Genomic DNA, 288358 nt, shown 5'->3' on the forward strand with positions numbered 1-288358 from the left:
CATGAGGAGGCAGGGGACAGTTCCCCAATATATGGGAGAGTTAGCTTTAGACATTCCCTTCCTTATCTCCTTAAAAATAGAGCTCTCTTTCATACCCATGCATGTACATGCCTGCATACCACCTCTGATGGCTCAGCCGAAAATCAATCCTCTAAACAAAAATGAGAGTTCAAACCCACCAAATAGATTCTCTGAGCTCCCATCCCTGCTCTCCTTCATCTCTCTGAGAAAAAGGCATGAAGTGCCTCATTTCAGGCCTTTCTCTGCCCTGCATCCCCAAAACTCAGCACCCCTCCTACCCTCCATCCATCCAAGAGCGTCAGGAACCGCTGGGCACCGACTGCTGCCCATCACGCTCCAGCAAAGGAGCCAGCCCGGCTGTGGTTCCCCCTCCCGTCACTCACCCCTGCAGAGAGGGAAGAGCTCAGCTTTGGAGTCCACCAGGAAAAGTTTCCCTCCGCTGTTAGTGACTCCTGAAAAGCCTTATTACCCCCTGATAACCGGGTGGGACTGACAATAGGTAATAATCGACAAGCCATTTAGGCAAAGAAAGCGCTCCTGAGAGTGTCATTATTAATTCTGGGAATATAATTTAATGTGGTACCGAGAAATCTCACTGATTCCGGCTCTGAATGCAAGAGAGGCAGTTCAAAGCACACTGTGTACGTGTGTATTCACGCATACAGGTGCGGGCGCGCATGTGCCTTCCCTCTCCCGATGCCTATCAGCCAGGGGAAAGGAGGTGAGCTAGTCTGTACTGCTCCAGTTTGACTGGGCACGTCTGCAGCCACAATCACATCTGATCCCTTGCCTTGCCCTGCCAGACGCCAGCGCTGATCAGCACACGGCAGTGGCAGCTCCCCTTTCCCCCTGCTGCAGCCAGCTCCTGCCACCAGAACACAAACACCGCTTTGCCCAGGCATCTCAAAACTCAGCACCTTCTCGTTGAGTCTGAGGAAATAGCTACATTTCTTGCAAGTATTTGAAAAACAGAGACGGTCTTTTTAGAAAGGTCTGGAGTCCTTTGGAATGGCACCCCTCACCTCCCTGGGTTAATCTGCTCCAAAAATCCCACCTGTCTACAATTTTACGAGCTCCAGTCCTTTCAAAAGGTGGTCCCTTCTAGTCCAGCTTGGACTCAGGGGTGAGATGCAGGAAGACAAGGATGGGGAGCACTCCCTGGCTCCTGCTCCAGCACAGCCCCTGGTGCTGGCACATGAGGACGGCAGGAGGAACACAGCTTGTCCCTGAGAAGGGAGGGAAGGCTTCTCTTTAACACTCCAGCCAAGTCCTGTTTCGATGATGCAACTGGGTTTGAGCAGGCAGGGGAGTGACTAGGATGGTCTCGACACGCAAGGTCTTCTACAGAGTGCAATTAGGAGCTGCTGTGATTTCCTCATCAACTTTGGTAACGGCTCGCGTGACAGGGGAAAAAAAAGGTAACGCTGGAAGCCTTTATTCTTTTAGTGAGATTTTATTCCGCCAACAAACAATACACACCTGAAAGTATGATCTCAGAGATCACAAACCTGGGGCGAAAGCCAGCTGAGTTCACAGGCAAGGCTTGGCAGTGGGGTTAGACACCATGTGCTGGCCCATCAACCTCTCTGCGGTGAGCTCCAAAGCAGCCTGTGTCCTGGTCACACGCGCTGGACACTGGGAAAAAGCCAAATACCAACACACAGCAGGGAAAAAAAATAAAAAAATCCCTGGGCTGCCCGTGTGGCTTGTGGCACGCAGAGCAGGCGTCTGTGGCACCTCGGGTTCAGCAGCCAGCAAGGCCCGCCGGAGAGGTGGTGCTGGGGTGCCTGGCTCCTGTTCGCTCTGCTGTGCGGAGAATTGATGCTTTAGGGGCACATCCTGCCCCGAGGAACTGGTTAATCCTGCTCACTTGAGGGATGAATGCAGCCAGTGACTCGATTGCATTTACAGTGTTAAGCCGGTGATTGAATCCAATTAGTGACTGTCGGATGCTTGTGGGGTCCTGCGTGCGGAGAAATGGATCCACCCCGAGACCAGGAGAGCGCTTACGGGGCTCGCAAAACAGAATCTCTGCTGAAGAACGACCGGGCATTGTTGCACCCCACAGCCACCTGGCAATGGGCTGGAGCTGGGAGAAAATGGATTTCACAGCTTGTGATTAACCCCAAAATGTGCCAAGGAGGGCCTCTGAGCAGCAAAATCATTCACTTCCTTTTGGGGACAAATGGTAAGGCTATGGGAAAAGCCCCATAGTCCCAGGCAATTTCCCCTCACTCCCAAAAGCCCAGCAGCATGTACAACCTCATAGCCTGGTTGCACCAACACCTCCATGACAGGAGCCACAGTTCCACCCCCTGCTGCCTGGGACCATCCCAGCATCTCCCACCACTTGTGCCGTTCATGACAAGCAGCTGGTGGTAGAAGAGACACTGGCATTAAATGCACCAAAGCTGTCCAGAGAGCTGCTTCCACCAACAAGGGGCACGAGGGGGAGATTGCAACTCCCGTTTCCCCCGTCAGCTCTGATGTTCATCTTCATCAGATGCTGATGTGTTCATCAGGCTTCTCCTCCCTTCCCTCTGGAGAGCCCACCTCCCACCACGCGTTGGACTCCTGCTAAACAGGACCTCCTTCCAAGCAGCAGTCGGTGTCCAATGTGGGCCAAGTGGCCTGAAGTCACCTTGTCTCGTCAGATCTATTCCTCTCTCGTGGGAACACAACCCACTGGGCCACATCATTTGGATGCCTGCGACTCATCGGGTCTGTCGCTTGGTGATTTACAATAGAGATCTGAGTAATTGAGAATTAAAGGCAAATTTCTGTGTCAAAGCCGCTATGAAGACATCGCTGTAGCCTTTTAAAACCATCTTACCTCAATAAATCCACAAAGAAGCATTTCCTCCCTCCAGGACAGAGATCCACCCTTTCACTCCCATATTCGGTTGAATTCAAAGTGCCCAGACCTCCTTCTGCAGAGCCTTATTAACCCCTTTACCCCAAAATTAAGAAGGGTATCCTACTTCTTCTCAGACATACCAAAAAAATGGGAAAGCATCGTGGGTCAGATAAATAACTGCCCGATCTGTCCAGCTTTGCAGTTAATTTGGTGGCTCTGTGTCCTTGTTCTTGTTGTGCTCACTTTCCATGAACAGGAAACAAAAATGTTCATGGAAAATGGATTTCAAACGCATGTGCGTAAGTGTTCCTGGAAATCTAATTTTACATTTTCAGTAAAAGCATCTGCTACCATACAAGAGTTGAGAGGAAAAAACAGTAGGACACTTAGCTGACCACTGCACAACTACCACCACTCAGTCCAAAGAACAGAAAGCGTGAATATATCCCAGCAAATGTAAGAGTGATATTGTTAAGCAAGCAGGACAAAGCAGCTAAAATCAAATTATTTCCTACTTTCTCTCCCCCTTTTTTTTTTTTATGTGGCGTGAACAGAGGGGTTTAAAGCTCAATTTTTACAAGACGTTGTTTGCAGGAGGAGATCTGCTTGGAAATCCAGCAGGTGGCTGGGGATAATGGGTGTGAGAGGCCCTAAATACCTAAATTGAGCGTGTAGACAAGCTCGCCAAATGATAATGATGTTACTTTACTAGGAAATGGGAAAGAAATGATCAGCAAGGATAGGCAAAGAAGCACTTAGCTAGAATTTCTGAAATCCCTTCCAGTTCTTGACTAAGATATTTTTGTTGTCACAGAATAAACCAAGGACTGGTAAAAAAAAAACAAAACAAGTTGCCCAGGGCAGCGGAAAGGGACGTAACACAGAGGAGAACTAAAAAAGCACCCCAGCATGATACAGGAAAAGCTCTGTCAAAAATAATGAATCTAAATTCACTGCCTTAGTGGCTGAAGAAACAAAGGATGAGATTGTCTGGCTCTGGAGGTCAGAACCTTAATATGCTGTTAATAAGGTTTATATCATAAAGCAGCGTCGCTGCATTAGCTTTGATTTAGCAACGCCAGTTTACATCAGCTGAGGAAGCGATCCATAAATTCAACTCTGCGTTTCTGTAAATACCGTGGAGGGAAAAAGGCTTGGCCATCTCTGGAGGACAGAACGAGGGCGCTCCCCGGGGCCCACCCTGCTGTCACTGCTTTGTCACCTGCCTGTGAGGTGCGAAAGGGACAGCATGTGGTCTGCCTGGCTCTGCCGCTGGCTACGCAGACCCATCCGTCCACACGTGGTAGTTCTGCTCGATTTCATGCCCCGCATGTGGCTGCCTGCACATGGAATGAGCCTCGGAAACTCCAAAACTCAAGGGTCAGTAGAAGAGATTTGAGGCTAAAACAATAAAAGCAATATTATCAGATTGCTGGGATCAGACGGTTTCACTCAAGAGCTCTGAGGGAACTCAGACTTGAAACTGCTGACCTATTCAAGTACAATACCACAGCAGCTGTTGAAATGGCGAGGCACCACAGGAATGGAAGGTGGCAAATGTTACATTCATTTTTAAAAAGGGCTTTTAGAGGCCATCCAGAGACCTGTGAGCTGGAAAGCTGGGCAAAGCAGAATTGACAGAAAGTGTAACGAAGAGCAGAATAGCTAGGTGTGATAGCTATGTGATAGAACGGGAAAGAGCAAAGTTTGGAGAGTGAGAACTCAGGCATCAGAAATCCACTCATGTCAAGACGTGAGGAACTCGACATACTTGTAAAAGATTCAACTGCAACCAAGTGGAGGGTGATTTCAGAAAACTGAATGACACGTGGATGAAACAACATATGAAACTCTCCAGCAGCGAATACAAAGGAAGAAGCATGAAGAACACCAATCCTAACCCTACAGAGAACATCAGGGGCTCTAAATTAATATTAGTCAGGAAGGAAGCCTCAGAGTCACCAAATTTGCTGAAAACCCCAGCTCACTGCTCAACGGTTGCCAACAAGGCAAAAAGAGCTTTAGGAATGACTACAGAATGAAGACAGAATGAAAGAGTGACCACTTCTAGGGTACTCCTGCCTCAAACACAGGGTGCAGCTCCGTGTACACCGAGGAGGATGTAGAAGAATCAGTGAAGGTACAGAAGAGATGGCATGGAAACGTGCAATGGTTTCGATAAGCGGGCAGGCTAGCTACAGTAGCGTTCTTCCGCTCGGTCACCTCAAAAGAGAAGGGATGTGAGAGAGATCCCAACAACTCATCAGCAGCGCGGAGGTGTGAAGAGGAAAGCGTTACTCGTCATGTCTGCTATCAGCAGAGAGCAGCAGCACAGCCCATGCTGCTGGCCTGTGGGCTAATAGAAAGAAAAGGAAGTATTCCTTTCACACGATGCAAAAATTGAATTACAGCACTCATTGCCATAGGATGCCGTGAAGGCCAGAATTATAAAAGAATTCCAAAAGGGGTTAGCCAAATTCTTGGAGGCTTGACCCATCTGCAGCTGTTAAACACAATGACCCAGATGCCAGTCAAAAATTCCCTTAACCGCAGTCTGCTCTCTACTGAGCTGGTAGCACCACAGCGTGATTGTGCTGTGCTTGCCCTATACCCTTTCCCTAAGAGTCTGCCTCTGAAATGAGCTTCCCAATTAGCTGGACCTCTAGTCTGAGCCACTGTCACTGCATAAGACATTACATATGATACAAGATGTATATTAAGAAATAGAAATTTATTGCAGGTGATGGTGAAGTTTGTTCACCTCACATGAATGTATTGCCTTTGGCAGGCACTAGTGCCTTGGGAGAAAGGCATTTCTGTCCTAAAAATCTATCCGTCATGCCCCTGGCAGTCTGTACGAAAGACCAGCTCTTTCCTGATCTCCCGCAGATGCTTCACTAAATCCATAAACCGTGACAGTGGATTACCTTTATCATTGATTTAACTGTCACCACTAAAAGTAGTTAGCCGTCATGAAACAAGCCAGCAACCGTATTCGAAGGAATGTCCTCCCGAGGCACATATTTCCTTTTATTAGTTCTTAAATTAATTCTCCTTCATTGCATGAAGCATGCCTTATTCTCACTTTGCAGGATGAGTAAAACGGAAGCACTGATCACTTTCCATCTCAGGCACCATCGTTTTGTACGCTCAACTGCTCTCCCTTCTGCCGCCCCTCCTTTCCATCTGACACGGGCCGAGATTACACGAGGATGCCTTTCACCACGAGGCAGTCCTTTCCTCATCGAGGTGTGACTGCTGCTCTGGAGACAGCGAAGGAGAAGGTCAGGAGGAGAGGGAGAGGTGAGAATCCCTCGCTACCACAGCTGGACCACGCTGGCACCAGTGTGCTCGGCTTGGTGTCTGCGCTGGGCTTGCTCCATGCAAAAACAGCCTGTGTTTTTCATCGCTACCAGTCTAGTATCTCCTGCCAGCTCTAAGCATTTCCTTTTTTTTAAAAAAAAAAAACCAAAACAACCGAGGTTTGATCATTCACTTTTGGGGCTATGCTAAAATCACCAGCATCTGTTCCATCTGAAAGGGGGGGAAAAAACACCAACCCCAGCCTGGAAAAGAAAGGAAAAGGAACTAGGTACCAAGTTGGAATGTGAGAAACGAAGCCAAGAAAAACAGCATCTCGAGAGATATTAAAGGCAAAAACAAATGTGGTAAACAGGAGCAGAGACAGATTTCAGAGGAAAGGCAGGAAGACAGTGACTAAAGCACCAAGAGTGAAACGGTGTACGCATGGAAACTGAGTCCAGAGTCCCAGGGTTTCTTTGTTCCTGTTTTTCCTACCATTTCAGAGAGATCATGATGCTGTCAAGATCCTTCTATACCCAAGGGTCAGTGATGTCAATGAAAGTTGGTGGAGCTGCACTGATTTATAGCCATTAAGAAGCAACTTTCTGAGATTTCCCAGAATTACTGGGGTTTAAAATAATGCCCTGAGAACCCAGTTGAAAACAGCAGTTGGGATTATTCTTAAACCAGGTCATACTAAAAGCTAGATTAAAAATAATTAAGAATACCTCCATTATTTTTCAATAGCTGCAACTGTTAAAACCTAACTTTGGACGGTCACATAGAAAACACAACCCTAGAAAAGCACATGCATGACACTTTTCTACCAGTTTGAGAGTCATGGCAAACGCATACAGAGCTCTACAAATTCCAGCCCAGCAAACAACTCCTTCAGAAAGCAAAAGAAGTAAATATTATCTCTGTTGCCCCCAAGCTTTTGTTCAGCTTTTTGGATTTACCTTCCTACCGCTCTCCCCTTCCTTCCAAATGTGATAGGTGGATTTGAAAGTAAAAACTTCAGAATGAGGATTAAAATTTTTTTTAAAAAATAACACCATTGTTCGTTGAGAAGAAAAAATCTTTTTTTTTTTTTCTTTGCTGAGTGTTTGCCAGGTTAAACTAGAGGTTGTGAATATGGAGGGTCCCTTTGCAGGTGAAACCCCTCCTCACCCTCATTCTACCTGCACGTGCGGAGTACAAAGCCTTCTATCGCCCGCGCCCTGTGCACCCGCTGCGCAGACGGCAGCCCAGCGCTGCCCACATCTCTCAAAGGTGCAAAGGAAACACAGAGCGCGTGAAGACAAACCAGGGATGAGACCAAGGATCTGTCTCCACAGCCTAAGCAGCACGGTCCAGGCCAGTCCCTCCTTCTCCCCCACCTGCAGCCAGGGCAGCGCCTGGTGGCAGCAGGAACCTCAGATTGTTTAAAGCTGGCCGAGGCATCTCCACAGTGTGGGGCAGCCAGCGCCATACACACGTTCCCAGGCCAACAAAGCCTGTACCTTTCCAGTAGTTCTTTAATTCTCAAATTATATTTTAAAGGAGAAAAGCCAGCACCCCTAGAATCTCTCTCTCCCTCCCTCTCTCCCCCTTTGCTCATTTTCCGTCACTGCCTTAATCTGGCCGGGGCCTCTCTCGACTCAAGGTGACACGGATGGAGTGCTCATCTGGTAACGACTAAACCACGCTTGACCATTTTCACTCCGTAGACCTCTCTTCCTGTCAGATTTTATAACCTGATTACTACAGACTTGGGTTAGATTCAGACAGATTGCCTACCAGCGAAAGGCTCAATATCCCATTATCAGATTTGTGAGCTCGCCATTCCTCTTCATTTAGTATTTAATAGAAAGTGTCAGTAATGTCCTACGGACTCAGGCTTTAAAAATGAGTCTTAACTATGCAAGTCATATGTATATACCAGGAGAAAATACTCCACAGAGTCAGCTGCAGGACAACAATTTTAAAACGTTTTTTATTTAAATATTAAATAAAACACATCGACTAATCATTTTGGTGTACACCTCTCATTTTAACATAAGAAATAAAATGATTGTTCAGTCATGATAAAAAATAAACTATACATCTCAATTAAACCAATCACATAGTGTCTTTAAATACCCTATTGCATTGCAGTCTGCAGAACAGCACTGTCAAGATATCTACAAAAAAACCCAAACTTTTAAAATGACCTCTTTCTGCTCCAGCAATAATTCCAAAGAGGTTCTACAGCAATTGGAAAAGAAAAAAAAAATACTATGAAAGTAAAGTGCTTGTCATTGCTCAGGACAGGAAACAAAAGAATCTGTGGCCTTTTGATCCATGGCATTAAACAAAACAAACATTGAAGAGGAAATTCTGCGTTTTAAGTATGTGTGCTACCCCTTACAAAACTGAAGGCAGAGTTGCTGCTTTGTGATGAGCTGGCTTCTTCTTGCCCTCCTCTCCAGCCATGTCCACGCAATCTGGTTTTTTTGGGTTAGGTTGGGTTTTTTTGGTTTTTTTTGGTTTTTGTTTTTTTTTGAAACCACTAAAAATGAGCATGAGACTTTGGTGTTTTCTCTGCTGCAAGGCACCGCTCATTAACAGAAATGCAACTCAAGCAATTTTCTCTCACTTTGAAGCTTCCGGACCACGTAGCAGCAGCAGCAAGCTGGAGGTGCACCAACAGAGACACACAGATAAACACACAGATAAAAGGTCGTTTATGGAGAGCCACAGACAGAGCCACATGACATCTTCAACCCTTCCTACTCCCACCAATTAACCTGGTCGATCTTTGGCTTTTTTCTTGAAAGAAAAAAAAATCCAAAACAAAAAAACAACAAAAAAACCCCCCAAACAAACAAAAAATCAGGTATCCATATTATTTGCAAATGTGTAATACTGCAGGTTGCATGAAGCCAAGGTTAACTTGAAGGCACCCTGTGTCACACTAGGGAGATGGGTCCTTTAAGCATTTAGACAGAATGCAGCTATTTTCTGACATTCCGGTGACAGCTTCCAGCCAAGCTGGCTCACTGTTTGCTCACCTGCTTCCAAAGCTTGCCCGCCCTACCCAACTCACTTCTGTAGGAGCACAGTCTGCTCTCCCCTTTACACCCAAGCATAACTTCTGTTGATACCAACAGAAGGCACGCTCTATCTTGGAAGGGGAGCGGGGTTTATACCAGAAACACCATATAAGCATATTACAAAATATAAAAAATAACTAGTGTTATATAGCTTTCTGCTTCCTATTTATATACATATACAGCATTAAAAACCATAGGAAAAAAAACACCTATCTAATCCAAAACCTCATTTTGCTAATATGCCAAAAACAAATCAACCAAAAACAAACACACAAAGATTGTGCTGTTTTACTCACTTTTAATACAGTTTTGTTCAGAAATAGCTGTACTCCGTTAGAGTAGAATTCTGTTCTAGCCTATTCCTTTTGTCTTTGTCAGTATATAATTATAACCTCAATATTGCACGTTTCCCCAAGAGTCAGTTCTGTTTGGACCCTGATAATGAAATGCATAAAAACAATTAGCAGCGGAAATAACAATGTGCAGCACTAAGAAATACCCCTCAGGCAATTTTGTAGGCAACCTCCAGGAGGGCTTTTTAAAAAAGAAAACCCTTCCCATCACCCCACCGGTACTAATGCTTCCCTCCTCAGTGCCTCTGCAAGAATATGAAAAAACTTAGCGTTTATAAAAAGATTCTGACAAAATATATGCATGTGTGCAGTATGTGTATGTATATACACACACACCAGCCCCAAACAAACATCCCTGCAAGAGACCAGACATTATGCAATTTGGATCCTGATATCAAGGGATACATTTTCAATAGATTACTTGCTTCTGTACTAATTAGAGGGGCTTTTTAAGCTTCACCAGCTGATGTATCAAGCATGAAGTTCACAGTTTTCATTTAAAGTATATGTAATCTGGGAGGTCTGGAATGGGGATTTTGGTTCCTTTAAATAAAATGAGTGTTAACAAGAGGAAAAAAAAAACCCAAAAAACAACAAATGGCAATGCTTCCATTTTTGTCTTCTATGAATGCGTAATGCTGCATGCCACTGGTTTTCTGTTTATTTTCTTTAAAAGAGGTAATCATCTTCACAAACCCATAAATGAATATTGTGAAAAAGGGAGGCTCTGGTCCCTTCTTTGCAAAGCCTTTCCCTGCTGTGTCACCATTACTGACAGCTGCTAATCTTGCATAACAGCAGAGCTGTATTGGTCTGACTTGAGTACAGTACCGAAGAGTTCTTCCCCAACCACATCCCTCCCTGTCCCCACAAACGCCCCACCCATCTTCCCCATCATTATTTTTCCTTTAAAAAATTCAGTTTCTATTCATATTTGTTCAGTGCAAGAATAGTAGAAGCAAAAAGACATACATATTGCTTGTTTCAGTTCTATAAAGTTGCTAGCTTTCTGAGCCAGACAGCCTCTTCACATACTTCAAAATTTATTGCTTCTGAGAGTCACTCGTCCACATGACACCAGCCAGCCATGAACCCACACCCACCATGGAACAGTGGTGAAAGTTCTTCGCAACAAGAGCGGCATGAGCTGTAGCAGCTGGGGCTCTCACTTGACCAGGACAAACTTCCCTAGCTGGTTGGAAGTCAGGTCCTCCATCTCACAATCCCCGTGCTGCAGAGTGACAGCGTCATAGCTTGGAGACTGCACAGAGAAACTCTGTTGCTGAGAGAAGGCAGTGCCAACTGGAGAAATGTTGCTGCTGATGTACAGGTGCGTGTCTAAAAGGTGAGCTGCTGAGGACACTGGCGACACGCTGACACCAAAGAAATGAGGTTGGAGCAGTTGGCTGTTGCCAGCTAAGGCCAGCTCAAATGAGTTCTCTCTTTGTAGCTCTGACAACAGAAGACAGTTGGATGCTTTGCAGGTACCTACGCTATCAGAGGAGGGGACGCCATTTGTTCCAGATGTCTGAGAACTCTGTAGACAAGCTGTCTGGAGTAGCTGGTGATGCTGGAACTGGAGCATTCTGAACAAAATCCAAGGGTGAAAGAGGTTAATTTGCACTGCTGGGATAATTTAATGTTTTTCTTCTTCCTTTCTTGCCCCTAACCCTGACCATAACTTTCCCCTTTGTTTCCTTCCCTCTATCAAACCTCTCCTTACCCAGCCAGAACAATTACAGCAAGCTGACCATGCTAGGTCAACGTGTTTTCATTTGGCTTTTCCTCGTGTTGGAGAGGGCAACTATCACCAGAAAGTTATCTAGTCACCATTTGCCTGCTAATAATAGATGTTCTAGAGACAACGTGTGCAGATAAACTGGAAATTCAATTTTCCATCTTGCTTCTATGGGAATGAAGAGGTGCCACCACACATGACATTTGAGGCCACTGGAACTGTGCCTCCTTTGTGGGCTGTAACTTTTCCAAATTACAAGGTCTCACTTCCTTGCCATGGGAAAATTACAGGAGGAGGCAGAGGAGGAAAGAAGTCATTCCCAAAACTAACAAAGAAAAACACAGCTTGCAATAGGGAGAAGTAATGTTTTCCCCCACAGTACCAAACTGCTTCTCAATTCAGCAACCTCCAAATATTTGGATGTCGAGATTTTTAAGTGGAACTGCACGTCCTGTGTTACGTATGCCAGTGCAGGAAGCCACAAAGGAAGCCAAGCAGTTTATCTGCTGCCACACAGCAAAGATGGAGGATAGGAATCCACAGTGACCAAACTCCTCAACCTCTTTTGCTGTGTTTACTCCTCCTCGCTTGCCCCTAACCAAAGTAAACCCAATGAAAACAGCAAAACTCCTCCTGGCCAGCTTCTCACCTCTGCTGCTGTAGCACCTCCTCCAGGAGGCTTCTTCCCTCTCTGCTGCTCCCACTGCTGCTGTACATGCAGGTGTTCGGCTGCGTGTGTTGGAAAGGACTCATGGCACTCCTTGCTGCCCGAGATGAGGAGGACTGACACACCTGCCGAGCAAAGCCTTTGATTTTATTCAAGCCGAGAAACCCCTTGGCTCGAGCGTTCTTCCGCAGCTGCTGCCTAAAAGCCTTCAAGCCTGTGAGACATGAGGAAAAGAAATGCACTTTAATCCTCCTCAGCATTTGCTTAGGAGCCTTCTTTACAGATCAGCCTTTCTGGGAAGCTGCCTTCATTTGTGTGAGAACTGTGCTAGAAGAGACCATGACTCTTCAGTTCACGTTCACCCCTCTGCCTGATGGTTAGAGCAAAATTTATGTAACGGAACAGGGTTTGGGACAGCTGCACCCTTCTGCAGGTGGACACACGCACAGCAAAGGAGAAACCTGGTAGAAATCATGATGCTGTGCACTCCATATTTTAGGAGGAAGGCGGAGCCTGCCATCCCACTCACGGCAGCAGAAATATCTTCACAGGCATGCTGAATCAGTATCTGAGAACCTCTCATCTAGGTATCTTCCTCAGGGCACCCAACTCTCCCTCAGGGACCATGAATACAAGAGGCAGAATAACCAGGTGGCTAGCCTCAGTGTAACACGGGAAAGACCGTATCCCTGCATGCTACCCTTTTCTAGTGGCAGTTGGAAGGGTGCAATCCCCCAGCAATAAAGCAAGGAAAAGACCACATTACCTTGAGTTAATGAGGTATCAGATGCTCGCCTTCCTTCTTGGAAGCTGACAGGCAGGAGAGAAGCACCTCCCATGCAGCCCTGGGCTTGTAACACCGGAGCGTCAGACTGGGAAGCTAGGAAGGCTGACGTCATCCTAGCTGTGGCTGGGCTCCCCGTCATTACTTGACCTGCCAAACAGCTGCTCAGGGCCACTGAGCTGTCATTTGAAGATGAAGTAAGGCAGCTGTCTGAACTAGTTCCCTCCGTGGGGCTTGCAGAAGAGGAAATGACTATACCTACGGAGGGGAAGGAAGGAGAGAAAGAACATTCCCAAGATGAGTACAGGAAGGAATAAACATAATATCAGAGCCTTCTGCCCACCTACACTGGCACTAATAGCCACCTGTGAGCTGGAGAGGTGTCCAGCAAGTTGTGCTGTCGCAGGGCTTGACTCCAGGAAGGGGTCATCAACAAATAACCTAAGTTTGGGCTCCTGTCGAGCAAGCAGGGCTCTGCCAGCAACTCCATCACCACCAGGCTATGCTGGATCAGGCCTACAGCGTTTCTTTAGCACAACAGCTACGATATGGGATTATTGTCTTGTGAACAGTTTTGCTTGTTTAAGTTCATGGGGTCTGGATGCGTACCAAATACAGTCAGTATTGATGACCTTTTTTTTAAATTCAGGCACCCCCACCTCTCCCAGTACAACAGCAGAAGCAAGTAGAGAAGGGTTATGTCCTACTTGTGAGAATGCTCCCCTCTAAAGTGATCTAGATGAAGTACAACAGGGCAGTCTCTTCCTTAAGGGCCATGCTTATTTATGGGAAGACAGAACTGTGGAGGGCAGAGTACTGACCTCTTTTCTGGGCCTTCCTACCCCAGTCAAGGTAAAATCAGCACATACTCCTGAGGCATTTGTCTGCTATGGCACCACTGCTATGGTTTCCTCTAACTACGGACACCCTTCATCTCTCTCACGCTTACTTACATGGAGGGGCATGCTGATAGAAATGCGTGGTCACTTCAGCCAGTGTGTGCCTCCTGCTGGTGTTGCTAGGGATGCGGATAGGGTGGTCATATGCCTTAATTTCATCTTCCAGCTCTTTTTCTTGCCTTACTTCTTCACTAATGGTGGTCTCCAACAGGCTGTTGGGGGAGATGGAGCGGTTCCGGAAGAGCCCGTTGAAGTTGGGATCCACAGGAAAGAACACAGGCTGCAAAACATGCCAGATCACAGACTGAAGGGTGTCTACCTTATTTCTACACTCCTTTTAATACTCTTCACAGCCCTGTGGCATGTCTTCAGTAGGTGTACTGTTTAGAAAGGCTACTATGACACCATGCCCAAATACCAAACAAAAGACTGGAAGGAGTCACAACTCCTGTTGTTTTGGATTGGCAAAACAATGAGGGGGAAAAAAAAATAAATAAAAGTAACACACAGTTTAGCTGATAATACCAACCTGTAATGGACTGTTCACTTCGCAGTCCATTTCTGCCTGCAAGGATGGCTGAATCAGGCTCTGAGGTTGCTGGTAAAGCAGAGATGATCGCAGTGTTTCACTAGTGAGACTGTCCTGAGGCATCTGGAGAGAGAGAGCGATGCACAGAAGCCATCACATACACTGCAGTTCCACGTGACTTTTCAGATACTGGATACTCAAGAAATTTCAGAGCCACCTTCCATGCAAGCTTTCTCCACGTACTTTCTATGAAAATTAATGAAGTTACACAACAAGATGCCAGCACAAACACAAAACCCCTTCTCCTAAGTTAGGAAATTTAACTGGAAATACAATTTGAAAAGACACCCAGAGCACACTTTAAAGGGGCTGGGGGTGAGGAAAAGAAAAAAACTGTCAGAAAAACATACAAACTGACTCATGGAGTACCTGTGAGGATCCTATGGGGTATGTAACAAAGAAGTGTAACCAACCAATGCCTAAGAGGGCAAATTTCCATGCAAAGCCTCATCTTCTGGCTCATTATTGACCTGCACTAGAGGCAGACTATTCTTTGGACTGTGACCCACAGTCACTTCTTAGGAAACAGGCTATTAGTATTCCATCAGCCTCCTGCTGAAGAACAGTAGGCTATGTTCTATCAGAGGGCACCAATATCAGAATTGGTTTTCCGAAGCCTGAGAGTTACTACCTTGTATTTTCCTATAGAAAGTGGCAGAAAAAAAGAGAGCTAACTGACACAGCTTCCCAGTAAGTAATGCCTTTCCTTACCTCAGTATTGCTGATCTCGGAGCTCCTTGGCCTTTGCTGACGACCAGTTGCTGGACGACTTGATAGCTGGCTGCTTCGATACTCCTTGAGGCGCTCCAAGAGCAGGTAATAAATTGCAGCAAAATGGTTGTAGCTGCTGTTTTGCAGAGACTAGAAGACATTGAAAGGACCCTTAAGTTACAGGTAGCTCAGGATATAAGCAGCCAATGCTCATCACTAAGGCCTCATAATGGCATACTCAACAAATAAATAGAAATCCAGAAAGGCAATGAAGATTTTACTACGCTGTGACAATGGATCAAGGTTAGTCACTGAGTGACATATATATGACTGCACTACTGGCATTCTGGTAGTCGCTGAAGATATATCTAAGGGTAAGCACTTCTCACCTCAACAGTTCTCTGCCTGTCGATGCCAAGTGTTTGCATGATGCCAAGAACCTGCTCATTGTAGTCACCCAGGTTGGAGTTGTAGTTTTGCATGGAGAAGGACAAAGACTGCTGCTGTTGAAGAGATGGGTCAGCTTGCATCCACTTGTGCTGCTTTATTTGGGAAATGGTTATTCGCTTGGTTGGGTCCACAACCAACATCCGTCGGATTAGTGTTTCACAGTCTAGATGACAAAGACAAAAACTCATGAGCAAGGGGTAAAAATAACAGCCCAGCCCCAGGTCACTGCTAAGAAACCTTCCCAGCAACAGCGTATGTCTATGAAAACAGGAATTAAAGGTTTCTGAGGAGCTGATGCCTGATCTGACTACCAGATATTCAAAACAGCACAAGAAATGCCCACACACATTTCACAAAAGCAACACGTCACTACAGGAAATGAAGCTGCACTGAATACCGTGGCCTTGCACCTTGTAGGAGAGCTAGTTTTGAGCGGATGCAGGTTTAGTGATGTTACATCCATTTAAAATAGGTCAGAATTTAGTACAGAACTCCATCGCATACAACTTCCTGGTCCATATATACTACTTATTTGTTTATAACTAGGGAATCAAAGCTGTTCATGGCTATAACTGATAAAGGTCAGACTTTAAAAGATACTCTTCACTTGTTTTCGAATCCAAATCAGAGAGAGGTGATAATACTCTTCAGTTCCTTTTTCTTGCCAGACTGCTGGAGTGCTCAAGAAACAGTGCTAAGCCCCGCTATTTCTGCTCTCCTTGACAGCATAGCCACACTGAAATATACTCCTTCTGCAGTTAAAATATCTTAGAACTACACCCATCTCAGCATTGCAGGCTAGTCTCATTAAACTCCTGTTTTCTCTCTTTTGAGTGATTATTTCTCCAGCTAGGGTGTCAAGTATTTTGTAATCCATAGAGATACTCTAAGAAATCAAACAACAGCCTTTTAGACACACCATAAAGCAGATCCCAGAAAAGAAAACGTGTGCAACCAGCCCCTCAACTATAAGCGCAGCCCTACAGAAATTACTGGATGCAAGACACAGCGATTGCCAGCTGCAAAACCAGTCCCATCCATCATTGCCCCAAGATGGAACAGGACAGCTATTTTTTTTTATTTTTAGCCCCTTTTCTAACATTAAGGAACTGAAAAAAAGCACCTTCAGACATGAAGTAAGGGATGCGGAACCGCCCCTCCAGCACTCTTTGCCTCAGAGTTGGTAAATTGGGTCCATCGAAAGGCAGAGAACCACAGACAAGGACATACAGCACCACCCCAAGGCTCTGTCAATAGAAAACAGCAGAAGCAATGATTTTGAAAGCCCACAGCCCCTCACAAAGTGTGAAATGCGATTTCTAAGGAATATCAAGCTCACCCATATATCAAGGTGAGGTCCTTCATATTCTTTGCCTTCAAAAACTTCTGGAGCTGCATAGGGTGGGCTTCCACACCAAGTGGAAAGGGGCTCTCCTGACTTGTAGAAGTTTCCAAAGCCAAAGTCTGAAATGAATGTAAAAGTCTGGAGTAAGACATCACTCAACCACATACTAATACTCCAGAAGTAGCAGAAAATGGAGAGAAGGGAGCAGATGTATTGTTTTGTTCTCTGCCTATTCATTTAAGCTAATCTCTTTTGTCCAGAGGATACATTCAGTAAAACATCACTAATTTTTGTTTTATTTTCAGTTACCATAAATAAGTTTATAGGATCATCCTAGGGAGATTGAATTTGTGAATTTGTGTACACGCCTAATGTTGTTTGTAGAGTAGCCACGTATTTCTTATTACCTGCTAATTTGATATTCATGTTAGCATCTAGCAGAAGGTTCTCTGTTTTGAGATCCCTGTGCACTATGTGGTGGCTGTGACAATATTCCACTGCTGAAAGAATCTGCCAGAACTTCTTCCGTGCTTCGCTTTCAGTTAAGTGCCCATTGGAGGTCAGATGATCTGCAAGACAAAATAGGAGGCACAGGATTTAAAAACACCTGGAGGAAATTTTTCATAATCCCACAGGTGCTGCACTTGCTGTTTGACAGATGACAATGCCAACCCTGGATTTTTAATCAGAATATATATTACTCAGGAATGACAACAATAAAGCCACGGTTTCAAAATCTAAAGAACTGTTAGCTCCAGCAGTGAGGACTTACCAAACATTTCTCCATTCTTTGCGAACTCAGTAACAATGTAAAGCATATCCTTTGTCTCCATAACCTGTGAAGACACAAGAGGACGTGCTTAAAAAAAATGCAGAACTCGGTAGTTTCATTCATTTTTCTAAGGGAGTTCTCAAACGTATCAGTTCAATTATTTATTTGTCGCAGCAGCTGGCAGTAGAGGCATTTAATTTTGCACCACGGCGTTCTTTCCAAGCAAACTGGTAATGAAAAAGATAACAAATCAATGCTTATGTGCCTACAATATACAATGGCTTCCCATGCCATTGTTCTTCTCATCATTACCATGCCACCTAATCTCCATAAGATAACCGATGATCATTTCAATAATTTCATAAACTTCCCTGAATTCATTTTTTGTTAAAATACGCATATATAGCTTTACAATTTATCTGATATATTCTGAACTTGCAAAGACACTTAAGTTTATATAAAGTTTTTGTTTCAAGGCTAGCAGGTATTTAGATCAGGAGAGACAGTCGCAACTTGCACAAATCAAGAAGTAGTATCAAATACCCCACTCCCATTTGGTGTTGGCTGGGGACACAGTAAGCCTCCCATTCAAGTGACAATAGGTTGCTGTTTGTGTAGCGGCAGTGCTTGATGCACATCAACAACTGTCAATACATCGCCCAGTGCTCACCTATCAATCTAGTATCAACTTCCTTTGATACCTGTTAATTTATTTCTCTTTGGAGGAAAACCAAAAACAAACCTCAAAAACAAACAATGAATGAGAAATGCTGAGCATTTCCAAATTCATCTTCAGTTACTGTGGCACATCTTTCAAAGGCTGCATTTCAGATTTTAAAATATAACATTTCTCTGGAATTGGACTCTCAAGGAGCAGGTATTTTGTTTTGGAAGCCGAAGGCTCACAACAGGTTAACAATCAAAAAAGCGTCAATATTACTTCAAAGGCTGTAATTTCCAGGCTCCTAACCTGTAACCTTTTTGGAAGACTCTTGTCCTCCCTTCACTACAAGTACACACAGACATGAAATGAAAATAAACAGACATGGAGCAAAGGAAAAGAGGTTCCCAGCTTAAAAAACTGAAGGAAAGTGTTCTGGGAAAGTTGCCAGCTGGATGAAATTAAGACGCGGTGCTGAAACTAAAACAATGATGAAATAATACAAGAACACACACCCTACGTTGGTATGTCATCTAATTCCATCCCTGCTTCTCAGTCTCCACCAAACAGGTAAAGCATCAGTTACAACAACAAAGAAAAGAAAACTTCACTGAAAAGAAATTATGGTCCACTACCAACGTCATTTGCTCCATCAAGTGAAGTGGTTCAACTAGATGGAATTTAACCTGCTTTTCTAAAAGCTTCGAAATAGTATTTTCACCCGCATCATTCCACTGAAATGAAATCAACCGAACTGTTAGAATGTTTCTGTATATCCTACACTGCCCTATGGGCAACAATGACGTCAGATGTTAACACAGAATAATTTTTGTTATGATGGTTAATACTATAAATATCAAGCACTTCATGTGTGTCAAGGTCTTTAAAAATAATGCCTTGCCTAAGCACCTGCCTTACTGGCTCTTCAGCCTTACATATTAATTAAAACTTTTTTTTTTCTTTTTCAAGCTAACAAACCCAACGGTAAGATTACAGCTGATAATAGTGTTTACTACTACACATGGACTTTCAGACCTGCTAATTCATCCATCTATTCCTCTCTCTCCCCTGCCCTTCTACGCAGGTCTAGACAGACTGGGATACCTCATCTTCTTCTTAAATCCACATGGCATTATTTAAGATGATTAAGAGGAACTTACACCAAATCCTAATTAGATTGAATATTTAGAATTTGTTAAGCGGTCTTTGTTCACTAGACAGATGTGATCCTGTTTTCTGCACAACACATTAATTTGTTCTTACTGTTAAAAATACCCAGTGCAGAAACTGAACAAATGTAAATCAAAAGTCACATTGTGAAACTCTGCAAGCGGAAAGATATTTAAAGTTCACTTTCAAAACTACACAAACTGGAACAGAATAACCAAACAAGTAATTTTTGACATATTCTAAGGTACCAACATTTACTGGCTTTTTATTTTCTGCTTAGTTCGGAATTCTAATTCTTAGATTTTCTATTTTGATTGATTTGGTTTAATTGTTCTTGATTTTAAATCTTATGGCACTTATGGCAAACTCAACTTTTGCGCTTTCTTCTCTGCTATCCTACATGAGTTCAAGTCTTCCTCTTATCAAAAGCATGTAAGAAGTTCTAGTCCTCTGAAGTGGAAAAGCAGAGGAGTTAGGAAAGACAAGTTAATCATAGAAGTTCAGATAATCAGTTCCTCAATCTGAAACAAACTTCAGCTTGGTTTCAATTGTAAATTTTACATCGCGTTTTGTCAAAAAGCTGTCTAACATACCAGAATCTTGTTCAAAGAATGATGAATGACTTTTAAAAAAAAACAGTTTAAGTGTTTTTTCAAAAAGTATTTCAATACGCATTCTGTCTGCAAATATTTGATTTTAAATCATGTGCAAGAGAAGAGCACAAGCATATCTCATCTGCGTGCTGCACTTCAAAGCTGACTTCTTACCTGATATAGCTTGATAATGTGGGGATGATTCAAAAGCTTCATTATTTGAACTTCTCTATAAATCTTCTCCAGATTGCTCGGGTCTAACCTTGTTTTGTCTATTATTTTTATTGCAACCTGCAGATTTAACAAATAATAAAACAAAACAACCCCAGGTATTACAAAACAGGTACTCTTACTGTTAAGATCGCTTAAGAAAAAAAAAAAGACACAAAAGACACACACGCCCTGACACACACACAAACTCACAAAATCCCAGTAAAGTAGCTTTTAAAGTATGGACTCAACAAAGCTGATTCTGTTTTTCTCAACTGCAGAGAATTTACAACACAGAGCATTTTCATTTTTCTTTTCTACGTCAAAGGATTACACATAAGGTAGTGAACAGAACTGTAGAAATTAGCACTGGACGGGATTCGGTAAATCTTTTAATCCATCCCATGCCAGTGAAAAACAGATTCCTCTAACAGACTATTTTCTACTGTGGTGACTGATATGATTTTGACGTGCACTAGAAATATAAATATGGTTGCATGCCCATTAATAAGTTATTTCTGCAAATAGCACTGCAAGTTCTTTGTTCTTGAAGCGTACACATTGAATGAAAAAATTAAGCCTATCTAAAGTCTTCAAAAGGTCTTTAATTTGCTGGGCTCTTTAGCAAACTGAGACGGAGTAATTCAACGAAGCTAGCACAGCACACAGAAATGTTATTTTTTTATATCTTCTCATTCGTTTTTAATTTTACATAGACTCTGTTGAACACACCGGGAAAACGTGAAGCTCCTACGAACGGCCACCTCAACTACTGGTGTAGGCTCACCACAGCTCACCACTAAGCCCGGCTGCACTTCGCAAAGCTCGCTGCCCTTCTCCTCATCTCCAGCACCAGTTCGTTTCACCACGCTGGCAGCGGCAGCCCACCGGCTGCCGGCCCGGCAAGTAACGGCGCTCTTCACCCCCCGTCCCCCTCGGTACCCACCTGCGTTTTGGTCACTCTGTGCCTGGCCAGTTTGACCACCGCGAAGTTGCCTTTTCCCAGCGTCCTCTCGATGTCGTAGAAGCCGACTCGCAGAGGCCGCTGCTGGGCTTGTCCGGCAGCGGGCACGGCGGTGTACTCTGACATGATCACCATGATTTAGGCGGGCGGCGGGCAGCGCACCCCGCGCCTAGGAGGGGAGCATCCGCGCTGCCCCGGGGAGGCGGGCGCTGGCACCTGCACGGAGAGGGCACAGCACACCCCCGTCAGCCCCGCCCGCCGACGGGACCCCTCCGCTCACACATACACCTCGGCGGAGCGGCGGGGCTCTCCTCCGGCCCCACAGCGGAGCCGCGGCCGCCCCGGCCCCGCTCAACCCCTCGGCCGCTCGCCGCCACCGCTCCCCCCACCGCGCGCGCCCCACAACCGCCGCGGGGCGGCCGTTGCCCGACCACCGAAGCGGCCGTTGAACCGCCGTACCTGGCGGGCGGGCGCTCTCCGCGGCTGCTGGCGCCGGGCTCCGCCGCCGCCGCCGCCGCGGAGGGGTGTGTGCGCGCGAGGGTGTGCGTGAGTGCGTGTGTGTGTGTGTGTGTGCCTGTACGCGCGCGCCCGCGCGCGTGTGTATGTGTGTGCGTGCGCCGGGGGGCAGGCGGGAGCACGCGGGATGTCCCGGCCCCCCCCTGCCCCCCGCTCCGCGCACACCCCGCCCTCCCGCCCGCCTCTTCTTCCCCCCGCCCACCGCCGAAAGCCGAGACGGGCCCATTGACGTCACTTTGACGCCAGAGAGACGCGCGCCCAGGCGCGAGGCTGAAGGGGAGCGAGACACCGGGCCGTTGCCAAGGAACGGGCGGCGCTGACGCGCGCGCTGATGGAGCCGTCGCCCGGGCGACGGAGGGGCGGTGACGTCAGGGCAGAGGGAGGGAGGGGGCAGCTGGGTCTCCTGCCCCCTCGCCCGCCTGATGGCGGGGGGAGGCTTTCCGGTGTCACGTGACGCGCCCCTTCTCCCGGCGGGATCGCCCCCTGCCGGCGCGCCCGGCGCCCGCCTCAACGGCTGGCGCGCGGGGCGCCGGCAGCCGTTAACCGCCTCGCGGCCGGGCAGCGCCCGGGTCTTCCGTCAGCGCCCGAAGCCGCCGGCAGCAAGGCGCTCGCCGCGGGTAGGGTTTGCCCGCCGCCGCCGTACCCTTTGCCCGGGGCTCGGCGGAGACGCGGCCGCCGCGCTAACCCTGCATGAGGGTGGGCGTCGCCGCCCCGGCCGGCCCCGGTGAGCTCGCGGCCCTGCCGGCTGGGGTGCCAGGCCCCTTCCTAGCTACCGAGACAGTCCCCGCCCTGTGCCGGAGCCCACCGGGGTGTGGGGCCACCGACAGGGACTGTCCCGCTGGCAGCAGGGAAAGTGTGGCTTGCAGCCCTGCGGGGGACGTTTTTTCCTAGTCCCAAAGCACAAGGAGGACTGTGGCCGCCCACCTTTTGCACCAATGCCCGCGGCGGGATACTGACCCGCCTTTCCCCGCGCAGTGCCGGCCCCTTTACCGTTGTTTCCAGGGCACGATAGAGGGGAGCTGCCGAGGCGTTGCTGCCGACCATCCCCTTCTGGCATCCAGGACCAGGGCCAAGCCGGCCTGGGGACAGCAACCCTCTGGGTCCACCAGCTGGGCACAGGCAGGAAGGGAAGTAATAATAAAGGGCCCATATATGTTTATATAAATGCAATCCTGTAATACTTTAGCAACTTACATATTTTGAATACACCTGTGATGCTATTATCTCTGGTCAGTCTGGAAGTGAGGCTTGAGAAGGGCAGGGTAACTTGCAAAGTTGATGGAGGCTTTTTGCACACTGAGGCCGAAGAAGGCTGTTTGGGATTGCATCTCCCAAGTGCCCAAGAGGTTCTTCTCAAGGTCAGATGTGAAGTGGCAGGTGCATTGGGTTTGAACACGTAGGTCTTCAGCCTTCACACAGCAACTGACTAAAATGTTTGTACATTTGGTCTCAAATTCCAGTTTATCCTCAAAAATAAGTCTTGGGTAATGCCTGCCACACCTGTTCAACTTTTATCTTCTCTGTTCAAGTCATCCGAGGCTTTTTTCAGACGCTTAATACTCCAGTCAGTGGTTGGGCTCCTGATTGGAAGACTGTCCATCTTAGTCTGAACCCCTAGCCTGACCATCACAGCCAATGGCACACTGGGCAGTGAGCCTCCTCTTCCACCCAGAGGCACCATGCAAATAGGATTTGCCAGGCTGCTTGAAATGAGGCAATGCCGTGAGTGGAGGAGGTATATATAGCTCTGCTTCGTGATGAAGATTTCAAAGCAATCAGTACAATTGTTTTCACCTGTGCTTGGTGGCCACCTTACAGTCCGTGAATGACTTTTGAAGGGCTCAAGAGGGACTCGCTATGGGAGGAAAGCAAGCTTTTTGTTAGTTTTTGTAAGTTTTCTCCAAAGATGGCATGAGAAAAATGTGGTGCTCTGTATAAATCAAATTACATGATATATGAGCTGTGTCTCGTCAGCACACTTGAGAGAGATCCATCGGGACATTCTAGTGAAGCAAGCAGGACTGCCTCTACTTCTCTTATCTAATCAACTATATTGCTTGTGTTACCCACTGGAATGTGGGTGCTAGCCCTTTGGGAGGCCAGTTACGCTGCAGGCTCTTTCTCTTAGAAACACGGAGAAATTACACCTGAAATTGAACCCCCAAACTTTGTTTATCTTGACCATTGCACAGAACTCCTGCTGTCCCTGTGCTTATTTACTGCGAGCAGGTAGGCAGGCTGGCAGTCTGCAGAGCTTGAATGGCACTGGGAGAGGGCAGCGGCTTGCAGAGCTGGTGGCCAGGAGCCGAAGGACAGGAGCAGCTTACATGGAGGCAGCGGTGTCATCCAGGTCATGGGACTGCTACGCCATTTGCTGCAAGGGCGGGTAATAGCATGCAGCCAGCCTGGGCTATTGTAACATTCAATTAGTGCTTACACAGTGCCTTGAATAACTCACATGAAAAGCTGACTTATTATTGTTATTATTAAGCTAACAGTATATTCTCTGTGGAGCTCATGAAGAGGAGGTGACGCACAAACAGCACATACAGTAGCAACTGCATGTGAACACTGCCCCAGGAGTTATAAAGAAAAAAATTACCTTAATAATGGTTCCTCTGCTGTGGTGGGGTTTTCCTCCCTTTAATTATAGTTGCTGTTTTCATTTGCAATTGATTAAGTGTTTTAGGATGGCAAACAGAACTGGTCTTTGTAGAAAGAGCGCTCAAGACAGCCAGCCCCAGCTAGAAGCATAACATTTTTACTTCTTTTAAAGGACTCAGAATTTCTTTTGTCACAAATGGGAAGAAGAGGACTGGATTTGGTGCTCTCCCTAACATATCACAGTTTTTCCATCCTAAGGAGAGGTGGACACCTGTGTCATGGGACTGCCTGGAGAGTATAAGACCACACCAGAGGGCTACACTGAGGAGAATCCACCATCCTGATTTTAATTACTTGCATTAGATGGAAGAGGCAAGAAGAACTGGCAAGTGTTGCTACCTGTGGAAGGTACTTACACAGACCTGCAATCCCTGGCCCAGAGGGTGGGGTACATATAGCTTCTGCAGTAGAGGAGGGAGCATTTTTAAGAGTCATAAATCATACTATTGTATGATTTATTGAGAGTTAAATTAAAGACCTCCTGCATCTATTACTTTCAGCAACTTTTTGGTATTTCTCTTCCATTTTCAGACATATGGGTCACAACAGTTTCCAGCAGTGCTGTAGCCATTGCACAATTTTGGTAGTGTCATAATTACATCATTTTTCTACCACTTTCAGTATGAATTGATCCTGCATTACCAATGTCTTACACAATCACGTTTTATCATAATAGAGGTGCTTCTGTTGGGAAGGTTGATGCTTTTGCAATTTCTGCTTTAACACTTTTGCTGCCCTCTGGTGTTTTGGATATCCTGAATGAGGAATCATCTCGGAGAAATATCCATGGTCAGGAGAGGTATAATTATGGAGCCAGCTTGTACATAACGAGGGTACAAAAAGTGAGGAAAGTGGAGAGGGACTTTCCAAAGCATATCCATGAGGATGTTCCTTTGATTTCTCAAGGAAGGGGTAGAAACTGGGAGGACACAACTGCTAAGTTTTTCCATTGCAGCAGTCCTGTGCTCCCTCCCTGAGGGTGGCATGGTCTGCAGATGGGAATACGCATGAAGACTGCTGCCTTCCAGAACTTGTCTTGCAGATATTTCCAGCAATTCAATCTTTAGTCATTTCACTCAGCATTTTCTATCAGTTTCAAAACAAACTAACAACAATAGCAACTTTCTTCACTTGGCAAAAAGGAAACAAAACTGAGAAACGGAAGCATTCCTTTCTACCCATTTCACCCTCCACAGCTGAAGTCAGCCTGGTTTGCTATGGTAGCTTTGCTGGGGAACTACTTGCAATATAGCTGTAGTTTCTTTTTCTTTTTGTCCTAGAAAGCACTGGTGTGATTACTTTGAAAAACAGATTTTTGGGGCTATTTTCAGCATCCCATCATTTACACAATTCAAGTGAGTAAAACTTTGCTGAAGTCAATAGTGTTGTTCCTGGTCACAGCGAGTCGGACCCTGGCCTAGAAAAAAGTAAAATTGAAGGTGTCATATTCTAAAAAGTATAGTGACTTTTTAAGTAAAGAAGATGAGATAATCAACTACAATACTTGTAGGCTTATTTTAAAGACAAAAGCATTATCTTGAAAAAAATGGTGCATGACTATTTCTAATATGACTTCAAAGTTTCTTTGAATTTGAACAAATCCAGGCTGCCACTGCAATTTTGGCATAAATACTTTAAAGCTAGCATATCCTTACTGAGGCACCACAATGGTATCCAGAAATATACTTCAGACCACTGGAATGTCTTTGGTCATAATATTGCATCAGAGTTACATAATTATGATCACAACAATGATCTTTTGTCGTTAATGTTTATGGCATTTCATAATTAATGAGGCAATGACATTTCACTGACATAATACATTGAGCTTGTCTTGCAGAATAAAGGTACATACAGCTTCTCTTCAGCATTCATCCTTATCTAGATCTATAAAATAGCTTTTTAAAGGGTCACCACCAGGTATCTTAGGGTTCTTTACTTTCCTAAATATAATGTGCTACCAAATCTACTGTTAATACCAAGGCTCTGACTGTTTTTGTTTGTATTAAGGGAAGTACACAGAACAAACAAGGTGGTCTATGCCCTTGAGAGCGTCTTTCTTTTATTGTAATCGTTTCCCTTCCGTGTTTGTCACTGTAATAGTGCTCCACTGTGCTGGGGCATGCGAACCTGAGTGACAACTGGCAACAAACATACGAAAAGGTTATGTAAAAAGAGAAGTGGGCCAGGTTATTTCCATTGCCCAGGATAAATAAAATGCAGAAGCTAAACAACCAACGTTGAATAATGGCTTTTGAATTAGGGTTTTTTTCAATTGTTTAAGCTTAATGACCAAAGGTGGTGATAGTAATAAAAGCGAATACGCGCCTGTAATCCAACCATGCTGATTTAAATTTAGCTGAAAATAATTTTATAATATGTGGGCTGATTTTCAGAGAGAGTCAGCACCCACAGTTTCTGCTGATTTTAATGGAAATGCTCATCTCTTAAAACATTCATCTGCGAGGTATCCTACAAGGTAAAGCACATGTTTTACCAAAGGCTTTGACTAAAGAGGACTCCGAGAGCCTCTGGGGCTGAGTACATCTATGTTAAGCTACTGTTACTGTTAGCATCAAGGTTAGCCAGGTAGGCACCTTCCCGGGGCAGAACCACATGGAATTCAGATGCCTACAGACCAATACTTGGAAATGCCACTTTCCCACCAAGGCTCTATGATCTTCATAGACAAAATGGACAACAGATAAGGAAAAGATGTGATTTCCCCCACTTACTATACCTACTTTACTACTGGGAGGGCAAAAAGACCCCACAAGATGAAGTGTCTTGCCCATGCTGGTGATGTGGCAAGTCTGTGGCAGAGCTGTGAAATACATTTCTGTGTCCTGAGCCCAGGAAAAGCGCTTTAACTGTGAGGCCATCCTTCACACTGCAATTAAGTGATTAATGTTACTCTCACAGCTGGTATAAATAAAGCTATGCACATACTGGGTTTAGTACAGTTTATACAATAGGCAGTTCTTTTATGTGATTTTTCACATCAGACTGGACTTTCTGTAAGATTAATGCTTGTCATTTAATGTTAGCCCCCACTTCCAGGTGGAGTGTGGACAGAGAGGTGGGTCAAACAGTCAGCTAGCTTTCTGGTACTCCCAAGGCTTTGCGACTCTGACACCAGTTTCTGTTGAGAGTGTGTATTACTTCCCACCGCTCCCTCAAACATCCTAGTAGCTCATGTGTTGTCTTGTTGTTTGGGTTTTTTTTAGGCCGCACCTGACAGGGGAGTTTAGCAGTTTAAGATCAGTCAGAAGCTGACAACTCCAGAGCAAAAAGTAAGTGGTAAGCAGACTTCAGATATGAGAGCAGAGGTGAGAGGAAGACATGTCCACGATCCGTTTGACAGGGGGCTTCGTTCCTGTGAAATTATCCCCCCTTCTCTGGCCCAGCATCCTCCCTGCTCACTGCTGTAGGCAAACAGCTGTAATTTGAAGCTATCGGTCCTCCCAGGGCCCCAGACAGAGCTGGAAGCTGGGGAGGCAAAGGGTCTGAAACTGAAGAGGCTATGGACAGGGTGAAATGAAAACAACAAGCAGCAGGCAGCAGCAGGGAAGTAGTGCTGGAAACCCTTTGCAATGGTGAGGGAGGGAAACCCTCTGACACTGCTGCAGGAAGGCTGGTTGTCTGAAAAAGCCGTGCTGGGGCAGGGATGAGCTGCAGAGGCTGCCCTGCATGGGTCCCGAGCTGTCATACAGAAGTCAGGATGCTTGCTTCCCCTGTCATCCATGTCCAGTGACTTCACAGTCCCAGGACGCCACCAGCTCACACCAGGGCTGTCAGTGGGAGCTCCATATTTGAGCTTTGAATAAGAGCCAAAACTCTTGAGGCCAAACTGTCTTGTGCCTCTTTTCCCTTGCCTTGCCCAGGGTCTTTTCTCTTTGGGATTCCTACAGATAGGTGAGGGCAATTCTGCTAGCCCGATGGAAGTGATGGGAAAACAGCCCCCACTCAACAAGTCTGGGAACCCTCCCGTGGGCAGGCCAACAGACTGAAGGCTGTTGCTCTTGGCTTTACGGCTGCTGGGGTAGCCATGAGGTGTTCCCACTGGGGCAAAACCTGCCAGTTATTCTCCAGCCAGTGCAGATGCCCTCACCGGGGACTGGATGTCTGCCCCTGTGCTGGGCCAGAGGGACAATCTCTGAGGGCAGGAAGGTAATTCAGCGTCGTTCCTTTTGGCCTGACCTTCACCAGCGTCCTATTTCTTTTTACAGGAGTGCCATAGGATGCAGAGGTGCCCCGGCCGGTGCAGCTGTGGGCGACGTGGACGCATGCCCAAGAGGAAGTAGCCTGAGACAATGGAATTCATGCACGCGTATGTACTTTGTTGATTGCTGTGCTGGAAACAGTGACCCAAATGTGGCAGTTTTGATGTCCCCTCGCTCCAGCCCCTGCTCTCCTCCCCTCACTTCTGAGTGATTCATGCAGAAAGCTACACATCCTTCCCAAGGGACAAAATGAATAAGGGCTCCCCCCTCACCTTTCCTCTATATTAATGCATTAGTGACTGAGATCCACCGTGCTCTCGCTGCAGTTTCAGCTGGAAAGGCTATTGCTTTCCTGGTGTCCCAAGTAATTGCTTTATCTGCTTGTGCCTGCCTGTACCTCTCCCAGGCAAGGGGGCATGCACTGGCTCCTTTGAAGAGGGTATTAACAGCATTTGTCTACTGCATACTGGAAAATCAGGAGCTTCTCCCCTCCCCCTTCTCCACTTTGCTTGCTCTGAAAGAAAACAGAAACAAAATAAAAGTCGCATTTGCAGCACAGTGCCAGTGGTACAGTTATTCCATGGGGAAAACCTGATATATCCACCTATTGTCTGAGCCACTACTAAGAGACCTTAGTGAATGAGCAAGTTACGAAAACAGGTATCCTTCCTTAGAGATTAATGTGATATTTGTGTCTGATATTTCCTGCCATACAGCACAGATTGTTTGTGCCGATGGACAAGTGAGAAATATGGCTTTCCAGAGCAGGGAAGGACCGTTGCAACACACCTTTATCGTCCTCCTCTGGAACAGCATATTAAATTCGTTTTCCATCCATCCCTCTAAATACATTTCCTATAATTGCTACTATGTCAGATGCACTGTAATCCGTCCCTCCTACGTCAGCTGCATTGTTGTAACCCCCCCTCCGATGTCAGGAAAACTGTAATCCTCCTCTTACGTTACATAGGAGCTGCATCTCTGACATTTTCAATTGCATTCACCCAAAGTCAGACAGAGCAGGGACAGAGAACAAAACACCAATTTCCAGACCATGAATGTAATGAGTTCTCTGGCGTTCTGAATGTGCATGTGGGTGTTTGAAAGTACGGTCAAACACATTTTACACACTTGGGAGCTGGCTTTCTCCAGTCACAGACCAGACACAGATTACTGTTGGTGCTGAACATGAGAAGCTCAGCAGAATTTTTGCATGGCATTGAATCCTGCATCATACATTCTTACATACTAGTTCTGCACGTAGGCTGCAATGAAGGGGAAGACAATAAATAACATTTCAGAGAACAAAGGGTTAGCAAAAGTCTTGCTTTGTAAGCCCCAACTGATGAAATGACTCCAGTGAAGGAGAGGGGGAGGTGGGTTGGCTTGCAGTTTGTGAGTGGGACACCAAGACAATCTATTTTCAAATCTGTATGCGCATGTTACGCTTCAGTCCCGGGGCTGAGCAAGAGCCTATGAACAATAACACGCACAAGGCAAATTTCTTACGTGCAATTCTTGGCATAAGCCAACCCTGAGTTTCCAGGGAAGCAGAGTACAGGGCATATGGCATCTAAATATATGCAATCATGGATGACAAGAAACATGGAAGAACTTTTTGGATGGAGTTGTTTGTTAACATCCTGAAAATATCTTTCACAAGACAGATACTGACAAGACAACTCAAAACCAGATGGTTCTCCAGTGATTGTTTCAAAAGAGCTTTCAATTTGGGGTGGAGTAAGCAGTTTGTGCTACTGGAGAAGATTGATTTTGACTCCTCAAATAGGAAACCAGGTGTTCATACTTCAACTAGAACTACTCCTCTTGTTACACAGCTGATATAACCAGAGAGCACACAGCTTTGTCCTTGTATTCATCAGGACGTGTTATCTTCAGAAAGCCTTCATGTTGCGTGTTCCAGATCAGTTTTTGGGTTGGCTCAAACTGTTTCCGTTCTTTCGATAGCCATCACTTCTCAGAATATCAGTGACAGAGTTTTTATTTCCCTGCTCAATTTATGCTTTGCTGTTTGGCAGATGGCTCTCCAGTCTTGTAGTACATACCAGGAAAAAACCCTTACAGTTAGATCCACAACTACTAATCTTGGTGGTTAAGACAGACTGGTGTCTTGGTTTAAAGAGATGCTTTTTTAGAAGGTATTATGATTATGTGAGTATAGCAAGATTACAGTCTATAGGTATTTATTTTAAAGAATAACACTGCTAGATGCAAAAAACATAGAGGGTCAGATTAGAAAGAGACCTAGTTATGCAGCAATTCTCACCACAAGCAAGGGTGAGAAAGTCAGGAACTGAACTCATCTGAAACTTCGGGTCGCCTAGATGCCTGCACAGGAGCTGAGCTCCGTGACATGGATTCTTCCAGTCAGTGTGATCCTACTTTGGTAAGTCACTCACGTCAGCAGGGCTTTTTGAGCTGGAAGCCTCTAAATTCTGTCGTTCATAATGGAAGGAGGAAGAGCGTGAAGAAGGAGAAAAAAATGGGTATTGATTTTCACTGGGTTCCAGTGCAAAACCCCTTCTGGCAGGTCTGTGTGTGGACATCTGTGTGCACTACCTGTGCAGATGGGACATCCCATCAGGGGTAACGATCTGGGATTGAGAAAACTGGTGGTAATAGAGTATATAGTCTGGAAGGCCCCCAGAGGCATCTTCTTCCTTCACTGTGCATCAATAAAAGCCAAACCTTTCCATAGACTCATGCGTTAATGAAAATAAGAGATACTAGATAAGAAGGTCACTATATTTTTGTGTTCATCCCATTGACAGGATGAAATTATTCTGGTGGCTTGTAATACCAAATGCAGTCTAACCTGGGATTCGAGGCTTTAACCTACTAGCGATATTGGTAAATATTTTCCTCAGTCAAAAAGTAAGTTTCTCACCTTTGAAATCAGAGTGATATGCCATAAAGGGATATGTGCCTTCTCTGTTAGTGCTAGAAGGTACTTCTCCTGATGGTTCTGGGGAAGTGGAATAAGCTGCCTTACAGAACACACATTGAAACAGATAGATAAACACAAGCTTGCAGTGTAGCATGGACAAAGTACTGGACGGAGCAACACTCGTCACCACAAGTAGGATGGGGCTGTGGTAAGAACATCTATTACTGCATCTTCACAAGACAGAAAGGTATTATGGAGGAGCCTACAGAAGGCTCCTCTGTTTTCAGAATCTTATTTTTGCTGTTTTTCATAAACAGGAGGCTTGTTAAATAACACACAGCAGCCACATGAGCGTTTAGAGAGAATGTACTCATGCAACAACCTTTATGAAAAGGAAATATTAGTTTGGGAATCGGGGATTAGAAAAAAATGCCAAGACCAAACCCACAGAATGAGCAATGAGTATTAAAGGCATGAACGGCAGTACAGTTCACTGAGCGATCCAATGCTGGTCACTGAAGCCATTCACCGAGGAATTTCCAGTGATAACGAACTCCCAAGACTCTGTGTCCAGCTTCATAAACAGATAGAAAGACAATTTCTCTTGAACACATTGTTAATGGCAAACTGTTTACCCAGCATCAGAAGAAAGCAGAGTGCAGATATGTGGCTCATGACCCCTTAAGAGCCTGGGACTTGGGGTCTCTGACTGATCACTACATTTTGAGGAAAACCTAGAATGCCTGAAGGTGAATTGAAGGAGGTTATTACTGAAGCCTGGATGTTGGAAACGTAGTGATAGGAAACAACAACACTGGACTGGCGCTGCAGACTGGGGGCTGTCACAGGCTCCTGAGCAGAAAGAAACCTGCAAAAATTTGCCGCCTGTCATCAGAGAGATGGCTAGTAAGGAGAAGTGCTATTTGCAGTGATGAAGGAGCACCTTGTCCTGACAAATGAGTCAAGGATCCACAAGAACTCAGACTTCTTGAGTAGGACAGGCTACTCCAGCTGGAAGCACCACCCTGAATCACCAGCAGCTCTCCTTAACCAGGGCTTTGGTCTCAAGCCTACCGTGTGTGAATAATGTGTGCGTGCAGGCACACACCTGCATCTGGAGGAGGAATCCCCTCTAAATCATCTTGCTGCTGAACATGGAGGCAACATGCCTACCCCTAGCAGACTGCTGCAGCCTGGCACGGAGGGTGAACCACAAAGGAGACAGGTGCAGGCGCCCCGTCTATGGAGGATTTCCACATTTTGACAGTTCATATTTCCATTTGGAATGAACACTCAGAGGATATGTCCTTGCCAACTGTGCCGGCATATCATTATGTCCTGACACAGAGGGACCAGTCTGCACTGCCCTGGCAAATGTCACTGGAAAGGACAGAGGAACTTTGCAGAAATATCACTCACGTAGGCTGCTGGCATTTACACTCTCATCAGTGAATCGTTTTACATAAAAGCCATTATTGGACACAGTAAAAACAAAGCAAGTCAAAACCCAGTCATCCTAATAAACATAAGGCAAAAAAGGCTGGGTCCCAGCCTGGAGTAATGGCAGCAACTTTTTGTCACTGGAATAGCATGAGAAAGCCGGAGACTCATGTTGGATACGGAGCGAGGAATATGCTGGAACAGGGAGCAGTGGAGCCCTCCTGGGGAGGGAGGATGCAGCCAGCCTGTGCCCCACTCCCGAAGCTGTGGGTACCAGCCATCACCCTACCAGGTTGGAAAGACCAAGGAGGGACAGGAGCAGGCACACAAGGATGCTTTGCTGCTCTGCTTCCTGAGCACTGGTCTACCCCCCTCCAGCATCTGGATTAGCCGGCCCTGATTGCAGCCCATCTGGCAGCAGCTCCTGGTGCTTGGCATGCTAGGGGTTAGTTATATTCCGCTGGCCTGTATCTCTCCCAGCCTGTCCTCGTTACCTGTCCGGGTAGGAAATTACACATATGCATCGCCCCTATCCCACAGGCGATGGGGAACCAAATATTCCCCAGAGTCAGGATCATCCCAGGCCTCTCTGGCAGCCACAGCTTTAGAGCAAATGCAGTGAGATCCTCCCTGTATTTCTGTAACCTGCAGTCCCTGAGAAAGACGGGAGATCCTATGATTGTTTTTCGGAGAGGTTCCTTTGTTCTTGACCTAGCTGGGAGCTGAGCTGTCAGGAGAGCAAGGAGATCAAGCACTCACGCAAGCAGGGAAGAGCAAGCCATCTCTACCGGGATGTCTTGTTTGGATAGGACCTTCACAGCTATAACTGGGCCACTGGCCATGAGCTTTGCTGTAAACACTGCACCGATGCAGTACTAACATAACGGGTGCTGCCCCTGATCAACTCCTGCATGTGTCCCACCAGTGCTGGGCCACTGCTGGCAGTGCGGCTCAAGGCATCTTTGCCTTAGTGAGAGGACATTTCCCCTTACTTCTAGTTTGCTCCAACAGTGCATTCCTACCCACAACATGGATGCTTTCTTGGGATGGCAGGATCCCCAAAAAAGGAAGAAAGAAGGGTAAAAAAAGCTTTAAAAGAAAAAAAATCGTCAGTGACCCCTGCTGGACACAGACACAGGTATTCCTCTTGGGCTTCCTGCTCACTCAAGTGCCAGTGGTACATGGGGCTGGTGGAAGCCCTTGGAGGGGAATAGCAATAGTTAAACTAGAATGAAAAAAAAAAGTGGAAGAGAGCAAAAATTGCAACATTTCCCTCTCTTTCTGTGTATGTTTCAGCGTGGTATGGAAGCTCGCATTTTTCCCTCCTCCTCAATTGCAAATTGTTCCTTGTTACAAGCTTTTCCCCTTAATTGCCTTTCTCTTTCTGCCTTCGTTTCCCCACCTGTAAAGCACATAATGCATCTGCCCGTCCTGGCAGGAGCAGCGTGTCTGTATGGCACAGGGAGAATTGCGGAGACGTGTAAAGCACCACCGTGCACTGTTGGCAGAGCCCCTTGTTGGGGAGGTGAGCAGAAAGACTCTGCGGCTGCTCAGGTTTGCTCCGCACAGCAGTCCTGCAGGCACACGACAACAAAATTGCCTTTTGCCAAATGCCAGCAATACCTTTTGCCATGTTCAGCCCAACAGCAGGGACCCGCTCCAGAGGAGCCCTTTGCTGGCAGCCTTGACCCTTCCCTTGCTGCCTGTGGTCTCTGCTGTCTCCATTTAACTCCTGGCAAGGCCAAGCACAGGAAGCTTTATATACCTTGCCAGCTCCTTCTCCCAGGAAAAGGCTGCTCCCTTGCCCTCCACTGTTGGATCTCTTGACAGTGGAATTCTTTGCGTAGGCATTAAGGGAGCACGCCCGAGCCAGGAGGGACCCCATGTTCTCCTTCCTGCCTTTTAAAGCTGGCTCTGGATGTCCAGGCAGGAACAAGCCAGGCTGGCTGTGCATCCCATCCTCCATCCTTCTTGGCCCTGAGGGCAGTCTGAGGGGAAGGGTTGCTCTTAGAGTTCCCAAATGGCTCAGCTTCGTCTCCCAGTGGCTGCCTGGCTGATGCGGTTGGTTATCCTTGAAAGCCCTCGCAGCTGTTGAGTCTCTCAGTTGCTCTGGAGCCAGGATAACTGGTGTGCTTCAGGTCCAACATAGTTTAAGACAACTGCATCCTGTCCACCTAAAAGTCACCCCGCAGGCTCTCGCAGGCGGCCCCCGCAGCTGGTTGGTGTTTATGTGCGCTGTTTAACAGCTGTATTTCGGAAAGGGAGAAGGGACTCCTGTAATGTGTACAGTTGTCTCAACCGCCTTGGAAAGAAACAGCATGCTGTTTGTCCTGGTTTGACTGAAAATGCCCTCAGCCAGTGCTAACTGTGCCAAAACCATAATTACCTCATCTTCCTTGTTCTTCTGGGATAACTCAGAGCTGTTTTTTTATAGGCGATAATAGCAGTGTTCTTTTTTCCCTAACAAGCTTGTGTGAGCTGCTTATGACGTCTCCATTTCTTGAACCCATAAGTGCCAGCAAAAGAAATCCCCTACCTGCTCCGTAATTGCATGCTAACTGTCGGGGAGAGAGGCAGTATATTCTGCCTGCTTTGAGACCAATGGGTTTTTGGCTACAGCATCACCTGGTGTTCAGAGGTATTGGAAGGAGGTGCACACCGCCACCAGAAAACAGATTGTGGTGGTGCAGTCTTCGGTTTCCAAAGCTTCAGTGCCTTTCTGCGTAAGCAACCCCACGCAGTCAGTAGATCAGTGCATCTTCATTATTCACCCTGCGAAAAATACGAAGCGTCTGCAAAATTTGGCCAAGTGCGTACAAAGGATTTGGACAAGTTCCGGTAGTGCTCTGGGTACCCCCACAGAGTGGATGTGTTGAGTCTGGCAGGGTTGACTGCCCACCCACTAGGTTAGATTTTCTGCTCAGTGACCAGCATTAAGTTTTGACTTTAATTAATCTATGCACAAGAGAAAAACACAAATGAAAGCCTTTGCATCATAGGCGCTTTTTTTCTCTCTAACCACTGTGATCCAGCATTCACCTTCCTCCTATCCCAGCTTCTGGGGAAAGAACCTTTATATCAAACAGCCAGGTCAGCACAAAGATATGTTTGCCAGGTCAGTAAACATCAGTGACATATGAAGCTGCAAAGAGGCTGAACTTCTGTTTTCACAACAAAAGTGTTTCAACAAATGCAGGTAAAGGTAAGTATGACCCTTCTGCTCCTACCATCACCCCCAACATCAAAGGCCCTACCAACTCAAGAGACTGACACAGACGTCTGAGGGTAGGAATGTCCTTTTTGCCTCTATGCCATGAAGGAGTAAGTCATGAAGGAGACTGATTCATGAAGAAGACTTCCCCGACGCACAGGCTTTGCAGAAGAAACAAGCCCCTCAGTCCCAGCTTGTGTGGAGGGGCCCAATGCAGTAAATGAGCCACAAATAGTCACTTACAGGCAGCTTGCATTAGTAAGTGAAAAAGGGACCTGCTTGTCCACGCTGCTTAACTGTAGCTCATTCTGTGGGTCTGTTTTGGACTGCTCCAGTTAGCTCTCTCCAGTACAGGTCTGCTTGGAAGGGGCCTAATCCTGTGCAGTGGAAAAGTAAGTGAGCAAGTGCTGCACAGGGTCAGTCTCTGGCTTTTCTTTGGACTAGCAGGATGTCAGTGCCACAGGGGCTTAGGTGCTTTCACCAGCTGAAATCGGTGAGCAGCTACCCAGTTTTCAGGATCTGGTCCCTAGGATCTGATGCCCAGCCCAGAAAGCATGCACACCAATTCATTGGGTCCAGGACAAACAATGCTGACTTACCCACCCTGCACACGAGGTATTTTTAATGTCTACATTGTGTTGAACAGTGAAAAAGAATGCTTCCCTAATAATTGCTCTCAGGAAGAAGTAACATTATAGTCAAGGCGTCCTGCAGAAACACCATGAGTCAGAGGAGATGTAATTCCAAGACAATCTTGCTGTTAGCCGGGGTCCAAGATACAAAGATTTTGCACAGCTCTGAGCAAACAGATCCCAGTAGAACTGTAATTTTGAGTCCATCATCCTTTATTTTCCCTTTTTTCTACAAAGATGTGCTTGCTCTGAACCCCAGGCCAGGCTTATTGCATTGCCTGCATTTGCAGGGGTAGAAGTACCCTTTGGAAACGTGGCTTGCATCATTAGTCACAGACTTTGATCCTTCTGCTCCCATTTTCTCTGTGGCAAGAGCCCAGTCTCTTTCTTTCTGACACCACTCTGCAGGGCTCAGTCCTTTCACCCCTGCACTGTACAGCACTGCAATGTTTTCAATAGCTCCTCAGGAATCCAGTGACCCGGCTGCAGATGGAAATGCCCAAAATATTCCAGTATGTACATGTTAATAACATCCAAACACTGTTGAGCAATAAAATGCAGCAGGGCTAGTTCAATACTCCTGGAGGACTGCAGAGCCCTATCTGGGGGGTAGGACCGTGAAAAGCCCAGCTCTCAATGCCGTGCAAGCTTCGCTAATGGCTTGGACATGTCAGACAGATGGGCTGGGCACCAAGCCTCACGTGTTTAATCTGTCTCTCGGATCAGAAACTTCCTGTGCCAGGGGTTGTGTCTCCTAGGGAATGAGTTAAGCACGCCGTTGGCTATCTGTAAATACAACATTAACAGCTGTCATTTTCAGTGGCCAAAACTTCAAAAGCACAAGCCAAGGAATTGGGGTTCTGTGGGCATTAGGGGGGTGGGTCATGGTGGAGATGCATAGGGACAGGATGAGAGGCAACAGAAATGGGTTGCAAGAGGGAAAGTCTGACTAGGTACTTGAAAAATTTCTTTCCCTGTGAGGGTGGTCAGGCACTGGACCAGGCTGACCAGAGATGCTGCTTAATTTGCAGCCTTGGAGATACTCAGAGCTCAGCTGGATGAGTCCCTGAGTCGCTTTATCTGTGTTGGCCATGGTTCCAGCCCCTGCTGGAACCAGATGTCATCTGAGGTCCTGCCTGACCTGCACAAGTCAGTGGTTTTATGATGCAGTGGCCAGTGCTGGCCGAGTCACAATGATTCAAGAAGGCACCCGGAGGATGGACACTGAGCTAAATTCTCCTAACTGTTAAATGAGAAGATGCAAAAATCCTCTTGCTCACCTCAGGGGCTGTGGGGAGCTACTCAGCATCAGGGACCCACGAGATTATATCTGCTATTGCTTGTCTCTAAACTACAACTTTATTAAGGCAGGATTTCTCTTCTGTCTGATGGTTTATTCACAAGAAACATGGTTTCAATCAGCCGTGGAGCGTGCAGTTCCTGTTCAGCAGCTGACATTTCAGGAGAGATCAGAAAGCCATTGGGACCCAGAAGCAACATTTTGTGGTCAGGGCATGGAGCTGAGCTGTGGGAAACCCGTCTGCCTCTTTCAGACCAAGTGGTGGAAGCGGGATGTCCCATCACACAAGGAAGTCTCTTAACTCCCAGGTCACCTTCTCTTTGGCTCCTGGCTATTTAAAGAGCCTGTGGAAAGTGGAACAGCTCCAGCAGGAGGGACTGAGAGCAGCCCACCCCCAGAGAGCGCAGAGACGCGGTCAGGACGCTGCGGAGGAGGCTGGAGACATGCGTTTCCCTCGAGGGGTGAAGCAGTTGGCTCTGCGTCGCCCGCATCCTGTGTGAGAGCCCTCAGCCTGGGGACACGGAGGCTCCGGCACCCCTACACGTCCTGCACCGTGTCCTGCCACTTCTGCAAGGAGCAGCCGCAGCAGGAGGGGAATGGGAGTTGGGGGATGTTTGCTGAGGATCAGACAAGGGTCTCCATTCCATGCAAAACTAACTAACTGCTCTATTTTGCTGCCAGAAGGGCAAACCAAATGGTCCCCCCATCAGGAAGGGAGCGGAGGCGCGGCGATGCCTGACACACCTTAGCCAGAGAGCAAACAAGAGAGAGGGAGGTGAGCGGGATTTATGACTGTGACCCTTGAAGCTTTCAGCACGTCTTACTCTAACACAGGGTAGTTTTCTTTGAATGAATTGCAGCACCATAACAACCTCCTGCACGCAGTAACGGAGGGCGGTGTGGGGTGTGCCTGTGCGCTTCAAAGTAAAAATCAAGCATTAAACTGGTGAGAATTATTTTTTAAAAAAAAAGGTGTAGAAGAAAAATTATAATATGAGAACTGAGCACAAGCATTTTCACAGAAACCGTCTGCTCTTTCCCTTTGGGTCAGTGTATTTGCCCAGCACATAAACAACATTGCTCACACAACTCAGAAGGAAATCTGACTGGCAGGGCAGGCTGCCTGGGTGGGGAGATATTTTTGTCCTAAGGCCCAAAAGAGGAACAAACAATACTGAGCAGAGCATAGGTGAAACACAAGGGGAAGGAAGGCAGCTGTGGGGCAGCGTGGGGAAGATGGGCACATTGCTTGGTGGATGAAAACAAGACCCTCACGGTCAGAGGGAGCAGCCTGGAGAGATGGGAAGTGGGAGGCGGGAATGGGAGCCAGCGATGGGAACAGTGGATGAAAAGACGAGCCCATGGTGCTCCCACAGGAAGGGGAAGAGTAGGAGGAAAGTTGAGCTGAGTTGTGGGCAGAGGCTGCTCAGCGTAGAGTTTTAAATGTCAGGATGAAGAGCTTGACCAAACGTGGCAGTGAAGGGAGTGGGATGGCCGTGGAGGGAAGGGGCAGCCCTGCAGGTAGGGAGGGCGCTAGCACCGCTGGCTGCAGGGGGACCTGCTGTGCCCAGCACAGAAAAGAGGAGAGGAGAGGCATCAGTGCAGGGCTCCTAGGGCGGTGGGAGATGTCCTGACATCCCTGAGAGGCGCTGGGCACTGTGGCAGCAGGAAAAAATGGCCCTTTCAGGGACCTCCACAGTAAACAGGAAAGAGGAGATAAAGCTGTAGCCAGAGAGGCCTCTTGGTTTCAAGCGAGATTTCCTCCATCATGGAAAGACCAAAGCATGCTTGGAGCTAAACGGCTAGGCCTGAGGGAAACGCAGCCTATGGATGGAGGAGAGAGCCCTGCTGGCCCCTTGCAGGCAGACGAGGACCAGGGAGCACCACGGTAGAGCAATGTGGAGGAGTGTGGGTGCAGCTCCCCTCCCTAATGACAACTTCACCCCATCGGTTGTGTTAGCACCTTTTCCATGCTCAGGTCCTACTGCCACAAGCCTCCCTGATCTCACCCCCACCGGGAGGAGGACCCCCCTCAGCATTTTGAGGTCAGCTTCACACATCCCAGCCACCAGAGGAGAAGGTTTCCCTGTGATGGGCTCCTCCGGTGAGCTACCACCCAGTTACAGTGGCTCGGCCTTGCAAGAGGACAGTGGCTGCTAGCAATGCCACTTACACCTTGGCCTGTTGTCCTCGGCATGCTCAACCCTTGTCCCATCCCATCCTGTCCCACTTCATCCTCAGGATAGGAGCAGCCGCCGTGGGAGGAGCTGGCTGTACTGAAGCAGCAGCAATGCGAAGGAGATGCAGGAAAACACAAACTGAAGGCCCCTTCATGAAAGTGTCAACAGATGGGGGTGCAAATGCCCAGTCCCAGCAAGCACATCTCCGTTTGGGGCACATCTCTGACCCTGTCTCCTAGTGCCTCTCTGTACGGAGCTAGGTGAGGTGCGGTAAATGGTGCTACATGACCCAGGGAAGCCACACATTAATGGTTTTGAGGAAGAACTATCACACATGGGCTTTCTTTGAGCTCTCATCCAGATTTGTTCTCTGACACTGGCAGCAATGACTGCTGTCATCGTGTCTGTTCTTGGCAGCACTGGCAGGGGAGATGGGGCTGCGGGTGCCTTCCTTACTCCGCCATGTAACCTGACCTGGTGAGGGTAGGAGAAGTCCTCCCGCAGCCCTGTCTGCCATACTGCTCTCACCCCCGCTGTCGGCAAGCAGTGATAAGGGAGGGGAAGTGATGGTTTTCCAGCGCAGATTATTTTCCTAAGGATTCCTATGCCTTGTGAGTCACTGGAGGTTTTTCCGCTGACTGCAAGGAATGAATTCCTAGCACTGAGATATTAAAAAAATGCGTGCAGTGGTCAGGAATGCTGCTTTATCAGCTTTTAGGACACTGTTTGTTATAAGACAACTTTGATTGGAATGGAGATACAGCTAATTACAATTTAAAGGCCACATCTTCAAGTGAAACACATGGGCACATCTTTCTCTTTCCAAAAGATCTGTACTACTCCAAACCAAAGTGCTAATCTGGTATCTGTTTAGCCCACTGTGGGCTTAATTAAATCCTTTTGCCCATGAGAAGCATTTAAAATTTGGGCTTCAGTGCTACATGACCGTGAGCCCACCATGAGCTTCTGTACAGAGAGGCGCGATTTCATAGTACAGAGTGCATTCCTCCCACCTTCCCCAGATGTCAGCAGTCAAGCACTTCCATCCCACACTGTCGGAATAGCAGGTCAAAATATTCTCAAACAAGTAGACACCAAGTAAAAGCAAAGTTCAGGGTTTTTAAAAACCAGCAGTCTGCGTGCAGCTGAAGAAATTCTCTGGGTGGTTACTGCATAACTTTAAAATAGCCAGTCTGGGGGAAAGGGCTGCATTTACCTACAGATATCTATTTTCCTGCAAAGAGAGTGCTTTTTCTGGGCTTTCTTGGAAAGAGCCCTCCAGATGGGATCATCCCAACCATCACATGGGAAGGATTTTCAAACTACACTAATGTGCTGCGAGATGGAGGCTCTAAGTGCTGGTTTAGACCTTCTGGAGAAGGTCAAGACTCTGTTTAACTTCCATTAATGTCACTGCAGTCACTTTTGATAGTACTGAATAGCAAAGGAAAAAAGAGAAAGATAAAAACAATCTTAAAAGCTTTTCAAAAATACCACATTCCCAAAGAAAGCAGCATTTGCTTTAAAGCGTTTTTAAAGGGAAAGAAAGCGTGAAAGAACAAATGTTTCTTCACCGATTCCCAAATTATGGTCTGGGCACGGGGACGACTGAGATGTTATTCAGTACTCTCTGGACACTGAGACCAACTGAGAGTTGCCCTTAGCACTGCTGATGTGGCCAAAAGAGATGGTCAGATACCAGTGGGGAGCGTGGGGCGGGAAATGTCCCCTGGTCCCCCTGCACTTCTGGAGCAGCACAGAGTAAAGCAGGATGAAAGTCAGGCTCTGTATTGCATAGCAAAGCAAAGGGATGGAGAGAAAGGCCGTAAGAAATGGTTCCTGGTGAAGAAGGAAAAGAAGCAGCGGTCGCAAGCTCAGAGACACCACAAGTGCTTTCTGCAATGCATAAATGTCACACTGCATTTAAAATACTTGATCAGCCTTCCTCAGCCAGCTCGGCTCTAGCGATAAATGCACTGTACTACTTTTTAATATGTTTCCCTCAAAAGATCATCTAGCAACAAGCACTGTGTTCAAAAAAGCTCTGCAGTTGCAGTTCGAGATTTATTTTAACTTTTCAGAAAAACAAAACCTCAGAATCAAAACAAAAAGAGTCAGAAGAGACTGTGGGAAATTTTTTCCTAGATAAATGTGAAGTTAGATTGTTTTGCTTTTTCCACCCTGGCAGGGCTGTCGGGATGCCACTCGGAGAGGACGGAGGATGTGTGGTCTAATGATTAACAAGGCCAGAGGGGTCTGAGTCCAGACATTGAAAACGTACAGAAGCACCTCAGGCCAATCGCCTAATTGCCTGTGACTTATTCCCATTTATCTGAGGGGCAGTCGCTCAGTCCCTGGAATGCGGTGAGCGTTTCATCAATCAGGGCTGAATTGCTGCTTTGAAATCCTGGTTTCTGAAACACGCAGGGTAATTGCAGAAAGTCCTTTATTCTTCCCATCAGCAGGGACCACGCCACTCGCACATATGGAGCAGACCCTTCCCAAGCCTGGCTGGTCCCCCTGCCCATCTAACTGACCTGCTAATGTGATGGTTCACGGCTAGAAGAGATGGCTGCGCTGCCCATGACTAGCTGGAGCTTTCTCTGAACCCCACCAGACAGAGCTGTGAGAGGGGGAGCGCAGGCAAGCTCAGGACAGGCAACCAGAGGACTATGGCAGTCGTTGCACTGATGAGAGAGGACAGACAGTTTGCAACCCCAGCCCCGAGGGGGGGCACTGAAAGGAAGCGGGGGGCATGGCTGTGTTCCTGGGAGGAGAGAAGGGACTTGCCTTTGGGGATGGAGATGATGGAGATGGAGATGGAGATGGAGATGGAGACGGAGGTGGAGGTGGAGGTGGAGGTGGAGGTGGAGGTGGAGGTGGAGCGGGCTGCAGTGACTACCTGGAAAAGTCAGTGTCCTTTAATGGAAGCCCCCCTGTGCCCTGCAGACGGATACAGCCGAAACATTGAGCTGGACAGTGAGCTGGAGGCAGCAGCGAGCTCTGTGCTGCCCCATGCCCCTGGCAGCACCCATCCCCTCAGCTCCCCGGCAGGGAAGCAGGACCAGCCGCAGGGACCCTGGCTGCCACCCCAGGCCACAGAGGGGTGAGCCCGTGTCCCCACGCAGCGCCCGTGACGGGAGACAGTGCAGCCAGCACGCAGTCGCAGGGCGGGAACGGGGTCGTCCACCAGCTGCATGGAAGGAAGCCAAGTGAAATTTTTTTAGGCGTCTCAGACGAGAAGAAGGTTAACTATTATTACTAGATAAGGCATTTTGCATCTAATTAGGATATTTTAAAATGCCCCATTCCCAAACAAGCGTTTCTGAGAAGCCTGAGCAAAAACAAAGTGTCAGAAACCCATTGGTTCGAGCTCCTCCTGCCTCTGTTTTGACCCCCTCGGCCTCGCTTCCCCCTTTGCCTTCTTTCAAGGAAGAAAGAAAAAATGTTGAAATTGGAAGGCTGCCAGCGGGACTGAAATTTCATTTTCCAGCAGCCTCGGCAGCCACACCAAACCCTGCGGGGCCCTAGTGCTGGGTGAGGCTGTGACCCACTGGGACGGTCCTGCGGTACCACAGGCCTGGTGGCTGCAGCCACCATCAGGCTCTGCTGGGGACCCAGGGGCTCCTGGAGGTGGCACCAAGTGCGGTGGCATTTCTACCCGCCCACAAATTGGTGGGAGTCGTGGGGACTGGGAGCGCTATGGGGGGCACCCTCTTCTTCCTCTGGGGCCTTCAAGGGTGTTAGAAGTGAGTCAATGGCTATGGCTCCAGAGGGGCTCGATCCTTTTTCCCTGCTAGCTTTGTGCCACTTGCTGTTGAAATCAATGTCCTTGGCTATGGCTTCCCTTCTTCTGTGGGACTCTTGCCCACCTTCAAAGCTAGCACCCAAGTGCCCGATCTGACCAGGGCAGCCTCATTTTGGAACGTGCCCAAGGAGGACAAACCCTCTATCTACCACAAAATGTCCTACATCACATTTCGCAATGGTCCACCGTGTCCAGATGAGATGGCCAGGTTCACAGCCCACACTGGTGACTCAGCGCCTTGCTGCAAAATCACCGAGGCCAAAGTGCTTGCTGTGTTCTGCATTGAAGTGAGGAGCTGAACTTGTGATGGAGGTCTCCAGACCTGAGAGTGTCCACGCTTCACCGTGTACAGCCAGGGTTGGTGTAAATCAGCCTTTCCCAGGAAGCTGTTGTGCCTCCCGAGAGCAGGAATCAAGCTTCACTCCTTGCAGGTGAGGCGAGGCGATGTGGGAGAGCTCTGGCGAAGTGAACTCCCTGCCGCTGCCAGCAGTTTTATGGCAGTGACAACTCTTAGGCTGTCAGGCAGCGCCGAAACCGTGTGTGTCTTTGAGACACCATGACTGCCAGGGCCACCTTCTCCACCTTTGCTGGACAAGACGCACCAACGCAATGACTTCCCATATCGCAGCGCTGTCTTCCTGCCAATCCTCACTCCTGCTGACGTCTGGCGAAAGGCTTGTCAGATAACCTCAGGGGTCAGCCTACGGCCAGGGGAGGAAACACTGACAGGGCCAGCGCCCGGTCGCTCCGTCACCGCAGCCCTCGAGTGCGGGAGTGGGGAGAAGCCGGTTGAGAAATATGAGGTCTCATGGAGAACTGCAATGGCTCCCCGGGGAGCACGCAGCAGGGAAATGCCATCGATTCACGTTTCCTAATGAATGGCATTGCCACACGACTGAAAAAAGGAGAAGTGGAACAGCGTAGAGGCTGTCTGATTAACTTCTCTTCATCTCTCCTCTTTCCCCACTCTCGTGAGCTCGTCCCAGGTCCTGTCTGTTGGGATTCATTTATTTCTCCCTCTTACCAGCCTGCGGCTGACACTGTTTCTCACGGTAGAAGAGGTACATTTTAAGATGCCATTTACTCCCTGATAGCTTTAGCAATGATTCCCCAAGGTACAGAGGAACTTTCTCCGGTAACACCCTTTTTTCCAGCATCCGAGCCAGCACCCTTTCACAGCCACGATGAGCGCCAGGACCCATCAGAGGGCATCCCCCTGCTGTGGCCGTTTTCTGCCATTCCTTCTCCCTCCGCAGACGTGTGCCACACCAGAGCCCAGCAGCCAGGCCTGGGGGTGTCCGGGTGGATGGCTGCGCTGCGCTACCCTGGGGAGAGGCACAGCTCCTACGTGAGGGTGGAGGTGGCTGGATTGCCTGGAAAACAGCTGGGAGGTTGAACTTCTTCAAAAGGCTGACTTCTGAGAGCTCCAGGCTGGCTCCAGCCATCCACAGCCTCTTGGGCAACCCCCACATGCTCCAAAGCGTCTCCAATGCTGTCTGTCAAGGGGGGTGATGCAGCCCAGGCATATTTAACATGATCCAGTGAGCAAATGGGGAAAAGTAGTTCAGTGACAGACAGCAGTTATTACTATGAGTACCTGCTAAAATGTCCCCAGTGTGACTGCAGTTCTTCGTTTCTCAATCCCTTCCCTCTCTTGCAGCTCTGTGACACCCCAACTTTTCCATTTCCTCCTGAAGGGACACTGGCTGCCTCAGTTGAGAGAGGATTTGGGGGATTCCTCTTCTGGAAGAATCCTGTCACTTTTAGGGACATACCACAAGCACAAACAAATACACGCCATGAGTATGTATGTAAGATAGTCCTGCATGCAGCTACCCTTTTCTGTCAGCTTTAAGCTCGCTTCTCCCACAGAGTGCCTCCTCCTGCAGCTTGCTCCACATCTTTTATCCCAGCTCACTGTCTCCATGGGGCTTCCTTCACCCCTCTCAGGCTCAACTCACCCCTCTCAGGCTCAAATGTGTAGGACTCCCCCCCCATATCTCCTGTCCCCACCATGGTCTGCACAGGCCACCATGTACAGCATTCCACAGCCAGCTGCCTTGCTCATGGGCTCTGAGATGTTCAGCAGGCTCCAGTGAGACCGAACTGAAATGCCTTTAAAAGCCTTTAAGGGGTATCACTCTACAGCCTGCAGCAGAAACACAGTCTGTGGGGCTAAGGAGCCCAAGTCCTGACTCGTCATCCCGCCGTGCAGGTAGCAGACAACGGAAAGTTGAAAAAGTGGTTATGAAAAGCCCCCTCACAAACCTCAAGGCAGTGAACTATGTTGTTTTCCATTGGGAAAGGTGCTGCCAGCACGCTAGCCAGAGGAGACCTTTACCACCCACAGTAGAAAGCGTGGCTTCCACCCTATGCTAGGGGCATCCTCTCCCAACCGGTGCCAAAAGTCATGTCCTGTCCCCTCGGATAAGCTGCCTGGGACGGGCCGAGCTCTGCTGTGATCCCACCAGGAGATACTGCAGGGAGGAGCTCGCCGCCCTCACTGGGAAGAGGCCGTGTTCCCACAGTGCCCAAGTCAGCACTATAAAGCCGCTCCTCAGGGAAGATTAATAATTTAGGAACAAACTTAAGCCTCTATTGTGTTCTGAGGAGGCTGTCGTATTTACTTATCACGACAATGTCTGAGCCCCTTCCGGTAATGCACTCGGCTATCTGATGAATGTTTGGCATGTTTGTCCTCTTGTCCTCTCCCCAAAAAGAGAAGCACCAGCCTGTCCGATTGCTTGGACTGTGGGAGGCACTCGCTCAAGGGCTGGACACCATTTATCAGATAACAAGATAGTCCTATTATAGGCATTCAGTGTAGGGTCTAACAACCCAAGGCAGTCATGGAAAAGGACCACTTGTGGTCCACTGAAGGTTAGAAACCCTTGAAGAAGTGCTGTCAATTGGTTTGGTAGCTCTCCCTGCAATCTAGGGTATTTGTTGAACCCACGTAGACCACTGGGACAGATTTAGGCTCTTTAGTTTTCCTCAGTGATTCCTGGAACTGTTCTGGGAAAGCTTTTCCTGGACAAGCCTGTGTGCCAGCACCCCTGTCCCAGAGTACACATGTGACTCAGTTCATCCATTTTGGCCGAGGTACCCAGGAGTAGATACTGTGCTTTAAATTCACAGCTGTCACTGATACCAGATAGATTTTCTGTGCGGACAGGCTCCTGTAAAAACCAAGAGCATCCTGGAAATGTTCATGGTCATCTTGTGTTGCAGGTAAAGGGGTAATTAGATGCACCATAACTCAGGAGCAAGACCCAAGCTACGAACATAGGTACAGAGAGAAGTTAGAGTGAGATGTGCTTCATCTCCTTCCTCCTCCTGATGCTTACCTTCCTGTTAGCTAAACCAAGGGGCTGCAACTCCTATGGAAAGCGCTTAATGAGAAAGGAAAGAGTGATTGAAATCTGACTTAATCTGCATTCAGCATATTTCATGAAAGCAGCACATTCTCCCTTCTGAGAAGCCTTGAAATGGGATGACCCGAAGCCGGCTGGTTTACAGGAAGACTCAGCACCCAGCACGGTCTCTCCGTTAGCTGGATGGAGGGAACAGCTTAGTCACCATTAGGGGAACCATTCACAGAGAGCTGAAACCTTCACCTCCTGTTGCAACAGAGGAGTTGTTGTTTTTCTCTTGCCCACCACTTATGTCACCACTTGTGCGTGGCAGACAACTCTCCCCCACTTCCCAGCAAGCTTTCCGTGTCACTGAGTCACACCATTGATGTCCCTACGGGGAGGTGCCCAAAAATTAATATCTCACAGGGAACATTGCAAATACCTTGGCTGAACAGCTGCTGCGGCGCAAGGGAGTACATATTCATGGGGGATGAAATTTGGGTAACACTGCAGTCTCTTACTGAAACTGCAGCTCTTTGTAAGAAGGAACAAGGGTCCTCCAGGGGCTTGACTCAGTGGCCATGAGGTAAATGCCTTTCATCAGAGGCCAGCCAAAAAGTTCCCCAAGATCAAAGGAGACTCATCCTGATCCCAGTGGGTTTTTTACTCAGGGGTTAAGGGTCTGGGGTTAGGTTTGCAGAGGGATTAAGATGTTACTTTTGTTCATGAGCTAAGGGTGGGTCCGTCCTGTCAAAGTCTTCCTGGCAGCAGCGCCCTTGTATCCAAGGGTTTGAGAATTCAGACCTCTGAGTAAAGGGATTTAAAACCCACATTTCCCATCCCATGTGCCACTGCATAGCACGCCAGGGTCGGAAGAGATGATCTCATTCCCTCCTGCTGAAGCTGTTCCGCTTGACATAGATAAATTAAGTATTGATGCAAGTATTGATTACTGTTGTGCTACGTATTGGAAAACTTACCCTCATCCTTTAGTGGACGTTTTTCTATCTCTCTATAATTAGATGCTCAGGCAGATACTCTTCCCCCCTGAGGAGGCGAGGCTGGATTGTCACAGTGTCCTATAGGTCAAGACTAGGGTTGGTGGGCAAGGCGGGAGGAGAAGGCACCATTGCCTTGGTAAGCAGAGGGAGAGCACTGCCCAGGACAAGCAGTGGCTGGCAGCAAGAGCAGTGCCACCAGCAGAGCCTATACCTGAGACTGCAGAGGACTTTATACCCCAGCTTAACCAAGCAGGTCTGTCATGTAGATGTGTCCTGCATTAATCACACCCTCTACCTGCGCACAGACACCTTTTGGAAACACCTTCATGCTTCATTTTGGAAGCCCTTCATGTGCAGGATGTCAAAGTAGAGTCAAAAGAGTCCTACAAATACTAAAGCCCTGAAAGCAGAGCAGGGCAAAACAGTTCCTCCCACTATGCAGTTTGGTCTATGTCCTTTTCAGATTTTGCTTTGATTCACGAGGTTAAAACAGGTCTTACAGCACAGAGACATTTTCAGTAGAAACTGAGTAGTTTCAGTTAAAGCGATATACAAATACAACCGTTTCACATCTATGAGGCAAAACTGAAAGGAAGTGTATTTTCGGTCAAAACAGCTGATGGATCTTTTGATCAGCAAAAGGTTTTTCCAACGAGACTAAAATTAAGTTACACCTACATCGGAGGTGAATCTGCCTGGACCACCCCCAAAGCGTAGCCGCGATCTGCCCTGCGGTTCTGACCTGCTGTCATGGATAATTTCTGGGCCCTCTGAGATGTCATGGGGCTGCGTGCCAACGCCGTTCACTGACATAGGGTGCATTCACTTCAGAAGTAGGAAGTAAACAATAGGTCAGATAAGAACTATCACATGTTATTCGCAAACAGTGAAAACAAAACTTAAATAGGCCAGTTTTTTGTAACATCATGTAAGCTAAAGCTCTGCTGTCTGTCAATAAAGGCATCCTTGAGTATTTACTGGCACTGAGGGAGACAGCCAAAACGTTTTGCAGTTTATCATCCTCTCTGTAGGGTGAATATTTGCACACGGTGGAGCTTTTTGCTTTTCTTTTTTTTTTTTCTTTATTTTTGTCTTTCCCGAAATCAACTGAGAAATGCATGATTTCTCCGTGAAAACATCACCAGTTTCTGCAGTTTTGCCAGAATCAATAGATTCCGGCAATGCCTTTGATGTGGAGATGTGTTGGTGAAGCAAACTCGCCGCAGTCTGTTTTTAATGCTTTCAGCGTGTATGCTCTCATTGGAGAAAAGTGGAGAGAGGGAGATGAAACGAAAACACAGAACGCATTTTACATGACACCTTATCCCACCCAGAAGCAAAGAAGCACTTAAATCTCACAGTTCCTCTCTGAATGGTGCTTCTGTCAACAGTTTAAAGCAACATTGCCTAAAGCAGCATTTATCTTCGGGGCTATCTATCAGATTCCTTTCTAAGTTTGTTACGTGCGTGTTCCTCGCTGTTTACGCCCTACATGGTTAAAGGGAATCTTTGTTGTTTCTCCACAGGTTACAGCAAGGTCAGGACTGAGCACTGTACATCCTTTCGCTTCCTAAATATCGGACACTTAATCCCAAAGGCTCTGTCACGGAGGTGGAAATGCACCTACAAGGATACCTTCTCTCCACTCTGCCCAAAAGGTTGCCTCTGCACGCAAAACCCGGCAGCTGCATGGGAAGCCTTCTCTGGAAGCCTGCCCTGAGGTCTGCAGCGTAAGGATGAGTTTATGTAGGATTTCAGGCAGTTTCTTCCTGCTTTAGGTTTACGTTTAAAGCTTGGCGAGACGGGATTTATCCTTGCGTTGACCTATCCCAGGGACTTTTGAGACAGGCAAAGCAAATCAGACCCTGGAGTGACCTGGGTGGTGGTCCCAGCTCTGGCCAGGGGCTGCACAAGGTGTCCCTGTCAACTCACAGCCCAGCTCCGGTTCCCCAAGGTGTCTCTTTTGCTGGACATTTTAAGAACAACCACACAGTACTTACACACAATTAATCTGCAGCCCATTAAAACTGGAAGGCAAATCTCCGCTGCCTTTGGCTTATCAGTGGAGGATAAGCATTGGCTTACCTAAGATGGCGGAAGGAGGTGTTATGATTTAGGCATTCAATAGTTTCTTCGCTCTGGCCTGTCAGACAAAAATTAGGTCCTTGGTAAACAACATCAACCATTTCTAGTGTATTACAGGTGTTTGCGTGCCAAGGAGGCTACGCCTCCCTTCCCTCCACTGCCCCCAGGAGGAAGGTCCGAGTGCTATGTGGTGTCACAGCAGTAGCAGTAAGGTGTCTTAGGAGACAAGTCCCTGTCTGCTGTTGCTGTTTGAGAGGGACAGGCTTAGTAAGCAAAGCCCTAGCCAGCCTGGGAAAGCACTTGGCAAAGATGGAGCAAGCCTGCCCTTTACGCCAGCACATACAGAGATGTCCTCTGCCACTGACAGGCAGAAAACCAAAGAACTGAGCAGGACAAGTGGTAGCTCCCTTCTTTAATGCCCTGATGGGAATTACTCACACAGAGAAAAACCATTTGATGTCGAACACCACCCCAAGCCTCTTAACCATGACACAAATGCACGGAGAACCCCTTCTGCAAGGATACCTCTGCACGTGCCCCACTCACCATTCAAAAGCTCAGGCTACAATGAATTGTCAGGATGGGGAAACTGAGTCTAGATTTTGGGACAAAAGTTACACTTATGATCCTCCAGTTGAGGAGACAGAGGAATAACAAGTGTCGACAAAAGATCTGAAGAAACAAATTAAGAGGGAACACCATGCATGGTCGAAAGCCTGTGTGTTCCTCAGCTCTCAGAGCTTCTTCACCTCCTTGAGGGAGTGCAAGAACTTGATTGATTCCTTCGACTGCAGAAGAGGCGGCGATGGGGGATCACTCTTAGTACCCTGGCTCCAATCGGTGGGCAGTCGTGGTTTGCGTCTCATGAATTTCAGTAGGAGTCTGACAGAAACAGAAGGCTCCTTTGCTGTTTATGGCCCATGAACAGCTGTTTGAGGGGAGAAACATCTCTGCAGTGGATGAGTCTGCCGTAAAAGTCATGCCAGATTTTTGGGAATTTCTGGCGGTTGAATCCCTTCTATACCACAGCTGTCCAAGCAAGGCTGAGTACAAACACACACCCCTCTATCTCCGACAGATGCCTGTAAATCTGATAGAGAAGGGAAAATTAACATCAGGCTAACTTAATTAACTTTAATGAAGTTACTTTTTCTGATTTACACCTGTGCACCTAGGAGACGAATCAAGACGTGTACACTGAATCTCTTTTACCACGTCATGGTTTTGTAACTCTAGAGAAGATTAATGAATACACACTAAACCAGGGACAAATGTCTGTGAAGAACTTCATGGATAAATGGTTAAATTCTGGGCTGTTTTGTAGTGGTGTAAGTCAAGAGAGACAGCATTACCATTGGCAGCACCTCTCCAGCGGAGATCTACTGGTCTGACACACGTTTCATACTCACACCAAGGTAAGCAGGAGCAAAAAATGGCCAGCACCACTGACCAAGCAGCGAATGAGCTTGGACATCGCTGCTCCGTACCCACTCGCGGAGGATAACAATTCCAGCAATTCCATTTATTCACTCCTGTGCAGTAGGCTCCAAAATCTTGTAAGAGCTGGTGAAATCTGGCAATGGGCAGTTAAGAGGCACCAACAAAATGGGGCGACTTCTGTTTTGCATTTAACAATTAGGAGAACTATTAATCCACACATGTCGTGGGGAGGAACAGCAGCCTTTCTCCTACATGAACAGTCTCACAGGGTTTTTCTCAGCCCTTTAAAATGTGTATATGCATGCTGATGTGCCTATGTGGGTGTGTAATCGTGCCTCCGTGCAGAGTGGGACACACAGTGAGACACGTCTTCGTTGAAGACAGGGTCACTTACGAAGGGGTTGGGTTTTTTTTTTAATCTTTCCCTGACCGCAGCAAACATTTAAGGGCTGTGAGAACTTCCTTTGCTACTTGTGTGCCTGGTGAGGACACGCTTCTGAAATAACAACAGCAAGGGAGAATTGCCCCCGCGCTCCTTCCTCCTGCCCCGCCGGGGCAGCCTCTGCTGTGGCACTTCTTGGTAACTGGCTTTTTGGCTACTTCATCCCCCAGGAAAGCCTAGCCAGCGTTTTACTGCAAAGCCCTGCCTGTGCCTGTGGGTGCACAGAGGACTTCTTTCTGATGGGAACTCGGAGTAAGATGGGTGCAAAAGCTGCATAGCCACGTGCTCAGGGCTCGTAGGAAGGAGAGGGATGGGAATCAATAAACAGAACGGGAGGATGAATGCACATGTCCACGCTCCCTGGAAATCCCCAGGCTGCCAGTACAGCCTGCCTAAGGAAGAGTTAAAAGCAGAGCTCTGGAAAGTTTGGCCAGATGACTTCCTGATGGAGTTTATACAAGTATAGTGTGCGCAAGGACGTATGTGCCTACGTGCCACTTCTCCCGAAGCAGCCTGAGCTGAGCAGAGGGAGGAGAAAAAAGAATAAAAACATCACAGATGGGTCCAGGCTGAAAACAGGCATCTGATGAATGTGCAGGGTCATCACACCCCTCTCGTTACAAACCCGCCAGACAAATCTGTGTGATGCCTCCTCTGCTATGTAGCCCTGTTGCCGCACAGCAAGAGCACAAAAGGCAGAGGTGGGGGAGAGGCAGGGCAGGGGAGAGGCAGAAGAGGACATTTGCAGGAGGAATTTGCAGTATCCCAAACCAGCTGCCAGTCGTTCAGCTCTCAGTACATCACCAGCAGCCAGGGAGGTAATGCAGTCATCTGCAGTCACTGGGATGCCAGGGTGATGCAGGGGTGATGCAGAGGTGATGTCAGTGTGATGTCGGAGGTTCCAGGGCGGTACCAGGGTGATGTCAGGGTGATGCCTGTAGGTGCAGCCAGGAGATGTGATGTAAGTACATACACACAGGTTAGTGTCCTAAGACCTAGCCTGGATAAAAGTATCAGTGAAACACCAATGCAAGGTTGTTAGCATGGATTGTACAAACTTGTGCAGGACATTGGCACTCAAACTGTCCCCTCTTCGCTGCTAGCTGTGCGTGTGCTCTGTAGATGGCAAACCCTCGATTTCCTTAATAGACTAATACGCATGTCCTACTGCAGAGCTGTGATAGCCAGAGCTGCTAACCATGAGAGAAATGGTCTTGCATAAGCACAGGAACTCTGTTCTCACTACCCTGATTGCTTCGAGGGAAGAATTTGCAGGGATGAATAAGGATGGTATTGGTCTTCTTGTAGCTACCCTGCACCCCCTTCAGCCTGGGCTGTACCCAGTACTCTCTGTAGCAGCTAGAATTAGCTATTGTGGCCAAGTGGACATTAGTTTGTGCAGTGATTTACAACAGACTTATCTCCTGGCTCCTTACTCCAACTTTGGTTTAAACTTAACACTTCAATATTGCAGCTATATGCTAAGACATCTCAGCACATATATGAATAGGGGAGCACAGAGCTGGCACGGGACCAAGGCAACGCTTGAGATTATCAGCCTTAACTGCTTTGAGACTGTGAGCCTTTACTGCCATGTGCTGAGAAGGAGCCCTCGCTGGCCTCCCGGAAGAGAGGAGTGGGGGCAAGGGCTTAGGGACAAACCGAGGACCGTGTCCAGTGGCCCCTGACTGATAGACTGGCCTGCTCTAGGCAGGTCAGTAAGAAGGCAAACTCCATATTACTCACATTTAGCAGTAGATCAACCTTACTCTTAATTACGTCATTTCTCTAGAGCGCATTTGCCGCCGCCTCCTCCTTCAGAGCCGGGTAAGAGGGCACCGTCTATGAAAGGATTAAGCATCAGTCCCTTTAGGGATGCTTAGTCAGTGAACCCGTGCTTCTCATTACATACTTGCAACCTGCTGTCATTTGATAATCTTGTGGAAGGGTTTACAAGTTTGTGCTGTCTCAGAAATTTCTGCTTGTTCATTGCAGCTGTACTCAGAGGGGATGCTCTGTGCACAATAAGTCTCTCAGTGAGACCATGGCTAATTGCATCAGGAGGTCAAAAGGAAGATCTCCTAAAGCGCCACCGTTGCAAAACCTGGCCGCCCGCATTCCCAGAGTCAAGCCAGGTTGCTTACAGATCCACCATTAGTGCCAATAACTAAAAAGCTGCAGATAGAATTTACACAATGTGAAGCAAAAAAAAAACCAAAAACAAACCACCACAATTCTTTTCCTGATAGTTGTGCTGACTTTGGAAAGTAAGACACGTAAATAGTAGAAATTGGTCATCTAATTAAAATGAGCATTTTATGAATTGATTTCTTTTAGATCAGAATGCTAACACTGCTTCCTATTATTTGACTGCCTGGTTTCCAAAAGTCATGTTATTTTGTTCAGCTGGCCCCTACCCCATTTTTTTGTATTGAGCTCACAAACTTATCTTTGACTGGAGCAATTTCAAATCCTAAATTCTGGTGCGCAATCCTCTGGAAGGCAGTTTTGAATTTTGACTTATTCGGTCCCTTTTCTAGATACTCCCATTTTTACATTTCTGTCAAAGACCTCTGTCATTTCCATCTTGTTTCTCTAATGCCCAAAGCAAAAGAAGCCTCTTGTATTACAGTCCGAAGTGCAGATAGGGGAATTATGCAGTGCAGGTAGGGAAGATATGTTACATTTTGCACCGGTAGCAAGACATCTGCTGAAGATGAGAAGCCAGGGAGTTGATTGTTGCAGCAGCAGATTTAGAGCTGATTTTCCACCTCTTTGCATTTCACCCTCTCTACAGACTAGCATAGACTCGAGCCAGGATGGTTAGGATTAGGATGAAATGAGACAGTGGAAAAGAAGTGATTTCATCTTAACGCAGGCATTTCACGCTGGGTTGTCTCCCGCTTGAGCTGATGTGTTAAAGCACAGAGCTGTTTACCTGTGTGGGGTAAACTTAATTTCCACTGGGTACACAGCCTGCATTGCGCCGTAACCAGAAGTGTCCCTGCTCCTGGATCTCTGCCTGAAGCACAGTCGGAGAGCACAGAGCGTGGTTCAGATTCCCTACCTGAACGACAGACGTCTAATGCCAACCACTACAGTGGTTTCCCTGTTTGGGTGGGAAGGACGGGCAGCATCAAACAATGGGCGGATTCATACCAGATTTACTCCGAAACCAAAGAATCAAATCCATCTTTCCTGAGAAACAAGCTCTCTTTTCAAAAAGAAGAGTAATTTAAGGTCAAGTACTTTCATCCCAAGCAACATAAAATGAAGAATAGCAAAATTTGGTTGGCATCCTGTGTGGTTTACCAGCAGTCCCTCAGTTCGGGGGGAGGAATGCAACGTCCCCGCCTGCACAATGCAAAGGCCAGCAAGCCCTGTCGCAACACCACGTGGCAGCAGAATGACATCAGGTCACATTACATGGGAGCATGCCACGCAGAACAGGTCATACCCTGGGCTCTAACCCAGCCTGCCCCACTTGGAAAGTGGGTTTTTGTACCCGACACTGGCTGACCTGTTCTGGAAAAGGCCTGCTCAGCCTCAGCTTCCCGCAGGGCTGCGGACAGATGTCACCCGAGCCCCTGACAGCAGCTGATCCCTGGCAGAGGAGCTCTGAGCAGGTGGTAGGAAAAACTAAGGGAGTGGAAAGGGAGGGCTTGTTTCTTAGAAAGAGAAGAGGAACTGGTCACTCTGGGTCTGGCCAGCTGGTACAGGGTGTTTCACAAACACTGGACCTACATGAACTGAAGTGGTGCCGAGAGCTGCCCAGAAATGAGCTCGACCCTCTTAGGACAGCCGCAGCTGACAGCCTCCCTTGGAAGTCAACTTCTCCCTCACTTTCTTTCTTTTGGGATATTTCCTGAGCCACTGCAAGCTAAACGTAGACCCACAGGCGCTGGCAGATACCAGCAATGTCTGGAAATGCCCCCATGAACATAATGTGTCCTCCCCACCTGATACAAATTGCCATGTGTCACCATGTTATAAAGCAGCGAGCTATGCCCTTGCAGGCACCAGTTCTCCGTGAGATGGCTCCGTGCCCCTCGCCCATCTGTTAAGCCCTTTGCAGCAGCAGGTTTCTGCCCAGCCCCATGAACCCCTGGGGAATGGTGGGCAATGTGGTCCCCAAAGCACGGCTGCAGGGCACAGGCCAGCACTGCTGACCCAGAATGGTCTCGCACAGCCTTGAAGTGAAAACCAACCTTCTCCGGCAGGAAGTGTGCTTGATTTTGCACGAGATATCCAGGCACCCTCCGGCACATGTGGCAGCGACTGCCGCTGGGAGCTGAGCCAGTGTCCCCTGCTGATGCCACACTGTGCCTTGCCCTCCCACCCACCCGCTCATTGGGTGCCTCTGCCCTGCCTAATTTGTTAGTTTTGTACCACCAGAGTTTTACTAAGGGATTCCATCCAAGCCAGGCTCTGGCTTACCCCCATCTATTAAAATGCCTACCAGTTTGTATGCTTGTAGACCCGATGGTTTTGCCGCTGCAGCAGGCTGGAAAGGGAAGCACATCCTAAATTCCCCTACTTTTTGGGTCATAACAGGGCTCATGTAGCTAGCAAAGAGGTCTGGTACACCCAAGGAGTGATGTGGTTCAGCGCTCAAGCTGTAACACTCGAAGCCTGGCTTTGGGGCAGGTAAAGGAAATGTAGCCACTAAACCACTCGCTCTCCCCATCTTTAAAATGCCCCGTAGCTTGCTTCCCCGCACAAGGTGCAACACAGTCACTTGCATCTGTTAGTCAGTGAGACAGAGAGGGAAGGCACTTGAGCTTCTCACAAGGGCACGTTTCTCACCCATTTGGCACCCGTGCAAAGGGTGATGCCCTGGCAGAGTGCCAGGCTCAGTGACCAAGCCATCAAGGGGACACACTGTCAGGTCCTGGCACCCTAAAATGACATATCAGCTATATATGGGCCACGCAATCTACCTTCTGCTTTCACACACAAGCACCTTCCACATCCCCTTTCATCCTTCCTCATGCAACTGCTGTACAGAATAGCACCTGCACCCCAGCGTCCCAAATACATCTGCCTTCCCCATACTGGACATTTAGGTTTAGGCTGATTGAGCTGGCCTGCAGATAAAGTCCTGGCTCTAGTGAAGTCAATGGCAGTATTACCACGGGGGGTGGTTCAGCCTGGAGAAGAGAAGGCTCCAGGGAGACCTTATAGCGGCCTCCCAGTACCTGAAGGGGGCCTACAGGAGAGATGGGGAGGGGCTGTTTGCAAGGGCATGTAGCGAGAGGATGAGGGGTGATGGTTTAAAACTAGAGCAGGGTAGGTTTAGATTGGACATTAGGATGAAATTCTTTACAATGAGGGTGGTGAGACACTGGAACAGGTTGCCCAGCGAGGTGGTGGAGGCCCCATCCCTGGAGATGTTCAAGGCCAGGCTTGATGAGGCTCTGAGCAACCTCATCTAGTTGAAGATGTCCCTGCTTACTGCAGGGGGGTTGGACTAGATGACCTTTAAACATCCCTTCCAACCCAACACATTCTATGATTCTATGACTCTGTGATTACCTTCGGTTTCAGTGAGGAATTAATTTTGCCCTATATGGAGATGACTTGCTGTTTGGCAGTGACCCTGCAGGACATCAGTCAGAGTCCACATCCGTTCTTGTCCCCATCCGGCTCTGACAAGCAACTTTTCATGCCTCAGTTTCCCACTCTGTATCTAAAAGGAAGCCCAAGTTGAAAATGCACCTTCCCTTTCCTTATGAAGTTCTTTGATACAGAGATCTAAAATACAACATAAAAGGTAACGTTGACCTTCACTTTCCTTTACTGTGTCCAGACCTATTTAGTGCCTATTTATGGCAATCTGGTCATTAGCACTATAAGAACAAATTCAGCACAAAGAAAGCTTTAAACCACTGAAGTGGGGTGTGCCGGGCTGTCAGAACTGCTATTGTACAATACTTTCCTCCTTGTCCTATCAAAAGACAAAAGCTACATTTGATGATTGAAGACACAGGAACCAGAATAGCAACAGGAGCTCCTCCTGCAAAAAAGGAATTCCGTATTTCCTAAACCCCACATTTCTCCTTTCCTTCAGGCTGCTTGGTCCCCTTGGACCTCTCCACAAGGGGATCAGAGGAGGACTCTTCCCCCGGCTTACAGTTCAACTCTTGCAGCCCCTCAAGTCAGTCCTGGGCTAAGCTATTCCAGCAGTGTCAGACGAGCTTGTCATGTGTACATTTTTTTGTCGCTCTGTTTTCAGATAAACAACAGAGCAGGCAGCTGATGTGTGATGCGGACAGTCTGTGTCAGGCAGGGAGCTGCTGCCACATGCTGGCATCCTCTCATGTACAAGTGAAAAGGTTTTTCTTTCTGCATTTCTTCCCATGGAAGGTTTTGAGGGTGCAAGCACATTGACAGGAGGTGATGCACCTCCTGCTGAGCCTGGAGGAATTTTTCATTTATGGTTTCAGGTTCCCTCATAGCTCTTTTAGCACCCACAGGCCTTACAATTGCACATTGCCTTTTATTTTCTCTCTGTCCCTCTTCCTGGAGCAGGGCTTCTCAGTTTTAGATCTAGAGCCAGGGGAAGACCAGATGCCTTTGCGACACCAAAACTCAAAGACAATGAGAATACCTGAGTCAACCAGATCTTTCATGACACTCCCTCTGAACTAAAATCAGGCTGGAAGGGGATATTCATGTTCAGATGTGAACAACGGTGAGATTGTCTCAGAGAGAATAGAACACGAAGGATCCTATTGTGAAAACGTCATGTCCTGGTGGGTTTAAAGAAAACAACTGTGATAGCAGCTTGATATCCCTTGAAAACACATGCACGGGTACTCACTATATATATATATATTGTCGCTACATCATTTCTTGTCTTTCATTCAATTCCATTTCAAAATGCCCATCTGGCCTACATTGCCAGCAACGTAGCAAACTAACTCCAGTCTTGATCAGTCATAGGGACGTACCCACAACTCTGCGTAAACGGCGCTGTGGCAGACATGGGTTAAGTAATATTTTCCAGATTGGATATGATGGAAATGAAAATCCATACCATCCTCAAAGAGGCACTAGGTTGGGCGAGTGGATGCAGCAAGGAGGGAAATACAAAAATGCAAAATAAGACTGGAACTTACAGAACGAGCACTTTACTTCAGGCATCAGAGCCTGTGGATGCTTGGAGGATGCTGGCTGAACAGACCTCTTCTGGCACCCACTGTTCCTGGGAGAAGAGACTTAGAGATATTTAGCGGTGTCCTGGTTTGAGGTAAAACAGAACCAATTTTCTGTTCAGTAATTTTACTCTTCAGTTAAGCTTCTTCTAACTAACTGAACTCTCTGAAATTAATGGCTTACTTTTCAGACAGTGTCGGCTTCTAGAAGAGGTAAGGTCTGATGTTTTTAATTAATACCAAGGGATGGTATGCAGCGAGGCTCCTGCATATACTTATTGCTGTAACACCCAAGGTCACCTAACTTTATTATATGCCCCATTGGAGGGTCAGAAGTGGAAAAGCGCAGAGGGGTCGCACCTGTGGGGAGGAGCGGACAGGAAAGGTGACCCACAACTGACCCACGGGGTATTCCATCCCATCTGCACCGTGCTCAGTATAAAAGCTGAGGGATCCAAGGGATCAGCCTCTTTTCTTCAATGGCCGGCATCTGAGGAGAACTCTGTCTGTTCATCTGCCTTTGATCCTGATCCGTGCATTCCTGAATCCAGTTCCTGAATCCAGTTCCCATTCATTGCTGAGTCCATTCTGGAATTTTCCCAGTGCCTGCTGGTGATGTGATTGTCATCCTGGGAGCTCAATATTGGTTTTGTATATATTGTATGTATTTCATTATTTTCTTTTTTGATACTATTGCCTTTTCTTTTTATTGTTTTATTGTTAATATTTCATTAAAGTAGTTTAGTTTCTTTTAAACTCATAAGGCTTTTTCTCTCTCATCCTTCTCTCCCTGAAGGGAGAGGTTGGGGAGAGCATCTGTTGTTCATTTCAGTGGCCAGTCCAGCCCAAACCATAACATATGGTTAACACAAATAAACTGTAAGGAGGGGATTCATTCCTCCCAGAAAGTGCTCCACAAAACAACTGGGGAACACCATTCTGCCCAGGAGGTGAAACTACACTGTGGATCATGTAAACGCAAGGAGTACTCATCCTGAGAAAGTCCTGTTTGTTTGTTGACCGTCGGTTTAGCTGGAGATTAAAGCTTAATTAATGTAGTCCAGTTATGCTTTCTAGGTTAAATTCTCAACACACAGATAAAGATTATTACAGAAAGTCACAGGCTTACTCCAGCAGAAGTCAAGGGAAGAGAGAGCATTTTAACTAACTCAAAGAGGCCTTTTTGCAAAACAAACCTTATTAGCGAGTTGTTATCTGGTCCATGCTCATAGCCTCCTTTGCTTGACAGACCAAGAGTATCACCCTGGGAAAAGCCCCAGAAACAATCTGTCAAGCATGTCCTTTTATGACCCCAAATATCTATTTTCTACATTCATTTTCAAATATTCTGCAACGTGTTGGATTTGGCCTTTTATCATTGGGAAAATATAAATTCGTTTCCATGTATGTTCACAGAATCACAGTGACTTTGCAAATGTCTTATCATAAACCTTCAGGGTCACGGTGACCTATAAGCAGGTATTAACAGCAGCCTCGTTCACTAAAATCTTACCAAAACCTCGCTAGCTTCCAAGTGGATTCTGACCAAACAAATTAACACATCGTGAGCGCTTCTTGTCTTCCACCCAATTTACAAACACAATGCCGTTTTCTGGATCAAAGCAGATGATTCCTCTTATGCTGATCAACCGAGTTCCCAATGAACCCAGAGCCCAATTCTTTCCAAAGCCTTTTTAGCAGCCAAATTCTTGCCTGGTTATACCACTACAGCCGCCCAAAACTTTTGTATGGTCAAGTGGCAGCCAAACGGAGAAGGAATGGGCTGAAACCAGAATGGTGACCAAGGGAGGAAATCATACTAAGCAGTAGGGATGACTGCCTTGAGCTCCCCAAAACACTTCTGGAAATAGGACTAAATAACAGAAAAGTACCTTTAAGTTTGAAATACCCCAAGATTATGAAGCAAAGTAGGCAACACGAGGGAGAGGAAGGGAGCTAGGCATAACCAAAGGCAGAAGCAGCTTGTTGGCCCTTCCCCAGAGAAGGCAAAGCTTTCAACCCAGGGCTGAGGATAGCGAGGGAAAATGCATCAGGAAGAAGGTGAGCAAAAGGAGAGGCTGGGGTCAGCTGACGCACAGGGCCCAGAGCTACGGCCACAACATCAGTGGGAGCAAGGCTAAAATGACATTAAATCTGCAGAAGCATCGCCAAAATACCATCCCCCTGGCTGAAACACCGTGAGTCCAAGGGTCAGCTACAAGCCAGCTACTGCAACCGAGTCAGGCAGTTCCCAGGGGGCACATGTTCGGCACATCCAGGAGACCTAACGTTGGCTATGCCTCCTGTTATCGCACCCAGCACTATGTCAAACCGTCCAGTGGGTCTGCAGCACCTTTCAGTGGGACAAGAGGGTCACTGGAAGAGCATGGCTCATGGGTGTGAGCCAGGGGGCATGAGTTAGTACCTGGTGAACTACCCCTGCTCTAACTCTGCTGCATTTGTATCTGAGAAGCCAAGCGCATCCCTCCCAGCACAGGGAGGACATGTCTCCCAAGGAGAAGGAGCAGATGAGAAGAGGAAAGTATTTGAAGTGGCCCAATGACCTAAGGTGGTTGTCTGTGCTGTCTGTGGAGCGGCCAAGGGAGCAGAAAGGGCAAATGGGAAGAAATAATGATTAGTTAAAACGTTTGCATTACATGTGGAAGAGAAGAAAACGGAAAGGGGGATAAATTATAACGTGCTAGTATTGCAGATAGTAATTTCCATTTCTCCCACATAAGATGTATACCTTTCTGCCCCTTTTCCTGTGGAAAAAAACCTGCTCTCTCCAATCCCCCTCCACCCCCCGACATTAATAACTTTTGAACTTGTTGGCCAATTTTTATTAAATTTACTGAGACGCAATGATATATCAAAGATGAGTTTAGTCCCATAAGAGTTGCCCTGGCCAGGCAGAGAAAAGAATTTATCCTGTTTGGCCTTGAGAGACCAGTGTAAACTCACTGTTTACCAAGCAACAGAGAATCCATGTGTGCACGTGGCCCTGCAGGGGTGCGGAATAAAGAGGCAGAGAGGTGTCCGAACACCAGGAACAGCTCTGGCCAAGCTCGTATGGTCTTAGACATTGAGGCCAACCGAGGACTGGACACATGGTCTTGTTGGTAATGTGTCTGGGAGATATGCTACTTGCAGTGGCCCAAAACAAGCTCTCCTTTTGCTTGCATGTGCATCACAGCTTTCAAATGGTGCCCTCAGGTAGGGTTGGTGCTCATGCTAAGGTTGGGGGAGCACTGCCCTAACCCCTAACCACCCACCGGCAGGCACCTGCTTGCCCTTTCTACCCAGGGGCAGAGCCCTTTCCTGCCTCTGAAGCACAAGCATGAAACTCCCACCTACAGGCGAGTGGGAGGCCATTCGACACAGATGCCCTCCTCCTGATTTTTGGTGGAATACAGGTAGGCAGTGCTAAAAATCAACCTGCATAAACCACCAGAATAGGAACGGAAAGCGTAACAGAATGATCATATGCCTGGTAGCAGGCCAAATGCTGACAGTGAAGAAGCTTATACAGGCTTGTTAACCTACTAAAATAGCATAACTCTTTCCCCACCAGCACATTCATATATTACTTCTGCCATAACAGGTCAGTAAAGATTTATTTATCAGGTCTGCAGCACAAAGGGGAGGAAATGCTAGCTGGAGCTGCTGGGAGACTGGAGAAAAATGGGGTAAACAGCAGCAAACTGTGGTGCTGGTGGTGAGTGTAAGTGCTTCGGTGCTTTTCGTCTTGCTGAAACCTCTGACGGTGGCTATAAATCTTTTGCTGCCACTTGCAGTGGGTATTTACTAATTACAGCATCAGCACGTCTTGTACCCATCCATGGGTCCTCGGGATAGCCTAGCAAAGGAGCAGAAATAGTTTTGCAAAGAATGCAGGTTCAAGGAATGAATGTCTCAGCACTGGTTTCTCCACTGCTCTGGCAGCAGCCCTGGGAAACTAAGGATCACAATACAGAGAACAAGGATGTTAATTCTGCCTAAATAACAGACTGCGTTTCCTCTACCCGGCTGTTCTGGGGAGCTAATTACACAGATTCCCAAATCAAAGAAATATAAAACAGTCTGCAAATGATTGCAATGTTGATGTGTTGGCAGTCCAAACCATGACATATGGTCCTTCAGTATGCCATCCCAGAGAACAGGCTCACGAGCAACGCTCGTTACGCAAAATAATGTTGTAAATAACAGAAAGAGGCTGATTTTAGAAATGTACTTGAGGTGGCCTCCCCGCTTAGCCCCATAAGAAGACAGTGTTTCAGAGCGCTGCTGCCAGCCTGGTGATAGGTTCCCAACCGTACCTCCCGTGAGGGGGAAGGAAGGTGAATCATATCCAGACAGGATCCCTGCTCAGTCAATACCCACACAAAAACTTTGCTGAAACAGTGCTAAGGTTGCAAAGACTTCAGCACCAAAGCTCACTGACACCGCGCGCATGTGTGTGTGCCACCAGCCCTGTTTCAGGAGTGCCCTACGATGGTGTGCCAGCCGTCACACTGCTCATCAGTGGGATTTGGACCTCAAAGTTCACCACCTGGACCCTTGGGATGGACTTCATGGAGTAAGGGATGCCTGCATGGACCATCTGTAGGCCAGGAGGGGAGAGGGGTGAGACACGAGCACCCCAAGGGCTTTCCCACACTTTCAACCACAGCAGCAGCATGGAGTTTCAGCGATCTGCGGTCCAACTGAGGAGGTGAGCTTCGCTCCTGGTGGCACTGGGCTTGGGTCATTCCCCCAAAGTGAGACCATTCCTCTCTCCTCCTCCTTCACGCTGACCTTGCCCAAGATCTTCTTCTTTCTCCACCCTGGCAGCACCCCACTTCATACCTTTGCAGCCTGACCCACTGCCACCACCCCACCTCAGCCCTTGGTCAGCCCCCAGTTTGTCCTTTATCCTCCATGGGCACCCTGGCCTCGAGCAGAAACCCTCAGGACCAGAGCAGCGCTCCTCCCTGGCAAGCACAGAAGTGAATTTCCCTGTGCAAAGGTTAAGGACAGAGCTGATTTATTTTCTCCCTACCCTTGGGGCTACAAAGTTCAGCTGCTCAGCAGCACAGAGCAGCATCGCCACATTGAGCAGCTCGATCATCGAGCATTGAGATCAAGATTTTGTCCCAGAAGACAGGTAACCTGGGCTCCCCTGTCCGCAGCCTCAGCCCACCCTCCTCCTGCCCCACCAGCGCTGCAGGGGGGTAGGGAAAAGGCAAGGGGGAGTGTGACCCATCGCACCGCTCCTCCCTTAAGGCCATCGTTTTGCTGCTTGTAGCCCTGGGCAACGGATTATTTTTATGTGCCCGACACCTGCTCTGGACACAAGTCATTTGCTGTGGAGTTTATTATTCCAGGGAAGGCTAAAGTGGCACAGTGCCGTTGCACTCGTCTGCCTCACTGCACACAGAAATCCCAAACTTGGGTATGCTGAGGGCCCCGAGATTGACCTTCCTCTCAGCCTGCCTGCGTTTGGCCTCCAAACGGGCAAATATAACTCTAGCAACGGCATAGAGGAAAGCTCGGAGAGGCCATAGGAGCCTTGTGCCTCTTGGGAAGCAGGCAGCAGATAAACAGGATTAGGGAATTTTGCATAGCTGAACCTGCCAATTTCTGCAAAAAGGAAATGTAGGCAGTGCCTTCAGCCCTGATTCAGAGGAGAAGCCTTTGAAATGCCTGCCAGGCGAAACGTGGTAAAACTGCTTTTCCTCCGTGACAGGCTGCAGTGCAGGGAACAGCCCTCCTCTGTGGAGCCCACCCTGCGCCAGGCGCAGTTGGTGGTGCGTAGCCGGAGGGTGAGAGCCCTGGGAGCCAGGCAAAGGAGGACCGATCCTGCGTCACCGGCTCCAGCCACTGCCGGGATTCAAACAGGGAAGGTCAGCTGCAAGATGTTCTGCTACGCACCAAACCGAAAAATTTCACTGAGGATTGGTCTCCCAGGAAAAACCTTGATTTTTTTCCACCTCTTTTGTTGTTGTTGCTGTTGAAAAGAGCAGACCCGAAAACTAAAATACTTGAAATGGGGTAGGAAGGGGTTGGATGCGGGGTTTTCTTTGGAGAAAGTGTTTGGATTTTTCAGGTGAAAATGGTTAGCTTTCAGTTTTCCATCATGAAGGCAGCTATTCCATGGGGAAATACTGGTGTGCGTCTGCTAGCTCTGACGCCTTGTCTCACAGCAGCAGGCGTATTCTGCAGTGGTTAGAGCTTCGCCCTGTGGGAACGTGATATTAGAGGGACCACCCTAACATCGCACGTCTCTGCCCTCGGGAGTCTTGCATGCCTGTAATTTGCCTCTGCTCTGGGACAAGGGGAGCCACCAGCGTCTCTTCCCAAAAGCAGAGCCCCCGGCATACTCTCCCCACTCCCGGTCATGGCACCAGAGGACGAACGCTGATTTTCAAGTGAGCTCTCTATGAGGAAGCACACAGAGAAGCCTGGGGGGGCTCTGCTCATTAAACCCGAGGGGAGCACACTGGGAAAAAGGGCAGGAGCACTGTAAAAATAAGTTGCTGCTGTGTAATCAGCTCTGTGGTGGTCCAGCCCAGCTTGTATGGGGTCACTGGATTGCCACGTCGGAAATACTTGGCATCAACACTTTCTGCCCCTCAGGCTTGGCTGGGGATAGTGCCTTGAAAGCACAGAGCCAGGTCTGAGCAATTTAGTGGAGCTGGGGAGAGGGAGAAGATCCTTCTGTGATTCTGTGAAAATCAGAGCAGAAACCACCGCAGCCTAAATGTTCCTCCATGGCAGACCCATAGGGGTGCTCTGACAAGGACCCCCACTGATATGACTGTAGCATCCAGCATTCTGGATGGAGAACAAGCAATTCTTCCCACTGCTCTTCTGCAGAGGCAAAAATCTTCAGCGAAGAGCTGGGGTAGGCACGTGGGGATGGAAACTGGCACGAAACGATGGAGCTGGCCTGGAGCATGGCAAAGCCCAGTGCAGGGTTTTTGATCTCCTGAGTTCCTGGGGTGCTCATGCAGGATTTGGTGGAGTCTCTACAAGTGAGGGGAGCGGGGCAGCCCTCGGGCAGCTGCCAGTGATGGAGCGTGAGCCTGGTGTTCCCCAGCAGGGAGCTGCTCCCCGGTCGGAGCAGCTGGTCCCATCTTTGCAAGAAGGCTGAGTCTGCAGGCCCTGCACCTTCAGGGGCAAATCACCCCCCAATACACGTAAACTCAAAATAAAGCTGCACTCCTGGAGTATTTAATTCTAACTAAGTCCAGATCAATTGAAGAAAACTCTAAGCGTTTAGTTCATATATATTTTTAAATTTTTTATTTGCAGGTAGTAATTTAGAAAAGCTTTTTTTCAAGGTTGGTCTGGACAGCCTTTTGTTAAAACTTACTTTTCCCCTGCGCAAGTTGCACCAATCACTGGCGAGTTATATGGGCAAAGAATTAAGTGAGGAATCATATCTGGTTTCCCTGCATCTGATCTGAATTTTCTCTCTTTTGCATTGTATGATATTCTCTCCCTCAGGGTACTCTTGTCCTTGGAAGAGATTTTAGTGTTGCTCTTAAATCCTGTTTGGATGGACTTCCAGCAAGCCTCAGACAGCTGAAAGCTTGGTTGCACAACATGCAAGATAGATAGGACCATTCGGTACGTGGCACATGGAGCAGGCATGGGGAGAAGCTGCTTCTTCAGACAAGGTCGCACGTGTGGTGCGCAGGTTTCCAAAGCCGTCCGCCCCTTCCCTTCTCTCCTGGGCCTGGGAGGCTGCAGGTAACCTGCTTTGTTGGTCCACTCCACAGAGCCCCATGTCCACATTGCCCACCTTCATGGCCCAGCCACCTCAGCGTGTTCAGATGGGCCCTGTTGGCTCTCAAGAGCCAGCAAGCAAAATGACAAATCAGCAGAGGTTGGCAGCACCCAGAGCCAATGCCCAGGGCTGGGGGGAGGAAGATGGAAGACCTGGGGGGGAGGAAGGGATGGTGGCCCCGACAATGCAGTTTGATGACATGCCTATGGAGATCCTGGAAGGAGCCGAGCTCACTAGGAGGCCAAGGAATGACCATGCTGCTCAGCAAGCTGAGGTGTGCTGTGCTGTCCCGAGCACTGATGTAGTTGGATGCTAAATGTTCATAAACATTGGACCTGAAGCTTTACCCACAATCAAGTCCTGAGAAGAAACTCAACTCCCTCTCCGAGTCTTTATCTCTCGAGTAGAATGGATAGCAACTTACATCTATGCAGAGATTGCCTAGGACATTAGAAACAGGCAAGAGAAGCTGTAAGTAAAGAAAAATTGTCAAAGAAAAGTTAAAAAAATATAAAATATCTCCCTGCAGTCCAAAGTAATAACTCAGCTGCTATAAAAGGTGAAATTAAACAGGTCAATCCATAGAGCTGTGCCATTTTATGCCAGATATAGGAGCTAGCTTCCCATCTGCTAGGCTACTTCATCATTTGCTTTTCCGAGAATCCATCTCTCCGCTAGTAATGATATCAAATAAATCTCCACTAAAATGTAAAAATGTTTATGATTATACTTACTGACCCATACCTTCATTAAATGAGGACAATAGGATGATGCCCTGATATTTGCTAATGGGTTACTCCCATCTAACCTTTTCTTGTTCATCCAGATCATCTGTTTTCATTTCATCATACAATAGCTGCCAATAAAATTAAGTCAATTAAATTAAAGGTCTATTATGTTCTTTGAAATCAGGCTGGGACCTTTTTTGTTTCCTCAGTCAATGCTCTGAGAAGATTTTTGATAGGGCAGCTGGGAAATCTGGAGCAGATTCTCATCTGCTGTAAATTGGTTTAGCTTTTCTGAAATCAATAGAGTGGCATCAGCTTACCCCAGTTGAGGGCCTGAACCCTGATGTATATGAACAAGCCTCAAGCCCGTCTTTGCCCCAAAATTTAGATCTGGAATTACTCCCTCACGCGATCTCAAAGACCTTCTCTACTTATCGAAGTGTTAACCATTACCTATAACATAAATTCTGTAGTTAGGCATAGCATTAGCAGCCAGGTATACGGTGCAGTTACAGCATGATCTCTTCCCTATGGAAATAACCCTATTCCAGTATAAAAATGACCTTTTAGATTTAACTTTAAATGTGAACTATTCCCAAGAGGCATAAGTGAAATCAATAAAAGACTCAAATGTCACATAGTAGTGTCTGCATGAAGCTGCCTGCTTTGCTTTTCTGATATAAATCATTTTACTGCATTTTTTTCCCAGTGTAGACAAGACCTTGATATCTCATTCAGTGAATATTTAAATAAAAAGGCAAACAGAGGAGGAATGTTCTACATCCTAACAAAATCCTAAGCTCTAGCCTTGGAATGCCATTCAAGTGTCTTAAGAACTAGTAGTGGATATTACAACTATAGATGGTCTTAATTTGCGGACAACCCATTCACTTTACAACATCTTTGAGAGTGACTTCTCACTTCTGGGCCAGGCTTCCAGTAAATTGCTGCTTCTTAGAAAACGCCATTTTGCTATTTGAACCTTAGTGAAAAGGCTAAGGCTAATAAGGCAGGGTGCCCATAGTTTATTCCCCTGCCTCACTGTGGGACAAATGCCTTGTGAGGAGCTGAACATCTCCCCCCGCAACCAGGGTATGTAAGCGAGAGGAGCTCCACCACTTCGACTAACCCTGGTGTGACTCCCAGCTGGTGTCGTCCCCAGTTCTGCCTCATCTTCTGTTCACCCACAGTGTCTCTGGCATGTCTGATAAAAACACGATGGGGAACGGCCTCTCATGTGGTGGGGCAGCACGGATGCCTCCAGTCAGTCAGCGGGAGATGCCAGGTTGCAGCCAGGGACTCCGTCCCATCCAAGGGACCGCCCTGGGGCAAGAAGTCTCATAAGAGACATACAAATTGGCTTGTACCTCCTAAGCAGTTGCAACTGGTAGGTAAGCCATTAGTGGCACTGGGGACATGCCTTGGCAAGGTTTGAGGGCTGCAGTATGAGGCTGGGTTCCCAGCTACCACGAAACCTTGGACTGCAGCCTCCAGCAGTAGGACATGTGGCCTGCCTGGTAGAAACCCTGCACTGTGGCAATCACAGCAGGGTGCAGGGATGGGGGACCTCCTTCTCCAGGCACAGATGAGTGGCAATCGCTTGTGCAAAAGGCCACGTGGCGGCACATGGTCAGGGGAGAGAGGAGAAGCTGCCAGAGCAGCTGGGGACTACCTCGAGAAGGCTTCCTGAAAGGTGTTGGGCTGCAGTCCCATAGATTCCTGGTGGAGTGAGGGACACCACCTGGGACCGGCCAAGTGGTTTCCTTCAGTCTCATCTCATAAGGTGGGGATGAGATCTGCCTTTCCACAGCCCCAAACGTCAGACCTTGGGAAGACAAAAGATTTCATATCTGTCTTAGAGGCCCAAGATATTCCGATTAACCCTTTTGATGGCATAGAGAAGTGAGTTTGCTCACATCACTCCAGGATACATTTTCTTTTTTGTGTTTTAGTGTCTTCCCCCCAATAATAAAGAAGGACTACAGATCTTCTCTGTAAAATTCTTACAGGGCTAGTGAAAAATTCACAAATAAACCTAACCAAGACACATCATCTAGCTCAAGTCACAGTCTTGGGTGCTTTTTTCAACTTAAAGTGGTGAACCTCCCTTAATACACTGAATGCTCTCTCAGAAGTTATCTGTAAACCCTTAGCTCATCATATCAGTACTGCTATTAAATTTGAGTCTCCAGCCCCCTGTTAGCAATCATCCTGAAGAGCTGGCGCACAAGTGGAAAGTGTTTTAACCGTGTTCCTGCAGACTTGATGGCAAAGTTAGCGCAATCCCCATCAAGCCTAGACAAACTCTGCTATGAAAGGAAGGCAAATAAAGACCTGGAAGAGCTCCTTCATAGGGACTGAGAGGAGAGAAAACGTTTACCCGAAAACCTTAAAGCAAACTTGAGAATTAACACTGAACAGCTTTGTGTGTATTTCCAAGTGAGAGACTTTGTAAGAAAATGAATACACGAGATAACGGTCACACTGTCAAAAGGCAAGGCAAAAATGTCCCTTGCATAGTGTTGCAAGGGGGATAGGATAAGAGTTCAGGGTCAGACCTTCCTCTGTCCTAATTTCTTCTCTGCCACTGAGCAGACGGACTGGAGATGTCCCAAAGTTTCTTGCCATCGCTGTCCCTACTCAGAATAGAGACTGCTAAGCATAGAAAGCTTAACACTCTCTTTCCTCAAAGGATCTTGTCATTCATTTATGCGTTTCCAACTCCAAATAGTCTCTGAAATTCTGCAAACAAGACTTGGTTGCTCATTGCCCGTTAATGACCCTAGTGTGCGCAGTTTCATCAGCTCTGTGTAGAGCTAATTTCTGCTGAACAATCACAGCTAAGCTGCTGGAAACCCACATGTCATCAATTTCAAGAACCGTAAAGGTGAGCTTCCTTCCAGGAGATCCACACCCCTCCTGTAATTGTCAAATTAATGGAGTTACGTTGGGGTAAAAGCAATGTAAATGAAGAGAACACTTGCTTGGCAATTTATGTGCTGTATCAGGAAAACGTTATCGCTTCTGACATATCAGGCGGATTCTCTGTTCCCTGACACCTTTGTAACACAACAGTGATTTTGATGAAATCCTTAGGTAATGGTTACACCAGGAGAGTTACACCACTGAAAAACCCTACAGCATTTTCCACCTGCGGTGCACGTTAAATGATGACTTCCATGAGGTTATCCCTGTGCAGAAGTGAAGCTGTAGAGCTCAGAGGCCTGCATTTTTGTCAAGGCAATGCTTAGCTTTACAGTTACTTCCAGTCACACACACAGAAACAGCATCTTGAGGTGCTGTTTTACTACATTACAGCTTACAAAGCAAACAGTGACAGTCACAATGGTGCCACAGGTAACCACTGCTCCTCATCATGTAAAAACTGGGAGCAACAGCCAGGAGAGCTTGGTGTCGGTGAGACAGAAAGGGAAGGGGATGCTTATACCTGATGTGCTCACGGAAGGAATGGGGTTTGACCAACAGAAGCAGCAGCAGAACAGCTTCTCCATCTCCAGATATGCATCATGTCTACAGTTCACTGATTCACTCACAATGGTGGGTTTTAATAGTAGAAGAATAAAAGTACAAACTTGCTGAACAAGATAATCTGAGTTTGTATATAGCAACCTTAGCAATCCAGCTACCTTTTCCTTAAAGAAAAATCTTTCTTTAGATCTTCAGATCAAGGCCTTTAGATCAAGGTGCCCCAATGAGAGGTAGTGCTCCCTTTCACCAAAACTGAAGTGTTGCTGCGATAAGGATTAGCCTGGGGGCCGGTGGAAGAAAGTGCTCCATGCTCAGGGTAGGCCAGGGTGGCGTGCTCCATCACAGGGCTGCCCGAAGGGTTTGCAAACAAGGGACGTCTGTACTGCTAAGTCACACATGTGGAGAGAGCCTCTGCTGCAAGCAATGGCCAGATGGCAGAACCATACAAGAAAAGCAGTGTCCCATGTGCCTCTCATACAGGATGTGGGATTTGACAGTATAATATAGGAAATCTGTGCTGGAAGGGGTGGCTGAGAGGCTTAGCCCCGACTGATGGGTGAGGGGTGTCCATTGCTAAAATCGGCAGAGCTCTGCGGTTCCTGTGCAGGACGGGGCATGCAGCAGCTGCTCCACGTGTACACCCTGGGGGTCCCGTCCTCCACCCGGGCAGCACCTGGCGCCTGCTGAGGAAAGATGCTGCTGGGTATCCCTGACCTCTCCACTGGGCTGTCTTCAGGCCAGAGCTGCCAAGGAGATCAGATGCCTATTTTAAGTGGTCTGCCTTGGCTGGTCTTCTGCCCTGGCTGTTGAGGAGCAGTCTGGGCCCTGCTGAATGTGTCTGTGGGCACCTCCACGTGGGGAAGGGAGCACTCGCCCTGAAGGCTTTCCCCCGCAAGAGTGGAAAACCACCAGAAGCTCTCGCCAGGAAAGTGAATTGTTGTAAGAGAAAAGAACGATGAGATAATGCATGGATGGGGGTGGGCGGCAGTGAGAGAGAAGAGCAGTCATTTGATAGTCCAATTTATTGAGCAGGGCTTATTTACAACAGTATCCACAGTGCAGTGATGGAGCTGCGGCTTTCATGGGGGTGACGTGTCTGACTACAGGGGCTGTACATCTAACAGCCAGGGGGTTCCTGTGTCACAGGTCCTGGCTTTCCTTTCCTGACAGGTAGACTGGACACCCGGAGTGCTTTTTTTCCCCCCTTCCTCTTGTTTGCTAATAGGAAGAGGAATTCCACTGCATTAATCTGGGAGCAAAAGCCGAGAGAACAAAAAGCAAATATTGCAAGACTTAAAAAATCACAACAGCTGTCAGCACTGCATAGATTCGTCTGTACGTTACTTGTTCTAAAATAATTGGGAGAGCCTTAACCAGCCCACTGGCAGAGACAGGGACACACGGTGTCTTGTAAAACTCAGAGCAGAGAACAAAGTGAAAAGGTAGCACAGCCCAACTCCCCGTAGACACAGAATTGCAGCGTGAGAGTCCTGCAGGTCTTCTCTCTCTCTGTGAACGCCCTTGTTCCCTGCTGCATTCCCGAATCCCTGCAGATTTCAGCACAAACAGGTACTCCTTGAGCCTTTTACCAAACTGCAGGGGAAACAAAGTCCTTATGACAAGAGCATGAATTAAGAAAAAGGGCTTATTAACTCCAGGCAGTCGCCAAGTCAGTGTGTCTAGACTGCATCCAGTAAACGCTCCCTGTGCCACGTGGGCAGACCACTTTTGATTCCCACTGCCTCTGGCATTTCAGTGGCAAGCAGCATTTTGCAGCTAAACTTGTTCTTAGTTCACTCACAGTTGTCTGCGGTTCTCTTGGGACTTGTTTGATATAACATGATCTTCTCAATGTCACCACAGTAAGGACCTGTGAGCCACATCCTGTGTTCCTCATGCATTTGATACTTTCAGGGCTAAGAAATATCCACGCTAAGGCTAACGTCTCAAAAAAAAAGTTAAAATGCCTTTCAGAAAAATATCATGGTTGGAGGCTTCAAGTCTTCTCTCAGGTCTGGGGCTCCAAAACCAGTTCCCCGTATGGAGTCATGGTTTAAAGGAGAGCAACAGTTTGCATTTGGTTTCTAGACAGCCGTTTATTAAAAATGCCAAGACAAGCAACTTTTCCAAGGAAACACATTAGCCCCATTTCTGCCTGCTGATGGACAGCTGTCTTAACCAGCCACCGATCAGACCTTTCTCCATGGAAGCACACCAAGCCTAACATCCTGCGGCATCTAGGTCTCCCCTCTTTCACTCCAGTTTGGGTTGGGAAGCATTGAAAGGGGCTTGACTGATATAAAACTGTAGGAAACAGGATATTCTTAGATACAATGGTTATGGTAATATGGTACCTTTGCAGGACAGAAATAAGACAACTTCTTTTGACAAGAACCAGCAGCAAGAGAACCATTGACACTGGTTAAACCAGCCGTGGCGGAGCGAGAGCCATCTGACGAAAATTAGTAAATACACTACAACAACCAAGAGAATCCCAACAATGTCATGGGTAAAGAGAACAGGTTTTTCTCTGTAGAAACACACACGCATATCTATATATACACATGCACACATGCAAGTATATATATTCAGGTAGAAGCATTATTCAGAGGTCTAATTTTAAGCTGACGATGCCCAGTAGTGCAAGGCATAGCCAGCGACTTGGAAGCACTTGGAAGCGTTTCCTTTCGTGGGCATAGAGCTGCTCAATTGCATTGTAGAGGCAGCAATGGCTCTCTCTTAGGGAGACCGTGCTGCACAGCCCCAGCAGGCAGGCTGGTGCCTCCGCTTCCCCACGTGCCTTTCATTGCAGTTGAGAGCTAGGCTGCAAGTAGGATTTGCTGCCTTATCACCTCCTCCTGCCCCTTTCACCAGAGTTTACATCAGCCTGAATCTGGCCTGGCTCATTTAAACAAAGCCATCAAAGCAAATGTCACTGTGTTTTCCTAAGCGCAAATGGATTTAGAGAGCCTAGCGTAGCAAATGGCAATGTAAAACTCGCTTGCTTTACAAGTGCAATCTTGCTGATGTAAACCGAAAGACGTATGCCAAGGGAAAGTTTAATAGTCACCTGGAAAAAACATTGAGTTACATCTATTTTCTAACGGCATATTGTGTATGTAACAAAACACCCACAAATAATTTTGGGACCAGGGATGTTCCCCCTTCTAATTGTTTTCATCATGGGGGCCGCCAGGGCTCTTACGTGCGCTTTCGACTGCCGCTGTGAAATATGTGTTCCCTGTTTGTTCTTGTTCTGCCTCTGCAGGAAATCAGAGACTCTGGCTTCCTGTAGGCTGCAGATGCTTTATTCTTTGTATTCCCCAAATAGGAAGTCCTGGGGTCATTCTGCCAAATATATGGAAACTTAATTTCATTTCAACACAGGATTAATCACTAGGAAGTGTCAGGACATTGATGGTCTGATAACAAGACAGTTACAGCAGAAACCTTTTATGGGCACCAGGGCCAAAGCATTTGGCAACAGCCAAGAAGCTGTAAGTCTCTGCATCAAATGGGGAAGGAAGGCTACCTGATGGGAATTAATGCCGGCAATTGTAATAGCGGTGTTTTTTTAATGCCCTCTAAACCTTACCAAACTTTTAAGCCTTTTTATATTTTAAGAGGAAGGTAGATTGTTTTTGATGACTAACCCCTGTTTTTGATGACTAAGCTCTATGTTTTTTCTCTACAAATCATAACAGTCTGTGGTCAACGTCCCCTCACTTACCACAGCCCAGCAATGGCACATCTCCATTCGGCTGAAGGAAAGGCTTCTGATTTGCACCCTTGGAAGTCACAGATCAGTCCCCTGCTGCCACTGCGTGTCAGAGGGGGTGCAGGTTCCTCGGGCTAATGGATATAATGGGAACACTGGAAAAAACAGTTGCAAAATTTAAGTCCATAAGCAATTAAATGTAGCTTCACCAAGTGTGCTCAGACTTTCTGTTTAAAGCACTGTTTGAACACGGCCAAGGCCACACTGCTGGGAGGTTGGCAACTATTATTAGTCCCATTGTAAAGGCTGGGAAAAGTGAGGTGCAAAGACTCAGAGCTTGGCCTGTGCCCATAGAGTTGAGCTCTTCGGCAGCACTCAGGGATTGACAGCATCAATCTTTATGTAGTGTCCAGCTTTTGCTCAGGGCTCAAGACAGCTTGCAGAAGAGTTGCTTTCCCGAGCATCCAGTTTTAACTGATCAAATCCCGAGAGCATGACCTTCGGAGCAGCTCTGCCTGTGTTCCCTTCTGCGCGGGCTAAGTGTTACAGGCGCCGTCTCTTGTACTGCACCCTGCTCAGCTCATTAGACATTTTTACACTTTATCTGAGGTCTAGCTTTCGGGACAGGTACAACACTGTTTTATTATGACACCGGGCTGTGTTCATCTTAACTGCAATTGGGACAGAAATGCAGCTCTGTAAGAGATTAGCATGTTTTATGGCAAGCAGTTGAGGACAAGACTGGGTGGTGCAAAACATTTCGTGAATATAATGTCATCCCCTGCCTTAGAGGAAAATATCTGTCTAAATCATAGGACTTTGTGAAGACAGTATGGTTCTAAAAACATATTCAGTTTAACATTTTCCACAAGGAGTAAACAGGGAGGGAGGAATCTCCTTTACAGAAAGCAAGAACCCCTTCACAGAGACGAGCAGACATGTGGTGCCCTGCCCAAACTGCTCTTGGGCAATATACAAATGGAGCTGTCACCTCCTCCCTTCTAAAAACACACTGCAGCAACTAAGTACTTCAATTTCTACCCTTTTGAGCTTGTGTGAAATCTGCTATGGAAAAGCAGTCAGATCAGCCCACTGTGCTTCGCGTGCCTCCTCCATCTCCACCGTCTGAAACCAGAGATGAGAAAACACGGGTGTGTAGAGGGATGCCCTCTGCACGCTGCATGGATTCACCCAGCTGCCATCACCCTTCCCACGCCACAAAGCTGAGATGCTCACCAAGGTCTTGAGCAGCCCCACCGGCCATTTCACCCGGCAAATCACACACTACAAAAATGTCCCTTGATGAGCAAGACTAAAATATCAACACTGTGCCCTGGAATAAACTGTTGAATGCACAACCGGTGGAGGGGGGAAGCCTTGGGGCAGGAGTGCACTACTATTCTGTCTGAATCCAGCTCAGGAAAGCCCCCCCCCTCCTTGTAATTAATCCCCTTCTCATTCAGTGATGTAGTGTGGACATTCACCTAAATCCAATAGTAAGCCACGGGATTTGAGCATGAGTTTAATATTAAACTCATGGTTAAATGTTCTGCTGAATAGGAATGGAGCCAAAAATTGGCTTATGTGCTTTGCTGAATAGGAACGTCTCGCTGCAGTTCAGCGTTGGTGGAGAATGGAGATTACTCTGTAAGGATGATTCACTTCACTCAAGCCCAGACAACCCCGAGCTCCGCAAGCCAGATCCCACCCTGCTTGTAAAGGAGACTTGGGAACACGAGAGGCTGCAATCAAGCAGTGATGCACATGATGACTGCCAGAAGGCACCCAGGACGTGAAAATAACAAATGCAAAAAGGTTCGCTGCAGAGCGTCACTCCCTCGGGGGTCTACATGAATCTGCAGAAACGCTGCATGAATAAAGTGGTGACCTTACCTAACTGACGTACGGCAATTGAGTCAAACCACTGGCACTTCAGTCAGCTTCGCTTAGGAGCACTTGTCTACACTACAAAGCCTTTACCAGCAGCTAAGCTGGCTGATTTATGTCAGCAGCGTCTCCTAAAGCAGACTAAGTTTATATTTGGAAGGGGGTGATTTGGAAGATTTATCTTAATGTTCTCCCTGAATAAAATAAGCTGTGTTCTTCTGCTGGTCTAAATTCTGCTTACTCGGCGGGTTTTCCTGACCTACCTAACCTGCTTTGGGAAATAATCTCTTTTCCCCAGAAAAACTTCAGAACATTAGCTTGACTGAGGAGACCGATGCAGCAGCAAACGCACATAAAGAGGGCAGCCTAGGAGAAATGAAATATAAAGATGACAAGAGGCACGAAATTTGGGATAAAAAACAGGCAAGGAAAGGTTTCCCAATGGTAAAGCATTTTTGTTACTGACAAAACCCAAAGGAAAAAAGCTAAACAGCTTATCACAGAAAGAGTCATGCTAAAAGCCTGTCACAGAGAGAGTGTACATTAGGGGACAAACAAAAGACATCAAGAAAGGCGTAAAATGCTGCCCTGAAGGACGTGTCCTTTCCAGACATGGCCGGGGTCTGGATGACAGAGCAATTGGGGATGAGAAGGAAGCAGAGACACCTAGATTAAAGGACCCTGCTGAAATTTGTTGAGGTGTTTGTTTCAGTATTTAAAGTCTAAACTGGAATAGCTCCCCAAAAAGTGAATGACAACATTTCTTCAATTGAAGGGTTTTACCAGAAGCCCTGTGAAGATTTATGGTGTGCACCTGTGCGTCCCAGGGCACGAGCTGGCTACAGCCCCCAGTGGCGGGTGTGAGTGGGCTCTAGCCGGCCTCCGTGCCAGCCAGCTTGAGCTGTGGCAAGCAGAGATCTCCTGAGCACGGGAGCTGGCACCAGTGAGGTGCCTTCAGGGCCAGACCAAGCCCCCGGGGGAGGCTGTTCTTGCAATGTCACCGACATCTTTGTACAGCTGTGCACAGCTGGGATCGGGGAAAGGGGCGAGGGGGTCCAGCAGGGGATATACCGAGAATAAGACAATCAGTGAGCAAGAATTGCATTTCGCAGAAAAAAAAGATAAAAAATAACAACACCAAGAAAAAAGAAGGATTTCGACACTTCATGCCAGAGCAGGAACTCAATTTTGGATGGCCCCAACACAGGGAGAGGAGGGAGGAGAAGGGAGTGGGGCAAAGGGCGAGGGGAAAACATGGAGAAAGCTAGAGAGGAGTGCCTCAGCAGCAGACAATTTGGGCTGGGGTAACGCCAGCATGCCTGATGTCAGACGTGAGGAGCGCTTAATCCTCAGCATAGCCATTCATTTCCTCACTGTTTAAAAAAACACATACATTTACAGGACCTCTCAAGGAAGGGAAGTGCTGTGAATCAGTGTCCAACTATTAGTTGCTGACCCAGATGAAGGCATTAGCAACTTGGAGTGCCCCTTTCACATCGGCTCCCCAGGTATCCTGTTAGCTGTGTGCCATTAGAGCTAACCTCACCCGACCTTGCATCACTGTCATGTTGACATAGCACTAGTAATGTCTCTCATGGACCTGAGCTCACCTCCCACAGCAATTTACAAGGGCTTTCTCTTTGTGCCTTGAAACTCTTCCTTCAAGGTCCTCGGCTGGTTGAAGTGTGAAATCGTTCAGCCTCATGATAGGAAATTCTTCAAAAGGAGGTACTTTTTGCCTTTACGCCCCACTATCCTTGGAGCTTCTTGTGGCAACCAAGTTCCTACCTTAAGGTGCCTTTGATCATACCATTGCTCTGCACAGCACTCCCAAAATACATACTGACATTTTCCAAGGACTATGGATTGCTGAAGGAAACCTTGAAGCTGCCCGTGTCCTGCTCTAGGTATCAAGGAGGCACTGCTTTCCCCCTGCGAGCTGCCATCAGGCTCCGCAGTGCTTCTCCCAGGCTGAAGGGTCACATCTGATTTCAGCCTCTGTCAAGGAGGCCTTTCCTGTACACCACAGTCCTGGCCCCAGGCCAGAGAGGAGTGGTGTTTAGGCAGCGCGGCCACTGCGGCTTCCCCAAGTTCCTCATCCCTGCAACGAGGGAAACCCTGGGAGGAGAAGGACCATTCAGAGCCCTTGCGAATTAGACAAGCCCTTAATTTTCTTGATGGCTTCTTCCAAAATGCCAGCCAAAAGCATTCCCGGGAGGTGAGGTCCAGCAGGTCAGTCCAGCCCGGGGAAGCATGGCCACAGGGTAAAGTGACATTTGAGTCTGCAGAAGTGATGGAGAAACTTCACGATTCAAGTGGTTTCTGGTGAGAATTAGGCACACAGAGGCGCATTGGTAAAGGCACCCAGCATGGTTTTCGAAAGATCTCAATCTCCCAGTGCATTTATTTCAATGGAAGTTGGGGACCAAGGGGCTTCCCAAAGCCCCATTGCTCCCCCTGCCACCCGCAGCTCATTGCAGCCCTGGCCTTTGAGAGCTGCTGTCATCACCCACCAGCAGGATTTCAGCCCTGAAGGCTGCGGCTCCGCCGTTGCTCGCATCAGCTCTAGCAGGTCACTTGGCAGGACAAAGCTGAGCCCGAGCAGTCACGCTCACACGGCTGCCTCTCTTTTCAATTAGCTGCAACACGTCTGTGCAGCTCTATTCCGTCACCCTGGCCTCATGCCAGCTTCAGGAGGACGTGTAGCACCTGATCTAGCATGAAAGCTGCTGTAATAACGTTAGCCCATCCAAAAACACGCTGTCTGGTGAATAAGAAGCAGCAGGGGGATTCAAAATAGCAGCTCACTGTTTCGTGTTATGTGGTTGCAATGGATTTGGGTCAGCACTAAGTGCCCTGAAAGTTGATTTACTATCTCATTGAGCCACGGCCTCTGCTACTTGGGAAGTTTGGAATAACATTTCCAGAAGTACCTAAGTGCTCCTGATAAATTTTACTGCCAAAAATTAATTTCCTTCATTTCCTCTTTTCCCTCCCACTTTCTCCCCTTATCCCCATTACGAAGAACTGATGTCAGTGCCACGAACAGCTCTGAATTCATTTGCTTACAGCTTTAGGCAGGGAGATTATTTTTTTTTTCCTTAGAAGTTTTTATTGCATTTATTTTCTCCTCCTCTTTCCTTGCACCTATGCCTGACCTCTTCCTCCCTGCACTAGCATTTCAAGACTCCCCCTCAGCTGCTCTTGTAACGGAGGCATCACTACTGAGTCATCCCTTCGCATCCAGCTCGCTGCTAATCCACTTCTTGCTGTTTCTTTCTCGAGGGTCGTTCACTCTTCTTCTCCACATCCATCCCCAGCGGTCTGTGGTTTGGGCATTTCCACCCTCAGACACTCCTGTTACTTCCTCCCCGAATTTTCTCTCCTTTCTCTGGAGTCTGCATTATTGAAGATGGTGACCGCCCCTTTCCCCTACCTGCTGTTTATTTGAATGTCTTCCTCAGATGTTGTCCCAAGCTTCTGGCCTTCCTCCCTCGGCCCTGCTGTGAAAGTAGCTACCTTATCCTTGTCTTTACAGTCACTGCGGATGCAGTAGGGACGGGCTTGGCAACCTCTCGTTTTGATAATTTTCCATGCGAAACAGATTCCCCTGTTTTGTTTTTGCTTTTGTTTCTCTGCTCTGGCCACTGGAGTCCTGAGACCTCCTCCTCCTCCTTCTCCTCCTCCTTGTTCTCCTCCTCCTCCTTCAGATGCAGCCCCAAAGGAAGGAAGGAGGCCTGGCTGCTCTCGGAGGCTGGAGATGCAAAGTCAAAGCCTCTCCAAAAGCCTTCCTGTGTCTTGTGCCGTTGAGGCTGACTCAGGAGACAGCCGTAAGCAGAGCTCCTGCGTGAGGTGCGGGGATGGGGAAGGGAAGAGACCATTCCCTCCCTAGTGCTCCCAGACTCAGGTCTGGGGGCAGCTACCTCCCTTCTCCCCAGCAAGACAGCTGAGGTAGGGTGAAAACCGGTGCCCCTCACACCACGGTGTAATCAAAAGAATCGTTATTTGCAACATTACACACGCTATTTAGCACACTGCAACAACTTTATGGGCAGGTTTCTTGTACTTAACCAAAACCCATGCTTTTTCCCACATCTCCAAGAAAGGAGAGAAAATCACAGTCCTTTAGCCCTCCATGTCCTTCCCCCTCCCGTCCTCTTCCTGCAGCCCTCTGCTTGTGAACCTAGCCTTAGGGCTGGGGACCCTGAGGGTTTCTTACACAGGCCGCCTCTGCTCGGGTGTGTGGGAGCTCAGAAACACCGGGGATGAGCATCACAGGAGGAGGGAATCATACCGAGCGTCTTTCAGAGAGGAGCTGGGGCTCCTCTGAAGCATTTGAGTCCCCAAATCGGAAGCTGGTTGTTATTATACAGATGAAACACACTTCAGAGGAGTGGGCTGCACCAGAGACAGTGATCTACAGCTGACAGCGACAATGCAAGAGGCCACATGCTTTTTTACACCAGGGTCAGGAGCTTTCATCCCATGTCTTCTGGGAAGGGCTGAGACCGCTGTCGAGATCAGACCCTTTCTCATCCAAGCAGCAGCTCTGCTCTCCAGCACAGTTAAAGCCTCCGGAGCGGGAGAAACTTGCTGTGCGTGAGCACATCAAAACAGGCTGTCACGCCACTAAGCATGCCCGTACCAGCCTCTTTGTGACTGTCATCATCGAAGTCCAATGTGCAAAACTGAGGTAGAAGACAGATAAGGAACATGACACGCGCCTCTTACAGCTCACCCCAAAACCGTTCTTTCAGAGGTATAGGAATGTATGGCTACAGTCCATGTAGCTGGGACATCAGCTGGGAAAACTCAATCACCTAAGCAAAAGGGGAAAGATATAGGAAGTTTTGCCAACAAAAAAAAAAAAAAAAAAGGAATAAATAGGTTAAAGTGGCAACAAATAATTCAACCCGTAACAGCAACAACCTTTCAGCAATTTACTGGCTATTGAGTAGCTTTTGGTGCCATTTCTATTAGCCATATAGGATGGAGATTATATGAACCTGTCCACGTAGCACTGTTCAACCAGGAAAAGATACTACAGCAAAACAGCCTTTTCTGTGGCTTAGTTATATGGCCCTGATCCAAACTCCACTGAAGGCAATAAGAATCCTTGCTGCTGACTTTAACGACTTTGCACGACTGAATACTCCCAGCAGGGCTTTAATAGGGAAAAAGACTGAAGTTTAAGCTGCAAAATACAGGATATAATCTGAAGAGCAGGAAAGCTGCCGACATACTTTCATGGCATAGGCAACTGTCATTGATGAGAAAAGGGAGATTCTGACCTAATGGAAGATCTTTAGGGTTTGCATCTTCATTTTCTGCTTATGGACTTAAGGAACCATTTGGGATTTGCATTAATAAGCTGGTGCCTAACTGTAAAACGTACACTGTCAGAGGGTCAAAACGCATGTCTGTGCATCTGGGAGAGGTAGAGTACATTGACACCCAGAGCTTGTTTTCTTACTGTGCCAAATCTTGATTATGTTGAAGTGAATGGAAACACTTCCACAGGCTTCAGCAGGACAGTGATTTAGCTCACTCTCTGGCCAGGGCTAGCACCGTGGAAGGAGCACTAATGCATGCCCTGGACTGACTGTCGCTTTGCAGAGTCCTTTTTATAGATGCTTCTTATTATAAGCAAAAGTACTTACATTAACATTGCAAAAACAAATAGTCTAATGTTGTTACATTTTAAGGGCACATTAACTTGAAAGAGCAGCCAAGTTTGTTGACTAAATTGATTTACACAACTCTAAGGCCACTAAACAAGTATTTCTCAATGTCTCATCAGCAGCTCAAGGGAGCAGAAGCTAAAAATGCCACGGCTCAACAAACAGTTCTGTGTTCCTACTGTTGATAAGTACATCATGTTTCTTTGCAAATAAAAGCCTGTCAGGGGTTGCTTTAAGAAAAAAAAAAAAAAACACCACCAAAACAACAAACCAACAAACAAACCATAAATAAATAAATAACACGAATAATTGCTAAGTACATACTGTCCTCTTTGCCTCCTTCCATTTCCCTCACATAACTCCATTACAACAGCCCCAACAAATCATCTACAATATGCCCAGGATTCCCTCAAACAGGCTGCTGGCTGGCCAGGAGGCAACCCCTCCTGTGGCTGTTTCAATGCAACAGCCCTTTGCTTGTCAGGGACAGAAATGTCCAGGTGTCAGCAAACTCCATTTACACAAATTGATCATCCAAGGTGCCCAGGTTGCCTGAGAGATGCTGAATGTCCTCCACCAGCAAATATTTTGATGGGAAGTGTTCGGCATCACACAGACATGGTAAGCGCCTCACAGGGGCCAGCCCTAAGAGCACAAGCTTACCCATGGCTGCGGGGCCTTACGCATAATTCCAGTTTGCAGATGCACCCCCTGATCTGTCAAAGTGCAATGGGAATAGGTCCCTGTCAAAGGTTTTCATGGATTAAGAGCTCGGTCAGGATCTCTAGTCAGGTCACCAAAGGGAAGCGTCCAGGTGCCTTGCCAAGGAAGCAGTACAAAGTGGAGATGGCTCTTTAACAAAGCAGGCAAGGAAGTGGTAAGACAAGCAGCTGGAAACTGAATTCAGGAAAGAATTATGCTAGCAGATGTCTAATACTGAGAGTAATTAATCAAGACACTCATTACCAAGGGACACCGTGCAATCCCCATGACTTGATGCCTTTACACCTAGACTGGCAAAACTTTCATAACAGACACCGTTCAACCAAAAGCTGTTGTGCTTGATTTTAAGGACTGGAGGATAAAATTCAAAGTCCTCCATCATACAGAAGTCAAGCAAGGTGATCACTAAGGATTTTAAAACATGGAAGACTATGAATTTAAAAGATTTAAAAAGCTTTTGTCTCTGTCAAAATGTAGGAGAAGCACAATGGGAGAGTGTGCTCTGCAGCTGGACGGCAGGCAGGGAAAATACCAAGAAGCACTACACTGCTCCGTCTGCTTTGGTAATTTCTGTGGCCATGGTTGCCAAACAACAGAGATCCTCACTGATGCGTTGTCTCCAGCAGGCCTAATGAAGCATTAACACGGCCAGCTTTCACAGCTACAGAAAGACATGAGAACCACTGTTTCATGTCATCCAGTCACATAAAACATAAATATGTCCTAGTGGAGGCATGCAAAGTACTTGCCTTACTTACTCTGCTAAGCCAGCTGAGAATGTTTTGCTCTTGCAGTAAAAATGGTCAATCCGCTGAACGTCACATTTGGGGAATACATCTTCCATCATACACAGTCTGTCTTTTCCCTTGGGTTTCCTTCTGTTCTCTGTAAGGTAGCGAGAAAGCTTCACTGTAAGTAGACAGACATCTTGCAGACTTGACTTTTACTCAGGTCCTATATTGTTACCATGCATATTCATTACACAGATCTATCCTGCTACAAGAAGATGGCTGGTCTTTTGCCTGTGATAAGACCATTTGCCAGAAATGATTTTAAATGGAGCAGACAATGAGGCTGTTACTTACAAATGCTTTCTGATAATTATGTTCTGTCACCCTCAGCCAAAATGATATAACATCTGTGCCCAAAGAGTTTCTACACAGATGCTGTCTAAGACCCGTTTTCCGTCTGAACATTTGGTGAGCGGTGCAATACAGAGCAAGAAAGCACCACTTTGAGTAACATTTGGCAGTACCTCCACAATGCAGGGGGAAGTCCATGAGCTGAACTCTCCTTACATAAACACCAATAGGGGATAAGTCAGTACTCTTGAAATCGGTATGTCACCTTATTTCAACATCAAACTAAAGCTTGATGTGAAAGTTCAGTCAGAGCTGAATCTGGCTCCACGGTTTATAGTGTTTATTTAACTTAGGAGCCAGCATGACAGTAAAATATCTCAGATATCTCTTTAATCTGGAGAGTTTATATCCAAAATTACACTTAACTGTTGGAGGATGGGAAGGAGGGAGAGTCACAGTTTGGACCAGGTTTTATTTGGTGCACTGGGAACTGCCTCTTGGATGCCCGTCCCGGGGAACAAGATCCAGAGAGCAGGGACAAACTCTGGCCTTGGAGGCCAGAGGAGAGGCAGGAGAGGAGCAGGGAGGGAAAACCATGTCCATACAGAAGGGCAAAGGCACTTGGGATTTCCCCCCAGAATGTATGCTACAGGGCAGGAGGCTCAAATGAGAAAGGCTCGGGCCAAGCTTGGCAGACGAGGCAGCTTGACCGACGACCGCCCTGCCCCGGGAGGAGACAGCGATGGCTCCACAGGCTTGCACTGCTCAGCTTCCTCTCCTGCTCCCTCCCTCCATGCCGAAGGACACCGCGCATCTCCTTGGCAAGGGATACAGCCCCAAAACCCGGGGGCCAAGCTTCAAAAAGGTGAGAAGATGTCCCCTGCTGCAGGCTGTGAAACGGGGTCCTGCCATGGCAGCTGGCAGGACTGACCCCTGCTTCCAGAGAGGCTGCTGAGGGGCCGGCTGGGCACGGCGGGTGGGGGCACTGAACGCCCCCAGATGATCAGCATCCGGCTATCAAGCCACACACAGCCCCTGATGTAAAGGCTGATGTTATTTTGGATTCATTAATGACTGGGCAGAAGGCTGCTTCAGTAAAGAATTATATCCAAATCATCTTCAGTGCAAGGGGGCAACGAACAGAATCTCAACAATTCGCAAATTTTCCCCTCTGGGAGACACAGCAATGCATAGGCATTTGGATTTTTAAATATCAATTTGCACGTTATCTATAACATAAACACACATTTACACACACACGTAAATCTCAGGAGACTTTTTTTAAAGACATTTATGTGAGGCAGAAAGTTGTCCTGCTTCCCTTCAGGCAAGGCCCTGAAATGCTTCCCATGGCCAGATGATATTCCCTGCCTTTCTCTGCAGATGTGTCAAGAAGGTGGTGGAGCTTTTGTGCTGGCTTGAGAGCTGGAGCCCCCCAGGAACTGCTGAGGGACCGGTGCTGCCCACCTCACACAGGCTCAGCAGGGGATGGACCTGCCACGGGTGAAACTGGGTGAGGTGAGGGCAGGCTGACCCCAAGGCAGGAGTGCTGCTGTGTTTTTGTCCAAAAGAAGTGAGGCTGTTACCCAGAGGGTGCTGCAGCTGAAGTATTTGGGTGCAACATCAGGGTTGGCACATCTCAAAACTGCCCCAGGTCCCAACACAGCTCTGCTGTGGGCGGCACAGGCACAACGGTACACATGGACTAAAACCACATCCACCCACAAGTTGAATGGTTAGGTTTGTTGGGATGGCAATGAGACTTAAGGCCCAAGGCTTTGCTTTATCCATCTGGTCTTTGTTTGGCAATGCCAGGAACTCCTCCAGGACACTGTGACAAATACCTTGTCTAATGGCTTCCCTTGCAAAGCCAGGATTTTCTGCGTCCTGAAAACAGTCATCGCCAGGCGGTCTAGGAGGCAGGCCCAAGTGATTCAAACAGCGAGCAAATGCCAGAAAGGGATGATTTCACTGCATTATTGAGCGCACATTTGACAGATAAGCCTAGCAACAGGGACCCTGTCTGCAGGCGGACGCCCAGCAATCAGCTACGCTATAGCTCCCTGTCATTCGCCTGCACTGCTGCAAATGCGTGAATAAATAAATAATCTCCTATAGCATTTGTGCAATAAGCAGAATATTAGCATGTAGCTCTCAAGACGACCTTTATCAAAGGAAGCAGCATTTATACTGGAGAAACTTATCTAAAAATAAATGATTATCACTCATGTATACATAGAAATACCAAGGGCAAGATATGACTTTCTATAATGTGAAATGACTCATTTTCCCCCTGAAGTTTTAAGTGAGTGTTGAAGATAGGTACTTCTAAGAGTGAATCACTCCAAATGGCCACTGGGTGACTGGCTGAGTTTGAACTAATCTTGGGGAGGAGACCTGACGTAAGAGCCGTGGGACTTGGAATGCATCGGCTATTTGCAGGGCAAGGATGGCAGACTTTAGCACTCAGTTGTCACTAGTAAATCTCAAATTGCTTTGACAGGTGGCAGATTGTGAGACATGAATGGCTACAGCTTCCAGGGGAACACTTCTTTTCATGGAAAGTGGGATAAGGCCAAGGGAACAGCCCATATTTCTTCTTTATAGATAAGTGCCCGTGTACACACACACACACACATATATAGCTGTAAAAAATAAAGCATCTCTTTTATGGATCAGTAAACTAACTTGAACCCTTGTTTATACTTGCTAGCCCAACTCCAAAGTAAGAGCTCAAGCTTTCTGGAAGCATAGCTGGATTGCCAGCCTCCAGGACAAGCCCAAAAAAGTTCTGGTGACTTATCTACAAACTTCGTAAGCATGAGAGAATTCAACAGCTCTGTAGATATTCACGGGAGAGTGTGGAGCCTCCGCTCACCGGGTTCAAACCACTCCTGGGTCAATCAGTGACCACAGTACGATGCCTAAAGTGTTGAGGTTTTTTTTCAGTTACCCCAGTGAGGTTTGTCCTCTGTGTCATTCCCAGGTGTCCACGTTCAGCACGGGCACCGATCAGCACCCCAGGAGATGGCACAAGCCTTGGGGAGGGGTAGCATCCCCTGACTTTCTGGACACAGCCAGTCTGGCCAGCATATTAATTGTGACAGCACCAGGGGAAAAGCTTTCTTCTCTCTTCCCAGTGACATAGATGGAAATTGAGGGTGGCAGGACTGAGCAGGCACCGCTGCAGTGTGCTAATTGGGCACACAACAAATTCCTGACTCACTTAGGAGTGCCTCCCCCAGGGCCAGGGCATTATATATACATAAATATCAGCTTCGTATTGGAGACATGTCCCGAGGAGGGAAGTGAAAGAGAAGCAAGCCTTGACTTTACAGATTAGCTCACAGCTTTTTGCTGTCTCCCTTTAAATAGTGATTAGAGCAGCCTAACTGTTGAGGAAAAGATCCCCAGCAAGCTCTGTCTTCCAGAGGAACCTAGCAGCCTCCATAAGCAGTGTAAGTATAATAAATGCCAGCCATGCAACATGTCACACAGTCACAATGGGCTAAAGCAGCAAAGCACCAATGCCTCAGAAATGGTTGCACACACAAACTCATATTCTACGATCTGTTACATATAGTTCCTTGCTTACAGCCCAGTGCCTGATCTGTGCGTGCATTTCTTGCACTCAGTGAACTCAGTTGGCGAACGAGGGTCCCACACAGACTTTACCCTTTGCTGAGGGATTGGCTGATGCAACCATGTCTTTCACTTTCTACTCCTGTGGGAAGCAGCCCTGTGTTTTGTAGGGTTGTTTGTGGAAACTAGTTACACTGGGGTACAAGTTTTGCTGCGGGCTATAAGAAAAAATTAAAATCGAGTCAAACTGATTCAAGGCAAATTTGTTGTGAAGGAACGTTTCCTCAGAGGACAGAGCTGTCAAGCAGAAGGTCTTTCAGAAAACAGGAGAAACCTCTTTTGATTAACACAGTCTGCCAGAAACGATGAAATCCTGGAAGGATTTTGAAAATGAGAGGGAAATGTGGGTATTTCCAGTACTGCCACAGAAATTTTGTTTGACCTTGGGACAGTGGTTTAACTCCCCATTGAACCATAACTTCTCCCGTCCTCCAAAGGCAGACAGATAACAGGAACGCCTGCAGTTCCTCCCACTCTATAAGGGCATCAGCAAGTGTAACACACCGAACAGGTAGGGATTTTAAGCAAATTGATTATTTGCTATAAACATTCTTTTCCACTTTGCTAATTATTCACATACCTACTTGGATGGCTACAAACTCGTTCATGATTACTAAACGAGAAAGGGATGCAGCTGTACTTCATCCTGGATGCAGACTCTTCGCACAACAAGGATGGAGTCAGCCCTTGTCCCTTGGCAAGAGCTGTGCAGCTGCACAGCCAAAGACAGCTGCTGCTAGGGGAGGGAAAAAAGGTCGGCATCTCTTAGCCAGCCTCACACAGGAATAAAACAGGAGTGCAAACCGCTCATTTTTTTGCTGCCACGGAGTTATTCAGTTGCACTTCCCAGTCCCATGGTACCTGATGGCCGAAGCCATAAAGAAATGCCAAATTAACCCTACGAGCCCTTCCAAATATCGACAGATTTGCATTTTACCTTCTTGAGAACAGTTTCAAAAAAACCACACAAACTCCTCAAGTAAACGGAGTCCTCAATAGCTAGTGACTGATGTGGTTTCTAATGAAATTAGGGTTTCCGCGTCCTTTTGGGAAGAATTTAAACTGCTCCGCTCCTACAGTGATGCAGCTTATCTAGAGGGAAAGACACCGTATAAAACACAGATGAGCTGGTTTCAAATCCCACTGCACCCCGGCTCTCCTCTGTGATTTCAGACAAACTGGGTAAGCGTTAACTACAGTTTCCATTTTCCACCAGAGGACATTCAAAGGACTGTTATACCAACGGCTGAGAAGAGCTCATAAACTACAGAGATGAGATCTATAACCATTTGCACAGCTGAAGCAGGAGACTTCAAAATAACGCGCGAATTTAACAAAGCACCAAGTTTCCTCTCTTATAACAGGCAATAGTTGATACCTGAAGAACAGATTCTTGCGTGAAGAATTTTGCTAAGCGTATTCCATTTTCAGTGGCTGAGATTCTCCTTCGGAGAATAATTAAGTATGCAATATGTGGTCTAAAACAGCCAGGAAAGAGACTGAAACTACAGAAAATTGAAAGGAAATTATTTCAAACTGGAGTGCTCTGACTCTGGAAACTAAGTTATAAATGTTTTTGAGAACCTGCATTTATTACTTGCAATAAATAACTTTTCTTCCAAACACGCCTTTGTGTGAGAGACAGATTAGCAGTGCAAGTGGAGCATATTTCTGCTGTGCAGAAGTTACTTATTTTAGAATAATGGACGTCACAAATTGGCCCTGCATAGCAACACTCATTGGAAAAAGATCACAGTTCCACTTAACACAAAAGTGCAATCTTGAAGCCCATTGAAACTGAAGTCTCTTCACAGGGCAAACACTGAAGTAGCTCCTCATTTGCGTAAAGCCGGACAATTGCTCCACTTCCATACACAGAAAATTGCTTAGATATCTGCTATGCATGGGGAAAGGCGCATTAATCACATTACAGCAAGTGAACATCCCAAGGTTAAATCTCGATGCTGTGGAGTACTTCAGTGTTTTATAAAGTCATCTAAACGGGGTTTATATTTGCAAATCTTTATGGTGCGGTGAAGATTTGGAGCTTACCTTTAAACCCGAGGCACTTCTTTTTCCCTGTAAGAAAAGCCCGGTTCTGAAAAACAGATTTAGATACATAAGGTCTGATTCTCCACTACATTAAACCTGTTTTATAGCTGTGTCGCTGTAGTGAAAATCAATGGAGTGGCACTGGTGAAAAAAAACAACGTAATGAAGAGAAGAACTAGCCCAGGCTCTTTAAAAGGCTGTTCTGCAGCCATTCTCTCAGGCTTTCTTCGAGTCCATTTTGCTAGCTGCTATGTGGCAGGAGGATGTAGGAAAAAAAGGCCATGAGATGGCAAACCTTTCCACCCTTGTTTGCTTGGTTTATGGCATTCCTGTCTTTCTGCCTTTGCATCATAATTCTGCTTTCCTTCAAGAAAAGAAAACAATGAGACCTAGATTTATCCTCACTAAGAGTGCTGCCCTCCCTTACAGTTTTTTTTCTGTGAGAAGCAATTACACCTGAATTTGTTCCAGTGCTTCTTACTGCCTGGGAGGACGACTGGGAGCACGGGCTGTAAGCCAGCGTGGCTCTAAATGGGATCAAGGGAATGGTGCTGATTTACACCCACAGAGGGTCTGTCTCGTGGGGTTTGCTATCAGGCATGTTATTTCACTTCTGGAGTCTCCACTGGCAGACACGAAGTTTCCCCTCAGAAGCTGGCCAAAACCGCCCAAGATTTTGCAGACCGCTTCAAAGTCACCTTGAAATCTCTTGCAAGCAAAAAGGGGGCAGCTCCTCTGCTTGTCACCAGTCACACGCATGCCTCCCAGCGCCCGCTGCCTCCCAGCCCACACCAGCTCTCACCCGCACTCCTCCAGGATGCCCCGCGCGGGACCGGATCCAGCCTCACCACCCGGTCCCAGACAGAGCTTGCTGATAAGGCACGTGTGCTGGGGTTTCTCCTCATTTATCATACCAAAAGCTGCTCTTATGTGGCTGGGGCCCAGACACAGGAAGTCTGAGTTGGTGTTTAAATTTGCTACGGACTCCCTGCATGGCGTTAGGGAAAACAGTTGAGCCCTCTGTGTCTCAGTTGCCAGTCTCTGATGCCGACGGCACAGCTTGTCCTCTCATCCACCCTCTGTCCGGTGCATCAGCTTTTGGGGACAGAGGGGCTTTCTTGTGGCCCCTCTTGTAGGACCTGCCCCATCCCACTTCACTGCATGAGACTGTCTTCAGAGCTTAAAAAGCAAAGGTGGGTTGCACACCTGTGCCCGCATTCGCTTTCTCAGAGCAGACACTTTTTCCAGAGTTTGGATATAATGAGGCCAAGTGGCAGGAGAGCAGGCAGGGTGCTGGGACTCTGCTCTGTGTCGACAAGCCATGCTGCTGGCTGCGGAGGAGGTTGGCACAAGACAGCTGGCAGCAAGGAATTATCCGAGTCAGGGCAGCATCCGAGCAAAAGAAGGTGTGTATAAGCACAAACTTGCTTAAAAGGGGGGGGGCCCTGCTAGGGCCATGGCTCTGGAGAACTGAGAAGGGAAAGCAGATAGATAGGACAATTGAGCAAAATCCTGGGGAAGAGTCAAGAGCCATGTAGGCACAGAGCAGCGCAAAACACCAGCTTGAATTTTTCACACCTCTGATTTAGCCAGGAAATGTTATTCCTCTTAAGCACTTTGTGTCACATGGCTGGGGTGTTCTTTCGCCCAGGACAAAGCGCTCTAAACGCAGATTTGCCACCCCCTGGACGCACGGCCCCGCAGCTGGGGCTGTGGCCATGCTGGAGGCAGCCCTGGGGAAGGGGGAGCAGGGATCCCTGTGCAGCAGGGTAGCTCTCTGGTCACATCTCCAACAGGCACTTCTGCAGCTGCAACCTATGTGTGTGACTGGCAGAGCTAAATCACCCTTCGTTAGATTAACAGCCGATTCAAAGGCCATGCAGCTGTCATATCATCCGTCCCATTCCTGGGGTCAGACTGTTTTAATTTTAGCTGCCCCACATACCTTTGGGGCTACTTACAAGGTTAGAAAGGGGAGGGGGGGGCTTTCCAAGTGCAAGCTGCGGGTAGCCAGACCCACCCAGAGCTTCTTCATTCTGGAGATGACGCAGCTAACTGGACATCAGCAACTGGAAGACACAGACAGCTCCACAAGGTGGCTGTGAGTCATCGGCCTGGGGCTTCTGATTTGTTTTTCCTTTGTTTGGAGGTAAAAGTGAAGTGCCATGACTCCCAGTAAAATGACAAAGCACAAAGATGAACTGCAGGGATTCAGCCAGTGACAAAGTAATGAATGAGGTAGGGAGGAAACTCTGCCCGGAGGACTCTTCTGTTAGTCCACAGCTGGATGCAATACTCCTCCTGACAACATGCACACATTCTCCACTAACAACAGGGTGGGCTTTACATTTTCTGCCATGTCCAAAAAAGCATGAGATTCAGCACTAGTTTGTGGGGACGTGAGGCCAGGTAAAGGAATGAGGTGAAAAAGTGACATACCAGGAATAAAACAAGGTAAAAAGTTAGCTTTGTCAGTGGTGTAGCAAGAAGGAAACACAGGTAAACACAGCTTACCCATTTCTAATTCAGACACTTCCTTCCTTCATGTATGAGGAAGCAGCCAGACAAGTGAGTTCACCCACCTCCTTCCCCACCAGCTCCCACCAAGCTACACTGTATTATATTTAGTTGAACAGCCAGCTCCAGCACTGACCTTTAAAGCACTATACAATCCTTTGTAACCCTCCTGTAAATAAAAGAGCCTTTTATCCTAAGGAGAGGCGGCTGGAGACACCTAGGCTATGTCCATAACAGTGTATCAGACCTGCCTACATCTGTCCTCTGGCACTAAGGCCAGCCGGCATGAGATACTCCACTTCCAGACCTGAATTTTCTTATCTGCCAAAACAAGGCAGTTTCACCTCAAATGTCTACCGGGAATGGTCTCCAGGCCCTGCTGGCTTCCAAGCCATGCCTGGGAAACATCTGAAGGACCACAGACGTGTGTGCTTCGGACATCCTAACAATTTAACAGTATAGATGTCTCAGTCTCAGTGTCTGGGAATGTGCCCTGGCACCATTTAATTAAGCAGCAGAGAAGTAGCTTGAGGTGCTGAAGTACTGCAACTCCAGCTAAATCCAGGGAACAGTTTCTGGCAGCCACCCTTCAGTGGTTTGCGCTGAGCACCAGCATCCGAGGCAACAAGAACAAAGCAGCTTTCTAAAGCCTCTTTGTTGTGATTGACTCACTGGAGTAACAGAAGATGTGTCAACATCACTGCCCCAGAGCATGTCTTGGATGTCTCTTATCTCCTACTGGAGAATGATGTGGGAGTGAAACATCCTTTCCCTCGTCCCCACTGCACCCTAGTTCCCACACAGAGGAAACCTGAGAGCACAAGCTGAGCTAGACCCATGCCACAGCTTGTGGAAAATGTAGATGCAGCGGCAGTGATCCAGAAGAAGAACTGGGAAACACCTTTTTAAGAGGTCTACCTCTCCTCACATCCACCTAAGAGCTCTACGTCTCCTCTGCCTTTTGCCCCAACTTTCTGGACAGTCTGCTTCTGTGGCTACGTCATGGAATCAACCCTGAGCTTAATTGCACAAATGACAGCATGCAACTCGCTAATTAACGACAGACATGTCAGTCTGCTTGCATGGAGCTGCACACATGCCGTGCATTTTTAACATCGCTTAGTAAACTGTGGTGATGAAACGTGATAAAGAATGCCAAATGTTTAGCACTGATACGATGCCCAGACAGGTTTGAGTGCCTTTGGCAGACAAGGGAGAGGGTGAGCTCCTTTTCTTTGCCATCACAATAACCCAGCAGTCTCACTAGAATCGTATCTGCAAGATCTCGGAACTAAGCAGGATGTCCTGTTCATAAATCAAATCCCAGCAGACCTCTCCGTCAACAGGCTTTTCCCTTCCTGGACTGGACTTTCTGGAAACTTAACATTTAAGATTCTAATCCTGCAAACATTTGTACAAATGTTTTCCTACCTAGAGGCCCCATTATTGAAGTTAAATCTATGCACGAATGTTGACAGGATGGACCCATGCTTAGGAAGAGATTTTGTAATGTTTCTTTTCAGCAAGTTACCTATTTCTAAACAAGTATCTGTATTTTTCCACATGACCTCATAACTCTGGGGCAAAAAGAGAACCGTATACGCCCACCGAGTGACATTATAATCAGTTGCCATGGCAGCCTTGCCCTACACCAGATTTGGGATGTGCCCTACGGAGTACCTCAGATATTGCTCAAGTCTGTTGCACTTCCCTCCCTATTATTTAGGCAATAATAGCTGATGGGGAGGGTATTTCCTGAGAGTCATCTGGAGAAAATGAGGTCTCTGCCTTAGGCCCATAATTCAGCAAGGAATGTACCGCCAGGAAGTAAGTCCCACCCTGTCCCCCTGCGCTGGGCCCATCACTGTTACAGCAAGCCAGCAAGTGGCTGCTTGGCTTGGGGTTTTCAGGTGTAAAAAATACGTCAGACCTACATTTGTGTTTTCTTCAGTGAGCTATTTCTCAGGTTTCCAGAGCGCCTGGTGATTTTGGAGACACAGAAGGCCGCTCCACTTCCAGGGGGAAATTTTGCCCCAAAAGGTCAATGAATCGGGGGATGTCGGGCCGCAAAAGGGGAGACATGCAACAGACAATATATGTCATATACAATAGACAAGATACAGGATCAATATATGATTGCTGTCACGTGTCACGTATTGATCGCCGCGGCCTTCGCAGGACACATAGGAAGGCGTCACAAGCAGCAGGGGGCTGCACTCTGCATTTGAAAAATCTCTCTGCTTTATACAGGGACATATTTACTGATCCAACTACACACTCGGAGCCACTGCTCCGAGCCATAAGCTGCCATCCATAAACTGTGTTTATGGCTATATAGAATTCCCGCAAAGCTGCACAGCAATCAGAGCACACAGAGGAATATGCCGCAATAATTTTATACCAGTGTTTCTTTCACTGATATGTTCTTTGCTTTTCATAGAATCTTTTCTTGCTTAAAATATTTACAATACCAGGACTTAATCTTCTCAGCAGTTACATATATATACACACATACATATGCATATACATATATAGGTATATATTTTCTTTTTTCCTAACAGAGAAATTAAAAAAAAAAACCACTACAGGGATTTTACAAAGCTTGGATTCAAACCTGGAAAAGCACCAGCAGTGGATATGCTGGAGAGGGTTTTGTTAGCTTTATTAAGGTGAACTGTGAGAAAGAGAAAATATTTTTTCAGATCTGTACCTGTACGACTACAAAGACTAGCGCAGCTCCGGCAGCCTGCAGAACTTGTTGCCACAGGACAGCAACATGTTCACAGGCTAGGTAGGATTGATGTGCAGTATTGGGAGCCACGGGATGTTCTCTAAAATTGCTTGTGGCTACTGCAAATTAGCACACTTCTCCCAACTCCATGAGAGAGCTGTTGCCATCAGCTGAGGTTTTAGCTGAAAAGGTTCCTGCGGGCACAGTAACTCCAGGACTAACAGGCCATGGTTTCACGATACAAAGCCATCAGTAGCGACACCGGCTCAGGCAATTAACATTTCCCTCCCTTCTCATCCCCTGTGTTATCCCTTCACACTACCTAGCACCGTTCTCAGTGGGACCAAGTTTTGAACTGGCTTAGGGAACGGATCCAGCAGAAAAGTAATTAAAAAAAAAACAAAACACAACAAAGAATCCTTGGGTTCTGACCCAGCTCAGGTGTCCCACCTGCTTGACAGCACTGGCCAAAAGCAAGCAGGCAGCACAACGGAAGGCAGGCGAGCTCCAGCGCGAGGCAAAGGCAAAGAGCCAAGGGCATCCACTGCTGAAGCCAGAAGTGCTGCCAAAGACGTGGCAGTGCAAAAGCACAACCTGGCTGAGCTCCCCTGGCTCTCCATGAACAGGACAACTGTATATGATGCCTCTCCAGAATGCCCTTCCAGCCTACAACTGCCTGCATTCCAGGGATTTCCTGGGCCAGATGCAGTGTCTATAACCCTTCTGCTGACACTCTGTGGATTTTCCTCCACAAACCTGCCTAACCTCCTCCAGGATCCACACAAACTTCCTTAGCATCTACAATACCCCTGTAAGGAGAGAGAGCTGCTCCACCATCAGGTCATGGGATGGGACCACCACCACTAGTGGGAGGGTGGCAGAGGGTTTGGAACTAGGTGATCTTTAATGTCCCTTCCAACCCAAACCATTCTGTGATTCTGTGTATGATTCTGTGACCAACCCACAGTGTGATGGAGGAGGGCCCAGGCATGGACCACATGCCTCCCGGCAGGACTCAACAAGGCACTGCTGAGGGCAATGCGGCACAGACCATGGGTCAGGCTGACCCTTTGCATCGGGCACAATGGTAGGGGCTGTTATGGGGCAGGACAGTCGCCACAGTGCCTTCTCCTGCCAGAGCACAAGGTAGTGCCCAGGAGAATGCGTGGTGAAGGCCAAGGGGCCAGCTCTTGCTTCAGAGTACAGATCAGAGCAAAAAAAGGGGCTCAAGAAGAAGTCTCCCATCCCCCTCTTCCTCCTAAGAAATGTATCTGTTCCCCAGACTTTCAGCATTTTCCTTGAGAGCATCTGGTGGTGTTCCCTGCTGGAGACAGGATTCTGGCTTACAGGTTGGGATTTTGCCCGTTACAGCTGCCACTGCCTTTGCACAGTCCCCACCACAGTGGCAACAACCTGTCTGTGGAAGCTGCAGTTCTTGCTGTTTCTTTAGTGCTGATCGACTGCACATTTTGGGCAGGAATGTCTGGATTACAGCTGATGTGAGTTATGGCAGAGTGTCAGGTCATTAAGCGTCATTAATCGTCCAGAAAGTTTCGACATCTTGCACCTGCCACTTGGACAGCAAGTCCTGGCATTTCAGATTTCCAGCAGGAAAAACTTTAAGCCCTTTACAGAAGCTGAATTTTCAAAGACACAAAATCCTCTAGCGTGACAAAACTGATAGCATTTCTATAGTCACTTTAGTTTGTCTCTCTTTATTTGAAATTGTGTTTGCACCCTAGCATGGCTGAAACTCTGGATGGACAAATCAATTGAAACTGAGTCACTTGGCTTGATAAAAGCAAACAGACGTCATCATAATGGAAGCGAAGCCCCACTTCAAGCCTCTAACACGCTGGTGAGTTACAAGATTAATTAAAGGAATGTATAAAACTGTAATGAATGAAGCAACCATTAAACATGTTGTTAATATTTAAAGAAACCTGGCCAAAAAGAAAAACTGGCTCGCAGGCTAACGTTTACATTCTAAAATGTAAATCTACAGTGTTAACTTTCTCCAGAATGAACAAACAAATACTTTAAGCAAGCAAAAAAAATTGCACATACTTTCAGCAAACGTCGACATCTTCTTACACTGGGGAAATTCTTGTCGTGCTTAACCTACGCGTGACACAATGCCTTGTAATAATTATCCATTATCTGGGCTTGCTGATAGCCTGGTGTTCCTGTAGCACATAAAGAAATGTGTGTTTCACCCCCTTTATCTTGGACACCAAGCGTATTTAATCCACCTGTCGCCTTAGGAGGCCCAACTGCCTGTATATTCCGCATAAACCAAGAAACACTTGGGTGCTTTGAGTGACTCACTTGGGGCTACAGTCAGTCTTTGGAGAGCTGACAAATCTATCAGCTCAGATGCCTAAAGTAGGGCAAGGTGAGTATTTACTAAATATCCATCTCAGGAGCTAAGGGTTTGGTCTCCCACTTACAGTTTCACCAATGGGAAAGCCACTGTAAGTGACTTCCCACAAATCTTCCAAAAATTACCCAGAAAGGGTAATTAGAAAGAGTCAGGCAGGGTTTCTTTGAAATCTGTGAGTATGTGCTGCCCCACAAGTGATGCTCCACTACTGCTGGAGAGTGTATCTTGTGCTGAGAATAGGGGAGAGGAAGGGTAGATGGTGACAGAGAGGACAAAGCCTCTAATTTGGGGAATCATAACACAATACCACGCACTGCTTTCATGCACCCAGGGAAAAGCAGAAGAGGTCTTGTCTTAAGATGACCCTCACGGACCATTAAGAGTCTGCCAGTGCCCCCAGCATCCTTTCATGGTGGGGACACCCTACCTGGTTGGAATGGACCAATGTGGGCCACAGGATAAGGTTTTACAGGCAAAATCGTGCTGTGCACCGAAACTGAGGTGACACCACTATTCTGACCTTCAGAGATCCTCTTCAGGGCAGCTGGAAGACCACCTAAAGAAAAGCCTTTTTCTAGACCAAATTAAAATGTATCAGTGACCACAAAATACTCGGGGCAAACAGCCAGGCAGATGCTGATGTTCCAGCAGCAGCTGGGCTGGGTGGCCTCTCCCCATCACACCACGCAGCAAACAGACCCCATGAGGCAGAGTTGCTGAGGGGACACAGGAGGGCAGGGGGCTTACAGTCCCCTCACCCACATTCCTTTTATTCCCCCAATCTAATCCCTAGCAAAGTGCGTATCTATGTGTCTTTTTACTGATTGTCCCGTATTTTACTGATTTCCCTAATACCCATTTGTGGCCATGGGTTCAGGTTTGCCTCCACAAGCAAAACGCTAGCAACCTTGGAAGTCAGTTTTAAGTGTAGTTATTGATGGAACAGACTTGATTCAAGTGATAAAGGTTTCACCTGTTTCTGCCTTTTTTTGTTCAGAGAGCATTTACATCAGGTTACATTAGTGGTCCTGTGTCTTTTCTCCAGATGTGGAGAAGTGATAACACTTCCCACCCACCCCAATTCCTTTTATTGGGAATAGCAGCTAAAAAGTATTATTTATGCTCAGAGCAAAACCCACTGTTATCAAATTTCAGCAGCAGAACCTGAAGTTCTTTAGTTATGCCTCGAGTCCTGGTCTGTAGTCCACGAATTTCAGGATATTGGTGAATAAGTCAAACAACATGGGGATGCACGGGGGACAATAAGGAGGTAGGAAACAGAGTAGAGAAGATAAACAACCATGTTATACTCTTCTCGCTTCCAACAGATCCACATTTTCAAGCCACAGAATGTAATTTTCATGCTGTCTTTAGGCATAAGGATAACTGCTCTTCAGGAGCTACTTTGTGTGTTAGACAAATATGACATTTACAGATTGTTTTTTCTCACTATTTATTGGTTATGTCCTGAGCTAATGACCTTAAAAATTGCTCTCTCTGATGGTATTAGTGTGAGATGATTTCCAAAAAGCATGAAATTGCAATAAACTGTCAAGTTTGCACAGGTGCATTAGAGATTAAGAGATCAGACACAGAGCCATTAAGATCTATGGCAAAATGCCCAATGGGACCAAGATCAAACCTTCAGAGTGTGTTTTAAAATGTCATCATTAGTAGAGAGATGCCTTGCCTGGCAATCCCAGGAGTTCAACATTATGCTGGATTTTCACCATACCCTTCTGCAGTACTCCTCTGAGGTGGCAGCTGCTGGAATTTCCTATTCATCTCAAAATAGATGAAGCAAATATTAATTCTGCTGGAGCAAAGATCAGTGGAACATCCCCACTGAGATGTTGGTATGTACTACGGAAGCCTTCAAATTCTTCCTAACCTGCAGGAAGAAAGCATTTTACCGCTGCAAGAAGCCCATTTGCACTCACTGGAGAGGGACATATTTTTACTTACTATGAAAAACCCTTAAGGAGCCAGCTCTTGTGAAAAATCACACTGGCCATCTGGGTGGTTTTATGGTCAGTAACTGTCTTCTCTGCAGTCACGCAATTTTCATTCTTACCTCACTACCTTTCTACATAGAAGGACTCTGGCCTGGGCAACTTCTGCTAGCTGGTGTGGCCAAGGGCAAAGGTTATGTCTTGAGCTGCCAGTCTGCACAGAGGAGGTGTGGAAAGAAATCAATCAGTGTTCAAAATCTCCCACTACTTTCCGTGATCTTTTCCTGGAAGGATAGACAAGTTTTCTTTTAACTGCCTGGGAAAGAGCTCTAGAGCATCTCCACCCAAAGAGCCACAAGATACGCTGCAGGCATCCACGGGCAAACGCAGAAACATTGGTTCTGCAGGAACGCAGGCGAAGATTTGCTTAGCAGTGCTCACACACGGGCTTGACTCTACCTACATGACAGGTAAGAAGCAGAGCATTTGTAATGGTTTAGGAATGCCTTTCAGTGCTTCTCAACTGAAAAATGACATCATCAATGCTGAGGTTACATTTTGCTTCAGTTCTCTATTGGAAAACTCCCATTTCTGTCCTTTTGTACTGTTGCTTTTTCTGTAAGTCTTACCCCACAAAAGAAAACAAAGAGAGAAAGAATAAAAACTAATCCAACTTTTTTTTTTTAAACTTTCCATATTGCTTTTCTCAAGAGAAAACCCCGGATGTTGAGGGAAGCCCCTACCCTGTATCATACTGTTGAGCACACACTTTCAGTTAGTTCTTCAAATGTTTTTGTAAGGTAGGAAAGTCAAGCAGCAGGCAGGAAATGACCAGATCTGAGGGGACACATGCTCAGCAAGCTGAGTCACCCCTGAATCCAGCCCGCTGCCTGCGGACACCTCCTCTGCTGCTCAACTGCAAATTAGTTCTGGCCTTGTGCAGAAAATCCGTTAAACAATCCATAACAGGTGCTACTTCTGCAACACTTTATTGTTGCTGATGTTGTCCTCGTCCCCTCCCACCATGCTGCAGGCATCCTGAAGCCCTGCAGTTGATAGCATTACCGGCATGATACTGAAGGGGCTTTCTGCATGGCCATTCACTCGAGCCCAAATCAGACAAGCAGCAGCTCTGGTACTGCTGACAAGAGACAGCTATATCCCAGGCGCTACAGCAGTTTTCAGCCTTTTTCATTACAATACCCATACGCATTTTCTAGTACTTAATGCCCAGGAGAGGAAAGAGGGAAGAACAGAGGAAGGTGCCTTTCTTTGTGGAAAGAAGCGTAAAGGGCAAGAAATGGAAAAATGGATTCCCATCATCAGTCACAGACACCTAGGAGACTTCTGCCCTGTCCCTGTTGTTGCATCCTTGGCCTTGGCTGCTATTCTGAATTCAAGGACAGTGAGATTTTCAAAGTAAAAAAACAAAGCATCCCCTGCAGGGCAGAGGAAGGAAGGGAACCACAGCGAGCCCTTGGGAGAGGGTGAGAATAAACAGAAAGTCACGGCACCTACCTGTCTGCCTCCCTTCCTCCCCCTGCAGGTTGTGACCATGGAGCAGACAGAAGGTGGCAACCTGCTGCTCCTGGTGCCCTGGTCCGGTTCCTCAAGACAGGCCAGGTAACTTTACGCAGCACTCTGGTCACTACTGCTGCTGTTTTCCCTTCTCAATTCTGCTCTATCCCCTGCAGCAACCCCAGGCTCATTGCTGATGCAGAGAAGCTGAAGTATCAGCCCGCTTGGTTAAGACAGGATCTGCAGCCCCTTGGGGAGAGCATCACTGCAGCTACCCTGCTGTCAGCTTATTAGGTACACCCTCCAAAGCTACCAGCAGGCTCAGCGGTATGGGGAGGTTGCTCTAAGACCTTCTGAAACGAAGGAAGGAAATTTTTGACACCTGACAGGGAGACAAGGGCTGCAAGGGCAGCACTAACACGTGCTGTGCTTAGCTGAAGGTCTGGGAGATGTGCTCATCCACAGCCAGAATGACGCCATAGACCCAACCAGCTTCTCCAGGCTCCCGCTGGCAGCAGGAACAAAACACACGGGACATTTTCCAGTTTTCAAGACACACTCCAAGTCTTAGGTTACCTTCTCCCCATCTGTATCTTTGACTTTCCAAGGAAGTCGAGCTCTTAAAGAATGAACAGATTCAATACTCAAAAAGCATCCTGCCCTGACCCGCCCAGGGGAGGGAAGGGAGCCAGGCCTGGCTGTGCTGCATATGAACAACGGCACACACGGGCCTCTCCAAAGCCTGGTCCACGAACAGCAGCGCAGCAGTGCCCCAGGGAATGCAGCCACAGACGGTGGTTTCTGCTTCTGGAAGACAAGCTCCCCAGGGAACAGACCTACCTCTTTGCCCTGCCCCACAGGAGAAGCTTTTGTTGGTGAGCTGCTCCTTCCTTCCCCACTCTTTAATTTCCTTTCTCACTTCCTCCATAAACAGAATCTCCTTCTTTCTACATCACTGTGCTTAAGGGTTGAATCCTTGGAAGCAAGTTTCTTTTTTCTCTTCCCCTTGGTGCCAGAATGCCCTTTGTCCTTTTGTCTTCCCTCGAAGTATCCAGAAAGCATTGCTTCATTCTCATTTAGGATCTTAGTATCTGATGTAGGATCTAAGGATCCTCATTTAGGATCTTAGCAGTTTTCCATCTGGAGGGGCACAGGAGCACAGGGCTGGAGTACTTCTCCCTCCCATAACCTACGGTGCTGACAGCAGGAAGATCAATTTTAGCCCTCCCTGCAATATAGGAGCTGGTCCTCTGATCCTCTTGGCACCCACATCCTGCTTTCACAGCGTGAACCCAAGACAGCTGGCAAAAATTGCTGCCCAAATCCAGACTGCTGCGTGCGAGGTGGGCTGCAGATAGGCAGGAGCAGCATGCCCAGGGCCTTCTTTTCCACTGAGTTCTCTGTAACCTGGCAGGAGCAACACCTTCTGGGCTGGAAAGGACTCATAGGACTTTGCAAAGACGGGTCCTCTTAGCAGGCTGCATGGGTCTCACTCATTACCCGTGGACTATCAGGTTTGCAGAGAGGCCATGTCACAGCTGCGCACCCAACTGAGCGAGAAGCCAGCTGGAGGCTAGAAGCAGTAGCCTGGGTATCCTCAACACCTCAGGCTCCCTCTTCTCCTTCCCTCCACCACCTACTACTTGGACTGCAGCACTAGCCAAGCGAGATGACAGCCCCCTTGTGTCTGCCAGACACTTTAAATACTTATCCCAAAGACTTGTGCAACCCAAATAAAAGTGGTCATGCTAAGGTAGAAAGGAGGGGAGTTACATGAAAAGAGAACCAAAGCAGGAATCTAATTTGGAGGACTGAACCCTCCAACATACTCCCTCTGAAATCAGGAAAACTCCAAAAGAAGCTCAGCCCCTCAGCAAATTTGGTCCACATGGCTTAGCTGGGCACACAGGAGGCCTGTGACTGCACAGGGGACCGCGTCCCCATCCCCTGAGTCCCGGATGAGCACCCCAGAAGCTACACCCTACCTCATCCTGGAGGGCTGCATCTCAGCCCCAGCAGGAACCACAGAGACAATATCTCCTGGCCACCAGAGGAGCCCAAGCTTTATGATCTTCTTGTGCCCAAACTAACTAAAATGCAGGTCTAAGAAACTATAATTTAATAGCTGCAGAGCACTTCGATGGAAATGCTTAGTTTGTGCAGAAATGTTTTATTTTTTGTGGCATTATAGCAGTGCCTTAGAAACATTTTCCCATTCTTTCCTCTGTGCTCCTCTTGTGACAGCCTTATCAGTGAGAAGGTTGCCAGTGGGCCACCCCCTGCTGTAGACAGCCTGTACAGTAGAAACTACCTATCACTACAGAACACTCCATTATAATTAAAAATTAATGGCAAACGCACTTTCTCTCTTTCTCCATCCTGAAAATTGTGTATCAGCCGGGGGCCAAAGGCCTGTGGGATACCAAGCCCTTTCCGTTACAGGCTCAGTACATCACTGAAAAGCTGCCTCCTCTGTGGCAACTTCCACATCAGTTTCACTGTGCTCTCACGCTTGTAATCTGCCCTTGAAGCCTCCCCTCTCCCTCGGCCACTTACAGCGGCACTATTGTTTCTAGCAGCTCAGCTTTTCGGCTGACTTTAAGATCCCCAGAGGCAGTCTCTTTTTTTCTGACTGTGTTCCAGGTTGCCATCGGTGCTCGTGAAACGACCCCCGCACCTTTTGGTCCCTTGCCATTTACAGCCAAGAAGGGTACCTCCTTTCCCTTGGCTTCCTTACCCGAGATCTGTCTGCTGCTAGATTAGCTGCCTGGGCACTGGAGAAACTGGCTATGCCTGACAAGCAATCTCTGAAGGTTTCCGGGGCAGTATTACACACTGTCAGCATTGTTAAAGCTGAATAGCTCGGCGAGGAATCAGGGCTGCACAGGACATCATTGCTAGAGAGGCTTCCTGAAGGGGCTTCCTTACTGGAACGAGGGTGACTCACTCCTACTCAGCTGCTCTTGTTTCAGAGAGATTAAGCTTCTGCTGCAACAGGGTAGTAATGATGTTCACGAAAATCACTCTGAAGGAATAAACACTTACTGGAATAAAAAGAAGAGAAAGGCTACGTTTGGGAAGAATAGCAATCGCTGTCGGTAGCTTCTCGCTGCTGAACAATTTCCGAGTGCACGGAGAGCTCTGCGCTTCTTTGTGTCAGGCACGGGATGAAGCATCCACTGCATTTTCCAAAGTGCAGCTGCACCCAGCTGAGCTGTGAAATGCAAAAAACAATCACAAAAGAGATTCATAGAATCATAGGGTTGGAAGGGACCTCTGGAGATCATCTAGTCCAACCCCGCTGCCAGAGCAGGGTCACCCAGAGCAGGTTGCACAGGAACACGTCCAGGCGGGTTTGGAATGTCTCCAGAGACGGAGACTCCACCACCTCTCTGGGCAGCCTGTGCCACTGCTCTGCCACCCTCAGGGTAAAGAAGTTCCTCCTCATGTTTAGGTGGAACTTCCTATGCTCAAGTTTGTGCCCGTTACCTCTTGTCCTGTCCCCGGGCACCACTGAAAAGAGCCTGGCCCCATCCTCCTGACACCCACCCTTTAAGTATTTATAAGTGTTGATAAGGTCCCCCCTCAGCCGTCTTTTTTCCAGACTGAAGAGACCCAAATCCCTCAGCCTTTCTTCATAAGAGAGGTGCTCCAGTCCCCTAGTCATCTTTGTAGCCCTTTGCTGTACCCTCTCCAGCAGTTCCCCGTCCTTCTTGAACCGGGGAGCCCATAATATCTGGGCATTTCTGAATGTCCATGCTGGGGATCTTGCAAGCACTATGGCAAGCCTACACATGCAAAGCAGAAGTAACCACCTGCCCGGTGGTGTAACTGTGGGCACACTATGCATTGCAGATACCCCCAGAAGTCTGCTATTTTCCCTGTGAGCAGCTCAGCCCTCACACCTCCAATGCCAGCAAGGTCTGCCAGGGCGGGCAGTGGACCTGCGAGGAGGCCAGCAGGAGAGCCATTGCTCACCAGCGTTCAGCTTTACAGTGCCTCTCTGCCCTGCAGGTTGGCCACCCTCTCCTTCGCCCCAGATTCATGACTGGGAAAAGGCAAGCCGTATAATGCTAGCGCCGCTTTCTGGCACAGGCAAAGCCCTGGAGCTTTCAGCCACCCCCGCAAAAGTAAGGCAGCTCAGGAAACTCCAAACTCGTCCAGGATCGCGTGTGCCAGTGCCCTCCACTTGGGCAGAAACACCCCTGCCTTGCTGCTGGGAGAAGAGCCTGGGGCATTGCTCAGATCCCGGGCATGTCCGCCCCCACCCAGCTCAGCTGCTCTGCCCTGCCCTGCCAGTCATCTCCTCAGATTTCGCTCCCTCTTATCGCTGGAGCCCGTCCCGCTTTGAAGCAGTGGGGTCCAGCCACAGGCTGGCGTGGTGGCAGGGGTGCCTGGCTGCCGACTGCGGGCTTCCCGGGGGCTTTAAGGCTCATCTTAACCCTCTTCCACAGCCATTCATGCCGTGGAGGCAAGAGACGCTCGGCTTGAAAAGCTTCAGACAGCTCACCCACGCACAGAATGGTCCTTTCACCAGAAAACTTCCCTGATGTTTCCACGCAGTGCCATCAACAGCCGCGTGGAAGAGTGTGGAGGAGCTGCCCTCGGTGCACCAAAGCCGGCTGAGACCCACTCAGCCTGGCCCCAGGGTGCTGTTGGCCATGTTTAAGAGTGGCTGAGGAGGCACATGGAGATGGAGCAAGGCCCAGCGTGTCTGCAGAGCCAGGCGTGCCAGCTCCTGGTCGCCACGCTAGAGCTCCCTCCCATCCCGCTGCAGGGCTGAGGCAGCAGCTCAGCCCTGCTCCCCACCAGCAGGTTGGCACTGTGGAAACCTCCCTTTCAGCAGAAGCTGCCTTCCACCCAAAATCAGACCCGTCCCCATTTATTGCTCCCCTCGTGGCAGGCCAGTGAAGTCCCATTGGGAGCTTGGCAGCCCTGTTGGCAGGAACGGCACAGCCTGGCAGGGCCCCGGCTCTCCCTGCCCTCAGCACCCTGGTGCTCTCCTCTCCCCGCTTACACCAGCCTGAAGATCCGTCCCCCACATTGCCCTTTCCTTGCCATCTCCATGGCATCACCTCCTAGATCTTCCACCCCTCATTAAACGTTCTGGCACACGCCCAGGAGTACTGACACAGGTCCAGACTCCCATCACGGTGACTTGGAGGACTTCTTACCCTAGCAGGACAGCCTGACTCTCCTTGGCCCGTGAATGCCCATCACCCTCTTCCCCATTCCAGCAGGTCCTGGAAAACCACAGGCTGAGCAAATGGCAGAAGCCCTCCTGAAGACCTATCCATGTACTGCACCGAAAGCCTCAACGAGTCCCATGAGAGCTGTAGAAATGCCAGGAACCATAGCAGTAAGTCCTCCCGTAAATCTGCAGTACGCTGGCAAGCAGCGAGGGGCCAGTTGCACTGATCAGCTCTCGCAAATGCCATGGTTAAGCCAAAGTGCCCTTGAAATTGATTCTGGACACCGCAGATCCTGCTCAGGAGGAAGGGGTGCAGACAAAAGAAGTGGGTGGGTTTTTTCCTACATTCTCCATTTTCTGTTTTGTGCTAACACAGGGTGACTGCTGCACTTTATTTGACCCTGGTGGCGATACAGCTACAGAAGAAAGGAGGCATTTATCTCTCTGCAGAGAGCTTTGAACAGCTCACTTTATTTCCTAACACCCAACCCATTCCTCTGCCTCAGACCCAGGTGGCACGAAAGCCACTGAGGCAGCTCAGCCGGACCTGACCTTCCCCATCGGGCTGGCAGAACCGATCTTGCCCTTCCCCAGCCCCACACCAGCCTTGCCCTCAGCGATCGCTGCCTCTCATGACTGCAGCCCAACAGCACAGAAAATGAAAAACACACACGTTCAAAAAGACTGAGCACCTGGCATCAGAAGTGCTTTAACTGCGGTCGCGCCCACAGTAAAAATTATAGTCCTATAAATTACACGCGGAACTGTAATTTGGTCAAAGTCTTGTTAAGGTTTCCGACCGAGCAAGTTATAGGTTGTAAAGGTCATCATAAAGCACTGGAGAAGTTAAAACCTGTATGACCTCAAGAGTTTTCTGATTACTTTTTATCAGCTGTAACTTGTAACGCACATAGATGAGAAGCAACTGGCAGTTGCAAAAGTTCCTGCATCCAAATCCGGAAAATTACCTGCAGAACAAAACAGACATGGCCAGATGCAGCTGCAAATTACATGCTATGGAGGGAAGGGAAGGGGCAGCCATGCTTTGCATATCCCTTAACTTGTAGTGCATGCAGTGGGCAAGGATAACAGAGGTTCTTTATTCCCTGGTAAAACTCTTTTCTCCTCGCCTCCAGCCTCCATGCAGGACTGGAAGCAATAGAGATGAATCATACAACATTTGCAAGACTTGTAAAATCTTATCAATTCTGAAGTCCAATTTGTGCTAATCAGCCCATATCACAATTGCAAACGTCAATCCAAAGGAGCAGCCAAATGACTGGTGCGACCAGCTGAAATTGAATCTGAAAGTTTCCCTGAAACTTTCATCTGAAAGTTCACTCATGGCCGTGTGACCAAATCTCCACGCTCTCCCATTCTTCCTCCAACTTACTTCCCTCTCTTAAGCAACCATAACGGGATGATGTGTCTTGAACTCTAGTTCACCATCTTGTCATGAGCTCCTGGGAGCGGGCCAGCGTCAGCGTGCAACCAAACACCAGCTTCGCTCAGGAGCTGGGCAGCCGGTTGCCCAGTTCTCATCCAAGATCTCACAGTCCCCTTCAGAGATGCCAGGCCACTCACACTGCCGTGCCTGCCACTCAGCACGGGGCACAGAGCCTCCGGGGAAGGTCTGCCCTCAGGCTGCGCCTTCCTTTCTTCTACCGAGGTTTCCCAGTTTCTTTACAGCCAGCTCACAGTCCAGGCCAATCAACCTAAGATACCACATGAAGAACTGGTGGGCCAGTACGTTACATAACTAAACTTCTTAAGTTACAGGAAATACCCTTAGGGGATCCTCATTTATTTTTCCTTTGCATCTAATTGATTATCAGCATCAAATATGAAAAGCCAGCATTTCCCAGGAGTATCAGCAAACTGACGTCGTTTCAGCTGCTCTGTACGCAGTATATAAAACTGAAAGGAGTAAAGTTCAATTTTAATTATGCAGCTGATACTGTGAAGTAAACAGGTGCTTTCTTCTAAGGATTTTTAAGATGGATTTTTCATCTTTTGAGACAACTTAGCATAAGAGCCAAATTTTGCTTTCAGTTATATGGGTATAAATCTGGAGTAACTCTGATAATCTCAAAGCAACACCAAACTCACATTTTCTTCTTCGCTGAAACTCTGAAATTGTGCAACAGAGCAAACGGCAACGATGGAGTAACTCCAGACTTTGAACATGGCTGGTGAAACTAGTGCTTTGACTGTGTGAACCACCTTTTCTCCGACAAGCTAGTAATGCAATTAATCAATTACTACACAGAAGAATCCCAAACTTTTCAACGGGATCCAGAAAAAAAGCAGGTGTTTTCCAAAGCATACGCTGAACTCTTGGTTTTAGAACAGTAAAACTTCCTAATGGCCCACAGTTTCAGACTGAAGCAAAACTTCACAGCAAAGTAAAACCAGAGATTAATAATGCGTATGTTAACCAGTCTGTAACCGCAGCAGCACCTTATAGTGTCATACTGTGTTCTTTGTATAAACCCATTGTTCAACTTTGTAAATAGTTTTGACATGCTCTAAGTTTTTTGAGCACCACCTGTTATTTAGAGACTTTCTTTATTCATAAATTGTCCAAAAAGATGTGTTTCAAAGGAGAGGGAAACTCAAAGGAGATCCGCGGTTCCTTAAAAGCCTAACATCTGGCACTAGCCACATGAAGAGAAATTAAGACTTTGATCACTCTTCTCCTCCAAACAGGGATTTCTCAAGCTTATCAACAAACGAGATTCTAAAACACTATCTGCAAACAGTAGGATAACCTGACAACTTGCTCTGTATCTATTATTGCCAAATAGACAGCAAAGAGTAGGATCCATCTCACCTAATTTTAGCCATCTAAACTAAACAGTTGGCACCTTGTCCCAGCGAGTCACTGGAGCGTCCTCTACACCCAATGGCATGAGACTCCCACCAATTTTAGCATGCAGAAAGGAACAATGAGGAAGGCATTGGTGACACTGCCTGGAAAGTCCAGATCAGTAGTTTATGATAGACGCCAAGGTCTGGGAGAATCCCACCACGACACGTCCAACAGTACGCCTGGGGTATAGCAGACGCCTGCATGGAGAGCTGCAGGCTTCACTCCCCCAGCAAAAAGGTTCCATTAACTGCAACACAGCCCTAGAGCTGGAGAGGAGCAGGAGGAGGGGGCTGGTCCCCGGCTCCATCGAATGGGGGACTGGGGAATAAAGGAACCTGAAAAACAGCAAAAAGATGTAACAGCTCATAACGCAATCTGCAACTAGTAATGTCCAACTGTTTTCCTAAAATATTTGAGAAATCTTAATGAAATTTCAAACACTCTGAAATGTTAAGGGGTCAGGCTTGTCCCTGGCTTCTATCCGCTTGCCTTACTTCAGCACAATTTGACTCCAGTAACGTTTTTTTTTTTCCCAAACCAAAAAGTATTATGAATTTGCTTCCCTGTGATAACAAGTTCCCCTCAAATGTTTTATTTTGCTTTTCCATAAACCCAAATAAAGACTCAATTGCAAATACCTAGAGGAAGTAAATTCAGGGAAATTTGCTCTGGTATTTTTGAAGGTAGACTGTGTTTTACAGATGCGGTGACTTTTGCGTATTAATTTTGCATAATTAAAACACTTAGTACAGAAAAAAGACCTTCTCAAGGTCGGTGGATCATTGATGGTTTGATTTTGAAGAAAGAGTCTTGGTGAGCTACACCTGAAAATAAAGTCATCTGGGAGACAGTCAAAGACTTACCATCAGATCTGAGCAGCTTGCTGGGGAAAAACTGTAGTGTCTCAAATCACCTATTTTAGCATGGCTTTTAAGTGCTGACCATGCCGGTGGACACACAATTAAAATGAACAGCCCTGAGTGTTTTGTTTCCTGATTTCATACAGAAATGAGGTGCAACTGCATTGCCAGGCCCTCTCATAACGTCAAATCTGCCAGTCAGCTCCCAGCAAACTTGACAGAGGGAGAAGACTTCTCAAAAGATAATTAAGCTCCCTCAAGCTCCATGACCAGGTAGGGTAACAGCAGAAAAGACCTAATTAAAACCTTCAAAGTGGCGTACACGCTGCTTGGCAGCAGCTAACCAGCCCATCTCCACAGCTTGCTAACCTGGCCACGAGCAGCCATGTCATCTTCAGCTTGTGCACTCCATGCTGTCCCTTGGGTGGACTTGGTTTCAAGGGGAAGGGACATGGAAATTTTCAAGAAGTATCTCAAATCCACAGGATATGAGGCTTCACAGAAGCCTCCTCTGCTCACAGAATTACTTTTTTTCTTTTTCTGTTATTTACTGTCTTCCAGAAGTTTGATGAAAGACCTTCATGAGCAGCTACCGATTAAACGGAAAGTGGATGCCCTTTAGAGCTTCTTAAAATCGAACACTTTCCTGAGTTGAAATTCCAGGAAATTGCCAATTATCATTTTGATCCCTTTAGGATTAAACTCCAGGAGGTTTAACTAGGATAGTAAGATAAGAAAACAAATCCAAAGAAAGCATGCTTTAAAGAAGATTTAAAGCCTTCCAAAAATCTGCACTTGCTAAGTTCAATGTAGCATTGAACCTGACACAGCACAACCCTGTGCAACCCTTTCATGTATGTGAGATCTGCATCTTAATCTTCATTTTAGACAGTCCCAAATCGGACTGCTACCCTTTGTAGCATTTGAGCCAATTATTTCAAGTCATTTTAAGCTGATTTATTACATTTTTAACTCTGGACATTCATCATTCTGCAGACAGCCTAATGGGAGATGACCTGTACCTTAACTTATGTATTTTACAACGGTCTTCCTCTGAAACTGTGTGCCAGTCACAATATTTAAATCCTATGAAGTTTACTTGTTGTTTTCTGTACATTTGGTTTAGAAGTCCACATTGTATTTTGTTAATACATTGGGTTCGCAGCTGAGCGACCATAACTTTAGTATGGAAAAAGTTGCTACGACAGCATTGCATTTCTCATTTGCTATTCCTTTGAATAGCATCACCTAACTGCCTGTGCTTCTGTCATCACAGAAACGGATGCTATTTTTTTTTTCTGAAAAATGTGTAAATTATACCAATACAAAGCACACAAAGGTTTGTATTGACCACTGAGGTAAGCAAGCTGTACGCAGAAACTCTAACAAACACCACAGTTGTGCGAGAATGCAATGATGCTCACAACAGAGAAGCAGTTCATTTTAGCCTCTTCAGCGCACAACTAGGTACCACAGTCAACAGTAATTAATTTCCTTTTTCCAGGGCTTTTCAAAAAACAATAGCTCGGTTTCTAGTACACTTGTCAGCCACAGACCGAGCCAACTTGCAGCTCGAGTGAATCTGAATGCGAATTTTGAAAGCAGAATCCATTACACGATACAGAATTTAAGTTTTCTTTTATTAGAATAGAAAATGAGCGGTGAGAAGTAACAGCAATAAAACTGGAACTTGGGGTGCATTCTGACACAGAAGAGTTATGAAAAGCAACAAAATTTTCCTCACAGTACAATAATTATTAAGGATGGACCAACAAAATTATTTACCGCTGCAATAAACTATGTATTATCAATGAATGAGATGACTGCTTTACTCCCTATATACGGTAAATAGACAACATAACCTGGATCATTTTGAAACCCATTATCAACAAAATCCTACTCGAAGTAATTGAGTCTGCCTCATCTCTACCAGATGACGTAAGATTGTATTTGGGCAGCTAAAACCCAACACGTTTTCCCGAGTATTATTTCAGTTGGGTTACCTAATCTCCAGGAAGGATTTTGTCAGAGGAACTTAGGCAGAGGTTTTTTCAGTCAAGCCCATCTCTAACAACTCTTGCAGCATAAAAATGTAGGAAAGACATAAGCAGTTGGTGTCAAAGAGCTCTTCTATGCTTCATACTCAAGTATTTTAAGATCTTCAAGTAGTTCTTTCGCAAGTGCTTGCAGATCTGCATTGCGGCTCTTTGACAGTGCAATGATACGCTGAAATGGCAAAGTATCGCGCATCTCAGAGGCTGCCTTGGCTAATACTTCTGGCTCCAGAATCACAGACTGGAGGAGCCGCAGAGCATGAAGACAAACTTCTGTATCCGGGTCTAAAAGCGGGTGAGGAAAAAATGCAGTGCTTATTAGAAGCGAGTCCAAAAAGGTAGCATTACAGCTCTACAGTGCCATTCCTCACGACCCGCCAGGCGGACAGGGAATAACTGAAGTTTCATAATTCACAGCTGCCAGTTGGTGCTGGCTGCCTGGCTCTAGAAGGAACCTGAAAACAACACCTTTGCCCTCCTCAGCAGCTTGTGCTCAGCAGTGTTTGGGAGGGAGAGACAACAAGGAACCCTTCTCTTGTTTTTGAAATGTTGAAAATGCTATAAAACAGGGAATTCATCAATTTGACTTTATCCAGCCGGTAGCCAAGACGTACTGTTGGATGCAAACCAATTTAAGAGCAGGACAAGCTATATCCCATGACTGTTCAGGCTTAAAAAACAAACAGACCAACTAATCAAATCTGCAGTAAATCACTAGGCTTTTCTTTAATTTCTTTTCATACAAGCCTTCAGATTTCTTCAAAGCTCACTAAAATATTAATCTTAATAAAACTTTCTGGTAACCGTGTATCAAGCTTCCAAGTGTTTAATTCAGTTTACACAAAATTGAAATGGGTACTGAAGCTAAGCACTGCTGCTTAGGAATGCGTCAGAGAAACGTAGCAAAGGCCTTTCACTGACTTAAGCTAGGAAGACATATAACAACTCTACTGTTAAGAACACAGGATGCATTTTTAATTACTGAAACATTAGGAGCATTACATTTTAATCACTCACAACAGTCCATTTGCATTTAGTTCTTTATAGCTTTATCAAAAGCATCTGTTAGAAAGTCCCATTTTCGCACTTCTCTATTCTGCTATTCCAAATGAAAATGTATAATATATTTTTATGGCTGAAATAGTTATTTGTTCCATGCACCATGCATTTTTTATGTGTTTGTCATTAGCATACCTAGTCTTCAGCAAGCTTTTGGTAAAGCGTTGTGCAGAAATGTTGAGAAAAATTAATTCAGATCACTTTGCGCACAAAATCACCAGAGACCAAAATCTTACTGAAGGAGCATAAATGCAGCGCAGCGATAAACCACACTGCACTGAGTTTGAAGGAAGTGTTTGGTGGGCTGGAGCAAGTTCTTTCCTTTCCTGGCTTATTTAATACCTAACACTGGTGACCTGAAAAAGGACTAAGGAATATTATTCATTAAAGCATAAGGGGAAATGTTGAAAGCACCCAGGGGAGAAAACAGAATGTGATCAACAGTGAAGGCGACTATGACTTTAAGCATGAAAGTGACTGTTGAGATGGGAATTTTTTAAGTAATTCCCATTAGCACGTCTGAAGTACAATACTAAAGACTGTGATATCTGATCTACAGCCACAAACCAGGCACTAACTCTCTCTTCCTCCATTTTCCATCATAAATGAGATCAGTAAGTCTTTTCTACCATACCTTCTTCCCTATTTAAAGTGTAAACCTCTTAAGAAAGGAATTCTACTTTCTCCTGGGAAACTAGCAGAGTGGGGTATAATCTGAAGACACAGGAATTGTCCAAACCCAAACAATAACATGCATTTCCTGATTTTCTGTGTAAGGAGAATCTTAGCTATTGGGCATACTGGACAACTTTAGACATTCAAATCGGCATTTTAAAAAAACCCAGTGCTTAGTGCTGCACACCCCAGAGAAGTGGCCATACCCGTATGGACAGCCTCTCCTATTGCTGCCACCTGGGCTGGAGGCTCTTAGGAGTCTTTTTTGATCATCATCTCCAGCAGTGCCTGCAGGTGCAATTCTCTGAGTGATGAGCAGACATAACTCACGGAGAAACGCTGCAACTCAGCCTCACAGGCAGCAAGTCTTTATTTCTTGGGCAGCAGCACGTCAGTGAATCCTTTTGAAAAAACTTGGGTGCAAGTTTTGGTTTTCAGATTTCTTCTGACCTAATCAAAATATGACTAAAAGTCTTGAATTCGTCCTCCCGTTCCTTCCATTTTTTCTTCATGCTTGCCAGAGGTTTTTTTTTAATTCCTTTTTTTTGGCCACATACAATGTGCAAACTCTGCACATTATCACCCGCCCCCTTTCTCTGTACTTAGAATTATTCTACGTTTATTTAGCAGAAATAGCAGCAACAAGCCATAGCCCAAATACGTACAAAGAAAGCTTTTGGGAGAGAAATCTATGTAATTCATTACAACCTTCCTCCGTATGACTTTATTCCTCCATGAAATAAAGCCATTAATACTTTTAATGGCTTGCAGTACTGCTGAGAAGCTTCATATATGTAAGATGTTTTAAATCCCTAGATGAAAATTGCTTTGTTATTAATACTGTTGCAGGCATCTATGTTACTATTATCTGCAAGTGTTTAAAGGCTGTAGCAAGTAAAGAATTGATCAGGGAAGAAGCGTTAGCAGGGGAGCTAACAAAATTAGGATCTGTAGATCAGGAAATGATTTCCAGCTTGATGAGCAAGAACATTTTCCAGTAAGAGCAAAGAGGTTCTAGGAAGAATCTTCAGCAGCAGCCAGGGAAGCTCAACGGCTTGAGTCACTCAAATGAAGAACAGATTAGGCACTCGGGCATACAGCAAAGGAAGGAAATGATCCTGCACCAGAAGACGACTTAATACGCATTTAACCTCTGATTGCCATTGTTCTGCATGAATTTTGAGACTCCTCGAGTTAAATAAATACATGTGCCTTAAAATATACTCCCTTAGGATTACATGCGGTTTTGAGAATACGGATTATTATTACGGATAATCATGTTTTCTAAGAGGATTTAAAAAAATACCCTAGAAGTCTTTCTCTTGTCTCTCCAATATCATTAGGGATTTTTTCTAAAAACGCCGTCTAAAGAATATTCAGAAGAAATGTAAGGCATCTTCATTATTCGGCATTATGTTTACTTCAATAGCTTCCAGTTTTAGTCATTTCTACGCTAGCTGAGTAACATTTTGTTTGTACAAGATCAAAAAAATCCTTTAGCTGTAATCAAATCACTGCATCGTATCCTCCCAACAACTAGCACACACATCTCTTCAACTAAAACTTCAGAGCTGCAATCATCATTTCTGGGGAACAGGGGAAGAAGTCAAGCTGCTTGCCTCAGTCGGGGACCACAAGCGCAGCGTAAGCCTACCACCATCATAAAACGCTGATGCAATTTTAACAAGGTATTGAAACTGCTGGAGTTTGCTGACGTTCTGCTAGCTGCCAGCATACTGTTTGATGTCACTGGCTTTCAGTCACTGACAAAAGCAACTGATAACGTGGACAGATTTTAGTCACATCTGTCATTAGCACCATGCTCTCAGATGAACTGTTCCCTACAGCAGGGTTTAAGTAATTGCATTACATCAATGCTAAAAAGCTTATCTACAATTGGCTCTGAGTTGCGTGAACTCAATTTACACGTGCCCATACCATTCCCTGGCCACCTGAATTCAAGATTTATTAACACCAAGCTGTTTACAGCTATGTCTGCGTACAAAAGCAGTATTTCAAAAGCTTCCCACCACTGTTGTAAATGTCATTCAATTCAATTACTGTCTGATTCTAGCATGAAGGGGCGACCTGCCACTCCCCCTTTCCTTTTTATGAACCTGTCAGACTACCTACGTTCACAGCACGTCTAACGGAGAGAGCCGGGGACACAGCCTGCCCCGTGTAAGACCTCTTTGCATTGCCAATGCTGGCGGAGCTGAGCCAGTATCTGCAGCAGCAGAGAGTTTGCCGGACATTTTCATAATGCTGATAGGTCTGAGGAGACAAGAAGTGTTGCAATAAAGACACCACGTGGGGAAGGAGCAGGGAGAACACCATGGCAGAAAGAAGACTGAGCTTTGCTGCTGCAATTCGTACGGATGCAAATGCACTTTCTCTCTGCAACATTATTTGCCCCAGGTCCTGTATAACTGCTCGGTTTGCTTCAGTCTCCTCCCTGGCCAGGTGACTGCTCTCAGTGTCAGACATGGAGTTCAGCTGACCAGAATTCCCCACTCTCCCACAGATGTGTGCTTGTCACGCTTTTATCAGGGAAATCCTTGAGAGAGACTCCCAGGGGTCCAGACTGAAGCCGCAACTTGGTCCCAATTTGCCTGACTGCTACTTAGGGGCTGCGAGTGAAAAGGAGCTTGCACAGACATCGCTCCGCAGCTGGCAGATTTGTGGGTGAGCTGTTAAGATACATTCTCCAGCTCCCATCAATCCCAGCTTGGGTTTCTGAGGATTCCCACAACAGCTACCGAAGGAGAGTAACAACGTAAGACCAAACCAACACTTTACAACGACAGGTGCATTTACCAGAAGTAAGGTTTCTTACATAAATTTACAAAAGGAGAAACACTGTGCTCTTCAGGAGAACATCAGTTTGCCTGAGCCTGCTGTTAGGCAGGGCAAGGACCTAGTCAAGAAACTCCTGCTCAGACGGCAAGGAGAGCCCAGCAGGCCCTCCATCTGGGCAAGTGACGTTTGCAGCAGCTGCTTAGATAAGAGTACAGAAAAGGGCAAGCGTTCAGTGTACTTCCCCTGGCCACTCTTCCAGCCTCTCAGCTAACTGCGGTTCAGGGACTTTCTGCGTCAGAGCTGACATCTTTGCATTCAGGAACATGGGTATGGTCTTAAAGGGCAAGAAGGGCAATACTCTTTTGAAGATTAGTTTCACCGTCTGAAGAGCGTGAAATTGGTGAGCCCCTGAAAGACTGGGCACTGAGGTTTTGATTTACAAACCAAAATTTGTTTTAATACAGGCATCAGTTTACAAACAGGGGGGGTTCCAGATGTCTTTTAAATGCTGCCATGCAAATAACCGGAATTTTCAAAAACTCTCACAGCCATAACCAATTTAAACAGAAAAGCAAGGCATTAGAAACCTTCAGGGTTAGTCATGAAAAGCAAATATTGAAGGTTGCAGGCAGCATTAGCAAAATGAGAATGTGCTTCATACAGGCATTTACAATAGAGACCGTCATTTGCAAAGAATTTGGATAAACAAGGTTAGATTTCCGTGTGGAACTGTGGTGGAGGAAACTGAAGGGCAAGATCTAAAGTTAGTCATACTTCTCTTGTTGTCTTTTGTTTAATGAAGTACCTGGAGCAATTTCCCAGCTATAGACGAGAAATGTCACTAACATAGTCTCTCTGTATTCCACACTTTCTCATGCATCCAAGGAAAGCAACCTTTTTAATTGCATTCAAAGAAAAGAAAAGTGGAGGAAACCAAAATAAAGATACAGGATAGTAAAAAAAAAAACACCACAAAAACACAAAGCAAAAAAAAAAAAAAACAAAACAGAGAAAAGCCTAGATCCATTTTGTCCAGCACCCATTTGCTGGTAGATGTTCTGTATGATCAAAAATGAAAAACATAAATCTAGTCTTTATTATCAATACCTGAGCTGACTGCCTCTTCCTGTTCTTCAAAAGATCCTCAGCAGAGAAAAGTCACTGTCTATTTCTTTGGGAATTACAGAATGAAAGCCTTATTGCATCTACAGATGTAAAGCACGAGAAAAAATATTGACAAATCTCAGGTGGATTTCTATGCAAAATTATATAACTTATTTTTTTTACTGTGAGGACAGGGCTTCTTTAAATCTGAAAGTTACGCGAAACCCTTAGCCAAGACATCAACACAGGGAGAGCAGCTGATGGAGAAAACTCAAGCTGCCTATTTTCTCCAAGATGGGAACAGCTGCTCTGCAAACAAATGGTGCTCCACAAGAAGAGAACTCTACTGATCCCACAAGCTGCTCCACAGCCAGAAATCTGAGTCATCATTCATGTGTTTTATTGCTGGCACCAAGCTGGGAAGGTACAGGTAGGCATAGCTGAAACAACACAATAAAACAGCTAGGTAAGCTATCAGGGTATCTTCTTCAGCGATCAATGCTGCTTATTAAAGGGTGCCCATCTTTTAGACAGTGTTTTAAAAGGCAGGAAAAAAAAAAGAAAAGAATAGCTCACATCACGAAGTTCTGAAACTACAGAGATCTGCATTACCTCCAAAAAGTGTGTCAAACATTTGTTTTTCTCCTATTAACAGTATAGCCTCCAGCAGAATGAGCTATTACGAATTCTTGTTAGGGAGTGTGAAGTCATACAGGCTCATCCAAATTTTCCAAAGACAGCAGGACAGACAAACCCAGTTTGCAGTTAACATTCTTACTCCACTAGAAATCTTTATTAGATTTTTCTCCTTTCTCTTCCAGTCCCTGTATTCAATGTCAAGGCATATTTCTCTCTCTTCAAAAAGCCTGCTAGACAACCTGAATCAAATGCCTCTTTGCTTCAGATACAACAAAGCAGAATAGAGAAAATCAAGCTAATTATTTGCTCTCTTCACTTAATGGGAAGGACATTCTTCTTCAGGGGACAAGAAGACTGGGCAGAGACTAAGAATTCAGAGAAGGAATTTGAGGGATTCATCAGCTGCGTACAAGCCAGTGGGAGAAAAATGGCCTTGATGTATAGGCTGAGGTCACAGACACTTGTAGACTGATGATGGAAAAGCAAACAGGATGATTCTCTGAAAATAAAAAAAAAAAGTCAGGATGATTTCTGGGGCCTCTCTTGGAGTGGGAATGCTGATAAAAGCTTACAGAACTGTGGAAAGCTGAATCATCTCATAAGCCTTAATCAAAACACTCTTTGAAGAAGCTTCCTGCAGGAAGACAGCATATACAGGATACCCTGCCAGCAGAGTGTAGTGCTCTACTCTCTTGCATGGAAAAAACTGTTAAGACCTTATGCTGTAGCAGCTCCAGGTGTTGATAAGCTGAATCACGGCTAGCAGAAGCTAAGACGCTGGCCATGGAAACCAGAGAGGAGCAAGAGTGGGAAGAAGCTACTGAGTTTTGCAAGTTGAAACGTTAAGAAATAGACTGAATGTAGAGAAAACTACAGAGATCTCAGACAAAATGATGGGAACAAGATCAGGTCTTGGATCTGACCTTTCATCTGGTATACAAGCTAGTCAGCCCTCTCCCGTCACAGTACTAATTCCTCCAAAGTCAGAAATCTGAACCAGCAGACGTGGTTTGTCTGAGAATCTTCCTCCTTTGCTGTAACTGGAGAACTTTATTAACAAAAAGTGAAGGAATTAGCCATGCCTGTCCTTCCTTCTACAACCCAGCCATACACAATTAACACTTTCAAAATGCAGAGTAGCCTTTCCATGTCTTATTTCCATTAGAAGATGCAAATTAATTATAACTGTGCCCCACTTCATCCTCTTATGTGACCTAGGAGCCTTCTTCAAACAGCAGACTGCATCAAACAATTAGCTGCTTTGTTTTATCACAACATTTGTAAGGGCACATTTGGGAACTCAGGGTTTTTGAGGGTGTTTTGAGGTGTTTTTTTGCTAGAACAACAGCTTACGTGTATGTTAGCCAAACATAAAGTAAAAGGAAAATCTGGACTAACATATGTTAAATTTCTAAGCACAGCAGAACAAAGGACCATGTATTCAGAGTTGTCTGAGAATACAATTTTTCTCAAACTATATTAAAAAAACCCTACAAAACTGGTGTTTTCCAACAGTCTTACAAGGATTCCTTAATTTTCTGAGATCTCAGAAGAGAGAGCCTATGGCATTGCAAAGCAGAAAGCTATCTGGTGAAAAGCATGAATACCTACATTTTCTGTAAAATAGTTAAGGGAACTATGAGGAATACAAGTAGCTTCCAGTTTCCTAGCCCAAATCAAAGCCTTTCTAGAACTTCAACATCAAATTAATTCCTTAAAAAATCAGATGCAACCTCCCTCACTTCAGCTGCTGTTAGCATTTACCAGTTGCATTTTAGCAGGGTTTCGCATAGCAGCACAGTGTGCCGGGATGACTAACCTCCCCAGTCCTATGAACTGCACACCAAAATCTTCTCATGGACAAGCCACAAAAACTTCAGAAAGCCAAGACAGAGCAACTCTAGGAGCAGTTCATAGGCAGGACAGTGTCATGGTTCTGTCCTTACTGCTGTCCTCACTGTCCCTTACAAGCTGTGCACACAGCTGCCAGCCAAGTCCAACACACCCTGGCAACGTCAATCTCTGCTGGCTCCTACGCAGGGATTTGAAGCCTCTGAAAGAGCACAGCCTTGATGTCACTCATGTACCTGACAGTGGCAACAGAAGTCCCTGATGCCCTTGAAGTCCTGCACTGGCCCAAAGGCAAAGCTGGGAATAGTACTCAAGCCCTGCAAACCCAAATCCTATTAGGGCACAAGGCCTCTCTTCAGCTGTAGAAGGGGTCACTTTTGTCATGGGTCAGTGTGGTTACGGAGGTTGGCCTCTTTCCCCAGAACGTGTCAGAACACAGTTACGTTTTCTTTTGTTAAATGGTAGTTTCCCTTCAGGGTTTATTTTAAAGTTGGTATGTGAAAATACAGTTGGCTTTTTTTAATCCACTTAATCAAATTTCTCCATTCCCTATTTTTAATTCTATCATCCATAAATTTTATATTAATGGAATATTACATACAGTGCCAAAAACATTGTGGAAAATGCACGTCTCCCTCTAGCTATTTGCCCTTTTTGTTTACTTTCAATCCGACAAAAGCTATACATACTCAGGTTACAGATATAAATTTCTGGCTTGTTATTTGCAACACCAATTGCCAATCTACAACCTCCAAAGTCACAATTTATAAGGTTCTTAGAACGACTTACCATTCAATAACCACCAAAGCAAAGGAAAAAAACCTGGATTTTCACTGATGTACTTCAAGCCTTTCAAGTTGATACTCACATTGTAAAGTGACATTAGCATCAGCCTAGAGTTGAAAGGAAAAAAGATCATAGAAGGTTTGCGTTAGAAGGGACCTTAAACATCATCTAGTTCCAACCCCCCTGCCATGGGCAGGGACACCTCCCACTAGACCAGGCTGCTCAAAGCCCCATCCAGCCTGGCCTTGAACACTGCCAGGGATGGGGCATCCACAGCTTCTCTGGGCAACCTGTTCCAGTGTCTCACCACCCTCACAGTAAAGAATTTCTTCCTGATATCTAATCTAAATCTACCCTCTTTCGGTTAAAAAAACATTACCCCTCGTCCTATCACTACATTCCCTGATGAAGAGTCCCCTCCCTGTAGACCCCTTTAGGTACTGGAAGGCTGCTAATATGATAGACGATATCACAGAAGATATGATGACCTTTGATTTCTTTGCATGTTTTAGCACCTTTTGCTATTTATGCCAAGCATGTACTAATCCAGAAGCCTATTCTAATAATTTATATTTGGATAAAAGAGACAAGTCTCAAATTATATATACGCAATGCTGTGCAAAACCTTGTTTCTGCTGCTACATCGCGTATTTCAAACACATGGAAAAATATCCCATGCAAGAGTAAAAAGGTCTCATCAAACTCCATGATGTTCATTATATGAGATGTGCAAAACCTGGACTTGCCTTTACATGACCACACAACCTATAAAATAGCGCTTTTGTGGTGACAATCCCCATTGGGCAGACAATCATCTCAAATAAGCTGTGTGCCCTGACAAATAAAAGGGCCGCTAGGAAACACAAAAAGCAAGACTATGCTGAGTACTAGAGACACCAAAGGAAGTCTCTGCTCCATTGGTTGTGCAACACTGGCCTTTCTGTACACTGACCCTCCAGTCAGCTGAAACACAGACACGTTGCCTGTGCCATCCTCTTTTACATATCCTCCTGTTCCTCCTGCAAATGGGAACAGACGCAATATGCAGCCAGCGTACAGCAAACACGAATGTAGGCTCTCTCCGCTGGCAGGGGAAGTTACTACACCTACAGGAGCATTTGGAAGAAGGGGACAGGCCTGAAGGAGGGGAAAAAGAAGGTATTAGTAGTCCCAGTTCAGCTTAGCACACCCCCTCCTAAATTAGTCATCCCTTCTGCTCTGCCTGCTCACTAGCCCCTCGCAGTCACGGGGTCACACGGTCTGGGCCACCGAGTGAGACCCTGCTGTGAAAAAAACGACTGCTTGTCTCCTAAAATGCCATCATGGACTTTCCTATTTACTCTGCCTTCACGAACCCAGACTGATTATGTTCAATGTACCTGTGGAAATTTTATTTTTTTTTAAAGTCAATAACTGGAATTCAGTTTGGCTATAAACTGTGCTCGTCTTAGTGTAGATCAACACCAGGGTAACACAGGCCAAATGGTACTCTCACCCGCACCTCTTCAAAACTGTTTCCAAATAACATTTGGGCCCATTCAAAGCCATATTTTTTAATTTTATTTTATTTTATTTTTTCCGTAACGTGATTTCATTAGGTCTTTTATTATGTTGAAGGACAACAGAACCCATAACCTGTTTTCCAGGTAACAGAGAAGGTCTATGGCCTGGCAGATAGAAAACATTTCCTTAATTGAGCATTGAAAAAAAACCTAAGATGACATCTCTGGCAAACTGAAACCAAGACTGCCCCTTGCATGTCAGTGCGTAAATGACAAAATCAAACCACACATACTAGGTATATTGTTCATTTCAGCCACATTTTCAAAAGGTTCCAAACCCAGGATTTCCTAATTTATCAGTCTCCTAAAATTTAAAGTTCATTAGTCATTTTGGTGATGGCTCTAGCCTGCCGGTCCCACCAGCTTCTCCCATGGCGGTTCACGCTGAAGTTACTGCGAATGTGAGAAGCTTTCGGTATTATCAGTAACTTGCAAAATCTGATACCCACCAGGGAAGGCGGGTCTGACTAGAGATAACCCTTCAGCCTTAGCCATGACAGCTGAGGCCATGTTGTAAGGTATGGAAAGCTGCATGCAGAAATGGCAGCTTTGCCTCTTTATGCAGATAAAGCACCTGGGTCAAAATTCACTTTTAGCCGCTTTTGACTGTCAGACAAGTATGGTAACTTGGGGCTCAAAATGAGTCCCCCTTCCAAAGCTATCCAGAACAATCGCTAATACTCAATGCAGAGCATTTTGTTGGGCTTAAGTCTTCTGCAGTTTCTGCTGAACTAAGTTCTGCTTTCAAACACTTGATGGTGTTACGCTGTCTTCCACACTGATGATAAAAGTTTTTATGGGTTTGGTGGATAAAACTCTTTTTCAGCTAAGCAGAGTCTCAGTGGGCTTAATGCAAATTATTTCAATTACCCTCTAACGTGCAGCAGGAATGGGACGTGATACTCAAAAGCAGAAAACATCCAGAAAAAAAAGCCCACTGACATTAGCAAGACAAATTAATGCTCTGCCTCTTAGAAAATCAGACCACTGCTGCACTATGAACTTTGACCCAAGAGGTCCCTGATGTGCCTGGAAAAAGACCCATACTCGGGAGTCAAAAGGTGTCTTACAAACAAATTCTTTCACTCTTCTAGCAATGCTCTCCTGTCCTGCCTTTTATGCAGACCATCTTTACAGCTGTAGAGCAGCTGCAGGGAGAGGGCATTAGTGCACTTCTTGATGTGCTAGTACTTTTTATTTAATGTCTTTCCAAAGATGGTAACATGCAAGTCAATTTTCTGGACAATGCAAAGGCCAGATGAACGTGCAGGGCTCCTATAACATTTATGGAACATGTCATCATACCCACTCACAGTGGGGTGCTGGGTTGCATACGAAACGACAATTGAAAAACAGGAAGGGGCTGGAATGTTCTCTGTGCTGGGGCCAGCTTGGCAACTGCTGTCTCACATGACTGCGATAAACCTGCACCTCACTGCACTGCCACATTTCCAAACCAAAGGGAAAGAATGTTATTCCAAATGGACTTCACACCTCACATCCTACTCTCAAACAAGTTCTCACGGCTTAAGCCGTGACTTATGCCACCAGCAGACTTTCAGGCAGTCTCCATGCATTCCTTCAGAAAGCAGGAAAGGAAAGTAATCCATTGCAGCCTAAACTGAGTATAAAGAGGTATAACTTACATCCTGCGCTGTCGTGAGTTTGATCACCTAGGCTCGTAGGCAATAGGAAGAAGAAATAGTAGACTATTAAATTTGCTTAATCAGTGGCCACCCACAAGCAGTGACGGGTGCTGTGGAACTGAAACTGCACCTTGTAAAGCCCGTATGTTTCTTTTCATATGTACCCTGCAGCTCTTACTGGGCTTCCAGAACCCAAGCCCAAAGGCCCAGAATGATCAATAAAACAGTATCTTCTAATGGAAAGCGTTAACATTTCTTGACAACGTCTTTCATCCTTAATCTGTTTGACATTTGCAGCTAGAAATAAAGTGACGTAAAAAGATACTGCTATGTTTGTATTTTTATTTCACTTGTTTGCTTTGTGCAGACAAAAGGGACTGGTGGTGGTGATCCAGGAAAGTACTGTGGGTTTGGAGTGTCAAAAGAAGATATAACCCACCCCACAAGCCATTGTAGTAGCATATTATTACTAATTAAACACACTCAGATGAGCACAACATCAAAGTATTTCCAAGCCCTTTATACCACCTTAACCTCTAGTATTTGCACATTCTAATAAGTATTTTTTGCAATAATTATTGCAAAAGTGCTTACTGAAGCAAACCTGACACACACAATTACTGAATAAACAATACTTTCTGGGGTTTTTTTAATGTGGAGGGCATTTTAATTATGCACTTCATAGTCTTCCTATTTAGGCAAGCCAAATTCAATTAACATCTTATACTACATCTGTCAACGCTGTCTTTAAAATATAGAACTGAAAGCACAGCTAAAGGCCCTTTTGTCTGCTGAATACATGAGATTAGTACATAAAATGTACTAATATGTACTAAAGTATGTATTTTTACTGGCTACTTTCAACTGCTACGTAAGCAAAGCTGAAGATTCCTTACAATTCAATTATAGCTATGAACAATTGCGTAAATGTTTATTGACTGCCTAACAATTACAGATGTTGAATGAACCCTGTACTAATGAGAAGAAAACCTGGAGTCTTTCACATCACTGCCATTCCAGAAAAGCAAAGACCCATGAAATTTCAGTCCCAGCACTCATGTAGATGCCTTGCATATATTTATTAGATACTCATAGACTACAATTGATATTGTAGCAGCGCTGGAATAAGTGACAGCTTTTCCCTGTGAATTTTTCTTTATATACTGGTACAAGTAAAACACAGGATTGCTAGAACTAGAAGAGGGAAAAGAACTCCTCTCTTTATCAGCTTACTTTGTTTGATACAGCTGCGTGTAGAATCAGACCCACAGTTTCCTGATTTGTCACGCTGGAAAGAAAAATATTTTTGAAAATAAAAGCTAGAAAAGAATTGTAAAACCTCAAAACTGAGCAAAGGACAAACATATCCTCAAAAATAATAAGCCAAATTTTTTATTTAACTGATTAAATTTTAAGTTGTTGATGTCCTTCCATGTAATACCATGGTGATGTTTTGAGAAAAACACATTGCATTGCCAAAATAATGTAGAGACATCTTCAACCATGAGGTATAGTTTTAAAAATGTGTCTGTATGTATGTATATGTATGTAAGTGTGTGTGTAAACGTTATTTATAATGACTCCAGAGTCCATCTATACATAACTTTGAAATTTCACTACAATTTCTGTTAACTATTATATCCTTATCTCACAATTGTCTTTTACTTTGTACTGCCTTATGTTCCTTACGGTAGGGAGAAAAGGGAGTTCTTCTGATACATCTGCTTATGAAAATGTTGATTATTTAAGATTAACAAGCAGCTAAAAAACCTTACATGCAAAGAACAATTTTTTAAGAAATGAACAAACCAACCCACCCCCAAAACCCCTTCTTTGCTGGGCTGGGAGAGTGGAAAATCCCCAAAAAGGACAGGAAAGAGACACAGTGTTAGTAACAGGTTTTAAGAACTGAACAGTGACAATACACATAGGGAGCTCATAGACAAAAAGGAAACCTGACCATGGACATGAAAGACAAACACAGGGGAAACATATTGCACTACAACATTTGAGCAAATTAGGATCCCTCATTCCATGACAAGGCCATGAAGAAATCTCTGTTCTAGCATTTGCTCTAATGTCATCATATAGCAATTTCTTTATCAAATGGAAAGTTCAAAGTAAGAAAAAAAATGTTCTGTGGAACATCAGAAAACATTATCACTGCACTGAATTCAAGCTATTGTAACATATGCTTAACATTTCCCACTTATCAAATACCTTGTGCAACCTGTTTTTTTAGGCTTCACTCAATTTGTTAGCCTAAGAGGATGGTCCATGAATCCCTAGCAACTTCATGGGATTGTTTTATGTGTTTATATCACTATGTGTAACTCTTCTGCAAATTACACTAATACAATCTGAAATGATCAAAAATAACCTATCTGGACTCACAGACACACATTCACTTGAAATTCAGAGTGTGTGTTTGTGCGTGTGTATTTAGGAACACTTTCCTCTCCCTCCTCCTCTCAAAATAAAGTCCTCTCTTTTTCTTCTTTTTTTTTTTCTGTACAGATTTTGAAACAGTATAGATCCTCTTTTCATGTTTTGGTTGGGTTTTTTGTTATATAAATGAAGGCACAAATTACCTTTTCATTCCTGAGATTCTCACAGAAATCTTTTAGTTGAGGCTTTACAAAAATAACCCACTGCACTGTTGCAAGAGTTAACTATCCTGTTTTCAGTGCTGACCTTCAAGCCCAACACTTGGGAAACGCAGTAAATGACTGACATGAAAAGTATTTAACCACTACCTACAGCACAGGGTATGCAGCTTCTCCCTCGCTACCCAATGGGGAAAGGCAAGCATCTTCAGAGGCCAACTCGTTCCACCTAACGTGGCCTGAGAGCGCGATCATCCGAGAGCACCATCTCCTTCCTCTGACTGTGGGAAGGAGCCCAGACAGTTATCTAGCTTTCTGATAGCTGAGGTTAGGCAAGATAAAAACCTATCCAGAGTTAAAACGGAACCTGATTTCGTGCCTATCACGTCCAATCTGCCTAAATGTGTGCATGGACACAGTCAAGTGACAGTGGCTGACAGGGCTGCTCTTTGTCAGCTGAGCTGTGACAGCTGGCTTGGGTATGAATTCTTCATGTGTGTGTGTGTGTCCCATTTATGAAAAAAAAAAAAAACAAAAACAAACCACCACACTAGTTTAAGCCACCTTCATGAACAAATTATCCAGGGGTACGGGCCAAGTGCCCACAGTTTAGCGGATGAGCAAGTACTCATTAAACCACAGTAATTTCCTTGGTCAAGGCCATATATCCTCAGCTTGTAACAGCTCTGAGAAAGAGGCAAAGACAATAGTCCATTTAATCTCTTGATCAGCTGTACAACTTTTCCAGCTTCTGAACTATGTAATGTGGCCTTTTCTTTGCAATGCTGTATCACAAGGTCCCTTTATAGGAATTACCTTTTAAAAACATAAGTGTATGGTGCTTCTGGCTACTAAGTAGCATAAACTAATTTAGTTTTTGCTCTTCGCTCCCTTTCTTTACTAAGCAGATGTAGCAGTTTACAGTCTTCATATTGGAAGGGAATGAGTCCACATTTCCCACATCCTCTGTGTTTTAAAACTTGACCTTCCTTATCTGACCCTCAACTCACAAGCCCCTCCTAAGGCAGAAGAGTGCATCCCTGCTCACCTCTACAATATTATGGTGCTTAAGAGACTTCCAAAAGACACAAAACCTGAATGAAGCCAGCCTTGTAGCCAAGCCTGATTTATTTGCAAGGAACGCTACTGTGAAATAAGTTTCCAAAAATCATGTTTCCTCTCCAGGAAAGGAAATAATGTGAGAGTGCAAAAACTACTGTCATGACTGGGACCATCACAAGATAATGCATTTCATATAAAGGGGAAACAAAAAAAAAGTCATCATACACTTTAAATTTGGTACAGACTCCTGGCTTCATGTCTCCCAGGAGGTGCATCATCGTGTCCAGTAATTCACGACTTGAACTAATCAAGAACTCACGGCCACATGCCAGCGCAGCCACATCTGTGAGAGAACACAAAACATCAAAATAAAAATCATGTTTCAAACAAAAGTTTATGCTAATTATCAGGACCACTAAAAAGATATGTCAGCTGTGAAGAATGAACTATGGCATCTATATAAACTTCAAACTATATTCATCTACATAGCAAATACTGAAGCAGCAAATTATACTGGTCAAACTCCTTCATAATTCTTCTTTGGTATTTAAAATGTTTATTCAGAGTGGCCAGTATCCTAATAGTAACACAGTGAATTACAAAACAAAAGGCTGGATTCATCCACAAATAATGTGGGACTGAAGCAGAGCTGACCATTATAGGTCCCACTTCAAAGAAAAGAGACTGCAGTTTGTTTTACAATCACTCAATCCAATATACCTGGCACATTACACAACCAAAACTCTGGTGGAGAGCTCTTTTCCTACCTTTCTGCAAGCGCTGCATTATTCACACACAAACCGAAAGGCAAAAATATTTCCAAAGACTACTGCTTGAAAGCAGACTTTCCTTCAGTATTTTCCCTTACGCTTGCCCCATGCTTTAGGGCATCCTTAATATGCAAGGGGTATCTTCCAGCAAACCGAGTTTCTTTGTACTGTGCATCTGGCCAAGCCTTCTCCAAACGCACGGAGCGTGGTGTATGTAACTAGTGAGAGAACCTGGTTCCTTGGCCTCCCATTCAGGGCAAGTCTGGGGATCTGCTGCACGATACAGTTCTTCCACTTCCATGCAGCCTCAGGTTCTCTCCCCTATGCACGTACACCATGATGCCTTTTTTAACCTCAGAATAAGCAGAAGTGCTATGGACGCAGCTTATAAATAAAGACTCTTATTGCAATGTTTGTACACACTGGGCTGTGTTAAGACTGCACTGAGAACTACTGTTCTGGTGTTTTCTAACTTCTGAAAACTTGGCACTTCATGACCACTTCCTCAGTGTTCTTTTAGTGATGCTTTCTCGTGCAATATTACTTACAGCATAACTAGGAGGAATAAAACTGGTACCTTCTACATCGTTCATCTGACTCTATCCTTTATCACATGAGTTTCATCAACCTCCCAAATTACAGAGACCAAGAGAGAAATCTTGGTTATATCAACTTCACCGGCAAAACTTATATCAGCTTCAGTGAAGCAAGATTTCATTCCATCATCCTGATTCCTCCTCAGGCAGAACCCCAACACCCCCCACCTTTAAACATTTTCTTTATTCAAACTTTACTTTTGCTATGCTTTTTTTGTTGGTTTGGGTTTTTTTTCAGTGAAGGAATTGGGGAACTGGATTCCGCCCTAGTACAGTGGCATAACACATCACATTGTTTTTTATTACAATCTTTAATGGTACCACAACACCTAAAATCACACATTCAAAAAGACTGTTAATGCAAGATTCACTTATTTGTATAAACGCCCACTGTTTCATCTATCTCGCATCATGTCATTAGTGTCATTTTGACAGTTTCACAAACATGCAGATGACATATCAACCCCTTTTCTCACAGCCTTCCAAGCCACCGGCAGTCATATTAAGCTAGATCTGTGGCTTTCTACTTATTTTCTGACCCTAAAAAGAAACATTTAGTATGGAAGTCGTTTGTTACCTTTTATTTCTCTTAGCACTATGGACTCAGGACAGTGAAGGTAGGGTCTACCTGGCAGCAACAAAATTCTTACGCAGTTTCAAAATTCTGAACACATACCTTAAGATGGGGCTGATCTACCCACACCATCTGCAATTCATGTATCTTGAAGATGTTGGCATTATTGGAAATTCAGAAAGTAAATTGCTTGACATTTACAAACTAAGGTGAGCCTACAAGACTAGTAGAACGGTCCTTGTTTTATTCCAGATTGAACGAGGTGTTAGGGAATTTCAGAACACAGTGGCTCTTGCCTGTCCAATCCTTGACTGCGTCACAGACAGTACAATACCTCACAGAAGTGTCAATGACAAAATCTGCTAGAACTTTAAAAGACTAGGAAGTCAGCCAAGATATCAACGTTGACCTGACTTTGAAAAGCTGTATTTACTGCAGCACATATAAGGCAGTATAGAAATTCCCAGTACACGTGGAATGCTATTCTGAGAGATAACATTAACTTACTTGTTACAATCCCTGCCAAAGCTAATACAAACTGATTTTCATCAGAATCCAAATCCTGCTGCTTCATGTCTTCACTTAAAGACTTCACAAAGCTCTCCATGGTCTGTGCAGTGATTGTGAAAAACTTTACTGCTTTACTCTGCAAGCACGGAGGAGAAAAAAAATTATTATAAGCACTATAGCAACTATGACTATTAGATGCTACAGCAAAACTGGACAATCTTCAAAACTACTAAAACATCCAGTTACTTCAAAAAACACCAGAAAACAGCAGGTATGCACTAAGTGATATGTCTGATCCCGTAATATTTGAAACCGTTACCACAGAAGAAAATGGGAAACTGCTCAATGCTACATATATTTATAAAAATATACCATTGCGTATTTACCTCCTAAACCCACAATAATATAGATCAAACGGTAGAATTAATGCTTATTTTAAAAAGTGAGGATATTATCTCTTTGCTTTGCAAGAGCTGCACCAGGCGTTTCACATTTACCTGAGCTACTACAGCAGCTTTTGTCAAAACCCCGTCCAGCTGAAGACTGGAGAGCAAGCCTGATACAGTGACTTGCCATGGATTTCGTAAGAAAACCAATGAAATACCCAGAAAAAAAAAAAGCAGAATTCAGTTGGATCCTAACAGGATTCATTAATTGCTCAATACAGGATGAAGAACAATGGGCTAGGTAGAAGCTCCTTAGAAAAGGAAACGGAGGTCTCTCCTGGGTCATAGGTTGAATTTAAGTCAACAATATCACGTGAGAAAGATGATCATCACGTCAGAGCATACAAACAGGAGTACAGCCTGTAATTATGTTATGCAATCTTCTCCCCTCAGCTGGAATACTTCATTTTAGGGTATCTCGGTTGGGCAAGCAGCCACCTGGTACAAAGTTCAGGGCAGGTCAGAGGTTCAGACAGAGGCCACAAAGAAGGATGGGGAGAACTGTTTCTGTTTGTCAATAATTCTGACCTGTAAAACATTGCTGGAACACTATTTCACAGAGAGGATGCTGGTTTTCATACCAAAAATAGCACAGCAGAGAGCCCATAATCCCATGTTTCCCAGTGTCTTTAATAATTTCGCCAGTTGTTTCATGAAGCAGCTGAAACTTTTAGGCATTCCCAGCAGCGACCCAATGGGACAGCCCAAGAAATGCCTGAACTTCTATTCATTTCTGCAAAATGACTGAAAATTTTAGTATTTTATCAAAACTACTCCTTTCGCAATATGTGCAAAGCTACTGGTAATATTTATGTATCCCTCCACTACTGCACGTTCACCACATCAAAGATGTGCAGTTCCTGTTGGGTGACTCCAGCAACGGAGTATCTTCACAAATCATACTGTGGTCCCAGAGTAACAGGAATGAAAGGATCACGGGGAAAGAGAATGGAAAAATGTGCACTTCTGCACTTGCTGGATGTACTTTTTATACGTACGTGGACACCACACTTCAAAAATGGCAATTTTAACATAAGCAGTGACTATAGTTCAAGAAGCAGAGGACGTGAGAGAAAATGAAGAGAGCCTACTATAGCAGACTAGTACAAGCTATTATGAAAATATGTATTCACAAGGGAATGGAACAGAGTACTAAGCAAACCAAGTACTTGGTACGTTGCACAGAAAACAAGCAAAATCTTCTATTTGCCAGTCTCTTGACACGCCACTGGTGTCCTCTCTGCTGAACCTTCTTTCCAAATAGCCATTGATTAACTAGCGGTGAGGTCTGAGGAGCTGCAGCAGAGACCAATCAGGTTTATAAATAGCAATCATTACGTACTCTGCCCAGTCTCTTATTAGCTTGACAGTATTTTCATGGGACTGAAGAATGCCTCACCCACCGACATTGAAATAAGGACAGTTCTGAGAGCAGCCATTAAGGTGCTTCAACTCAGATGGTGCAATGAACCCTTTGCTGTCCAAGTAACTCCTGCGTGAAAACATCAGTTAACGTGCAAAATTGCTCCTGTAAAATATAAAGCTGCTTGTCACCATTGCAGATAACTGAAGTAGCAGACCACCTTGTAGGATCCAAAATTTCTCCAGTTGAAACATGCCTTGATGTTCTTCTGAAATCAAACCTTCAGTTGTTTCCACGCAAGAGACCTGTCATGAGGTATCCGGTTGAAGTTTTTTGAGATATCTAGAACAATCTGATGGGAATTAATTTACGTCTTTTTTGGCACACGTAGGTAGGCATCCTTGAAAACTCTCTCTCATGCTGCTTCTCTGGATGTCTCTTCAAGTGCTCTCTAGAAACATTAGGCATAGGCAGAAACAGTAGGCATCTCTCCCCCGCTGCCTTGAAAACTACTTGTGTGACATCTCAAATTTGCTGCTCAAGTTTTGACTTTCCCAACTCGTACGGACACAAATCATATTGGTCCCAAACATCATTTCAGTCAATCTGCATTATAGAACTGTATGAAAGACCTATTTCCATATCTGTGCAAAGACTGAGAAAAGCCTGAGCATTGTTCCCTAAGGCATGAAGTGATTTTGAATTGATGCCACCCTCGCCACATGCTTAAATATGAGCAAGTTTTAAAGCACTCTTGATGTACTTATACATTTCTGTAGTTCATAGCACCTTCTCAGGGGAGGGAGGAAGATGTTGTACAACTTGTCCAAAAATAACCCAAACCAAAAAACTTTGTGTGACAAATCTCCATCATCTTTTAATAACCTGACTCATTACCAGTTGCAATCCGTGGTTGACGCAATGCCACACAATCCGTTCATGTTTTTCCTAGTAGTCTTGTTGCAAACCCAGGCACATTTCTTATCAGGTTATGTGCACCACCACAAGAAAATGATGCCCAAAAATGTCGCTATGACCTTCACCAGAAGTATAGCAGTTCAATGGGCTCTAATGATTGCTGGGAATGACTATCGTACAAGTATTCCAGCCTTCCACTACCCTCCTACAGGTAAAACGGGGAGGGACTCTCAATCAGGGATTGTGGCAATAGAACGAGGGGTAACAGTTTTAAACTGGAAGAGAGTAGATTTAGATTATATATTAGGAAGAAATTCTTTCCTGTGAGGGTGGTGAGGCACTGAAACAGGTTGCCCGGAGAAGCTGTGGATGCCCCATCCCTGGAAATGTCCAAGGCCAGGCTGGATGGGGCTTTGAGCAACCTGGTCTAGTGGGAGGTGTCCCTGCCCAGGCCAGGGGCATTGGAAGGTTGGAACTAGATGATGTTTAAGGTCCCTGCTAACTCTAACCATTCTACAATTCTATTTTGCATTTCAAACAAACCTAGAAACAGAAGTATTGCATCTTCACAGTCGGGCTTTTTACCCTTATACAAATCATCAGGCAACAGTTTTGATTTTACCTAATTATACTTAATTTTGATACTTAAGACTGCTTTCAACAAGGCTTCTACTAATTTTACTCTCATCTTGTAGAAATACAGTCATTTTCATCACTGCTAGTGTTGTGTTTGTGGGAAACATGATTTCAGTACTATTTCACAAGTCAAATAACAATGGCTAGTCACTAAATATTGTCAAGTCTTACAGTTATAAACTGTTCTGAAAATAGAGAATGCAATTTTATACTGGTTTTGTTGCCATATGGGGGCTCTGTAGTACCCACCTGCCTTTTTGTTAAAAAAACCACCCCTGCTTTATACAGTGTTTTTGCAGACTTTTTTCCTTAGTAACTGCTGCTGCTTGGATCTTGAATCATCAGAAATTATCACCAAAAAGTATCACTGTATAGCTTTCTAATATCCAATATAAAATTACAACTGTATTTTGGGGCACCAAAACTGAAAAACCTCTTACAAACACACTAGTTTACCACTTACTGTAATAAACTAATCCCGTTGACTCAGCTGTTCATCATGCTGCTGAAAAATCAAGCCAGAGGAAACTGTGGCATCAGTTCACTCAGATTAAATACAACAATTTCTTCTCATGTTGGCTGTGACAAGACTGAAAATCGTATTTTCATCAGGCCTGTTCCTCTGATCCCTCCTAATTCCATCTGCTGCACTTGGCAGCGAAACTATGTTAGCTGTAATATTACTATTGTCTTCAACTGTTGTTGTTTTGGCGTTTTTCAAATAAGCTACCTGCCCACATTTAACATCAAAGATTTGATAAGATTCACTACACTCAAAGCAGCTAGGCTCTGCTAATTTCCAAAACTCATGCAAATATTAAGGCAGTGCAAAGATTTAAAGACATTGAGAATTGATGGATCTGTCTTCCTTCCACGGAAAGAGCTCCTCCAAGCTCTCTACAGGCATGGGAACTGCTCCATGGGCCCAAGAATTATTTTCTTCTTCTGTTAGCTTGCAAAGATACTTAAATTGTGCTAGCTGCAGCCTTGCTTCCAGTTTAACTGTGTGTGGTGGAAAACAGACAATCCTTGTTTGGTAAGATAAGAATTAATTACTGCATTTCTTCTCAGACTGCTTCATAACACTTTACAATTCCAACACTTCTTATATGAGAATGGATAGTTTCCAAAGAATATACAATTCAGAAAACATTTTCACAGTCCAATTAGTTTTTGAAATAAATCCTTACATTAAAGTGTTTTACAGAGCAAGGTCCTTACTCTGAAGGCCTAACAGCACTACCGCCAATAAGCATTCACCTGCCATACTTACTCCTCCTAGAAGGGTTTTAACAGCTTCCTCATTGCTAGATACACCCCACAACAACGTGCACACCGCTGCACCCATTTCTGTGCAATACTCTGCTTGCTGCAGGAGCTGCTGCTTGGCCTCATTCAGCTGCTGGCGGAGGTCTAGTTTCTCCTGAAATAGCATAAGGAAATTCTGGTTGCACTTCACGTCAGCCAAATCACGTTTCTAGGCTAAGGGACAGAACAAGAAACAATATCACGGCCATTTATGAAATGGGGAGAAGGGGGTAGAGGGGGTGGGGTGGCAAACTCACAGCAGTTGCAGATACATACCTTCTCTCCAGAGCTATATCTAAGTACATCGTGGAGGCTGACAGTAACCAGAAGCCTGTCCACAAGGTCATACCAAGTGACCCACCGAGACCGAGTGGCACCTAGAGAAGTCTGATAGGAGACTCTACTCCTCCTAAACAAATAGCTACGCGTCTCTTCAAGAGAGAAGGGATTTCAGCATCAGAGGTCAGCCTCTCCAGACACCTTACAAAAGATACTGGAAACATCTTTTAGGAAGGGAGGGTTGTTTTGTTTTTCAAAACAGTCTTCTGCCTTAGCCAATGTGATAGATGCCTAATGTTGCTGGATATCTAGGATAAATACTGTTGTCTCTTCCAGCTTTTTTCTATTGGCATATTCCTGACCAGCAGTGGCAAAGGAAGACAGAGTCCCTGGAAAAACACACCTAAGGTTTTAAGTTTGGAGGGCCTTTCATACCAAGAAAGCCCCAGGCAACACCGTCCATCCATCACCCCAGTGCACTGCTCAGTGGTCCTTGCCACAAAGCATAAAGAGAATAGAGCAATCCAACACGACCAGGACCCAATTTCAATTTGGTATTACTTTTTTCCAACCATATGGGGAGTTGGCCAGAAGAATACCATGAGATTAGGTATGATTCTAGGTGTCACTGGCTTCCTACCAACTGCCACAGGGACAGCGAAAGCTGCTGCACTCCTCAGTTTAGAGCTGGTGTGGACAGTGAGATGACGGCAGGGATACCACAGTTTGCGGTCTCTCAGGGTGGGTGAGGGCTCCCTGCTAACTGTGGGGTGGTATTAGACAGTGCTCCAGGGAAAGATAAAGGCCAATCAAGAAAAATGATGCTCACTGAAGTATTAAAAGATAAGAGAGAGAATCACAGATCACACAATGTCAAAAGAATAGAAGGATCTTGCTCTGCCCATTTTGTGGGCGTGGGATTTTCACATTCATTGCAGAAAGCATCCTCTCCGGCCCAGCCTCCCCTGTGTCTTTAGCTACCACGATGAAGTCTGGGGAAATGAGAAGAAATCTCCTACGTCAATTTTGAAAGCAAGTAAACAGAACAGAACTTTCAATCATGCATTCCCATCAAGATTTTAAGGGCTCACCGCAATGTTTTGTGTTGAGGGTTTGGAAAGAATAGAAACAAACTCACCTGAAAATTTGTGTAACATGATATCAACTAGTGAAAAGCTGCTTGTACTGTGTTTGTCATCAATTACCTATCTAGCCTCCTGTATCACACCTGTCAGCCTGATTTGCATTGTTTCATCATGCTGCTAATGGAACACACAAGCTAGGACTTACAAAGTTCAAATTAAATTTATCAAGCAGATTTCTGTGCATATTTACTCTCTGGAGTCTTTTTCACCTTATAGTTTAACATACGCAAAACACTGACACTTGCTGCTGATTCCCTAGGCATAGAAGTCCCAGGAAAAGCCTCTTATTTCTTAATACTTTGATCATTTTTGAGCAAGATAGCCGAATTTTTCTTTTACATAACCCACTGCCGGACCTATCAGCTTTTCTGCCACTATGTGCATCAGGCATCTTCTTTGTCTAACCCATATATTGTCACTGCCTTTCTTTTCCACACTGTCCTTGACTCAGGAAAATGTGTATCTTAATACATTTTATTTGCATTTTGCATTTGCATGCTAATACTAAACAGTAAGACATAAAACTCTGTAATACTAAAGCTAGATTCCCCAACAAGGACGCAAAGCCAGCACAAGAAATGCCAGAATTTTTAATAGATCAAAAGCAACATCAGAACAAAGGTAAGAAGCAAGGAAAACAAAATAGTACATTCAAGAGCCAGGAAAATAAACGGAGCCTGCAAAAGCAAATAACCTAGCTGGAAGCAACACTCTCATGAAGCAATCACTGTGCTATGCAACACCACCATCTTCAGGAAGGGGTCAAGGCACAAGAATATAGCAGTATTTAAGTACATAACTATGAAAAGACAGACAAAGAAGACATTAGTTAAGAATAATATGTGCACTTTAAGTTTTGCTCAGGTTCTGAAAGCATGGCAACTCCCTAATAAGTGAAACAGCACTGCAAAGAAATTTTGAAATGCAAAATGTTGATTTATGATCCCCTAAGAAAAGAGCACTGCTCAATCAGAAAATGCATTTATTTTATGTTTATTTCAGTGAATCATTTCCTTTTCCTTCAGGAGATAAATATGTAGAAAATAACTCTGAAACTATAAGCAAGGATGCCTATACCAGAACATCAACCAAATGAAAAACACCATGCAAAGTGATTAACACGAACAAAAATCACAGATATACCACATTCTTTTATCCTGAAGACCTAAAGGATGCCTCAATGATGTTTCACAATGTACATATGCAAAATCCACTCACACAAATACACCTTTGTGGCATGTAACAGAAGCCATTTAGAAAACCAGTATATCCTGCACAACAGCAAAGATACAAAGAAAAGAGCTTTGAGGACGAACACCAAGACAACAACTCCTCTTGATAAACTATCCGTGCTTTAAGTAAAACTTTCATCCAAAAGAAATCACAAACCTAAACTACCTGCCATTTATTTTGTAGTATTAACAAGAATAAAGGGTGGGGCCCACTTCATTACTATCTAAAGCAGCATCATTGTATCTTACAGAGATTTCATCACAGATGCTTATACAACTGAAGACCTGGGTGCACAGCAAAACTAAACGAGTACCGATTGCCAAACTGCAATAGCTATCCCAGAAGATACTTATTTTGAAGGAAGGAATATCCAGATAGACAACTATTCTATCATACTTTACCATTCATATCAAACCCCATTCCAGAATGACTTGCCCACGCAGATGTGCCCTGAAACTGCATGTCTGAACTCTTCATTTATTCCTTTTCAAAAATGAAATAGTTTCTGCAGATTCATCTGTCTTTGTGCAATCCCAAGGCTGGCAGATGCTAACTCTAGAAACCCAACAAAGTGAGTTTCTGTTGACTACTGAAGATTAGCCATCAGCTCCAAGGAAATTAACTTTTGCAGCAAATAATCCCAACCAATTCTCACACCTCTGAGAAATTAAGCCGCTAGTCTTTATGATCCTATTTGAACTCCAAAGGCTTCACAGAAGACCCGCAGCCTGAGAAGTCACAGTCTTCGCTATTCCTTCATTGTTAAGAATCTTCCCTGTCATAAACACTAAACACAATATTGACAGCGCAAAAGGAGCCCTGTAATTGTTCTTTGACTCACAGCTGTACATGGGAATTGGATCAATAGGTGCACTGAGAAAGACTGTTAAAACTAAACAAAGGTACACAGCTTTCAGCATCCAAAAGAGAGGCCAGTTTCATTTTTTACATTGCATTACTTACATTATCTTCTATTGTCCTCTTTCAAAATATGTTATAGTTACATTAAATTCAAAATAACTGATTCCATGAAGGACCTTTTGATGCCAGCTACATCACCATCTTCCCGAATACCCAATGTTTTACTTCAATATGTTAATATAACCAAAATGCTAATGGTTGATTTTTAACTTTACCTACACCAAAATGAACCCTGCCAAGAAGCCTGTAACGCAATCCCATACAACTGCTCCTCACACAGTATGCAAGAGAGATCTATGCAGCTACCCAAGTCTTACGTACCTAAGTGGGAGACCAACTGTCAGTTGGTACCTCTATTTGTACACATTGAATACTTTTTGGTACTGCGCCTTATTATATTTTGTCTAATTGCAATATTGACCCTTTTGCTCTAGAAATATCAAGGGCAAAAGACACATCCATTATGAACTTATAGGTAAGTAATTTACTCATCGCTTGACCGTATGAATAGAAACATCAGACTGTGTTCAGGCTGACGATGTATTTTGTGACATGAATGTGAAATTTTGTGACATGAACATGACATGGCCTCGCCAGGCCACTTGGTATCATTTATGAGCAGTCCTGACAACCGGGGAGGTCCCAGCTGACTGGAGGTTAGCAAATGTGACACCCATCCACAAGAAGGGCCGGAAGGAGGATCCGGGGAACTACAGGCCAGTCAGTCTGACCTCGGTGCCTGGGAAGGTCATGGAACAGATCCTCCTCAGTGCCATTACACGGCACATGCAGGAGAACAGGGTGATCAGGCCCAGTCAGCATGGGTTTGTGAAGGGCAGGTCATGCCTATCAAACCTAATATCCTTCTATGATAAGGTGACCCACTTAGTGGATGAGGGAAAAGCTGTGGATGTTACCTACTTGGATTTTTGCAAAGCTTTTGACACTGTTTCCCACAGCATTCTCCTGGAGAAACTGGCTGCTCATGGCCTGGACAGGTGTACTCTTCGCTGGGTAAAAAACTGGCTGGATGGCCGTGCCCAGAGAGTGGTGGTAAATGGAGTTAAATCCAGTTGGTGTCCAGTCACAAGTGGTGTCCCCCAGGGTTCGGTGCTGGGGCCGGTTCTCTTTAATATCTTTATCAATGATCTGGATGAAGGGATCGAATGCACCCTCAGTAAGTTCGCAGATGACACTAATCTGGGCGGGCGTGTTGATCTGCTTGAGGGTAGGTTGGCTCTGCAGAGGGATCTGGACAGGCTGGACCGATGGGCTGAGACCAATGGTATGAGGTTCAACAAGGCCAAATGCCGGGTCCTGCACTTGGGACACAACAACGCCATGCAGCGCTACAGGATTGGGGCAGAGTGGCTTGAAAGCAGCCCATCAGAAAAGGACCTGGGGGTGTTGGTTGACAGCCGGCGGAATATGAGCCAGCAGTGTGCCCAGGTGGCCAAGAAGGCCAACAGCATCCTAGCCTGTATCAGGAATAGTGTGGTGAGCCGGACTAGGGAAGTGATCATCCCCCTGTACTCGGCACTGGTGAGGCCCCACCTCGAGTACTGCGTTCAGTTTTGGGCCCCTCGCTACAAGAGGGACAGTGAGGTGTTGGAGCATGTCCAGAGAAGGGCTACAAAGCTGGTGAGGGGCCTGGAGGACAAACCTTATGAAGAACGACTGAGGGAGCTGGGGTTGTTTAGCCTGGAGAAGAGGAGGCTGAGGGGAGACCTTATCACCCTCTACAACTACCTGAAAGGAGGTTGTAGAGAGATGGGGGCTGACCTCTTCTCCCTGGTGACAAGTGATAGGACGAGGGGAAACGGGTTCAAGTTACGTCAGGGGAGGTTTAGATTAGATATTAGGAGACATTTTTTCACTGAAAGGGTTATTAAACATTGGAATAGGCTGCCCAGGGAGGTGGTGGATTCACCATCCCTGGAGGTGTTTAAAAAAAGGGTAGATGGGGCACTTAGGGACATGGTTTAGAAGTGGCTCTTGTCAGGGTAGGCTAAAGGTTGGACTCGATGATCTTAAAGGTCCCTTCCAACCTCAACAATTCTATGATTCTATGATTCTATGAAAAACTGATCGTTACTGTTTTTGTTATTAAAACTCAAGCACACAGATACCAGTATTCTGACAGCAAATCTACCTTCTTCTCTCTCATGCAATCTGCCTGGGCTGTTTCCAGGCGGGCTCTGAAGTGTTCACAATCCATTTTCAGCTGCTCTATTTCCTCTTCCTTTTTCTCCATGTCTGTGACAGAATAAATCAGATGATAAACGAAGTATGAAGTTATGACCAACAGGCTTGCGCTAAAGAAAAAAGAATCCACCAAGTGCAACTTCAATGAGGCACTTGAACTATTTGCTTGTGTTAGATCACCTCCTTGTGGCTACACTGGTGTATCGCCAGCATATTGCCACATTTCAACAGTTCTTATAAGCAGCTAAAGGAACACAATGTTTCAGATTTAAAACAGGGAAAAACCGAAAGAATCACATCTAGCTGTTAAATACTGTGTACCAATAAGATACCATTTTGAAACGGAGCTCCAGCTCCTCAGGGAATTTTAAAAATTTACTCAATTTTCTACTTTCTTTCTTTGCTTTCATGATGGTTTTCATGTCTGGTATCTTTGAAATTCAGTCAATATAGTGAAAATCGAAGAAAAAGAATATCAAGATCAGTTAAAAAAGTGAGTGTTTCAATATGCAATGTACAAATTATATGAATAGTTGGAATGAAATGCAACTACTCCAAACATTTAAATTAATGCTTAGAAAGTATTATAAGACATTATAGACATTATGTCAGTCACAAGCAAATTTTAGGATTCCCTAAATTATGTATTTCCCTGTTATGAGAAATACATTCCAATTTAGATGCTTTATTTTAGTGAATGGAAATTAAGTTAAAATTATTATATTTCACGATCATGATGTCCGTTCTAAAAAATTCACTTTTAAGGATATTTTTAACAATCGTTGTGTATTGTATTTTACTTTAAAAACCACGGTTCTGGATGCTTAGTATTCACACTGAGAAAACGTAAACACATTTAAGTAATTCCAAAAAGTATTGTCCAAACAGCATCTACTGTAATTTTGGTTAGCTTAAAAACCAAGTTACACCCCACTTTGAGTGCCATACCCTTGATCATGAGAGTACGGTCTATGGCTTAACACACTTCAGATACTTCCCCTTACATGTGGTCAATATTTTTGAATGCCTTTACCAAAGACCGTAACAAATTATATCATAAAAAGATAACATCATTAAAAGAAACAGTCCTTATTATCCAAAGAGCTTGGATTCTGGCATTTTATTTAGTAACTCTACATTATTTGTAAATAAATTCCTTTCTATTTTGGTCCTAATTGACAAAAATGTTATCATCTCAAACATATACACACTGCTTTGGGTAGTAGGTATAAAAGATGATGATCTGGCCGCTAACAGCTTTTCTAAAGAGGTCGAAAATATTTCAGCTCAGCCCTTGTGTGATTCTAAACCATCAACACCAAGAGTTTTTAACAGAGAACAACGAGGCATGCTCTCCCAGCACTCCGCTCTTTTCAACCAGCAATCCAAAGGAAAAGAATGAAGCGGGGAACAGATTCATTGAGGTTTTTGAGAAATGACTCTGGTCAGTGGTAGGAAACTTTCTTTCCTTCCGTCAAGTGAAGAAAATTCAGTCCCTTGGACCTATTACTGTCGGGTGTTAGTCTTAAGTACTTGACAGAAAGATGACTTGAGACAGAGTAAGGCATGCTCTGCTTATCACTGGGAGACCAAGAAACTATTTATCCTTGCCCTGTAAGTACACCCAGTGGAACGCAACTCCCAGTGAAAATCTCTCTCACTGCGAGGCAACAAGCTCTCTTGAATGAGAAGAATCGCTTCCAGCTTTCGAGAGGATGGATCCACCTGGAATCCAGTATCGTCACAACCAGCAGACACACATATATGCCACATCCTTTACTGGCAGACTTCAAAGGTCTTGGAAACAAAACTGAGCCAGGAGAAGGGGAACAGTATTTACTGAGTGTTAATGTGATGGTACCTGTATCTTTTGAAGTCCTCCAGATAAAAGACGGATGCGTCAACATCCTCTAAGGTAACACAATGTTTTATGTGAAGGGAAACTAGGTCCATTCTAGAGGGGAAAAATGGGTAACATTGGAAGCTGATGAAGAGATCTACTTCTAGCTGCGTCTCATTCCTGGAAACTCCCTCTATTACATCCAGTCAGCTCTCCCAGCTGTGCCAACCTTTGCTCTGAAACCAAATTCAAGGCTGCATGCACCAGTCCTGCCATTTGACAGCCTCTCGACACACAGAGGCAGACGTTTTGCTGACACTGAAGACTGCAGCTCTGCTGCTGACTCCTCCACACTATGGTCCTGAGAAGAACACAGGGAAGCCCAATAGGTTCTCCCACTGTCTGCAAGTCCCAACCCTCGGTAAGAAAGCTCCTCTCTCTTGACACTGAAATCTTGAAGGAGCAGCTTTTGCTATCAACTTCGATGAGCAAGATATATGAAATGGCATCCTTACACAAACAGGAAATATATAACTTTACCCCTGCAGTGCTGAATCAGACTCAGTGAAGAGGTGGTATTTGCCCCTGAAAGAGACAGCAGACTCAAAAGCAGAACAAGGCAATGAGCACAATGAAAGAAGAGGAGGCCCACATTTCATGCCTTTTAGGTGTGCTCATTCTCATACATGCTGTAGGTCACACCAGGAGATCTTCTGGACAGGAGACCTAATCTCAAAGCTCTGGGAGGTGGAGAAATGAATACAATTATGATGAATGCCAACAAACGATGGAATTCCAGTTCTACTGATCCAAATGCCAGATCAATGTTAAATGCAATTTTCAGCATTTCCCCAGCAGGGTGAGTTCCACTAAATATATGTATAATAATAGAGAAAATTTGTTGGAGCTATTTTTCTAAGATTCCTGGAGCCCCTTCGTGAGGAGGGCAGTAGGAATAAAACGAACCTTTCTTTTTGAAATGAACAATTACCCTGGCAAAAGCCTTAGTGAAGACCCTGACACCAGCCTGAAAAGTAGATGTTGGCTGCGTTAACCATTGCCAGCTCAGATCTCAGACACCACCTATGGGATGCTCCCATAGCAAATGGGTATCCTATTGACCTAGATATACAAGTGACCCATACAAAGATCTCACTCAAGGTTTCTCAAAGCTATTCAAGGCTCTTTAGTCTCACAACTGATTGGGATGGAAATGTTGAAAGTCTCTGACTATAATCTGCACTTCTTGAGGAGCACAAGAACCTGCTAACCACTTCATGTTTACAATACTTAGAAAACTGCAATGGCCAATGAAAGTCTAGATGTGTACAAATCTGGGTGTACAAATCACCCATTAGGCTTCTGTAAGAACAACGTTAAAAAACATCTCTAGTAACTGCCAGGACTCCTGTAAGCTTCATATGCCAACACCAAGAGACTGCGTTTACTAAACAGCACCAGAGTGTTCACCACTCTGAGGCTGAAGGCTGCTTGTGTCCCTGTGATGTCCAACCTTTGGTGAACCATATACTCCAAAGCCTCCTTTCAGTCTGCCTTATTGCATGCTGCAGAGGTAGGAGCAGATTGGATTAGCAAAAATCACCACTTGACTTGTCCAGCTGTAGGGACAAACAATGGCAAGAGTCTGAATAAATGTTCAAACAACCCCATTAAAGGCAAGAGAAATCTCCACTGTAGGAATATATTCAAGAGAGTTCAAAGGCTGACTCAGCTTCAGGTGCTCCTCGAAAGGACCCAGAGAACGCTGGCCAGCCAGCAGAACATTTGAAGGAAAGTCTTAAAATGCCCATGTTGATGCCACAAACCTGCTGCTGGAAGGCCCTGGGAGTGTCTCCTTGATGCCTGGCACAAGAAGTGTAAGAAGGATCAGCAAGAGAAATCTTGAGACTGAGCACTGAAAAAAGGATCTGACTAGTTGAGGATCTCGAACACTTAATGCAACTGGAAACAGTCCTTGATGCATTTCAATAGCACAAAGAGAACATTTCCAGATCCTACATCACTTCTTGTGATGCAGATGATATCTCAAATGGCAGCAGGAGAGGTAGTACAGTCTTCTCATCTCTGTCAGGATTTGATGGCATGGAAGAATCTTTCCAAAGAGTACACTGTTGAGGCAACTGGAAGCTCTTCCCCAATACATTACTTGGTATTGGAGACCGGCCTTGTGACTCTATCTTACTTTTCCTTAGCTGGCTGTTGCAAATTAATTTTCAATTAATCACTTGATATTCTAGAAGTGATAAACTCTATATAATCCATCTCAGTGCTTGTCTCATGTCTTTTCAGACAAAACCAATTCCTAGAAGAACAGATGAATTGTCCTGTTACATGTAAGCTACAGGCTAGGGATGGAGTTGACTCAGATTTGGTCCTGACAGCATGCTGGGAGTGGTGCAACTGTTGAAAAAAATTATGCACAGAGAATCATAACACTGAAAAACTGGACTTTGGGGACAGCAGTAAAAAGGCCTTTATAACAGAGAGTCTTCAACTTTTTTATTATTATTATGACTATTTATGGCAGTAAAAGCATACAGGCTAAAATACAAGACAGGCTAAATACAATGATATTACCTCTTCCTTTAAATCTTCCTTTTTATCCACAGCTACTTATCACGGTTTTTTGCTGTGCATCTGAAGTGACATTTTGAAAAACAGAATGCTTTTCCTTTTTCCTCAAAGAGGAATCACTTTTTTCCTGATACAGCTCCCCTTACTGCCTGAACTAAATACGTTTTTATCCACAGTAAAATATTTTTAAAGATTCATTTGACATGTCTGATTATTTCTAATGCAGTTTGTAATTTTTTCAATACAAACACATTAATTTATTGAAGCATTCATTGAACATCAAAGTTTAATCTGGAATACCTCCATAAACTCTACAACTATTCGTAGGGGCATGACAGTTTGTTCTAAGTAGTTTTGGCAGAAACTATTGTAACACGGTACTACTCACTTGATTCCATAGCATCCAGTTTCTGAAATGTCCCCAGGATATCACCATTTATTATTTTGGGTAAGAAATCCCGCAATTGCATAACTTCAGTTGTCAGCCTTTCCAAATCCCTCCTTCTAACTTTAACAAAGTCCTCTTTGGTCTCAGCCTTCTGAAATAAAAAAAAAACAACAACAACAAAAAAACACCAAAAACCAAACTAACCACCCACCAAAGACACTTGTTACAGCCTTGCAGTGCTTTTCTGCTTGAATCCCTTCTCTCAGACAAAAATATTCCTCTGTATTATATAATTTCAGAAATTCGTAACCTTTTAAGAGAACTATGCAGTAATAACTAAACCCAAAAGTCTCTGAGATGGACTCTTTGACTGTAATCTAATTTTTGCCACTCTGGCCTAAAGGAAATCATATTGCCTCTCTCTGCATCTGTTTCTTTACCTAAATGTGTGCCATGTACCTCAGAATGCTATAAAAATTAACATTCACATTTTAATAATGTGAGCAGCTATGCATACACCAAGCTATTGCTTCAAGACTGTTGTAAAGGATACAATAACTCCGTTTTTTAATTAACTGAAATATTTGCAAGATCCTCAGTCACCTTGCTAAATTACAACAGCTCTTTTAGAGGAATTTGTATTCTTTTCAAATGAATTCATCCTTTGTGAGAAGCAAAAGACATTTGCAACCCAATCCCACATAAAAGTAATTTAATCCTGAGTTAAAACAAAGAAGTATTTAGTAGTTTCCTCTTCTACCAAACTAATGCTATAAAATAACTTTAATTCCACAGTCCAAGAGAATGTGCATTAATTTTAAAATTATACAGAAATTTCTGTACCAAAAACCTCCTAAACTCCAATTTCTGATGTATGTACACGTGCACACTGCTGCATCTTAAAAAGGCTACCATATACACACAGATATAAAAAAGATTTAACGTCCTTTGAATAAAACATTAATCAACCAATATGCTTTCACAAAGCAAAATTGTAACATATCTTAGTACTGTTTTGCACTGCATTGAGAAAGGTGCGGAAAAAATGAGATCCTTTATGTACCACATCTTATTTCAGAAAGAAGAGGGTACTACAGAACAACATAAGAAGCTATCTCCTACAGGTACAAAACCTGCCATCCCCTCAGTCTTCTCCAGTCCAACTGCACGAGACAAACGGAGGTCGTTATCACTGGTACAAACAATGCTACCCTGGCATTTCTATCCCTTCCAACCATTTCCTACAAGTCCCTCTTTCTACTTCCTTACTTTCTCAGGTTAAACATTTCCTTTCAGTTTTGCTTCCTACTCTATTTCTTTCCCAGCTATCCTTCAAACCCAGACAGCTGTAGGGACAGAAGAGGCCAGTTCCAGCTTCCCCAGTTCAGAGGGCATCAGAGCTGCAGTAACGGTATGGGAGAAAGATTTTACTTTTAACTTGAATTGTACGCTCCAAGCTACATTTAGGAAGCGCTCATGGCAAAGTCAGTATGGCCAAGTACCACCACATTACACAATTCAAGAAAAATACAACTCATTTAGGTCTCAAGGAAATATGGAATAAACATATGGCAACAGGACTCCATAGAGGAATACCATCTGCATGTCAGCCAACAGGAAGGACAGAGAGACAATTCAGTATTGCTCAAATTACGGAGCACGATTTGGTACAGGTATAAAAATAGCTCTATTCACTAGCAGAAGCTAAATTCAAGTAAAATACACTACTGGACTACTGGGATTGAGATATGAAACATACAATAAGGAGCAAATTCTTATATATCGTCCCCATTGTAAACACAGATCTTTGCAGTTCCAAAAGACAAGTTTTATGTTCTCTGCTTAAGCACCCACTCAACTTCTTCCCCACTAAAATACGATGCTAAAAGCAAATATAGACAATAGAGAACAGCAGTCTTCTGCCCAGCCCCTTACAGCAACAGCAGGTGAATGGACGTAGGAAATTTGACTTCAGCCCTCACAGACCTCTTGCACAACGGCCAAGTTATTTAGTTATGTACCTCAGCTCACGGCCTGTGCGATCTGAATCCCCCTTCCCTGCCTGGCAGGGGGCACAAATCTGCCAGAGGTCACAGCTGGCGATGAGCACCCAGCAGAGAACCACTGCCAGCCCCCTCTCCTTCCCCACCAGCCCAGGCTGCTTCTGCCACTCCTCTACGCCATCCCCACCACACCACCCCCTTCCGAGCCCAAGGGTCCCTCACCATCCCCCACAGCCATACCACCAGCCAATGCTGCAGGCAGGAGCCCAACCAAGCTGCCGCCACAGCCCCAGACGATAAGCCCTCAGGGACGAGCTCCCAACGACCCCACAGGCCCTGCTCCTCCGCCGACAGCCCTGTCTGGCACTCCCCCTCGCCCCGCTGCACAAGGCCCTGCCATCGCCCCCTGAGAGCCCCTAGAGGCCCAGCGAGCAGCACCCAGCACCGACCACCCCCTCGCCCTTGCCCATGGGAGCCGATCGCCGCGGCGGGGTCCCCCGCACCCCGAGGCGGGCCTAGGCCCAGGCCCAACCCCAGCCCCAGCCCCAGCCCCAGCCCCAGCCCCAGCCCCAGCCCCAGCCCGAGGCCCAGGCCCAGGCCCAGGCCCTCTGCGCGCGCTACCTGCGCGTCGCCGGCTACGCCGGCGCGGCGCCACATGGCGCCAACGGCCTGGCGGGAAAGAGCGAGGGTGGGAAGGGCGCGGGACTGGCGTCACGCCGCGTCACTGACCCCGCCCCTCCCGGCAGCCCCCTCCCTCTCCCGCGGGCGGGGCCTGGAGCCCCCTCCACCGCCCTGGCGCCACGGCGGCGCCCGCCCTGTGATGACGGCAAAGGCGGGCGACGGGGGTGTGGGTGATGCCATCGGGCGGCGCCTGGTTCTGCTCTGCTCTGCGCGGCGCGGACGGGCCGGGCCGGGCCGGGGACAGGCCATGGCTCCCGCCGCCGTGCAGCCGCCCGAGATCCAGTTCGCGCAGCGTCTGGCCGCCAACGAGAAGCGCATCCGCGACCGCGCCCTGAAGAAGCTGCGGGGCTACATCAACGTCCGCACCCAGCGCCCCGCCGGTAGGGCCCGGCGCGGCGTGGCACGGCGGCGCGGCGTGGCCCGGCGTGGCCCGGCACGGCGCTGCCTGGGGGTGGCGGGGCTGGAGCGGCGGGGACCGGGATGGGGCCGGGGGCCGGGGCCGTCAGTGTCGCGGGGGAAGCGGCGGCGGCCGGCGGCTGGCGGGGGGTGGGGAAGCACGTGGGGCGGGGAGCCGCCACCCGGCTCCGGTGCCCCGGTCCCGCAGCCGCCGCCTGCGGGGACTCTGGGTTGTTTTTTGGTTTTGGGGTGTTTGGGGTTTTTTTGTTGTTGTTGGTTTTGGTTGCTTTTGATTTTTTACTTTTACGCATCAATTTCATCACAGGGCGCCGGCGGCCCTTAGCGGAGCGCGGGGCTTTTGGGATCCTCACCCGTAAGGTTTCCCCGCGGGCAGGCCGGGGAGGATCGGGGAGGATTTTGCTGACAGCACTAACACTGCGGGGATCAGAGCGGTACAGCTCACGTGCTATACCAGGAATATCTATAAACATATACATATATATATATTTCCCAGGAACAGGAGGTAAAGGCAGTGAGCTGACCCAGACTAAACCTACGCCAGTGTACGGAGCATTGTCGTGGTTTAACCTCAGCCAACAAGTGGGACCACGCAGCCGGTCACCCACTGTCTTCCCCCAGCAGGGTAGGGAGAAGAGGGAGAAAAGAAGGGGGAAGGAAAAAAAAAAAATACATGCGTTGAGATAAAGGCATTTGAATGGAACAGTGATGGGAAAGGGAAATAACAGTAATAATAATATGGGTAGAAGAATATACAAAATAAAGTGATATAACACAAGTCACTCTCACCACCGGATGACTGATTATGCAGCCCATCCCGAACAATGATCACAGATCCCTGCCCCTTGGCCAACCACCATTTATATGCTGAGCATGGGATCTATGGTATGGAATATTCCTTTGTCCAGCTTGTCCTGTCTGTGCTCCCTCTATGGGAAGCTGAAAAAGTCTTTGACTAATGTAAACGTCACTTGGCAACAACTAAACCAATATGTGTTACCAACATTATTCTCATACTAAACACAAAACACAGCAGCTACTAGAAAAAAAAAATTAACTCCAACCCTGCTGAAACCAGGACAAGCATATAATTTTTATTTTCTGCTATGCTGTCTGGTGAGGTGGTGGCTGCCTGTTTCCGGGACTGATATTCAGGGGCATTGGAGGGAACTGAGGAAAGCTCAGAAGTGTTTCACCACTTGTATAATTGCAGTCAATTCTGTTCCCCATTCAGGTTATCTGGGTTACCTCCGCATTCATGGTATCAAAAGCTTTTTTCTAACAAGGTTTATTATCCTACTTGGAGTTGTGTACTGCCACTTTAGTACCAAGAGTCCAGTGCGTGGCCACTTAAGTGATGTCCCTGGAGACAACTTGTCTAATGCGAGTCTGAAGCTGCTGGCACCTGAAGTGCCTCCTGTGCACTCTCTCCTCGTGGATGCAAGTTATAGGAGGTTTATGAGGTCAGTCGTAGCATTGTGTGAATGCTAGGATCCAGTTCAGTAAACCCTCCCGTTGGAGTGATAGGGAACACAGAGTGGAGATGTCCAAGAGATTCTGTGATGTTCTGGACTGTTTTTTCCAACACGCTGTGTTTCAAGCTGGACACAACGTGGGAGGAAACTGTTCATGAGCATTTGCAGAGCACTCTGTCTGACCTAGTAAACCTTCCTGCAGCATTGGGAAACTGGTACAGAGATTTATGCATACACACTCCTTTGGCTTTCAGGAAGCCAGCCTAGACTGGCACCCCAAAAGCTAAACTGAAACTGGAATGCTGGTTCAACCTGAGTAAATTCCTTGAAAAGGTACTGGGGAATAGATGTTTTTTCTTCCCCTTAGCCTCTGCCCTTTCCAAATAGCATTTGACCCATTAGCCACATTTGACAGAGGGAAGAGCACATAAGAACAACCTTACGGGGTCAGGCCAGAGAGCTAGATATCCCGTTATCCCATTTCTGAGAGTTATGATAGGTCTAGCGGTTGCCTGAGGACTAGTAAGAGCAAGTGGGTGTATTTCTCCCAAGCACCTTCTGAACCACCAGCTATTTTTTGCTCTGGAGACTTGCTAACCTGGACACGGCTTCTTTGCATTCAGTAGTGCTCGGTGCATCTCATTGCAAAGTGCAAAGATTCATTTAAGTTTGTGGCAGTAGCCTGCCAGATGGACAGGAGTGCCCTAACTGAAGGAAAAGGTGGCAGGTTAAGCTAATGCCTTAAGATACTAGGAAACCACCACAGGGAAATTGTCAGTTGGGATGCAAACCTTTTGCATGTTAAAGTCAGCCCACCATGAAATGTAAATGAGTAAGAAACAAGGGTGACTAATTTCCAGAGCTCTTAGATTGACTTACTGTTACGTATTAGTCAAGCTAGTAATATTTAAACAAAGGTTAACTTCTCTGGACTTGGAGAGAAAGTGTTGTGTTCAGGAGAGAGATTTTTTTTTTTAAAGTTATTTATTAATTCGCTGTCTTATATCCAGTGTTCTGAGAGAGATGAGGCTCATACATTAGATAACCCAGGTAGATACCCTAACTGGAACAGTTGAGAACATGCTAACTTTTGAAAGAGGTGGTGGAATTCACCTGACACTCACCTCAGTCACATGTTTCGTAGGTAGGACAGGACGGCTCGGTATGGTCTGCGCTACGGCAGAATTACGGGTTGTGCTGGGGCGAAAAACTAGAGCTTTTCATTTTCAACAAGAAGTTAAACTCTACAGAAGGCACAGAACTACTGAAGCTCTGAAGTCATTGTGTGTGCATGTGAACTTGGATAAGCACATTATTCCTTGGAAGGGGACCTTGTTTTCTTATTAACTCATTATTAAAATCCTTGCCTTGAAAGAGAAGAAGAGCATGCTGTACTGGGCTGGTAATAGGAGGGTATCTTTATGGAGGCAATTGGTAAATGAATTGGTGAAAGAGTAGTAAATAAGAGTAACTTTTATAAAAGAGGAACGATTGCAGAGTGGTTTTCTATGTGACAGAGCTGCGCTTACTTGGGCACAGATCTATAAATGATTTATGTCATTTCCACTGAAATGAGCCCGTGAGGATCTGGTCCTTGGAGATTATCTAGAACAGGAAAAATTGCCACAATTTTAGGGATAGCAATGTCAAAACAGCATTAACTCCCAAACAGAAATACTAACAAGGCTTGCATTAAAGTAGCATGTCTTCAGTGAGTGGTTGCAATGTTACTGATCCAAGCTCCTGCACTCTACATAGGGACAAACTTACAATCCAAGCCCTAAAACCAAAATCTTTCTTGAGGTATCTTTAAGTTTTGCACAGTGTGGTCGCTAATACAATAGATACAGGTTTTTGAATACCTTGCTTGAATGATTGTTATTTGCCAGCTGTGGATGGTGACAGCAGAGTGCATAAGGTGGAAAACCCAATCTCGAAAGTTCTCTTTGAGTGACTAGGATAAGAAATGAGCTCTAAAACATTTTGATCAGGGTCCTTTGTCAAATGGATGAGGGACTGCCTAGAAGACTTCAAAAAGCCCGCCGTGTATGAAAAGCAACTCCGTGGAAGTCTGTGTTCCCTTAGACAGGGAAGAACTCCTGAGCCATCTTTATAGGTAGCAGCTGACATCCCCTGGACATGAGCCTAATGTCTGATCCCTCTGTAGAGTTAGTGCTGCGTGTGAGGTTAAGCCTGCTTCTTACTGCTACGTATATAGCGTATAATTCTGTTAATACATGTTATTAATTTTAATATTTCAATGAATATTAAATCAGTGAATCCAACTTTCATATTTAATCTTAATATTACTGACAAATCTAAGTTAAATTCATAATTAATGCTTAATATTACTAGACATATTGCTTCCTATGTAGCATTTTTGCATATTTCCTTTACTCAGCTCTACTTCCATTCTTTTTAACCAAGCATGACTGTAGACAGTTTAACATGTTTACAATTTTTTGTCTGAGTGGAGAATGGTGCAGTAGTGATAACTGCTTTCAAATGATTTGGTCCCAGGAGGAGGTACTTAATTTAGACCTAGCACTGGGTCTCAGGCTTTTTGATTGTGAGACCCCCTGAAAATTTGTCAAAAGTGACAGTGATCTTTTTGGAGCAAATTTGAGCTTACTGAAGATCATTACCTTTTTAACATGATTTTTCTTGAAATTACTTGAGAGTACTTAATAGGACATAGTTTGAAAATAGCTGTAGGTAGGTTACTGTAGCTACCTTGTAACAGTATGTCATTATAATTTTACTTCCCAGAAATATGTGTGATGTCATGAAGAATCTATTTTTTAAAACGCTCTTGAACAACTATTACTGATAGTAAAATTTTCTTTTTCGTGTAGTACTTCCCTTTTATAGTGTGTGATTTTGACTAGAACGTGATTTTTTTATACTGTTAATAGTGAAAATATTCTTTGCTGTTAAAATTCAGATGACACCGTACCTCAAGACTAACTGTAAGGAAAGTATTTTCATTAGGGTTTCTCAGACTCTTTGATTATGCATTTTAATATCGAAATAAATTTATTGACTGCTAGATGCCTATTCTGTCAAAATAAGCCCCTAGTAAGGAAAAAAACGATTGGTAAAGTGAGGCTTTATTAAAAAGAAAAAACAACAAAACCCCCTCAAATCATTGTCAGTTATGCTTGAGGGTTCGCACATCACCTCTGTTGCAAAATTAGACATGATGCCCTCATTAAAAATATCTCTCAGACTTCGTGCTAAAAGTATGCCAGAGGGATTTATCAGAATTCATCTCATCTGTAAGTTCTTTGAAATCTTTTTTACTTTGGTACAAAATAGAAGCTTACTATCATGGAATCAATGAACAATGCTAAGTTGCCTTTCAATTAGCGTGCTTCCAGTAGGAACCAAGGTTTGCGCAAAAGAATGTAACAAAAACAAAGAAGAAAGCAGGGAACAGAGGAAACTGCATGAAAACATTTTGGTGGAAATGTGGGATTTGTCATTCAGACTTCTTCTGTGCTGTAGGTGGCTTCAGCCAGGAAGAGCTGCTAAAAATATGGAAAGGCCTGTTCTATTGTATGTGGATGCAGGATAAACCTCTGCTACAGGTATAGTAACTGGTTTTATATTTGCTTGAGTGAGTCTTTTCTAAAATACACTATAGGGACACACCAATTTGGAATAGTAAAGATGACCTTAGTGAGTTTTGCTCACGTTTTTTTTTCTTCTTCCCTTGTTGCACATATGTGACATGTGCAGGAGGGGTGACCGTAACTCGGTGATCCTGACCACATGAACCAAAGCCTAAATGATATCATGTTTGGAGTCACCCTCTGAATGGCAGGTGTAGCAGTTTATCTTCCAAAACCAGAACTGAAATATATACTGTTAAGGAGTGTATTGATTTGGTGGAGCTAAAGCAGTAACAGCAGGTTGCCCTTAACTGCAACTACAACATACCTGCAACCTTTAGTTAGCCTTGCTTCAAAGTTTCACACTTCATTTTCTTTTTAGTTATGTGGCACTTCCTCTGCTACCAACTTTGTAGCTCTTACCAGTTTATCTCTACTACCAAATCTTACCCTATTCCCTACTACCAAATTTTAGTAACCTCACCTAATCTGTTTTCAAATCACTTGCCAGTTTACATGAACAAGCTTTATCTCACACATAGCACAGCGAGCTCCACCTACAATTAAGCTATATGAAAACAGCACCCCTAAAGTTTTACATCATTGGTTAATTTAAATAAATGGGATTTTTCTCCTCCTGGTTTAATTTTGTCTGCTGTCCTAAAAAGATGATTTGTGTAGAGATCTGTTGAAATGAACAGGGCTTGATGCCCTTGAATCATCTCTTTCAACTGACCTAATCCCAGTGAAGGGATAACTGCACTACTAAAGCAGCTGTTAAGAGAATATTTTTAATTTTGAGGGATGTTTCATGATATTCATACTCCTTGCTGTTTTCTGATTGCGTGTTTAGTGAGGAGACCAAGCTCCGAAACATGCTAAACTAACTATATTTACTTTTAGGAGGAACTTGCAGACAATATCTCACAGCTTATCCATGTGATTCAGAATACAGAGGCTCGTAAGTACTAATTCACTATGTAATTCGTTGTAAGGTACTTTCATCTTTGGTGATTTTGAGGCCACTATCACAGTGCCAGCATAAAGGCAGCCAGATAGGGGTGCTGCTTTGTTTTTCATCTTTGCTTTTTGTCCAAGTGGTGTGTGTGTGATTGCATTAAGGGAAGCGTGAGGCGCTGTTTGTTTCTGGCTGTTGCAGGGAAAGAGTTGTATCTCCAGTGTGATAAAAGTGAGGCTTTGCAGAGCAGGTAACAGAGTAAACTTGTCCCCTTACTTTGCCATTCTGCATGGACTTAATTGTTCTGTGTATTTCCTACTCAAAACCAACCTTGTTTCATGAGCTGTTAAGCACCTAGTATCCAAAATGCACTTGAAATAGAGTGCTAAGTCAATGCCAAAACTTGCATGGGTAGAAATGAGTGCTGAATGGATATTTTGCTCTAATTTGTGTGTTTATAACACAAAATAGATAGAAAGCTGTGCCTGTAATTACACTTGTCTTTGAAAATAGCTGTGTGCCTTTTCTTATGTTGTTCTGGAGTTTGTCTTGTCCTTGTACCTGCCTCAAGAATGTCTTCCTGTGTCTCTGTCCCCATCCCTAGGGAAATCCCTAGGGAAATGCATCCCTTTCCCGCATCAAAGTGATTTCTTGAGATTCTTTTATGTTAGCAAAATAAACCATTGTGCGAGACACACAGGTATTTTTTTCTTACTCTCTTACAGGACACCTGTTCATCCAGACATTTTGGCAAACTATGAACCGTGAATGGAATGGGATAGACAATCTGCGTCTTGATAAGTACTATATGGTAATACTAACTCTCTTGTAGGTCTTTTCTGCAAGAAAAGGCGCGGTGGTGGTGTGCTGGAAGGCAGCATTGTTTGCACATGCATTTATGTATATTGTAAGAGAAGACAAGTGACTGTCTTCTTGACACATTGCAAGAGATACTTGTTTTAAAGGCTTTTAAATCACTGCAAATATGAAAGCTATTACGGTTCATGTCAGGTTGCAAGTGCTTTCTTGTTTGCCTTCCTTTCTCATTGATTTTTCTACAGAATATAAATACTGTCTCAGAGGACACTGCATCAACATCAGTTATTTAGATCAGACAGTTTAAAGACTTTTTTATGACTGTATAAAGTATTTGTCACTAGAACCCCAACTTTCCACCACTGAAGTATCCACTGTAGTGCATTCAGCTATCCGAATTCTTTCTGTAGGAAAGACTATATTAGAACAAATAGTAAAATCAGAGAGAGAAGAATCTTGAAAGACCTACCTTTTTTACCTTTTGTAAAGAACAAAATCACGTTAATCTTCTTTGAAAGCAGTTAATTGCAGCCATATTCACTGCTGGTTTTTGTTTCTCAATATTAGCAGAAACTGGGTATTTCAGTAAGTGAAGTTTTTTGAGCCAGTTTAATGTATGGCTGTCTCTTAGTGCAAGTTTCAAGTAAATTAAATTATTGTTATCATCTGTCCCATATTGTCTCCAGTTTAAGCTGTGGGGTTTTTTAGATTTGGCCGCACTTAATGAAGAAATCAGGGTGATGGAGCAAGAGAAAGCTGTGTAGCAGAAATGGTCACGGATTTCTCTGGGCTTAGGATACGAAAATAGTTTATTGTCTTTTGAGCTTCACAGCATCCTTCTGTTGCTTGACATGATAGACAAGTCTGTCAAAATGTTCATATGAGGAAGCTTTCTACTTTGTTGTGCTATGAAGAGGTTGACTAAGAAATCTATTCATATTACAGTCACTTCAACTCCTTTATCTGTTTTCATGAACAACATGTATAATGAATTTTGTACTTTGCAGCTAATGCGTAGGATTTTGAGGCAGTCCTTTGAAGTGCTGAAAAGAAATGAATGGGATGAAAGGTAAGCAGATTTCTGAATGTAGTTGCATCGTAAAGAAGTTGCCCAAGTTACCTGCATTAAATGTATTTTCATTTAATAGATCCTTTTTCTCCATAGATGGCGCTGTCATGAAGTCTTAACACTAAGGCTTATTTGTTCTCCAGGTCACTTACAATACGTAGTCTAGAAACAAAGCTAGGTGTTAGCTTCATTAAGTTAAATACACACTGCAATCGATTACTCTCACGTTCACCTAAGGCATTTAGTGCATGTTTCACAGAAAGACCTTTGAGAAAGTAATTCATGTATGCTCATGCAAAACCTGAATGTAGGAGCTTGTCATGTGGTATTCCAAGCATCTGGGAAATCTGAGGGCTCCAAATTTTTAATTGAGTTTGCTAGATTTGACTGATTTAGCCAGGAGAGCTATCAATGGCATATCACCTGTGGAGGAAACTTGCATCCCAAAAAATAGAGAAAATAAATATTTTTTTTGGGTTGTGTTTGTATTTCTTCCATATTCTGTCAAACTGCAGATAATTGCAGTCATCTTACTCTGTCTAGAGCTCTTATGTCACTTCTAAGCTTGCTCTGTGTTTAAGCTGATGAAGAGCTTTAAGTCTTTTAACTAAAAGTGCTTGATAACCTTTATTATTAAAGGTTATCTTTTCTCTCTCTTGCCTTCTGAAATGTGGAGTGCGCATAGGCATGTTTTTGTGGAAATAGAAAGGAATGCAAAGCTAAAGTAACACCCCATCCCCACTGTTCTACCTTAATTTTGCATTGGGTAACTAACCACAGGTTGAAGAGATGAAAATGCTCCTTGACAGGAACAGAAAGGGTGGGAGGAGGTTTGATAAAGATGAAGCCCTTCTTCCCCACTCACAGTCCCGTGGCAGAGACACAGTCACCCAAACTCATCTCTAACAAGGTTTCTTAGGGCTTTGGCCTCCCTTTTTCCAGCTTCACTTGGAGGATGGCTTGGAGGCTCTTTACCACCAGAGGAGGCAGCGTGGGAAGAGAAGATCATAATTCCTTTCTTTGCAGAGTGAGGGAGCTCAGAGTTGAGGGAGCCTTCCCCTCCTAGGTGGAGCCTAAAAGCTGCCTAGAGTGTCTCCCATTTCTCTTTTCTTTTAAAATGGTTTTGAAGAAAGGTGTTTTAAAGTAGACTGAAATAATCTTTATTGCTTTGGAATGCTTTAAATTCTCTTTGGAACTGGAAATGTTTGTTCTGGGCAAAATTACAGGAGGTCCTACAGAACGCATGGGGAGAAAACGTGGAATATACAAAGCTTCGCTTTCCTGAAAGATAGCAGGGATAGGCCTCAGGAAAAAAAAGAAAAAGGTGAAGCAATGACAGCATGTCTCTCTGAGCCATGTCACTTCAGCAGTATTTGTTAGTACTCCAGAAGTCAGTAACTGAACAGAGGCACAGTCCTACTTGTACACAGCTCTTTCCCTTCTGGCTTGAGCTATTGGGATGATGATTTTTTTTTTTTATGCCTAGCTTAGCCCTTGATCTGTTCTTCAGTGTAATTCTTCTGCTCCAAGGGGCAGTGGATAACATGCTTTAACAAAGGCAAAGTCTGCGCAGTTGAAATGAGTTTGAGAAGGATCAGTATTAAATTTCAGCCTTGGGTGTGCACCAAAATGAAAACTGTCTCTTAAAATGGAAGGGTATGAGGTGTTGCCCATCAAGGACAGATGAATGCAACAGCTGTGTCTTTGGAACGCCCTGCTCAAATAGCAGAATCCCTCCTCCTACCCATCAATCATATGGCATAAAAAACTTCAGTGCAAATTAAGGTGTGAATTTTAGAACAGTGATTTTTCAGTGTAACAACCTGCATTGAGTGGATTGTTTGATGCTACAAAATCATCTAGACTGTAAGGAGTTATGATTATGGATGGATTTTTTTAAATTTTGTTTTTAAGATGTGAAAATTAGTCACTGGCTTTATTTCTTATGAGTGTTAAACAGCCATCTTAAAGAATAGGTAAACCTGTGAATGACTAGAATTTGCTTTCAAAGCAAATAGAACGTGAGCAATTAAACGTGAATATCTTGTTCTTTTTCTTTCCTCTCTATTTTTTTTTTTCAGTCTAATTGAACTATTCCTTCCGCTACTAATGAAAGAAGTTATGGACCCAGACAGCAATGCTCCCACTGGGATAAAGTTACATTTCATTGATATCTATCTGGATGAATTGGCTAAAGTTGGTGCAAAGGAGGTTAGAAAATATGTTGTAATTTTCTTCCTGGGTAATGTTGATGGTGGCATGCAGCATTTTAGAACAAATATAACTTTTAGATTATGTGTGTTTTAACAGTTTTAAGTGTAACATAGCAACACTGAATAAGCATGAAGAAAGTGAGTTATTGCAAGTTTTGCTTCTACTTTTTTTCATGTCTTAGTGTAGACAGTGAGAATATAGTAGTTTCACACTCCTGAGTACTGGTATACTGCTCCAAATTGAGGTTGGAAATAGTGATAGAAAAGTTATACCATTCTCATTTGTTTCAATGGAAAGGACTTAACATCTTTTCCCTTGTGTGAATGCGTTTGCCAGTCTTTGCTTTTGCAAAAACTGTTGTAAAGCCTGTTCTTGGCTGATTGTATAATACACCTAAATAGAGGAAGAACATGAGCTTTCAGAGTTGCCTGTTGTTGGCTTCAAACATTGTTGCTCATGCGTTGAGCAATTTACCCTCTACATCCAGTTGTTTATTTTATTGACGACATCTGTGTTTCTCTGCTGTACATTGCTGTTTCAGTTGCCCTTAATTTTGGTTGATGGCACAGTGATGCAGAGTTTTGCAGCAGCTGAAAGCCTGTTAATGCAGCTGTCGCTGCTGAACTTCTTCCAGAGTATTTCTCCTGTTACTCCAGTAGGGCCAGCTGCCCACCGCCCCACATTTCATTCCAGGCTTCTGCTCATCTACCTCCTCTTGTTTCTGGCATCTGATACATCTCCTTGCAATGGACGAAGCTGTTAGCAATTTTCCATTTGTATTCTTTGCAGTCAGTATTGAAAGCAGTCCTGCCTGCAGCTTTTGTGGTTCGGGATTGTGGAGTGTGAGAGAGAAGAGGTCCGCACAGGAGAATTGCCTGCACTTAGAGCCCAAATAATTTCTGCAGCTCCCCAGTCACAAAACTGTGGCTAAGCCACTCACAGGAAGCATGGGGAATTAGTCCTCTAGACTATTTGAAATCACAGCTGATGCTCGTAAATTGAATTTAGGGAAGGATTTTTATCTTTAGTACTACTGTAGCTGGCAGCGTTTTGATCCAAGCAGTCCAGTTAAGAGAAACCCAGATCTTATTCATGTCTGCTATAGACCTTCTTTGTGAAAGTGCACAAAATTATGTAAGTTTTCTCTGCCTGATGTGTCCATATCTAAAATAAGAACCTTTATTGCATTTCTGTAGATTAAAGCCTGCAAAGCAGTCAACATTTTTATAATGCTTCCAGGGAATATCTGGTAGTGGTAACACAAAGTCACTGGATACTCCTGTCAGTTGGAATTAGATTGTATACTGAAAGACTTTGACTTAAATTCTTAAAGAAGAACCCCCTACACCAAATATCGGAGGAATTTGAGTGTACACATACAATATTTACTGTACTCATTATTTTTTTCTTTCTAATCATACAGCTCACAGCAGACCAGAATCTCAAGTTCATTGAGCCTTTCTGCAAAATTGCTGCCAAATCAAAGGAGTAAGTTTAATGAAAGGATAAATATTTTTTTAAAAATTAAGGAATTCTGCATATACCACTCCACATGGTAATAAATGGATTGAAGAAGAGTCATAGTATAACTTCAGAATGTAGAGGAAGAAAGATATTTTACTAACGATGTGCACAGTCATTTGAAGATAACTTGTGTTTGTCAAAGCTATAGATAGTCTTCATGGATTTATAAGAATTGTATCAGCCTCTGATGGTTGGTTTTGTCTTTTTTTTTTTTTTTTTTTAAACATGCATAGAACAGCTGAGCTGGTCAGAGTCTTTGTTGTCGCAGTGTAATATAGAGCAGCATATAAACACAGTGAAATTTAAGAGGAGAACATTGGCAGGACACTGTTTGAATTAAAGGACTTCTGTTTAGGAAGTAGCAGCTTCACTTTCCTCATCTGGAGATCTAGATGTTTTTCCATTTTCTTCTTTCTTACCTATTTCCCCCACGTCCCTCGAATTGCCTTTTTTTTAATGTGAGGGGGAGGGTGTGTACATGCTTCTGCCTTTCGACTCTCATCCCTGCTCTCTTGTAACACAGTAGGTGTATGCTGCATGCTGTGGCCACTGGTATCTTTGAGCTCATTGTGGATCAGTCCCCCTACGCCATTGAGGACCTCATGAAAGAACTGGGTAGCAACTGTGATGAGGAGGATGCGTCTGAAGAAGACAAACAGGAAAATGAAGAGGTGCTTAAAACCACAGGTGAGGAGGAACTTATAAATGGCCTTGGTAACGCTTGCTAGGATTTAAAAATCTGTTTCTTTACATTTCTGCTCTGAACCAGTCAAAAACATGTTCAAGGTGTTGTAAGGATAATTGTGTTTTCCTCTCTTCCCTTCAGATGTGCTTAAACAAAGTGACTCCAAAAGAACGTGTTACAAAAATCAGTGGTCTTTATAAAACCAGGCAGTATCAGCTTTCTGCAACAGTGCTAGGTGATAAAATCCAGTCTGGCTTTGGCTCTTGCATGTCCGTAACATTTTTGAAGAAGATGAGGTTTTGGCATTCTGTGGGAGTTTTAGATTAAAAAAATAAAGAAAGCTGAGCAGGAAGGTTTTCAATCCAGATATACTCTGGTACAGACGCAGTTTTTTAAAAGGCACCGAGATAATGCCACAGTTGTGTATTGCATAACGGTGACATAAAGTAGTTAAATCAGATCAGGCTCACAAGATCACATGAAGAAAAACGTACCTGATCTTCTATCAGAGTAGTGTGTGCTAACTCAGTTTTCACAAACTAAACATTAATATTCAGTCTTTTTTTTATAATAGTAGACAGATGTTTGTCAAGAAAATCAGCACAGAGCTCTGAAAAAACAGAGGATGTTTATGAAAATGCTGATGACGATATTGGGACGGTTCTGCAGGTTTGTGGCTTACTGATACTCCCCCTCTGTTTTCTTTTTTCCCATCCCTTTCAAGAGGTACAAAAGTAAAGGATGTTAGTTCAATAAACACGTTATAAACTTTTAATTTCCTTCTGCAATAATGTAAGGTGGTATTTATGTAGTGTGTACTCTCTGGGTAGTTTCTAAGAAAATAAATCCATATCTAAATTCTGAATTATTCTTTCCTCTTTCCCATGTCTTCTTTTTTCTGCTCCTCCCTTCCTGTTTCAAGAGTTCAAAAATGTATGCTAAAAGCCAAGTCACTGCAGTCAATCTGGTGTTTAGCTAGATATTTGCGGGGCTTTTGAAGTTGGTTGGCTTCTCTCTTGAGTAAGAATTAAGGCTAGGAATGTTTGAGAAAGTGATATCAAGTTCAACTGTTCTGTTGATGAAGCAACCATTTGTTATGGCGTGGTCAACACGCTGGAGGGAAGGGATGCCATCCAGAGGGACCTGGACAGACTTCACAGGTGGGCCCATGTGAACCTCATGAAGTTCAACAAGGCCAAGTGCAAAGTCCTGCACATGGGTTGGGGCAATCCCAAGCACAAATACAGGTTGGGTGGAGAATGGCTTTAGAGTAGCCCCGAGGAGAAGGACTTGGGGGTGTTGGTTGATGAGAAACTCAACATGAGCCAGCAATGTGCACTCACAGCCCAGAGAGCCAACCGCATCCTGGGCTGCATTAGAAGAACCATGGCCAGCAGATCCAGAGAGGTGATTCTGCCCCTCTACTCTGCTCTCGTGAGACCCCACCTGGAGTACTGCATCCAGCTCTGGAGTCCCCAGCACAGGAAGGACATGGACCTGCTGGAGTAAGTCCACGGGAGGGCCACAAAGATGATGAGAGGGCTGGAGCACCTATCCTATGAGGACAGGCTGAGAGAGTTGGGGTTGTTCAGCCTGGAGAAGAGAAGGCTCCAGGGAGACCTTATAGCGGCCTTCCAGTACCTGAAGGGGGCCTACAGGAGAGATGGGGAGGGACTTTTTATAAGGTCATGTAGTGATAGGACGAGGGGTAATGGTTTTAAACAAAGACAGTAGATTTTAATTAGATATCGGGAAGATTTTTTTCACTATGAGGGTGGTGACGCACTGGAACAGGTTGCCCAGAGAAGCTGTGGATGCCCCGTCCCTGGAAGTGTTCAAGGCCAGGCTGGATGGGGCTTTGAGCAGCCTGGTCTAGTGGGAGATGTCCCTGCCCATGGCAGGGGGGTTGGAACTAGATGATCTTCAAGGTCTCTTCCAACTTAAACCATTCTATGATCTGTAAAAGTCAGTATACATGTGTAGGGGATGTATATTTCAACAGAGGAAAAAAATGCTTTTGGTTTAAAGGAAGTGGCTGTTTCAAGGATGTGTATGCTACTTGAAGCATTGATAACATGAGTCACATTGGGTTATCTTGCATGAAGAAGCTAACTAAGAAAAGCTGTATCATACTTTCCTCCAACAGTTTGATTATAAGGCTGTTGCTGACAAACTCTTTGAATTGGCGAGCAAGAAAAATACGCCTTCCCTTAACAGAAAGCGTCTGTACAAGCTGGTCAAAAAGTGAGTTCTGTTGAAATACACCTTGCATGTGGCACCTTGTCCAAAACAACTTTTACTTTGCTTTCTCTCCACCCTCGCTTGTCCTGGTCTCGCAGCCCTGGATAATATGCATAAGTTGCCTGAAGCCTGTGCTGCTGTTCCGTATTGTACTAGACAACTGCAGCTAGCTGAAGTTTATCTACCCTGGGTGGATTTGTACTGCACAATGTGACACTAGATTGTATGCGATGCAAGTTACAGATACTGGAGAAGTGTTAAATTGCTTTTTTCTCAGTACTTTCAGTGATTTGGTTTGAGTTTTTGAATTTCTGAGGTATTTCTTCTGGAATGAGTTCTTTGTAGCTTCCTGTGCAAAATATGTTGTTCCTATTTCAGCAAAACCATAATAAGTACAATGCTGCTAGTGTTATTATTGGTACTAAACCAGTAATACTGTTTTGTTTTTCCTTCTCTCCCTTCTTCCCCATCTGCAGGTTCCAGGACTTAGCAGAAGGTAAGGACTGAGCAGCATACAAAGACAGTACCTTCTTTCCGCTAAAGGGAATGTAATAATCCTGTACAATGTGTATTGCAAATCTTTTTTTTTAAAAAAATATATATTTCAAGAATACTCTTTTGGGGATTTTGTGGGGTTTTCTTAAATCTCATTAAGACACATTACATGTTTTGGGTGAGATGGCCAAATCCCCTTCTTAATTGGAGCAACCCTGTACTTTGTCCTTAAATGAGAGAGTATTATTTTTACTTAAATGGAATCACTCGTATGATTTTCTTTCAGGTTGAGTGGGCAACAAGGAGTTGATTTTCTTTCTGTGGGAGTTACACTGTATACAACTGTTAATAGAAATAGAACTATTAGTTTTCAGATACCTTATACTTCCTCCTCAACAGGAATCTTCCCCCGAGATTTTCCTGAAGATGTTTCTACAGATGAAGACGATGATGAATTCAGCAGGGGAAGGCGAAAGAAAAAAGCTCTCAAGCCTTGGGAAAAAAACAAGTTGGAAAAAGTAAAAGGTAAGGCAAGATCAACCTTTGGAAGAGGACAATCTGCTGTCACTTGTGTAACTTGGCAAAGTATCAGAAACAAGAGGTTCTGAAGAAGGCAAACCTGTTGTTCAGGATGTGCTGATTTGTATCATGTTGTGATGAAGGTTAAATGTGAAATTAATGTTTATTTGACAGTGGTGGGAATGTCGTTACCAATTTTGAAGCAAGCATCACCTCAAAAATTTCAATTAAAAGCAGAACTGGAAGCAGTTGTTTGCATTGCTCCATTGAGCATCAGCTGTAGGAAAACAGAAACACGTCAGTCGTCTTAAAATAGGATGACTGTTAGAATGCAGGAATTTGGGGGTGTTTCTGGAAAGGTGAAGGGAGTTACTGAGAACCAGGTGCAAGTGTCTCTAGCATCATGGTTTATATTGACATGGCACAAGCCCAGTCATACTCAAAATTATCTCACCTAACTACTGAACCCCTGAGTTGCCCTTCTGATGTGCTTAACAGGTGGGTAATAACTTTTTCTAGCAATATTGCTCTACAAAACAGGGTTCCTGCAGGGAATGGCTTAGATGTCGGCTGTGACAAGGCAAGATCAGCAAAATATTAATTAGGCCAGGCATCAGAGGAATGCAATGTCCTGACAAGCTGTAGTAGTAAAACTGTTGCGCTGGCTGATAGCAGGAAAATGGTACGCCTATTTTAAAAGAAAAGAAAAAAAAAAAAGGGGGGGGGGGAATAGAATAGAATTCAGTTGTTTGAAGTACCTTTGTGTTTCACATCTGTGTTATATGACATTCTTTTTGGGATGGATTTAGAGGATGAACAAGAGACGTCAAGTGCAAAGGAGGCATCAGTTTCCCAGAAGAGGAGGAAAAAAAGAAAGAGGGACAGACCAAGTGCTGATTCTGGAACAGCTGATGGAAATTGTGAGGAAGGCATAGCTGAAACATCTGGATCTAATGTTTCTAGCCAGGGAAAGGTGCCAGAAAATAACAAGGAAAGGAAGAAAAAGAAATTGCTAGTAAATGAGGCAAATGAGACCACAAACGTAGTAACTGACACCAGAGAAAATCACAGTATCTCTGCACAGAACAGTCCAACAGACGCAGAACAGAGTAAAAAGAGTCAGCTGAAGAAAATGAACCCAAAAGTGCAAAATGTTCCTGTAAAACCAGTGTGTCGGAATGGACCAGCTAATGCCAGTGAGGCAGAGGACATCAACTCATCTGTCACACCGTTAACTCCTAAGGTTGTGAAAAAGAAACAGACAGCAGGGGCTGTCTTGGTGAATGGGGATACCCCTTTGCAGCAAACTGGCATGAAATCCATCAAGGAGACCCTGTCAGGAGATGCAGGCTCTGAATCAGTGTCCTCCAGAAAGGTCAAATTGAAGACAAAGACAAAGCTAGTTGGTTTGGAAGGGATGAAAGTCTCCAGCCAGAAAGCAGCAACCTTGAAAAAGAAGAGAAAAGTAAAAGAGGTGCTAAATCCTGTTGAAGCCAATGGAGTTCTGGAGACTGCATGCAAGAAGAGCAGGAAGGGGGTACGTATATCTCATTCTTTTCTCTGCCTTCTTCAGAAGAACTGCCGGGCTCGTTTTCAAATTTAGCTTTAGCTTTCTGAGTGTGGGGCTTTATGGGCAGGCTGCGTGCTCATGTCATCGTGCATTGTCACCAAAAAGAACTCAATTCCCCAGAAGTCCCCACCCACCACCATGGTCTTAGACTCTCCTGTGCAATGACAGTAAAGCCTGTGCCAGCTACTCAGCTGAAAGAACTCATCTAGCTGAAACTTGGGTTGTAGGGTATGGGGTTGTCTTTTTCTTCGTCTTTTTTTCTTTTTTTTTGGTCCCTGGATTAATTACTCTTTTGCATTGGGTCCCTGGTTGAGCTTGCAGCATGTTCACAAAGGGCATATTTTGGCAAAAGGATGAGAATCGTAGAACAGGAAGGTGGAACATCCCTTTTTCAGCAACCGCAGCCACACGTAGATAAATATAAGCTCCTTGTGAATTTGTCTACAGCAATTCCAATAGTGCATTCTTTTCCTAGCTCGCTTCTCTTAAATCTCAAACAAATTGTTAGTGCTGTATGGGGAAAGTATTTGGGGAAAGAGTGAACAGAGAATATGACACTGTGACCTTGGATGTCAGAGCCATTGATGAGGGAGTAGAATGGGGTTGATTTTGCTGAGCGATTTGAGAGTCAAGAATTATTTTGCACTATGTATTTTAGGTAGCATGGCTAAGAGAGAAAATGCAGGGGTTCTTCCCTCTCCTGCCACTGAAATTCTTTTTAACTGCTCATTTCCTGCTTTTTTTCCTGTTGCATAAATATTTATTGCATGTTGCATACCTCGTCTTTCTTTCTCTATAAAAGCTTAGTTTCTAAGAAAATACGATTATGCCACCCCCATCTCTGTAAAACTTTGCTGCAACTGACCAACAGGTTCAAAGTCGTGCGATAGATTCTAGATGAAGTCCCTGCAAGCTTCACGGAAATTAGTTGTTGGCGCAAATTAGCATAGCCACTGAGGGAAAGGCAGCAGCATGACGCCAGCACTTGTCTGTTGGCTGGCTGGCCAGTCAGCGCATGGGCTAGCGGGCCACTCTTCTCATGTGTAATTCCAAATGAACTATAGCATTTGCTGTTTCTTGCCCAATTCAGGTAGCTGTGTGTATATGTGTGTGTTGAGTGGGAGCGCGGGGATGGTGACAAGGAGACAAATTTGGGAATTGAGTCGGAGGAGAATGAGAGTATTGATATAGGAAAGAACAGGGCAGGGTAACACTAAAATGCACAAATGTGGAGGAAATCAGGCTTTGTTTTCATTGCTTGAGAAATAAAATGTTGGTTTATTTCCTGGTTTTAGTTATGTAATACTGGTCTTGTGCCCAGAAATCATGAGGGGCATGTTTTGATTCTTGATTTCAAAGACAACACACGCCTCCAAAGAATTAGCTTCAAATATGGAGAGGGAGGAGGAGGGGGAGAAGGGGAAAAGTCAGAGAAGTTCAGCACTGTTTCACAGTTGTCTCCAGAATTCAGAAAGCTAAAAGACCTACACTTTTTCACTTTATGTAATGCAGAAATGTTTTTCAAATCAAAAGAGGCCATATCCCCTGGACGTTTTCCACAGCACGGCTGCGAATTGCTTACGGAATTTGACATCTGTAGGTCGCTGTGAAGCATAGCTGAACTTTCCCCCACAGTAGTCCACAGATATCTGGGGCCCATAGACAGCAGGTTGGAAAGCTCTGGAGCAGTGCGCTTCATTAGCGGCACTGCCAGTGCAGGTCCTAAGAATTGCCTTGTGCTGGATGGAGAGAAGGATTGCTTTAAATGGCAATCCTCGGGATGAGTTTGAGGCAGCAAACTAGTAGCAATACACAATAGCTGGATTTCTGAGAGTAGAGACAGACTTCGTACTCCACTTTTTTTTTTTTTTTCCTCCAAAGTCTCCATCTTAGCCTAAAGCTGGGTTTGTTCATTAGTTGCGTATCTTACGCATCCGTAGGTACCACAGAAGAGATTTTGCTTAAGGGCAAGGAAAAAAAAAGTCAGCGCTTGTGTGCAGGAGAGTTGGGTCCATTATAAGGTAGCCTCATGCACATAAAGAAAACCTCTGTCTTTGCACTCTGACGAGCCGGGCAAATGCATTACACGTTCTTCCTTTGCTTTGCAATGCCCTTCCTAGTTCAGCACAGAACCTACTTAAACTTCTGTTTTCAGTCATGCTAACTGCAAAACTAACTCCTGAGAGTTAACCATGATAATTAGCTTATGTGAGTACCAACTAGCTGTCTCTCAGCTGTGCCAATATTTACAGAAGCCATGTGTGGTAAGCTCTGATCACTGTACTAGGTAGAGTTAACTACAGCATTTTTGTACTGAGAGCATTTTTTGCTTTCCCTCCCTTACAGGAAAGCAGCACTGCTCTATCACCGTTAAAGAAAAAGAAAGCAAAACCAGGAAGTGATTTTGTAAAATTTGAAAAACCAACTGTACCAAAGGCAGTATTCTTCAGGAAAGCCAGAAGCACCATCTCTTCCACCAGGGCATCCATGCAGGTAATGTGATCTTGCAGATGGCAGCCAAGTCCGAGCACAGTTCTCTTCCCACGCTGCCTGCCCCAGCAAAGGGCAGGACCTCTCTCATGCTGTCTTTTCCGCTCTTAGTCTCCTAACATGGGCAGATGAAACTGGAAATGCTGTTGCATTTCCTTGTAGACAGAGTCACACATGGCTCCAGAGTTTCAGAAAATGAGTTGTAGGCATCTTCAAAGTCTCTTTTCCCCCCCCGCTTTCAAAAATATTTTCGTGTTGAAAGGACTCCGTTCTGAAGGAGTTGCTCATTTTGCAAGACAGCAAAAACATAAACTGACTTTCAGACTTGCTAAGGGACTCTGAGCCTCCCGTTTCTTCCTATTTGTGGAAGCTGGCAACAGTACAGGGCTTCAGAAGACTTCCCTCTTTTCTAAACCTTTTTAACACATAATATCTTTTCAAGCCCTCTTTGCACTTTGAGGCCGGAGTGCAGCAGGGCCAATGTATATAATACACAAATATCTTCTGGTTTATTGTTGAATTACATAAGGATGTTAAGGAAAGCATGTGAGTTCTCTACAAATGGAATATGTTTGCTTTTGGCTAGAAAAACTGCTGTCTTAGCAGGGGTCACTGCAAGACGGTTGGGGGAGTTCTAAATCAAATGAAGTAGGCTGCTTTACATTGGTTTTGATGGGATGCAGGTAAAAGAATTTGTAGCATTGCCTCAGAAATCTTATTTTATTTCATGTCTTTATAGCTGAACAAGCTGCAGTCGTCCAGCTCCAAAAAAGTGACGTTTGGCTTGAATAAAAACATGACTGCTGGTGAGTCTAATGCATCTGTGTGTCTCCACAATCTCTCTTGTAGCCACGGAAGGGGGAAGCTGTACACACTTATACACACCTATAGTCTTCCTCTCTGAAACAGGAGGATTCTGATCCTTTTTTGTCTCAATATTTGTATATAGTTTACAAACCACCCTCAAGTTCCCATCCAGAGGAGATGATAAAGTTTAGGACATTCATCGCAAGAGCTAGATCTGAGTGATTCCAGGGGGCTCCGTTACTGATTTGCAGAAGGAGCCTTCTGGATCGAAAACAGTGCAGCAGAGCGATCGACTCTCCCTCCTGAGCTGCCTGCTCTGTAGGGCACCTCTTAGGGAAACGGATGCACGTCACAGTCTGCATTGCTCACTTCTGTTTCCCAGAACAAAGGTGCTGATACGCTGATGAGCTTGGGCTGTTTAATAGCAAAGTTTCAGTTTCATCTTGTCTGCCTGTGGTTTGTTAATGGTCGTGAGTCGATAAATGTCAGTTCCCTTCTGGATCCCACTTGCAAGCAGACAGTGTTTTCGCTGTTAAATAAATGTCTTGCTCCATAGCATAAAAGTTAATTCCATGTATTCATTTTGCAATTTTTTTTATCTCTCTGAGGTGTGCTATAGGCCAAGTTCAAATGGAGAATAGTGCGTTTAGATATATATAACTCTATGTTAATATAACATAGCTGCACAAAGAGAAATAAATGCCTACCTGCTGGCAGAAGGGATAACAAAAAGTCTCTAGAGCAGTGCTGTTTAAGAGTCAGAGTTGACCCACCTCTTACCAATCGTCATCTTTTAAACTGAAGTGAGGTGTTCTTCAGGATAGCTGGAACACTTGTTTCCGAGGAGTAGGCCCAGAGTCTCCAGTGGTCTATGAAACCATGGGGGATGGTTCACAGCCTCTCTGTGCAACAGACCCCCTTCTCAAAGGGACTCTGCTAAGAGATGTGCTTCTCCATTTTTTCTGCAGCCTTAGGCTGCTAATCCTTAGTGATGGACTTAGAGATCTAAGTCAGACTTCCAGGGATGGGCAACTCCACAATAGATGGAAGGGCCCAGTTATTCCAGGAGTTGTATTTCATAGAATCATAGAACGGTTTGGGTTGGAAGGGACCTTAAAGATCATCTAGTTCCAGCCCCCCTGCCATGGGCAGGGACACCTCCCACTAGACCAGGCTGCTCAAAGCCCCATCCAGCCTGGCCTTGAACACTTCCAGGGATGGGGCATCCACAGCTTCTCTGGGCAACCTGTTCCAGTGCCTCACCACCCTCACAGTAAAGAATTTCTTCCTAATATCTAATCTAAATCTTCCCTCCTTCGGTTTAAAATCGCTACTCCTCCTCCTGTCACTACACTCCCTGAAAAAGAGTCCTTCCCCATCTCTCCTGTAGGCTCCCTTTAGGTACTGGAAGGCTGCTATAAGGTCTCCCCAGAGAGTATTTCTTTTAACTGGTTTGCGTGTTTTTCAACAGAGTTTAAGAAGACTGACAAAAGTATATTAGTAAGCCCAGAAGGACCCTCCCGTGTGGCTTTCAATCCTGAACAGAAACCCCGTCATGGGGTGCTGAAGTCACCCACAGGTACCCCAGCAGGACAGCCTCAAATGAAGAAACCATTTACTATAGCAGCTAAGAAGAGACCAACTGCTATGGACTTCTTTTAAACCAACAGATGTGGCCTACTTTTGTACAGGACATTTTGCTAACCTAGAATGTTCCCTGGAGGTATTTTGAACTTCTTTATTTTTTTAAGTTAATACAAATTGTATATACAAAATTCTGATTGTGACCTGGGTCATCGCTATTTTGACACCACTTCAGCTGTATCTTGAAATACTTTTGTGTATTTACAGAAAAGAAACAAAATCCAATCTCTGCTCAGGTTTGGTCTACAAAAAGTATGGTCTCTGCCCATGTCATTCCCTAGAGACTTTTTCATTTAATTAAGGAATGTTCAGGGTTTGATTGTTCCAGTGGGGTTTTTTTTGAGCCAGTTTAAGAAAACTTGCACTTCATGCTATTAAACTGTCTTTCATTGGACAGAGCTTAAAATGGAAAAAGACAATGTAGATTTTAAACCTCGTAGTTCATTAATTTTAAAATTTTACCCCATCATTTTTCATATGTCACCCTTGGCATCCTGTTAATTCTTCTTCTGGAAGTAACGATTACCTCATTTCTCTGTTTAATAACAGCTGGACTTGGGTAGCTTTACAGGTAGGAAGCAAGCTTTCCCTGGGATAAGAAGCGCCTGGCTGCTCGGGTGGTCACTGTTACAAATAAGCCTTCACAGCTGGTTGCCTGCTGATTTGGGAACAGTCACCACATTATTTTCAGTAACACAAGTGCCAAAGCTGGCTTACGCTTTCATGTTGTAAGCTGGCTTCTTCTATTTACTGTAACTGAAGTAATGCTCTCACACGGGAGGAATCTTTGATATTTGCAGGTCTTCCCACCACCCCCACTGTTGTCTTTCCTGAAGGTCTGACGAGACTCCTTGTTTTCTACTTTAGCAGCTGGTGTCACCACATTTTATCAGAACTCGGATCTCATTCAGTGAATGAACCTCTGATTGCCCTAAAGAGAGCTCGATCAGTACGTCTTTGGCTGGGACACACATCTCTCTAAAAGCTTTGGTGCCTCTCAATACAGGATAAAACTTGACAGCCTAGACAGCTTGGTTTTGGTTTTGATGTAGAACGAGAAGAATTTTTTCTGCAGCATTTCCTTGACTTAAGTTTTTATTTGGATATTTTATTACTAATGTGCATGTTTTGTTTCTTCTTTGCTTCTTTGGTAAAGAATGTGGTGTACTTCTGTGAGAGACCATTAATGCATTCTGAGGGGGAGCTGTGAGGAAGCAAAGAGCAAATGAAAATAAAAGCATTTTTTATACGGTTGGAAGATTTTAAATCTTTCTTTGAAAGTTTTGCTTACGTGAATAAGGCAAAGGCTTTGCAGCAGATCTCTACATTAGAGCTCAGCTTCAAAGCACAACCTGGTGCCAAGGCAAAGCTATTCATGAAGCTTCCCACCGGTTACATCTGTGATCCTATAAGAGAGAGGGTAGGTCTGCTTCATTACCTTGTCTTACTATAACTGGTAAACATTGGGCTACTTCAGCCAGCAGAATTAAATTTTGTGACATAATACATTTGCATACTTCAGTACTACTTTTTACCAGTCTTTGATGTTGATCTCTGCCAGATCACACTCCCCATAAGCAACTGGAGTGAAACTGCTTTTTCATGGCTTATCTAGAACTTCTTCTAAATACTTGTGTACTTGTAGATTGCTGGTTGGTCTCAGTTGCTCAGTTCTAATCCGTGCCAGTTCTTGCACTAAGTTTGTGACAGTCCATGGTTTGTGGTACTGCCAGAAAGTCATCTTGCTCATCTTTTCTTGTTTAAAATAAAGGACTGAATTTTATTTGGTTTTGCTTTAATTTGTATTCGTTTGACTCATCAGTAAAGAACTCTGGAGAATACATCTGATACGTGCTGTTTGAGCAATTATTGTTCGTTTCTTTTTTTAAAAAACCTCATTGTATATTAGCATAATGCATTTTTTTTGACAAGACGATGGTAAGTAGGATTTAAGAAAGGCTGTTCAATATGTTGTACTGTTTATCTTGTACTGTGGGTGAGAAGTCTCTTGTGGAATATGCATAAAAGCATTTTGTATGTGCATGGTGGTTAATGCATTAGGTTGAAGATGCCATATTCCTCCAAGGTTATAGATGCAAACAATCAGTAGGTGGATCTGGTGTGCACAGAAAAATCCAGGATCAGGATGCATTGAGGTTTGGTTTTGTTTGGTTTTGGCTTTAATACATATAACCTACTATGGAAATGCATTTAAATGGTTGTCTGGATCTTTTTCTATTGGTCATGGAACCGTTGAACCTGTTGCTTGTCCAAATATTTTGTTGCCCACGGTGCTAAATGGAGAGGGCAGAAATGGCAGTCGTTTTTTTAATCAAAAATTTTAGTGATGTGATTGCTTGTTGGGATTCATGCATAATCCATCTGTGCCATGAAACTGGTGGAGTGTTTTGTAAATATACGTATGTCGTGTGTATTGTCTTCATTGGTGTCTGCAATTTCATTCAGGACAACTTTACAAACAAAAGCCAAGCGCAGTCAATGTATTTTAATCGACATTGTTTGGTTAAATTTAATACGTTACCCAAAATATTTGGATAGTGACAATTCCGATAAATGTTGAAGACAAAAAACGGAGAACTAAATGTGACATCTAGGATATCCACAGACACAATGGTACTGGTATCCACAGCCACAAGGAGAGATGTATCGACAGGAAAAGAGAAAAGAAAAACTGATCTGACCTGCTTGATATCGCTTCATAGGTTTTTTTCATAGTGTTATTCCAGTTCTGCAGCTACTAGTCACGCTGTGAGTCAAATAAGTTAATGTGGCATACCTTTTTAAGGACAGTATTTTGTAATGATTGTCTCTACATTTTTGTTATGAATATGATCAACTTTGGACTTCTCAAGCTCTAATAGTTTATAATTCTTTACAGCTTCACGAGAACTCAAAAGCACAAAATGAATTCAGCAAAGCAAAAAGTTGAAATTATATTCACATTTGGTATACAAGATCTTTTATAGTCTATCAAAAGTTATGTGACTTGGAAAGCATCAGATACCCTTTTTGTCATTTATTTCCTGTGCTTAGACTTAATTACAGGCAGAAAAAAAAAATCCATCTGTCATTTTATGTACCTCTGCAAGAGCATTGTTAATACAAATACAGTGCCTAAGCATTACATCATTTAGTCTAGTCCAATAAACCATCTTTTTTTGTGGACATTGTACTTTGGGAAAATCTGTAAATTTGGGGGGTGGGAGATGGGAGGGTAGCATCCGGCGGGGAGGCACTTGAAAGTACAAAGTGCTTGCATGTGTGCATGTGCTCTGTCTCTTTTTATTGTATTTCTTTTTTATTGTATAAAAAGCCAAACCTGATGAAGACTGAGGCGCATGTCAGAAGTGAGCAGGGTTGTGATAGGATCCACCTGTTCATGCAGCTTGAGCTTCTGACCTTTCCAGTTGGGCCATAGAGTAGATACCAGCAGCTGAAAGACTGCTCAGGAGGAACAAGATCACACGCTGTCATTCCTTGACAATTAAAATTAGTAATTGAAGTGATAGTGTGGCGAGATGTGTACTTCAAAAGTATAATTGTGCAGATGCCAAAGTAGGTAAGAGATGGGCACTCTGAAAGCTGTTTGCTTAGTTGTTAGCAGCAGCACGCCATATGGAGTTAACGTACATACAGGAATCCCGCACAGAGTGTTGCGTCTCCATCTCGGGTACTGACAGGCCCTGCAACTGCACTGGATCAATTAAAAAAATTAATCACATTTTCTTGACAGGCGCAGAATTTTCAGAAATGCAAAAAACTTTATTCAGACAAAGGAAAGTGACCTATCTGCAGCAGTAGCACTAGTAAAATTAAAACAAATCCTCAGCTAAAATGAAAATAGATTTCCTTCACAACAAAGTCCTGTAAAAGTGACATTCTTCTTACATGTTTAAAATAATTCACACATCTAAGTTTCTAGATGGTAGTATGTGTTGAAGACCATAGTGATAGCATACTAAATTAAAGTAAATTAAGTGCTGCGTGTGTTTTTATTAGACGTGGTGTCAGGTGGAGATCCCCGTTTGTAGTTTAGCCATGGGGCCAAGATATGACTTACTGCGTTACCTTATGCCACCTTCACGCCATCTTAGTGACTCTAGTGGAGTGCTGCACAGCAAAACTTGGGGTGCCTGCCCTGAACGACCAAGGGGTCGTTGTAAGATTCGGCACCCCTCGTGGTTCCTCATGGGATCCATGCAAGCAGGTTGGACCTGGACTGGCATTTCAGTGACCCGTACTGGCTGGCGTTTCCTAGAAGGTAGAAAATGTCTGTCTGGGCAACAGCCTGCAAAGTCACACAACCATATTTTACCTTTTATTCCCATCATGCAAATCAAGGAGAAACTGGTGCCCAGTGACAGGACAAGAGGTAATGGGCACAAACTTGAGCATAGAAAGTTCCACATAAACATGAGGAGGAACTTCTTTACCCTGAGGGTGGCAGAGCACTGGCACAGGCTGCCCAGAGGGATGGTGGAGTCTCCGTCTCTGGAGACATTCCAAACCCACCTGGACGTGTTCCTGTGCAACCTGCTCTGGGTGACCCTGCTCTGGCAGCGGGGTTGGACTAGATGATCTCCAGAGGTCCCTTCCAACCCCTGCCATCCTGTGATTCTGTAGGGCCTCTTTCAAGATTAATATAGTCTGTTGCAAAACTAGAAGTTGAACCATACAAACAACCCTTCCTGGGGAAAAACTTCTTTTAAAAAAAAAAGTGTATGGATTTTGTTACTTCAACATAACACTGCAACAGTTGTCATATGATATTTTGAAGAGATAAAATTATTAACATGATAATTCTGTTATCTCTAAAATAATTTCAGTATGTTTGACCAATCTGCTGCAGTCAGGTATCTGTAATGGCTCCATCCTAGATTATATGGACATGCTGGAATGTGTCCAGAGAAGGGCCATGAGGATGATGAGAGGGCTGGAGCACCTCTCCTATGAGGACAGGCTGAGAGAGTTGGGGTTGTTCAGTCTGGAGAAGAGAAGGCTCCGAGGAGACCTTATAGCAGCCTTCCAGTACCTGAAGGGGGCCTACTGGAGAGATGGGGAGGGACTTTTTAGGATGTCGGGTAATGGTAGGACTAGAGGGAATGGATTAAAACTAGAGATGGGACGATTCAGACTGGACATTAGGAAGAAGTTCTTCACCATGAGGGTGGTGAGACACTGGAACAGGTTGCCCAGAGAGGTGGTGGAAGCCCCATCCCTGGAAGTTTTTAAGGCCAGGCTGGATGGGGCTCGGAGCAACCTGATCTAGTGGGAGGTGTCCCTGCCCACGGCAGGGGTGTTGGAACTGGATGATCTTTAAGGTCCCTTCCAACCCTAACGATTCTATGATTCTATACCAATTCTAAACCAAGTAAGAGGAGTTGAAAGAATTTTTTTTCCTCTTATCCATGAGGGGGTGAGAGAGAGTATTCTCTGTTGTAGGACCCAAACAAGCAATTTGTATGTGTAAAAGCACAAACCAGTTTGAGGAGGAAAAACAAATATTTAATCTGCAAAAACATTGCAACATGTTGCAAATAATACAGTCAAATACTGTAATTACTGTAAATAAAATTCAAGGGGTGGTCAAAATACTCCTAGCGCCATTTTGCACAGTGGTTTCCTTAAGATAGCCATTTTATGGGCACATCTTCCTATTAGACACACGAGGGAAAATCTTTGGTTCTTTAGGAAGCCTTTTTAAAGGGGGTTTAAGAAACCTCCAAAACCTGTTTTTAGAACCCTGTTTGCATTAATTTTATCTTGGAAGATTAATTATTTTACAGAAATTGACTTTCAAAAAAGATAGGGCTGACTGTGTTCTGTAGTGCTGCTTATGTTGCTTATTTCTGAGAGGTAGGCTTCAGCTTTTAGCATCTCCATACTGTCTTTCTGATATTGGCCCCACACCGGAAAAAAATACAGAAATGTTAAAGGAGGCACTTGTGAGATTCTTTCCTATATAAGAAGTCTTTTGAACATTTCTTCTTGGAGAAGAGCTTTAAGGCATAGGCTTAAATTCCTTCCTGTTGTGTGTGGACACCTTTTGGGGAATTAGAGAAGAGCACTTATTAGTAACATCATTCCTTTAGGATTTGTACGTCATTCTTTTGAAATATCACAATGTTTTGGATTTGACACCAGCAGATATTAGCCAATTTCAAGAGTTGTGTTTTTAAAAAAAACAACAAACTCCAATGGCTTCAGCAGAAGTATTTTATAATGGTCCACATAGAACCCAGTGCAATTACACAGTTCCTAGGCTAAACTGTTCCTTATTTACATTTCTCTTGCAGGTATTTGTCTTGCATAATCAAAGTAAAGCCCTGGGAGGTTTGAATTCTGCTCACTGCGTGATTTTGAATGTGGGTACAAGTTCTGCAGTCTTGGAAACTGTCTCCTGTTTGCATTCCTGCAATGTTTGTTGCTGAAAAGCTGCCGTCGCTGTCTCTGTGGTTCACCTTCCCTGAAGACTAACAGGGCTAACGCGATGGTGAATGTAATACTCAGCACGCATTCAAGGTCAGAAAGGCAAAGAATTAAAACAGGGGGAAAAGACTGAAACTGGAGTTCAAGACCTGAATAACAGAAAAGCCAGACTTCTCCCCCAAAGTCCAGTAAGATTTTTGGGTGCACGTTTTCTCTAGAATTTTTCTGCTATTGAAAGCTTTAGTTTCATCAAGGCTTGGCTGGGCCCAGCCTGGACCATCCTCTGTGATACTGGTCAGAAGAGGATACAATAGTAAAACAGCGCTCAGTGAGAAAAGTTTGCTCTTTTCAAACTAGTGGGTATGTAGAGAGCACCCGTGATTAAATCATACCTCTTTGACACAGATTTGTAAAAAAAGTGGAAGTGCCAAGAGTTAGGCTTTCCACGGAAGTGAATTCCACACACTTGATTTTTTAGGAAGCAGATCTCATTCCAGTCTCAAGCCACATTTTCACAGGCTTTGCTACTATGGTAAACATCTGGGAGACATCTGCCATAAAATGAAGGCTGAAACTGTAAACACTTGTATAATCCAGTAATGTGTACTTGTCTCTGCAGAGTATTGCCACAGAATAATTTTGTTTCTGAAAAGAAAGCCCTCAAGTTTTTCCCTGTCATTAATCCCTTTGAAAGGAAGAACAGGAATCATTCACGAGATCTGCACTGCCTTCAAATAGATGGACAGGGACAGGAGAATACACACTGTTTCTTTCTTAGGAATCCACTCAGGAGCCCTTTACAGCAAGAGGGGAAGAAATTGCTGTTTGATGTTCGCAGCCTGCCAGATTGGCCACTGACGGCCTGAACTCCAACATGGTTGTTTGCCAAGAATAGGAAGTATTGCATTGCAATGTGATGCCAGGCGCACAGGAATTTGCAGTTGATCACTGGCACATTTAGGGCTTGCACATGATACAGACATTTTTGCTGATTATTTCTAACCAGCTGCGGACAGAGATGTTAACTGGCCGAGGAGCCTACCATGCTGATAATGATAGGCGGCTCATGTATCTGCCAGGACCAGATGGCAGCTTTTAGTTTTTGCCCATTTATCTCGTGCAATCTTTATATTTTTTCTCTATCAGTTTAGCTTATTTAAATATAGAGGTTGTTAGTTGCCCTGGAGAAAAATCTTTGCTATCAAACCTACTGGTATCTTGCTGGATGTTTTTCACTATATCGTTTTGGTAATTTATGCAAAACGTTTTTTCTCTTTCAGTAGCAGGGTACCAAATCTGAGAAGATGAAGGGTCCTCATAAGAAATCAACTCGTATGAAGCATCTTGCTTTCACTTAGGTGAGAGACTGAAATGAGTCCAAAACATCCTTATTTTCTGGCCTTCCCTTTCCAGAAGCCCAAGTCCAGATTCTGTGGCTTACACATAATTGCACTGCTCATGTCATGCTAATGGGCTGTAGTCTTAGGCTCCTGTTTTATCTCTTTTGCATTTGATATAGTTTTGGGGGACTGCCTTAGAACTGCTGCTGTTTGCTGAGAGGATCTTAAGCTGGTTTCCAGAAAATAATTGGTCATTATTCATGTTCCAAGAATGGAAGCTAGTGATTAATTTCCTCTTAATTTTTCTAACTTTGGCCATTTGTGTGAATTGCAGTTCTGGAGGAATGTATGAGGGGCTTAGGCTTCTCTTTTTTCTTTTTCTTTTTTTTTCTTTTTTAGATACCTATGGGTGCTAAACCAACAATGTACTTTAGTAGTAAATGCGAAATCTAGCAAACCTAGGTTCGTTCTGAAACTGCTGATGAAAGTGTGGTATGAAATCCTGGTCCCACTGATGTCTGCTAATTTTGTCCTACCATTATATTTTTGTACTAAGGAGGAAAACCAGGAGGCCTTCAGAATTACCTAGGTTAGCCGTTTCTGCTATTCACAATGCTCAAAGCTCAATAGTGCAGAGAATTGTCCCCTAACAGCACAGGCCAAATCAAGGGCAAGTTAGAAGGGAATTTCCATCCTGGAACAGAACTAACATCTCTCAGGCTCCTGAAATCTGTCTTCTATTATTACTATTTTGCTATTTAGTGAAACGACAGTAAATGGAAAAAATTACAGAGTTTATTTTTGAACTTACTGAATTTCATTCAGATTTTTAAAGGTTAATTTAAAGTAGAAAATCTTTCTGTAACCACTGAAGGAAAAGAACAAAATGAAATTACCATTACCCAGGTAACACGACTAGAAATAGACGCGGTATTAGTCAACTTAGCATGTACTCCCTGCAGCTTGAACTCAAATGCAAATCTGTTCTGTTTTGAGCACAGCAGTGGCCTGACTTCCCACTGCTTTGTGTGCACATTTCCCCAGGGAATAAGCTGTGTAGCGACGACGACGTAGCTTTGCCAAGCCGATATCCCCGAGCAGCGGGAGCTGAAGCAAGTGACTCATGACTGCAAGACGACAGCATGTGATGCAAGACACGCGCAGGACAAACTGCTGAGAGATGCAGGTCATGGCTGAGAGGTTCACTCCCACTGCCAGGAAAGGCCGTGTTCTTTTCCAGCTGTTACCATGTCTTATAAAACAAATATACATAGTGTGGCATTTCGGATCCAAAATCTATATCAAACAATTTTCAAGGTTAAATGTTAAAAACTGTGTGCAGAATTGCTTGCAAAATCAAAATGTTAAAAACAATGAAATAACACCGGTTTCTTCCCTCTTTTCCCCCAAGTGCCTTAAAAATGAAGCAAAAGCAAAATGAAAACGTTTGTATGCATTTCTCTAAAGCTGTTAATCATGACCACATGCCACGTTGTGCTGTATTGCACCATAACTGCTTGCATCTCCTACCTCTTTGCTTGCCACAGTAGGGTTTTGGTCTGCTGCTAGAAATACCTTGGTTGGCGAAGAGGTATGTACATTTACTCAGCTACCTCTTTAATGCTGGTGAATGGGTATTCAAGGAGAAAAGGGGGTACCTGGGATTAAGCTCCTGATAATAATGAGTTACTTTTCCCCAGTATTAGGTAGCAGATACTAAGTGCAATAGGACTGGATCCTGAGGGCATAAGCGTGGTCATTCAGGACAAAACCGCAAGCTGATCCTAGGCACTGTAGCTCCTGTAGCCAGCCAAAGGAGGCCTTCTGCTTCCTTTTCATTAACTTCAGCCATTTTGTTAAATGGACACTGAAACCAAAATGTGCATACATCTGCACCGTTCAAACTATTTCTGTACAGTTACTGGGAATTGTACTAATATAAAGGGTGTTTCTGCTTAGAATTTCACAGCAGAGTCTTGCATTGTTTTAAAGAGGAGTATTTTTAGGTTTCTGAAGGAGATAAGGATCAAGAATGCCACGCTATACAGTGCTGTTCAACTGTGACAGTGATGCCACATTTTACAAAGAACTTTGTTATCGCTGTCCTGTCTCTCAGCTTGACACCCGGCCCCTTGCATGTTTTTTGTAGGAGCAGTTCCATTTACTTCAATAAAACAACTGATGTGAGGATTGCAAGACTGGGCCTGACATTTGGAGGCTGATACATTGCATGATCTCCTCCCTGAGGCCCCATTTTGCAAAAATGCTCAGAATATATGGAGCTTTAGCCAGTCAGTGAAAGAGAACAGGTCTGAGTCGCAGGTATAAGAGAATGGATAGCCCGGTGTTACTCTTCTGATCATGTCATCTCTTAATATATTAAAAGACTTCTTTTTTTCTAAATGGCTACAATGCCAAGGCTACTCTGAGGTGTGGGAAAGATTGTATAGGCCCTTGTTCTGCAGGTTTCAAAGGCCATAAGAGAAGGGAGCATCCAGCAGTTTGCGTGATTGGATCTGGAGTACAGAAGTACACATATCACTTTCATTATGAGGACTGTTACGAGGACTGTTTCTCTCAATTCTATTTAAAGAAGTTGGGGCATCTACAAGTACGGTTCTCTGCATTATAATCGCTAGTAGAGTCAATATCGATTTAAGTCCAACAGTTTTTCTGCAGGCTGTTTTTTCACCAGAGCTGAGAGCATGTCAACCTTGTTAGTTTGCAGTTCTATTTCATGCTAGCTTTTGGAGAAACATCACTGATGGGTGCTCTTTTTGTACTACAGAGTGCAGCCCCCCTGCCTGTCAAAGGGTTTAGAATGGCCTTTTTAATTCCCCCATGGAGAACAGCTTTGATGGCAAGTTTCAATAATCTGCTTGCTTTTACTGAGAAAATGGCTCCTTCTCTGCCATTATTGACAATTCCTGACAAAGTTAATCATTTTAATACGGGCTAAGTGAAAATTTGATCTGAAACAAAACTAACACCCCCCTCCTACAACAAATGCTGCTCATACTTTATTATTACTATTACAATCATAAATTGGTACTTTACAATCTGTCTTAGCAAACATTCAACTGACTAGCAAAAATCAGTATCTTAAATACAGATGGTCTTCTGACTGGCGAGTTGACAATTATTACTCTCCACTGGTCCAATTTTGCTGTCTTGAAGAGTTGTTGAGAAAAGGAAAGGCTATTGATAGGATTTTTACATAACCTTGACCTTTTATTTTCTGTCAATGCCTACAATGATTTAGGGAATCCATATACAATTTACAAAATCTGATTTAAGATCCTCTCTCTATGCATCTTTTATCAAGCTGAGTGTGTCATATTCTTGGCAGCCCCATATCTTTTCTGTTGTGCTCATGTAGAAAATCTGGACTTCAGGAGACCTTGGTAGTTAATGCCGTCTGTCCCCCATTCCAATACAAACTTAAATATAGCTATCAATATTTATAAAAATATTTCTTCCACTAGTTATGAAACACAAACAAACTGAAGATAAAAACTCATCAGTCTTCCAAAGCAATCTCTTCCTGTGCTGTTGATAATCCTTTGTATAATGGAGGTATTATGGACATCAGTTTATTCCCTTCTGCTCCTTCACAGAACTGTGTTATATGTATTTGTAGACTGTTACTAGAATAGAGCTTTCATTAAGCTAAAGAAAGCATTTCCTTCTAGGTTGTGTGTCCTGAGCCTTGGATCCTTCTTACGGCCTCTCACATTGTTCTTTCACGAAATGTTGTTCCAAAAACTAGGCAGTATTCCCCCAGAGACCCCCTACCAGTGCTGAATATGCAGCAAGGATTACTTCATGTGTCTTGCTGACTATATTGTTGTTTATACAGTCCGAAAGGTGATTACCTTTATTGCAATATTGTGACATTGTTGACCCATGTTAAGCTTGTTATTCACTGTAATCTCACAATTGCTTCATGCATAGTGAGTTGGAATTCCAAAGGGTAACAACACAGACCTAGGAAGGCAATGTCCTATGCAACAAGTGGCCCGTAAAGGTGTTTTTCCTGTCTGGCCAGGAGCAAAGAAGGTGGGTAAAGATGTGTATCTTCCTGGATGGATGGCTGGCCAATTGTCATGTGTGTTATTGCCTCAGGTCTGCCATGGGGTGTATTACTTTTTGGTGTATTGACAGGCTGAGCAGACATCTGGGGGAGATGTGAGAAGGACTTAGAGGAGCTGTAGAAGGAGAGAGCACAGGAGGAACAAGGAACATTTGTGGAAGAAACATTGCCAGTTGTTAATAAAGTGTTGTCTTTCTGACTATTCTCTCTCTTTATCAAATTATGATAATTCATGATTTTCAGAAAACATTCTGCTCTGACCAAGAACTGGTTTGAGAGATCAGGTTACCTTAAAAAAAAAAACCATAAAACTCCGTGCACCACCCAGTGACGAGGTCAGGAGCTTGAGAAGGTATCATCCCAGTACTACAGAAGCAGCTGTAGTAGGAATCCTAAGACAGCTTCTCTATTGCCTACATTTGACCTAACCTGGCCTGCCTTTTTATTTTTGTCCTAATGAAGCCCTTTGTCACACATTGAATGGTTATTTGCTCTTTCAGTAGTACTAGTGACCCCCAGATTTGGAGGAGTACCTGGGAGTTGATTTTTTTCAAACAGAACAGGCTTGAGAAGGATAGCATAACAGAATGCATGATGACTACGGAGTTGAAGTCTAGCTTCATTTCTCTTTCTAAGACACACATTCTTTTGTATGAGGAAGGGGCCTGACTTCTTAAAGAATAAATAAGGCAAAATCTTTAAAAAAACACTGCTCAGAAACTGAGTGCTCACATTTAAATGAGCTGCTTTCTGGAAGGGAAGAAGAATTGTTTTCTGGTCTTTGTTTTGCTTGTGGCAACTTCTTTAGTGTATAGACAATATAGGTTCCCCCATATTTTGAAAAGTGTTGGAGCTCAATACTGTTGAGTCACCCCCTTGCTTACGTTTGGTTATGTGTGCAAGTTCTACTCCTTAATCCATGAAAAAGACTTAGAATTTTACAGTTTAGAGTATAAAGGGAGGCTTCAGATGTTGCTCTGGGATAAGCATAAAGATTTCTGGGAGTACTTGCCTTTGCTAGACCTTTCAGAATATTAGGGAGAAGGTATCAATCCTGCATAGAATGGGTTTCTCCACTTGGTTGGAGAAACAGCATGTGTGTTCCCCTGGAACAAATACTCTTTCACTGCCAGCAGCTGCAGAGGAAAGCAGAGCTCTGCATTTTCACCCTCCCTGCCTTCCTACAAAGGGCCTCAGGGTTATCACTCTCACAGACCTTATCAGTCTGAAAGGAAGGTGTAGCGAGGTTGGGATCGGTCTCTTCTCCCAAGTAACAAGTGATAGGACAAGAGGAAATGGCCTCAAGTTGTGCCAGGGGAGGTTTAGATTGGGTATTAGGAAAAATTTCTTCACTGAAAGGGTTATCAAACATTGGAAGAGGCTGCCCAGAGAAGTGGCTGAGTCACCATCCCTGGAGGTATTTAAAAGACATGTTGATGTGGTGCTGAGGGACATGGTTTAGTGGTGGACTTGGCAGTGTTAGGTTAACAGTTGGACTTGATGATCTTAAAGTTCTTTTCCAACCTAAATGATTCTATGATTGCTACCCATGCTGCAGTTTTCTCCCTTAGGTGTACAAGCAGCCTGGTATCAGCTGTGCTGATGGGAGCTTTCCTGAAGCCTGTTCCTTGCTTTGACTAGGTGGTCTACTAGGTGCAGGAGTAGCAGCTGTATAAAACCTAAGAGCAAGTATTAACAAACGTGTGAGGTGTGCTTTCCTTCTTAGGGGAGGAACTTGCTCCAGTAAGAATGTCAGACATTGTCAGACATGCTTGGGCAGTTTTTAGAAAAAACAGCTGTAAATTCCCGAACACTTGCTGGCATCTTCTTTGGACAGTATATCATTATCAGGAAGGGAAAGATACAGCTGGTGTTGGCACTACAGAGACAAACTATTAATGTCATTGCACAACTCTCTTAGTTGAGGCCCAGATGTGGAACCCACAAGACAGATCTTCTTGTGTCATCCCCAAAAGGCACATATGCCAGTATGTATGTATCATATGCTTAAAAGGTCAAAGTGGAGCATTAAGCTCTATTGCCGAGGAAGGGTGGAAAAGCAGGGAAAAAGGACATCTGTATTCCAACAATTGCTCTCCAAGCTAGAGGAAGGCCAAAGAAACTTTATTCTTCAGCATATCAAGAGATATGGAAAAACACAGGATAACAGCACTTCAGCGTTTGTTGCGTCGTGTTTGTGGAGGCTTCAAGAGCAGCAAAATGGAGGCACAGATGCATTCTGTTCTGCAGTAGCCACTCCCTTGAAAAGCACAGGACATATGCAGCAATTGCTGTTTAATGAAAAACAGTGGTTTGGACTTTGGGCTGAATAAGCAAGTTGTTAAGTAGTTTTCATGTTAACTGCTTGCAGTATGTGTCTTGTACAGGTATGTACTACAGAGCAGGCTGCGTCCTTTGGATGTGCATCACGGGAGCGGCACGTGGATGTGGCATACGGCTTACTGCATGTATATGTTTTTCTTTATAGCGTGTGCGTTCTGTACTTGTTTATTATGATGAATGTCAAATATAAACAGGGCTAGAAACTTCTCTAGGGCTGCTTAGCCTTTTCCATGTGAGACCTTAATTTTAGTTGTTTATAAATTTGCCAGCCCCTCAGTGTTTTCAGAGACAGTTTCTGTCTCAGGTTCATTTTGGGGTAAGAGAAGGAGAGAGAACAGAGGGAAAGAATATAAGCTAGAACAATTGAATCATGTCTGGAAATGAGTCTTGCAGACGACAAAGAATATTTCCCCCCCTCCATTTTTTGCAACCTTTCTTTTAAAAGATGATGACATCTTAAGCTCTGGAACCCTGAATTTCTTATTTGGGGGAAGACAATGATTTCATGTCAAGAAAGAAGTCATTTTCTGTGCTCTGTTAATATTTGCTAGTGCTTTAAATTCTTCAAATTTTTGTCTTCTTTAGATTTGACCTGCAGCTGGACTGTATCCTGTCTGGGCTCAGCGCTGCAAATGGAAGTAGGGAGCCTTGTCTTTTCCTCCCCTGTGAGTTCAGAAAACGCCATCATCGATCAGGTTGCCTGATTTGGACCAAAGCAAGACGTCTTGGTGAGAAGAGTGCAGGTGGGAATGGGTCAAGGAATTTGAAGCAGGAGAGGAAAGTGAGACAAAATGACACTACATTAAGAGTGATCACTAAAAACTGAGACTAGATAGTCAAGGACATGGACTTGAGAAATATGGAAAGAAAGAAATGATGGTGGAGTTATTGAAGAGGGAAACAGAACTGCTCAAGTCAGAGGAAAAATAAGAGGGAAAACTGGCACAAAAAGTTAGCAATGCAAGGAATATGAAAGAGGTAACAAACCTGGCAAGCAGTTTTGGCTCTAAGAATGGTGAGAGGAGGAAAATTAGGACTTGGAACCCTGCAGGTTGAGTGACTCAGTGGAGGAAAGCAGGCAAGGAGCCTGCAGGTGGAGAATGGAGACAGGTGACCAGACACTGAGGAAGATCACATCCCAATATACGCCTCTGCTCTAATTCTTCTGGCTTACCCTGCCACCCAGACCTGTGTCCCTTTGACACAGGTGCAAAATGCTGTTTTGTAATGTTTTCCCAGACTGCTGGATCTGGTGCATACATTGTGCAGATCATTTATTGTTCTGACCCTATCTGTGTTCCAAGGAGATGCACCAATTTCTACAATTCAAAAAAATACCTACATTCATAGGTACTGGAGAAACTGTTAGTAGTAAGGCCAGCCTAGGACAAGCCCTAAGTTTTGCGACTGGAGTGACAACAGAAAAGAGCACAGTATGTTCCCTCATTTTCTGACAGATTACTTATGATGAGGAAAATATGCTTTCATGTTGCTGAGAAATAATCATGCTATTTCAAGAGCCAATTTAAAGCTATCCACTAAGAAGAACAAGAGGCATCAGGCATGATTTCTTCTTGTGAAGGGATCTTTGACTGAACTTGTGACGGTCAATAATGACAAATGGCCAGAGGAAGATGAAATTCCCAAACAGGTTATGAAGTCCTATCTCAGCAGAGTCTTGATGTATTGTAGCACTTGCCAGCCAACACATCTTCTTTTACTCTTTGGCAGCCCTCTGAAGGTTTTTTTTTGTGTGCGTCAATATCATACAATTGCACTCACTTCAAAACCTGATTGCGAGGGCAGTGCTCTGTCAGGGTGCCCACATCTCCAGCCATGGTGACACCACAGGGCATTGCGTGGGGCTGCCTGTGGTGTCCATGGCTCTACAGGGCTTTCTGGACACTGGAGGAGGGGAAGCTGTAGCACTGTTGGGATGTGTGCACTGCTCTTGGCTTTCCAGGGGCAGGTCTGGCAAGCACAGTGGTGTGGGGGAGCATGGACAGCAAATCATAGAATCATAGAATGGTTTGTGTTGGAAGGGACCTTAAAGATCATCTAGTTCCAAACCCCCTGCCATGGGCAGGGACACCTCCCACTAGACCAGGCTGCTCAAAGCCCCATCCAGCCTGGCCTTGAACACTTCCAGGGATGGGGCATCCACAGCGCCTCTGGGCAACCTGTTCCAGTGTCTCACCGCCCTCACAGTAAAGAATTTCTTCCCAATATCAAATCTAAATCTCCCCTCTTTCAGTTTAAAACTGTTAGCCCTCATCCTATTGCTACACTCCCTGATAAAGAGTCCCTCCCCATCCTTCCAGTAGGCCCCCTTTAGGTACTGGAAGGCTGCTATAAGGTCTCCCCGGAGCCTTCCCTTCTCCAGGCTGAACAATCCCAACTCTCTCAGCCTCTCTCCTCTTCACAGGAGAGGTGCTCCAGCCCCCTCATCATCTTCATGGCCCTCCTCTGGACCCATTCCAACAGGTCCATGTCCTTCCTGTACTGAGGCTGGACACAGTACTCCAGGTGGGGGCTCATGAGAGCGGTGTAGAGGGGTAGAATCACTTCCCTTGACCTCCTGGACATGCTAATGGTGGTTGTCGCACAGGGTGGGTGGTGCAGGAGGGTTGGCTGGCCAACAATGTGTGTATTGGACAATGTTTGGACATACCTATGGGCGCTGGAAGTGTGCTTTGAGGTGTCAGATGCCATGGTGTTGTCCAGTGAGGGCCCGAGAGAAGTGATGGTGGCAGATGGTGTGACGTGAGAGTGGGACAAGGTGGGTCCATGTGCATGGGTGTTGCAGATGGAATGATGCACTTCACTGGTAGAGAGAAGCAGCAATACACTTATTGCTATAAAACAGGGGTGTAACAAAGTTTGATGGTAAATGTGACGGTGTTTTAACAAGATTCGAGATGGCAAGGCACACTTGGTTATTTACTGTATGGAGGCCAGGGTCAGACAGAACTGTCAGGGAGACCCTCCTGTTGAGTCATGAGGTTCAGAAAGGACCCCCTTGCTTTCTAATCTTCTCAGAGAGGAGTCTAGGTGCGGCTGGATCCAATCCTAGTGCCAGACTTGGTTTGTGTCTAAAGAATTAGAGATGCACAATCAATCCTTTATATCACTTAGCTAAGATTTCAGTTTTGCACGCTATTAGTCACTTACTAAGGATCTGTTCTGGCAAGGAATCTCTGAATCTCGAGGAGTAACTTTGAGAGGCGTCCCAGCTCAAGGGGAGCGTGCAGCCCACTGCTGCGCAGGAAAGCTCAAAGGGCTCTTGGGCTGTCCACTATTTATGGGGGTAGGATGATTGACCTGTGGTCATTTGCACACTGACCACAGTACCAGCCTTGTTCCAGATAGCCCTTGGCTGTATCCGTCTCCTCAAAACCACATCGAGACAGATGGAGCCATCATGACCAGATCCACCCATTGTGGCCACCACGGGTGGTTATCCGGGAGGTGAAGGTCAGGTTGGCACCTGGGGAGGACCACCCCTGTCACGGCAGGCCGTGGGTACGTAGTGTTTGTAAGGGGCATGTGGCCTGGCTTGCGGGACCACCAGCCCCTACAAGGTGGCTGTGTGCTGGGGAAGGCTGGGCCACACCGGGCCACTGCCTCTGTGGGTGTCGCACCCGTACCGGGGACACACACGACACACAACCCCTCCCGCGGCCGAGGGGACGCGGCACCTTGCCGGCCAGAGCGGGCCGAGGCGGCGGCTCGGGGGCAGGGAGGCCTCAGCCGTGCGGGCGCTGGGCCCGCACCGCCCTGCGGGACGGCGCCCAGTGCGGCAGGGGCGGCCGTTGAGGCGCATGACGGCGCGCGGCGGGCGGAAGCCGCGGCGGGACCCGCAGCGAGGAACACCGCAGCTTGGGGGGGAGGCCATTAGCTGCCGCCGGTGGTCGCTGCTGCCGCCGCCGCCGCCACCACCGCCACCCCCGAGGCAGCGAGGGGCGGGGGCAGCCACTCAGCGGCCTCCCCGATCGCCTGACGGCCGCGGCGGGGTGTGTGGGTGTGTGTGTGTGTGTGTGACAGGGAGGGGGCGGGCGAGCGCGTGACGCCCGCCGCGCTCCGCCCCCTCCCCGTCCTCCCCTCCTCGCTCCTGCTGCCGGCGCCGCCACCTCGGCCCGGCGCGGGCGGGCGGCGCGGAGCGGCCATGGAGCTGGAGCGCGAGTGCCGGGTGCTCTCCATCCAGAGCCACGTCGTCCGCGGCTACGTGGGCAACAAGGCGGCCACCTTCCCCCTGCAGGTGAGCGGGGCGCGGGCCGGCCCTCCGCCGCTCGCCCCGCCGCTGTGCCCTCCTTGCGTGGCGGCGAGGGAAGCCGGGCAAGGTGGTGTGACGGGCGACAAGGGCTGCCCCGGCGGGCTCCGGCCCCTGGGAGAGCGGGTGGCTCCTGCCAAGTGGGGTTAAGGTCAAGGGACAGCCGAGAGCAGCCCGCCGGGGCGCCCTCCCCGCCGGCTCAGGTACCAGAGCGCGGGCAGCCGGCGGCAGGCACCGTCCCGGGGCTCCGCGCAGCCCGGCGAGCCGGGGCCGGTGCGGCTGCGCCTCCCGCCGGCTCCGCGCTCGGCCCGGCCCGGCCCGGCCCGGGGCTCCCCCGCGAACGTCGTGTCTTCTCGCTGGCTTGAGGCTGTGGTACGGGCGAGCGAGCTGAAGCCGGGGGGGGAGGGGGGCGGCGGGGAGGCGTGAGGGGAGCCCTTCTGGTGGGTTTGCTCGGCTTCACGCCGCGGTGCTCCGCGGGCTCCCGTGCCCGTCGCCGAGGCGTGTGCTCCGGCTTCTCCTTCAGCATGTCGGCGCTGCCGTTAACGGGCGCGGGCAGCTTGGGTTTGGCTGTCCCGTGCTGGGGACGGGGAGCCGGGCTTGGTGGACTGGTGGCCTTGTGCTGGTACGAAGCTAAGCTCCTCTGTTCCTAGTGGGTGGTGGAGCTGGGTAAGCCCCCAGCCCTGGGTTTCTGGGGATCTAGAAAAGCTGTAATAGGGTATAAGGGCCATTTAATGACTGTGCAAGGCTGGGCCAGAGAAACTAGCTTATGTGGCCTGGGGCTTGAGGGTATAATTGGATCTTGGCCTTCATGGCTGTCATGTGCTGACCTCGGAGTTGCTTGCTAAGGTCTAGCTGATAGTGGGAACACATTGGTGTGCTTTAGGGCCAGCCTTCGTACGTCTCGCTGTTCTCTCTTGTGAAGTGTCTGTATCGTAAGGGGCTAATTTGCAGCCTTTACCATCAAGAAGTCTTTGTTTCTTGACACATGTGTGGCTTTATGAAGCTTGTTGTCTCAGAATCCCATTGCCAGAGCACAGTGGGTTGTGACATTGGCTATCTTGGTACATGCTTAACAAACGATGGTGTAATCTCCCTTGAGTAGACAGGAGAGGTGGTGTAATCTGATAAATGATGCGCTTGAGACCAGGCCTTGCAACAAGCTAACATCACACCCCTTTATCGCCATCCAAGTATAATGTAACTAAGTCTCTTGAAAATTAATATATGATGAAGGGTGATGTAGTTATGAAATCCATGTATTGTGGAAAAATCTGTTTATGTGGAGACCCACGTCATGATCTGCAGGCCAACCCTTCCTCCTTTCCTAACAGAATGATCTCTAAATTGTGCTTTCCTGACCCGCCTTGCCCTCACTTCTTCCCCCAGCTATTTTTGTGCTGGCAGAAGTGCACACAGTAGTACCTGTTTCAGAAACCTTCCGTCTCTTAAAAACTGTTGTCTTCATTTTAATTCTGTGTCAGAGGTTCTCTTTACTCATCTGTAACTCAACCGAAAGTGGCATATGAGCCCTTGTATGGGTGTCTTGAATGACTTGGCAAATCAGTTCCTGTAAAGTGTCTTCAGTTCCTTGACTATGACACTATAAAATACTACTGTAGTTAAAAAGTCTTATTGATGTTGTAGCTGGGTTCTGTTTAGGAGGCTAACACACTCACACTGTGTAATGTTCCTCAGTGTATAGTGTCACAAGAAGTTGCTGGGGTGTGTGGGGGGAAAAGATAGTTGGGGAACAACTTCACTACAGGCTGCACTTGAAAATCCTATATAGGCAGCCCTTAACGAAGTTGTGCTTGCTGTGAAGTTATTTAAACCCTGGTTTTGCTAGAACATCAGATGTAGTGAGTTGCCACCAAGCGAAACTTTCCCTGTTTCAAGAAAACATAAGTAAGGAAAGGAGTTACAAACCTGAGTCTCCTTATTTTTTTTTGTATAGATAAAAGTGAAACCTAATGCTAGTCCTGAGGATGGGTGCAAATCTGGCATGCTTATGTTATTTCCTGTTCTCTTGTTCTCTTTTTTACTCTGGTCTTCTGAACCAATAACGGTTAAGTGAGGCTTCCTTCTGAGCTCGTCAGTATGGAGTTTGCAAGGCAAGATGTATGTAGATATGTGTGTGTATGCCTGTGAGGTCTGATGGGCTGAAATCCTGACAGAACAGTTCAGGAATCTGCATTTGGACAGCAGCATCCAAATAGAAAACCAGACGTGGTTTCACCTGCTGTTTGCAGACTTCTGCAAAAACATCAGTCATGTTTGAATGATCTTTGGTGTAGGTCTATGACATTATTATTTATTAGAAATAGCCAGTGTAGCACAGTGCACAGCAGAGAACTCTTTAGTCTCTTTTTCCAACCGGTTGGTTTCGCTTTATCAGGCTTCCATTACACTAAAGGCTAAAGTATTTAAAAAGTATTTTAAAAGTAAGTGTGTGGAAAGACAGACTTTCTCTGTGAAGTATGTGGTAAATGCTTTCTATGTAGCAAACAGCAAAAGAGAGTTAAACCCAATGTTAGAGCAGTTATAATAATGGAAGTAATGCAGCTGGGTGAGAAATGTTAGAACCCTTTACACCTCTTCAGGTTAAAATACATTTGTTTAAGTAGTTTGAGATTCTGGATTAACTAATAGGTCTTAGAGGAAACACACACCTGGATTTTCTAGGTAGTAAAATACCAGGAAGTGAACTGTCCTCAGCTGTGCTTTTAATTCTGCTATGGCAAGAGTCAATATAGTTTTTTACTCACGTGGTTTTACTATCTCTTTAAAAGTTCTGAAGGAGGTTCTGAATTATTTTTAAAATAATCATAAGTTATTTCACAATCATGTAACCTGAGCACCTTTTGGCATCAGGAAATGGTTTAGGATTGTCCAGATTGTTCCAGAGAAGAAGCATGTGCATTAACTTAGGGAGTTGTTACTGTCAGTCAGATAAATTGTTTTAAAACACCAAAGAATGTTTCTCCTGCTTGACTAAGAGTTATCACAGTTTTTATGATATTAAATAAAAATGTATGTTTTCACTATGCCATTCAACATTACTTTTATCATACCTGTTTTCTTCCTTAGGAGGATCTCTTACTTGTTAATTTTAAGTATCATTTTAACTTACCTTTCCTACCCCACCTTCTAGGTAGATAGAATGTGGCAATAAGTAAAGGGTGCAGTACAGGCAAGCAGAGAGTTACAGTTCTCCTCAAACCACAGCGTGAATACACAAGGGCAAGCTCATTTCTGTTCTGCAGAGGTACTTAATTCTAACCATCAGGAAAATTTTGGTATGCAGGTGAATTTCAGATTCCTATATGATACCCATCATAACATCAGCTCTTGTGAATGGGTGTTTTGGTCTGTATGTTCAGTCCTTTGGACCTTTATGAGCTTCCAAGAAAGGCGTTTGAAAGTACAAGGAAGGGACAGGAGAAAGTCCCAGCCCATTTCACCTGGGCACTGGACAGTAGCATTTGGTTGCCCCTGGACTAGATGATACTCCTGTCTGCAAGCCAGAGACTGTTGATCTTTGCTTATTTGTAGATAACAGTAAGATCCAGAGAGTTGTGTACTTTCTGTTCTTACCTTGCTTGATAATGCTAATGGAACATGATTATGTTTTGTTGGGTTTTTTTTGTCTGCCCTAACACTGATAGAATTTGAGAAAATCTTGTCTCAAAATTCTATTGTGTTAATTGTGAGTCAGAAGAAGGGTGAAGCAATCAAAAGTCTTTACAGAATAGCAGTAAGAAATGTTCCTACTGGCTAGCCCTTATTTTTGTTACAGATCAAAGGCTGAAAAAGCCTAACCCTTAAACAAAAAATAAATACAAAGATAAAAGCATGTATTTGCTCTTTGTAGTGTCCAAAGATTGTCCTAAATTACATATCTGAAACAAGAACTGTGGCTCTAGATACATACTTCAAATGAAGCTTGCGGAAGCATGGTTTTCTTCCTTGCCTCTGTTTTTGTTCTTGTAAGAAAGGTAAACAAGGGACAGATGCATTTTAAAAAAAAAAAAAAAAAAAACAAACCAAAAAACCTAACCAAACTTGTGACCCCTCTGGGAAGGCTTATTCGTAGCTATGTAAACAGCACTTACTTATTATGTGGATGTCAGTATATGTAATTGCAAAAGTCCAGTGGATATCTTCTGCAAGGTGAGGCCCTGAAAAAGACTTTTAATCCAAAAGGTTCTAACAAGGTGGTTCCTCACCTGCAGTCTGAGTTTCTAGAGAAAGGCTTTACCAGAATCTTCCAGAAGTAACATGTCCAGATTAATGCACCTGTGAGAAAAGGAGGGCTGGGCTTTGGCTCTCTAGGATGTATTGTGAGAACTGCGAACTTCCACAAAGATTGTAGGAAATGGACTTTTGACCTATATGGTAAGCTGTAAAGGGAGTGGGACAGAACTAAAAGAGGACAAGAAAGTGGAATATTCCTCAAAAGAAAAAAAAAAAAAGTGTGTGTGTCACTCAGTTCTTAACATTGCTTGAAGACAGACTAGACTGAGGCAAAGAACTGGGAAAAATACTGGGATCTTGCTTTTACTTAGCAGTAGTAGCTTATGTTTGTGTAGCACTGTAAACTAAGAGATCCCAAATTTCTTTACAAACTTTTTACAGAAATCTTTTCCACTACTAATGCAAAATAATGAATTTCAAAATTAGAGTAATTTCAATCTGCCTAAAAGAAGTGCAGCTGGGAGTGCTGATATGCTATGGACTCTAAATGACAGGACTGAGCAGAGTCTCTAATAAATAAGAGAGTGGGGCTGACTGAACTGTCATCGTCTGAGGTTGAGTCTAAGTGTGGCACAGTAGTATCTGTAACTGTTCCTACAAGTCACTTAATTGTGGCAACTTGTTAAATAAGCTTTTGTCATGAAAATACAAAAAAAAAAAGTAGTCATGAAAAATACAGAAATGCTGAGGGATGTTCCTACAAGTTGATTGTATATGACAGTTGGAAAGCTGAAAAAAGCGTTTTAAGGTGCATTAGAATTTATTTTGCAGTGTGTGTATGGGGCTAGTTGACCAGTTGGCATTTTAAACTTTTAAAACGATGATGATAAATATTGACAGTGACTGTTTATTATTATTATAACTTGCTAACCTCTTCATAATGCATTGTGGAAATTGTAACTATGCAGATGCATGGGCTGATATTTGACATAATAGTTACACTGGAGTGTGTGCTGTAGTAAAGGAATAGTAGCTTTTTTTATGTAAATGTAATCTTTTTGATCTAATACAACACAGCAAAATGGGAAGATTAAGGAGGATCCTGTTTGGTGTCTTCAAGCATGTGCAAATATTTGACTTTAGAGGAAGCAAAACTGCCTTACCCTGATTCACCCACTTTCTTTGGGAAAAAAAAAATAAAATTGAGTCATCAAGAAACTGCAAATCTTATTAAAGGACTGGAAAACTTTGCCTAAAGGTGGATTTGCACTGTTTGTGTGGAGAATATCATGTACTCAGAGACTCAGTAGCAAGTGTTTACTTGCTTAAGGCATTTTATTTTTTTCTTTTTTTTTAGGAAATGGCCTTATGTTCTGTCTTTGTCTTAGATGTTTCTTATTTTTTGAATTCTTTCAGTTGTTATGTCTTATTTCTGCTCCAAACGAAACAGTTGAGAGTATATTTTTTTTTTTCTGAATAAACAAACAAGGACAGATAACAAAATCAATAGTGATCAGATTTCTGATGGAAAAAAATGAGCTTCAGGTAAAAATTAATTTCATACATATATAAAAATGTACTGAAATGTATTAAAAGTATAGTTCGAAATAATAAAATGAATCTTTCATTGTATGTATGAGGATGGTACAAAGGTACACGTGAGAAAAACTGGTGACATACAAAGCTACTGATACTCATCTAAAATATCCTGTTTAGTAAAATGTTGTCTCTTGCATCTCATTTTTTCTATTTGTATCCAAAAATGATGGTCACCTTTCCTTGAAGAGCATATTTAGTCATTTTAGATAAGGGATACAACATTATCCATGGCTGACTGAACACATGCCAGGCAGGTATTTTTAGCCTCTTTAGGCTGAAAAGATGCAAGTGGAAGTTCCACTTCGGTTGCTTGTGTTGTGTGGGAAACAGGCTTGAGTTGGTGAAGCAAGGTTAATGTGAGGAGTCAGACATTAGTCGTGGTACATAAAATGTCCATTCTTCTGAAATTACTATGTGTGATAGAGTGTGCAGCTGTATAGTAATCTGCAGAGGAAAAAGGAAATAAAATTGATGAGGATAAAATTTGAAACATGCCAAGCAGATCCACGTTGATAGACAATATGAGCCCCAACAGAAGCCAGGATAGCTCATCATCTTGTGGCTTGGCAGCAGTGGGGTAACTAGTCATAGCAAAAAAGTATTACTGAACGGAAATTTGGCTATGCTGAGCTACCCGAATTTTTTCAAGCCTTTGTTCAGGACTCATATTTGTTGATGTTAATTCATCTGTGGCACCTCTGAGCTTCAGTTCCCTTAACATCTGGAACAATTAGCCATAGAGCAGGAGAGAGAACCGCAATACCAAAACCTCTTGCATGACTCATTTAAAAAAAAAAACAAACAACAAAACAAACAAAAAAAAACAACAAAAAAAACCCCAAACAAATCTCACTTGACCTTCTGTCATCCTGTGTAAATATTAAGCATATGGACTAGTTTGTGCTGAGTAGAATCCTTCCATGGTGATTTAGCTTTGCTGTGTTGGGAATGGAAAGCACCTTTTGCCAGAGGGATGTGTGGGATTGAGGAGGTGCTGGAGCACATGCTGGAAAATGGTAAGTCTCTCCCCTGTGGCAAAGCAAAAGCTGGAGAGCTGCTTTTCTGATCTGTAGATGCAGTTGTTTCTGAAAACAGAAGTAAATGGTTTTCCTGACCAGCAAAACCTTTCCAGTCTGATCAGAACTGCTCCCCTTCTCCCCATTGTGGGGAGATCTGCTGGCTTCAGTAGCAAAGCCAGATTGTGAAGCTCTTGTTCTTCCGTTACCACCACCAGCTGGTTCTTCCACCTGCACTGTTTTGCTGTCCACTCCAGCTCTTCAAGGAAGGTCATTTTGCAAGGCCATGTGGTAAACTGCTCTGAGAAGCCATCCAGGTTATAAATAACTTGACAAAGAGGGAAAAGAAGAAAATGTTTATTTATCTTGTGAGTCAGTTTCCTGATCCAGTTCCCTACACAGCCCCACAGACAGCTCTTTTGGCATAACTGAGGTGCCAGAGCAGGAGCAAGCCCCAGGCTCCTGCACCTGGCATCTGCTGAAGGAAACATTCCTCAAAGTACGCTCTTATCTAAGACATCTGCTTGCTCCGAAGGAATTGGTGAGACATTAACTGTTCTCTAGAAGCTTCATTCTTTCCCTGCTGGGGCCTTGTAGTGATCTTTACATAATGTGGCACCTCTTTCAGGAAGTTGTTTCCTGCTCCATTTTTACAAGCATCTGTTATCTTGCAATTTAACATCTAAAGCCTTGGTAGGAGAGCGGGATCTGTTCGTCACCTACCTAAGAAGGCCAAATAAAGCATACGTGCTGGCAAAAACAAATCTCTTTCTTGTAGGATAACTCCACCTTAGATGTACATAATGTGGTGCCGTGCCTTGCTAATGGGCTGACGGTTAGAGAGCTACCTATAGAATCACAGAATGGTTAGAGTTGGAAGGGACCTTAAAGATCATCTCATTCCAACCCCCCTGCCATGGGCAGGGTCACCTCCCACTAGACCAGGCTGCTCAAAGCCCCATCCAGCCTGGCCTTGAACACTTCCAGGGATGGAGCATCCACAGCCTCGCTGGGCAACCTGTTCTACTGCCTCACCACCTTCACAGTAAAGAATTTCTTCCTGATATCTAATCTAAATCTCCCCTCCTTCAGCTTGAAACCGTTACCCCTCATCCTGTCATTACATTGATAGAGATCCCTCGCCGTCCTTCCTGTAAGCCCCCTTTAGGTACTGGAAGGCTGCTATAAGGTCTCCCTGGAGCCTTCTCTTCTCCAGGCCGAACAACCCCAACTCTCTCAGCCTGTCCTCATAGGAGAGGTGCTCCAGCCCTCTCATCGTCTTTGTGGCCCTCTGCTGGACTCGCTTCAGCAGGTCACTGTCCTTCTGTGCTGAGGACTCCAGAGCTGGACGCAGTACTTCAGGTGGGGTCTCACCAGAGCGGGGCAGAGGGGCAGAATCCCCTCCTTCAACCTGCTGGCCATGCTTCTTTTGACGCAGCCCAGGATACGGTTGGCTTTCTGGGCTGCAAGCGTGCATTGCCTGTTTGTGTTGAGGTACTATCCAAAATATGAACACAGGATTAAAAATAAAATAAAAATCAAAGGAAAAGAAAGTGTTGTGGGATTTCCCCCCTCCCCCATTTCATTCACTAAAATAAACAAGAGATTAAGTCCATGCCTGTTGGACCCATTGCTGCTGTGTGTGTCTGCCTCTCCTAATCAGTGTTTGTAAACTTACTTGTATAGCACTGTGCATGATTCCAGCTGGCAGGAGTTTGCAGTGACAAGTATAGTGTTTTTGTCAAATTACATCCAAGTGTAGAAGGAAGCAGCATGAAGATGATGAATCTGAAATTTGCAGGGAACCTGCAGCTTTTTTAACGCTTCAAATGAGCATGTGCAAACTCTGCATCTCAAGTTAGTATCTGAAGTCACTCTTACCTATCAGTCAACAGAGCCTCAGGGTCGGGGGGGAAAACTTATTTCTTGGGTGGGAGGCAGTCAGACACCCACAGCACCACCTCATTCTCCATTTTTTTTTAATGTTTGTCCTGTTGTGGGATGAACGAAAGGGGAAACAGAAGCTGTTATTTCCTTGTCTTTCATTACCTTAGCCCTTACAAATGAGTGTCTTGCAGATCCATCACTTGATCCCACCTCAGATGGAAGGAATGACCTCCTGCCTGTCAGAAGGTTAAAAGAGCAGCTGTACCACCAATCTTTTGACTCTGCAGTCGGGTCGATCCTGAACCGGTGTGACATGTGGAGTAATGATCATGAGCATCTGCATTTTGCAGGCACAAGAGGCTGTTTGTTTGAGTAGCCTATGAAAAAATGCTGATGATGTAGAACAAGGAATTTCTTAGTGCTGAACAAAATGGCTTAGAGGGAATTTTGTTAGAGGCATGTATTTTATGTTATCTTAGTATCTTGCGTTGAATAGTTAGCAATGCATACCAATCAGTCTGTCAGGGTGGAAAGTAAAAATGAGTGGCCTGGTGGTATGTGCTCTGAAGCATTCTTGTGTCTCTGAGGCTTATTTGGAGGAGCATCTTTAAGGCGCTATTATCCTTATCTTGAATTTGGCCTGATTATGTTTCAAATATGTACTTATATTGTGAGCCTTTTCAGAAAAATCAAGAAATAAACTTTTTGAGAACAAATTCACTGCAGCCTCAGCCTGTTCTAGTCTTTTTTTGTTCAGATGGTCGTGATGTTACAGCTAGATCAGCCCAACTGCAAATTCTCAGTAAATACCAATTTTGGCAGAGCACTTTGACAAAAATTGCAGTCTGCTCTCGCAGGAGAGAGAGGCATTTGGTTTCTGCTCCAGTCTTTCGTATATCCTCTGTGGTGCCCAGTGCTGAAATCAGCTTGGAAGTCTTGAAAATTGGTATGCAGTTGATCAGAGATGAAAAGGGAATGTCACTCAAGAAATAGGCATTAGGCTACCTGAGGAGATCATTTTGCTGATGTGGGGCTAGTTGTTGTTGGACCTGAGAACTTGTGGCCATAGAGCAGCAAAGAAGCATCAAATAAATGCGGCTGTGGCATATATAAAATATCCCAGACTGCTACACACCTAGCTTCCTCTCATGAATGTTCTTTTCTAACTGAAAAGCTAAGCTGGGAAGGAAAGAAAATGGTTTGACATGCATGGAGTCTGACTTGAGAGTATAAGAAGTTGAGGTGAAAGGTTGGTTCAGGTAGGAAAAGGCATGGTGGTTTGTGTTTTTTCAGGGATTTTTTTGTTTTTTTTAAGTGTGAGGGTGAACAGTTCTAACCAGGTAATTTGTTTGTATATTCTTGATTTATCTTTCTGTGTGTGTATTGTTTGTATAGACTTTGTATAGTGTATTTTGTAGGCTTTTTTAGAGTATAAAGTTATCTCATTTTTAACAAGTATCAGATACTATCCAAATACTGTTGTTTTATATCTGTGACACCCTTTCCTGCGTCTGTCTTTGTCACTGGTGAAGTAACTTTTCTTTTCTCAAGGTCATCTGCTGTATTTTTTTGTCTGTGTTGTAATTGTCTGTTTTTAACCTCAGAATTTGAAGTGGCCTATTTGGTACCTGACTCCAGATTAATGAATCGCCAGCAATGCCTCCAGTATCCTTGTTCCTGAGCTAGTTTATACGCCTTTGTATTTCCATCCTGGCACAATATCTCCAGCATCTTAGTGATTTTTCTTTGCAGTGCTTTGTCAAATGCTGCACTAAAATGTAGCTATGTTACACGTACAGGGTTCTCATTATCTACTTGGTATGGTTTATTAAAAGAAAGAGAAAAAAGAGATTGGGTTAGTCAATAGCAGTTTCAGTTCAGTTTCTCAACCCACGCCAGCAATTATGCCTGCTTCACTAATTGCCAGGACATGCCTTTTCTTTTTCCCAAGTTCCTTTTCTCAAACTGAATTTGTGTTCTAATTTTCTACGCCCAGTACAATGTATATTTTTTTGATTCATTATCAAATGGAAGGAGATGCAATTAAGTGAAAGAGCTGGCACACAGTGAAAGGTGCAAGCTGCAACTGCGAAATCCTTTCTCTTTCTCCCCCTCCAAATTAATTTGATTAATTTGATTACAGAAATTCAGCCTTTTTAAATATGTTTCTGTTCCATGTCCAGAGGAATACAGTGGAGCAATGATGTTTGCTGGAACTACAGCGATGGCTGGGTAAGGTAGAATTCCAAACTGTCATATATAAACATAGCACATAAAAGCAAACCTCTTGTAATGTAATATGTAGGGTGTTTCATGGCCCGATGCAGAGACTTTCCTATTGGAAAGTGTTGATGCCATTGCTCGGCAAAAAAAACCCCACCAAATGCCAAAACTCAGATGCTTTGTTTGACGGTGATTTTAACTGTGGCATTAAAGTTAATTCTGTTAGTAACTTTCAATTATGCCCATTTTTAATATACCTTAAAAAAACCTGGAAGGGATGGAATGGTTTTGGTTTATGTGGTATTTGTAGACAAATACAGGTATTACTGGGTAATTCAATTTGGGTACACATGCTCTGCTAAAAGTCATCAGTTTAGGGACTGACCACAAGATTTCTTGAAAATTCTTAATAAATTGTGTGTGTTTAAATCTCTGTAACCACCTTTGTATATATGTCTTTACGCTATGAAACTTTATCCTTTGACTGATGCATCTATCAGTGTTACATTGCAACAAGAGTAATTTTCCTGTTGATGTAGGTCCTAGCACATGTGTGTCCTGTTAATAGCAATAAAGCCAGCTGTCATCTAAATTTGGATGAGGGGTGAGGTTGTCTGGAAGAAAATACGATCATATAGTGGGGCTCTTGAAGCCTTTGATTGATTAACTTCAGAGGGCTTTTATCTGAGATAACATGACAGCAACACAAAACCAATGTGCCTTGTGCAGCCCTGAGCAGGGCAACTATTTTGCTTTCAGTACAGACGTTGTGGTTCTGTGTCCTGGTTTGAGGTATGTGGGCTGCAGTTAATAATTTTGAGATGCTTTCCCCTTGCATGGGGCACCAGATACACTCTGTTAGTATACCTGTCTGCTTTTAGCTTCTTTTTTTGGCCCAGATCCATTTATTCAAGTACCTTATGCCAACTCACCTTGTGCAATTTCCTTATGTTAATGGTGTTTGCGGAGGCAGAGAAGTAAGACTGGAATTAGGCAATTATTTACTACGTTAATTAAAATTCATAGTCACAGTTCAGATGTTTGTGTTGGGATAAACTTCATACGTTTTTAAGCTTAGTAAAAAATCATGTGTGTGTTTATTTGTATTTTGTGTGTATATATTAAAGATACAGCATTTGGTCTTAAAGATTAATTTCTTTTTTTTTTTAAATGCTACTGTGTGCTTTAAATGATATAAATCAAAGCACTTCCCCGTTACTTGGAAAGCTTGACTGGCTCTTGAAGCTGAAGACTTTTTTTTTTTCCTTTCTGTAGAGCTCCTGGGCTTGTCATGTGCTTCCATTAACTTTTGAAAATTAAACACTACATTTTGGTTTGAGTATATTGGAAGGCTTCCATAAAAAAACCATTAATTTGTAGAGAAAAATAGAGGTTTTTTGAGTCTGTTATTGTTGTTGCAGCAGCAGGGGACCACTGAAAAACAAAGTAGAAGACCACAAGTATTATACAGTACTGTACAGATCATGGCAGCACACAGATAGAATACATATAATGCAGTATAATTGATTCTGCACAGCATAAATTCCCAAAGCTGTTGTTTGGCAGCTGGGGAAGGACCAGTGTCTTGTCCCTAGCTGTATTCTTGCTGTGTGTGTGAAGAACAGGTCGTTGGCTTTTACATCTGAGTTCAAGTAATACTAGTTTAAGCCAATGTTTTGCAGAGTAATGGCGTCCTGTCTTTGTCACTGTTTACTGATAATATGATTTCACATGAGCATAACACTTGTCCAGTTCACAGGGATGTATGAAGACATATTTTTAATGCTTTAAGGAGGCAAATGTGCAGTAATCAGAACAGCATCTATTTTTTTACAACTCCTGTCACTGAAATCTGTAGTAGCGCTACATGTTCTTGTGCTTTAGAACTTACATACCTTGATCAAGAGTGCAGCTAGCTGAGAAATCCTTCAGTAGCACTAACTGCTTGCTTTTACCGGGTGGATGAGTGCCTACACTAAAAGGTATGAGGGTAAAATACTCTTTTAGAACTAGTTTAAACAGCATCCTAGAATCTGTCATGGTTCCTTGCTTCTCAGGCTCTCCACAAGGACATGTTTTCTCTGCAGAGACAATCAGTCTAAACTCAGGCAAGAGATTTTAGTGGAGCATAGGTTAGAGTCTGAGCCAGTCTGCAATAAAGACAAGCCTGACGATCACATCTATGTGAAAGCAGTGGGATCTGCTTGGGTTTCATGCCTTTATGGATCATTCCTAGGCATCACAATGTAGTCATCGAGTAGGAAAGCAGCTGAAATTAGTGGTTGTTTATGAAAATATACTTGCATGATGATCTTGCCTGGTAAAGGAAAACAAATCAGTAACACAGTTGGGTTTACATACCTGAATCCTTGATTTGAAATCCTGCACATAATTCACCATGCTGCCTTTTTAGGCTCTATCTGGATGGTTTTGGTTCACTTGTCCAGTCTGTGTTAACCTTCTTCTCACTATTCTTAATATTTGTTGTTACTTTGCTCTTAATTCATCAGTCTGTTACCATCCATTGGCACAAAGGACAGGACATACCTGGCTTGGATGGTTCATCATTTGCATATTAATTGAAACAAAGTCATCCTTTTTTCCATAAACTTTACTCATAAAGCGAGTGTCTTTCTACAAAGCAGAAGAGTTGGAAGTGCAAGGAAGTGTTATAATACAATGCTGCATTTATTTTGTGGAGAACTAGATGGGTGAAAGTCAAATCCTCCTTTCAAAAGTGGAGTCTCAAATGTTCTCTTCTCCAGGTTAGCTGAATCTTGTTCCTTCTTTTGTCTTTTTCAAGAAACCGCATTTCCCTTGGAGATAAACTCACCTTTTAGAGATGTGAACAAACAAATTACATAGATCTTCACCTATGGCACGTTTGTAGCCCAGATCTGAGTGTGAAGCTCTAATTATGCATATAAGAAATCAGGTACCTTGTGTTCACAATAAAAGAATTTGTATGAATGTTTGGCTGAGCTTGAGTTGCAACTTCAGCCTCTGATATTTTCCCTGGATTTGTGGTTTACAAACAGTTTGGTTTGTGGTCTCACTTGGGAAAATTTGGTTTTGATGTGTTCTGGTGTGGTAAAGCTAACGTTTTCTGAAATTAAGAACTTTGAAGGAACTGGAGAGTTTGGATGGAGGTCTCAGCTTTGTTTTATAAAATATAGATAGCAACCTATGAACATGTATCAGGGGACGTAAATACTATGGAAGAAACATATATGCAGTTTACAAAGTCTGTTTTTATATAGTCTTTTTATTTTCTTCCTCACACTGCTTTTTTTCCCCCTTACTTTGCCTTTCACTCATTGTTCCAGATTTTTCTTCTAACTTGAGCTGCAGTACTGCTTTGTGGTTTTAGTTTCAAACCTTAAAATGAAATGTCACCAGAGGCATAAACACAGTGCCCAAAGAGGAAAACACGTACTGACCGCGTTGCAGAATAGAGAGGTATTTTTAATTTCATTCTTGCAGAACTAGGTCATTGTACTCTAAGGTTGTCTAAATTAAGTACAAACTCAAACATTCCAGCTAGATTGGTCCACTGATCGTTTAACAGCAAAGGATATATTATCTTTACTGATAAAGCTGACTTGGTTAATAGTGTAAACACACCATACCACTGTTTTATCCTTATAACCGGAACTTTAGGATGGGTAACGGGTGATGATATTTTGTGTAATTTTACACGTGGACTTCTATAATAGGTAAACCTGAGGTATTTTGTATGTAACAGTATCATCGAATGACAAGAGTGACCCAGGCTGGAATGGGCCTCGGGAGGTTCTTCCTAGTCCAGCCTCCTGCTCAAACCCGAGTCCAGCACTAAGTTCAGGCCAGGTTGCTCAGGGCTTTGTCCTCTTGGGTCTTGACAACCACAAAGGACAGCAATTCCACAGCATTTCTCTCAACTCCCTCTAAACCTCTCTTTCTCTAAATATATGCATATAATGCATTGGAAATTGTTTATTTTCTTTGTTTCTAATGTTTAGTACCCAGGAAAGTAATACTACGGTTCAGTTCAGAAGTTCGTGTAATTCAAGTGATCGTTTTTCTTGCACACTTTGGAGATTTAAGATATTCATCTTTTTTTAAAAAGAAAAACACTTTTTTTTTTTTCCCAAACTGGGTTCAAGCAAGAAAAAAGGAGAACTTCTTGAGTACTATAAAGTGTGTGATGCTTCTGAAAATTTATCTTTTTCCCTGAAGAAGCATAGTAAGGCTGTAATACAAATTTTAAACAGAAGCAGTTCAGTAACAGCTTTTTGCATTTCTCTAAGCATTTCTCAGAGTAAAATAAAATCATTAAATGAGAATTTATGCTAATATTTACTCTGAGGCAGAGCTAATCTTTGAAGTTACTGTTTTCCATCTCGAGTGGTGTTAACAATCAAATACCAAATAGGACTAGGAGATAAAAATGTGTACTTTTATTTGTCTCCAGACCATTGGTACATAATATAGATTATATAATTATAAACTTAAAGCTTAGCCATCGTTAAAGCCGAATTTGAGATGTTGCATATGCTTCAAAATCTTCCTGTGAATTTCTGTGTTGCTACACGCACAATTTTCCATAACATGGAATACTTTTCTTTCTCTTGTTGTTTTACAGTCCTCCCTTTTTACATAACAGGTGCAACTTAGGCTGTCCTCTTGAAGGAAACGTATGTTTGTAATCTTTCATTTCTAACAAACATAGGTACTAGTTCTGTGTGGTGAAGTAGCAGCATGTTTCAGTATATGTATGATTTAAATGTTTTCTGGAAGGAAGAGGAAGAGAGACTGTAAATTTTAAACAAAGCTCTAATTTCATGTGTTAACGCAGTGTCATAGTCTAAAAGGTTGCATTTTTAGGGGTGAACCAGAACTGAAATCTAGCCCTATATATAACCTATATAACCCAAGACATTTTCTGTCTGTCTAGATCTTTAGGTTGTTACAGTTGGTGTCATTTGTAGAATTTGAATCCTGAAGGAGAACCATTTTTTGGCTTCTTATTTGTGGCTTGGTGACTGGATGTAAGTTTAAATTACTTCTGTGCTGCTTTTAGGAAAACTAGGCTGTTGGTCCAGTTTTCCAAAAAGACCCAACACCTTTAGAGGTTGTTCATGTATTTTGAAGTCTATTCCTTTCTTTTGTATTGATTTTTTCCTTGAGCACTTGCTAGTTTGAAGATGCGCATTTTAATAGTTTTGTAGACTAGGTGCCTGCATGGGTGATGCACCTTCTCTTTGCAAGGCTGGCACAGCGCTTTCTGCACTCTGGGAAGAACCACAGGACATTTGTCCCTTTCCTTCGGTTCTTTGTGAGGAAGAACTAAGCCCAGTTTGATCTCGTGCATAATGTTGGAGTATGCATTTCATACTAGCCGTTTCTTCAAACACATTCTGCTCCAGTCTGTGTATTTTGATTTAATCTTCCAAGTGTTTTTCTGAAATGTGTCATTCATACCTGCTAGCCCTGCCTTCCAGATACAGAACTCCTCCAGTTTTGATGTTTTGTGATTTATTTTTAGAAATGTAACAGTTCTGCCTCCTTCGCTTGAAGAGACTCAAAAAATATGTTGGAATCACCAATTTTCCTCTGAGACTTCAATGGCAGTAAATGTCACTGTGTGATATGATACAGGCAACCTTAATTTGGCTCTTACGAAGAACACTGTTTGACATGTGCTTAGACTCGAGGCTGAGAGATTTAAGATGAACTGTCTTTTAAGAGAATTATTTTTTTCCTTTGAAGAGCGTTTAGCATCCGTATCCAAACTGGCTATGGGTTTAGACGTGCCCAGAATTTGCAGTTCTGTGGGCAAATGATGTTTATACAGAATGACAGCAAAGGGAGGGCGTGGAAATCGGGAATTGGTCTCTACTGGAAGGCCTGTGAAAGACCAGATCATCCAAAACAGGAGATAATGGTAACGTAGGAGTTCTGTGGTCTCTGGCAGCTGGAGCACTGGGCACTTGCGGAATATCTGCTGTAGCCTGCATTTCCAAAACTAGAGGCAGGACTATCACCACAGGACCTTTTCTATAGGGGGCAGGGAAAGTAACATCAGGAATAGGCTATTTACAAGCTGGTATTGAGAAGCAATAAATAAAGCATTATTGTGCATTTGTTAGTGAGCTCAGTCCTTGCACTAATCAAATAGGATCTGAAGGCATTACTTCTGACATAGGCAAAATCCAAGTGGGGTGATTTCCTTCAGTTTATTTACACAGGTGCAAGGAAGAAGTATGTGTATACACATGCAGAACAATGACAGTTTTAATATCCGAAGTTGGGTTATTTTGCAAACAGAGCAGACCAATATGCAAAGAAATTCAGGAAGCAAAGGGAAAGTGGTGCAAAGGGATAGAAGGTGAAACTGTTGGTATCTCAATAAAGGCATTTGTCACATGGGGGGACCTGGCGCCGTGACACCTGTATTTTTTGAGCAAAACGTAGAGACAACTGCGCGCTTCAGTGAACTATGATAAATTATTACCAGCTTGAATTTGTTCTCCGTTGACTGAACGCTCCAAAACTGGTGTATAGATCTCACTTTATTTACTATTTCACATGCAGTCTTTGCTGAATTACAACATTTTGATTGCTCATGAAATAAGGAAAGGTGTTGAGGTGGCAATTGAACTGGCGCATATGTATATGTATTTACTTCAGAAACATGAGGAGGTTTGTTTCTGTACGTAGAAAAAACATCAGTAACTGGAGCAGATTGATTTTAAATCCATGAATTGAAATAAGTAATTTAAATGTGTTTCATATGAACAAGCAAGAAACTTGATACAAAATAATTGAGTTCAGTCCTGTGTTGAATTTGTACTTTCTAGTCATTTTCCAAAGGGAGGGTTAATTCTTACTGGCTTATAACATTGAAAAAAATTTTTGATATACAGCTAATTGCATAATTCGTGTGATATCTGGTACTTTTGTGTACAGATATGGGAGAGGGATTTTCTTTATTTTGTATGATTTATCTGATTCAATATGTTTGGTCTGATCTCAGTTTTCTATGTCTGTATGTATGAAAATAATGTATTTCTAATTAGGAAGTTAACTTTCACTTAAGAATTATTTAACCTCTGTTTTGGGTAGAATTCTTTAATTCAATTGAAAAAACCTTCATAATCAGTGCTTTTAGTTAGCTCTGCCCAAGAAATTAAAGATAGGGATATATATTAAAAAGATGTAACAAGACATCTTTTGAGTATGGTTCCCCTTGTAAGCAGGGCAGGTATTACCCATCATTCAGTGCATCAGAAACTGTTTCTGATATGTATGGTCCTTTTGATATGTGAGGTTACTAGTACTGTTTTTTAATCGTTGGATGAAGGGGGAAGATAACGTTTCTTTATCCACTTTAAATGATCAAGTTGTTAATTTTGGTTTGTGGAGTTCATTTTAAGACAGTTTTCTCTGTAGCCGTAGAAGAGAGAATTGCTGTCAAAAGCTGCTTTTAGCACTTCAGTAAACAGTGTTTTCAGGTCTTATACTGATGACTAAATTCCATGAGACTTTTCAATACAGTTTGCCTTGGTAGCAAACATGTATTGGCGGAACTTGACTTCAACATTCTTTTTTATTACTTTAATACTTTATGCTAAGCCTAAACCTCAACATCTGTAGCTCTCACTTCAAAGGTAGTACTAGTTATGTTTTCTAGTTATACTTTTTTTTTAAATGACGTTTTATGTCTTTTAGTTACTCTCTGTTTTGATAGGAATCTTTGTAAAAGGAAATTCCTCGACGCATAGGAACCTTGGCTTATTTTGAGGGTTGAATCAGAACTTGGAGAATTGTGTAATTAGGTGTGTTAGGTTACTGTCATGTACCGTTATTCAAAACAAAACTTTAGGGCAAATTAGTGACTGTGACAGAGTAGACTAACACTGTTAAGTGATCATTATGGAGACCTTTAAAGGCTTTTTAGCCTGTTTCGCACCAACTAGAAAAGTGAGAATATCAAGCTCCCTTGCTGAATTTGAGCTGTTTGTGCCTTTTCCTCAACTATTCGAAAGCACTTTCTTTAACTCTCTTTCCCAAGTGTCCTGTTAAGCTAACGTGACACCTAGCTCTGACTAACAGAGGTGGCCCTCCTTGTATTTTCCCTTCTGCTGGTTGAAGCAGATTAACTGGCCAAAACAAATAAAAAACCCCCCTAATCTGACAGAAAAGCTTGTTGAAAATTCAAACGACAGCTAGTGCTGGTGGAGACAGTAAAGAAAGGGTGCTCTTTCTGGTGACCATCAGCTGGTACAGTGCTTATCCATGTTACAAACCAGCCCTCCCTACAAGCAGTTGTGCGTGCTCATTTTCCCTAAAGCATTAAGTGTAAACCTGGCTAATTACTAAATCATAGTAAGTGTGTTCTGTAGTGTCAGGTATTAAAATAGTTGTAGAGACGTGATCTAAATATTTTACAGAAACAGATTAATTCACAATTGTTGACAAGATGTTTGAAGAAAATAAGAACTTGTTAGGTCTGTTGATTGCAGGGAGGGGAATTGAATATGGGATGACAGTCTGGTTAGAGGCAGTATTCTCATTTATTTCTTTGAAGAGTATGTGCAAATGTCAAGGTTAAGGTCATAACAGTATTGCCGTGTTCTTACCCCTTTAATTCCCAGGTCTTGAAAATAAAATCCACCAAGGTGAAACAAGAAACTGGGGTGAGAGCAGAAGCTGAGGTTAATTTTAACTTCATCAGGCTGAGAGCGCTCACCAGTATGTTTGTCATTAACATAAGATTACTTTGCTTTCTGATTAGAAATTAATGGAAACCTTTATTATGTATTGAAAGAATAGACTTGCCCTGTGAAGACCTATGAGGACTCTGAGCTGTAAAATGACAGAAATACAGCACCTGCAGGCAGAAGGAACTACCCATTGCAGCACGTACCTCCATCTTCTAACAGCTCAGGGTTTAAAATAAGGGGCTTATCTTAACGGCTTTCATGTGCGAGAGAAAGTACATGCACAGGGAAAACCTAATGTCTAGCACCATACACCTAGAGAAGGGGTTGCCTTTGTGATAAAAAGGGAGAGAGAGGTGTGCATCTCGATGAAAAACGTGACTGGCAAAAAACATGACTGTTCACTCCCCCTTTCCCAGCAAATTGCCTGAAAGTGGATTATAAACAGTGATGCATCATTACTATTATCCCCTGGTATGACTCACTGAGCCATATATAGCAGCTCGTCTTTTGAGGAGAATTCTTACTCAGAGCAAGTAGGATGTGAAAACAAATACTAAATGTCAGACCGTTATGACAGACTTGTCTTACAATTTTTTTCGTGGTAGATAAAAATGTCTAAAAATGGCTTGAATAACCAGCAATGCTGGTTGATATTAAGCAGGTATTGTCAGGTTAAAAATCCTGATTAGTTTTCTCCTGATTTGCTGCTCTTACTTTCATAATATTTTTCTCTTTTGGGCAACAATAATATGTTTGTTGATTGCGCTAGCAAATTCTTGGATATTTCAATATTTGGATTGCTGGTAATGCAAGGTGGCAGGTGGCTTTTCGAGCATGCTTTAGGCTTTTTCCACTTGGTGCTTTTAAGAGCTCTCTCCCTTTGATTGTCTAATCATGCCCCAAATTAATTCTCCATGATTTCTTTCTATTATCTTTTAGTTGTAAAGCAACTGCTTGTGACATCCAAGCGTGGCTGATAACGTTGATCCCTTTTAAGATTCTTCTGTCCTCCTTTTAGAAAGATTGGCTTTCTGGAGTACTAACAGCATCCTCCCTCCGTATTTTGCATTAATTTAATACCTTGAAACGCAGACTGCTTTTCTTGCCAAGAAAGGCTATCCAAGGCTTTCTTCAAGGCTTCCGTGATTGCTGCTGGACCAGCATCTCCGTCCTTATCCCCAGATGAACTCTAGCCTGAGGATCCAGAGCTCTGTTTTTTCTGGTGCTGTTGCCAGTGTCGCTTTTGTTCCATGTCAGCTGCTGTAGTAAAGTACTGTGTTGTTTGTTTATGTTGCATGTATGTTGACTCAGCTTTCCCTTTAAAACAACGCTCAAGATTTTTAAATATGTACTGGGAAATAAGAATCCTTTCTTGTGTTTTATGATATTGATAATGTTTTATCAAAGCTGTATTAGTAAAAGAAATATTCCTGTGTTCTGTTACAGGTTTTGGGATTTGAAGTTGATACGGTGAACTCTGTCCAGTTTTCAAACCACACAGGTAAAATTTTACATGTGTCTTCAGATACCACTCCACAGTCACTGAGCTCTACTTAACATGTGGCTCCCCTCATCACATGACAGTAGAAAGGAGACAGGTCTCATGTTTTCACTCGCATTTTCAGGATATAGGATAGAAATGTAATTTTCATGTTTAGGTTCAAGTGTATCAGTAGTCTGGATTAGGGCATGACACGGTAGTGTCCTTTTCTGATACTTCAGAGTGCGAGTTTCTTGTGTTAAGCAGTGATGTAATTAACTCAGACGGTGAAATAACACAGATGTGGCCATCTATGCAGGCAGGCCTGTGAACGGGGGAGTCTTCAGAACTGTTTGCTGTGCATTATGGCCCTATGATACTCATAATCATATTACCAACCCAAACATCAGAAGAATACTGAGCTAGATGCAGTGTTTCCTCTCTTTATTCGCCCACCCAGATGGCTAGCAAGTATCCTAAAATTACATTCTGGAGGGAGGAAGGGGGTGGTTGTGTTAATACATTCATGTGTATTTTTACTTGGGTTCTAAGCTTGAACATGATGCAGTCACAATAATACTTTTCAGACTTCCTAATGCTCACAGTGCTAGAGGACTTTATTTTTCAGAAGAAAGATGAAATTCATGTTTATTTTAGCAATACCTTTCACCCATAAAGGAGCTCCTAGTGACTTGCTATTTTTGAATTTATAGAGACACACCTACTGTGGTGAATGGTTGTTTAAGGAGAGATCTACTCTAGATATTTTAAGGGTGTCTAGGAGCAAATTCTGACTTTAACATCTTTGAAAAGAGCAAAAAATTTTTCTGATAAAGAAAAAAAAAAAGGCAAAAGTTGAGATACTTTTCTAGTATCTCACAGGTACAGCTCTATTAATAAACTGCTAATTTTCAGAACAGAGAGCAGATCAGGAAGCCTCTGTCCTCTCTTACTATGTTGAGCTCCACGCAGCTTTCAAAGGGTTACAAGAAGTTCCTATGATGGAAGGAATTTAGTGTCACCTTGGGAAGAAGAAATGAATGTTTCAAAGGTAGCTAGAAAGCCATTTCTGCTTGTTGAGGAAGGGCATGAGAGAGGTAATAATTAAACAAGGAGTGGGGCTATTTCCTGTGTGAGGCAAAAAGCTGCTTATTTTGGTTGTACCCTTTGGCACAGTACAAAGGTTCTCTCATGTTTTTAAGAGATACTTAGATGTGACTTATGTTTCTTTAATGTATTTAGTTTTGGAGTTTGGAATTTTTTGTTGTTTAGTTTTTGACAGCTGGATAAAACTGTTGTAATGTTCCAGAAATGAAGAAAAATTTTTTTAAGTGAAATAACTCAACGCTCAAAATAAATGAGCGCCTGTCGTTTGTTGGCTTTCAGTTTCAATATTAAATCAGCTTTATAGGGCATTAAAAGAGCTTAATAGAGGTTTTATTGCACCATAAACTGAATGTGTCTGAAGGTAGGAAAATTACATTACCAATAGGATGACCAGGTTCTTCAAACAGAAAAGAAGGAAGATTTTTTTTTTTAATAGCATCACAGCTGGAGAAAGGTTACCAGTGCTTCATTCAAGGTTTGGCAGACAATGAAGATAACAGAAGGAACAATAAATTAGTGATTTCCTCCACCACCCCCTCCCCCAACCTAAGTGAACATCCCAAAATCAAAAATGTCTCAAAGATCACGAGTCTTTAAAATATTTAAATTATTTGGAACTTTGTCTTCTGGTGTTTAGGAGTCACATTATTATTTTCTTTCTGTAATCTTGATATTCTTAGTAAATGTGTTTAAAAACTCCCAAAGATTGGCACAACCTTATGATTTTGGGAAGCAGAGCTTTCAGAAAAAAATCACAATATGGTAAGTGTTTGGCACTTACCAAGCATGAGTAAAAGGAGATTATATTTAGAAGTATTGGTCATTTGGCTGAAAGATGAAGGAATGGAAAAGAAAGGAAGGGTACATATTCCCTTTTATGACAGGTCTAGTTTTCTAAGGCTGCAGTTTATCCATTAAATCCTTTCTATGCTCTCTTAAATTGAACGATAGATTCTAAGCCCAATGGCTTTGCACCTCCTCTTTGAGAGAGGCAATTAGGAACATGTGATGTCCTCATACGAAGACTTTTCCCAGTTTGATCATTTACTCATACCTGCACGCAAACTTGCACTAGTACCCGCGAATCAATGTACGTGCCGTCTGTGCCACTGCAGGGATTAATGAACAGAAACTGCCGTGCTGGGCCGTGGCTTGTGTTTGGAGCAGTGCTGCAATACACAGAAATGGTGTGCTGAATGAACTGGAGAAGATAACTTGATTTTCCTACAAGAACAACTCTTACGAGAACCCTGTCTGTGATCATCATTAAAGCTGAAAGGCAAATTTTTCCTTCAAAATCTATGAACTCCAGTTTCCAAAATAATGTGGTATACCAGAGGGTGCACAGGTAGCAAAGTGTGTCAGTTTTGGACATGGCTTGCTTTCTTTCCTCGTCCTTGTCTTTAAACCTGGTCTTGGTAGCAAAAGATAAAGTGCAGAGAAAATTTATGACTAACAGGCTTTCTTTGGTGAATCATTATTGCTTTTTCCCCCCGTTTTTAAATCAGTAAGACACCACAGGCCTATTTCTGCTGACTTCTGCTCATAAAATGCAGCTTTCTTTAGTCTTTTATAATCCTGAAATTCAGAAAATGTGCTTTAAATCAGTCCCCCTGGGAGAACAGTTTGTCATGTTGCTTGGTGAGGAACTTTTATGATTAGAGTGACTCACCCTTGAATGGCATCATGCTTCATGTACAAATAAAAGAAGCTGTCATGCAACCTACAAAGATTTTGTGCTTTTTATTCTATTTTACTGTACTGTTTGCAGAAGCATCTCATAGTCTGATATGCAAAAAATAAAAATCCAAATTTTTTTTTTATGTATCGTTGATTTTATTTGGGGTGCATTTTTAATTCTTCAGTGACTTACATCTTTGTTTTTAATTGGTAGGTTAATGGTAAGCATAAAATGTACTTAATTTGCCATCCAAATCCCACTTTTGAAACTGCTCCAGAACAAATAGCCTGTTGGTTTTTTTTTCTGTTCCTTTTATTTTTAAGCGAAGCACTTTTGGACTTCCACTTAGTGGGTGTGTAGTGGGTGGTTGGGTTGGCTGGTAAGTCTAATACATAAGAAATTATAATTATGTCTCTCTGATGTGATTCTTCACAGTCTACCGCCCATATGCAGTCATTCACACCTGTGCAATGTGGGACAAAAAGATGATCTCTGCTCGTGCCTAACACTGGTAGTATTTTACTCCCACACTGACCAGCTGTAAAAAATCCAATGGAGAATTTGTTACTGTATTTCTCGTTTTGTTGAAGGCCTCCTGGTAGCTGAAGGTTTAAGTCGTGTGTTTAGGCCAGGTTGTCTGCCAGAGTTTGCATGTGAATTTTGTGGCACAGCTGGGACAGGATTGCCTGCCTATCGTGTGCCTTAAACACTGGATCTTTTTTCCTTTTTCCACTGTAAAATACTTGGTTACTGAAACCACTTGGAATAGTTTTGCAGGGAGCACCACAGGAGGAACTCAAACCTCAGAACAGAATGTTCTGGCTTGGAAAACAAAGAAATCTTAGATGTCTTGCTATACTTAAATGGTAGTTTGTTTTGAGTTTTGTTTTGTTTTTTTTTTTCCTTCTGGTGTGCCTGGGATTTTTATTCTTTTCTTTTTTCCTGGTTTTTGAAAGTAATTAAGAGGCTTATAAATACATTCCAAAGCAGAAAAAAAATAAGTGTACCAATGGAGGAAGGAAAGAAAGAAAAGTATGTAAATTCATCTTGGGTGCAGTATTACCTGCCTCTCTTGGTTGTGTTTTTTTTTCTTTTTCATACAGATGAACCAAGGTATTTCCTTGGAGGCTAATGAATATGTTTATCGTTTTAGAGGGATAAGTGACAAAAGGTGTCATATCTTAGCTGTTTTTCATTCCCTTATCTGCTTAAAAGCAAATATATAACATTAAATTGCAATAAAAGGCCAAAACACAGATAAACAGAAGGAGTTTAAAATGTTTAAATATTTATGTTCGTCTGTGTGTTTAAAAATATTACTAATCTGGGAGACTAATGCAGTCAGTTTGAGCCAAATGCAGTTTGGAGAGCTGTGTATCATGATTTGCCGTGTTCTCTCTGCTCTCTCAGTCCAGCACTGAGGGGAATTATTGGGTGGTTTTGTAACCAAAACGAAGACAACTCAGTTTTCCTCCTCTGCAGAAAATACAAGCCAAGATCTCACCTTAATATGGAAGATAAGGGAGTACTAATTTGATCCATCTGCTATGCCTAACCAGCTCTTTAGTCTCCAAATGAGATGCAGTTGTTTTGCCAAGTACAAACTTGAAACTCATTCTTTAGTTTTCTTGGCTGTGGTTCCTGTATAAGGTGTGCAAATAGCCAGGTAGTGTGAGACTTTGAACTTCTGTACTGTTGAGTGTCACAGTGGAAATACTTCTGCAGAGTTGGAGTTATACTAAGCAGACAGTTATGCACAAGATTTTAAGTTTTCTCTTGCTGTTTTTCATATATTCATATTTAGTGATGTAGGCGTAGGGATAACATTTCTAGGAAGCTGACTTTCTTTTAGGTCTTGCAAGGCAGCTCTGGACCTTTGAATGTGCTCACTGCCAGCCCAGTTCTTAGGTCTTGCCGAGGAAGACAGTGATTCCTCGTTGTCATCCTTAACTGCAACGACTAATGCTTTTCCCTAAAGCCGGTTGGACCTCACATGTTTAAGCTTGCTGTTGGCATTCCTTGCTAACTAGCTTTGGGTTCAGGGCTGTGTAGTGTTTTTCTGACCACACAGTATGTGTCTTGATGTTTTGCCTTTCTGCTTTCAAGATAGTCCCTCTCCCTCTTCCTGGGACCCCAAGGTACCCATCCTTCAGTTAGTGAAACCCTTTTTGAATATGAGTAACTGGCTTTTTATTCTGTCCCTCTACAGAAGCTGCTTTTTGGTTGTATGTTCCACCAGGAGAGTAGGATAAATGCAGGATTGTGGGATTTGCCCCTTATTCATCAGGTTACATGAAGTTTCCCTGGGGAAGGGACTTAGGGTGGTTTCCGTCTTGCTGCCAGTTTTGATTTTGTTTGTTTCTTCTTACTCAAACATAATTCAGCTCCTAGTGAAATCAGTTCTCTGCACATCTGGTGAAGGCATTTTTCTTCAGTCTGAATAGCCGGCGCTTCCCTGAGAGCTTCCCTAGGGCTTTTTTTTCCTCCAGCTATCGTGTGAATAGACTTTAGGTTGTATTACACGTGTTACCAGGTGGTAAAAAGGATCCTCTAGATACCCCCGGAAGTCACTGCTGCAGAGTTCGGATAAGGTCGCTGCCCCATGTAGGTAACTTACCAATTCATGAGCTAAGCTGGGCTGCTACCTAACAAGTTGTTTCCATATTTATTTCCCTCCCTCAGTGGAGGACTGGTGTAACATGGACCCTGTGCGTTGGCTGTTCCTGACATAGGAAGATGAGCTTTCATCTTCCTATGATCCTTCTGTAGGAATAGCTCCCAAGAGCATCTAGATTGTCTGGACAATCTATCATAGTTATTTTTATGTGTAAGACGAATGACTTCTCTTTTGCCAGCTGACCTTGATTCTGGGTGAAAACTGCACTCAGTTTCATTGATGGGCACAACAGAATAAAATGGACTCCGCTATGTCCCTGTATGGATTGGCTTTGCAGTGCTAATAGAAGTAGAGATTTGGGGAAGAGGAGAGGGCAGATTATTTCTCTCTGAAGCTGCAAATGTGATAGAACAAACAGCTGCAAGTGTGTTAAATAAGTTGAATACTTGAGTTAGTTGGCGCGAAGAGTTTCTCATCTACTCGAGTCTGGACATGTGCCTAGATGTTAGGCGTTGCTGCTTTAATATCACTATGTTCTGCAATGGAACAACAGCCCTCGCATACGTGAATCCCTCACTTTGTCCGTTTCTTCACAGAGGCTTTTTTAAAAAGCATTTGCTAGGGAGAAAATTGTCGTCGTTGATGTGAGTCAGTCCCCCAGCCAGCTGGCAGCGAGTCGTGTTTTAGAGGCTAGGCCTTCGTGAGCTGAGGAGAACAAAATGATCCGTCTGCTCACCCTACTGTGGGTGTATTTGCATTCATAAGAAGGAAAACTGAAAAATGTGCTTATCCTAGGCTCCAGGCACCTTTTGGCAGTTACTCTAATAACACAGTTTAGGGTGATAATCAAAGCTAACAGTTTTTATCACAGAATTTTCTAACTCCAAGAGCAGAAGTTAAAACAAAAAGAATACCATTGTCTTCACACAGGGGTGGTATGGAAGAAGATATCTCATTTAATGTTTCACTTTTCCTAATTCCAGTTAATAAAAAGATAAGGTTTTTAACAAACTCTGAATTTATGGAGTTTGGAAGAGTTAAATTCTGGGTGCTTCATCTAATATCCTGGAGGAAGACCCATTCTCATATACAAGGGAGTGATGGCTGCTATCTAGATGGGCAGGCTTTGATGACAAGGTGCATTTACATTTTTCAACAGATGTTTAGAGTCTCTCAAGGAAGATTATTTTTTTTTTCTCATTGAAATTGACTGCTATGGAGCTTGGTCCATTGTTTGCTGAAATCAGTTCTGCTTCTCACAAGTAACTTCACCTTCCATCCGCTTCTCAGCCAAGAATATTGGCTTGTAATTCTTAGAAATCATTCAAGGATAAGAGTGTATTGGATGTTATTTTTCTTTTTATAGCATCTTTCTGATACTCGTTTGCTTTCCCCAGGACCCTTAGCATTAAAACTGCTATTTTTGGAAGAAAATCTGTCAGATGACATTGTATGTTTAAAGAGCACCTGTGAAAACATTCTGCTGTGGTCACTGTATTTGTTATATGCAGGTCCCATACCTGATGGGTGCAGCAGTGCTGCATGCCTGTGTCCAGACAAATCCATAAGCCTGTTTAAGCTTGTCATCTAGCTGTCAATTTTTTTTATTTTTTTTTTTTAGTATAAAATGACAAATTATACTGACACCCTCCTCCAGTGTAGTCTAAAACATATGCTTGTCTCCCTCCACACAGGAAAGGGAAAGTTGTATAAGCTCCATGGGAAAACTTGCAGGAGCCTGCGTGTGCTCTGCTAGATTTGCTGATAAATGGAGAGTCTCAAACTCCAGTGTAGTCACTCTAGTTCCTTTGGGAAACAGAGCTGCTAAGAAGTTGAGCACATTAACTGTTCTGCTGACAGCAGCTTTCATTCGGCAACAGTGTTTTACAGAAGAGGAGGTGGAAATGCTTTCTGGTGTTAATATCTGATATGGTCCCTCCAAGTGTATAATGTGTGTGATCCTAAATAGAAAATCTAGCTCATGAAAAATTATCTGGCATTTACTTTGCAGGTTATGCCCACTGGAAGGGTCAGGTGTTAAATTCAGATGAACTTCATGAACTGTATGAAGGGCTTAAGCTGAACAAGGTGAACCGATATGATTATGTACTCACAGGTAAGAGCAGCTTGTTCCTTGGAGTTCCCATGACATGTAAACAAAAGTAAAGAAATATAAACCATATCCCTCCTTATTCCAAACCAAGCAATTTAATTTTCTCTCCTTTGATTCCTCCTGCAATTTCATCTGTGTGTTGTAGTCTCAACTGCTCACACTGTTTAGTTTGAAACAGCCCCTGTTCTCCAGCCTGATGGTTGTGGTTGGGTGGGTAAATTGATCCCCTTGTATAGTTTATAGACTTGTACAGGCCTGTCATTTACAGGCTTAACTATTGTTTTGGGAGTGCCTCTACTGAAAAAAAGGACGAGAAATGTCAGAGTATTATTTTTAAATTTATCACAAAGATGTGAGTTTAACCCTTTATCCTAAATTTGCAGTGCTAGCACTCTGCAGTACTCTAGCAAGGTTTTATACACAGTTGTCTGTCCTCGGTTTTTCTACTTGATCTGTAAGTGGTAGTGCTTTGGAAACAGAGCAAAGCATAAGCAGGGTTGGATTTTGGTTTTGACTCTCATATCTCTTGATTCTTTTTGCCCTTGTTACTATGTAGGTCCTCCGAGTGGATGCAGTTCTGCAGGACGTAATGACTGTGCAGTGTTTTCCCTTACTTGCCACTAGGTGCAAAGTGGTTATAAATACAGGCAAAGAGAACTTCTTGTAGAATGCTTTATAGAAAGAAGAGACTCTGTGTGCAGTTTTTATTAAAAACTGCTTCTCATCTAATTCCTGTTTCTCAAATGTAGATTACTGATTGGATTCCACCTCATTAAGAGCCGGGCATCTGGTTTAGATTACAGTATAAATTTTTTATAGCAGTGAACAGTAACTTTTTAAAGGTAAATAGAAATATATTGCCAGATTTGATTGATTTCATGGCTTCCACATGTAGGAAAGTGCTTTATATACAGGGAAAACTGGAGACTTTAAGTGTACAGATTATAATCCCAAAGCAGTCGTTCTGGTTTGAAGGGTATGGCATGTCTGAAGAGTTATTGTCATTTCTTTTTCAGGGAATATCTCCAAAGTAAAGGAGACTAAATAGAAAATAGACTTAACTAAGGCTAAGAAATTAACTTCAGTGTAAATGGGTTCTTTGTGGTTGAGAAATAGACAAACACCCTTTCTTTCCTTGAAAGAACTCACACAAAGGACATTTCCAGGAAAAGCACACTGTATTCTAGGACTTTTCAGGAGACGTTAGCATGCACAACTTGTAAGTAATGTTTGAGTACTCTTTTAGCTGAAATGTTCCGTTTTTATTTTACTATCAACTCTTGGAAGTGACACCGACTCCATTCCTGTCACTGTCTGGTACTGGAAAATTGGATGTAAGAGATTAAAAATGGTAGAAGGGAAAATAGAAATCTTCATCAAGAAGAAATTTTGGAGAAAAAAAGGAATATTTATTAACATGCTTTTTAAAATAGGATTTGTGGGTAGATGGGTCGGTGTGGCATTCATGTTTGTTTAAAAATGTCATTCAGTGAAGCCGTTTTCAGTATGAACAAAAAGAAGGCATGGGTAGAAATGGCACTAATTTCTTAAGATCTAATAACACTCTGGGTGTTTCAGTGTTCAGTTGCACTGTGGCTGAACTTAAAATTCAGTTGTTTTCATCCAGGGCAGATTTTTCTCTTCAAACAGGAACAGCCATTCACTTTAGTGCTCAATTGTACTTTGTACCTCCAATAACCTGGGTATGATTATTCAAACACCGAAATTAATTTGTCAGCAGATGGGATTTGACTGTAATTGTATGTCTGATAACTGTAGATACCTTGGCTGAGATAGAAATTATTAACTTTAGGCTGATTATACAAAATAACGCCTCATTAACACTTGTGATAGTTACCTGTAGATCTTTGTATATTTGTTTCATTTACAGTAAAACACTCAAGGGAAGAGAGAAACTCTAATTCAGTGTATTTTTTTTAACACCTCTGTCAATAATGTTAATCACACTCTATTTTTTTTTTTTCAACCAGTCACCATCACAGGTCATTTTAGACAAAAATTTTTGCGTCGCTTTTTTGACTGATTATCTGCATTTTGTAGATATAAGACAAAACATTTTGGCCAAAATTCTTGGAAGCTTTTTCCATTTCTCTACAACATCTAAGAACTGATCTATTTTCCAGGTAAAAAAAAAAAAAAAAATAAAAAGATCTCCAAAATGTATTTTTAAATACTTCAGTAGAGCGGACATTTTCAAGCTGAAGGTTTGAAGAAGCTACCTTGCTAAAAATAATGCTATTAAATGAACTAAAATAAATTAAAATCAAATTATTATTTAATAAATGTTGTAAATAAAGTTAAAACATAAAATAAATAAAAAATAAAAATCTATAAAATAAAGAAATTAATGATGAAATAAGAATATTGTGGTGCTAGCCTTGTGATTAGGCCCTTAAATACAGGCCTTGGAAATAAAACTTGTTTCCAGCTTATTTCACTGCTAAGCCTAAAAATAGGAATTTTATTGGTATATTGGCCATTGCTCTAGAAGATTAATTCTCTATTGCATTAATGTGTTGGACTTTATCAGCACCAACATTAATAATAAAAAACCTGCTTCAAACCAGAGTATGGGAAAAGTATATGGAATTTAAAATATTTCTTATTTACTACATGATAAATAGTACTGATTAGGACTGATGTTTTGAAGAAAATGAATGTTTTTTTCCTTTCAGCCTGACTTTTTTTATATTTGTTCAAGCATTTTGAAATTGTGTGAACCTTTCATATCTAACATACTTAGTAAATGGATGTTTAAGGTTATATTTGTAGTTGTGCAGGCACTGTTTGAATTTGTCTTCCACCTATTATTCCTGAATGAAATACTAAATCGCCTTTGTTCTAAAAATGCATTGTTCCAAAGAATGAGAAGTATGCACCCTTTCTATCCAAAAGTAAAAAAAAAAAAAAAAAAAAAGGCGTTCATGAAAATAGACTTCAAAAGTATGTTTTTTTCCCAAAGGATATACAAGAGACACATCGTTTCTTGCAATGGTGGTGGATATTGTCCAGGAACTGAAGCAACAGAATTCTAACCTAGTGTATGGTAAGGATGTGTATTACAACCCTTTCTGCTTCATCATTGTATATGCCCATCATTTTCATGTTTTAGGGTGAAAGCGCCGTTCTGATGTTACCCAGCATTTCACAACCGTCTTGTGCTCCAGTCCGGCTGGGGCCAGCTGAGGCTCCAGTGAAGTTTCATTTCAGCATTGCATAAGTGTCGAGGGAGCTGCTCTTCTATCTTTCTGATCTTATGGCTTTCGGTATCTTTCCTGCATTATGCCATCCAAAGGAGAATGTGCTTTGAGGACTGATGGTCTGTATCAGAGAAACGGCAGCTGGCTGCTGGTGTTCGTAGCTGAGAGCCATAGGCTGTAAGTGCTGATAGCTGAAGCCTCTCCTTGATTTCCAAGTCAGTCAAAAGCAGGATAGACTCTCCCGTGTTGCCCTGCCATAGTTTCATGTTACATCGCAGAAGAAGTGTCATACTGTGCCTTACAAGCTTCATAATTTACCTTAAACTCGAAGGCTTTTTTAACTCTGGTGCCCTCTGCTAAGATTACGTAGGAGCACTCAAAGAGCAACAGACTCTAGCAACTACTGTCATTAACGTGTCGTGTCAGGCTTAAACCTGTGAGAAAAGATACTTCTTTTTCCTTCCTGACTCTCTGAGTATTTCGGGACTTTTGAACATAACCAGCGTAGGCTTGAATTGAGCAAAACGTTTAGAGTGACAGGGCAAAGTCAGTGGGGGTTTAGTGGGATAAAAAGCTGTGAATGATGGCTTGAGCCGTTCATCTTCGCGTTCAGTAAACTGTGGTGGGGAAACATCTAGAATGGTTCTCAGGATTTGCAAGGTGTAATACTGCAGAGCGTGATATCTGACTTAAAATTAACACATTTCTTATTTAGAAAAATGGAGCAGATACATCTTCATGAGCTTGGGTTTTGTTGCTTTTGGCCTTTATTAACACTGTTGCATTGTCAGATTCTCCAGAGCCTTGTGCTAGTAAGTGAAAGCTGAAAATTGTTGGAGTATGAGCAGAAAGAAGCATCTATCTGTATAGATCAGGAAGGAAGTTGTCAGATGGTGAGAACACAGCTATGCTTCTGAGATCCTTTCTATTTAATAAGTAGATTATAATATAAGGAAAACACTTCTAAAATCTAAAACAAATTACCCTCTTTTTACTCACAGAAACGTCCTTAAATACTGATTGGTCATTGATTCGAAAACTTTGGATATGTATTTCTTTTTTATCTTGCTAAAAGCTCTTTTAATGCAATGAACGATATTCCTGTTTAAAGTACAAGGCTAGATTGTTTCCATCCTTGCTTTGAAACTGAGGGCACTTGGAATATGTTGTTAATACTGCTGATGATTCAGAACCTGTGCCAAATGTGTGTTAATATTATTACACCAAGTATGAGTTTATGTACTTTGGCATGGGATTTTCTTCTCGTTTCATTATAATACAATTTTTTTATGTGTATACACAGCATTTTGGTGTGTATGTTTGGCATGTGTCTTTTTATGCTGAAGTAAAAATAGGACTCTCTTCACAGCTATTAGCTTCTCCAGTGTTTCTTCCTCACCATACTTCTATTCCAGAGGTTTGGGATGAGGAGGGAAGGGGAGGGCTCTCTGTGTTTTCCGTAACAAAAGCCCCTTTACTCCCAGCAGTCAGACCCTCTCATCCTCATCACCTTCAGATGTAATAACGTGGAAGCAGGTAGGAGAGGGTGACTTCAACCCTTTGACAACTGTTTAAGACACATGGCCTTAACATGCGCCTTAAACACATGTTTCAGAATTGGCAGCCACCAGTTAAAATTTCAGGTTGAGTGTGCTGTAAGAGCTGTGAGAGTGTATAAGCTATCAGGTGCTCAGTGCTGTTACATAGCCACTATTGTTACCTAAAACTTTTTCTTCTCGATAGTGTCTCTATAACTGTACCCCATTTCTAAAGCTCAATTTATTCTGTTACAGTATGCGATCCAGTGATGGGGGACAAATGGAATGGAGAAGGCTCTATGGTTAGTACTTATCTGCTTGAATTCTCTGTATAGTGAATATTTGCTATATAAAGATTTGTAAAAATCTATTAATTTTTAAAGACCAAAACTAAGCTACTTTACTTAACTGTAAGTTTGGATCCCAGCATCAAGTAAGTTTGCACTTTAATTTCCTGTATTTGAATGAGTTTAGTATCTAGGAAGAATGGTGGCTGCATAGCCCTGGGATTATTTCTAACTCTCTGCTGAGAGAACAGGTGTAATACAAACCCTGTCTTCAGGAAAATATCCCCTTGCTCCCCCTCCTTGTCTCACTGGAGTCCCTCATCTTCTGTGAAGAGCTCTGTTTTGGCTGGTAGCCTGGCTGGCTTTGTCAGTGATTGTGTGAACTGACATAGCACTTGAACCTAAATGAAGATGATTTATTTCATGTGAGATCCAACAGCTGTTAGGCATTGAACTGTGATCAGTGACAGAAAGGTTCTGTGTGCCAATACCAGACTTGCACACTGACAAAGAACATTTGGTTTTGATCAAAACTAGTGAATAATTTCAGTAAAAATGCAATGTGGGAAGGCATCAGCAATAATGATATTTTATGTTTTCTTCTGCCTTAGCTAGTCATGCACTATGAACTCCTCTTTGTCCTTGTACCTTTTTGCAGTTTACCTGCTCATAAAACATCACATGAAGTAGCACTTAGTAATAAATTTGCCATTGCTTTTGTGTTCTGTTCTTTCATGTTATGTTTATTGCAATATTTATTGTCCTTGGCTTTTTCTAACAAGGCAGAGATCTAGCAGCTGTAGAGGCACCTTGCAAAGCTTTAGCTCTTGGGAGAAGTCATAACCGTGGGCCTACCTATGTCTTTTGAGTGGAAGATAAGGTAGATGGAAGAAGAGAATATTTAATATGCAACCCACCAACTCATTCCTGCCATAAAAAGTAATAAAATCATTACTTTAAATGCCTTAGTTTGTAAGTGACCTACTCTTGCATTTCTGTCTAAAGGCAGAGTCCCTGTGGTATCATTGCTTCACCATGGCTCATGAGTGAGCTCAGTATCAGCATGACGGGTGTTCTGGTAGCACCTAGTGGTGTCAACACTGTGGTGGGATTATACCTGGTGCTGATACAACTGGAATGGGAGGCAGTAACACATGGGCGTGTGTATGCTCACATCTTGCCCTGCATAGCTTATGAGACTAACAGAGAAAACAAAACATGGACAAAAGGGGGTATTAATCCTGATTTAGCAAACGGGGTTCTTCCAGAGAATATCAGCTACTAATAAACAATGAACTCTTATTAAATGTTTTGTTGAATTGAGTTACAGTAAGACTCAGGAAGGTGAGGTGAGCCCTGTATCCATCTACCCTGAACTCCTAGCCAAGCTCCAGTGTGTGCCAAAGTAGCTGATGCTTTTCAGCTTTGAGTCTGAAGAGTATACAGGCTGGTGGCTCCTGTTACATCTTAGTGTACGTCACCTGCTTAGATAACCAATCTCCCTTTGCTGATGGCCTGTATTTAGCTAATGAAGATGGGATAGAGTTGGAACAGACAGGCAGAAAGACAGGCATTGTCCCTCATTACTTGAAGAGCTGATTCTGAAGGTAGCGAAGTATGCTAGGGTGCAATGCAAGCAAAGTATTTTTAATATCCTTATTGGAACTGCTTTATAGATTAAATTGTACCAAATAAATTACACATCTGATTCCCATTCACACGTATTGATGTATAGCACACCTTAGAAATACTGCACTGATAGAAGGTGGCAAAATAAAGCGTAGCATGATGTTACTTGTTCCTAAGCCCCACAATGCAACACAATCAATGTGGGCACACACTGCTGCAGAAAAGGGCCTCTGTACTGTTGGTGTAACAACAGTATAGTTTCTTTTGGAGGTAGGGAAGTGATAAAGGGTTCCCCTTGGTGGGACAGTGTATTTCTTCATGCTGCTGTGTCACCTCGGTAAGAGGGAACCCGAGAGTTCTTCATCCAGGCACCACTTTCTTTTAATGCTGCCAGTTTAGGCCTGTCTGCTTAGTGGTGTTTCCATCGCCTCCAGTGGAAGAAGGGCTGTTGGTTGTACTGTCACCAGCTGGAGGATGCACTGCCGCTTTAGTTACTGCTGCGTAACAGTATGCGGGGAGCTGTCAGGTTACTCAGTGACAGCATGAATGGTAGTTGAGGGAAGGAGAGTTGCAGTCCCACATCTCAGACGCTGCTGACAATATTTGATGACCTTTTTTCTCCCCTAGTATGTGCCCGAGGATCTCCTCCCAGTCTACAGGGACAAAGTCGTACCTGTTGCTGATATAATTACTCCTAACCAGTTTGAAGCTGAGTAAGTACTTACTTCCTTTTATGGCCAAATAAAGTCAGGGATAAAAGCAGGGGAGACTGATACCCATTCTTTTATCTGTCTCAATGCAGTGCCATATGTATGTATGTGTTGGGTTTTGGTTTTTAGCTGTTACTTTCAAGGGGTGCTTTTCAGCAAACCTCCAACTTCCATATTGAAACCAATAAAAGAATCTGGGAGTTATGTGAGAAAAAGACTTCTCTTGTTTTCTCTGGTCTCTCATTTTCATGATTACTTCTTGTTGTTTCCAGAGGCCTATATCTAAGGCATTTTGCAAAAATACCTCTTTCTCTTCCCTGTCCTTACCCATTCCTAGGAATATTTTTATTATATGTCAGAATATTAAAACTGAAGTAGTTTGACTTAAACCCCGAAAGTTAGATTCAGAAATACCACCATGCCAACATCTCATAGGAGTTACGGACTTATATGCCTCCTGCCCATCCTGTCCTCCACATAGCTGTGACTCCTTGGTCAGATTATCTGTTGTGATACATGCCAGGCTGTCCCCCTAAGGGGAGGGAGCAGCTACATGGGAGATGGAGCATACATTTGTGAGCGAATTTTATGATACAGGGATCTCTACAGGAGACAGGTTAGGACTGATGTGAGTCAGCTTCAGAAGCACCGTGTATGTGCGCACATAACTTTCAAAAGACGGCTGCCTGCTAGAGCAGACCTCGCAGCTCCAAACCATTTAGGCCAGTCCAAACTTACCTCCTTCCAAAGAGTAAACAAAGCAGTCACTGCCTGGAGAACTTGTGCTCTTTTAAGATTTCTCTTTCATTCTCAGGTTACTCACGGGCAGGAAGATTCAGACAGAAAAAGAAGCTTTAGAGGTAAGTAGGCAAGGGGTAGGATGTGTAAGATCTCTTTCTGTATTCCCACCTGCAGTGCTGCAGTTTGCCATTTGTCTTTAACCTTGAAGTCACTTTGGCCTCTATCCTTTCTCTCCATTTATCATTAAAGCTCATGCACTCCAGGCGCAAAACACTTTGTTTTAGTGTCAGGCTTCTGAAGAAAGTTCCTGAAAGAAATACAGATTAAAGGCATTACAGTGATAACGAGTAGAACTCTGTGAGCTTGTTTTCTGGCAGCGTAAGAAGGGTAGCAGCAGCAACACACACGGCGAGTAACCACACGCTGCCAGCGCTGTGGAAATACACTGGTTGGGGTGAAAATCCCCGGGTGACCCTGGGCATTAGAAACCTGCGTGAGTCGCTCCCTCTGCTGTCCACATGTGAGTCGTGCAACAGCAATGCAGAGTGTTGGGACAGCCGCTTCTCGTTCTGCCAGAGGCTGTTTGCAAGTAAGAGAGCTTACTGGCAAACTCTTACAAGGATCGATCCGAATACTCTGAATCGGTTCCTGACAGTGTTTGCTGGTGCTCTGCTTCCCTTCCTTAAATTGACTCAAAGGGGTTGAGACCTACTCAAAGGGGTTGAGAGGGATTGCAAAAGGATAGATTGCATAGATGAGAAAGCAGACTGGGAGTGATGGCCTTCGGGTACTTCCCAGTGAAAGACAGAGAAATCCACAGCGTTGATAGCTGCTGTCATCGCCATACAGAGATGATAGATGGACCACAAATATACTGCATTAAGGCATAAGGATTTACCCTTTTACACAAACTGAAGGAAATAAAAAGCTACAGGGCTTGGTGATGAAGGACAAAATGGCAATATGGTTTTATTGGTGTCTTGAGAAAGGCTGAGCTCTTTGTTTTGTTGACTAGTCAAGTGCTTTCATAATGGACTGAAGTTATTTGTTCCAGTTTGGTTTTGAACTTCAAAGGAACACAAAATCTTTAAACAGCAGCTGCAGTGGCACCCTGGAGAGTAGCTGGGGTCTGTCAGCGCAAGTGTTTGTTGGTTTTTTTCCCTTCAGCAACATCATGAAACATGGGTTGATGGGCCATCTCTTCAGGGCAGGAACCAGCTCCAAAGATCTCAGCTCTTTTAAATCCGCCCCCCACCCCTGAGTTTTACATTACCCCACTGTGCTGGGCAAGGGTGACAGGCTGTGCTTCATGCCATTAGCTGCTAACTACAGCTGAATTCTTCTATCCTAATCCTCACCAGTGGAACCAGAGTCTTGAGAGCAACACTTAGCTGAGCAGCCATTACTTTTACGTTTGCATATTTCAGCTGCAAACACGAGTTGCGTGTGCTAAACAATTTTACAAGTTAGTTTTCTGACTGTCTGGTTTTAAAAAATCTCTTCTAAAGAGATGGAATTATACTTAGGAATGGAAACATTTTTAAAATAGTTGCTTGCAGGATATTATACTTTAATCTGTCTGTCTCCCCAGCTGCATGCCATATATAGGTCTGTCCTTCTGAGAAATAATCCATGCTGGAATTTGTCTGCTTTGGAGGTGGTAGGAGTTCTGTCATCAATTTCACGGTGACATGCTTTCGTTCATTTCTTTAGCAAGAGTAGTGACAATAGTATAGTCTTCTAATAGAAAATTAAATACAATGTAATATTAATGTAGAAGGGGCTAAGTCCTACAACTAGAAATACTGCTGATTAGGTTCTTGGTGAATTGTGACTGAGAAATGAAATAGAATTTAATGTTACTTCACAGGTTGATTATGCCAGCATATGTTGGTGGATTTATTGCTTCTTTAAAACCCAACCGATGTCTGTGCAAAGAGGTCTGACAGTTGAAGAAACTTGGAGGCTTAGACAAGAAAGAAAAGCAATAGAGAATTAAAAAATAGCAGAAATAAATCCTTATCGTTCAGCTGCTCATGAGTCATAGCTAGCCTGAGAGGATTTTTAGTTAAATTCTTTTGGGAGAATTAATATTTTATCGGTGTTTTATGCTAAACTCATTATTGAAGTCATTCTTTTTTCTGTGAAATCAAAATCACTTCTGTAGCAACCAATTGTGATGTCAGAAGTAGAGTATTAATGAGTTTAAGTGAGAAACGCACGGAGTGGAAATACACCTGCAAAGGTACATAATTACAGGTGTAATTTGGGGTTTGAAACAGGAAAGATTGAGACAGACACACTTGTGCCTCTGATTTAGCGCTAACTCTTCATTTTTGGTAACTCTTAAAGTAGTAGCTAAATAAGATTTCATGAACTGCAGTTATTGGCTTTCTAGCAAGTGTTTCAAGATGCCAGCTCAGGTGCATGTGTCTGTATATCTGTTCTCTTATTCTTTTGGTAATATGTTCTGAAAACATGATGCAGACAGAAGTTCTGATCACAGCTGAAACAGAGTACTCAGAGTACTCTTTTCAGAGGACCATCCAAAGATACTACAGAGACGCTTGTATATTTTAACAAGTGTGTACATTTAAATACGGATGTTTTGATTCCCCTGTTTCAGATTAATTCCCCTAATTCAAGTGAATCCTTTGAACAGAAACTTTTTTCTCTTTACAAAAGATGCCAAAGTAAGGTGTTACAAATGATGTAAGGTTTAATCAATGCACATTGCAGTCACTGATTCCTGCCTTTTTGCAAATGGAAAGGTAATGGATATGCTCCATGCCATGGGACCAGAGACTGTGGTGATCACAAGCTCAGATCTACAGGCACCTCTAGGAAATGACTACCTAATTGCTCTGGGAAGCCACAGAAAAAGTAAGTCATGAACTCTTTTGTTAAACTGCACTTTCTTTTGAACTGTTCTGTGCTTTCAGTTACGTTTTTAAGTAGTTTCATCAGGCTTAGATCCCTAAATGAACTTCTCCTACAGTACTATCGGAGAGTGGTAAGAATGGGGCTGCTCCATGAGGGAAGACAAGCTGGGAGCTGAATATGATCATAGCACAGGCAGAGAGAGAGCACTGCCCTCGCCAACAGGGAACAGGCCCACAGTGTCTGGGTAAGGTGAGAAGAACAGGGATAGGGATGGCAGACAGGTCGCATTGACAGTCCAGTGATCATCACAGAAAGGTTAGACAAGACAGGCCCGAGATTAGTCTGTGAAATCCGATCAGTAAGTCAGGACAGCAGGGCTGTACACAGGTACACCTACAACTTAGCTCAGGCAAGGATGCTTGCACTTGGGCCTGAGCTTCCTGGGCTAGTGCGCAGAAGATGCATGGGTGGAGGACATAGAATCATGGAATGTGTTGGGTTGGAAGGGACCTTTAAAGGTCATCTAGTCCAACCCCCCTGCAGTAAGCAGGGACATCTTTAACTAGATCAGGTGATCTAGTTAAACCTCGATGAGGCTTATCAGGGCTGTTAAAGCCCCTAGTAGTGGCTCTAATAAGTAATAGTGGTATAAAACAGGAACTGTGAATGTTTTGAATGCTTTTAGGAAATGTTACATTGTCCTATTAGCAGATTGTTCCTCCCCAATAGGTTGTAAAATGTCCATCTGCTGCTCCTTTATATCCGCTTCTATACGGTCACCAAGATTCACTGTGTGTTTGGACTGTCGCAAGATGTTTTTACCTGAGAAAGGCATAGTTATGTGGGATAGTATATGATCTCGTTTCCTTGATCATTTAAGGGATCTAAATTTGGGCATCACGTTCTGGACTGCTGAGAGATCAAAAAAGTCTTGATATTTAAAAGAGATTCCACTTAGAATCAGTCAGTGGGTCTTAGCGCTCAGTACATGCCAGGTCTGGAATAAGTCTGGTCATTCTGATGGTGATTACAATATGGCACATGGATCAGATATTCTCTACTGATGTCTGCAGCTGCTCTTGTGCCTCCATGCAACCCAGAGCTACTCCCGATTATGGTTTGGGATGCCCCATCTAGGATTCGGCAGTCTCCATAAATATGTGGTTTCCTGAGCAAGCTGCTGCTGCTGTCTAAATGAAAATAGGTGGCGCTCAATCCTTCGTGAAAATGAAGGTGCTGGCTACCTGCTCCCTCTTAAGTGAGATATGTACAGTGTATAAGTTGTAAATGCTATCCCAACTTGGCAAAGTTTTGAAAGGTTGCACCTTTTAAAAGAGCTGGTACAAAGTTTACAATACTCCTTAGCATCTTTATGTTCCAAACAACAAAGTAATTCAAATCTGGTGATCACTTTAAAATTATAGTAAATGCTATTGTATTAAATGCTGGGTCTGTTACTTAACTGTCTATCTGTGTTGTAGCTAAAGCAGATGGTACCAAGGTGACACAAAGAATTCGAGTGGAGTCTCCTAAAGTGGATGCTGTCTTTGTTGGAACAGGAGACTTGTTTGCTGCTATGCTTCTGGCATGGACACATAAGCATCCAAACAATTTGAAGGTGTGGGAGAAATTATTTGTCTCTGCAAGTTTAGACTACGTTTCTTTTTTCTTAATTACTTGTAATCTATGACGTTATTTAAAGACTCTCTTCTGGTTTGGCTTTTTTTCCTCACCTCAGAGGAAAAAAAAGCATAATTACCCTTTAGCCAAAACACTTTAGCTTGGCCGGTCACATTTCTGTTACATGGATGTTGTAATTTTGCCAAATAAGACGATGCTCTTTGTAGAGAGAGAGAAACACTGCATGCATGTTTGCAATTATATTCTTTTACACTCACTTCATAATAAGCAGTGAAAATCAACTATCAGATCTATTTTTCTGGTTTTTGCCTTAAGCACATAGAATCCTTGATACGAATATATGGTTTCTAATACCTGTTTTCGTGAGAATTAAGAAAGTCTAATTTTTTTCCCAAACTCTACATTATGTAGTTGTCATCCTGTTTGCATCTTGTCAGTCATGTTTGCCTCTTAATAGCAGTGGTTTTGAAATAATGATATTAAACTAGGCAGCTGATATTTTACTAAAACCTGAATATATTATTTTAATGCAGGTGGCATGTGAAAAGACTGTGTCAGCCATGCAACATGTTCTGCAGAGGACCATTAAGAGTGCAAAAGGTAATTAATTCAGACCTTGTTCCCTTGTTCTGTCTGGATTTGCATCAGAAGAAACATTCAAAGAGCTTTCTGGTTTCCTGACGAAAGGCAGCCCTCGGTGCAGAAGCAGCCAGAGAATTTACAGAATGAGAGCTTGGTAGTCTTCTCAGGGCATGTTCTTTACTGTTTTCCTCCAAGCCTATTTTTGACAACACCCGACTGAAGATGTCACTGTTCAGCTTGTAGTGGGACTACAGTCACGCTGACTGCGCTTGACTGCTTTGCAAAACAGCGGTGGAGGAATTTGAGGAAATACTGAGTTTGCCGTGCAAGAGAGCTTCTGTTCTAAGTGTAGCTCGCTGACTTTCCCTTTGGGTGCATGTGTTTAGTATTGAGAGGGGTTTATCAATTAATAATTAACTGTCAGCTGTGTTGGCCGTGTGAGGAGTGATTTTTTTTTTTTTTTTTTTTTTTTTTTCCTCCAGCTTCTCTCCCCTTGCAATTCCCTTATCTTTCAATTTCTAAGGAGATCCAGATGGGATCTGTGGGTTCTCAGAGCATGTCAGTGCCACTCTCTAGTAACAGCAGAGCCATGTTTCCTTCCTGGAGAGAGGTGCAGAACAGGGGTGGTAAAAAAATCACAGTCCTGACCTGGGTCTTCCCCCTTGGAAGCCTTTAGCAGGGGGTAGTAAGGGAGACTAGGGAGGGGAGGAGGGTAGAAAAAATAGTGGGGTAACACAACAATGTAACTTGTTTCTTTTTATACTGCTGTTTTTAATGACATTCTGATGTCATCTTTTTAGCACAAGCTGGAGAAGGAAACAAACCAAACTCAGCCCACCTGGAACTGAGAATGGTCCAAAGCAAAAAGGACATAGAAAACCCAGAGATCATAGTGAAAGCCACCGTGTTATAAAGGCCGTACGTCTCCAATAACGCACAATGTATTGATGTCCTCATTTCTTTCCTGTAAATTGTAATATTTGCCTTAGATCTGTGACAGAAACCTGACTTTCATGAAATAGTGCCCAGCATAGGCAGATATCCACTCTCAAACATATGTGCTGGCCTTGCTCAGTTTTAAAAACGAAACGGTTAGTGTGCATTGAAGCATATCACCAGGTATCAAAATGGCTGTCAAATTCACTTCGTCTGTGTAATTACCCAGGGCAAGAGAGTACAATGTTCCTGCCTTGCCAAAGACTTTAGATGTGAATTTGCTGATGGAATGCTTGGCTGACTGGAAAATATATTTCAAGATGGCATCTAGTGCCAATGGAGCTGGCTCCATGCTCCCTTTTTCTGGAGGTATCTGGTTACCTACTCTGGTATTCAGTATCTCAGCTGCTATGAAACTAAGCAGGGTTAAAACTACACACAAAGTTCTGGTTGTGTGTAGGAGTACTTTGAAGATGTTTGGCATTTAAGTACTTTGAAGTGACCTTGAGGTGTCATTCATGTTACTGGTAACTGCTCCTGTTTCTTGTCTATGAACAGCTGCACGGTTTTGGTTTTTGCAGGTACTGGCTGCTTATTTCTAACGTCTTTGGGTGCCCACATGATTTTTCCCAAAAGCTGCTCCAGAAACATCTTCATTTATAAGATAATGTCTTCATTCAGTAGCGCTGATTAGAAGTTTGTAGTTCTACCTCTGCGGCCAGGTTTGATTCTTTGTTTAGTTTTTAACTAAGGACAAACATTCTGTCAGGACAAAAGAGAAAGCAGCTCTTACCCTGAAAGCTGGCTACCCTAGTTTGTTCTTCATGGCTGGATGTATTTACAGACTGCGCAGGGCACTTCCACTTAACAATAGTGAGCACTATTGGCAGACTTATCAATGAAGCAATGTAGTAAAAGTCATAGGTTTTGGTTTATTAAGTTGCGTATGTTTACCCAATATAGTGAAACAGACAAAATTAATTTGTTCATAATTTAAGTCTCTGCAGCCTCTGCTGCCTAGAGATGACAGAAATGTATTATTTATTATGAGTGCATCTTTATTTCAAACTTTTGCTTCATAAGGCTTCAAAATGGGATTCTTAATTTCAGCGTCATATACATCGCAGCCACATATTATACCAGTAGGGCAGATAACGCTGACAGGTACTGGCAACTTGTACCACTGTATGATTTCTGTATGGGACTGAGATTCTTGCTTCTTCCAGGATGAGGTATAGTGTGTCGTTAAATCCAACTTCAGTTGATGAGCTTTATTTGTCTCAGACTGTATAGGGAGATTAAAATTGCAGTTACTCGTGCAGTGACGTGAAGGAAATTTGCATTAGAGGAAAAGGCTAAGTTTTTCTTGATTACCTGAGCATGCTCAGGAAACTCTTGGGCATCTCCTAGATACCTTTCCTGCATCTTCCTCATCACACCTGCCTAACTGATCATGTCACTCGCATAGCTTGGGAGTCCCCAGAAGAGGTGGTTTGGAGATTGCTTTAGCCACTGAAGTCTTCGCTTATCCGACCATTTTTGTGGATTTTCTGCTGTTGTAAAAGTTAATTGGTTTCACCTAGTAGAAGAGTAATTTATCCTTAAAGTGACTTTTGAGCTGAATAGATTTTTTTTTTCCATAGAGTAAGATTTCATAATTAATACATTTCTGAAATCCCTCATTTTCAGTGTCTCTGAAGCAAATTAAATTTGAGATGAACATGTTTTGCAGTAAGAGGCAAACTTCAGGCTTTCACTCTCAATAACCAATAATTTTATTTCCTCTCATGCATTTGGTATTAAAAATGAAAAAAAAATATTCGTACGACTTGAAAATTTCAAGGGGAAAAAGACCCCAGAAATTACCTTGAAAATGTGGCTCTCCTGCCACAGTTTTTAGTAACCACTGCCATGAAATAACTCGCTAGCAATAATAATTTTGGTGATGTGAACAGTTGCTAAAATTAGCAGTCAGTAACAGAGATGAGCTCATCGCTGATATCCAACATGTAAAAAGACAGGAACTATCTTAACAGTGTCTATAAATACCTGATGGGAAGCAGTGAAGAAGAAACCAGGCTCATCTCAGTGATGCCCAGTGAAGGGATAAAAGACAATGGGCACAAACTGAAATACAAGAAATTCCATTTAAACATTAAAAAAATATAATTCACTGTGAGGGTGATCGAACACTGGCACAGGTTGCCCAGAGAGGTTGTGGAGTCTCTGTCCTTGGAGATATTCAAAACCTGACTGTACTCAGCAGGCCCTGAGCAGCCTTCTGTACTTGACCCTGCTTGCACAGTGGGGTTGGACTGGACGATCTCCAGAGGTCCCTTCCAGCCTCAGCCATTCTGTGATTCTGTGAAGTACAACAAATTGCCTTTCTTTGCAGCGCTGTATTTTTAAATCGATGCTTTTTTTTTTCTTGCAGGTAGGCTAGGAAATATTAGTAATAATAATTAATAATTTGCCCCATTTTATATAAGCTGCTTTTTACTTGGGCAGTTGTGACAGGAATACAGTTGCCTGCTTTGAGATAGTCGCTTTCAGCAAAGATGTTTAAATACTGTAGCTGGTGATGCATTTCAACAGTTGTACACAAAAGGATTTTAGCTGTTTCTACCATTGATTAAAGGAGTCTTGAATGCCATATTCCAAACATAACTAAGAGTTTATTTATCTTTTAAAATTAAGACTATTTCACGTGGAAGCGTATAATCCCTGCCATCCTCTTGGGAAGAAGGGATCAACATACTGAACTTCCCTGCCTTTATGTATCATGGCCAACTTCACAGCATTATGCCTGACACCCTCACCCAGCTCTGTCCAGTTTTGCAGCTCCTGTGGGTCACATACAAAAATTGTCAGATGGCCAAGCTTTGAGAGCTCTACCGTGTCCTTCAGGTTACGAAGAATTAGATAAATCCCAGGAGCAGTTCACATGCAGTAAGTGACATTTGATTTCTATGGCCCCATGGCTCCAGCACAGATCTCAGCTGGGTCTGGAAGTGGCTCCTGGTGCAGTGTCTGCTGTAGCCAGGGCTGTGGATTGCCCAGCACCCTGCACCAGCAGTGGCTTCATTGCCAGTCATGTAACGCAGCCTCATGGCCTGGCTGGGAAGCTGTGTGGGGCCAAATTAAGAGCCACGTGGTGGCCATCCTTGCACTAGTGCAGTACAAAATTGAGGTTCTTCAGTTCTTCACATCAGGGGATCAACAGGAGAGAGAGGCTCAAAATTGGCCTTTTAATATTTTTTTTTAAAGCAGCAATAAATATGCACTGACAAATTTGCTGTCAGAGAAACCCTACCTGTTGCAAGCATGTGCTACAGAAAAGCCCTTTTAGTAAGTGTGAGACAGCACGAACCTTTTTTCCCCACTAAAAAAAAATAGACTTTCATAAGGTAATTGAGAGAAAGGCAAGGGCTGGTTTTCTCTGAAATAACCAAGTTTGGTATTTAGGAAACTTAAAGCTACCTTGCAAACAAGGTTTTATCTGTAAACCATAATGAACTGTGATCTTGCCATAGAAGACAAAATGATATGCTTGTTGGAGCAACTTCCACCTGTCAGGTGTGATCTTTTCCCACTGCTTCAAAGAACGGATCAGTTCAGTAATTCACACCTTCCTTAGAATCTGTGACATATCCATGTTAAAAAAAAAAAAAAATAATATAATGACATTAATGTTCTCAATTTGCAAAAGTTCTTATTTTGCAGTAGCTGGATTCTGTAGCAAGGGGCTGGTGGCTGCTTCTGCTTATGTCCCTGGGAGCTGCTCTTTTAAACTCCTCCTGACTTGCTCTAAATTAGGTCAGGTTTTTGTCTTCAGTGAAGAATTGGGCCTAACATCTCTTCCCAGGAACAAACATCAGAAATTATCTGTAAATACATTCTATAACTAACGTTTTGTAGTAACAACAGGCTGACAGGTATTTTTAAATGTCAAGGTATACATACTTAATACTTGGATGCATTGTTATTTGTTCAGAGTTACACAGTGCTTGTTCATAATGTTTGCAGAACAAAATTCAAAGACTTAGCACAGTCCTGTCCAATCTTTTATTCCCTCCTCTCCTCCTGCATATAACATCTGTATCTCTTTTGGAGTTCCTTCTGTCTTTCTGGTGCAGCTGGAAAGTGTCTCAGTATTAGACAGCTGCCCGCTATTTATTTAAGGGCTTGGAGAAGACTTATCAGGGTTGTCTGATCCACTTGCAGATCCTTATGAAAAGAAAAATGGTTAGTCTAAAGTAGTTTAGATCCCAGCTGATTACAGAAGAACAAGCACTTTAGCCCGGAGAGGCTAAATAACAAATGGATAATCTTCCGTGACCGTCCTAACAGCATGAAAGGTGTCTGTAACCCAGTCCAGCATCCACCAGTTAGGGACTGCTAACTTCACTGCCACGCGTACACCCACGTGTACGTGTGAAGTTAGCAGCAAGGGATGCTTCTAGTGCTGATGGACATGTAGGCGTGGGAGCGGTGAATGCTTTGTGTCTTTGTCCAGTCGACATCCCCACCGTTCTTTTCTTTTCGCTCAGCGGAAGTAATTTGTGTTAGATCCCTTTTTTCTGGAGTGAACTTGGCAGTGTATGTGGTCAGCCATTTTGATTACTGCAAGCGCAGTCATTTGCGGAGCCATCGTGCAGGGGAGACCAGAAGTTGTTTACAAACGATCTACTCTATTCTGGGCCCGGATTAGTCTCTACATGCTTAAAATTCCCATGTACCTCTTTGGGAGACGTGCATAAAGACATTGTGCTAAAATCAATGCTATTCACACTCGATATAAAACGTTTAAGAAATCTGCAGTATAATGTTTGTTTGCCGATTTTTATCGTAAGTGGAAGAAATCTATAATCAATGTGTTATACAGAACAATCGGAGGACCAAGGTTTCCAGCTGCTCATAACTGCCTTTTTGAGTATCTTAACTGTGTCTTGATTGGATGGTGTTAATTTGTTGTCTGAGACTGTTAATGGTGATTGTATTGATTTTATTTTATTTTACAATATGTGGCAAGGAAGATTGTAATAAAAGTATCTACATTTAATATACCGTGCACACACAAATTGTTAGATCCTATTTTTGAATATGTTAACCATTTCAGAATTAAAGAGAACAAGAAGAGTTTGATAGTCTTGCTGAATACGGTGGATGTAATTAAAGGTTTCCTTAGTTCTAGCCTAGGAGAGACAAAGGGGTAGCTAATGGAAGAGCACGCATTTGTGCGCTGAAATCATCTCATTGTAAGATAGTAGGTATGTGGAAGTGAGTAACATCCTTGGCTTTTTTTTAATTTTTCTTTTAAAAAAAGTTTCATGGGAAGACAACTGCTGTCATTCTGCACCAGGGCTCTTGTATGCCTCTTACTTGCATGTGTGGGGCCTCTCTGTGTTGTGCTCTTTATTCCTGCGTACAAGGTGAGAAGAGGGGCTTGGAATAAGACCCACAACTCATTTTGAGGTCTGTTTCTTGTGCAGTGTTTAGCTGCGCTCCCCTTCACAGAGCAGTTTTTGCCTTACCGCGTAGGTTAGAGCATACAAGGCTATACAGTAGGGAACAGTTGTTCCTGCATGTCAGAACCAGTGCTTCTGTGAGCACTTCCATGAGTGTCTCCGCTACGGCAGTGGTTTGCAAGAGGAAGAGAGCACATATCCAGTTTAATGAGGGCACTGGTTATTGGAGAAGCTCCAGTTATTATGGGTTTGCCCAGCGGAGAAGTTTGGCTTATACTTATACAAAAGAAAATCACCTCTCCTGAGCAAAGGTCCTTGCCCCTTTAAAGAGTACTTTTAGAAGCTGAGATAGAAGTGTTACAAATTTTGGCTGCTCTGAAACCAAAATATTTCTTCATAAGTGGAAATACAACCCCTTCTTTTGCATCCCATTGCAGCCTTAATGGCTCACTGACTAGGCATTCAGCTCCTATTAGAATCACAGGATAAGGTTATTCAGAGAGCTGTTCGTCATGAAAGACACTTGCTTCTGGTACATGAGAGCCTACTGCTGAACAGCTTTGTAGCTTTCTAAAGCATGTCCATTAAAGGTACGCATCAACCATGGAAACTAAGCTTTGAGATGTTCAATCACAGCCCCCAAAATAGCTCTTCTCTTTAAAATAAATGAGAAAAAAAAAAGTGAGTTCACACATGCGTGCAGGAGCAGATTTAAGATAAATCCACAAGGTTCAATCAGAAACTGGAGGAGTGTGCCCTAAGTGCCCGGCAAAGGACGTTGAATACAGAATGCAAGGGCGCTGCTATTGTCAGCACACTTTTCCAGGAGACCCCAAGCTAGTTCTTACGCTTTCCAGAAGGGAAGAATGCGGTTTTGCTCCCGACAGCCTAGGAAAACTCCCATCTGCGTCACCAGGGAAACCAGTGCCAGGTGACAGCCCCAGCACCACCAGCCACCAGTTTGGTGCTTTTACTGCGCCAGCCGCAATGGCCCTCGAGGCGAATGGGGTGCTCCTCAATAAGCACACGTTCCTGGCTTAGTGCCTCCACCGCGCAAATAACAGTAATAAATCCACAATTTGCAGAGCAGTGAATAAGGCAGCACATGATTCAGACAGAGAAAACCAGCAATATGAGAAGGCTGTGCCATATGTTACCACCGAACTCACGTGTACTCCTTACCTATTGCCCTTGTGGTTGCATTGCTATTTAGAAAAAAAAAAAATATTTGTGTGTAGAAGAGTGTAATATATGTACTCTTGTGCGTGTGTTGTACGTATGTTGAAGCTTTATTTGCAATGTGGTGGGGGTGGGAAACAGAATTTGGGGGCTGGCTGCGTAGGCCTTCGGGATGTGAGCAGAAGGTCTTAAAGAATTCTATTTTTATAGATTGTGCTGAAGCTTTGGGTCCCAGCCACACATGGCCTTTTCTTCCAGAAAAGTCCAATGGTTTGGCAGGAGAGTCAGGTGGCTGTAATATAGTAGGGATAGTACAACCCCACCAGCCCTGGACAAACTGAATAACTTAATAAAAGATGCCTTTTTAAGTCATATTTTTTTAGTGCTGAATTGTTAAACAAAAGAAATATTTATGAGCAAACTTTCTATGTATTTCAAGTTTGTGTGGTGCTTTGTACCGACTAGGTGGACCTGTTATATGTTTACACATCTTAATGATTGTCCTCGAGGCGTATGTAGTAATTCAGTGACTTTTATGCCAGAAAAACAATGAAGTTCTGTGTAATAGCAAATTATTTAATTTCTAATGAAATCGTAGGCTTTTGTAGTGTTTGTGTATTGTTCTGGTTGGCAGTTACGAGTTGTATTCTTCCTGCAGTAAGGCTTGTACGCTTGATTGTAGAGAGAGGCAATAGGATGGTGGATACCATTGTTTAAAAAGAAAACCCTAAATATTGCTCCCTTATCCGTTACAGAATTGGGTAAGTTGTGGCACAAGCCTGAAATTTAGATTTTGCATTGGCATGAAATATCAAATCCATCTAGGGCACGTTAAAAATAGGTGAGGGATTTGTTTGTTTAATTAAATAATATGCGGGGGGGGGGGGGCGTGTCTGGCAAGTGCTTAATAGCAACATATAAATGGAGAAGGCAAGACACTGGAAGAAAAGTAGCTCGTTCACGTTTTTATGAACCTGGCCAAGGTAACTTCATAGCTTGCGCTGAATGTGTGCAACAGGTAGATGAGTAGGCTAAACGGGAGAAAGTACAGATTTTGGTTTTTTCCCCTGTAGTTTGTCAGTCGTAATAACGTGAAGAGTTTTAGTAGGGTGATCTGAATTTAAATTCATAAAAGTATTAGCTTTCAGAAGAGTTGAGCTACCAACAAAATCCCATTCAGTCAAAAGGCAAGCTGTTAGCGTGCTTGAAAATCAGAGCGTGATTTTTCCGTCTTGCTGTATTACTTGAGTTTTTGTTTCTTATTGCTTGGAGAGACCAGGGCTAAAGCACAAACGTCCGTATATATTTATTTTTTTGGTTGTCATTTAGGGGCTCTCTAGAAAGTGCAAGGATCTGCAACATAAATCAGTTTGTGGAGTATGGCCCTCTGCTGAACGTTGTGCTCCTGCCACAACAGTTGGTTGATCTGGAAAAACTGAGCATCGTTTATGATGTCTCTTTTAAGAAACACGGCAGCGTCCTCACCACACTTCTGAATAAATCACCACCGCAAAGAGCAGAGGAGAACTTGTCAGACATTTTTCTCTGAAGAGTTCCCGAGTTCTGGATATGTTAAAAGGGAAGTACTTCTGCTTTGCTGAGTTAGCAAGAAAAATATCACCGAGATTAATAATGCATTGTCAAGGAGAGAGGCTCCGGAAGGCAACAGCTGTGTTTTGCGCGCTTCGCTGTGCCTTGTTTCTCCTCCCCTGGGAATCCGTGGGTGCGATACCCTGGTGGTGGTGGCAGAGCCACTGTTTTGCCTGCACCCTGCCGTGGGGGAAATGCAGAGGAGTGATTCTGAGCAAGCGGGAGATGAGGGCTGTGTGAAGCTCTTGGGCTGTTCATTCCGAAGGGCTGTACCAAAGCTCTGGTTTAGCACAACTCTGGATGCACTTTAAAGCGCTCGATGAACAGCACACTGCTTCCCTGGCTGCGGTGGAAGGCGGCAGGGTATTCGTTCTCCTCCCTGTTCTAGGAACCTAACTTAGCCGTGTAATTTCCCTAGACTTCATCTGTAGGCCACGGAGAACAAAAGATTCTAGAAGTGAATGATTCAGGTGATTTAGGCTAGGTTCTTGTTCTTCGGAAAAATAAGGTAGAGATTTATCAGCCGCTTTATAGAGCGAGCTAACTTGTTCCACTCAGCTACGCCATAAAACCGCGCCCTGACCTTCCTCTCCCATCACTTGTGCTGGCCCTGGTACTTGCCTCTCCCCATGACGAGTCGAGTGAAGGGAGCTACAACCAACAGGGAATTTATCCAGCCAAAACCCCTGAAGTTTTCACCTCCTTCAGTTCCCTCAGCCTTCCCATCCTGGGAACAGATGGGCGCTGGTGCTGCTGCTGGGGAGGGGTTGGGAAGATGCAGCTGGACAAAACCGGGGAGAATGGGGTTGCCTCTTTTCCTGGCAGTGAGATGAGCAGAACCTAATTGCAAAGCTGCACTGTCAGGGGTAAAGACAAGAAGTCTTTGTCAGCTGAGTACTTGAAAGACGAGCTGCAGGTTTAGTAATTCGAGTTTTGGTGTTCTCAGTCCAGCCCTGTCCCCTGTATTGCAAAAACATTACAGTCCTAAAAGATTTTCTGTGACTATTCTTAATGATCTGTGTGATGCTTGTGCCTAACAGAGTAGAAAATAGCACAGAGTAAAGCAGTTTTCTAACTAGGGAACATAGTGGGAAGATCCAGGTGGAGAAAGTTTCAAATCCGCTTTCACAGCACTTGCATCTGTCAGAATTGTCCAGGTCTGGCTCTTTGCCTTCCCGTCCCCTTTAAGTAAGGAAGAAATCACATAAATAAGTAAGTAAACAAATAAGGGAAGTTACCTGGGAACTTAAGTGGCATTAGTATTTGGTTTTGCCTGCAGAGTTTTAAATCTGACCACACCAAAGGTCTGTAGTTCATAAGGGGTTTTCAGAAGGTGCCTTGCCAAGCGATGTGACACAGCCTGTCACAGCTGGCTCGGAGCACAGCCCGCTTCTTGTGATACACCTGTGACAAATGGCGTTGGGACACCAGCCGCAGACAGGTACTCCTCTCCTGTGGCCTGCATTTCGTGCAGCACGTGTATTCACGTGCCCGAGGTGCGCTATATGTGAATACGTGCCTCGCAAGGGAAGAAGACTGCAGGGCTTGTTGCTGGAGATGCGATGATGGAAGGAAACGCCGGAGAATTTAGCACCACCCGGTGATCTTGTCATTTGCTGTCAGTGATTGTTGGTGTCATGTTTCAGTATTGTTTTCTTTCTGGAAGATGGGAGGGTGGTGGCTTACATGCCATTTTAATATGCTTTTAGCTGGCTGAATGGGAAATAGAAATCAAGATTGTTAAAAATGGAAGGGAGGGATAGCTGTGAATTTGCCTAAGATCTAAGTGAGTAAAGAAAATTTGAGATTGGTCTCTAATTCAGAATTAATTCAGTATTGAACAAATGAGTGCCATGTCTTCAACAGGGAGTAGGATCTGGAAGAGGCCAATATTTAGGGTTTTTGCCCAAAGCACATTTAGTCCTGCTCTACTGTTTAGTGAAAACGCCCAGTGCAGATGCCACCAGAGCCTCATCTCCTGGAGTAACGCTGTAATAAAGAATGTGGTTTTCTTGTGAAAGTCTTAACCTCTTCTTATGAAAATAACACACAACTCAGTATTTTCATGGTGTGTAAGTGAAATGTAATTTTTTTTTTTCAATAAAAAACATTTCCTTTCCTAAATGTGTTTGGTTTGGGTTTTATATTTTCCCCGTGGTGATGTTTCACTTTCCCCGGTTAAGTGGGAGTGCCCGGCTTTACCAGAGATGGTAACTGTGGGATTCGCGTGCTGGCATTTGCCCCCACTCTGGCAAACGCCTCCTGTGAGTTACCCTTGAGCCGAGCCTTGTGCCCATCCGTCCTGCTGCCTCTTACCTCTCCTCTGCTTGCCTTCCACCTCCGGGACCTGCAGCACGGAGCAGTGGTCTCTGCGGCTGGACGGAGCATCCTCCCGGGAATCCCACACAAGGAAATCTCCCTCCCTGCAGTGCCTTGCTATTAACTGCCCCCCAGTTCTTGCGGCTCTGGTTAATTTCAAATAATTCTTGTGAAGAATACCTAAAACCCAGAAGGAAAGTATTTAATCCTGCTTGTGCCAGGACATTTCAAAACCTCACCATGTGGAATAAGGTTAGGTAAAACACGCTGGATTCCTCTGGGGGTTTGAGGTATTTAAATAGCCTCTGTTTGCAGTTACTGAGGTTTCACTGGTTGTAAATCACGTGGTAGGAATGGGCAGTAAATCTCAGGCCAGCGTCAGATGGGGGACTAGCCTGCCGGCGGCTGCTGGGTTAGGGCTCCCAAATGGCAGGCCAAGAATAGAGGTACGACAACAGCTAAACATCTTCCTGATCCTGTCTTTCGAGCCTTGATTTAGTCAATTTTATTTACATGGCTAATCCAGACACTTTGTGAATGCTAATCCCAGGTGTAGGTGCGCTCTTGAATGATCAAGGTGTCTCCCTACTGGAGTCACTGGATGGTGACTACATCCATCATCAGAGAACAAAATATTAGAATAACAGAATAGAATATTTCAGTTGGAAGGGACATACAAGCATCATCTAGTCCAACTGTGTGACCAATTCAGGGCTGACCAAGTTAAAGCATGTTATTAAGAGCATTGTCCAAATGCCTCTTAAACGCTGGCAGACACGAGGCATTGACCACCTCTGTAGGAGCACACTGTTCCAGTGTTGGAACACCCTCTCAGTAAAGAAATGTTTCCTAATGTCCAGTCTAATCCCTCCCTGACTGATGCAGCTTTGAACCATTCCCATGCGTCCTACCACTGGATTCCAGGGAGAAGAGCTCATCACCTCCCTCTCCACTTCCCCTCCTCAGGAAGCTGTAGAGAGCAATGAGCTGGTCTCTCAGCCTCCTTTTCTCCAAACTAGGCAAGCCCAAAGTCCTCGGCAGCTCCTCACAGGATGTGCCTTCCAGCCCTTTCACCACCTTTGTTGCCCTCCTCTGGAAGCATTCAAGGACCTTTACATAAACGGTGGGGCCCAGAACTGCACACAGTACTCCAGGTGAGGCCGCACCAGCGCTGAATACAGCAGGATGGTCATGCTGGGTTTGATGCACACCAAGACGTGTTTTGCCCTTGTGGCTGGCAGGGCCCACTGCTTACACCTGTTGAGCCTGCTGCCCACCACCACCCCCAGATCCCTTTCTGCAGGGCTGCTCTCCAGCCACTCCCCTCCCCATTCACACTTGTGCCCAGCATTACACCGTCCTAGGTGCAGGATCTGGCATTTGGACTCCATAGAATCATAGAATGCGTTGGGTTGGAAGGGACCTTTAAAGGTCATCTAGTCCAACCCCCCTGCAGTAAGCAGGGACATCTTCAACTAGATCAGGTTGCTCAGAGCCTCATCAAGCCTGGCCTTGAACGTCTCCAGGGATGGGCCCTCCACCATCTCTCTGGGCAACCTGTGCCAGTGTCTCACCACGCTCACAGTAAAGAACTTCTTCCTAATGTCTAATCTAAACCTACCCTGCTCTAGTTTTAAACCATCGCCCCTCGTCCTATCGCTACATGCCCTTGCAAACAGCCCCTCCCCATCTCTCCTGTAGGCCCCCTTCAGGTACTGGAAGGCCGCTATAAGGTCTCCCTGGAGTCCCTTCTTTTCCAGGCTGAACAACCCCAACTCTCTCAGCCTGTCTCCATAGGAGAGGTGCTCCAGCCCTCTCATCATCTTCGTGGCCCTCCTCTGGACCTGCTCCAACAGGTCCATGTCCTTCTTGTGCTGAGGGCTCCAGAGCTGGATGCAGTACTCCAGGTGGGGTCTCACGAGAGTGGGGCAGAGGGGCAGAATCACGTCCTTTGATCCGCTGGCCATGCTTCTTTTGATGCAGCCCAGGATGCAATCGGCCTTCTGGGCTGCAAGTGCACATTGTTGGCTCATGTCCAGCTTTTCATCCACGAGTACCTCCAAATCCTTTTCCACGGGGCTGCTCTCTATCACATCATCCCCCAGCCTGTATTGATAATGAGGATTGTCCCGACCCAAGTGTAGGACCTTGCACTTGGCCTTGTTGAACTTCATAAGGTTTCCTCAGGCCCACCTCTCTAGCTCGTCCAGGTCCCTCTGGATGGTATCCCGTCCCTCTGGCACATCAACCGCACCACTCAGCTTAGTGTCGTCAGTAAATTTGCTGAAGGTGCACTTGATCCCACTGTCTATGTCATTGATGAAGATGTTGAACAGCACTGGGCCCAGTACAGATCCCTGAGGGACACCACTTGTCACCCCTCTCCATCTGGACATTGAGCCATTGACCACCACCCTCTGGATGCAACCAGCCAACCAGCTCCTTATCCAACAAACAGTCCACCCATCAAATCCGTATCTCTCCAACTTAGAGAGAAGGATGTTGTGGGGGACCGTGTCAAAGGCCTTGCAGAAGTCCAGATAGATGATATCTGTATGTCCCCCCTTGCTATATTGCTATATTTCATCTCATTCAATGCTCCAGTCTATCCAGATCACTCTGCAAGGCATTTTGTCCCTCAAGAGAGTCAACAGCACGTTATTTGGTATCATCAGCAAACTTGCTGATGGTGCGTTCAACTCCCACATCCACAATGTTGATAAATATATTGAATGGGACTGGCCCTAGAATTGAACCCTGAGGAACAGCACTGGTGACCCATCTCCAGTCATCACTCATGGACTCCTAAGCCCTCAAAAGCAGGTTCTGAGGGTACTCTGCTAAGTAACTCCCTCCCATGAGTCCTCCTCTATCCACAAATAGCAAGTCCAGAATGGTGTCTTTCCTAGCTGTCTCACTAAGTACCTGTGACAAGAAGTTCTCTCCTACAAACTCCAAGAATTTCCAAGACCTGCTTATCTCAGCAGTACGATATTTCCAGCTGATGTCTGGGAACTTGAAATCTCACATAAGTACAAGGGCTACCAATCCAGAAATTTCTCCTAATTGCCTATAGAATAACTCATCAGTGCTCACACCGTGGCTGGGTGATTGGTAGTAGACACCCACTACAACATCCCCTTTGTTTTCCATCCCCCTAATCCTCACCTGGAGGCTCTCAACCACATCATCACTAACTGTAAGGGCTGTGCAATCAAACCTCTCCTCTACGTCTAGTGCAACGTCTCCACTTCGCCTGCCCTGTCTATCCCTCCTGAACAGCCCATAGCCCTCCATCCCAGCACTTCAGTTGTGGGACTCAATCCAGCAAGTCTCACTAATGCTGATGATATCGGAGCTCTGGGAGCTGACCAAGGCTTCCAGTTCATCCTGTTTGTTTCTCATGCTGCTCATACTGCTCATACTTCTCATACATAGATACTAGAAAGTCCCTTTCTATGTGTTCGTCGGGGATACTATCATCAGTCTAACCCAGCCAGAAAATTTCAGCCTTCCCAACCCCAGAGTCCTCCTGAAACCCCCCCTCTCCAAAGCGGGTGCTGCCCCCGCAGACACTGCTGTCATCGCTGCCTGACAGCACACTGACGGTGCGCTTCTCTACCAGCCCATGCTCGAGCCAGTGCCTAATTTATGGCAGCAGCCTGTCACCACAGCCTTTGGAAGAGATACGTGTTGAGCCGGCCTGGCTGGCTTCTCCAGCTGAGGGCTGGAGCGAGTGTGAAGGGGAAGGGAGCACAGCCCAATTTTCCCTGGCAGCTCTGGGGAATGAAGACACGAAACAGGGGAAAAGGCTGAAAAGGCAGTTTGAATGTTTCAGGGGGAAGTGCTGAAGCTGCTGTCCTCTTCATAGCCCTGTTGTCCTCAAGGATGGGGCACCACACCAGCTGGGGCTCTCTCCTGTCATGACCACCGGCCCTTCTGTATTCTTCTTGTCCTTTGCAGTTTGCTCAGGAGAAGAACTGGAGCACATGTAAAGTAAGGAGAGACTTTGGAAGAGTGGTACCTCCTCCTGGAGAAATCTAGCAGAGCCTCAGCAGGTACCTTTGCAGCAGTGGGGGCTGCCACATGCTCTCTCCATCACCCAGTCCCACACCCCCCACACACCAGCAACACCATCTGGGGGGGGTCCGTGGCGGAATGCCAGCCTCTGGGGGATGTGTGGCTGACAGGAGATGCACGGCTCTCCCCTGTCCCAAAAAAAGGAGTATCAATCTCCTGAAAAAAGGAGCATCTATCTCCTGAAAAAAGGAGCATCTCATGCACATGCAGGAGGACGCCAGGGCAGTCAAGTCTTTCCCTGAGCCAGCCGGCAGCCCAGAGGGGCTGAGCGTTGAATGACAAACACTGCTCTTGCTGCCTCCTCTGCGGGTTTGAATGCTGCCGTTGTGATGTGGTTAGAGACTGAGCCGTGGACGGCATTGCTCACCACCCGAGTGGTCTGAAGCTGGGGGAGGCAGTGAAGCTGGCAGGACATGGGAGCTGTGACAGGACCAGGCAGCAAAGGGGAAAAAAACAAAAGGAGGAGAAGACATAGGAGGTAGGTGTGACTCCAGGGAGTATTTTTGGATGTAACTCATCTTCTGAACAGGGTGTTTAACCGCTACAGAAAGGCCACGTTCTGCGTTTGAGCTCTGCTCCTCCTATTTGTGCCCCAGGACCGATGCTGTGGATGAAAGGAGCTGGAGTCCTCACGTTCCTGTCCCAGCCATGGACCGCGGCTGCCCAAAGCCGAGCCCTTTCCACGGAGCAGGCTGGTTAGCCCTGTCATAGAAACATGGTGGATTTCGTTTTCCCTGTTTTCCTCTCGTAAATAAGGTTAGTTTCAAACACAGCAGAAGATTGTTGCAGGCCACATAACCAAGAGGAATTTTAAGGAAATAATAAAAGCCGCCATCACCTCCACACCCCTTTGCCCCCTTTTTATTCCAAAGGCTAGCTTGGATAATAAGCAAATATGTGTAAAAAATGAACAGAAGGGTAATACACAGCATTGGCAGCCTTTTGAATTGAGCTGAATTATGAGACAGGTCTGGTGAACGGCTTCAGGAGGGCTGGCGAGCCATGGCATTATTCATAATGCTCGTTAGCTGCGCCTGCAAAGACAAAGGCAATTAAACCTCCTGCTTTCAGCAATACCTTGGCTGCAGGAAAGATGGGGAGGAATTTAACACTCCCCTCCACTGGTATCCAGAATCCAGTGTCTCACGGCTGGGTCCCAGGTGCTGAGGGTGATGATACAGCACTAACCCACTTGGGTATCTTCAGCCTGGGCTCCTACAGCTGGGGTTTTTAAGCTGTGCTGTTGATGCAGCAAGCCCGCCCGAGTACAAAAAAGCCTTATTACTAATGCTGGTAAAGCCGAAGTTTTGTGTTTAATATTTAAATGAAGTTTTGCTAAATTAGTACTACGAAAGAATAGGTGCCCTTGTCAGTAAGAGCAAACATGCCAGAATAATCAAAGGCCCACTTTTAGAGGTCACCGATGTTATTCCCCAGTGTTGAATAATTCTCGAGACTTTGGCTTTTTCAATCCGTCGGCACAATTCAGGCTCTTGCAGCTTCGGAGCAAGCAGCCGGTCCAGCAGCACTGGCTGTACGTTCCTCAGAGGGGTCAGGGTGGCGTGGGCAGGGAGAGATGAGGTTTCCGGATGGTGAATTTTCCAAGTGCTCTGCTAGTTGAATGCACATGGTTCAAAGTAGCTGAGGAAGCAGCTAAACAGAACGAAGGCGGATGCAGCGCAGGGCTGCTGTGGCCCCACCGACCCCTGCCCCTCACCCCCAGAACCCTGCCTTCAGCTGGCAAGGAAGCCCACGGTGAGCTGTATCAAGGAGCTGATCCTGCTGGAAACCACAGCTACTGAAAAATGGGATTGCTTTTCAGCTGGATCAGTTCCCTGAGACACTACGCTGCCAGGAGCAGCGTAAGCACGAAAGGGCAGGGGCAAGGGGGTGGAAGGAGAGCAAGGAAGGACTGAGGGCAGCATCCTGGCCTCACTGGTCCTAGTGGGGACCAACACATCACACCAGGTGCCCCAGGCTTCAGCCTGAGCGGTGACACCGAGCTGGGCAACCTGCTACCTGAGCTCACATCAGAGCCCAGTCCTGGCTTTCACTCGCCAAAGCCCCTTCCCCACTTCTCCGCTCCCTGCATCACCAGGGCTGAAATCAACCCTCACAGATGAACAGGGCACACGTGAGAACAGGCAACTAGATACGATGAGCTTTGAAGTTGGAAAATTTATCAGAAATTGCCCTCCCACCAGGAGGAAAGAGGTGCTTGTTTATTACACCCAAAACAGTTAGAATGCCTATGATGGCCTTGAAGCAAATCCATCACAGAAATTTAAGAAATTGCTTGGGACCTTATCCTCAAAGCATTTCGGAGAGGCTTGTTTTCCTCCTCTGGAGCAAGCTGAGGAGCTTTCCTGGGAGGTGCCCAGGTGGACACCCAGCAGGGAGCCTGGCCCTCACCCTCCATCTGCTTGTGGGTTACAAGCCACAGCTTCCTCAGAGTCCTTCCCCCAGCCCAGCCTTATCAGCAGGGAGTCTGCCCAAGCTTCCCAAAGTAGCTGGCATTTCTCGGGCTGTGCCCAAGCAGGTTCACCTGCTCACCTGAGACTCAGGTGGATAATGGATTCTCAACACCTGGCTGAGCCCTTAACAACTCATTAGCTCACTGGGAGGCCTTGGGGGTCAACTCTCAGCACAAAGGCTCTTTCTGCAGTAATCCTGGCATTTTGTGTGAAGATGGGTAGTGAGACCCTCACTTCATTCAGGCGGATAAATGGGTTTAAGAAGTGGGTTTTTCCCCCCTTCCCTTGAGACCAGGGACATGGTGGTTTTGGGGTGACCCTGGAGGAGGGAGGTGACTTGTCCCCCCAGCCCTGCCTTTGGGGAATATTGCGAGAGGGCCGGGGTGGAGCTGACTGACCCCCGCGCTCCCCAGGGACTGTTTTATTGCCTGTTAAATGGCTTCCTGCAGAGCAGAGTAAGGCATGAAATAATAATGATGCAATAGCTAAGAAGTAATGTAGCTGCTGATTTATTAGCTAAGTAGGAAATGTTTGACTTAATCTTTGCCATGGCGAAATTCTCTGATGGTTGCCAAACCTGGGCTAACCAACCTCTGCAAGGCACCTGGCAGGCAAATGGATTCCCTGGTTTGGTCCCAGTGCCCCAGGGAGAGCCTGGGGAGCTTCTCTCTCTCTGTTCCCCCCTTCTCAGAGGCCTCCAGGAGCACCCCCAAATACTGGGCTGCTCACCCCTGAGGCGAGGGGTGCTTCTTGCTGCCTGGGATGGAGGGTTGTGAATAACCCCAGGAGGTGCCTACCTGGAAACCCAGAGTTGTTGGAGATGGGTGGGAATAACCTTTTGAAATAAAGGCATGGCTCACTGGAAATATAAAATAAAACCTTTATCGTGTTAACCACACAAAAATGCAATGCAGAAAAAAGAAAGGGGGGGGGGGAAACAGTTTTAAAAGAGAGAGAAAAAAAAAAAGTCCGAGCTTTGCTTCCAAGTGTTCAAAAGAAAATTATGTTTATTATGATGTATTTAATGGCTTTGGAAAACGTAGCAGAGGGGGTAGTTTGCATTTTCGTGGTCTGTCGTGGTAGTACTGCACTTGCACCAGGGCTGGAAATACCTTGGTCAGGCTGCAGAGCGAAGGCAGCGTGGCCAGGCTTGGTGGCCCTGCTGCCACCGCTCCCCTCTGAGCAACACTGCTGGGCGACCCTTCCTAAGTGACATGGGGATGGTGGGGTTTGTTCCCTCCACGGTAAAAATGGCATGTCCAGGTCGTTCCCACCTACCCTTTCTCTCTGCCCTCCCAAAGTCTCACAGAAACGCGGTGCTTGAACTGAAGCTGGTGAGTTTTCCCCTGAGGATTTAATGGCTCTTCCCCGCCACAAAGCTGAGCAGGTACGTAGATGTGTCTGAGGGCTCTGTGTCTGAGCTGAGCCTGGCGTGAGAGCACGGACCTGCCGGCAACTTTCAGAGGAGCAAGGATTTTAAAGCTTCCTCATGAAAGAAACCTGCTTTTTAAAACTTTTGTTCATTTATTTATAAGTTACAGATACTTATTTGATGTTTACCAGTAACCGACTCAGTGACTCGCACTTCTGCTTTGCGGGAGCAGCCCCTATGTCCCTTGCTACTGCAGCCTGAAGCAGACACTCAGGTTTAGGATGAAGCTCCCTCTCCTGCCCCCCATCCCCTACTTCTTTTCTTCCTTGTCTTATCTGTCTCATATTGTTCCACCTTTTCTTTTTTCAGCTGTGTTGCATGTTTCTGTTGACTCATCTCCCTCTTCCACCTCACCTTAACCCAGCATTCAGACCACAGTCTCCTCTCTCCCTCGCTCACCCTTCCCCAGGTGGCTGTTGGGCACTGTTGCTGGAGGCACACAGCTGCCCCCACAAGCCACCACACAGCATCCCAGGTGCGATGGGAGGCTCTTCAGCATGCTCTTGCTCCTTCCCAAGCAGAGACGTGGTGCCCTGCCCTGGTGGTTTTGGGAAGGTAACAGTTGTGTGATCTTAGGTGGTCAATGTTGTCTCTGTGCCTCCTTGCTTGTGTCTGTAGACATACTTCTGTGTCTGTAGACAGGGAATAATATTTCTTAAAGAAGAGCTTTGGGTTAAATTCACTTCTGTGCAAGACATTTGAACATTGCAGAGATGAGGGATTTGCAAGCAGGCAAGCAAACGTGGCAGTCAGTGGGGACCGATTCACAGTGTCAGGGTATGCTCAGAGTACCTGCCCTCACCCTCTTTATTTCGGAGCCTGTGAGCAAATCTGATGCCCCTTTTCTCAAGGAAATCCTGTCTTTGCTCCTCTTTGGTAATTTCATCATACAGCTGTTCAGACATTATCCTCCTATCTTCATCCCATGAATTAACAACCCCCAACCCCCCTATCACTGTTAATGGCACTTAAATCTGCCACCTGTGGTCAGGGTTTACTCCATCCCTTTATATGACTTCCAGAGCCATTTGGAGGGTTGGTCACAGCAGCATCACTGCAGGGGACTCAGGAAGGGTCAGTGATCACTCCTCAGGGGGCAGGATGGAGCTGGGTACGTGCTTGCTGTCTGCTGCAGGACAGGAGGTGCCAAACAGGTCCCCTCTCTTTGGGTTTGGTGGCACAGCTGAGCAGATTCACTGCAAGCCCTCAGGCTGGGGCTGCCTGCCCTGTCCTCCTGGCTGTTCTGTGCACGCTGCAGGACGTCAGGGGGCTGTCCCCCAGCTGCATCCCTCTCCCACCCTTCCCTATGCTGGGCCACATCTGCTCGTGCTGGCATGGGGCACCCTCTTCAGGTCCACCTGCTCTTGCCGGTAGGATACTGACCTCCCCCAGGAGCTTAGGAAGCTCTTGAGGTTTTATTTGCTTTTCTGCTCTACTGCTGAAGAGGCAGATGAGGACTGTCTTCTTGATTCCTGTTGACCGAGATGTCCCTCAGCAGGTTGGGAGGCATTAGTCATGCTCTGGAAGACAAAACAGGTGAGAAAAAGCTGTGAAAAGGTGAATTCAACTCACTGGTGATGTGGAGAGAGGTTTTAGCTGACCCACCAACTTGATGGACACCTCACTGCCTCTGTGCAGGGCTCTGTCCCTGCAGTGCCGGAGGCGGGACAGACAGATGGACAGAGGGAGCAGTTATGCTCCCCTACCAGAAGAAGGGAGAGAAAGAGCAAATGAGCCTCCAGCTGTCAGCTGCCTGCCTCTGAGTGCTGCAGAGCTGTGGCCCAGGTTTGGTTTCTCCATGCAGTGTTCAGTCCTGCTGCTGTCCTTAACATGCTCCTGAGGTGTCTCCTGATGAAGTCAAAGGGAGCATTCTTCTGGGCTGTAGAGCAGAAACCAGAGCTGGTCAGCCCTGGGATGTCCCCCTCGGGTCTGTCGAGGCTGGGATGCTTGCCTCTGCAGGGTTTGATCTTCCTCACTTGAACGCCAAACTAAGGACAGCTGTGCTTGCCCAAGTTTTGGGCCAGGCTGGACTCACTTGCCAGAAAGGACTGCCCTGTGCTGCTGTGCCCATCCTCTTGTTATTACCCATATTAGGTGGTTAAGGGAGGTATTTGGCATAAAGGATGGTGTTGGAACCATCTCTTGCTCTACTGTAACAACTCTGTATAACCTCAGCTTTTCTGTCAAATGAGTACACTTTGCCTCCCATAACTGTATTAATGATTCTGGGATGCTGAGGTACCCCAATAACGTGCATGTATATGCATACAGATGTAGACAGTTGTCCATGCCATATGCAGCAAATTTCTTTAAAGCATTCAAGGCCCTTGCGTTTCAGAAGAAAAACAGTTTATCTGTAGACCACGTTGGGTATTCTTACTGCAATTTGTTTATTGTTTAACTTTCATTATTATATGGTGAATGCACATTTTAAGGGAACACGTGCAAGTGATAAATTAAATGTTTTTAATTTTGGTGTATGTGGGAGAACCATTACTGACTGGGCCCAGAGTTTACCCTCTGGAGTTATCATCAGAATAATGGGCTAATTGCATTGATCTGACGCTGATAAACTCTTCATGTCCTTTGGAGGTCTCTTGCCAGTCCTAGAGAGCAAAGAGGGGGAAAAACATCAAAGGGCTCTAACTAGCTGACTGGGGAAATTACCCAAGACTATACAAAATTAATTTTAAAAAAGCAAATTGTCATTATAATAGAGATGCAGGAAAAAAAAGGATAAATTAGAATAAAGTAAAAGGTTCCCCCATCTTTGAGGAAACTCACTAAAGTTAGTCTATCTATCAAATGTGACCCTGATGTGTAAAGCATGCACTTCAATGTCTAAAGCTTCAGCCCACATGGGGAATCTTGACACCTGACTAGTGCCTACTGTGGCAGCCCAGGAACGTGCATCTCGAGGTTTAGGTTGTGATTCAGCAACTAATGGACCTTATCCCAAAGCGCTGACTTTGAGGACACAATACAGTCCTGTGTGCTGTCCTGAGCACAGGAGCTGCAGTGTAGCATGAGGGTACTGGGGGGCAAGAAAGAAGTTGTCTTTTAGAAAGCCCTTTTATACTTTTTACATCCCAAAGTGCCATTTTAATTAGCTGCCACACAGGCTGTGTGGGCTTCCAAAAGTCCAAGGAAATGCTGAGAGAGAAGTGTAAGGTGGCTTCCATTTTAAAAGTGACTCAATTCAAGGCGTTAACTCATGACCTCACCAATTATAAATTGAATTTGTTCTTAATTTACTATTAAATGACTAGGGTTTTCTTCATCATTTTCTTGAAGGCTCTTACCCCACCTCAGAATCATGGGATCAGCCTGGGGAAATCATTTATAAGCCTCAAGGAGGGAAGATGGAGTAGCCAGAAACCATCACAATGTGCATCATCTTGCCAATGCCTACATATGCACATGGAAGGTACCTCCTGTGCTGCCTCTCAGAAGCGTTGTGGTTGCAGCCATCAAGTTCTGCTCAGACGCTAGAATAACGCTGCCAATGATGCCCAGCGAACAGAAACTCCCGCTATTCTTTCACTGCCCGCTCAAACACATGCAATTGGTTCAGGTGCTGTTTCATACCAGCCTTGGAACTGGAGCAAGGGCTGTCTCACCTTGTTGAGCTCTCATGCGCTCTGAGGTGATGGGGGTGTTTAGTCCCACACTTGAGCCATGAGCCAGGAATGGGCTAAACAATAACGTGGGAAACTGAAGCCCGGCAGTTTTAAAGAATTATTCATGGCACAAAGAACTTGGGGAGCCCATAAGTATAATTGGGTTATAGTAACTATGGCTGGGTGCTAGCACCTAGACCTGCTGTGCTTGCAGAGCATAGACTCATAGAATGGTTCGGGTTGGAAGGGACCTTAAAGATCACCTAGTTCCAACCCCCCTGCCATGGACAGGGACACCTCCCACTAGCACCATCAACAGCAGACAATTCCCACTTTAAAGTGATCGATACAGTACCACAGGTAGTATTTTAACCATGAGCACTTTAACAGTGGTGTCCTAGCCACAAGCTGTCCTGGGTCAGGTTTTCTGCCCACCTGCTTAAGCAACCTCCAGTTAATTTTTCTGCTGTTTTTCACCTACTAGTGGGAGCTTGTGTGGCTCCATGTTGCTCTGTGCTAGTAAATAGCTGTAGATTTCTACACTTAGCGTCGCTGACATGGTGTGGAGAATGACTCCTGTGTTTCTGGGGGCTTGAGGTCAAATTTTTCCTTTAGACAACCAGCTAGTGGTGGCCATGTAGCCCCTAGGACAGGGCAACACGCGTGGCTGTAGAGCACTTGTTGATGTTCCTGTGGTCTAGATTTGCAGTGGGGGAGAGAATATTTAGAGTAAGGATCAGGGAAAGCAATGGGCGCTGGCAGGCATGATGCCAGGTTCTGGCATTTTCTCCAGTGGGGAGCAGAATGCATGGCTGGAAACAGATAGAAGACAGAGAAGAGGATGTGGAATATTGCTCTGCCAGGGTATTTAGCAACGCCAGCTGAAGGTGTTAATTCTCTGCAGCCTTGCTTATACAGCTGGAACTTCCACTGATAATGCAGGGGAAGACAACTACAGACAGTGCTGCTCCACCAAAGGGGTTTTTCTCAATATTTTGTTACTAGTAGTGCGAAGGTACAGTCTTTTCTGGTTCTGCAATATGCTTTTATAGAAACAACTCTGTCCCCATGCAGTGGTTCAGCCTCCCCCCTGAGCCACGTTGCAATGTCAGGATAAGCCAACATTGTGTTCTTGTCTTGGTTACAAGAGCAGTGAGCTGGGATGATCAGGCACTCCCTAACCACACCTGGATCTCCTGCTGCCTGGATCGTAGCCCAATCTGGAAGGTACCAGAATTACCTGACAAGAATTGTGGCCAAAATGGAAAAAACACTGACCAAAATCAATCATCTTGCAGTCCTCTAAATAGCGATCCTAAGTGAGACCCTTTGAGCTCTGGGGGTTTGCAGCAGGCTGTGACTAAGTATCTCCCCCTGAGCTGGGACACCTCTCAGGGTCGATTTCATGAGGTTTAAAGATCGTCCACTGATAGATGCCAACGAAGAAGAAGGGTTCAAAAATAGTCTGATGACAAAGGAGAAGAGTAAGTAATTCATTACAATTTGATTTTGTGACGTTCAAAGATCATTTGGTACCAATAATTTACTACAATTTGCAAAAAGAGAAAAAGCTTGACCATTGGTTAACCTCTATATCTGTGTGTGTGTTTGTGCATGTGCGATTTGATTTAGGAAACTCTGTTGGAAGTCTCGTGTGAACCTTGCAATTCTCAAATCTCTATCTAAGTTCCTGTGTTGATTATATCAAAGTTTATTAAATCACTCTGTTGATTGGCTAATGATTTACTTAATCATCATATTATATTACTATACATATTATATTAATAATAACATATTATATTATCATATTACTTAACCATCATGATATTTAATTATTATTAAATATCATATAACCTAATCCTGTGATTTACCGTAGCAGTGTTAATAAATCTTAAATTGCTGCTAGCCCAAAGTTGTGTAAAATAAAGAATTGCAGCAAATTGGCATAGTCAGCAGGATGGCAAGTAGTGTTGCCGATTACTTACAAAAGCACAGTATTAGTCCAAACCCCGGCTTTTCAGCAGAATGGGTCCATGAGAATTGGTATGAATGGGAAATGGTAGAGAAGCGGTTGGATGCTGTGAGGGGTTTGACCAAAGATGAAAACAATAAAGGTATAATTTGTGAAACGCTAGAAACATGTTTAGAAGTGGTGTAGCAGGAAAGGAAAGAAACTAATACCAAGATGAAATATATGCAAGATGAACTAGAGGGACATAAAGATACTGAACTGTTACTATCCTTAAGAATAGAACAACTGCAAAAACAACTTCAGGAAGCTCATTTAAAAACACAGAAGTTAGGAAAATATCTTGAAATTATGTTAATGCAAGCTCCAAATCCCCTGATGTAGTTCAAGTTAGAAAACCAATAAGATTGGGATGGTAATATTTGGGATGATTCAAATAATAACGGCTTAGACGAAGATAATCCCGTTCACCTGCCTGAGCCTCCCCAATACACTGCTAGACCAATTATAAAACCAGACGAAACTATCGGACCATGGGGTGGAGTGGGATATTGCACTAGAAAAACAATACCATTCAATCCAATTCAAATGGCCAATTTGCAGGAACGCTATGGCCATAAACCCAGAGAAATTGAAAGAGAGTATTTGTGGCCTGTGTGCTTATCCAGAGGGGACAGAATTTTATTGCATGTGGATGAATCAAAGAGGTACTGGGGACCAGGTATCTTTTCAAATGCTGGCCCCAACCCCCCACATGATTCCTATTCAATAACAAGTAGGTGGCATATTGGGCTGCAGGAATAGATGCGCTACAGAGAGGACAACCATCTATTGTACCTATAAAATCTTTAGAGGAACTTTCAGTTGCAGTGACAAAGGCTGCTTATATACAGGCTATGCATGAACATGCTCCCCATGACGTTCGTATCTCAACAACTGTAGACTTTGTCATACTGAAACCATTAATTAGGGGAGCCCCCGCTGTGCTTAAACCTTATCTCATTGCAACGTGAGATGAAATTAGAAGGGGGACAGAATATAATGCCCTCTTAGCCATAGAGGCTGATGGCAATGCCGCTCAAAGAGCCATAAGTCATCTTCCCTCCTGGGCAGAACTGATGCACGACATTGTAAATCACGGGTGAGAAGTGGGATGGGATGATGTGTCCAGTGGAACAAGAAATACAAATCGAAATGTTAGACAGGTTAAGCAAGCACCCCAGAGTGGCTCTCAGGAGCAGAGACCCATTGATGGACAATCAAGAGTCCAGGTAGAAAGGAATGAATTGTGGAGACAAGCCCTGGCAATGGGTATTCCCAAAGCTGCTGTTCATAGACAACTAGATAGAGTTATTCTAAGTTTGATGGAAGCTTTTCAAAAGTGAAGACATAGCACTGTCACCTGATGCTGCTCCCCCCTCAATCCTCCCAACCTTTATTTTCCTCCGTGAAAGGAATTAAATGAATTGCAAGAACAGAAACCAAAAAAACGGTAGACCCTGAATGGTTGTTGGACCTGCCTGTCCAGAAAGTCAATGTTTACCAATGGAAAAGCGATGATGGCCCTTATATTATGGTTCCTGTAGGTTCTTCACAACAACCAGTTAAATTCCTAATAGATCCAGGAGCACAATTTTCAATACTAACACAAGATGCCGAGAAACTGGGTGTACAACCTGGGCAGCAAGGAGTTAACTTCACCAGAGTAAGGAGAGCAAGTGTTATTTGCCAAACCGCAAAAGTTAATTTATGGCTCCCAGTCGAGAAATGCATGTTGTCTAGTCCCTTTGCAGTTAAAGATCACAATGAAAATATTTTGGGGTTTGATGTTTTAAACAGCCAAACTTGGTGCCTGCCAGATGGCAGCATGTGGTCCTTCCGTTCAAATGTTGACTCTAACCTTCATAGAGATGGGGATGCGGCAGTGCATGTACCCTGCGCAGCCCCCACGCTCCCTGATTCAAAGATTACTAATGTCCCATGATATCCAATTTCTGCTGCGGCATGAACTGGAATTTCTGAAGTAATAGCAGGTTTGGACAAATGACAAATTATCTACAGAACCCATTCCCCACATAACTCTCCTGTCTGGCCAGTTTGGAAACCAGGTGGGAGGTAGTGTTTAACAGTTGATCATTCATGCCTGAATGCTAATACAGCCCTGCTAACGGCTGCTGTACCAAACACTGCAAACTTCGCAGCTACCAGCTACTTTGCAAGCAGCTGCGGACCCATGGATGGTGACGCTAGATGTGGAAGATACGTTCTTTGTGGTCCCCTTACAAGAAAAGGATAAAGAGAAATTTGCTTTTACTTGGGAGGGTGTACAATGCACCCTTAACTGACTCCCACAGGGATATAAATATTCACCCACAATTGCTCATGCTGCACTCGCTGAACTTTTACAAAGAGTCTCACTTCCTTGAGGTGTGAAACCATACCGATATATAGATGATATTCTGACTGGAGGGACCTCCCCTGAAAAGGTTGGGGAAGCGACAAAAGCAGTGTGGCAAGCACTGTACAAAACAAAGGTTGAGATTCCACATGAAAATGTCAGGAACCAAGTAAAGAAGTAAAATTTTTAGGTACTTGGTGGATTGCAGGTAGTGCAGCAGTTCCACCAGACACCCTAAGTAAAATAGAACAGTTGAAAATACCCCAATCTAGGTCAGAATTACAACAGCTCATTGGTACTTCGGGGTACTGGAAGAAGCATATATCTGGATTTTCTATCATTGCTCACCCACTGTGCTCACTTTTACGAAAGGGAAAGCCGTGGAAATGGGACCCAGAACATGAAGAGGCAGTCAAAACCTTAATACAGGAATTAAAAACATATCAGTCGCTGGGGTCAATTCACCCCCACATCCCTGTTACAGCAGAATGGGGTTTTGGAGAACGTGGTACTTATTGCAGTCTATTCCAAACTGGCCCTGACTCACCAGAGAGACCTTTATTATTCATCTCAACCTGAAGAGTACCAACTGAGGGAATGGTTACATCAAAAATTAGGTCACACAGGCCGAGAAGCACTTTATTTTGCAGCCCAAAGCTGAAGTTGGCCTCTAAACGGAAAAACATGTGAAGCCATCCTTACAGAATGTCCCCAATGTAAATTGAAATTGCAAACAGATCACCCTGATAAAGAACCACCTCTACACATCAATGAAAGAAAAACTATGATCTACATGTCAAATTGATTATACTGGGCCACGCAAACCCTTTGTGGGATATCAGTATAACCCCACAGGAGTGGAAGTAGTCTCTGGCTTGCTTATGGTGACTAAGTGCCAAAAGGCTGATGGACAAAATACAGCATGAGGGCTACCATCTTGGTTGTCAAGTCTACCTATGAAGTGCAAGAGCGGGCAAAGCAGGAAGAAACTCAATGGGTATTTCATACCCCCTATTATCCTCAATCAAATGGGATGGTAGAAAGATCTCTTGGTCTATTGAAAAAGAGCCTCAAGCCACACAAGGCCCAGTGGGACACTTGACTTTCCAAAGTACTTCTTCAACTGGATAATCGGTATGGGCCCACTGGTCACCCTATGAGTTGAGCATTCTTTGCAAAAAACAAACTTAGCACTCCACCTTCTGGGAAAATATCCAACAAAATTGCAGCCAGGACAGCCTGTGATGGTCTGTCCACCATTCATTGGTACTGTGCCCATGACTCTAACTAAACCTCATGGCCCACTTGCCTGGGAAGCTACTGATAGCAGTGGTGTAAAACATAGAATTAGTACACGGTGGATTTTTCCTTCTTTCTAACCGGGTAACCTGTCCAGAAAACCCCACGAGATCAGTCTATTTTACCTTTTTGTTTTGCAGCTTCCTCTAGGATGAAAGTAAGCTACATCACCCTCCTGCTGTTGAAGATTTCAATAATCCTTGCTTCCCCACAAACACCCACCTGTCTCAATTTACTTGTCAATCAAGGAATCAGGCACAACAGTGTCAATACATATAAGCCACCCATTTTGTTATTAACAGACAATAATATAAACATGACCTGTAAAACACGACCACCTGTTAATGAAGGATATATATATAATATGATTATTTACAGTAACTCTTACATGCCATATAGAAAATGCTATAACATGAGTCACTGCTCAATACACAGTGAAGGGACAGGATGATATTAAAATATCATACATATGGATATATATGGAACACTCTAGAGGGATGCAATGTAATACTAGGAACAATATCTCTTGGAATCACTAAACTTATCACAGCAACATCAGTGCCTACTTTAAATACTCCCCCAGTTTTAGTAAGGAGTCTTACTGAGGAAACCCTAGAGTGGCCACGGTCTTAAGCTCATATTAAGTATACCAGGACCATGAGAACACTCTCTCGTAAGGGAAATCTAAATCTTTCCATCATGGTCATGCACAGAACTGAGTATACTGAAGAGAGGCAAACACAGAGAATGAGGGGAGCTGGTATACAGATGAAGCTTATGGCAAAGTTTCTCTACTTTGGGGAACAGCAGGGGAAGAAATTAAAATAGGGTGCCGGATGATCAGTGAATGGGTTTACCCATGAAAAGGCATATGAAATTTCTGTGTACAACATTACATCAAACCCAACAACAGAATAGGATACAAAACTTTGTGCCTCTGAAAAAAAATTTGAACCGTTGGTACAATTTTACCTTAGTATAACCTGGTTTTGTAGGTTGCATTTGGGCTTTCCATAGTGTGGGACTATCATTTAGATTTAAAATAGACATTATGGAGCCCAGCACAACACCATCTACCACTCTTCACTTAACGTCCACTGCAATCATAAAGGACAAGCAAACTCTTATCGCCACAAATTTTTGATCTGGGACTGCATGTGATCAAAAATACCGGTCAACAATGAATATTGTTTAACACATCATGGTCCCTCAAACAAGTGGAACTATCAATGCAGATTAATATCTCTGCAATTACACCTACCTGCTCACCATTCCTGAATACAACTTACAAAGGACGGCTAGCACAATTGCATGGGCAAACCCTCATCTCTCCAAAACAATCAAGAAGAGATGTGACTGCTAGCCTAGGAATAGGATTAGGGGTATTAAACAATATGGACACTGAAGTTTTAGCAAACAAACTAAGCTCAGCAACAAGTAATTTACACAAATTAGAACGTCCATTACAATCTTCTCTGTCGGCATTGGAAACCAACCAGTGGCTTTTATCTGATATATTACCCCAATGGGAAAGAATTAATGAAAAAGACCACCAACTAATTGTGAACGCACTAGGTGCAACCCAAATTAATATCTCTCTTTCTCTCAGCTGTATTCAGTCTCAACTGTGGGTACAAGCTACTGTGGTAGTGATTGTAAGAGAAGGGGAAGGGGCACCTTACCCACTGAAATTCAAAAGGTAATGTGGGATAATGCAACTAAATTTGAAAGAGAATTTTAATCCCACTAGCATCTAGTTAACAGTAAAGCCTTTGTTTTGACAATACACGATGCCTTGGTATACAACATATACCCAGTCATTGAACTGAGATTAAATCAGCATGGAACTGTAATCTATCCATTAAGAACATAGAGTACGGGCCCAACAAAACAGAAAAAAATGGCAAACTGTTGATATTGATGCAAGTGTTGCACGGGAACAACAGAGATTTATTTGTGAAATTAATACCATTAAAGCCCAAGAAATTTGTCTTGACACTGGACAAGATGTTTATCATTTTGAAATACATCCTGATGAAACCCCTGAAACTGTATTAGTATATATTGGAAATGGATGTGTTTGTGTAAGAACCCTTTGTAATTCTGTATTTATAGAATTACAACCCTTTGTAATTCTATATATAGAGAGAATATATATATTCTGTCTCCACCACTATGGAGACAAATAATCACTCAAGTATCTGTATTTGTGATTTTACCAAAATTCTGGGATGAGACTTCAATTATTCAGCTCTCAATTGCTACAATCTAACTAAACATTATATCAAGATTTATTACCTACCCCTACTGGAATGAATCTCACATTGGTAAAAAAACCGTTACGACATGATGACCTGAGTCAAGTGCTAAAACAAATTCGAAGCAGCGGATAAAGAACCCTGATTACCATTCATCATGATGTAAAGGAGATGATACACAATATTTTAGAAAGAGTGAAGAAAGATGGAGAACATCACTGGTGGGAAACTCTCTTTGGATTATCTCCAACAGCAATTGGAACACTGAACCTGATGCTACACTCCATTGTGGTCCTATTGGCTTTTGTTATATTATGTTTGTTGTTGAACATGGTTCTCTATATCAAAGTTTGGAAGATGACTAAATAACTTATACTATTACAAGGAGTTCCCATGTATATAAAAGTCTGTACCACATTTGATGAAACAACTTGTATACTTCTTTAATAGTTAGAGAGGTTAAGCTAACATAAAAATTTCCCTCAAATTCTAATTAGAATGCAGTATTGTCTTTTTATAGGCAGAGAGGCAAGAGGTGACCGCACCACCACTCTGTGAAGAGATAGATTGACTTCAGTCATGCAGTGGAATGTGGTGGTGTAGCCCTCCCTGGGCCATGTTGTGATATCAGCGGAAGCCAACATTGTGTTCTTGTCTTGGTTACAAAAGCAGTGAGCTGGGATGATCAGGCACTCCCTAACCACACCTGGATCTCCTGCTGCCTGGATCGTAGCCCAATCTGGAAGGTACCAGAATTACCTGACAAGAATTGTGGCCAAAATGGAAAAACAGTGACCAAAGTCAATCATCTCACAGTCCTATAAAGGTCAATCCTAAATAAGACCCTTTGAGCTCTGGGGGATCACAGCAGACTGTGACTAAGTATCTCCCCCTCAAGGTGGGATGCCTCTCAGGGTCAGTTTTGTGAGGTTCAAAGATCATCCTCTGATAGATGCCAATGAAAAAGAAGGGTTCAAAGATTGTCTGCTGAAAAACACTGACAAAGGAGAAGGGTAAGTAATTCATTACAATTAGATTTCGTGAGGTTCAAAGATCGTTTGGTGCCAATAATTTAGTACAATTTGCAAAAAGAGAAAAAGCTTGATCATTTGTTAACCTCTATATCTGTGTGCGTGTGTGATTTGATTTAGGAAACTCTGTCATAAGTCTCGTGTGAATCTTGCCATTCTCAAACCTCTAAGTTGCTGTGTTGATTATATCAAATTTAATTAAATCACTCCATTGATTGGCTGATGATTAAGTATTATTATTAAGTATCATATAACCTAATCCTGTGATTTACCATGAGTGTTAATAAATCTTCAATTGCTGCTACCTCAAAGTTGTGCAAAATCAAGATTCACAACACCCCACCAAAAAATGAGTTGCTTGACTACAGAATAAGTTTACAGCCGTCTTTCTCCTTGTTTAGTCTTAACTTTTGCCTTTCCACAAACATGCTATTTTGTATTTATTTCATGTTATGCATTTAGCATACCTTATATTCTCAACTGAAAAAAGAAAACTTGAAAGTAAATAGCCATCGGTCCCTCTTGGCCAATATTCACCTCAGTCTGCTCCCTGCCCCGTGGCTGGCACTGGTTGCTGTCTCTCTTGGGAAGGCCAAGAACTAAACCAGCCCACACAAGAAACTCCTCTTCATCTGACTGACCTACCTCCTCCCTGTTTGAGGGTCCACAAAATTGCCAGACTTTCTTGTCAACACTACCCTGGGACTCATGCCACCCAAAGCAGGAAACGTAATGAGGGGTCCTGGGGGCTGTGGGACCTGTCTTTACTTCCTTCTCCCAGTCAGGTGTCTCATCTTTTATGGGAAACTTGGTAGAAAAAAAATCCAAACCATTGTTCAGCACAACCTTTCCCTCATTCGTGAAATTCCCCAGGTTCATTACCTTCTCCAGTAACAGTCCAGAATGATATAATAACATCCCAGTTATTATCGTAGAATCATAGAATGGTTAGAGTTGGAAGGGACCTTAAAGATCACCTAGTCCAACCCCCCTTGACATGGGCAGGGACACCTTCCACTAGACCAGGTTGCTCAAAGCCCCATCCAGCCTGGCCTTGGACACTTCCAGGGATGGGGCATCTACTTCCCCGGGCAACCTGTTCCAGTGCCTCACCACCCTCACAGTAAAGAATTTCTTCCTAATACCTAATGTAAATCTCCCCTCTTTCAGTTTACAACTGTTATCCCTTGTTCTATCACTACACTCCCTGATAAAGAGTCCCTCCCCACCTCTTCTATAGGCCCCCTTCAGGTACTGGAAGGCTGCTCTAAGGTCTCCCCAGAGCCTTCTCTTCTCCAGGCTGAACAACCCCAACTCTCTCAGCCTGTCCTCACAGGAGAGGTACTCCAGCCCTCTCATCACCTTCGTGCCTCTCCTCTGGACTTGCTCTAACAGATCCGTGTCCTTATGCTGGGGGCCCCAGAGCTGGATGCAGTACTCCAGGTGGGGTCTCACAAGAGCAGAGTACAGGGGCAGAATCACCTCCCTCAACCTGCTGGCCACGCTGCTTTTGATGCAGCCCAAGAGCATGTTGCCAGCTCATGTTGAGCTTCTCATCAACCAAAGACCTGTTCAGGTCCCTCTGGATGGCATCCCTTCCCTCCAGTGTGTCGACTCCTCCACTCAGCTTGGTGTCATCAGCAAACTTGCTGAGGGTGCACTCAATCCCACTGTCCATGTCACCAACAAAGATGTTAAACAGCAGCAGTCCCAGTACCAGCCCCTGAGGAAAAGCCATTTGTCACTGGTCTCCACTATATTATATTAGATAGTGTCATAGAAATGGGGGAAAAAAATTGAAAATAGTGTTTCCTGGGCTTTGCTTTGTTCTGTCAATATGGAGCAGTGTTAATGCTGTTCTTCATTCTTGTAACGTTGATGTATTTTGAATTTAAATCTTCATTTTTATAGTCTTGCTCTCCCATGCCCACCCTCCTGCTTTACCAAGGTATGTGGGTATCCCAAAAATGTTGTACCATCCTGTGAGCTGGGAAGGGACCATGTCCCCTTTCCACGGCTGCTCTCTGAATCAGAGAAAGTCTGTGAGTTGCCTGAGGCAACGTAGAAAATGTGTATGTTGGGGCAGAGAACTGAAACCCTGACACCAAGGAAGTATCCTGCTGCGCCTTGCAGAGTTAGGCGTCCCTGCTACTCCAGCCTCAGAGGAGTCCCTGACTTCTGTCCTTGTGCCACCACCTTTGCCTGTTGAGGATGGATTTGCTGTCACCCACTGGTAATTCTCATACGGAGCACTTAGATTTTGCTCTCTTTGAGTCACCACCACCCAATCCACTGTAATTCTGTAATACTTTCCCGCAGTTTCTTATTTGATATTCTCCACATACTCCTCTCCGTGTCCAGGTACTCATCACTCTACTTCAAATTCAGTGATGTTTACTTGTCCTCCCCCCTTTCTCTCCTTTGCATCCACACTGAGAACGAAGACAAGTGAAGGCTTTGTGAGCTGCTTTTTTCACCTCCCTGTTTTCAATTTGAGTTAAAAAATATCCACAGAGCAAAGCAATGGCAATTTCTAATTTAGAAATAATTTACTAAGGAAAGAAATTAGTAATTGGTGCTCTTAAATGTTAAACTTGTTATCTGTTTAATTACTGTTAGCTGGGTTTCTTGAAGACCTCATTAACTAAGCATCTGGTTTTATAGATGCACTTCTTAAGGTCTCAGATGCTTCCTGCAATTACCTAGTCATGACAGGGAACTTATTAACATATACAAATAATTAGTGCAAGGCAAGTAAATTTCCTCTGTTCTGTAAAACCAGATAAGGAGGTCCGTAAAAAGGACCATAGGGATAGGGGCACTCCCTGCCTGCAGTGGGACAGACGTTACCAATCTCTCATTCCTTAACGTAACTCTGTGCCAAAAACTCAGGCAGGCTCCCTGCCTCTTCCAATGTAACCCAGAGGCTATCTTGCAATACAAGATTAGGTACTTTCTTCAACTTTTTAAAAATCTAAGCATTTTAATCACCTTTGCTCTGGTGATCATCATATATGTTTGATCTCAAACATATAATGGATGAGGAGCTTATTTTTCTGGAGTCTGTACCAACTCATTTTACCCCTCACCCCTTGTACCAGCATGGAGAAGATGGAGATTGTGGTGGCTATATGGAGGAATGAAAGGTCAGTTTTAGTTCCCACTTTTCCATTCTCTCTCCTTTGCACAACCATGGAGTTCATGAACCGCTGCCTTCACCTGGCTCCCTTGCAAGCAAAAGGTCCTTTCTCAGCCGCATGCCGAGGCATGCAGAAACACTCAAGTCACCCTGTCACAGCACATCAACCCACCTTTGGCACCAAGCCTCACAAATTGCCCCCTGGTGCCTCTTCTGGTTTTATCATATTCCTTGGGTTGAGCTTGGCATTGAAGCCTCCTGGTCCTTGCTAACTAGCAGCTCTCAGCTCTTCCTTTCCTGTCTCTCTCAATGTCTCCCTTGTTCTTTCCATATGGAGCAATACCCATGGGGAAAAGCTCATCCATGTCAGCACTTAGCAGCAGCAGGACAGCATCTCCTTCGAGGCAACAATGAACTTGCCTGCCTGTGCAGCCCATGGAAAGGTGCAGCTACAACAGCTCTGGTGTGAAGAGCTTGCCCTGGGCACTCTTGGGCAGGAGCGGTCCTCTCCTGCAGCTCTCTCCTCTTTCCCTGATGGTTTTCACCTCTGTCCTCTCCTGCAGCTCTCTCCTGTTTCCCTGATGGTTTTCACCTCCGTAGTGGTATCTCCCATGCCAACTGTTTCCTAAAGATTTGAATTTGTTTTGAACAACTCCCTGGTACTGCTTTCCATGTTTCTTAGATCTACACTGTACCTACGGATAGCGTCAGGTCTACAGCTCATTACCTTTTCAAGACTCTTATTTTATATTGCTCTTGTCAATCCAAGGGGCTGGTAAGTGCTGCGAGCCCCACCAGCACCTGGGAGCCTTCTGCCATCCTGAATGTTACTTGCAGGCTTTGAAGGAAGAAGTCCACGGTAACCAGAGCGGAGGCAGCCCTGCTATCAGTGCCCGCACACCTTCTGCCTACTGGTCTGAGCAGACATGCTGCTCTCCACTGCCTCTTCTTTAGAAGCGGAGCAGCTAATTACCTCCTGCCACTTGTTACCTGATAAATCCTGATGCCTCTCGCACCTGCTTCTTGGAAGTGTAATTTGGAGGGGGATAGTGACAGATCACTTTGACATCACAGGGACTATTTGACCCTAAATTAATTAAAAGTACTTTCAACTCTACCTCCACTTTAGCTGCTTTCTGATATACTTTAACAACCTACACCCTCTAATGATCATTTTGTTCAAGATCTAATTTACTAGAGGAACTTCCTTCTGAATACTATTACGGACAGAAAAGAACAGCTTTTAATCAGGGCTGTTCATTAGCAGCAGCAATCAATCTGGCAGGTAGCATGGGCACCGCTCTGCCTCTTGATGCATGTGCTCATTAGCAGGGAAGTTCAGAGGAGAGCTTAGACCTTTTGTCTTCAGAGTGTCGTTACAGATTGAATACCTTGCTGACTCTGAATTCAAACACTGTTATCTAGAGTTTACTTGGCAAACTGGCTTTGGTCCACATGATGGGCTTAGTTAAGGCAAATGTTGAGGAATCTAATGCCTTAGGTAGGCTTTTTTTTAGCTAAATATTATTCAGGGGATAGGATGTGTAACTATATGCATATGGGTATGTGAAAAGGAGTTTGATGGAGGTTGAACGAGCTTTTGTGACCCAAAGAACAGGCACCCCAGGAGCAGCTGGGATGCTGTCCAGAGGGGATTTAGCATAGCTAGCAGGAAAACTTGATGATTTCTCCATCAAAGCAGGACTTTGTGTTATTTGTTAACTTTGTGTTAACAAATAGGCTGACATCAAAGTCATCTGATGCTGGTCTCTGTTTCTTTTCACAACTAGAATAGCATGAGCACCTCGCTTGGTCAAAAAGGACAGCAGATGAAAAAAGACTATCTAGAAGCCTAATGGTCTGCTTTACTCAGTGATGAAAACCCAAGCCTTTCCTACGATGTCTGTCAGAGAAATGATGTAGAGGCAACGATATATCCTTCTCATGGGAAAATGAGATCCCTGAAATGTTCAGGAGGGGTTCTTGAGCCAGCTGAGGATGGGAACTACCACTAACTCAGTCAGAGTTCAGCTGGGGAAAAGGCTGCCACTAAAAAAATAATAATAATTTTTTTTCAACCAAAGATTGATTGCCTCCTCCGCCCCAAGTCTGCAGGTGATTTTTTTTCAACCTACTCTAAACTTTTACTATGAGAACACAGACTGGGCACAGTGTGCCTGCGGGAGGAAAAAGAGAATCCAGGTGTCACTGGAAATTTTCTCACCTTACGAGAAATTAACTGGACGTAAATACCCCATAGAGCTGCCATAAAATCTGTTTAAACTGAAGCTTTTCTCAGGAGAGCTTGTTTCTTACCCCAGGCACTTTGAAATCAGAGGATTAAAGCAAATTTTTTGTTGCTGAGTCGTACATAAAATGAAGAGTACTTTCATAACTAGCTGCATGGCACATCAGCTATTTTGGAAGAGATACGTCAGTTTTCTTTTTTTTTTCTAGTAATAACCCCTTGATGACCTCGTCCTGGGTCCATGAAGAACAATGTGTCAGCCTGCTCCCTCTGGTGTCCCCTGCCAAGCGTCCCGGGGAAGCAGCTCTCCCACACCGCCGGGCGGCCAGCAGCTCATCTGCAAGTGCAGCCCCCTGCCTCTGCTTGATCCGAAAACAGTCTTCTTTTTATATCCTCTACTTCCACGGTCTTGATAGAGGCCTGCCAACCGCAAGAGTTTTGTTCACCTGCCAGAAACCGCCCGGCGCTGCCAAGTTGCCCACAATGAACTTCAGAGGCTCCACTTGGCAGCGGTGCCTCGGTCACCATCGCAGAGGCGACGCTGCAAAAACCTGGCAACTTTTACAACAGGGCAGCCTGGGTAGCTTCGAAACACCCTTTTCTGTGACCTCCAGTCATATTTTAATAACACGTCTTCTCTTCAGTGTGCTCAAATGTTGTTTTCTTCCTTGGTTTATTTTTTCTTTAAAAGCCCAGCCTGTGTGCTGGTACCCAGAGCAAACCATAAAGATGCAGAAACCCATGGATGGCTGCTAACTAGGAAATGTGAAGGCTTCATCTACACTGCTTCTGCCTATGCCCCTGTCCCCTCCCAAGTCCACCCTTCTCCCCTTTAGGTTCCCTGGTGGCTACTGACGCAGCCAAAGCTGCGCTGCCCAGTGCCATGCCTGGTTATGCTTTGCATAACTCCAGAAGAATGGTATTTCCAAAAACTTCCCCAGGGAGCTTGCACCACGCTTTGCTGGGTTTCGCTCTGGTTATGATTAGCTGATGTTGCTTACACTCGATCCTTCGGAGTAAAATGCGCGATTCCCCTCACTTCCAAGCACGTACTTTAAATAGCTGCGGAGTTTTACATCTTCTCTTAGCCAAATGAGATATGTAGTGTTTTCACTTTCTCTCATCAATCCCTCCTTACCCCTCTGATCTTTCTCTGCTTATCTTCTGCTTATTTCTCTGCACCCCAATACCGTAGAGGCCTCACCAGTGGATGCGAATAAGCAGAGTTTATGGCAGTTCAAGCCCCAGCCTCAGACACAGCCCCAACATAACAGACTGTTCAACGCTTTGCCACACAGCATAAATCTGGTGCACTGGTATTCACCTAAGGTCTTCTTTTTTTTATCTTCAAGGTCCCTAAAAACGTCTGACAGAAAACAGAGGTGCTTTTAGCTTGATAAAGGTAGAATGGATTTTATTTTCTACCTGGAAATGAAATATTGGTCCTATTACAATCTGGCTTGGAAATCTGCCATTGGATTTAGCGAGGCCAGAATGCTGAGCTATATTTTAATATTGTTGAGGTATTTCAATGTACAAAATTATTTTTCTTTAGGAGGAGAGCTAACTAAATGAAACAAAACAAAATTTGCTACCACCACAAATGCCTTGGGACATTTAGTGATGGCTCACTACATCCCTGTAACTTCAGGCAGGTTAAGGACAGGTACAAAAACTGTATTATTCTCTATAAAGTTTTAAAAGTTTTAAGTCAGTTGTGTAACTGCCTCTCATATTTGCTAGGATGGTGTCTGTGTGCGGGTCTCTAGATATCTCTTGAGTCTTCCATATTCACCTTAACACTTGTCTTCATTTTAATGCATTTATTTTCAGGACATGCACATTTCTATGAAATGAAACTTGTAACTCAAAACACTTAAAAGAAATAATTTTCATAAGAAAAATTTTCTCTGGAAAAAAACAAATGTTCTCACTACCAAGCAGAAAGTGGGTAAGTATGTTTAATGGAAAATACTGTCTACATAATTTTAATATTGAACCAGTTATCTTTTGTCAGGTCAAGTCATGTTAAAAGAATGTAAAGCATATTAAAGTTCTATTCAATGTGCAAAATAATTATGAAACATATACATTACATTTGACGTACTTTAAAATGAACTGATCAAGTGTGCATATGTGGTTCATTGGGACAGCTGGTCTTTCAAATGTACTGTAACTATAAGCTAAAATCAAATGTTGTATCCTATTCTTATAAATTCAACTTCAGCCCTGGTAAGTGATAACCAAAACAAAATGTAACTGTACTTCTAAGATTAAAAAATATGTATCAGAAGAGACTTTTGCAATACATTATTTTTTTTTAAAAAAGAATGTCAAAACTCAAAATGGGAAATCAAATCACACTTTCAAAAACATTTCCTAATTTCTGGCAAAATAGCAGCACTTTCTTGTTTTCTGGAGGATAGAATTGCTCTTGTGACTTGATCATGAAACTCTGCATCAGTGTCCATAACCACAGCTCCCAGCAAAGGCACAGCTCTGGTGGTGTTCCCACATAACTGACTTATTTCAATGGATGCTGGTCTAAACAAGGAAAGATCAAGACTGACTGTTCAGGTACAGAAATCTTTATATAAGTAACTGAGAAGATTCTACAAAATATAAGGATGAGCTATTTTCTGATATTCCTTCCCATTACTTAAATATTTAGCAAGGTGAAGTGGAAGCCACGTGCATTTCAAGTGGCTCCCAGAAAGTTCCCACGCTGTCATCAGAAAAAAACCAACAAACCCAACCCTAGGGCTGCCCTGATTGCCAAAAGCAAACCCAGGGCCTGACTCCCTGGAACAACAGCAAGCTCCAACGGCTCAGCTTCTTGCATTTCGCCATCAGCAAACAAGGCAGCATGAAAAAAAACAAACCCAAAACCATTTATCAGAGCTGCTGCCTGATTCTTCTTTTTAATCTCAGGCAAGAAGTCAAGGAGCGTGTGAGCAGTGGGAATGAGACACCTTTATTAGCCTTGGTGGTTCTCATCCATCTTTGTGGAAGCTCATTGATCTTGCACTGGAAGGAAGGCTATACAGGTACCGCTCTCCAGTCATGCAAGGGTTGTGATTTTCTAGAGCTATTCTTCTGACACTTTTTCCCAGCATTAAAATCAATGGAGATGCTGCCAATGATGATGCCTGGAGAAATTTAAAAGGCAGGAATAAACAGGAGGGTTACATAATGTGTTAAAAGTTGCTGCTTTTTGTCATGAAACGTTGAGCTCAAGGAAACAATTATATGGTTTCAGGGGTTCCCCCGCTGTGCTCCTCGGTGGGCAGCATGGAGCAGGAGTAAGGTCATTTTCATCAGCATGCTGCTCGGCAAGTGGGGAACCAAGCACTGAGTTTAAAATAGCCGCAAGTTATTTTCTGCACATCCTTTTTCCCCAGACTTGGCCCCATGCTGGCTTTCTGTAAACGAATGAATTATTCTCTCTGTTCTGTACCGGCAGGCCGTGGCTGCGTGCGGGGAGTCGGGCCACGCACCCCTTTTATTCATCTTTGACTGCCAGGTTTTGGCTGGCTTCCTGAATAGGCTGCCTCGGTAAACAGTACCTTGTTATAAGAAGTGTATGTTTACCTATATGTTTCCCGTGACTCCACAACTCTTCCTCACTGTGACTCTTGTGGCTGGTAAGTCAGACACAACAGAAGCCAGCCTCGACACTTAGGGCCTAGCGGCAGTGCGTGTCTGGCACACACTGCCAGCCAAAGGCCTGAGGGTGTAGCACACACTCTTTTTTTAAAATTACAGAATACTGACTACAAAGTTTAAAAATAGAGAGAAAAAACATGTGGGTATTATTCTTTTTGTCCTCACAATGCCTAGTGATTGCTTGCCCCGATGGCGCCCTCCTTCCTATCCAGCTTTTGTGGGCATTTAGGCAGGGCTCCCACTGAAATGTACTTAACAAGTGTGCTTCTGAAGAGTGACATGTCTACATTTCCCCGTTCTTCCTCAGGTGGTGGTCACCTATAACCTCCAAATCATTGCTTTTTCTTGCTTTTCCTTCTGTTCTTTCTTCTACCTCCTCCTGCAACTCTAGAAAGGCCCAGAGGGCCCAGGACAGGGGACGAGTCGCCCCTTACTGTTCATACTGTGGTTTCGTGACAGTACATTCGTAATGGACAAGATAGAGGAAAAGGAATGGAATTTATCCTGTGTGAGAATATAAGGGAATGAGGAAAAGAAGGAAAGCACAGACTGGGGCCTTGGCTGTCCCGGCCTGTGGGGCAACTGGGAACGCCCTTTCAGAGGAAGCCTGTTTCTGAAGGGGGAAACTGCACAGGTGTGTGGGAGCGCCTACCTGCGAAAGGATATCATAGTATTTGTTTCACTTCATAAACCTTTTATTTTTAGGAATTTTTGGGGGGGCGGAAGGTAATAGGAGAAGGTTGCTGGTGGTAATCACACAGGCCCTGCAGAGCCTATCATGTGTGCTGTTAGGATTGTTTTCAATATCTGCACAGTATGATTTTTAATGGACAGCATTATGGTCATGTCATGCAAGCCAGATGGTCAAAACTCAGCCTGCAGTCAGATCTGGTCAATTACTATGAGGGGCAAATAAGTGACCATCGCAAAAGTAACTTCTGGGAGGCTTCTGGGGATTCAGTTTGATGCCTGTGGTCAGTCTGTGGGAATTCCCCTCGCAGGGCTGGAGAAATAGATGACATTCAAGGTGGGGAGAAGACTCAGAGACACCGGAGGGGCATTACATGGACGCTGCTGGGTCATCAGCCTGCCTGGATGCAGGGGCTGACCACAAAAGATTCCTGCTACAGGTGCTGGACATGTCTGCTTGTGTTCCCTGGAGGGTCAAACAGGCATTGCATGCTGCAGTCCCTCAGTCATTGCCCTAAACGGCAGTAACACATTGCTAAAAATCCCGTGTATTCAAGTAAAAGGTATTGTCTTGGTTCTTTGTCCTTCTGGGATATTCTCCTCAACCCCCCTTCCCATTTTGTTTTGTTTTTTTTCTAGATGGGTTGATTTGACACGGCTTTTCTCTGTAACAAAAGGTGGAAGCAAAAGCTGTTTGCTTCAGAGTTGGTTAGCTGGAGAAAAAAATGATTTGTCCCCAGTAAATCTTTAGGATGTTTGATGAGAATATTCACCTCGGTGACCTGAGTGAGAAGGGCATTAAGTGAGGTGTGTTGAGGTGATGGGGAAATGGTTTCTCACTTTTTCTTTTTTTTAAATTTATTTTATTTTAAAATGTGCACAGAATATAGACAGTCAGAAGGAATATCTCAGGAAATGAGCTTAGGAAATTTGAGGTGGGCATGGGTACATTCAGTAATATCTATGCGTGAGGTATTCAGTTGCTCTAAAAAGGTGGGCAAAGGGAATGTTTGCCATAAGGAAAGTTATAGAAACAAAACGGGGGGAGGGAATAGCTAGAGAAAATGCTGTTTCTCTGATCCATAAAATACAGGCATAGATGCTTAGTTTGGTTAATTCAGTCTTTTTCCATTGAGTGCCTGAGAGACATGTCCCATTGCAAGAGATAAGAAGCTGGCTCCTAGTGCCAAAAATATTAAATGAAGAAGTTGGAGCCATTGTCACTGTAGCAAGACTAAAGCTACAGCAGTTGTTTTTAATTCACTGCCCCTGTGTATCCACAGTCTGTTCTACGCTTATAAGAATTAACACCAGACTAGAAACTCAAGTCTGGCAAACCCTTGTCTGCAGGCTTAGCTCTGAGCCCAGGGGTAGTCTTGTTGGCCATTGGGTGAAGGGTCTTGTTGGCTGGGGGGGTGATAACAGGACATCTCAGGAAATGCAGAAGAGGAAATAATTGAAAATTCATGCACTAACTTATGCTCTTTCTTAGGAAGGCATCTGTAGGAATACCTGGAATACAGAAAACACCAGTAACTTGTTGAATGAAATTAATGCAGGCGCTGTGTAAGAAGGCATTGGCTTTCAAAATATTGTAGTAGAAGTCATCGCTTCATTTCATATGTTTTGTATGCCCTGAGTCACTCTTATTTTTCAAACACACTGAGAAATTAAAAATCCTCCAAATCTGTGCAAAGCCTCCTTCAATCTGGGGAAGATGTAGGAGAGAAGGGGAATGAGAAAGGGAGAAAAAAAGGCCTGGGATAACATCCAGAACTATTCGGCTACAGGATTCTCCATCTGCCAAGAGCAGAAGAATGTCTTTCTAAAATGAATAGCACACAAAATGCTGAATGAAGTGAGCATAAGAAGCTCTATCAAATCAACAATTATTTGGTGAAAGGAATACGATTTTTCTGAGCTGAAGTGAGATGAAATGCTAAAATAGTTTTTTGCCAAATATTACATCTGGAGAACTGCTGCTGCATATTTTGTGGTGACCTTTACAGGTTTTCATTCTACTAAGGTTCCCTGGGAGAGCTGCCTTCTGCTGTGAAGACTGGGATGCTACCCCCAAAACTGACTTTAAAAATAAGATGAACTCCAATGCTCACAGGCAGGTTTTGAGGGTGCTCTGGGCACTGTAAGTAGGAGAGACACAGCAATTGTCCTCACAGTCAAAATACAGTTGTTGCAATCCTTTTTATCCTCCAAGGCATGCAGGACACGGTGCTGCTGAGCAACTGGTTTTCACAGGTCTGCAGGCTGTAGGAATTCATGTGTGCATCTCCCAGCCCAGCGAAAATGAACCTTGCAAAAAAACTGAATATACCCTAAATCACACAATCGAACAGAAAGGCTTGTTGCCTTTGAGTTACAGAAGTCAGTTCTAAACACACAAAAGTCAGAAATAGTAAAAGTCATGTTTCTCTTGGAAACTCTTACTGTCCCTAATCAACATCTGCTGCTTTTCTCTGAGGAACAAGGATGCTTACAAAATGAAGCTGTACACCATGCATTCATTCATAAAACTCTGTACTGTTTTCGGTTACATCCTCGAGACACTTCCCAATTCTTAGTATGGGGATATGGATATGAAAGAAATTCCCGCCTTTCTTGGAGCTCTCTTTAGTTTTATTTTAACAAAGAAGCTTCAACCACTGCCTCACAGCAGCTGCCCTGGCCCCACGTACCATCTCTGGCGTGCCAAGAGGGTTGTGGGAGGAAAGTGAAAAGGGAAATGGGAAGGCAAGGAGATAACTAGAGCAGCTGCCGTGGCGTGGCTTCCCATTAGCTGCGCTTGGCAGCCTTCAGACGGGCTTAGCTACGGACAGCAAGAGCTGGAGAGCAGGGTCTGCGCCAAAACAAAGCAGACAGGTCGTCTTCTCCTTTGCATTGCAGGTTTTGGACAACGCACCCTTTATCTCAGCAAAGTACCGGTATGAAATATGCCCGCCACTAATGAGACCAAGCAGAGCAAAAGATGCAGGATTTGTGATGCTGCCTTTTGGCCAGATTCCCGTCTTCGGGGCTTTGCTGAAATACGAAGGCCGTGGCAGAACTGCTGTAATGGGTGCACTCTTGAAAACGGAGACGCTATAAATAGCCAAACGGAGCTTGAAGTGAAGGGGACGTCAGAGTTGTTTTTTTTTACTGCTACTTCAGGTGAACAGAATACTAATTAGTCTGGGAAAAACAATATTATTTGGTCAGATAGTTCAATAATTGCAGCATGCAGCTTTTTTTTTTTTTTTTTTTGCCTCCCTCTAGAAGTCTCTTTCTTCCTCTTTTCCCTGATTCCAGCTTTGCTGCTACGGATTAGCTGCTAGGCTTCCAGGTGGAGGAAGGTGTCTATTTTAATTGCCCAAGATTTGCCTACTTTGTCCCAAATGGGATGTCCCTTTGCCTTTTCCTTTGTCTGTGTTTTGCACAGAACAAGAGCTGTTTGGCATTTGGGGACATTTTAATGAAAAAAAAATAAATAGAATTGGTAATTAATTTATAGACTGACCGTGTGGACTGTGCAGGGTCTGTATGGGAAAGGACTTCACTGAGCAATAGAAGACGATTATTTTGGCATCTCAGACATAAACAAACAGACCAGTAGCCCACCTCTCCCCAAGCAGATAGTGAATGTCAGGTTACTTTGTCCCTTGGTGTCAGCAGTATTGATTCACCCAGGTATTACAAAACTTTTGGTTTACACTCCCTTCACAACCACAGCTATGTTACAAAGCTCTGAGATTTAAACATGTATAGACTTTTTTTTTTTTTTAATCAGCCTCCTGATTTTTATATCTTTAAAGGGTTGTAACATTTTTTCCAGGCTTTCAACATTCATTTCAATAAAGTGAAGTTTTGGCCAGTCCCTGGCTCCTCTCTTTTCCTCTTTTGTGTTTTGTCCTCTTCCAGGCTTCATGGTGTCTCCTACCTGTCATTGATGGAGTCTCACAAGTAAATGCTAATAGCCATAAAGGTGCCTCAACCAGCTCTTTGGGGGCTCCAGAACTGCTTTGTCTTCTTCTAGGCTGGCTTCTCTTTCCTCTGCTAGCACTTTAATTGTGTTAGCCACTTCATCACAGTTAATCTTTTTACTATTGTATTAGAGTAATACAATAAAAGGGCAAAGGAAAATCAATAAGAAAGTCTTCATGACCCATCAGTAAATCAGGTAAGAGTCTCAGCAAGGCAGCAAGTAAAGCATTTAACAGACTGTAAGCTGCTTCCCTTGAATTAAAAACTAATGAGAAATAATAACTGGAAGACTCTAAATTAGCTGTACTCACGTCTGGCCATAAAAAGGAAGATGCGAAGGAGTCTCTTTACAAGGCTCTTGGGAGGAGGGTGGTTTGGGAAGGGAAGTTAAATTCCTTCCTACAATTAAAACACTTCTCAGTGCTGGACTTGGGACAGCCCCTCTCTGGTATTGAAACTTGACCATGGCAGAGAGAGCAGCCCAAAAGCCTGGAGCAAGTCCTGCTTCTCAGGGTCTCCAGAAGGTCCCTTAGCAGATTCTTTCTGTGCTGATGGAAAAGTCCAGCCTGTCCCCCCATGCCCAAAACCATGACTGTGCTGTGAGCAACACAACTCCAGATGAGGTCTCCTCCCAGGGAATGTTTTTTTTTCATGGAGGTATTTCTGTCATGGGATGGGTGGGATGAGAAGACCTCAGCTCCTTTGTTTCTTCCCCCTCCTCCCTCTTCCTCCTCTGTCTTTTTTTACGCTGTAAAAGACAGTAATCTCACAAGCTGTGGAGCTCACACAAAAGCCTGGGCCTGAAGGAGGAATTGTTCCATTACTAGAGGGCAAAAAAAGTGTTAAGGGCCAGGTTTATCTCTTCACTCTCCATAGAAAACTGTCTTATTGCCTCCTTTTGAGTTTTTCAGTGGATTTTTTTGAGTCATGATACTTGCTGGTAGACTTTATCTAATCTCAGTAGTTTATAAAAAGATAGCCTTTTATGTGCTTTCCCTCATGACTCTCCTCACAATAAGGAATTGTTCCCATCAAATACATTTGAATCCATTCCATGTTCTGCGAAGTCTCTTTTGCCAAAAATGAACTTGACAACAAGTGGATCATTGGTCTGACCCTGTCTCATCCTTCCTCTGTGTATGACCATCGAGTGTTACCTGGCTGGAGAGTACGTGTGCGCTCAGCTGCAACATAACCACACCAAAGGCCAGCTCTGAGCTTGCTGGTGCTGCTCCACCGGAGCAGAACCACAGCGGCGCTCATGTGGTCCAACCACCCCGAGCCCTCGATGGGTTTCTCGGGCCTTTTGCACCCCATGCTGAATTTGGTCAAGGCTAGCTAGCAAGCTAGATAATTTAAAGAGCCTTATATGGCCGCAATACACTGACCCATAAAAATGCCAGCACTCTCCAGAATTTGCAAACTTTGGGGGGGAATGGAGGGGGGCCTGACATTATAATTTTGTGTTTATACAGCCCCCATCATAGTGGGCTTCTGGTCAGCGTGAGGGTCATTGCTGCTGTTGTTACATGAAAGGTGAATAATGATAATGCGTTAATGATGGCTTGCAGCAGGCTGACACACAGGCGGAGATGTGACAGATGGTGCACAAAACTAGTTCCTTCTGCCGTAGTGAATCTGTTAAAATCTTTAGGTTTTGTCTTGAAAGGGTAATTAATATGTTTTTACCCTGGGGCAACGAGACCTGTCAGGATAGCAAGTGCTCTGTGATCATGTCTCTGGTTTTAAATGCGGTTTCTTGGAAGTTTAATCCTCTTTATTTTTCAGTGGCCCAACTTCTGGGAGATTTTCTGACTGAGCAAGCCCTGAGACTCCAGTTTAGGACGACGACCTCTCAAGCCATCAGCTCTCTGGCTCTACTTGTGTCCCTCTCATGCAGCTGCAGGTTTTCTTAGGCTCTGCTGATGGGAGCTCAGACATCGTGGATACGTCTATACTTTGTTAGCTATTTTTCATTAGTAGTCCATTTTGAGGCTACAGCATGAGCAGTTTAAAAGCTATCCTGCTTGGTTTGCTTCTTGGTGTGACTGATTTTGCCCGGTTCTGTGCTACTAATTAATAAGTAATAGCATGAAACCATAACAGCTCACACGGCAGGAGCCAGGGACTGGCAGAGTGCTCTCCAGCTTTTTTTAGACATCGGTGAGCAAACATCCTGTAGCTCTGTCGATTTACTTGAAGATCTTTCCTGACCATATACAGTGCTCAATTACATCCCTAGTTGGGAAAAATAACAACTGCACCAAAAAAAGATAGGGCTGAAGCTGATTAATTTAATGAAGGAGACAGCAAGGAGCAGTCATGAATAAAAAAACCCAAACCTTGATCATCAAAGCCAAGAGCAGATATAAGCTGGCTTTTCTACAAGAGCTGGAAGTCCAAAATTTAAATGGCTAGAGGCTAAAAATTAAAATGGGTGGACTTTTAAATGATGATATTGATGCAAAAAACTCAGAAAATAAGCTGAGCCATGGGATAGTGTAGTTGCAGGCTGCGACTCATAAAGGAATTGCAGATTATGTTGTGCTACTCTGTGTTTGAAAAGAGCTTGGAGTCAAACCAGCTAAATAAGTCATCTGTGGCATACAGGTAATGGAGAATCCCTGCGGTTTGAAATACTGTGCCTAAAAGGGAAGAATATCCAACAGAGGGATGCTCTGAGCCACCCGCCCAGGCTGGTGACCTTGACTGAGGAATGGGAAGGGTAATGAGAAAGCACGAAATGGCAGAAAACAAAGGAGATGACTGGAGGTCTTAGTGATGTCCTGAAGCCTGGGTAAATTTTATGAGAAAGTATGAGGCAGACATTATATTTGCAGATGCCATAAATAACTGCTTGTTGCGGCGGCTAGGCAGAGAACACAACTGAGAAAAAACAGTGCCTGGTTTTGACGTGAGCCATGAGCAGAGCATTGCTGTAGACGCAAGTATCACGCAAGCATTTTAGCACAGTGACCACAGCGCATCCAAATTCAGAAAGTCCACAGGAACAAAAAAAACCCACAAAGACCACAGTGTAGAGGTTCAGAAAGGATAAAAACGTACAAATAAATGTAAAAATGTAAAAACTTTTTAGAAATTAACAGCACGGTTAAAAAAGTAAAATGCTTACAGATATCATGGACACATTTAAAGACATGTTGAAAATACAGAATAGGGATATATTATGTGTTGAAAAAAGACTTTCAAAGTTGGCACTGGTAAAGAGCAAAGTAAAGGAAACCAGAAGAAAAAAGATACTTTGCAGAATAGAGGCGGAGGTACAAATGAGAAAAATAGAATACACGTTCTGGGAAAGGAAATGTAAAACCATAACAAAGCAATAGGTAATAAAAAGGTTCTTGGTAGCAGCGCAGTAAAGGCATGTAACTAATAATAAGAAAATTTTCAAACAGAAGGTCGCTGGCAGAAACTCAGTATAGCTGATAAATGATCAAAGTGTAAAAGAAAGACAAAGCAACAGCAGGAAAGTCAAACGCATTATTTGCATTGGTGTTTGCTCCAATTTAGGAGTTCAGTGGAGTTGCCATACTGAAAACTTTTAATTGGACAAGTCTGATGAAAGGTCTCAAACTGAAGTAAGATTAAAAGCCTTTTTAAAACAAACGAATAAAATGGATAACAACAGATCAACAGGACCAGATGGCACTCACACAGGAGTTTCAGAGCAGCTCTGATATAAAATTGCCAAACTATTAACTGTGGCGAATAACCCACTGCTTAAATTGGCTCTGCTTAAATTAGCCTCAAGGTTAGAGGAAGTGGGACATGTGATGCCCACTTCTGAAAAGGTCCCTAGAAGAACCCAAGGAACAGCATACTCATAAATTTGATTATCATTTGAGGGGCATTTGTGAGAAGCGTGATGAAGAAGAGAATTAGTAGACATATGGAGAAATACAAAATAATGGAGAAAAGTCAGCACAGCTTGGAAACCGTGGTTCATAAATGTGTTGTTAGGTTTTTTTGCGAGAATCGGCATGCACGTAGATGAAGCTGATCCAGCAGACACAGTGTACTTGGATTCCACAAAGCTTCTGGTGAAGTCCCTTCCTTAAACCAAGTTGTCATAAGGGTGAAGGTTGTCTTATGGATGAGCAACTAGTTTAAAGACAAGAAACTAAGGGCAGGAATACCTGTCAGTCTGCACAACAGGGCAAGGTCACCACGCAAGGTCACGCAGGGATGTGTTGTGGCCACAGGGCAGCTCATGAGTGGCCTGAAAATTTGTTTTCATTGGAGGTGACAAAAATTGCCCACAACATTCAGTGACTTGGAGTAATCAAAATCAAAACTGATTGGGAAGAGTTACAGAAAGATCTCATGGTACTGAAAAGCTTGAGAATAAAATAACGGATGATAGTCAGTTATCAAGTGCAGAGAAGTTCACTTAACTTTAGAGCGCATAATTTTACATGCACAGTGGTGGGGCCTGAATAATTACCACTGAGGAAAACTGCCTTGGTGCTCAAGAATTTTTCAGCTAAACTCTCAGCAGTTGTCAAAAAGGTAAATGGATAATTAAAAACTAGCGGGAAAGAAATGAGGGAATAAAGCAGGATGTTTTGCCATTCTGTAGACCCACGGTACGCTATCATTTTGAAAGGTTCACGTTGCCCTGCTCACGTCATCACAGGGAGGATGTAAGAAGAACCAGAAAAAACAGAGAAAAAGGTGTCAAAGCTGGGGAGAGCTGTGGAGCAATTGTTGTATGAGTGGAAAAGAAAAAGACAGGGACAGTTCAGTCTGATAGAGACAGCTAGAGAGAGAGAGAAGATATGAGAAAGGTATGCAACGTCAAGCACACCGTGGAGGAAGTGAATAAGGAGTGATTACTTGCTCTGCCCATATTCAGCAGCTGGTCCTTCATGGAGGCATCAGCTAGTTAGTCAGCCCTTTGCTCCCAACAAGTATGAGCAGCCACGCACGTCAGTGCCCTTGGAGAGCATCCCAGCCAAACGGACCTTACTCCATCGTTCCTAGCAGGACCACAAAGAAAAGGAGATTATTTTTTTTTCTCTCCTCTTGTAATTCAGCAGTGCTTTAGCCAAGATAGCTGGGTTGCATGGAGAGCTGTGACTACCATGAAGTCATGATTCACAGGGTCAGTGATGCTGTAGGTTTCAGCTGCTGCTGCGGCTTTGCCTGTGTATTTTCAGTGCAGTTCCTGCCCAGTAAGGAGAGAACACATTTTCTAAGGAAGAGACTCTAACTGCTCAAAGTATTTCCATTTAAATATTCGCCGATGATTGTCCACAGAACAGGAGATCTTTTTGATTGCTTCTGTTAAGGTTCAGTGGCTTACAACTCCTATTAAGCAAGAAAACTAATTTGAAATCATGTGCAAAGCAGCGTGTCTGAAGGCATTTGTGGTCATTAGATGCTATCTTGTATAGTCATGAAATTGATGTTTCCTTTTTGGTGGTTTGGGGTTTTTTTTCATGCTGCAGGTTTTTTTTTTTCCACTCAGTAACATTTTATCAGTGCTGTTTCGGTCTCCTGAAATCACATGAAGATTTCCGTAGTTGGAAGGGATGAAGCATTGTCAGAGGTTTTTGAAGAGGTCGAGACACAGTCCTGTTCAAAACCATACAGTATGACTGCAGCAGAAACAGCCACTTTATCTCTCTGTATGTCATTTCCCACATCCCTGAATTGGGATTTTTGTATGCAGTACTGAGACTTTTGAAATAAAATCGTGACATACATGCAAATTGATCAGAAATTCTGAATGACAGTGAGTTTGGACTGACTTGCAAGTTGGATGAGGACAAGGACAGCAATAATCAAACCCTGTTTCATGCCTTGGCCAGAGCCATATGCAGTTCTGAATCCTGAATTCAGGGCTTGAGCTCTTCCTCTTGCCACTGAATCTTTATGAAAAATTTTGAGTTTGAACTCATGATTTTGATCCAAAACTAAACTTTATGCTTCTCTAACTGTGTGGAAACATATGAATTCAAAACTGGGCAGAAGCAAATGGGCAAGGGGTCATATACTGCAGAGGGAATGATACTGAGCAGGTGGCTAGGATGCTTATTGACTTTATAACAACATTTATTCCTAACATTTTTGCTTTCCTACATACTTAACAAAAATGTTGCTTTAAGTATTTTGGAGCGGATCTTGCTGATATTGGGGGATGTGTGTTTGCAAAGTCTGTTCTGCAAGGACCGTGTGTTGTGTGTCGCTTTTCACTGATAGTTCACAGGAAGGGTCAGAGAGAGAAAAAGAGAGGAAAAAAAGGTTCAGGTAGTGAGTCTTCACTTCCCACTGCCATGTGATCTGGCCATACCTAAGCAGCTCATGCCAGAAGACATCTAACACCCTGGAGGCACAGAGCGCAGCACAAGCTAACTTCTTGTGGAAAGCAGGGTATACCAGCCTGTGCAAGTCTCTGTGCTGTGAGCAGGCACATTGTCTATTGTGAAAATAGGTTGTATACATCTATACTTACTGAAACGTGCAGCGTACATATGTCCATAGGGATGAAAACCTTATTTTCTACAGAGACACATAAATTCACTTTGCCACCTGTAAAAAAATGAGCGAAATTAACTGACAATCAGGTCCTGTGGCTAGGTGAGTTTTGGGGAAAGCCCCCTTTAGAGGTGCCCAAGAATCATAGAATCACAGAATAGGTTGGAAGGGACCTTAAAGATGATCTAGTTCCAACCCCCCTGCCATGGGCAGGGACACCTCCCACTAGACCAGGCTGCTCAAAGCCCCATCCAGCCTGGCCTTGAACACTGCCAGGGATGGGGCATCCACAGCTTCTCTGGGCAACCTGTTCCAGTGTCTCACCGCCCCCACAGTAAAGAATGTCTTTCTAATATCTACTCTAAATCTCCCCTCTTTCAGTTTAAAACCATCACCCCTCGTCCTATCGCTACACTCCCTGATAGAGAGTCCCTCCCCATCTCTCCTGTAGGCCCCCTTCAGGTACTGGAAGGCTGCTATAAGGTCTCCCCGGAACCTTCTCTTCTCCAGGCTGAACAACCCCAGCTGTCTCAGCCTGTCTTCACAGGAGAGGTGCTCCGGCCTTCTCATCATCTTTGTGTCCCTAAGAAGAGCAAGAATGTTTTATGGTGGTGTCCTGCATCCTTGGTAGCAGAGGATATTGGCTTGAACCCGTTGCAGGGGAGTAGTGGATTTCCTTGACCAGGAAGAAATGTTTCACTAATCTCTCTCCCGGCACAAGCCAGCATTCAGTCCACCTTTCCCATCCTGTTCCTCCAAACCCTCTTGAAGGCTCTCCTCACATATGCCTGATAAAGCTGCATGGCCTGTGGCCATTACATGGCTTCGCTGCCGTATTGTCTCTGCTGTGTTAAGCATGTCCTGAAGCAAGGTTGGGACTGTCACCTGTGTGGGTGGGATCCCACCAGGGAGCCAAACCCACCATGTGGGCAGCCACACAAGTGAGGCAGGTACTGCTCTGTGGTACTAAGTCAGTAGGGGCTCTCCCTTAGTGACTTGCAGGCTTAAAATCTGCTGCTGGACTTACAAGGGAAACATCAAAACCACCACCTTTCCTTTTTTTAGAAAAAAATCTCGTGGGAGAAAAAAGGGTGATTTTTGTTGTTTACATTCAACAAGCACACTAGCTCAGGGGTTGTCTACTGCAGGAAATCTTATATTTCCATTCAAAAAGAAGTGCCTACAAGGAGAGTGATATAATTAGGATATGTGGGTAACTATTTAACTATATGAAAATCAGTGATGGGGGGGTATCTTCAGTATCAAAGTATCAACTGATCAAACAGTGCTGGAGGAGAGAGGTTCCTGACATCCATCCCCGTTCTGTCCTTATTTCTCTTACTCTAAAAGTGCCTTACTTGTTCCATACTCTACTCATTTCAGCGTGACTCTGTGGGGAGTGAGACACTCTTCAGCTCCAGGACAGGCAGACTTGAGCCATTCAATACCGAAAGCATTTAGAAGTCACTCCTGTGACATGGTCAGGTGCAAACATACATTTTCAGGCATTGACTGGTGCTCATGCTTTTTAACGAGGCTAATCTTGGGCATGCCAGCATGTTGAGAGGAGTAAAGAGCAGTCAGAAACAGATGGGTTCCCAAGCTATGCTGTGGGTTATCATTTTAACCAAGTTTGGTTCAAATTTTTAGATTTCAGTTTTGCCTCTTAAGAGCTCTGTGACTCCAGATGTACCCAGGGTAAAAACTGTGGGATGCCCAGAAACAAATATAAGTCTGACAGGCAGACTTTCCCCCAGTAACCCTGTGAGAGCTTGCAGCCACAGTGATTTTTGTTTTTTTTTTCCTAGAGCTGCTGTGGAACTGTTGTAGTTGTACTAATATGATAAGAAATCAGCAAAGCTTGTATGCAATGAGAACTAGAGGAACTTAAATCTAATATGCAAACCCATAGAGAACTCTCAAAGAAAAGTTGTAAAGTGAAGAGAGAAACAGTTCAGTTTCAGATGAGGTTTAGAGCCATTATTCAGAGCTTTATCTAGCCTAGATTTTTATTATTTTTTTCAGCAAATACCAGCACAACTATAACAGTATAGAAAATCTTTACCATGCTCATGGGCAACAAGAATCTTTACAGCTTTGCAAAACTCAGAGATAGTAAACCCCCTTCTTTCACTGCAGTTCATTACAAGAGGACTGCAGACCAAAGGTGGAATTGTTTTTGCTCCTGCTGTCCTAGAGTAACCTTTCTGTCCCTCCGTTCCACCTTCAGAGGCTGACCAAAAAATGAATCTTGAGCAAGCAGGACTGTTTCCAGTCTCAGTGACCCTCAGAATATGTGCTCGTAGGCCTGGCAAGGATCTGACCTGTATCCAAAAAAAATCTCCATATGTGAGGCAGGAATTAGGGTTGCTTGAAAAAATGAACAACTAGGATGGTGCTGTCTATGTAGATGCCGTGGTATCGCTTTCCAAAGTGAGCACAGGAGGATAACAGATACTCTGCAACAGGACAGAAAGTACAGAAGCGAGAAACGATGCTATGTGTGAAGCCAAGTCACCCTAGGGATGCAGGAAAGCGTCAGAATAACTTTTCGGGCTTCACTAGAGAAGACCCAAAGGATAATTATCACCAGGTTTAGACCTGGAGGCAGCTACTGGGCTCTTTAGCGTTGTTTGGACTAACACTACTGAGAACTGTTGCTAACCTGCCAGATAAAAGTACATCATAGTAGGATCCGGATATTCTGGGAAGTGAAAATCAACCTATTCCTTCCCACACAGCCACTGAACAAATTAAATGTGTGGATACATTGAAGTTTTGATTTGGTAAAAAAAGAAGAATATTATAATGCGCTGGTTTTAGAAATAAATTAATTTTGGATCAAGTGATTTCTTGAAATTAAATGAAAGGAACAACAGTCATATAAACAATGCTTTTGATTTTAAAGGGCCAATCTTTTGGTTAACTGTTGTGGTGTGCTTAAAAGCTTAATTGCAGAGTGGGCTTTGAAAGATTTTGCATCTTTGATTTAATGACAATGCGGAGTTTGGATCCAAGTAAATGGGGAAAGATGTTTAGGAAAAGGCTAAGGTCATCAGAGGAGAATAACAGCCACAGGATAGACATTAAGAGTAAACAGACAGCCTACGGCAAGACTGATGGCGTGAGATTAACAAAGTGCAGGAAGAAAGTAAAAATTGCCAAGAATCAAGCTGAGATAGATGTTGCAAAGGATATTAATAGAAATAGTAAAAAAAACAACCAGACAAACCCAGCAAAAACCGTATAAAAAACTTCAGCCATCAGGAAAGTGAAGAAGTCGGGCTGTCACATAGTGAGGGTAGGATGGAAATAAATACAGCCAGTTTGTCACCAAAATGCAATGAATATTTTGCTTTTGTTCGCAGCAGAACCAGTGAGGAATACAAATAAGGAAAAAGCAGGTTGACTAGTAGGAATGGGAGCAGAACTATAATTTCTCAGACGAGAGCAAATTAGAAGTTGCTCAGCATGCTTATTTCCAAGAAATATTGGGAACGCTGGTGTCTGAGGTGGGCGAAGAAATGGCACACAAGCTCTGAACCTCCCGCATCTGGGCAAAGGCAAAACAAAAAGAAAGGATCTATATTCTGATCCTTACAGTGCACAAGACTTTAGGTGGTTTGTTTTGTTTTGTTTTGTTTTTTTTAATTATAAGTACGACGAGAGACATAACGGTATTATAGCAAAGCTCAACACTCCTTCATCACAGTTACATGATAGCAGACTACCCAGAGAGCCGTCTTGGAAAGATGGCTGTTTTCCCCAGCCAAGGGAAATACAGCAGACCTACGTGGAGTGCCGCAGGATATAATGCCTTTTTTTTAGACAGAAAACTGCAGTTTTGGAGCTGAGTGAGAGTCGCCAGGAGAACGAGTGACCAGCTGGGAGGAGGCAATGGGCTGGGCAGAAGGGGGAACCAGGATTCTTTCCTAATTCCTAATAACTCCTAGGTGTCCATCCTAAGAATTCCTACAAATCCACCTAGGACAAATTTCACCGTGACACTGGCACACACAGAAAAGAGAGAGGTGCTGTTCCTCGCAGGTGGGACTGTGGAAGGTAAGTCCTGCAGTCACAGGTGACTCCTGCATTTGGGCACCAAAGTCCCACTAGTATCTCGTTCACAGGGTTTTGCTCTTGGGCCCTAGCTGTGGGGTTGGCAAAATTCCCATTCAAGGACATTTTAAATCTGTCTGTCTTTCCTTCCCTTCTCCCATAGAAGTGATTTTAACAGAGTGGAAGGATTTCTTCTGAGAGCCATAGGTTTTGAGGGCATTGTGCTTCAGGAATGCTTTACACAAGACTCTTAAAACATTGCAGAAAACTTTTACCGTTGTTTCACATTTGATTTCTTTTCATCATGTTTGAGGCAGCTGTGGAGAATAAATAGCTGCCAGAACAGGGTGCGCACCACAGAGGCCATCGTCAATTCATAAGAGTACTTAGTGTGGAGTATTATGGTTTGCATTCACATGTTGGCAAATGTGATAATACAGTTTTTTTTCTTTTCCAGAAAGGAGGAAAGCAGTCCCAGCATTTCGCCCACCTGGCTAATAGGGCAGCAGAGCAGCCGATCCTGCTGGGTCTGAAAGTTCCTGCCTGGTGTCTCTGCTGCTC

The 288358-nt window shown here is 44.2% G+C and overlaps 4 protein-coding genes across 14 annotated transcripts; 2 read left to right on the forward strand and 2 right to left on the reverse strand.

Moving 5' to 3' along the window:
- Nucleotides 1–8129: 8129 nt before the first annotated feature.
- Nucleotides 8130–22412, reverse strand: SIK1 (salt inducible kinase 1). Of its 5 annotated transcripts, none has more exons than XM_074602988.1 (16): nucleotides 21621–21840; nucleotides 21144–21377; nucleotides 20162–20278; nucleotides 17564–17627; nucleotides 17199–17360; nucleotides 16786–16910; nucleotides 16570–16693; nucleotides 15386–15609; nucleotides 14997–15146; nucleotides 14226–14348; nucleotides 13751–13976; nucleotides 12780–13055; nucleotides 11996–12227; nucleotides 10581–11194; nucleotides 9552–9690; nucleotides 8130–8834 (listed from the first exon to the last, which is right to left on the reverse strand). In XM_074602988.1, exons 2-14 carry the CDS (start codon nucleotides 21294–21296, stop codon nucleotides 10774–10776), a joined length of 2397 nt encoding a protein of 798 aa, XP_074459089.1. In that variant the 5' UTR covers nucleotides 21297–21377; nucleotides 21621–21840; the 3' UTR covers nucleotides 8130–8834; nucleotides 9552–9690; nucleotides 10581–10773. The 5 variants fall into 5 exon arrangements, with proteins under 5 accessions (XP_074459089.1, XP_074459098.1, XP_074459077.1 ...); XM_074602997.1 differs by having other exon boundaries at nucleotides 11101–11194; nucleotides 21621–21838; XM_074602976.1 differs by lacking the exon at nucleotides 21621–21840 and adding an exon at nucleotides 22321–22412 and having other exon boundaries at nucleotides 9552–11194.
- An 89533-nt stretch (nucleotides 22413–111945) lies between these two features.
- Nucleotides 111946–148651, reverse strand: HSF2BP (heat shock transcription factor 2 binding protein). 5 transcript variants are annotated; one of them, XM_074603037.1, is made up of 9 exons: nucleotides 148519–148651; nucleotides 145895–146045; nucleotides 141019–141122; nucleotides 139788–140015; nucleotides 135254–135403; nucleotides 130615–130753; nucleotides 128393–128510; nucleotides 121295–121398; nucleotides 111946–112663 (listed from the first exon to the last, which is right to left on the reverse strand). In XM_074603037.1, the coding sequence occupies exons 1-9, from the start codon at nucleotides 148552–148554 to the stop codon at nucleotides 112455–112457; spliced, it is 1239 nt and encodes a 412-aa protein (XP_074459138.1). In that variant the 5' UTR covers nucleotides 148555–148651; the 3' UTR covers nucleotides 111946–112454. The 5 variants fall into 5 exon arrangements, with proteins under 5 accessions (XP_074459138.1, XP_074459162.1, XP_074459169.1 ...); XM_074603048.1 differs by lacking the exon at nucleotides 111946–112663 and adding an exon at nucleotides 114324–119153; XM_074603061.1 differs by lacking the exon at nucleotides 139788–140015.
- Nucleotides 148652–148703: 52 nt separating this feature from the next.
- On the forward strand, nucleotides 148704–174299 carry RRP1B (ribosomal RNA processing 1B). 3 transcript variants are annotated; one of them, XR_012589360.1, is made up of 17 exons: nucleotides 148704–148958; nucleotides 153975–154057; nucleotides 154985–155042; nucleotides 155765–155850; nucleotides 156863–156924; nucleotides 159006–159135; nucleotides 160562–160626; nucleotides 161186–161349; nucleotides 161922–162016; nucleotides 163494–163591; nucleotides 164065–164084; nucleotides 164483–164608; nucleotides 165412–166139; nucleotides 168519–168665; nucleotides 169402–169468; nucleotides 170941–171192; nucleotides 171981–174299. XR_012589360.1 is itself a non-coding variant. In XM_074603025.1 (17 exons), exons 3-17 carry the CDS (start codon nucleotides 154028–154030, stop codon nucleotides 171129–171131), a joined length of 2067 nt encoding a protein of 688 aa, XP_074459126.1. In that variant the 5' UTR covers nucleotides 148739–148958; nucleotides 150227–150455; nucleotides 153975–154027; the 3' UTR covers nucleotides 171132–174299. The 3 variants fall into 3 exon arrangements, 2 of the variants coding, with proteins under 2 accessions (XP_074459111.1, XP_074459126.1); XM_074603025.1 differs by adding an exon at nucleotides 150227–150455 and having other exon boundaries at nucleotides 148739–148958; nucleotides 170941–174299; XM_074603010.1 differs by having other exon boundaries at nucleotides 170941–174299.
- A 14844-nt stretch (nucleotides 174300–189143) lies between these two features.
- Nucleotides 189144–235057, forward strand: PDXK (pyridoxal kinase). The gene is made up of 11 exons (XM_074603078.1): nucleotides 189144–189597; nucleotides 210683–210737; nucleotides 218133–218237; nucleotides 221218–221301; nucleotides 223249–223295; nucleotides 225537–225622; nucleotides 226434–226479; nucleotides 229132–229243; nucleotides 230725–230861; nucleotides 231418–231484; nucleotides 232267–235057. Exons 1-11 carry the CDS (start codon nucleotides 189505–189507, stop codon nucleotides 232377–232379), a joined length of 945 nt encoding a protein of 314 aa, XP_074459179.1. The 5' UTR covers nucleotides 189144–189504; the 3' UTR covers nucleotides 232380–235057.
- The last annotated feature ends 53301 nt before the right edge of the window (nucleotides 235058–288358 follow it).

The sequence above is a fragment of the Larus michahellis genome, chromosome 1 (assembly GCF_964199755.1).
Source record: "Larus michahellis chromosome 1, bLarMic1.1, whole genome shotgun sequence".
Taxonomy (NCBI): Eukaryota; Metazoa; Chordata; class Aves; order Charadriiformes; family Laridae; genus Larus; species Larus michahellis.

Bases quoted from the DNA above. Each gene is read 5' to 3' on its own strand.
- SIK1 (XM_074602976.1), bottom strand. From the start codon at position 21,296: ATGGTGATCATGTCAGAGTACACCGCCGTGCCCGCTGCCGGACAAGCC. The intron at 13,056-13,750 runs GTAAGTAAGCGT...TCCCCTCCGTAG, and splicing joins CTATCAGCATGCCCCTCCAT to GTATAGTCATTTCCTCTTCT. The intron at 12,228-12,779 runs GTAATGTGGTCT...CATGTCTCACAG, and splicing joins TGATACCTCATTAACTCAAG to GCTTGAAGGCTTTTAGGCAG.
- HSF2BP (XM_074603037.1), bottom strand. From the start codon at position 148,554: ATGTGGCGCCGCGCCGGCGTAGCCGGCGACGCGCAG. The intron at 141,123-145,894 runs GTGAGTAGTACC...ATTCTGTCACAG, and splicing joins ACTGGATGCTATGGAATCAA to ACATGGAGAAAAAGGAAGAG. The intron at 130,754-135,253 runs GTAAGTATGGCA...CCGTGCTTGCAG, and splicing joins TTAAAACCCTTCTAGGAGGA to AGTAAAGCAGTAAAGTTTTT.
- RRP1B (XM_074603010.1), top strand. From the start codon at position 148,718: ATGACGGCAAAGGCGGGCGACGGGGGTGTGGGTGATGCCATCGGGCGG. The intron at 155,043-155,764 runs GTAAGTACTAAT...ACTCTCTTACAG, and splicing joins GATTCAGAATACAGAGGCTC to GACACCTGTTCATCCAGACA. The intron at 159,136-160,561 runs GTTAGAAAATAT...CTAATCATACAG, and splicing joins CTAAAGTTGGTGCAAAGGAG to CTCACAGCAGACCAGAATCT.
- PDXK (XM_074603078.1), top strand. From the start codon at position 189,505: ATGGAGCTGGAGCGCGAGTGCCGGGTGCTCTCCATCCAGAGCCACGTC. The intron at 226,480-229,131 runs GTAAGTAGGCAA...GCAAATGGAAAG, and splicing joins CAGAAAAAGAAGCTTTAGAG to GTAATGGATATGCTCCATGC. The intron at 231,485-232,266 runs GTAATTAATTCA...TCATCTTTTTAG, and splicing joins GACCATTAAGAGTGCAAAAG to CACAAGCTGGAGAAGGAAAC.